The sequence below is a fragment of the Phyllostomus hastatus genome, unplaced genomic scaffold (assembly GCF_019186645.2).
Source record: "Phyllostomus hastatus isolate PE091 unplaced genomic scaffold, TTU_PhHast_1.1 phas_contig_1, whole genome shotgun sequence".
NCBI classification, from domain to species: domain Eukaryota; kingdom Metazoa; phylum Chordata; class Mammalia; order Chiroptera; family Phyllostomidae; genus Phyllostomus; species Phyllostomus hastatus.
The window spans coordinates 19,432,158-19,692,531 of record NW_025333498.1 but is presented as its reverse complement, the minus strand read 5'-3'; the positions used below and the strand labels follow the sequence as shown (position 1 = coordinate 19,692,531).

General features: G+C 38.3%; 2 protein-coding genes, 1 non-coding gene and 1 pseudogene across 4 annotated transcripts; 2 read left to right on the top strand and 2 right to left on the bottom strand.

Moving 5' to 3' along the window:
* Positions 1–33,284: 33,284 nt before the first annotated feature.
* LOC123815941 lies at positions 33,285–44,325 on the bottom strand (annotated as a pseudogene).
* GORASP2 (golgi reassembly stacking protein 2) lies at positions 44,174–79,367 on the top strand. 2 transcript variants are annotated; one of them, XM_045831571.1, is made up of 10 exons: positions 44,174–44,386; positions 62,158–62,238; positions 63,761–63,964; positions 64,432–64,518; positions 65,230–65,360; positions 68,928–69,060; positions 70,620–70,743; positions 74,923–75,009; positions 76,094–76,204; positions 78,237–79,367. In XM_045831571.1, exons 1-10 carry the CDS (start codon positions 44,324–44,326, stop codon positions 78,575–78,577), a joined length of 1,362 nt encoding a protein of 453 aa, XP_045687527.1. In that variant the 5' UTR covers positions 44,174–44,323; the 3' UTR covers positions 78,578–79,367. The 2 variants fall into 2 exon arrangements, with proteins under 2 accessions (XP_045687527.1, XP_045687538.1); XM_045831582.1 differs by lacking the exon at positions 44,174–44,386 and adding an exon at positions 58,440–58,489.
* A 13,539-nt stretch (positions 79,368–92,906) lies between these two features.
* Positions 92,907–230,268, bottom strand: TLK1 (tousled like kinase 1). The gene is made up of 21 exons (XM_045819630.1): positions 229,627–230,268; positions 180,348–180,466; positions 161,605–161,676; positions 146,235–146,310; positions 142,876–142,922; positions 141,000–141,095; positions 139,405–139,494; positions 138,283–138,375; positions 134,703–134,813; positions 134,453–134,589; positions 132,352–132,540; positions 119,099–119,165; positions 107,628–107,725; positions 105,988–106,069; positions 103,885–103,976; positions 103,711–103,800; positions 103,389–103,558; positions 102,726–102,861; positions 100,968–101,079; positions 99,591–99,698; positions 92,907–94,804 (listed from the first exon to the last, which is right to left on the bottom strand). The coding sequence occupies exons 1-21, from the start codon at positions 229,763–229,765 to the stop codon at positions 94,628–94,630; spliced, it is 2,301 nt and encodes a 766-aa protein (XP_045675586.1). The 5' UTR covers positions 229,766–230,268; the 3' UTR covers positions 92,907–94,627.
* Positions 148,850–148,961, top strand: LOC123814434. Its single transcript, XR_006784911.1, has one exon. It is a non-coding gene; the product is annotated as a U6 spliceosomal RNA (small nuclear RNA).
* Positions 230,269–260,374: the final 30,106 nt, after the last annotated feature.

Sequence of the window (260,374 nt, the reverse complement as noted above, 5' to 3'; positions counted from 1 at the left end):
CTTAGAGTTCCATTCATTCAGTCACTCGGAACCTGCTTCTTCCTCTGTACCAGGCACTGTCCTCTGACAAATTGTCCTTCTAGAGGGACTCCATGTCACCTGGTGTCCGTGGCATCTGAACGCCTCTAAGATTACAGGATTGCACCGTCCTGCTGCTTATGCTTGTCGTGTCCCGTCTTACTTCCTTGGGAAATCTGTTTTGGTGCTGGATCATTAGGAAATAAGGCCCACGTTCTGGTGTTCTGTTAGGCTGTAATAAGACTATCTCCCGTGTTTGCAATACAAGGAGATCCCTATTTAGCACATGTAGGAACAGGTTAAGACTCATCTGTAATCAGCATACCGATTGCATGTGTAACCACAGTATTAAACGAACTGAGGTCTACAGGAAGGTAATCATAAAAAGTCACTTTAGTTTTTTCTCACTGTTCCTTCAGATCCCCTCTGTGGGCTAATTTTTTTCATGCCCCTATTTGAATTCAGGTCAATCCCATAGCTTTTCCAGCCTCTCAGTCACAGGGATAGTCTCATTTTAGCAACTAAATGTCCAGCTCAATATAATAAGCCAGGCTTTACATTCTTACAGAGCACAGAGTTTCTCCTCTCGGTCTCAGACTGCAGCCCCACGGTGGAGGGAGCGAGGCTGGCAGTGGGGCGGAGTCAGGGCCCCTTTTCACCTTTCAGCTCACCTCTAATCCCTGGCTACTGTATTTCCTTATCCAGGGTCTGCCTGGTGGGAAAGGGCACAAAGTAACAAAGGCACAATTTTAGGTAGCTGTTAAATTACCATCTGGCATCTGAGCCTGTGGTCCGTGAGATATTTTTTCCCCATGGGATAATTTTTTGGAGGGAATGGGGATTCTTTTATTAAGGTAAAATTAAGATACAGTAAAACTACTCATTACAGTGTACTGTGCATAGTGTTCTGTGAGCTCTGACAAACCCATTCAGTCATGTAATACCACCCCAAGCAAGATTTCAGACGGTTCATCACACCCATAAACCTCCCACACCCTTTTGCACATAACACCTCTCCCACCTGGATTCCTGGAAACGTCTGGTATGTTTTCTGCCTCCGGCGTTTTGCCTGTCTCATCCTGTGTATGGAATCCTGTCACATGCAGCCTTTTGAGTCTGACCACTTTCTCGTAACACAGTGCATTTGAAATTCACCAACACTGTCTGTGTCAGTCGTTCGCACCTTGTACTACTGCCTTGCATGCGTTTGTACAGAGGCACCACACTTAGTTTATCCATTCTCCTGGGGAGGGAAATTTGGGTGGTTTGCAGGTTTTGGCAAATAAACATTAATGTGTAGATTTCTGTGTGAAGATAGGTTTTCATGCCACTTGGAGTACATACCTGTGTGTAGAATTGCTAGGCAAGACTATGTTTAACTTTATAAGCAACTGTTGTCCAATGTAACAGTATCATTTTGCATTCTCGCTAGCAAAGTACAGATTTTCCAGTTGCTCTGTGTTCTTGGTAATAATTGTGTTGTCATTGTTTTATTTTAGCCATTTCTTTTTGTTAACAGTTTTATGGAGATATAGTTCACATACCATATAGTTCACCCATTGCATACGATTCCCTGGCTCGCAGTGACTCTCAGAGCTGCACATCCATCACCAACCAAGTGTAGAACATTTTTGTCACCCCAAAAAGAAACCTCGTATCCATGACCAGTCATTCTTCATTCCCACAAACACGTGCCCTCCGGCTTCCGGGAACCACTAGCCTGCTTTCAGTCTGCAGATCTGCCTTTCCTAGACACGTTATAAAAACGGAATCCCATAATGTGTGTTTTTTTCCAACTGGCTTCTTTCACTTAGCATGTTTTCAAGGTTCATCCATGCTGTACCATGTATGCGAACTTCATTCCCTCTATTGCTGACTAAAACATTCCACTGTATAAATATACTATATTTATTCATTCATTGGTTAATAGACACTGGGGTTGTTTCCACTTTTTGGCTATTGAAAATAACACTACTGATAACATCTGTATACAAGTTTTTGTTTTAATTTGCTATAATCATGAGGCATTTTTGAAGGATTCCGCTGGAGCCCTCCCTCCTCACCACACCCAAAGCAATCAAGATCTGTCCTCCTGTGACCCACGCAGACCCTCAGACCGTGGCCCCCAGCAATCTACACTCTCCAAACCTCACATCGGGGCCCCTCCCCGCAGACAGTGCTCTTGGATGGGTCCCTCTTATGTAAAAATCAATTGTGTGTATGCTGTAAGGAGGGTTTTTTAAACATACATGTATAAGATAAAGAATAACAATAACAATTCTTGAGTACCCACTATTCAGCCAAATAAATAGAACATTCTTAGTGCCTTAGAGGTCTCCAGCCCACCATGAGCCCTTCCCACCTGCTCCTCCCCCCGGGACATGATCACTACTCTGAATTTTGCATTAGTCACTGTTTTGTTTTTCTGTGTTATAGTTTTATCACACATATATGAATCATCTGGTGGGCTGATGATTCATATATTCACATATTCATATATTCATATATATTCATATATTCACCAGGTTTTACCTGGTTTTCTACTTTATGTAAGTGGCATAATGCAGGATACATATACCTCTGTCGTTTGTCTTTCTGTTCAACATGATTTTGTGGAGCCCGAACTAACCCATAGGGAGGGAGCCTTTGTGCAGTTTAAAAAAAAAAAAAAGAATTGAAAAGGCAGCCCTTTCTTCAGGGACAGACTTCCAGTGTGTACCACTTGGCAGGTGGAGCACCTGACAGACTTTAGTGCCTACTCCACCCCCTCCGCAGCCTTAAGCACAGTCCTACGTGGTGGTCTCATGCTGCTGAGCTTCCCCCTTGGTGATAGTTCCAGCTGTACTCCATTCGTTTTTGTGGCTGTGATGCTGTTATATTGTATGAGTATACTTTGGTTGCTTTACCCATTCTAAGTTTTTTCCAGTTTTTTGCCTTTAGGGAAATGTTGCAGTGGACATTCTTGTACTTGTTTCCTGGTACACAGGGGCAAATTTTTTCCTAAGGTTTGTACCTAGACGTGAAAGTGCTGGGTCGTAGAGTACTTGTTGAACTGCATGGAGTAAGGCAGAGAGGTCACACCCCGTTGCATTTCAACGAGCAGTACACATTGTTCTATAATCTCACCCTCACTGGGTCTAAAATTTGTGCTGGTCTGGTGAGTTTGGAAGAGTGTCTCATGTGATTTTAATTTGCCTTCCCTTGATCACAAATGAGGCACCTTTTTACAGATTTTATGAACCGTTTGTGTTCTCTCTCCTCTGAGATGCCTGAATCATGCCCTTTGTCCAACTTTCAATAGAGGTGTTGGTCTTTTTCTTATGACATTTAGACATCCTTTGTATATTCTAAATACTAATTCTTTTTGATTATATGTTTGGCAAATATCTTCTAATTTGGGGCTTGCCTTTTTCATTCGGTGAATGGTCCTTTTGAAACATACATTCTTAAATTTAATGTAGTAGAATTTATCAATTTTTGTATTTATGATTTCTGCTTCTTTTGTGGGTCTTCTTCAAGAAAGCCTTCCTCACCCCCAAAGTCACAAAGACATTCTCATATAAAGAGGCTTCTAAGTTTTATTTCTTTGACGTTTAAGTCTTTCATCCACCTCAAATTGATTTTTCTATTTTGCTCTCCTTCAAGTGCCCTTTCACTCTTCCACGTATATTTTTAAATCAATCCATCCAGTTCAACCAAAAAAAAGTCCTTTTGGAATCCTTACTGGAATTTCATTGAATCTGTGGATCAGTTTGAAGTACATTAACATATTTCCAATACTGAATAGAGTAACCACAAGCATAGTAAATATCTCCATTTAACTAGGTCATCTTTAATGTCTTTCAATAAAATTTCATAATAGACATGCACAACCTCTGATAGATTTACTCCTCAGTGCTTTTTAAGTGGCTTTTTTTTTTTAATTACATCTTCTCACTGATTGTTGCTGTTGTGTAGAAATGTAGTTGCCTTTTGGGTAATGATTCTGTATTCAGAAAGCTTGCTAAAACTCAAGTAATTTTGATTTTTTAGTGTTTTCCAAATGGAGAAATATACCACCTATGGATAAGGACAGCTTATTTATTCCTTTCTGATCCTTACACAAAAGATTTTTTTTTCCTCAATATACTGGCCAGGACATCCAGTACAATACAGGAATGAGTGTTAGTCACTGTTCCTTGCCTTATTCCTGATATTGGAGGAAATGCTTTCACCAGTTATCACCTAGTTTCACCTTCCCTTTAGGATTGGTTTTTCGTAGACGCCCTTTACTGAGTTAAAGAAGTTTCTTTTTATTCCTAGTTTGCTAAGAGTTCCTATAATAAATGAGAATATTTAATTAATGTTGTATAACTCACAAACTAAGGTTTCCATGTCTTCTTGAGTCAGTTTTTGTAAGTGGCATTTTTCCAGGAATTTATATACATTTTTAATTCTTTAGATTCATTGGCATAAAGTTAAGCATAGTATTCTCTTTTTTTTAAAAGATTTTATTTATTTATTTTTAGAGAGGCAAGAGAGGGAGAAAGAGAGAGAGAGAAACATCAATGTACAGTTGCAGGGGGCCGTGGCCTGCAACCCAGGCATGTGCCCTGACTGGGAATCGAACCTGCGATGCTTTGGTTCACAGCCTGTGCTCAATCCACTGAGCTATGCCAGCCAGGACAATATCCTCTTATTTAAAAAAAAAATCTGTTGCATCGGTACTTATATTCTCCATGTTTTTCCGTAGTAGTGGCCATTTGTGTCTTCTTTTTGTATTAATCCCTCTTGGCAGAGGTTCGTCAGTTTCATTAAGCTATTCAGAAAGTATCTGTCTTGGTCAATGCTCTTTATTGTATGGTTGCCTTCTGCCTGATTAATTTCTGCTTCTATATTTATTATTTCCTTTTGTCTTCACTTTTTTAGTCTTTTTTCCTAACTGCTCATTTTTCTATGCTTAGATAATTAATTTTAAGCTTTTCTTCTTTTGTAATGGAAGCACCTAATGATATACTTCAGCTATATACAAGCTTCTACATGCAGTATTTTATCATTCAATTCTTTTTTTTTAAGATTTTATTTATTTTTAAAAAGAGGAGAAGGGAGGGAGAGAAATAACAATGTGTCACTGCCTCTCACATGTCCACCAGTGGGGACCTGGACCTGGCCTGCAACCCAGGCATGCGCCCCAACTGGGAACCGAACCAGCAACCCCCTGGTTCATAGCCTGAGCTCAATCCACTGAGCTACACCAGCCAGGGCTTTTTTTTTTTTTTTTTTTAAGATTTCATTCAATTCTAAATATGGTGGACTTACTGATTTTCCTTGTAGTTTTATTTTTTGCTTTGCTATTTGGGATAAACAAGTTTTAATTACCATAGTTTCTGATGATTTAAAACTTTTATCATTATGCAGTGACTCACTTTTTGCCTTCTTGTCTATTTTGTCTGATATAAATATGGCTATGCCACATGATTTTAGTTTTAGCCTAATATATATTTTAACCTCTTTATAATATATCTGTAAGAGATAAAAGAATTCCCCAGATGTCCAGGTGCTCTTATAATATATATAAAATATATATATTATAATATATATATTTCCACCTCTTTAAATTATAACATTTCTGAATCCTTGTGTTTTAGGTGTGTCTCATATAAAAAGCTGGATTTTATCATCTTTTTCATCTGACCATCTTTGTCTTTTAACTTAAAGATTTCATATATTGTGATTACAGATATATTTGGATTTAAATCTACCATCTTATTTTGATCTATCTGTTCCTTTTTTCTCCTTCCTTTTGAAAGATTTGGTTTAATTGTGGTTTGTTTTTTTTTGTTTCAATTACTCTTCACTGTTAACATATGAGAGTGTAACTACTCATAACTTACACTCTCTCTGCCTGTTCTTCATTGCTTACCCTACATCACAGGTGGCAAACACAAGGCCCAAGGGCCAAATCCGGCCCTCCACCTTGTTTCTACCCCAAGGCAGCACCGAGCTCTTGTTTAACTGCTAAGGAGTAGTTGCATTTATACAGTCCTAAAATTACATTCAGCCCTTCGAAGGCAACCACAAGGCTGATGTGGCCCCCAGTGAAAATGAGTTTGACACCCCTGTCCTACATATATTAGCATGAATACTTTTCCATTTAACATGTTAATAATTTCACTGTCCTCATGAATCACATTAGAACCTTAAAATACTTTTACTCTGATCATCCTCCTTCCAGTATCTATTCCATCGCTATCCAGTATTTTAGGTCTCTCCTTTTTAACCCTACAATTTATACATTATTAATAGTTTTATTCAATTGATTTTGGCTTAGATATACATATTTGCTGCTTCATTTGTGCATAATTCCTTCTTACATCTCAGACCTTCCATTTGGGTCATTGTCTTTTTCCTTGATCTGCCTGCATTTGAACTTTTCTTTATTAAATGTATTAATAGCCTCTGTGAGAACTGGCTCTCTAACTTTGCTTCCTGGGCATCATTTGTGAGGCTGCTTTGAAAGCACAGTGATTTGGATGATTTGCTGCCTTGGAGCTGGAAAAGCTAACTGTTAGATAAGGCAGGCTGTTAAACAGGAAATGCTCCAGTCACATCAAGGGGCTCTGCTCCTGGGCATCTGGGGAATTCTTTTATCTCTTACAGATCAAGGAATCCAGAGACATGTGTTGAATTTACCTGCAAGAATTTTGAAATCCTTTCATCTGAGCTAAGGATAGTGTAAAACAATTTAATGAAGGGGAACTCACTATATTTGTGACTGAAGAATGGAATTTTTCATAATACAAGGTTGCTTTAATATTCCAATAAAGCCACTTCAAAACTCTTCATCCTGAGTCCCTCAGTCCACATAATGGACATCTGTGTTTTAGGCCTGCCCAACACCTATTCTCTCTTCTGAGCACATCACTCTCATTTTCCTTCAAGAGAATATCCTTTCTTCATTCTTTCCCAACGTCATTTGAAGAGATGGATCCACCCTCTGGTTGCAGAGATAGTTATCTGACTCAGGTATAGCCAATCAGGGTCGTCCATCCCCTGGGCCACAGGGAGGGACTCTTAACTCTAAGCAGGCTGATGAGATTCCCGAGGTGGGTGACGAAGCCCAGGCAGTAAGGATTCCCTGAGCAAAGCAATGTGAGAAACCTAAGGAATCTTCATCTTGACACAGCAGATGGAACAGGGGCCCCACCTCGGAAGCCTAGGCTGTGTTCACCCCACAGTTCTTTAACAATGGCTGGGCTTCCCTGGGAGCTATCTTAGTTTCCTACCGCTACTATAAACAGCACAAATGCAGTGACTTAAAGCAACTTAGATTTACTTTCTTACAGTGCTGGAGGTAGAGCTGTGTTCCTTCTGGAGGCTCTAAGTGAAACTGTTCTCTTGCCCTTTCCAGTTTCGAGAGGCTGTCTGAATTCCTTGGCTCGTGGCTCTACTTCACATCTCCATCTTTGGTGCATCTGCCCCCCGTCTGCGTTGTGAGGACCCTTGTGATTACATTGGGCCTGACTAAATGATCCAGAATAATCTCCCCATCTCAAAGTCCATACCTGCCCACACCTGCAACCCCCCTGCTACCATGTAACAGATAGGTTCCAGGGATAAGGACCTGGACATTTGGGTGGCTGGGGGGCGTTGGCTATGGATAGGACCCACCGTGAGTTACATGTGCACAGGGGCCAGGTGTTCTGACGAAAACCTCACCAAGGAAAAGACACAGCTGATGGTCTAAGGACAAGGAGTTGGTGTGAACAGGAATCTGTTAAGTTAAGCAGGGAATGTTTTTGAGATCAGCTTTTAAAGAAGGAGACCTTGGGTTATTCCCAGGAACTAGTACCAGAAATCTGTGAAGAGGAGGTGGTAAGAAGAGAAGCCTTTTCCCTGCAAACTGTGAGAAATGTTGTCACAAAAATTCTCACAAGCTGACATGACTTTGGTCACAGAACAGTGGACTCCCCGTGGGGGAGGTTGGGGAGTAGAGTCCAGCGGCTCCGCGGGAAGGGCCATGCCTTCGGGCTGGACCTCAAGGCACTGCATCCCGTTGGGCTGGAACAAAGACTCTAATGATGATGGCTGCAAAGTGGTTAACGTTTGAGGGTATTTTTTTCCACCCAAAGTATATTTCAAGGCCTCAAAGGAAGTGACAAGGGTGAAAAGAACAAAGTCATCCTGCTGCCAGGGCTGCTGATGCTTCCATTCCAACGCCAGGATGACCCGCCCATTACCGCGCTCCCCGGCCACCTCAGTAGGTGTGAACAGAGGAACAGCGGGCAGACCAAATGGCAGCAGGACCCAGCTTGGTGAGCTGTTCCAGGGTCTGCCTGTGCTCCTGGTCCTTGAAGTGTGTGTGGGTGGGTGGGGGGAGAGGGAGTGAGGAGTGGTTTTATGCCCTGTTCCAGATTACTGAGTGGAGATTTTCTGTTTGCCCCAAAATTGGTGCTTAAAAACCAATTAGGGAGGCAAAAAGTGGTAAGTATCTCACATTCTGAAGACAACTGACAACCATCAGGTAGCTCACCTTGCTCACAGCTTCCTGAGATGGTAGACCAGGCCTTTCCAACACCAGCCATGGCCTCAGACCAGCCCTGCAACCCCACTACCTTGTCCCAGAAAGGAGGGAAAGGATTTGTCAGAGATGCGGGTTGGGGCTCAACACCCTGGAGCAGCTGGAGCTTGAGGCTTACGGGAAGGAAGCTCCCTGGAGGAGATACAAGCCTCTCCATTCTGAGCTAAGTGTAGAAGGAAGAGGAACAAGCCTTTCATGGTCCTGGACTTCCCACGCGGGCCCCTTGAGTCGCAAGCCTGGCAAGATGGGAAAGAGACAGCTTTGAAAAGCTGGGCTATCTTTCAGTAAGCCAGAGCAAAAAGGAAGTTATGGGATCTGAGGTGTTGCTAAGGAGTCCTCTACAGAGTGAGAAAGAGGGATTCAACAATTGAGACCACAGCCTGGAAGACAAAACGGGGTTCATGTTTCACCGCACCGAGCCGGGGTTGTTCAAAATTGTTTACAGTGAATTTACAAAAATAGCAGATTGAGCTGCAAGGATCTTATTTTATCCTGAGAGTAGGCAAGCTGCCCTACCCTTTCCTGGAAGGGAGTAAAAACACATGGGAAGGGCGGGAGGGGAGCACAGGGGAAAAAGAAAAGCGAATGACACCTGTGGATAAACTTAGTGGTGAGCCTTGGAGAACATCAACTGAAAAGAAGGAACGGAGCGAGGTGAGGGTTACTGGTGCACAGTGGGCTCCAATTACAGCCTGATAGAATAGCAACTGAAACCGGCTGGGCAATCGTTTCAGGCTTGAGATAAAACATCTTCAGATGAGTCTGACAGAAGCTAGAATCCTCTCGGGAGGGAGAAGTAGAAAGATGCCTTGTTTTACTGTAACTATCAGGGTTAGAGGTGGTGGGAGTGGTGGTGATGGTGGGTGGAATAAATAGAAAAGAAAAAGAAAAGCCAAAGAACGCTTCCTTTGTGCCTTTTTAACAGGAAAGCTTTTATTCTCTCCCCAGGCTCGATAGACGCCACCTAGCGGGCAAACAACCGTCTCTCACACAACCGACAACTATGGCCAGCCCAGGTTGGACATTTCATATTTACCTTGCTTTACCTGCCAAAAAAGAGGTGTAAATGGTGTTTTAGCTCTTCAAAGGCTGGCCATCGGGTTGGGATAGAGGCAGCAGCTGATCTGGGTAGTGGAAAGTGGCCCAGAAGAGTCTGGAAGCCCCAAGAGCTAGCGTAGACAAAGGGCAGTAGCCTGGATCCAAAGAGGCAGAGGATTGGCCCCAGGTTACAGCTCTCTGTGGTCAGCAACAAAGCAAGGGGCTGGAATCTGGGGCGCCTGGTGAGGCAGGTTGGAACTCATCTGTTCTCCAGGCAGAGGTCGGACATTTAGAAAGTCATTATTATTCAAACAGTGGCACTAGCCAGCAGAAACACAGAATACAGCGCTGAGATTCATTCTAGGTAGGGGCCACCTGTCCTCTGACCCATTTTGTATTTTATACCACTGTGTCCACATTCTGGACCTGGAGAAGACTTCCAGGGCCCGTGGGAGTCTGCAAATAAGGAACATTTCAGCTAGTCTAAATTGAGTTTTGTTTTGTTGCAGTATAATTGACATATAATATTGCATTAGTTTCAGGTGTACAACATTATGATTCAACAATATTTTATATATTGCAAAATAATAAGTCTAGTCAACATAGATACCTTACATAGTTGCAATGTTTTTCTTGTGATGAGAACTTTTAAGCTCTTCTCTCCTTGCAACTTTCAAACATATTAATATAGTATTGTTACCTATAGTTACCATGCTGCAGCATCCCCATTACTTATTATTTTATAACTGAAGTTTGTGATCTTTTACCCACTTCATCCATTTTGCCCATCTGAACCCCCAACTCTGGCAACCAGCAATCTGTTCTTCTAACTATGAGCTTAGGGTTTTTTGTTTTGTTTTTAGAGTCCACAAATAACTAAGATCACAGCATTTGCCTCTCTGTCTGATTTTTTTCACTTAGCATAATGTCCTCAAGGTCCATGCACATCACAAATGGCAAGATTTCCTTCTTCTTTTATGGCTGTGTGTATGTGTGTGTGTATATGTATATATAATATATGTTTATCACATTTTCTTTACCCTTTCATCCATTGATGTACACCTAGGTTGCTTCCGTGTGTTTGCTATCATAAACAGTGCTGCAATGAACATGGGGTGCTTATATCTTTTCAGATTAGTGTTTTCATTTTCTTTGAATTACTCAGAAGTGGAATTGCTGGATCATATGATAGTTCTATTTTTAATTCGTTGAGGAACCTTCAAACTGTTTTCTATAGTGGCTGTACCAATTTACATTCCTACTAACAGTGCACAGGATTCCCTTTTCTCCCCAACCTCATCAACTCTTGTTATTGCTTATCTTTTTGATGATAGTCATTCTAACAGATGTGGGGCAATATTTCACTGTGTTTTTATGTGCTTTTCCCTGGTGAGTAGTGATGCTGAGCATCTTTTCATGTACCTATTGTCCATATTTATGCCTTCTTTGGAAAAATGTCTATTCAGATTTTTCCATCCATTTCTAATTGGCTTCTTTGGGTTTTTTGCCATAGAGTTGTATGAGTTCTTTATATATTTTGGATATTAACCCTTTATTAGATATATGATTTGCAAATATTTTCTCTCATTCAGTAGGTTGCCTTTTCATTTTGTTGATGGTTTCTTTCGCTGTGTAGAAGCTTTTTAGTTTGATGTAATCAATACTTCTCTGATTTTGCTTTTGTTGCCTCTGCTTTTGATGTCAGAGCCAAAAAATACTGACAAAGACCAATGTCAAGGAGCTTGACACCTGTATTTTCTTTTAGGAGTTTTATACTTTCAGTTCTAACATTCAAATCTTTCATTCATTTTGAGTTCACTTTTTTGCATAGTTTAAGATAGTGATCCACTTTCATTTGAATTGAGTTTCTGACACTTACAATCAAAAGATTCCTAAGTAATATAGCTGCTAAGTCCTATTGCAACAGACTTTGGAGAGTGCCAGTGACCAGAAATGAAGTAACAGCAAGGCAGTAAGCACAGTCCCTCCACCTTCCTGCCTGTAGCCCCTCCTCAGGGACTTTCCTGCCCGTAATATCCTAATGAAGGTATGGATCTGCACATGTTATTCCAACCTAGCACTAGACCAGAAGCAGGTGTTTGACCCTAGGACAGTCAGTATAGGTTAGATTATGCTGCCTTAACAAATAACACCTGCAATATTAATGGCTTTAAAAAATTAGGAGGAAAAGAACAAAACATGGGTTTATTTCCAGAACACATTCCATGTCCATAATATGTAAGCTGGGGGTTCTTCTCCAAATTGTCCTCGATCCAGGACACATTGAAGGGATAGCCACCTTCTGGAGGATTGCTAGTCACTAGAGCAGAAGAAAAAAGAAAATAGCTGAGGGACACAAAGGGTTGAATTGTTCAATCAAACTCACAGGGATGGATCATAGGTCTTAATACTAAAATGAATTAATAAGTCAAAAGACACGTGCAATACCAGGAGACAAGTGAAACGTAGAAACTTGGGACCATCTGTGCAATTCTCCTCCCTTTCTTTGTGCCCTGGGACACGCTCTTTTCCAGGTGTAAAATGGTAGGTTTTAAGGAGGGCTTCACTTGGGAAAAGGAAGCCTGTTGGTTATGAAATATATCCCATTTATGCTGCAATCAATACATAGCTTATTGACAGTTTTTCAGTGAACCATACCCCATGAATGCATAAATTCCAGGTTTGTTTACCACAAGCTACCTAGATAAGCCAAATCACCTCCTGCTAGAAGCATTCTATAGATGAAGACTCTCTATCATCTTTAGAAGGTGTGCTTAGACCATTTATAAGGAATAAACCCCTTTTAACCCCTTACCACCCATTTGTATCCCCAGGAGAAGGAGAATGGGTTGCAGACCAACTGCTAACCTCTTCCTTTCTGATGATGAATCATGTTTTGGCTCTTAAAGGCTTCTGTCTGGAAATTAAGCATATCACTTCTACTCACATTTCATTGGCCAAAGCAATTCACATGGCCAAGTCTGGAATCAAGAAGGTAGCAAAAAGTATAATCCTTCCTCAGGGAGGGGAACCAGATATTGTTGAGCAGTTGTAAAGTCTACCATAGGTAGCTAATTCATAGTCAGGAATGGGAACCCTGACACAGATTTGCATTGTATTAGGATAATACTAACTACTATAATAGAGAAACTTCTGGATGCTTAATACAAAAAATTCCTGATTTCTTTTTCATATTACAATTCAGTGTGATATTCGGGTACAGCTTTCTACATGGTAACTCAGGATTCCAGTCTTCTGCCATAAAATTGCTCTACCATCCTCCGTGGCTTCAGTGCTCTCTTCCAGCTGGCTAACGGGGAAACAGGGTGGAGAGGTGAGAAGTGGTGCTTCTTAAGAGCTTTGGTTCATAAGTGACACATACAGTTTCACCTATATGCAAGGTAGTCTCAGGACTGTACTCCCAGACTGGACAGCTATTCCCCAAACACAGTTGCACACAGAGAGGGAACAAAAGCTCTGGTGGAAGCCAGCCATCTCTGCTGCAGGCATTATAAGATGGGGCTAGATATATCCATCTTTTTTTCTTGGAAATCTCAACTAGCAAACACTAAAGGAAATTTCCAATTTGTGATAGAGCTATAGCTAAAGGAATATAATGGTTAGGATTGGGTTGAGTTGTTGCTGGGTGGCAGGGGAGGAGTAGCAACTTTAACAAGAAGTGTGTTTCTTACATGTGAAAGTCCAAAACTGAGCAGCCCGGGACTAGTATTGTGGCTCTGCCCCATAACGTCCTCAGGGATCCAAGCTCCTTCTGTCTTGTTTTAAAAGTATGGCCTTCTGTTCCCATGGAATGCTTCCTCCTGGTCCCCAATGATGATTCCATGTTCAGCCATCTGTCCATAATCTAATGGCAAGGACAAACAGAGGACAAAGGAGAAGGCAAAGGGCTCATACCTCCTGTCATTTTTCTTGCAAGGTGCCTGGAAGCCGCCACATGACACCACACCACATTCCACTAACCAGAACACCGTCAAGGGGCCAAATCTAGGTGCCAGAGAGCCAAGAACTATGATCTGCATTTTGACAGGCCAAGGAGTTGATTGGGAGGGACAGAACTGCTCCTTTATTTTAGAAAAACAGCCCAATGGATGGGATTGGTTATGAACAACTAGGCTGCTTGTGGATTAACCTAGATAGGAAAGAGTTAGTTAAATAGAATTCAGTTACTTTTCTCAACAAAATGACAGAAAATTGGAATCTTCCTCTGTGCAGAAGAGCAAGAATGTAGGAATACAGGGGAGAAAGAGAAAGGTCTTGGTAGAGGAGGAATCTGTGTGCAGTGTGTGTTGGTCTCCTAGGGCTGCTGGAACCACATACCACTGACTGAGTGGTTTAAACACCAGAAATGTATTGTCTCACAGTCCTGGAGGCTGGAGGTCCAATCTCAAGGTGTTGGCAGGGTTCATTCTTGCTGAGAGATCTGTGGCAAGGCTCTGCTCCAGGCCTCCCTCCTTGGCTTGTAGATAGCTGTCTTCTGCCTGTGTTTCTTCTCACCACTTTCCCTCGATATGTGTCTGTCTCTGTGTCCAAATGTCCCCTTCTTATAAGGACCTAGTCATATTGGATTAGGACCCACTCTGGTGACCTCATTTTAAATTGACTTCCTCTGTAAAGACACTCTCTCTGAATAAGGCTACATTCTGAGGTACTAGGGGTTAGGACTCCAACATATTTCTTTTTAAGGGACACAATTCAGCCTATAACCAATAGTGAGAAGAATGGCAGTGAGAAATTCTCTGGGGAGGGATAGCAAAGACCTTTAAGAATGGTGGTGTTTAATATTCAGTTTAAATGAACGTGTTTTTTAGATGTAAATCCCTCTATTACTCAACCTTTCAGTAAAGAGTCTGCCCCACCCATGCAGACGACATTCAGGTGAGGGGTGGTTTGGAGAATATGATTCTGTGTGTGAGGAAGCACTCAGGGCCTGCTGGGCCTGCTCTGCCCACTGTAACTGGAACACAAGCCTGGAGAGTTAAGGCCCCCGGAAGCATCCCCCAGCCACTTCCAGATGAGGTGTTGATGGATCACTACTCCAATTTCCTTGCCTTGGTACAAATCTGAGGTTCTTTCCTCATCATGTCCAGATTCCCCAGTGGTACTGACTTACAATTGCCCACAGTGGTAACACGTGCTTTAGTCACTTCCTTTCCTTCCTGATCTCCCATCCCCACTTCCTCACCAGTGTTCCTTGGGGTCACCTCCCAAGTAAACTACTTGTGGTCAAACTCTAGGTTGAGGGTTTGCTACTGGGTGATCCCAAACTTAGACAATAACCAAACATCTGAAATTTTAGAAGTCCAGTGCGCTATCCATTGTGCCACGGAGCCACCTTAAACATCTGAAATTTTAAACTGGAACCCAAGAGTTTTTTAGTTTATATACATAGGGAAAAAAATCCTAATATTTTTAATTAATATGTCTGTTAATGTCTTTGACAACCCCCTGCCCCAGAAAACAATGGTGTGCCGAAGTTTCTTGTTTTATTCACGGGCTTTCCGAATGATATTTGAAAGAGTGGACAACACACATAATTGTATTTTCAGGGTTTATTTCTATTTTACTCCCTCCTCACACCTTGAAACAGGTGGTATTCATTCAAATGAAAATGAGGTATACAAGTGATTTTTATTAAAATTCACATTTAATTTAAGTTTTGCTTTATTACCCATACCAAAAATAACTATGGGCTCCCTGTAAATAGGTTGTCTATATGACATAATTTATAGCTATTCATACTCTACCAATTACATTGAAATTATGACTGGAGTTACCACTGAACCTCAATGATCATTACTATGCAATTTGCAGTTTTCCAGATTGGGGAGCTATTTGGAAGCTGCAAGTAACTAGCCAATTGTTTTTAGAAAGTACAGTAATGACTGTTATTACTGAAGAGTTGAATGGAGCTCCTTTTTATGCCCTGAAGATTACTTGATAATTACACTTGATGCTATCATTAAAAGGAAAAGTACCAACAGATAAACAGACAGCAAGCTAACTATAACAGTCCAATAATGTGGGCCAATATTGTTCACTGTGAAAATGAACACATCTTCTATTGACTTCCATTTCTTTAATGGGAACACCTGCCCATACAAGTACACTTAATTAGACAGATTGCCTTGCCTCGTGAATGGCATTAGGAGAAAAATGAGTGAAATTAAAGGGAAGATTTCTGAGATTTTGCTTATTATGTGAAAGTACAATAGGCCGCAAAGAAGACTCAAACTAAGTCAGCTCCCCTCACCGCACTTGAAGCGAACCTTGCTCTGCCCTTCCAAAGCTCCTTGGGTGCGGTGCCCAGACCCACCACCTGCGTTTCCTTTCAGTGAGGTGACCCTGGATGGGAATGTGTTGATTACCATGGCCTACCTCTCGGAAAACGTTTTATTTTCTGAAAATGAAGCCCACTAAAAGATTTCTTATATTTAAGTACTTAAAAACAATATTTCTCCTCTACTTTTTTTCATTCTTAAACTAGGTCACTGCAGACTTTCCTCAGACAGTGCTTTGGGGTTTTCTTTGGGGTTTCACAGGGAAATGTACTTCTCATTTAGAATGGACCCCAGGCTAAAGTGTTAGGGATTCAGGATTTGAAGTTTGGTTTCAGTCCCATTAACCTCCTTTCCTGCCTCTTATTCCTCATCTTTAAAGGCTCCGTGCAAGTCAGAGCAAAGCTTGCTTTTATGATAGTATCTCATGCCAGGCCCTGTATTACCTTTCCCAGTGATAATTGCTCTGTAAAATTACCTCTAGGGGGCAAATAAAAGATTTTCTCCCATTAAAGCACCTCAGCCAATGGGAGGTCAAGTGGCTTCTGAAACTGGATGCCACAGTCTGCACCAGGTCAGGCTACCTTCCTGCAACAGGTTACTTTCACTGCCCACCATCCTGACTCCCCTGCTGGAAGAATGGAAGTCCCTGCCTGAAAACAGCCACAATGACAGCATGGAGGCTTAGTCGCTAATGCCCTCATTTTCTGCAGCAGCTATTCCAAAATAAAAGCGCCAGCCTTTCACTGGTAAGTTGCCCTGGGAACCACTTTAATAAGGCTATTAAGATTTTTTTTCATGCTGCTAGTATTGGCGCCCATTTCTAGTTTTAATTAGACTTACACTAGCCAGTTCATTGAAACAGCCCTCTTATATTTTTATTCAAGTGATTAACTCCAACTGAACTAAACCATTTTATTTAACAGTCTCCAAAAGCACCCCATAAAATGCTTCATGGGTCCTTTCTTGGGGGCATTTTAGTGAGCAAGACTTCCTATACTTTCAAAATTCCTGAGATCAAAGTCTCATCTACTTGTAGAAGACCCCAATTGGTGGAAATACCACCTGCAAAAAATCTCCTGGCTGTGTGAAATGAAATGACAGACTGACAAGACGGATAGAAAGGCTGACGTCAGCACATTTGGGGTGCTGCTCAGCTCACCCCGTCTCAGGAAACCTCCTCACCCCTTTTCACAGAGCTGGGCCACTGACCGAATATTTATGCTTCTATGTCACCACTGCCTTTGACCACAGCTGATTGGCCCTGAAGAGAATATCTCCAGCGGTGTCCAACCTTTTGGCATCTCTGGGCCACACTGGAAGAAGAAGAGTAGTCTTGGGCCACATATTAAATACATTGTGACATGTAATCACAAAAAAATATCTCATAACATTTAAGTAAATTTATGATTTTGTGTTGGGATGCATTCACAGCCATCCTGAGCCACAGGCCTTGGGTTGGACACCCCTGTAGTTGGGTCAGTCTGATTCTCTGGCCCAGGAATTTGGAATCGAGGCTGACAATTCACTTGGTCTGTATATGTTTGACAACCGTGGGCACAGGGAGGTGGGGGTGGGAGGTAAATGTTACACGTGGACAGGAGAAGCAAGAAAGCAAACCTGAAGAGGAAGGAGAAGAGGAGGAGAGGACCAGAGATAAAGGTCTAGTGTTCTGATAGCATTCCAGCTCCCAGACCCAGCCCTGCTGAGGCACGGCTTCATTTCCTCCTGCCCTAGAGCTCCATGAACTTCCTCCATGGGGTCGGGTGTGGGGGGGGGCAGTATACTTCTAAAATCTAAAATCTATCCACAAGTTCTTTGACATTCCTCCCTTGACATGATGGAGACTAATTTCCCTTACCTGCAAGGTGGTATGGACTTAGTGGCTTCCTTCTAGCAAAGAGAATGAGGTGGAACTGACAGCTGGACTTCTGAAACCCAGTCACAGGAGGCATTGCCACCACTCCCCTTGCTCTCTTACACCTTGCCCCTCCGGGGGAATCCAGCAGCCATGCCTTAAGGACACTCAAGCAGCCTGCGCAGGGGCCCAAGTGGAAAGGCGTGAGGCCGCCCACCACTGCCCTGCTCTTCCTGCCAGCCCTGGAAGTGGACCTTCCCACCCCTGTTGAGCCCTGGCCAATGTTTTAACTGAAACCTCAGAAGATCCCTAGCTAAAACCATCCAGCTAAGCGTCTCTCGCATTCTTAACCCATAGAAACTGTGAGGATGACACGTTTATGGTTTTAAGCCACCAGGTTTGGGGTAACTTGTTACACAGCAGCCTTCGTGGCCCCGTGCCATCTGCAACCCCTTTCAGTCCTCGTTTCTGGCCTCTGCTCCCCTTGCCCAGTATGCTCTAACCATATGTTTTCCTGCTTGTGACCTTCACCCACACTATCCCCATTACCTGAAATCCTCTCCCCCCAAATCGTACTTTCTCTTTCAGGTCTCAGCTGAAGTGCAAACGCTTCAGAGAGACCTTCCCTAAGCGCCTAGTGTAAAGCCTGTCTTTTTACCGTGTCTCCACTATTCTCTCACAATACCCTCTTCCTTGTCTTCATCAATTTTGCTATGGCTTATAATTCTATATTTACTTGATTTGGGGTTTTCTTGTTGATATCTGCTTTCCACGGTAAGTCTAGGGCCAAGTATATCCAGTTGTTGACTCTCAATAATATTTATGGAATAAGTGCTGCAAATGAAGTAAGTTCCACTAGCCCTGACCAAGGAGTCCTAGCTAACAGCCCAACACAAATACTGAGTCAAGAGACCCGGACTCTATTTCTGGGTTTTACAATAAGCTGAGCACCCCTTTCAGAGTGTCCTCAGTTCTTCTCAGAAACCTCTGGGACAGGTAGATACTCATCTAATGAGGCGGGCTCTTGGGCCCAGGGGGTTAGGCTGTCAGAGGCCAAACTAACAGGTAAAGGACCGCAGATGCGCTGGCTGGCCAGGGACCAAGACTCCCAGGCAGCAGCTCCCTCAGGCCATACCACTGGCTCTCTGTCCTCCCATGGATCCAGCATACCTTGCTCTCCAGCCCTTTTCAGAACAGCAGGAATTACCCTAATCCCAGGGTGTTAGAAAGTTCTCATTGTTACCACACTTGGTGTGGAGTTCTCAATGTCCTTTCTACCTGTGCCAGAAGCTCTTTACTCGCTTGCTCTCCTCTCTGCTACCACAAAAGGGAGTTCTCTCCTCCCTCTCCTTCCAGCCCCACCCTGCTTGGGACACACAGCTCCCTTCCTTGCCCAGGGCCTCAGTCTTCACTGTGTTCTCAGGCTCAGCTGAGTGCCAACAACACTTCTTCCCAACTCCCACCTCAAGTCTGCAATTTACCTCTTGGCAGATCTACTGGGGGAGCCTTGGTGACCCCCAAACCCTAGGGTCTCCCGCAGGAAGTTGACTTGTCCTCACAACCAGCCAGGATAGAGAGCAGGTCCTAAGTGACACAGACAGGCTCCAGGAGAGCAGCTGTTTCACGGGCAGCGCCCATGGCTTTTGTGGCCAAATAGCTATGGCTCAGCCTCACCAAGACCACTGGCCTCGCCCTGTGTCTTTGTTTCTCTCTGTGCATCTGCCATCTTCTTCTTTTTTGTTCAGTCTCAACCGGCTTCCTCTGCTCATTTTTCTTACACAAGGTCCACCCTCTATTTCACTTCTGTAGGACCGAACACCACAGCACCCACAGGTCACTGGGATTTCCCTCTTTATCTTTTAGTTCTAATTCTCAAAATAAGTTGTGAGAAGTTTAAATCGTCCTTTCAGACCAACTATGCCAGTCCCAGGTAGCAGGCTGCTTCTGCGTGGAGTCCCCCGGGCCAGTCTTCTGAGCCGGAAGGGGCTGGAAACGAGTCCTCAGCAGACTGTGGGCAGGTACGCTCCCAGAAGGGTGCAGGGTGGGTGAGCTTCTTCATATGCACTCAGACCCGCCGCTTCAGGAGGGTACATGTGATTTGAGAAATACCCTAAATGTCTATTTTATCAGCCCTTAGAACTGAAGAAATTTTCTCCAGAAAAATTCTGCTACTGCACAATATGTTACATGCAGTTATATCTTGGAGTCTTATAAAGTGGGACTTCAGAGACCATCTAGTCCAGACTCATTGCGTGCCAACTCTGCCTGCCTGCGGTGTTGCACTGTAAAGAATTGTGCCCTGATTACTCTGAGTGTGAGGCTTTGCTGGGCATTCGTTCAAACGTGTTGGGCCACTCAGCATCATTACCTCAGAGGGGCCACCCCTTTCCCGGTCAGTGTGGTGAACTGCAGCAGCCTCTGCGGCCGCCCATCCCTTCCGCCCTCAATGGAGGGCACATAATCCAGGCCGGACCAGTGACTGTGCAGCATCCCTCTGGCCTCAGTGACTGGTGCAGAGGCGGAAATGTGACCCCACAGGGCCATGTGGAGTCTTTTCTATGATATATACTTCCTGTTGAAGTAGCAGGCGCTGAGGCTGCCCGGTGCCCTGTTCCCCCTGACATGAGAAAGCCTGCAGGCAGACTGAAGACAGGGCAAATCCTGCAGAACACAGAGTGAGAGCATGAGAGCGAGTGAGAGAAAGAGGGACCTTATTACCATCGTTTGACCTGCTGGATCCACTTATGGCCAAAGAAGCCAGTACATTCCTTTTTTTTCTTAAACAAGTTTTGAATTTTCTGTCACATGCAACTTAGAGAATTTAAACAAAAATCTCATTCATTTTATAGAAGAAGGGAATGGGAGTCCAGGAGGTTAACTGATTGCCTAAAACCACACATCTAGTTAATTATATGGCCATTTGGAAAGCAGATTCTAAAGACTGGGACATGTCCATCTATCCTTCTGGTCCAGAGACAAAGGACCTGTTGAAAGCCATTTGGATGCTGATTCTGTCATTAGCGCTCTCTCTTCCAGTTCCATGTCCTCTGAAACTTTGATAAGCATCCCCTAAATGTCTAAGCCGCCATCAATATTCCTAAACAAAACAAAGCCAGATCCCAGCCACGAAATCCCCTGCATGCAGTGACTCTGACCTATTGACTAATCTTTCGATAGAGCTATTCAATTTCTTACTAATCCACCTAACCGTACTGTTTCGCAGTCCACACCCCTGTAACTCAAAGTGTGTCCTGTGGCCTTGTGCACCACCCTGGAGCTTTCAAAACCCAGATTCTCAGGCCCCGCTCCACACCTTTAGGCTCTGCAGTTTAACAAGATCTTCAGAGGGTTCACTGCACAAGAAAGCTTGAGAGGCGCGGATCTCCCTTCCCTACCTTAACACACACATACACACGTACACAGTTTTGCCATATTCTTTCTGAAATTTAATAAACATATATACACACATTTCTTATCTAAAAGTCAGGCAACCCTATTGAAATAAGGAACATAGTTAATGTGATGCGTCTTTTTCTTGCTGAAACTGGGCGAACTCCTATTGGTCACTGCTGTTAAACCATAATTTTAATAAAAAGAAATGTTGCCTGGGCTTAATGCCAAATTGCCAGAACTACAGATTAGAGAGCCTGCCTTTTTTATACTTTTTGAAAAGTGAGATATTTGTGCATCTCGAGTCTTTCTGAATCAGCCTTAAGATTCTTCTAACACATTCTACACAGTTCCTTAAAAACAATCAAAGGATGCAGCGATTTTACTTGCAGGTGTTTCCAAACCCTTGGGTCAGGTCACTCAAGCTAATGTAGAGCGTCTAGGCCAGTGGATTACAACCCTAGACGTATATTAGAATCACCTGAGACAGGTTTAAAACTACCGTTGTTTGGGCCTCTCAACAGGCCAACTGAATTAGAACCCAGAGATGGGACTCCAGCAGGGCATTGCTCTTTTAAGCCCCCTGGGTGATTCTGACATACCATCAGGGTTAAAAGCCATTGAAAAGAGGTTTTTTGCTTTTGCTTTTGGGGTGGTGGTGGTATTGTTGTTTAATCTAGTGCTCAGAGCCCACAGATTCAGAATCTTTGTGGCTGAAGCTCAAGCATCAATAGTTTTAAGCCCCCAGATGGTACTCAGGTGTAGCCTGGATGAGAGCCACGGTCGAGAAGCTGTTCTCGATGTAAGCCAGATGTTACACATTCTTCTGTTCCATGCAGCCCAACCTGATACAAACCAATGCAAGCAAGGTTCACCATTTGGGTAAGCCTCCCAAGCATACTTTAGCACTCCTAGTCCAGCCCCACCCCCCCCACCCCCACTGGAAAGCAAGGAGAAAAGATCAATTCAAGGAAAAAGGACAACAACAACAAAAAAACAGTTCAGGAAAAGTATACAGCTGCCAGATCAACTTAGTAATGGAAGGTGTTACTGTTTTTAAACTGAAAAGATTCTTCTATCCAGTGCAATGATGTTGAGGTGGCCCTTTGACTGGATGAAAGTGATTTTAAGTCAATGGGAGGGAAGTGGGGAGGGTTGGGAGGGTGGGCTGAATTGGGAGTAAAAGGGAGAAAACTGTACTTGATCAATGATTAAAATAAAATTAAAAAAAATTAAAAAAGAAAGTGATTTTAAGTCTTATGGGATTTTGCTCCAAGTCTCCGGAGGAAGCCTAGGGGAGACTGGGAGTATTCAGGAAGGTGGAAGGACGAGGGGAGGGTGCACTGTGTAAGAACTCCAGCATATGTAGGCTAATTGCCCCTGTATGGTTGTGAAGATGCAGAAATCAGTCCAGAGTGTCACTCAGCCAAAGCTGAATTAGTGAGCCTCCCAATGTCACCTCAAGAGCTAACCTTATGGCAAGGGCAGCACACATGAGTAAGAATCTCTAATTACTTTTTTCTTTTATTGATCTCAGCTGACCTATTCATTTGGTCCAACCTGCACTGAATGGAGGCTGATCCATTTAGTCTCCTCCTGGCTGTGGGGCTTGCTTAATTATTCTTGGCTTAGAGCCTTCCTCATGAAAGATGTCATTGACACCTCAGAGAAGGGCGTTCTTTGTAGTAGAGCATTTTTCTGAACAGGATTTCACCTGCCAAATGGGAAAAGATGGCTTATCAGGCAGTCTGGCGGAGTGTTTTTCATGCTCTGCGAGTTTTCTTTCAGCTGTTTAGCAGGCTGTGGTGGTCTGGGCCATTTTCAAGACTACTGAGAGCCAGCGAACGGCTTTGCCACATAAGCCACATAGCCCTCCTGGCAACACTCTTGTGCTGGGGCCCCCCTTCAGAGGTACTATGTCACTTCAGAAAAAGCAATGAGCTGCTTCTCTGGGTTCAGCTGCTGACTCTGCCTAGGATATTGTAATCAAATGCTGCCTACCTCTTCCAAAGCCAATACTAAAGAGATAGGTGTGATGTAAAGGGAAGAGGTATATTCAGATGCCGGCCACCTGGAAGATGCAGGACTCTCGTCTCAAAGCCTGTCTCCACACCTCAGTGCTGCCAGAGGTGTCTGTAAGGAAGGAGAGGGAAACAGAACAAGGAGGTCAAGGGAGAAGGTTGAAAAGTCCTCTACGTGCAGACGAGCACAGTCTATTCCGATAGGAACAGAGTTGGTCCGGTGTGAGTCATTCTGGCTTCAGGTCCTCCTGGCTCCACGGTCGGTGGAAGGTCAGCAGATCTCCCCGAGCAGAGATGCCTGAAGGTCCAGGTCCATCTCTTTTGAAGTTAGTTCCTAGGATTCTTATAAAAACATGCTGTTCATCTACAAGGTATGTATTAGTTAGAGTCAGCACTTACAGAAACAATGTCGAAAGAATGGTGGGATGGGTAACAATTCCCCACTGTTATAATATTGTGATTTATAACAAGAAACACATCTAGATCTCTGCCTCCAGTTCCCAACACAGAGCTCCTGAAACCCTTGTTCATTTCCTGGGTGATGGGAGGGTCTCCTGGGTGGGCCCTGGGTGAGGGCTAGTCACCAAAACCACCAACCCATGATTTGAAGCTTAGAATTCTCAGCTCTGTCTCCCATTCATCTGAGAAGGGAGAAGGACTGAAAATGAAGTTAATGATCAGTCACACCTACATAATGAAGTCTCCATAAAAGCCCCAAAAGAGAGCTTCCAGGCTGGCGAACCCAACTCCGTGGGACAGAAGCTCTGGTGCTTGGGACCCTTCCAGACCTGGCTGTTCATCTGTATCCTTTATCGTGTCCTTTAATGAGCTAGTAAATGTGTTTCCCTGAGTTCTGTGAGCCATACCAGCAAATTCTGTAATTGAACCTGTAGAGGGGATCTTGGGAATCTCCAATTCATAGCCATATCGGACAACAGCTGTAGGTCATCTGGGGACCTACTACTTGCAGTAAACGTCCAATGTGGGGTGGGAGCAGCCTTGTGGGCCTGAGCCCTTATCCTGCGGGATCTGACGCTGTCTCTGGGTAGATGGTGTCAGAACCGAGTTGAATGACTGTATTGTAAGACACCTGGCTGGTGTTGCAGAGAATTGCTTGGTGTGAGGAAAAACCTCCACACGTTTGGTGATCAGAAGTGAAGTGTTCTGTGTGGAAGTACAGAAAGACACACGAATAGGGCAGAACTGGAGGGAAGACTGGGTAGGATTTTTCTTTTCAGCCCCTCACTCTGAGGTGACCTGGGTGACAACTTTGGACAGGTCAGTTAACTTCCTAGGGCCTCAGTCTGCATATCTGTAAAATAAGGGGTTAATGTATTTTTTTAAGAAAGCTTCAGCTTTAAAATTCTATAATTTCTTGGGTTTTCTTATTAGGAATAGAAAAATGAAAACTTACCTATATTTTTTCACTGCACAAAAGCAAATTTTTTACTCAGATAGCATATACACTTTGCCAGAAGTACATATAAATATATATATATATGCTAATCTGCTAATATATATATATTAGCAGAAAGATTAAAATATAAATCTTCATCCTCTCATCTCATTAATATTTTGCATTATAGCCTTCCAGACTTTTGTCTCAGCATGAACATGCTAGAAATTTTTTTGCAAAAATATAGTCCCATCTGATCAACTGTTCTGATGTTCTACTTTTTCACTGAATTCAATATTCAAAATATTTTTCTAAGTCTATATATATATATAATCATGTTAGTTATCAAATACTATTCTATTGTAAGACTGTAGCAAAATTTGTTTAACCAAACCACTTTTTGCTGTTCTAAAACCTGCTATATTGAAAATACATGTATATACATCTTGTCTCAGTTATTTTTCCTTTGGAAAAATTCTTAGAAGTGAAATCCCTGAATTTAACAGTATACTTCTTTTAAGGATGTTATACATACTCTGAATGGTCCTCTAGTAAGTTGCATGAATTTACATTCCCCAAACCAAGAATGCCTCTTCCCCTCTCCCTCATTCCTTTTACTTTTTGCCTTCTTGATAGGTATATCCTATTCCTTCTCATTTTGCATTATTTGATAGTGTTTGGGACTATCTCTGGGCTCTCTTCTGTAGGCATAGCTCTTCCCACCTTAAACATGACAGATGGAGGAGACGTGATGGGTGAAAGGATGAAGAGGGAAGGAGTCCCCAGGCAAGGTGTCTAGGGGTACCTGGAGCTACCGGATAAGTGCTTATGCTCCCCATGCCCTGCACACCTAGCCTCTGAGCCACCCGTTGCAGAACACAGAGAGGAGGGGGATCGGGACCGGTGCCCTAAGGTGCATGGGGGAGCTGAAGCAGCCTCCAGGTGACTACCTGAACCTTGACTGTCATAGCAAGGTCAGCGCAAGGAGAGCAACAACAGTCACAGGAGCCATCATTTAGAAAAAGTGACTAGAACACAATGAGTGATGTCATGGGGTTTGGGGTGTCTCCAAAGTGTCCAGCAGCATCTGATACCCACCACACATTTATGCTTTAGTTATTTGATAAATATTTATTGAGTGCCTACTACAAGCTAGGGACTGTACTTGCCAAGATACAGACAGATAGACAGTTTTGTTGTTACTTATATCATTAGTTGGTTTTCATTGCTTTAAAAGGGTTCCAGCCTTGGCTGGTATGGCTCAGTGGATTAAGTGCCAGCCTGCAAACCAAAAGGTTGTTGGTTTGATTCCCAGCCAGGGCACATGCCTGGGTTGTGGGCTAGGTCCCCAGTACAGGGCATACAAGAGGCAACCATACATAGATATTTCTCTCCCTCTTTCTCCCTCCTCCTCTCTAAAAATAAATAAATATAATCTGTAAAAAATATATTTAAGAGAAAAAAGGGTTCCATTTTCAGCATTCAGCCAACCAGGAATATTTCATTTGAAATAGCTAGAATATGTGGTCAGAGTACCAAGTGGCATAAAATCTGACCAGACAGAATGGAATACTGCTCTGGATGATACATTGTTTCTATAGAACCATGTGATTGGACAGGACCTGGAGATGACATGAAAGTTTGCAACAATGCCCTACGTGGTTTCCGTGGGGCCAGAGGAAGTGACACACAGCTATTCCCAGCTAAGTCAACCACGTGGGAATATATTTTCACAAAAGGCAAACTTATCAAAAGTTTGTACGGAGTTATGACAGAAGTGGTAATACCAGCAATGGTAGTGGAACATCTGTTAGTTTTTATAACAATTACAACATTTTAATGTGAAAATCTCCAGACTACTGACACGAGAGAAAGGGAACCTCAGGAGTATGACCTGTGGCCACTGTTCAGTAATTCACTGTGGCTGACTCAGAGAAGATTTCAAAATCGGTCGAGTTCAGTTTGTCTTCCTTGCCTTCCCCCAAGTATCACTTTCTGATACAGTCAAAAAACAATAATTCAGGCATGTGGGTTATCTCAAAGGTATGGGGTAGTACAATAAGTCAGTCCCTTCTATATTTTTACTTGCTTATTTTATGTGTGTTTCTGAACTTGTGGGGCAGCTTTCACATTTCACTTGGCCATACCACTTGCCAGGATGGTTTTTCTTTTCTGCGAGTTTTGTTGCCTTAGACCTGAGGTCACCTACCACAGCTTGCAGCTTCTAGGCAAGGGGGTGGGGGTGGAGGGTCAGGTCTTGCAGTAACTCTAGCAATCTTCCACATATATGATAGCTACTTGGGATCACAGACCTTTGTTTCAGCAGTTCAGGAGGATTCATTCTTAGCAGAGAAAACTCATTTGCTGGCGGCAGTGATTCAAGCCGCTAACTTCACAGAGAATATTGCCGGAGCCAAATTCTTTCTCAGTTATAGAGGTCAGAGGTGAGGCAACTGTGCGAACAGGGCAAAGCTGTTTTATGGATTTATTTGGCTTTCTGCTTTCTTCTTTACAGCTGATTAACACCCAATAACCATTTCTTTAAGAAAGAAAAATTCAATTTCTCAATTTAATTAACTTCCCTAGTGCCATATTCACTACAGCCTGCCTGAACCTAGGCGACAATGACTTGTGACTTGAGACTCAGGGTTTGTGTGGTCAAAATAAGGTCTTGGACTTAACACGTGGCTGGCACATGTGAGGACTCCTGAGTGCAGAATAGTGTCCACAGTCATGATTTTTGGAGAACCTGACATTCTTTGGCTTCATTTGACATTTGCCTTGACTTCATGGTCAAAGTGCATTGGCTGTCAGCGTGGTAATTATTACTGTTAATTTTAATACACTGTGGAGTTCTTCTTTCTGCCTCATTCTTTGAACAATTAACAAACAAAAGTTTATTGAGAATCCAGAGAGCGTATTTTACTCCATATGTTTACTAAGTAGCTGTAGATTTGGACAATCATATGCATTTTTATTCTTTTATTAAGATTCTTCAGTATTATATGGTAGAGGCAACAGAGTATAACCTGTAAGTGCACAAATGCTAAGCCAGATTGCCTGGGTTCAAACTTAGCTCTGACATTTCACAGCTGTATGATCCTGGGCAAGTTAATGGACCTCTCTGTGCCTCAGTTTCCTCACATGTAAAATCAGGATAATAACAGTATCTACCTCGGAGTTCTTAGGTGGTAGTTAATTAACAAATGCAAAGTAGTTAGAATAGTGCTTGGGCCCAGCGTAAGTCCCCATAATGCTCACTCACAGAGAGCATTTATTAAAGGATACCACCATTGAAAGATCATTATTTCATTGAGAAGTGGGATTGTAAATTTTCTACCACTCATTGTCCTGTCAACTATCCTTCATCTATTATCTGTTTTGAGTAAGTCATGGTGGGTGATGGAGCCACAGAGATGAATCCTGCATACACTGGAGTTGGTTGGGAATTTTGCACGTACATCACAGTTGTGTGATGAGTTGATGCATGAAGAACTCAGCCAGTTGCACCACAGGGTAATATGAAGCATCACAGTGCTCTGATATCCAATTCATTATTTCCTTCAAAGCTTTCTAAATTACCTCACCTTTGTCAGTGATCTCTGCTCCTAGAAAAAGCACAGGACATGGGAAAAGAAACAATTCCCAGCGCCCTTGAAAAAGAACCTTCAAGAAGATGTTATTGTATGTCCCTGACTCTAAGATGCACAGTTTTTTTCACCTTCTTACTCCTCTGAAATCAGATGCAGTGAGAAAGCATTGCCACTACCTGGGCGTCTGCACACGTGGTTGAAGCTGCTCAGCTGTCACTTCGGCTGAGTTATGTGCATTGTTGGTACCACAGGACTTGAAATGTATCATCATTAAAATGTCTTCAAAAAGATTACACTATGATTTAGATTGGAATGAAAAGTTACTCTACACACAGGAAGGCATAGAAACAGAGCTTTGCAATATATGATTAAAAAATTATGCTTAGTAAAAGGCAGCTTTCATCAAACATAAATTTCAAAATGCTAAGTAAGCATGAGCTGTAGTTCAGTTGACGGTATTTTCTTGCTTCTTTGCGGTACATAAAATAATGGTTTGTTTATAGTTAAAAGCTTATTTGATTCAATGAAATATATAGTACTTTTTAATAGTTCATTTTTATTGTTTTTTTTCCATTACTCTTTATCCCTTCTCTACCCCCTTACACCTCCACCCACCCCTCCTTGAGAAAAAATTAGAAGATCCTGAAACAGTTATCTTCACATTTTTCCCCAGCATTCCAAATTCTCCATGTTTGGTAGAATCAAATTCTACCTACCATAGTATTTAATTAACTTTTAAACTTACCTCATTTTTAAACCCAATTACATTATTTTGAAAGAAGTGTATTATTCTTGTAATATAGAATGAAAGTTTTGATGTACTAGGCAGGTGGTTAACTATGAATTACAATAAACCATCACCATTAAAATGAGAAAACATACTTGACCATTTAACACCTAAAGTTCTTTTACCATAGAACACAGCATGTGCAGGCTCGCTTAGGGAAACCCCCATGTAGATAAGGCATCACCGGCTCAGATCCCTCACTTCTTCCCAGCCACTGAGCCATTTCCACTATTTCCAGGCCCTTTAGTTGCGTCTGCTTTCAAGAAACTCACACGGGAATATCCCACCCAAACTGATCCACAGTTTGGTGTTCACAGTTTGGTGAACCATGGAGAGCTGCCACCAGTTTAGTGTTTGACTCTTCAGTAGCCATGATTCCTGTGCTCATTTTGTTACTAAGGAATGGGAAGCTCCGTGCCCTACTTTGGCTGTGATGACTAACCCTCTGAGGTTACCAGACTTTGCCATGAATTCTTAGCAATATTTTGACACAATAATTTTGGACCCTTGGGGGAGGGGTCTGATTTTAGCCTAGGGTGTTCATTCTCAAGATTGGTCCTTATCCTTCAATTTACTTTCAATGTATAACCTCAGTCATGTATCTTCTTTGACGTAACAGAGCATCACTTTCACATATGGCCAGTACTCTTGTATCAACAAGAGAGAAAATTCTGTTTATCAGCAAGTGACACTTTCCCCACTTTGCATTTCCTACTAACTATGGCTAAATTTTCAAGGTCCTATCAAAAAGAGCAGCTTATTAACTTTAATTATTTTTGAAATTACTTGGCTCTATAGAGTGAAGCTAGCAGGTGACAGAGGGTTAGAGCTGCAGAAATTAATTAACAAAGAGCAAAATCTCTGATCAGCTGTTACTTTTGCTATCTGTCTTTCTCATTTAACCATCAGAGCTGGTCTTCAAACTTGAGGCAGGGAACAGGTAAGAGTTGGGTGTTCAAGATGCAAGAAAGCCAAGTCTTAGGGCTTGGCCAGGAGAAGAGCACATGGCTCATGTTTCATCATTTTCCAACTAGACCCACTGTCAGCTCTGGATTTAGAAAACCCACAGATTAGTTGGTTTCCAAGTCACCTCCAACTGATGTGTATATTAAATGGAGTCCGAATAGAAGTTGGCACTTAAAAGCTTGACTGGAATCCCTCTGCATGGCAACCCATTAAAATTAGATTTCAATGGCCATGGAAGTCCTCTGCTCTGTGATGATGTGGCACTTTACTGGTATTTTTTAAACATCAAGCCAGTTAGAAGATGTGTTGTAGATTCCACTATTAAGTCCATGTGTGTTCCGATTTCTCCTTTTAAAAGTGACTTCCTGATATAGAAAAATTGTACTCTCCAACACTGCTAGAGGCAATAGGAATTGATATAATCTTTATTTTTCTTTAAGATTTTACTTATTTATTTTTAGATAGAGGGGAAGGGTGAAAGAGAGGGACAGAAACATCAATGTGTGGTTGCCTCTAGCACACCCCCTACTGGGCACCTGGCCCACAACCTAGGCATGTGCCCTGACTGGGAATCAAACTGGCCACCCTTTGGTTCACAGGCTGGTGTTCAATTCACTGAGCCACACCAGCCAGAACTAATTTGTTTGTTTGTTTATTCCTTCCTTCCTTTTCTTCCGTTTCCTTCCTTCCTTCCTTCCTTCCTTCTTTTTTCCTTCTTTTTCTCTTCCTCTCTTCCTTTCTCCCCTCCTTTGTTTCTTTTTATACAATCTTCCTTAAAAGCAAGGTAGCTATAGACATAAGATGTCATTAAATGCACATATAATTTGACCAAGATTTCTGCAAGTATTTTTTCAAGGAAATAATAAGATATGCAGCCAAAGAATTATCGAAAGTAAGTTTATTGCAACATTGATTAAAGTAGTGAAATATTAGAAAAACCTAAACATCCCAAATACTTGACCAGCAAAATGATGTCATAGAATATTTGATATAAAAACATGGTTACCTTATATTGTGAAGTTAAAGAACCATGTCACAGAACTATATATTGCTATTCTTGTTTTTTAATATTGTATACATTTATAGAAGTTAAGAGGGGTAGAATTAAAGTACATTTTTTCATCTTTGTATGTTTCTGTATTTTTTGAATTTTTCTATGTTGAACAGCTACCACCCTTGTAATCAGAGAAGAAACATTAAAGGCTTTAAAAAGGAAAGAAAAGAAAACATCTCCTGAAGGCATAAAATAATTGTTGAAATTCAAAGTTTACCAAAATCAAGCCCTTATTCTTGAAAGCTCAGAAAGAAGGAAACTATGATTTGGTGAGGGCTTGCCATGTGCTAGGCACTGTACTAGGAACTTTTGCATATATTATTCCACTGAATCATCACCAGAGTCCTGACAGGTAGACACCATATTATCCTTTTCCTCGTGGGGGAGGATGCAAAAACTAAGAGAACCTAATTAGCTTAACTTATCTCAGTTCAAATAAGTATAAATGACAGTCAAAATACCAGAATGCCAAGTCAGGTCTTATTCATTTGTTCATTCATTGATTTATTCACATATAGACACACACAGACATAAGTAATTATGAGGATGGCTAACTAGTTCTAGCATATGAAAATACAGAGAAAACATTGAAAGTATCCATACATTCACCCTCCAGTTTAAGAAACAAAATGTGTCAGATTCAGAGGATGATGCCTGTGTACTTATTCCCAATTCTATTCTATTCTCTTCTATCCATAGATAACCATTATCTTGAATCTGGAGTCTATTGTTTCCATGCAAGTTATTGTTTCTTTGCTACATATGTTTACAGTCACAAAGGGAGATTTAATACTGAGAATTGGTTACAAGGGTAAACGAAGGGGCTGGAGGAACAAACAGGATAAGGGGCTATGTTCAGTTTCATCCATTGGCCCCTCCAGATCAAGTCTCCGTGGTTTTTTGTGCTCAGAAAATTGAGTGGTACAGATTGCCCCAGTGGACTCCCTTGACCTCTGACTTCTGCTTGGTTTTGGCCAGTAAGAAGTGTTGGCAGGAGGGGGAGAGGAAAAGGAGAATGAGATCAGAGTATCTGCTTTCTTCCCTGTTGGGTGGCTACATGTTGGCAGTGCTGCTGCTAAAATAGGCACTGACTACTGAAATGCTCATTTCCAGCCACTTCCTACCTTTGCTGCTGCCACTGTTGCTCGAAACATTGCCTGGGATGGAAAGAAAAATGGCCTCTCCCTTTCTTCTGTCTTTTAATCTCTTTGTCAGTGCAAAGCACTGGCAGAACCAAGGGAGCCTGTGACATGTCATTCACAGGCTTCCGGTCCCTTGTGATACTGAAGAGGGCATAGAGAGGCTGGAGTAGGGTTGAGAGCCAACAGCACATAACCAGCTCAAGTGCATAGTACTGTTTGCATTTTTAAAACTCTATAATGCCATGCTATACCTATCCTTGCTTTTTAGTTTATCTTTATACTTTTGAGATCCATCCATGCTCATACACATGGTTCCAGTTTATTCATTTAACTGCAGTATGGTATTCAATAATGGTATTCCTACAAGGGACCTAGTGAAGATAGAAATGTGGATGTTACTGGCATTGGAGCAAAAGAGGTATGAAGATAATATATGGCAAACTACCAGCCGTAGGTAGAGTTAGATTGCAGGAAAATATTCCTAAAAGCTGTTCATTCTTTCACTCAGCACAGATTCATTGAGGTCCTACCACATTTTCTAGGCACTGTGCTTGACACAAAGGACAGAAAATCAAATACAATCTGGTCCCTGCTTTCCAGTCTCCAGTTGTTGACGCAGAGATAGCTATACAATTTTCATCAGGGTAATAAGTATTTGACAGTTATGACTAGGGCGCTATAGAAGCACTGAGCTTGACAAGTAGAAATAGGAAACTACAAGGCAGTTTCAGTTACACAGATTTTAAATTTCTAGACAGATAAAATACTGTATCACAAACGGAATCTAGCAGTATAGTGAAAAAAAATAATACCATGACCAAAAAATGCTTATTTCAAGAATGCCAAATGCTTCAACATTTAAATTTTTTAAGTAAAAATTCAGTTTATTCTTCTATTTATGGCTCAGCACACAAGAGGCAAAGTGTTTCACAACCTAGGTTTCATTTCCAACTTCTTGGAATGTTCATTTGCTTGGCTAAAAGGAGACTAGACAGGAAAGCCAGGCAATTCCTAGGCAACTGAAATAAGGTTGGGGCAGGCACAATGCTAACATCATCCTCACAGAGATGGGCACAGGGGGGCTATTAGTTGCAAGCTGATTTTCTAGAATTGCTGGCTGGAAGCATGGGAGCACCACTCTTGGACGCTGGAGCCGGCTCGGGCCTCAGTCATCCTCATCACACAGGTACAGCAGCGCTTTTCAGTAGTCACACTCGGTGTCCTGCTGGATGTAATAGTAAAGGAACTTGCCATGCTTTTTGTTTAAGTCAGACCCGATTTTCAGCATGTCCTCTTCACTGCGGGAGATCAAGATTCAGGTCAAGACCTTATCACGTGTCTCCTTGCCCTCTGTGGAGTTATACAGTCAGTCAGCAAAATGCAGGGGCTTGTTCTGGATACACCAGACCAGGTTCCAGAAAGCATTTTCCAGGTTTCCCTTGACTTCTTTCTTGATGCTCTCCAACTTGTACCTTTCAAATACTTTCTGGAGGTGACACATGTTCTGTTTAGTCATGATGCTGATCCACTTGGGAATATCAGTTCCTTTCCTCTTCACTCCAGCATCATAGAGATCCCAGGAATCTTGGTCGATCAGTTCATAATCAATGACAGAGCCATCTTCTGTTCTTTTACTCTTTTTGAGGGCAACCATCAGCTTGTGTAAGTCATCTGACATATCAGAAATAATGTCCTCCAGATCAGTCTTCTACATTTCCTTGCAGACTGTGTTAATTTTGTGCAGCTCTTGGCTAGTCCTTGAGCAGATGATCCCAAGGAGAGTGTCCTCATCAGTCCCCATCTCCTTCATGGAGGCTTTCATGGGGGAGGGGGAAAATTGCTGTTGATCTTGTGCAAGACATTCATGTACCCTACCAACCACTCTCAAGCAGGAGTTACTTCTGCTGATCCCTAATGCCTGCTTGAGTATGGTTGGTAGGATAATAATATGGGTGTAATAATTCATAGTTTTAATTTGAATATTTCACCTAAAATGTCACATGGTGTGCTTGAGTGTGATATTGTTATGTTACAGAATTACATGCTTATGATTTTGTAATAAAAGAGCTTGTAATAAATAGGGGCATTATTTATGCCATACCCTGCATACTAAGATTGAAGAAATAAATAAATGGCAGATAATGGGAACTAGATTTCTCACTGTCAGAGAAAGAAGGTGCAACTAAGCAAAGGGAAAATGTTAGAATGAATACTGTGAAGCTCAATTAGAGTACAAGACAGTATGAACTCATATTTAGTTTAATATATATACATATAGGGAGATATAGAAATAATTATAGGTATGTGAGTATACATAGATCAATATATATTAATATGTTTTGTAGCTCTGTCTGCTGAGAAGGATTAAAAGCAGGACACTTTTAGTAGTAATGAGCACACCTAAAACCCAGATCTTGGTTTCTAAATACCATTCTCCATTTAAAGAAATCAGGGCTCTTGGGAGAATGGCTGATGCTAGGACTGGTACAGGAAAAACAAAAGATGAGCCTGGAGCATTTTGCAGTGCCAGAAATACAGAAATGCTCAAATAGCAAAAGAATGATTGCACAACAATGTGAATGTACTCAGTAACACCCAACTGCCCACTTAGAAATGTTTAAGATAGTAGATTTTATGTTACGTGTACTTTACCATACACACACACAAAAAAAGATGATGACCTGTCAAAGAAACACAGAAGTCAACCTAAAAGTGATCCCAATGTGCAAAGCTGGAAAAATTTAAGTAAAGAAATGTACCATTCTGCATTCTCACCAGCATTGAATAACATAGCATCAGAGTAAAGTCAAAGTGTAGGAGGGTGCAGCCAGAGGGGGCCCCAAATAGAGATTTGGAATGGGGATCAGAACTCAAGGTGTCCAGGAAATATTAGAAAAATATATAGGATGTCCTCACCCCCCAGGTGTGGGTTGGGGGAAGGGACAAACAGGGCCATTGAGAGCTGTTTCGCATAGCAATAGCCTTGCAGCTACCCTCTGGTGTGGTCATTTAACATATCTATAACCTTTAACTGGTTGCATAGATATGTTAAATAGCTGTGACCAGGTCCATGCCAGGGGAATGGAAGTAACTTCCCCACCAAGATGTAACTGGGGGGCAGGTCCCCCAAGTTACAGTGCCTGCGTGGAAGCTCAGAGAAGATTGGCTCCATGACATGGGGCCACGCCTGCCCAGACTCATGATGGCAGCCCAGTAAAGCTGGAAGGATAGGAGTTCTGGCATGTGAGGCCAAGTGTGGGAGGAGTCAGAAATGGGGCTGCAGAGGAAGATTGGCGTAGGGATTTAAACCCAGACGTGGCAGCCATTAGAGGGAGAACCATGCAGCGTGGCAGTGCAGGGAGGACTACAGTCACTGAGGAGAGAACCATGCGGCTTTAGCAGAGTGGGGACTCCCAAAGCCTTGCAGACACCATCAGAGATGCAGCCGCCTGCGGCTCCTCTACCGCCTGGCTCCGAGCCCCAGCCGGCTCTGTAGCAGCGGCCTCGAGAAGGGGCTACCAGTAAGTGACTCGGGAGCACGAGGTCACCACCCTTCTGCCACAGATGCAGCCACCGCCAGGCCTCTGAGCACTGCCCCCGCGCTCTCACTGCTCGGGCTCAGCCAACCTCACAGCCACCTACTCTGGCCAGGACACGATGAGCTCCACGCTAGCCCTCTTGGTGCTGCTGCCGCCACCACTGCCTCGCTCTCCCAGAAAGGGGGATCCCCCCACCCCCGCAGCCATGAGAAGAATCACCACAAGGTTTTAGCTGGAGATCCTGGCAACACAACCAATGCTGCTAGGAACTAAGGAAGGCCTGCCAGCTGAGCACAAATTACTAGGAAGAACCAAGAGCTGCCTGAGTCACATACTTCTATTTCTCTTCCTGAGCTGTGGTACTACAGACTGAGCAAAGGGGGGAAGGAAGGACTATGTGTGTTTGTGGGTGTTTCAAGGGACTTTGGGATTTTGACAAAGACATTAAGTCATTACTTTTAGTCTGTATAACTTGAATAAATAACTCTTTTTCACCAATCTCTAGCCTGGAGAACGATAATTCTCTGGTTTAGGGAAAGGTGAACCTAGTACAGGGGAACCCCAGGAGAAAGGGGGTCAATTTGGTAGCATTGTGGGACCCTCTTCCCTGGTGGCCAATCGGGGAGAATCATGGGAAACCACATGCGCAGTAGCTTTAAAGTAATGCAACTACTTGTATATACTCAGTATATACAAGTAGCCCACTAAAACTAGCCAGGAAGGATCCGCCCTATAAGAATAAAGTCCCTCCAGCCCGTGAGGTCAATCTCTGATTGAAGTTGGCCTGCTCCCATGTTCTCTGCTGTAAACTCTGGGTGTTTGGTTCCATTCTTTGTCCCAATCACCAAGAACCTGGTTACCTGTGCCCACCTGTGACAAAAGTACAAAATAAACATACATGAGCCCATGTTGATATAAGTAAGATGACTAAATAAATAAATAGGAGAGAAGAGGCAAAAATTCTTACAGAAGAATTCCAAATTATTTCTACAGATACTCCCATCCAGGAGGTGGAGCTTGTGGGTGAGCTAGATTTAGTGACTTCCTTTTAGGTGAAGAAAAATAGTAACTGTACTATTAAGTCAGGCAACACCTTAAAGTGATCAAGGTTAACATCATCAGTAATTGCCATGGCTGCTGTGGCTCAGCAGATTGAGCACCAGCCTGTGAACCAAAGAGCTGCAGAGTCAATTCCCAGTCAGGGTACATGCCTGGGTTGTGGGCCAGGTCACCAGTAGGCAGCATGTGAGAAGCAACCACACATTCATGTTTCTCTCCCTCTCTTTCTCCTATCCTTCCCCTCTCTCTAAAAATAAATAAATAAAATCTTAAAAATAAAAAAAACATCACCAGTAATAAATCATGTTATTAGCATGTACTACTGATGGAATACAATGAAACTGACAGTTCACCTCTATCTGGTCTTTCCTCCTCTAAACATTTAAGACCAGTCTAATTTTGAGAAAAACATTAGACATACCCAAATGTAGGTATATCTTGCATAATACCTGATGGTGCTGTACGAATCAAGGTCACAAAAAGCAGGAAAGTTTGAGACACTGTCACAAACCAGAGAAGACTAAGGAGATGGGACAACTAACTGTGATGTAGGATCCTGGAACAGAAGAAGGACTTTACCAGAGACACTTGTGAAATTTGAATAAAGTTTAGAGTTTGGTTAACACTCCTGTACAAATGTTGGTTGTTGGGAACTGCCCTGCCTGGTTTCAGAAGCTGTAATCCCCTGTGACCAAGACTGAGTAAAAAGGCCTTGGGACCTTTTTGTCTCACTAAGGAGACAAAGCTTATCTTTCCGGCATGGGTGCTACCTCTGCCCCCTTTTACTTCATCCTTCTTGGCCTCGGGCCGATGACTGGTTAGACAATAACCGGTAAGATTCCTTAAGGCAAGGGAGGGATGACCTAAGACAAGCATGGTCATGAAGGGGCCCCAGGGAAGGACTTGGAGGACTATATAAAAAGGGAGTGATGGACTCTTGCCCCTTGGCTTTGACATAGCCTGAGTCCTCATTCTGTCTGTAAGAAGTTTCCTAATCTCTTGGCTGCCTTACTTCCCCTGCCTGACTTAGGCCTGAAACAATGCCAGAGGCGGTGCTGATAAGGGTGGGCTTCTGGGGGCAATCAGGCCTAAGAAAAAAAGGCAGAAAATCCTGTGAAACCTGCTTTGCTAAGAATACCCTCAATTTAAATGATAAGGGTCTTAGCATAGAATGAGTTTGTTTCCATGAAGTTTTATGGCCCTTTAGCTATCTGACCCTGAATCAGAATAAGCCCTCATAGTTCTTTGAATGTTATCTATTGCTTGATCATTACTGCCTGACAGTGATTGATGAGCTTTACCTGTATTCCTGTGCAAATTATACCCAATAAAAGCCCATTGAGGAACAGGCTGAAGGCCTTTCTCCTTTGAGAGATTGGCTACCTTTCCTCCCCAAGCAGATCATGTCTTGGTAGAATTATTCTCATCTGAGAAGGGCAGAGGGGCTCTGCTGGACAAAGCTCCCCCACAGTTGGTTTCTTGGTTTCAACAAATATACCATGATTATGTGAGATTGTAATAATAGGAGAAACTGGGTGAAGGGCATATGGGAACTCTACATGCTATCTGCAACTCTCTGTAAATCTAAAATTATTCCAAAATAAAAAGTTAAAAAAAAACTAAATAAGAAGATTTACAATAAAGATGATGAGAACATCAGAGAAGCACAAGAACATCAGCAAAGATTGGGCCTGTGGCCATAATCCCTCTCAGTTCTTCAGATTCTCATTGGTTACCTGATTGCCCACAAACAGTAGAGATTTACTGAGCATCCCCGTAGTGGGGTAGTTCTCAAATTTTGTGCGTATCAGAATAACCCAGAAATCCATGAAAACTACTGGGACTCAGGCTCTATTGAAATAACCTAGCACTTGGACTTCTGTATTTTCACAAAGTACCCTGATGATTCTGATACATGTCCAAGCTTGAGAGCCACTGCTGTAGTACTTTTCGATCAACATGACTGTTGATATTACCATTAATGCATTTATTTATTTAACAACTATTTACTGAGCAACTATTCTATGCCAGCCCCTTGTCAGTACTAAGTGCACAGTAGTAGGCACACAGGCAAAAACCTCAGGAAGCCAACATTCTAATATGTAAATATTCACTGACTGAGTCTCTTCTTGTATTTCCCAGTTTCAAGTCTCCAGAGAGAACATCTGATTGGCCTAGCTGGTTACCATCATCTCTTGTTTTTTTTTTTTGGAGAGAGCAGAGGTCTTCTTAACAGACCACATCATAGACTATTAGTTTGCGTAAGTGTCATTTGTTGGTAAGTCAAGGGTTTCCCGCAGTCCAGTCAGCATGGCTGGGTTCGATGGCACATAACATGACCCCTCCTTAGGTTTGCTCCCTCAGCAAAGCAAGCTAGGACAGGAAGGGCCTATCATGAGGGAGGCCCCACTGGTTGACTATGCAGAGTGGCTGTTATCCACATGCAGCATGAGCTAAACTTTCCCAGGGGAGTCTGGAGGCAAAAAATATTAAGCTTCAATAGCCAATATGATACAAAGGACCCTACCTTTTATGCTCATTTATGGGAACTCAGTGTTAATGAAACCCAGAATAAACACACAAAATTGTGTCTTGGATGTTTCTTTGAGAAAAAAAAAGACTTTAGTTTAATGTTTTTAGTCTGTAGATATTAGTTTTTGCTGGGCTTTGCTTTTCTGCTGCCTGTGGTGTTTCAAAATAGCAACTTGCCTAGAGTAAATTGCTACTTGAATTAGAAATGACATGGACAAGAGTCTCCCAGGTCTTCCCCTCCATCATGTGAAATTTATTTATATTAGCTTTGACAACATCCTTGGAGTTTTATTTTCTGCCCTCTGAGCACTTTCCCTAACTAAAAGAGGAAAACAACTGGCACAAGGAAAACTGCAGCAATGGTTATCACAGTTTTTCAGTTCTGTTAGGGTGAGCCTTTTACCTCGCCCTCTATCAATTGTCTATAAAGGGACAACATGGATTGTCATGAGGCACAAATAGGAGCAGCACAGGTAACTTAGTAACTGATCCTAAAAAAGAAAAGGCTTTGAAGCTATTCATTACACACATGGAATTCAAATCAACAAACATTACAGTAAGAGGGTGCAGCCAGGGGGTGCCCCAAAAGAAGGATTTGTAATAGGGTCCAGAACTCAAGGTGTCCAGGAAATATTAAAAATATGGGATGTCCTCACCCCTACAAGTCTGAACTGGGGTGTGGGACACCTGGAGCAGGACCATTAAGAGCTGTTTTGCATTGCAACAGCTTTGCAGATGACCTCTAGAACTGTCATTTAACATATCTATAACCTTTAACTGGTTTCATAGATATGTTAAATAGCTGTGACCACGCTTTGAGCCAGGGAGATGGGAGTGACTTCCACAGAGGATGTAACTCGGAGGCAATTCCCCCTGGTTACAGATCCTGAATAAGAGCTTGGAGATAATTGGCCACGCCTGCCAAGACTTACTATGGCAACCCAGAAAAGCTGGAAAAATATGGGAATGCTGGCAAGTGTAGCCGATTGTGGGATGAGTTGGAAATGGAGCTGCAGAGGAAGACTGGCACTGGGATTTAAACCCAGGCTTAGCAGCCATGACAAGAATCACCATGAGGGTTTAGCACAGACTCACCATGAGGCTTTAGCAGGGGAGAACCCCAAGGCTTTGGGTCTCCCTTTGCCACGCAGCTTAGGAAGCCAGAAAGCAAGATATAGCGGCGATTCAGAGCCTCTCTTAGTAGTTTGGAAGAATGCAGGAGAGATGCTGCAGGAAGGTGAGGGGCAAAAGGACTCTTGCTGGTGGGCCATGAGAAGGTGCCATGTGGTTTTGAATTAAGAACTGAAGATCCTGGCGGCACAGCTGGTGGTGCTGGGAACCGTGGGAGGCATGCCAGCTGAGCACGGATTACTGGGAAGAGCTGGGGGCTACCTGACTTCTATTTCTTTTCCTGAGATATGGTACCCCAGACTGGGCAAAGTAGGGAAGGAAGGACCACGTGTGTTTGTGAGTGCTTTAAGGGACTTTGGGATTTTAATGAAGACATTAAGTCATTGCTCTTAAATCTGTATAACCTGAATAAATAATTCCTTTCCTTTTCACCAATCTCTAACATGGAAAGCTATAATTTTCTGGTGGCGGGCAAGGCAAACCTAGTACAAGGGAACCCCAGGAGAAGGAAGAGTCCATTTGGTAACATTGTGTGACCCCTTCTCCAGTGGCCAGTCAGGTAGACCGCATGCGCAGTAGCTTTAAAGTAATACAACTACTTGTACATGCTCAATAAAAGCCCACCAAAACTAGGCAGGAAAGATCTGCCCTAAAGAATAGAATCCCTCCAGCAGAGGCTCAGAGTTGGCCTTATCCCATGTTCTCTGCTATACACTCTGGGTGTTTGGTTCAATTCTTTGTCCCAATCACCAAGAACCTGGTTACCTGTGCCCATCTATGACAGTTTTTGGAGAGCCAACCAGGAGAAAAACACCACAGTGGTAAGCCACCTTGGCTGCTCTGATGCCCTTTTCCATTCCCATCTATTCCGCTTTGGTGAGTCTGATGTTCCCTAATTGAAACTCGGCCACTAAATTGCAGGCACGGATTGGGCAGTTAAAAGCCACAAGGGTGCCCCCTGCTTGAAGACATCCTTGATAGGATAACCTGCGCATGGAATGGGGTCAGCCTTAGCCCCCACCAGGTGCAAGAAAATGTCTGCACATCAATCAGGCACACCATAAAAACCACAAGACACTGCCCCATCCCACGGCTGCTCCCTCAATAGGCATAATTTGACCTTCCATACTGGACATCAGTCACCACCCCACCCGCGATATGACTTCCTTTTGCAGTCTCCTCATCAGGCCCACAGATAGTCTTTTACACTTGTCCTCCCTGTCTGACTTTTGGCCTTTATACCTGCACTTGTACTGCACTTGCCTTTTGTGTAGGAAAGTTTCCTGCTGTCTTGGTACCCAGAATATCTATCTCAGGGTCACTAATAGTCCCATCCCTAAATATAGTTGCAGGAATGAGTCACTCCCATCTTTGGTATGTATATACTATCACTGTAAGCAGCAACATTGCTCAGAGCTGATTAACAGGCGCCTGCTGGTCATTTGTTACTAGAATGGCCACATGGAACACTTACCTTGTGACATTACTACCATGTTCCCAACATTCAATCAGGAACTGGGAGCAAAAGAAGAAAAAACATGATCTTTGTAGCATCCAGCAAATGCGAGAACAAATATCAGAGACTTTCAGGGTATCAAAGATGTTACTTTATTGGCCAAGTTTAACCTGCGCAGGGGCAAACCCTCAAAGTGTCCAGCGACACAGTGTCCATAAGGAGCTGCAGACGAGAGCCGCGCCGAGTGCTTACAACTAAGTCCTTATATATGGGCGGGCAAGCAAGCGTTATACAGAAGCAGACGTGGCAGTTAGCAATTCGCTTACAAAGACCGCGTGCGGGAATTTCAAACCAAGCATTCTTGTATAAGGCGGGAAGGCAGGATGTTTATTCATTAACCTAGTAATCTGGCTCTAGCTAGCTAGGTTCCTATTTTCTCATGGTCTAAGTTTTTCCCTACTCCTTATAATCCTCACCCTGAATGATGGACCATAAATGGTGGAAGATAGTCCTATGATGATGATGATATTACCAGAAATGAAGGAACTAACTATTTCAGCAACTGAGTGAGGAGAGAATCATTCTGAATTTAGGAATAAATAAGTAACATTTGAAATGGGTGTTAAGGGAAACATACAATTTTTCTAAGTAGAAAAATGTAGGAAAGAGCATTCCAGTTGTATGGATTCACATAAATAAAGACAAGAAGGTAAGAAAGTAAATGGTCTGTATGAGGAATAGCAGGTAGTCATACATGTGGTGGAAACATGATACAACTCTAAGAAAAGACTGGATTTGCTCATAAATGACCACAGGCCCACAGTCTGGGCTAGTGTCCAACATCTGGAAGCAAAAAGTTTGACCACTGAACAGGGTAACAGCTTATTACAAAACCACAAAGAGGATAATAATTGTCAAGCAGAACAAAACATTTTCATCAAATCTAGTTCTTATATTTATTTCTTTGCATTAAATTAATTTGTTGAATTAGCTTTCATGCACTCCTCAAAGTATTGGGAACATAGAGCTGAGTCCATTGCAGTCCCTGTCCTTAAGGAGCCTAATAACTGGAGATTTTAATTGCATATTTATGTATTTATTAGGCTTCCTGAAAATCTAGTATTGGTTTATTGACAGCAAAGAAAAATAAATAATTTTTTATGTTTAATTTTTAAATACCCTTATTTCTACAGAATCAATGTATGGGCATTATAGAATACAGAACCAGCCAAAACAAAAAATAAAACATCTCTGTCCCAACTATATATCACCTCTGTAACCCTTGGTTCATATCCTCCTATATTTTCATATGTATACTTATGTATTAATATGCATTTTGTTTACAAAAATGTTTTCATATTGTTTAGAGACATTCTGCCTTGTAACCTATTTTTTTCAGTCAATAATTTCCATTTTCCCATGTCAATAAGTGCTTTTTCCCCTAATACTCAGTATATATTCAAATTTTCCCAATTAAGCCAAAAATGGCCTTTACAGCTAATTTCTCCAGATCAGCCCCAGAGTCAAGATCTCACTTTGCATCTCCTGGTTATGTCCTTCATATATCTTTAATCCAGTATAGTCCCTTTCTTATTATTCTAACTTGATGAAAATAACAGGTTAGCTGTTCTGAAGAACAGTCCACCTCCTGTATTTGCCTGGTTGCTTGCTTGTGGTGTTATTTACTCATTGCTCTATCCTCTCTATTGCTGTAAACTAGAAGAGCTAACTGAAGATGTGACAGAAGCAAGTTAAACATATGGGGCTAGACATGAGGAGGGAGGGGGAAGAAGAGGAGAGAGAGAGGGAGGGAGAGGGGAGAGAGAGAGAGAGAGGAGAGAGAGAGAGCGCGCAGAAGCGCGAGCATGACTTTTTGGGACAGCAGTTTTATAAATGGAACATTTCCCTTTCTAATGCTGAGCTGAGCTACGCGGATGCAGTATTCACTACACGGGGAGCCACTGTCATCTCTGTGCAACTTGGGACTAGATGCAGAGAGTAGCTAGGAAACTGTTTGCATCCGCCCCTATTCTTTTCAGCAGGAGAGCAGCAGCCTTTTTCCTGACTTTGGCCGCCAGGGGAGCTACAACCAAGATTGTCTTTCTTTCATCATACAATCTTTCGGTAGATGAATCTTGTCCTACTCAGGGTCCCGTAACAAGGTGCTGAGGAGGGCTGAACAGTACTTTCTGCTCTCTCGCGAGCAAGAGTTGGCCCCGCCCAGCTCTCTTCCCCTGGCGCTGGCTTCCCACCTGCACACGCTCAGGCCCATCCTGGTGGCTCACGGCAGGTGGCGCTGTCTGCGGCGTCGCTGGGGCCCTGACTGCCGCGAAGACCATCTCCCGGCGGGCAGTGCGGCCCCGCTCTCGGCGGCAGCAAGTGCCACGTCCCAGGAGCTGAGCGGAGGAGCGGAGCGGGCGGTTGGCTGGGGGCAGGGAACGGGGAACAGTGCGGAGCCCGACCCAGCCACACTGATCGCCCGCTGCCATGGGCTCTTCCCAGAGTGTCGAGATTCCAGGCGGGGGCACGGAAGGGTACCACGTCCTGCGGGTAAGAGCTCCGACGGCGGCCCCAGAGCCCAAGAGCGAGAGCGGCGAGTTGGAGGCGGGGCCTGGCCTGGAGGAGGGGGAGGCCCCGACGGGCCCTTTCCCGAGGCTGGCGGCCGGACCCCACCGAGGAAGAGCGACCGCGGTAGCTTTGCGGAGGCTGGTTGGGGAGAGCATTCACATCCGGTATACCCGGAGCACCCCGGGCACAGGATCCCCTGCTGTGAGAAAAGGGTCTGGAGCTTGACACGGCAGCCGGCGACTTCTCTTGGGGACAAACTTGGCTCCTTTTCCAACTCACGGCCTTCTCGGTCCTCTCCCCCTCAATTCTTAGCTTCCAAAGTTAGGAAAGGCTTGGGGGCAAAGTCTGCGAAGGGGTGATGGTGAGGGTATCTTTTTAGTTTTCCGAGTAAAGGAAGCCTGAACACTGCCTACGAGAGGCTGGGGATGCAACGCAGGTGTTAATTTACCTCGGCTCTGTATTAATGTCCAGAAAGGCCAATTAGGCAAACAGAATGAAGTGGCCCAGGTGTAGGCTTGACAGACTTAAATTTATTTGAATTTGACAGTCGTTTTTTGCTGTCGTGTCGCTCCTGACCTTTCCAATCCTCTTCTACGTTTCCTGGCCGAGGGAACTTCCGTTCTCTTCTTTCTAAGACTGCTCAGGGTGTGGTGAAGATTAAGGTTTAGAGCCACAGTGGAGAAAGAGGTAAAGAAGAGGAACGTTTGAAAATATAATTTAGGTAAATAAAGGAAAGCTACCTCAGTCACCAGGATGCAGAGAAACATAGTACATGTCAAAAGGCGTTAACTAAGCCCCTGTTTATGGACAGCCTGGGTTGAATTAAGCATGTAGTCCCTTCCTCAGGAACTAGTTTTTAAAAGTAGCATTGGTGGTTGTGTACTGTGGCACTCGCGTGTGTAGTAACAGGACTGACAATTAACAGAGTGGCCCCAATCTGTAGCGCCATTTCAGGATGCAGTAGAGCTCCACTTAGATATTAGCTCCTCACGGGCAAGAGCATTTTCACTGAAAGTGAGAAAGTGCATTTCCTGGTGCTACAGTCATTTTCTGGCTTAGGTCCCATGTTTGAGGTGAGACGCACTCTTAAGCTGAAATACCCAAATAGCTATGTGACAACTGTGATCAGTCACCTTTTTGATCTTCAGGATTATCATGTCTAGTTGTCTCTCCACTGTACTAAACATCCCTCTTTGAAACCATACTCTTGTTTGGAAAGGATTTTCCCAGAAAGTAAAGAGAATCTATAAAGAAACCAGATTACCTTCCTGTTGCCTTTAGTTAAGCCAGCCCCCAAGTACCACATGGATAGAGGAAATGGAAGTGTCAGACTCCAGATGTGAGTGCAAGTTAGTGGCAGTACTTTCTATTATCTGGTTTGATTTTGAGTTCTAGGTTCTGGGCTGTGTTATTCAGTATTACCAGCTGATTCTCACAGTGACTGTAGCCATGAATCTTTGGGGATTCATGGTATTTTTATAACACACGCAATCGGTAAAGTCTAGTGTTGAGTTTAAAAAGTCTGTTGGAAAACTGTACACATCAAAAGGATTCAGTGACTTCTGTTAATGACTTCAATGCCATAAAACAAGTTGAAGTGTATCTTGTTTACATAGATACACCTCAGTAAATTAGTGCTCATACATATTCTATAGTTTTGAGGTTTATTAGAGGAAGCTTTGAAATAGTAATAATCATCTAGGAGAATTTTTTTAATGTACCTAAGTGTGTAACCCACTCTGCTCCTGACTCTGTAATTGGTTTTCTCTGTTTTTCTAAAGGAGAAAGTACTATGTTAAATCCCAACATACAAAAATATCTTATTTTCATTTGTTATTGACTAAATGTACAGTGGTATATTCCACTGCTGGGTTACTGAGTTTGTAAACAACAGTAAATATGACAGGATAACTTGGAATAAAATAACCCGTGTTTAACAAGTTCTCTAGAATGGTTAAATTGGAAGTTTTCATTAATAATCAATTCCCTGGCCATTTTCTTGTTTGTCATAGAAACTTGTATGACTGGGTTTTGACATCCATATTCATTGTTGTTTTATCATTGTTATTTCAAAGTCTCTACAATTCATATCAAACTTTACAGTTTTTCCATTTTTTCATATTGATTGTTAGATTCTGTTTTAAAAAATGTTTAGGGACAACCTTGAAATGTTTTCAGATTTTCTGCTGTGAGCAGTGTACTCTCCTCTTTATGTCTTACGTATTTATGTATTCATGCACATCTTCACGTTGCTGGTCCTATTTTATGTGGACTTCCCATCCTGGAAGTAACCACCAAAGGTAATTTCTTATGTATCCCTTCAAAAATGTGTAATACACCCTCCCCTTTTTACTCGTTCTGTTTCCTTTTGTGACTGTTGGAATTATATGATACAGCCACACACCTTGGTCTTCTCATTTGATAACAGTCTTGGCAGGCTTTCCATAGCAGCACACAGATCTGTCTCCTGTTTCACTTAGCTCCATACTAGCCTGTTGCACCGTAGTTTCATTAAGAGCACCTTCTGGTGTTGGACATTTAATCTTTCTATTCTTTTGCTATTATAAGTATATATCTACAAATTTTTTTGTATCTACAACATTTTGATTTCACTTAAAATGTACCTTTTCCCAAATTACTAAATTTTAATGATATCTAATTACATAAATGTTGATCTTCATGTTAGTAAATTACATTGTTTTCTGATTGTGAGCACGTGTTTACTAATTATCATTTGGATTTGTTTCAAAAGTGTAACAATGAACCAAAATTACCTGTAATCCTACCATCCAAAGGTAAATACTATTGAAGTATTTTTCCTAGTCTTTTTTGCTCTGCCTAACATTTTCCCTAAGCCATATCTCACAAGGACTTTAAATGATAGGATATGTTCAAGTACAGTGTGGTCAGAGTTATAAGATGTTGGTTTTATGAGCTAAATATCCAACAGCTGAAGAATTGTTAAATAAATCAGGGCCTATACACAGATTCGGTGACTGTGCATTCAGTGAAAATTGTGTTTCAGGAAACTCTGGGCACAGGTATGCCTCTCCATGTATGTCTGTGTACATTCGGATGGCCAGGAAAATAACATGGAAAGGTAATGAGCCAGGATATTAAAAGGATTATTGGTGGATGGTGACATTTATATTTATTTTATTTTACTTTATTTGGGAAAAAAATTAAAATTCTCACCTGAGGATACATGGATGTGTTCATTGAGTTGGGATGGAGAGTAGAGAGAGAAACATCGATGAGAGAGAGGAACATCAATCACTTGCTGCTGTGTGCCCCAACCAGGGATCGAATCCACAACCTAGGTACGTGACCTGAACAAGAGTCAGACCCACAGCCTTTTGGTGTGTGGGACAATGTTCCATCCAGCTGAGTCACCTGGTCAGGGCACATTTATATTTCTTTTAAAGTTTAATATATTTTAGCCCTGGCTGGCGTAGCTCAGTGGATTGAGCGCAGGCTGCGAACCAAAGTGTCGCAGGTTCGATTCCCAGCCAGGGTACATGCCTGGGTTGCAGGCCATAACCCCCAGCAACCGCACAGTGATGTTTCTCTCTCTCTCTGTCTCCCTCCCTTCCTTCCTTAAAAATAAATAAATAAAATTTAAAAAAAGAAAATTTAAAAAAAAGTTTAATGTATTTTCCAAAATTTCTGTAATGGTCATGAAATGTTTATATATTTACAAAAATATAGTTATAAAAAGTAGACTCCTAATGGAAGATTTTTTAATTTGTTCAGAAGCCCTCATTTAAAAATAGCATTATATTTCAGAGTCCCTTATGCAGTGGGTCTAGTTCCATGTTCACCTTGAGTACCACTTCTATTCCTGGCCTCGAATCCTAACGTTAGGCAGAAGTGTCACCAGGGCTTCTCAGTTTTGTTAGAAGTTATGGTGAGTTACTACAGTTGAAGTGTGTCGAATACAAAATTCTAGCCTAGATTGTCCATTAGGCAAAAATTACCTTTTTGGAGTTGTCTCATGGATACTCAATATAAGATCCCCATGTAAATTAAAATACTCAAATTAATTTCATTCTGCACTTAGTACTCTCTGAGATGAGGTATATCTGAGGACATTTTGAAACCAGTGTTCATACCAACATGGAGACATGGAAAATGTCATTTTGCTCTTTCTTATAGTTTCCACCAAGAGAGATTTCGAGTTGATGTTTTGAAGCAAAGGATGTTGAGATGAGGTGTGTCTCCAGTGTAGTAGCCTTTATCTCCTGAGCCATTTGCTCAGGAGACTGGCCAATATCAGGTACTTTCCTTAGAGGAGAATGTGGCAGTAGAATGATTTCTATAGAAAATGGAATACCTAGACACTATCTACTGTTATATGGGTCTGCTCTTTTCAAATGATGCCTTAATAATCTACATGATATGCTACAGCATTTTAGCTCAGTATTTGTTTTGAGAAAGTAAATTCCCAATATTTGATAGTCATAATTTTTTATTCTACTGACACAATGTTTCTCAAACTCATGCCCCTGTTTGAAAAACATAAAATTTTCACTACTTCCCCTTCTCACTCATTCTGAAAACAATGAGTGTTAAAAGATGACAGATTATTTGATGCCATTTTCCAAGTATAAAGTTATAATTAAAACAGCTTTGTAAGTACCACGTGAAAATTCTGACCTGCTCCCAAAATTAATCTCTTCTGAAAAAAATGCTGCAAAATTTAACTAATAAACATTCTTTGGAATTGCTTTTTTTTAAAAAAAAAAAAAAAACAAAAACAGAGGAAAGGGAGAGAGAATGAGTGGGAGAGAAACATCAATGTGTGGTTGCCTCTTGAACACCCCCTACTGGGGACCTGGCCCACAACCCAGGCATGTGCCCTAAATGGGAATGGAACTGGCGACCCTTTGATTCACAGGCTGGCACTCAATCCACTGAGCCACACCAGCCAGGGCTGGAATTGCTTTTAAATGTAGGAATCACTATATTTCAGTTTATTAATGTCATGGAATGCAATGTATGTGAACCTTAGTATACTTTTAGGAATTGTAAGTACCATTGGAAATAAGCAATTCCCTTGAACAAATTAATAGTGTCATGTTGTTTATGTAACTTTCATATTTTTGTGATGAAGTGTTCTTTCCTATATAGACCATCTTCTCAGGAACCTCATTCAGGGAGACCTGCTATTGGTGGATGATTATGGTGTCTGTCCCTGGTCAGTGAGTAGTAGAGTGCATAGTACTGGCGCTAGTGCCTTCTAGACCAGAGAGTGACTGAGTTATTTGATAATTCTTCATAAAACTTGAATTTCAAATAATATCACTACACTTATTTTGCTGGCTTTAATATTCTACTGAAAGGATTATATTATTTTGATTGATTCAAAATAATAATGAAATTTTATGAATTTTGAAATTCATAAAAATGAAATTTTAATTAAACTAGAACATATTTATTCACAAAGATTTGATGTGTACTTTAGAATCTGTGGATTGCCTTGGAATTTGTGATTATTGAGTAAGGTGATTCCCTCCCCCCCCCAGCCCAAACATACCCAGAACCAAAGTTATTACTTGAGGAGACTACACATCCCTCTTGGTATTGCAAATAATTTACTTTAGCATGAAGAGAATGATGAGTGGGGTGTTTTGTTTTGTTTTAAACAACTTGAGAGATCATTCAAGCACATTATCAGCAATGAAGAACTTTGTCATGCCCTGACTGGTGTGGCTCAGTGGGTTGGGCGTCATCCTGCAAGCCCAGGGGTCACTGGTTCAATTCCCGGTCAGGGCACAGGCCAGGGTTGTGGGCCAGGTCCCTGGTTGGGGTTGTGTCAGAGGCACCCAATCAATATTCCTCTCTTACATCAATGTTTTTATCTCCCTCTGTTTCTCTCTCCTTCCCCCTCTCTCTGAAAATAAATAAAACCTTTAAAAAAATTTTTGGAAAAAACAACACATTAACTTTCTTTATTAAAACAGTGCTTCCCTCCTCATTGGTTATTCTGGAGATTAAGTGAGATATTTCATGTAAAACACTAGCATAGGCTCTGTTATCTGGTGCCTTTATTATTAACAGTTGCATTATTGTATCACCATTGGGAACCACTAGTGTAGTGGAAGTACTAGTTAAAATATACTTGTAAACATTTTAAGTAGTATTTCCATTTAACCATTCAGTAGCTACTTTTTGTCATGTACCTAACTCTGTACTTTACTGCTGTTTAAAACATAAATTTTAGATCAAATCTGACCCATTAATTTTATAAATGTACCTTCTAATTTTTAAGGATCCTCATTTTTAAAGATACTTTATGTCTGTTTTTTAAAAGTATGTGACTACAAGTGTCCTTTTCATCATTTTGCCAGTGTGACTAAGCACATTAATTAAAGTGACTAAAAAGGTCTGTGTTATTAAAATGATGTTGTTGGGTTTGATCTACACTGTAGAGTCTTTCAGTAACTAAGCAACAGTTAGCCTTATTTCATGGTGAGTTATTAAATCTTAGACACTACCCAATCAGCCTCCTCACTTTACAGCTAAAGCAGAGAGAGATTATTGCCCAAAGTCATACAGCCCATTTTCTTTAAGAGGTAACTAACTTGGTATTTAAATAGTATAAAATGAGGTGACAGCTTGTCAGAGTTTTTTTGCTTATTTTGAAGCAGACTTCACTCTATTTGAACATCGTTTTACTAACATACAGGTCTTTTCTAGGAAGCTGCTATTTAATGATGGGTTTCGATTTCATTTTAGTAACCATTAGGATTTTATTTCAAATTGCTTCATATAATATAAGTTACATCATCAGTTGGTTCAGTGTTAGGAGAAGGTGCTCTTTGAGACACTTTGGTAGAACATGTGAGAAGAATGTCTCACATTAGCAGGGAGGCTTGAAGTCTTCTACTCTATTGCAGAATTATTTACTACACACTTGTGCCAAGTGCCAAATGGGGAAACTGGCCCTTTTCAGAATGTGGAAGAGCTCTCCGACTCCCAAAGTGCCTTTTTTTAAAACCCTGAAGGATTTAGAGCTTATTTTTATTAACATCCCTTTTCTAGATCTTTCCCTGTTGTTTTGATTCCTTAAGCACACGTAACAGGAGGCTTTGTGTGTATAGTTGAAATTAGCTCTCGTTTAGGTGTTAATTGAATTTCAAGTTATTGTCTAGCCTTATTTAACATCTCTTATGTTCTTACAAACTACAAAAGTGAGACTGTTAACATTAAATTAAGAGCTAGAGGGGGTGATGATGTAGACAGTCATTCAAAGGGACTTATTTACTTTTAATGTGTGAAGAACGAATTGGTGGTGCCAGTGTAAAGAGTTAATAAAGAGGAGGCACATCATACTGAGTTACTTTTATGGAAATATCTCCATGGCTAGAAAACTTGAGAAAGATCATTTACATACCAGCCTGAAATTTGGTCAAGTGTATTTTTGTATATCACCTTAAAAAATACCTAGTCTGATAATATCGTGCTCTGAAAGTAACTTTGTGGGTTCCTTTGAGATAGCAGCTCTGTATTCCTCAGCTGGAAGTATATGAGTAAGTGGGGCAGTGCAGTTGAGAGAACGTCTCCCCTTGCCTCCACATACTCCACCCAAACTCTTCGTCCCTTCAACCCTGCTGCCCCTCTCTCCCCCAAGTCCATGTGAAAGAGAGGGATTCATGCAAAAAGACCCAAATCTAGCATAAAGTGCTGTAATACTTTTATAGAAGAAGGGATGGGTGCTTTGCTGGAAAGCAGCTGGTATAGAACTATTAGGCCTGTACACAAATTCAGGCTAAATCTGGTAAACTTTCTAATGATTCAGTATCAAGGTAAAAGTAAAGTCAAAAGCTTAATTACTTTTATTAACTGGAATTGGATTGGACAAAACAGTTAATGGTATCTTGTTGGGCAGTTTATCGAACTTTATTACAGCTCAAAATAAATATGTATTTCCATTGCAATGGGTATGTACTACTACATTTCATGAAAAACATCCTTATTAAGTCTTATTAAGTCATGAATTGGTATTTTGTGTATGCTGATATTTTTGACATTTGTCTATTAAATTGATTTCACAACCCACGGAAACTCCCTGTAGTTACTGACACTACTTCAGGGATTCATTTATGCATGGTTGGTGATTCAAAAATCCATCTCCTAGTCATTGGTGTTAATTTCTTTCTATGTAGTGGGGATGGATGACCCTTCAGTGCAGTTCCTCTGTAACTTTGAGGAGTAAAAAAATGTCCATCGGATTACTTCTTGCTTTTTTTTCTAGAGTGCTTATGAGGGAAACATTTCTTTCATGTTGTTACTTTTACTTTAGTAAGTACCAATAACTGTTCATAATTTCATCTGCCTATCCATGGTTTGGTAACATTTCTTTTTATAATTATCATTTTGTAAGCATGTTGCCCTTTATTATTTTCAGCTGTTTTATTATATTTCTTAATTGTTCAAAGTAAATCATATGGCCTAAGAAATTGGCAAAAGTACAACTTCACCATGCTTTTTGAACTCTCAAGGAATGGGTTTGCATAGAGTTGATTTTTTCCTTAAAACTGAATATATATTGCTTTCAAATATCAAAACTGTGATATATGAAAATCTATTTTTAAGCCCTGGCCAGGTGGCTCATTTGGTTGGAGAGTTGTCCCTTATACCAAAAGGTCACATACCTAGGTTTCAGGTTCAGTCCCTGGTCCAGGCACATATGGGAGGCAACCAATCAACATTTGTCTCTCAAATCAATATTCCTCTCTCCACCCCTCTCTAAAATCAATAAACATATCATCAGGTGAGGAATTAAAAAAATAGAAAGAAACGAAGATCTATTTTTAAAATGTATTGTGTGCTTCTCCAGCATTAGAGAGATAAGTGCTAAGTATATTTTAACCAATTCCTGTCTTAATTGTTTTGATGACTGTCAGTTAACATGCCGTGTTGGAATACAGATCACACAGACATCACCTAGCCTTGTGCTGTAGGGTAGCCTCTAGCTACATGCGGTTGTTTAAACTTAGATGTAATTTTTTGTCTTTTTTCCCCACCATTTTTTTATTGTTGTTCAAGTACTAGATGTAAATTATTAAAACTAAGTGAAATTAAAATTCAGTTCCTTGGCTACACAAGCCACATTTCAAATGCTTTATGTCACCTGTGGCTACTGGCTACTATATAGGACAGCACACATACAGAAGACTTCCCTCATCACAGAAAGTTACGTAGGTGACTTAAGGACAGAGATGTTTTGTTTTTTCACTGTTGTATTCCCTACAACAAGACACAACCACAGTTGCACCTTTTATTATAAGTCACAGTAAGTACTTGCTAGGTAGAGTTTAGTAAGTGGCTCAAGACTGGTGCTTTGTTTTTCTTTTGATTTTTGTAATTTTTAAAAAGATTTTCTACCGGCAACTTTTTTACAGTCTAGTGGCAGTAGCATCCCTTTCTTCTTTCAGTTCTTTTGTCTATTACTCTGCATATTGCTGTCTTGGAAATCAGATAGCCAAACCATGCAAAATAAATGTACAGTAAATAGCATCTAAGAGTGGTCTTGAAGTAATGTTGTGAAGAACAATTGTATGGTACATAAATGTTTAATTACTGTGTTGTACACCTGACACTAATTAATATTCTATATCAACTGTAATTGAAAAATCTTTAAAAAAAGGAAGAAAGAAAAACAAAAGAATTAGCAAGGTAAATACATTACTTTGTGACCTTTACATTGCCTGCTCAGAGTCCTTTTAGACTTAATGGCTGGTTTTCAAATGGTGTTCCTTATAGGTGAGGTGTGGGTATGTTCTTAGATTGTAGTAATTTAATTTCTACTTTTTGGATAGAAAGAACATATCTTTAAACTTTTTGATTAAAAAAGCACGTAAGTGTATAGCTTGATGAATTTACATGTACAACACACTGTGTAACAGGCATCCCAACCCCTTCCAGTCTCACCCCAATGACTCTCCAACACCCCAGCATGAATAAATACTATCCTGATATTTTTAAAACATATTTTTATTGATTACACTATTACAGTTGTCCCATTTTTTTTTCCTAGCCTTTATTCCCCTCCACTCTGCACCCACCCCACCAGCATTTCCCCCCTTAGTTCATATCCGTGGACTTTACGTATAAGTTCTTTTTGCTTCTACATTTCCTATAGCATTCTTAACCCCTTCCGTCTATTTTGTGCCTATCATTTATGCTTCTTATTTGCTGTACCTGTTCCCCCATCCCCCTTCCTGCTAATACTCCATGTGACCCCCATTGCTGTGATTCTGTTCCTGTTCTAGTTGTTTGCTTAGTTTGTTTCTGGTTTTTGTTTTTTGGGTTTTTTTTTTTTTTAAGATTTTATTTATTTATTTATTTTTAGAGAGGGAAGGGAGGGAGAAAGAGAGAGAGAGAAACATCAATGTGTGGTTGCTGGGGACCGCGGCCCGCAACCCAGGCATGTGCCCTGACTGGGAACCGAACCTGGGACACTTTGGTTCGCAGCCCGAGCTCAATCCACTGAGCTACACCAGCCAGGGCAGTTTGTTTCTGATTTTGTTTTTTTGTTTTAGGTTCTGTTGTTGATGGTTGTTTCTTGTCATTTTACTGTTCATATTTTGATCATCTTTTTCTTAGATAAGTTCCTTTAATATTTCATATAATAAGGGCTTGGTGGTGATGATCTCCTTTAACTTGACCTTTTCTGGGAAGCATTTTATCTGCCCTTCCATTCTAAATGATAGCTTTGCTGAGTAGAGGAGTCTTGGATGTAGGTTCTTGGCCTTTCATGACTTGAATTCTTCTTTCCAGCCCCTTCTTGCCTGCAAGGTTTCTTTTGAGAAATCGGCTGATAGCCTTATGGGCATGCCTTTGTAGGTAACTGTCTCCTGTTCTTTTGCTGCTTTTAAGATTCTCTCCTTATCTTTAAGCTTGGGTAATGTAATTATGATGTGCCTTGATGTGTGCTTCCTTGGGTCCAACTTCTTTGGGACTCTCTGAGCTTCCAGGACTTCCTAGAAGTCTATTTCCTTTGCCAGATTGGGGAAGTTCTCCTGCATTATTTCTTCAAATAAGTTTTCCATTTCTTGCTTTTCCTCTTCTCCTTCTGGCACCCCTATGATTCAGATGTTGGAATGTTTCAACTTGTCCCAGGGGTTCCTAAGGCTCTCCTTATTTTTATGAATTCTTGTTTCTTCATTCTGTTCTGGTTGAATGTTTATTTCTTCCTTCTGCTCCCAATCATTGATTTGAGTCCCTGTTTCCTTCCCTTCACTGTTGGTTCCCTGTACATTTTCCTTTATTTCGCTTTGCATAGCCTTCATTTTTTCCTTTACTTTGTAATCTTATTCAACTATTTCTGTGAGCATCCTGATTACCAGTGTTTTGAACTGTGCATTGAATAGGTTGGTTATATCTTCATTACTTAGTTCTGGTTTTGGAGCTTTGATCTATTCTTTCAATTGGGCCCTTTTTTTTCTCTCTCTCTCTCTCTGCCTCTTATGTTGTAAGGGACAGAGCCTTAGGTATTTGCCATAGCGGGACAACCCACCTTGCCACCTTGTGGTGCTGTTTGTGGGGAAGGGGTCAGAGAGGGAACTATGCCCCTTGCTTGGCCAGGCCAGCTTTTAGTCACTTGAGCTGCTACCCACGATCAAATTGGGCCCTTCTAGTGCTCATTCCCAGGTGGGTGGGCTTATGTACATTCTAGGACCCTGTGGTTCTCTCCAACAAACTCTCCTGTGAGGCTGGGAGTTTCTCCTGCAGCTGTAACCCCCATAGGTTTTGACAGCCAAAGGTTTCAAGGCTTTATTTTCCCAGGCTGGAACCCTGGATTGCGCAGTCTGTCTCGCTCCCCAGTTGTTTCTCCCATTTTATCCACATGTAAATGTGGCAAATGTGGGACCGCCGGTCTGTCAGCTGCCACCTTGCTGCAGAGAAGAACATGCATCTTCTCTGCCCCCGCTGCCCCTCTTCACCACTCCTACCAGTCTGGATGAATGTTTCTTCTTTAACTGCTTGGTTGTCGGACTTTCACACAGTTCGATTTTATGGCAGTTCTGGTTATTTTTTGTTTTTAAATTTGTTGTTGTCCTTCTTTTGGTTGTGCAAGGAGGCAAAGTATATCTATACCTTCACCTTCATGTTGGCCAGAAGCCCACTGTCCTGATTTATAACAGCATAGATCATTTTGGCCTGTTCTTATGTTTTATATAAATGGAATCATATGATAGATATATATTCATTTGTATTTGGCTTCTTTTATTGCTTGTGAGATTTATCCATGTTTTGTATTGTTGTAGAGACTTTCATTAATACATTTTATGCCATTGAGAGCATGTACCAAAACCATATCCTGCTGTTGATGGGCACTGTGTAGGATTCAGTCTGAGGCTATTACGAATAGCGCTGCTATGAACATTATACTGTATATGCCTTTTGAGTAACATGCATGCCCATTTCTATTGGGTATATTAAAAAGTGGAATATTTGGTCAAAGGTGTGCATATTTCAGTATATTAATAGATATTGCCAAATAGTTTACTAATCTACATTCTCACCAGCAGGTTTCTTGATTGTTCCATATCCTCATTAACACTTAGTATTTTCCATCCTTTTTTGGTTTTGTTTTGATCATTCTGATACCTGTGTAATGGTATTGGGTTGTGGTTTTCATTTGCATTTCCTTGATGACAGTTGAAGTTGAGCACATTTTTATAGTTATTGGCCACTTCAGTATCCTCTTTTGTTTAATATTTGCCAAAATCTTTTAACCATTTCTCCATTGTTATCTTTTTTAGCAGTTTTATTGAGATTAAATCCAACCTTTTAAAGTTTACAGTCCAGTGTTGTTGATTTTTTTAATTAACAGAGTTGTACAACTCTAGTATCTAATTCCATAACCTTTTTAGCACCTCAGGAAGAAACTCCCTACCCATTAGCAGCTACACCTCATCTTCCCTTCCCTCGGCCCCTGGCAACCACTAGTCTACTTTCTTTTTCTATGGATTTGCCTTTTCTGGACATTTAAATGGAATCATAACTATGTGGCCACTGGCTTCTTCCACTTAGTGTAATGTTTTCACGTTCATTCATGTAACGTCTGTCAATAATTGATTCCTTTTTATTGCCAAATATTCCATTCTGTGAGTGTTCTACAATTTGTTTACCTCTTTGTGAGTTGAGGAATATCAGTTGAGTTTTCATATTCTGGCTTTTATGAATAATCCAACTATGAAATTTAGGTATAAGTCTTTACAGGAACATGTTTTCATTTCTCTCAGTCATATACCTAGGAGTGGAATTGCTGGGTCATGTGGTAACTGTTTAGCATTTTGAGGAACTGCCAAGCTGTTTTCCACAGCGGCAGCACCATTTACATCCCTTCCATCAGTGTGTGAGGGTTCCTGTCTCTCCATGTTACTATCAGCCCTTGTTCTTGTCTTCTTTGTTAGCGTTCTCATTGATGCAAAGTGGTATCTATTTGTGGTTTTACTGTCTTAATGATTTGCAGTATTCTAAATTTGTTCTGAGTACAGTTCCTTTGTATTCTCTTTATTTCAATTTTTTACTCTTTTGATGAGCAGAAGTTTGTAGTTTTAGTATAATTTAGCTTATCAATTTTTTCAGTTTGTGATTAGTACTTTTTTGAGTCCCATTTAAGAAGTCTTTTCATATTTGAAGATCTCAAAGATATTTTTCTGTTTTTCTTTAAAAGCGTAATTTATTGTTTTACCTTTGATCTTTAGATCTGTCATTCATTGGAAGTGATTTTTGAGAGACAACACTTACCTCTTCCAAGCTGGCTAACATTTTATGCCTTTTTTTAATGGGTGAGATAATTAGTACATAATTAGAAAAATAGTGTCGTGTACAGGAATTAATTGGTTATAAAGATTGACCCTCAGGTGGTGATTGCAAAGTTAATAAGGAAGATGTGCTTAAGATTTGTAGGACTCCTGTCATATGTCAGAGACTTATTAGCTAAGCATTTCGTAAACTTAAACTCATTCAGTTGTTATAATAATCTTGTAAGTAGATGACCTTATCCCTTATTTGCAGATGAGAAAACTGAAGCCCATAAAGATAAACTTTCCTGAGCTCACATTGCTAGTAAGTAGGCAAAACCATGGCTCAAAACCAAGTAGTCTAGCTCTAAAACTCTATTATCTTTTTACTGTACATTTTTAAAAATCTTGTAAAGCCTTAATTATTTAATTTTCAAATTTAATCTTTTCATCTTAAATTTCTATGCTATTTGGCCCAATAATAAATGCTAAATGCCGCGTACATGCATGTGTGTGTGTTTGTGTGTGTGTGTAGAGATGGTTGAAGGAAACAATCAGCTCTCATAAGGGAGAGAAAGTATTGAAGTGGTAATATGATGCTTGAGAGATTAGATGCCTAAGAGATTGTAATCAATGGATAATATTGCCAGAGAAACTTACCTGTGTGGATGTTTAATTTGCTGTGTTGTAGATCTTACTTTCCATGCTATGAAATGTAGGAAATTTCTTTTTATGTGTATTAGGGTCAAAGAGAGCATTTCCTAGGGCTCCCTCTGCTGGCTTCTGAGCGGTGCTTAAGATACCTAATTGTCAGAGTTGTGCTGGTATTGTACTAATGATGTAAATAAATTTAAGAGAAATTCATTTCAAGGTCCGTTAGAAACAGAAGATATTGGTGTTTTAGCACATGAAAATGGAAAAATAGGGAAACTTTATTTTAGAATTCAGAGTTATTAAGTCTTTTTGAGTTTGGGGGAAGAATATGTCTAATGGCATTGGAGACTTTGCATTTCAAACAAATGGTGGTAAAACTTTATACTCAGAGGATGGCATGATAAGAATCTGTGTGAGATCAACTTTCTAAATTGGTGATGATATTACAAAAAGCACTGTCTTTAGCCATTTTTAACTGAAGGGTAAACTTTCAGAAGCCTCGGGAGAAATGTGAAGTTGATGAATGGACAAATTGGTTTCTAGATAAAATAGGATTAGATGTGAACCCTACTAAATGAAAAACTTCACTCTGAGGGAGCTCCTAGGCTTTATGCTAATTATCTTCTTCACACCTGAAGCACTTTGCACTTAATTGATAGGAACCTAATAGGCATTTCACACCTAGTAGATCTCTGCCTCTTTCCCAGCATCTCTGGGACTTTCCTCACTTTTCTTCTTTCTCCAAGCAGCCACCATTTTCCTTTAGAGCTGCCATTTGAGGAGAAATCTGTTTTCCATTTGGGGATCTAGACATTTTGCATGATAATTCAGGGAGGGGCAAAAGTAGGTTTACAGTTGTTTGAATGGAAAATAATTCAATAATTAATAAATAATACAAGCATAAACTCTGTTTCATCTGCTCACAACTGTAAAACTACTTTTGCCCCACTCTGTATATAGAACATAATAGCCCCCATTTAAGAAAACTTGAGTATACAGAAATGAAATAAGTAAATATTATTTTTATTAGAGGTAGCACTTTTAAATCCCTTTGATAATTTAACTTACAAAATGAGTTAGTCCCACATTTCTGGAAAATTTGTATAAGCAAAATCTCAGTTTTACTAAGTTAATCATTGAAAATCTTTATAATGGACAGCTAACTGTTTCTTATTGTGACCTATGGAAAAAATTTAGTTTTACTTCTTCAGAGGCAATGATAAGTGTAATTTGGCTTTAGCTAAATAAAAGGTAACATTAATCAGGAATTAGTATTATTAATCCAAGAAGTCAGGTATTAAGGGAACACATTCCAGGAACAATCTGGGTTCCATTTTGGAAGCATTAAAATTGTTTGTTACTTGTGTAAGTGGCTACAGATTTATGTATGGTTGACTGTGTGTATCTATTATTTGCATAGCCTCAGAATTAACTATTAGAACTCTTTAGCCCTGGCTCGTGTGGCTCAGTGGATTGAGTGCCAGCCTGTGAATGAAAGGGTTGCTGGTTCAATTCTCAGTTAGGGCACATGCCTGGGTTGCAGGCCAGGTCCCCAGTAGGAGGCACTTGAGAGGCAGCCATACATTGATGTTTCCCTCTCTCTCTTTCTTCCTCCTTTCCCCTCTCGCTGTAAATAAATAAACAAAATCTCTTTTTAAAAAACTCTTTAGACTATTAGAGAAAATCAGTCTACAAATATCAATGCAAACTTTGTTTTCATAGTATAGTTTTGACAGTATATAATGACACCAAGAATAAAAATTCCTTGAAAACATTATGAAAATATTTTAGAGAAGTGCAAAATGGATTGCATTAACTTTCTGCTTTTTTTTGTCATATTAACACTGTTACTAGCTACTAATTTTATTATTGCAATTTTAGAAAATATAATTTTACTTCATTTCAAAGTTGAGATACTAAACATTTGAGTTGTTAAGAAGCTAAATAACCTTTTTTCATTTTGAATTTTTTAAATTTAATTTTATTTTGATTCAGGTTGTTCAAGTACAGTTTTCTGCTTTTTAGCTCCAGTCCAGCCCAGCCCATCCCCCCAGAGAAGCTAAATAATCTTAATCCATTTAAAATCCTATGTAGGGAGGGTTGGGTGGGTGGGTTGGGATGGGAGTAAAAGAAAATTTACTCCAATTTACTCCAATTGTACTGCAAAAACAACTTAAAATTAAAAAATAATAAAATAAAATAAAGTTCTCTGTAAGTCTCACTCCACTCTTTCTTTCCAGTAGCCTCCTTACTGGACTAATAGTTGTAGAATGTTTTTGAGTTTCACCTCTACCACTAGCCAGCTGTAGGACCATAGCAAGTCACAGGATGGTTTCTTCACCTATAAAATGAACAAATTGCACAGAATCCTTTTAAGTGTTTTTAGTGCTTTGTGTCATGGAGAAACCCTTTGAGAATCCAATGGATCTTTATAGACTGAAAACTGCTGATTCATAGAAAATGTTGCATATAATTTTCAGAAGCTGCAGTGTTCCCTGAAGCCACCCACAGACCTCTTGGATTAGAGGATTTCTGATTTTCAGAACCTATAATTCTGTATTTCTACCCCACCCCACCTTGTTGTCTAGTTACACTATATTATGATCCTCATTTTTCAGACTCCTCCTGTTGGGTTTTTACTCATTTCATCATTTCAGATGTCCTTATCCCTTTATTCATCTCCACCTTTGAAAGTTCTACCCCTTTTTAAAGGACAGTTCAAATGTGTGTGTGTGTGTGTGTGTGTGTGTGTGTAGCTTCTTCAACTAGAATTAATCTTTCCCATAGAACTTTATACCTACATTTAGCGCTTCCTTTTTTGGTCTTGCAGTACAGTTATTAGAGTACTGTATGTGCTCTGTCTCCCCTTTCTCTCCTTGCCTGTTTCTCCGTAGATTATAAATGTTTTGACATCAGCTGCTGTGTTCCTGTATTAGTTTTGTAATTGAATTGTTCCTTGCTAGTAGTCATGGAATAAATACTCACTAAAAGAATTTGAATTTGTCACTTGATTATAGTAACTATCTGCTCTGTCATGTGCCTAACTGCTGGGAGGATTGCCCCCCACCCCTGCCTCCACAAAGCAGAAAGTGGTGTGAAATAGAACCATAGAGGGAAAAGCTCGTATAGGAGGTAAACTTAAAGGATGGGTAGAATTTAGGAAGCTGCAAGGATATGTATTATCTGGGAGAAATGAAAAGAAGTGGGAGAACTAGTGTGTTTTATAATTCCTTATCAATAAAATCAATCTATTTTTACAGAAAAAAAGAGGTATTAAAATTTTATTCACAGTTTTTAATTAAGCTTTGATTTTTTCATATTGGCATTTTGTTTTTACAGGTACAAGAAAATTCCCCAGGACACAGAGCTGGACTGGAGCCATTCTTTGATTTCATTGTTTCTATTAATGGATCGAGATTGGTAAGTTCAGCTTTTTGTACTTTTGTCTGTCATATTTTGTAATTTTGAAAATGGAATTTTTTAGATTATCTGGATGGATATTTATTCATTAGTTACAAACATTATAAAATATATTACAAGTTTGTAAAAATAATTATTTGTAGCCTTGGCTGGGTAGCTCAGTTGGTTAGTCCAGTACGCCAAGATTGCGGGTTCAATCCCTGGTCAAGGCACATACAAGAATCAGCCTATGAATGCATCAATAAAATGGAACAACAAATTAATGTCTGTCTGTCTGTCTGTCTCTTTCTCTGTCTTTCTCCTTTTCTTTCTCTCTCTCAAATGAATTTTTAAAAAATAAATGTTAGTAAACATATGAAAATGTCAATAGTAACATACTATATCTCATATTCCAGTGATTATTTTAAGAGAATAAAATCACTGGAGACTTTTACTTTATATGTTAAATATTTAACATATAACAAGAAATAATTAAAATGAAAATGTTTGCCTTTTAAAAAATGTCAGACTTTTTTAGGTTATTGACAAATGCGTTAATAAAGACTCTCAAATAGAAACTTGTCAGTTTCTCAAAACTTGGGAGTTTTCTTATATATAATGTTACTAGAACCAGAAAGAGAGATAATGTTCTAAAAGTGCAGAATTAAAACCACTTTTTGTAAGTTGCTTTCAGTTTACCTGTAGTAAAGTCCTTCAGGAAGGAAATTATATAATTTCAGCAAAGGAAATTCTCGCAACAATGGCTACTTGGCTGGCTTATTTTTTTCACAACAGTATTAAATTTTATCATTTACCAACATCTCCTACATAATGGCCTTTATTCATTTATGTAATGAAATATTTAACATCCTGCTTCCATTTTCTTTTCCTGCCAGTTTCAAATAAATAAATAAATAAGTGTATATTTATGAGTAGAATCCAAAATTAAACTTCAATGCCAGTAAATGTTTTAGATTTTAAAGTCAAAGTCATACCAATCCTGTTAGTAATATGACTTCTTATGGTGTATTTTGGGGTTGGTTGGTTGTGTTTTTTTTTTTTTTTAAGATTTTTTATTTATTTATTTTTAGAGAGGGAAGGGAGGGAGAAAGAGAGAGAGAGAGAAACACAATGTGCGGTTGCTGGGGGTCATGGCCTACAACCCAGGCATGGACCCTGACTGGGAATCGAACCTGTGACACTTTGGTTCGCAGCCCGCACTCAATCCACTGAGCTACGCCAGCCAGGGCGGTTTGTTTCTTTATCACTGAAGCCCTAGGTCCCTTTAACTCATGCTATGTTGGAAGTCCCACGATCTCTAGTCAGCTCTTTGAAATGAGTCCGTTGTTGCTAACATAAGAGTTGTTTTTAATGTCTTTGCTTTCTTTTAGTTGGAGGATCATTTGAATGTTAATGAACCTTTGCCATTGAATGCTTTGTGTTGATCATTAATATGACTCCAATAAGGCCATAGGTGGCTTAAATTAAAATAGTTAACATTAAATTTTTATTTATTGAGAAAAATAATTTTATGTGTTCACAGAATAAAGACAATGATACTCTTAAAGATCTACTGAAAGCCAATGTTGAAAAGCCTGTAAAAATGCTTATCTACAGTAGTAAAACACTGGAGCTACGAGAGACCTCAGTCACACCAAGTAACATGTGGGGTGGCCAGGGCTTGTTGGGAGTGAGCATTCGCTTCTGCAGCTTTGACGGGGCAAACGAAAACGTTTGGCATGTGTTGGTAGGTATTAACTCTAAGCTGTTACATGCAGTTGAAGAAGCAGTGTGGAAAGGCGTCCTAATAGTAGTTGTCTCCAGTTTGGTGAGATTGTAGGGGTGGTGGTATTGGTCTGTCTTTAGTTCTTAAAAATCAGAATTCATTGCTGTTAAAATAAGGATAATTTTTTAAAAGCATGAGGAAAAGAAGTGAATGTAGATGCCTAAGAACTATTTTTCTAATAATTTGTCCATTATAAGAAGAAATCTTAAAGCAGATAGCTACAGAAATATTTTAAATATTTATTAAATATGATTTTTAAGCTTGGAAGATTTAAAAATATTATGTTTTGTAGTTTCAGACATTATCTCTAACAAGACAGTTACAAATATAGGGGTTTTTAATTACTGTAATTAAGGATTGTGAACTATAAAATTTGGAAGATTATTTTACGTACATTAATTTTGGGGTGTGTTTTTGTGTCAATCTAGGAAGTGGAACCGAATTCTCCTGCAGCACTGGCAGGTCTTAGACCTCACAGTGATTATATCATTGGAGCAGATACTGTCATGAATGAGGTAATTAGTATGTTTATTAATAATGAAAATTATATAACATTTTCTTATTAACGGTTACGTTCAGAAGTATATTTGCATACTTTGCATTTAGAGGTGAAATTTAGATCTTTGCTGGTCAAGTTAGCTTATGCCTAAGGGTGTTGAACAGAGCATCTGGGGGGGTGTCTCATTAGGTATAGCTGTGAGGAAAAATGCCCACTGCATAGCAGTTGCACAGATTTTGTGTATGGTGTACAAAAATCGCTTATGTACCTCAACACTAAGATCCTTATTTTGGTTATTGACTTCATTTTCTCTTCTTGATAAGGTAACAAAATCGGCTCTGCTATATTAGTCAGATTCTTTTCCTTGCCTGTTAGCTAGTGGGAGCATATATTGCCAAGAGAGAAAAATAAGGCGACCACATAACCAGATATAGAGCAAAAGCAGAATATGGAGAATTTGGCTGTAGAAGAATTTTACTAAAACTGCTGACTAGGTCTTATGGAACTGGACATAGGCCTTGCACATAGTAAATAGGTAACATATTAAACCTTATTTGGAGTATTAGTTTTACGAAATGATTTTTGTGTCTAAGGCAGGGTCCACAATGTGTGTGTGTGTGTGTGTGGTTTGAAGTTTCCAAGTAATTCTGATATTAGGCAGGTTTGAGCCCCAGTGTTCTAAGATTCAGTAACATAAAAATATTTTTCTCCTGTGATGCCTTTGCAGTCTGAAGATCTGTTCAGCCTTATTGAATCACATGAAGCAAAACCATTGAAACTGTATGTGTATAATACAGACACTGATAACTGTCGAGAAGTGATTATTACACCAAATTCTGCGTGGGGTGGAGAAGGCAGGTAAGGTCATTGTTTAGACTAAGTTATTTATGACTAAGTTAAACTTTGATGTATTGTAAAAATTGTTTTTATTCTGAAACAAGTTAGTGGTTTATTATTATAAGACTTCTTGAGAAATGGAAAATATTGACCTAGACTATTAAATCAAATAATTCTTTTTTTATTTTAGAGAGAGAAATAATCATTTATTCTTTCACTTATTTAAGCATTCACTGATTGATTCTTGTATGTACCCTGATCAGTAACTGAACCCTCAAGCTTGCCTTATCGGGACGATGCTCTGACCAACGGAGCTGCCCAGCCCTGGCCCCTATTTGTTTTTTTAAAGCACATATTTAGGGAGACTGGTATATATACGATAGCTCTTTTCTTTACTGATCTAAGCTCACAGCCGTATTTGGTTTTGTTTTGTTATTTTAATAAAATAGTTCAGTTTTATTTTATTTTCCTAATTCCCTTCCCCAACAATGGGACAATACAGTGTAACTTTCTCTAGCTGCTGAGAAAATTTCTTAGACTTTGTGGGAACTGTTGACTTTCAGAAATAGGCTAATTTCAACCAAAAGTTTGCAGCAACAATAAAATGCACTTAGAAAGAGGATCAAGCCAAGCAGGTAAATCAGTTTTCTGGGACTGTTTATCAAGTCAATTCCTTAATTTCAAAAAGTCAGACCAAAACAAAACATGCTGATTTGCATTGCTTTTTTAGGTCTTTCTGCTGTTGTTTAAATTGTACAAAATTTTCACTATTTTGAAAATTCTAAGAGCCTTTTTTAATTTGAGGAATTATTGAACATAAGTCATGATTATAGGAAAGCTGAGGGTTTGGAAACTTCCAAGTGTTTTGTAAAAATCTGGCATTTGCTGGGTAAAGGATGACTTAGTTGACACAGGCAGACAAAGCCTCTGTTTACTCACTTACCTTTACCCACACTGCCTGGGATTCTGCAGCTGAACATGCATTGCCACCAGCATCCCAAGTCGTTGGAATTTGAGAAAATGAGATGGAAGTATTTTAAGAATCTGGTCTGTCTGAGGCAATACTTTTGATGAAGTCATCATTGTCCATTGTCCATGTTTATAACCACAGAAATATGATCCTTTCAAGGCATTCAAAGTCCACTAATTTCAGATTGACTGCCTCGTAAACTATATTTGCAGAGAAACTGCTGTATTTATTAGAATGGCAAATTTTCAGTTTACAAAAGAAACTGATAGTTTCTCCAGTTAGGACACTAACATTCCAGGTTTAGTATTGGGTTAGCCAAAATGTCTGTTACGCTTTTTCATAAAATAAAAAACACATTTTTTTCATTTTCACCAATAACTTTATTGATTTGGATATTTTGAGTATGTCGGCTATCTCTAGCGGGTAGAGGCAGTGGGTGCTGCTGAACATCTTCCAACACATAACACACCCCCACAGCAAAGAATTATTTAGCCAGAATGTCAGTTGTGCCAAGATAACTTTGCAAACCACTTTTGACACATTCGATCAGTCACAGCAACTTCTCCATACACTGCATGAATCTTTTTTTGAAGTTCAGTTGCATTTTTACCTTAAAAGAATAAAGCAATGTGTCAAAAGTGTTGTGTATCTTCTTCATCTTCAGTATTAAAATGGCTACACAGAAATTCACCAATTTTGGTGCATTTGTTTTGAATGCACATTGATATGACAGCTGTCAACAATACAATCTAACAAACTTTTTTCAAATGACATTAAAGACAACTAAGCACTACTAGAGCCATTCTACAGAAAGAAAAAAAAACACGTAATGGACTTTTTGGCCAACCCAATACCACAAGAGTGCTTGGTGAGCCTGGAATCGAAGTACAAGTGGAAGTTCTGCAGGTGGTGAAGTCATCACTGGTTCTTTAATTTTTAATTACACTGCTACATTCTTGTTCTTGGAGCCCTTCTTTTCTAGACTTTGGCAGTTATTCCTCTTGTTTGGCAGACCTTTGTCCTTTTGTCGTGGTTTAGAAACATCCATCAGGCACTGCTGATCAGTCACATACAGACCACTTTCCCGAACCTGCCCTCATTTGGCATATGTCTACCTCTAGTTTTCCTTCCTTAGAGGCTGGCCACGTGTCTTTCATTTGAGCATATTTCTCTTAGTTTTCATTCTTGAGCAAGTTTGCAGAAGGTCTTGCTGTTGCCTCAATGGCCTCTCTACTACCAACTAGTTATTAAGAAGCACCTTGTTTTAAAATGCAGCTACCTCCGAGAGGCTGTCATTGATCAGTATAAATTAATCTTACTTTCTTCCTCCAAATTTATCTGAGACCCAGTTCAGTAAGAATTGCAGTTTTGATGGTAGAAGGGAGGAAAAATGAGAGAAGAAGTAACAAGTGATTTTGTGATATGAAGCATCATTGGAAAATCGGATTTGGGTAGAGCTGAAGTTCATCACTGCCTGCCCTCCCAGCTGTTGGTGGGGCAGTACACATGGAAATGATAAGTGCTGTGGCAAGGGAGAGGCGCAGACGTGTCTGTGCATGGCCTACACAGACAGCATCAAGTAGTTTGGGAGATAAAAGCAACCATGGAAGAAACATGGTTGGAACCTGATTGTGATGGGCCTTAAATAACCAGGGTCAGGAATGTGTGCGTACTTTGGGCAGCGGGACTATCAGTGGGGCTTCCTCGGTTCCTGTCAGTAGAGCCCACCTGTCATTGTTGTAAACAGACATGAGTTTATTGTGGAATCACTCATATAATCAAAGAACCAGCTAAAGAATCAAACTTGGAAAGGACAGGACTCAGAACACCTATAGGGATTTAAAGAGTAAGTAGTGACAGTTTCATCAGTATTCTACTGAAGGGATGAGCCGTTTTTGTTTTTCTGTGGCTCTCAAGATTTGTAGCCATGGACAAGAGAGTTGATAGGCCTGGCTTTGGTCATTAGCCACTCCTTAGTTTGGGTGGAAGAGGCCCCATGATTGACAGTCACACCAGCACTGCACAATGGCAAAGAAAGAATTCTCCAAAGAAAAGAAGGAAAAATAAATATTGGTAGGCCACAGACTATGGAAAGAAGCAGTGTGATCATATCATTTAAAAGATGGGCTCTGGTAGTAGTAGGAGGATGAATTAGAAGGAATCTGGATTAATTTGGATTGATTTGTGTCAGGTTCTGAAACGGAACTCCGAGATATGTAAATGACATCATCATATGGAAGTGCTTAGACATCTTCTGTGGAAAGACTGTCATTCATTCAGCAAATGATTATTCAGTGTCTGCCTTGTACCAGGAGCTGTCAAGGCATTAAACAAGACAAGGCCTCTGCTATCAAGAACCTTAACATTTTATTAGGGGAGACGAAAATAAATAACTATGCAGTGTGTTAGATGGTGATCAAGGCTTGAAGAAAAATAAAGGAGAGGGTAGTTAGTGTCCGTAGAGCAGAGAAGGGTGCTGTTTCATAAAAGGATGGTCAGAGGAGACCTCTGATAAGATGACATATTTAAAAGAATGGAAATTTGTTTTTATATTTAAAAATATCAATGAAATGCAAGCTATGATTGATAACAGTATTTAAAAATATATATTTTCATAGCCTAGGGTGTGGCATTGGATATGGTTATTTGCATCGAATACCTACACGCCCCTTTGAAGAAGGAAAGAAAATTTCTCTTCCAGGACAGATGACCAGTGCACCTATTGCTCCCCTTAAAGATGGGTTTACGGAGGTAAGATAACTTACTACCTGGTTATATCAAAGTTTTCACCAAAATGAGTCAGGTGTTGGTGTGTGTGGTGGTAGCACTAATTGAGATAGGGCAGATGATGAGTTAAGTATTGACCATGTTGAATTTGAATATCCATTTGGATATCCTACAGGTCTGGATTTTAAGAAAGAGGACAAGGTTAGTGATGGGGATTTGGAAATCATCAGCAAAGAGAAGGCAGTTTAACCCAGTGAGTGCTGATAAAAGTTGTCAAGGGGTTGGCCCTAGGTAGGCCAAAGGACTGAAGTTGGAATCTTGAACATGTCTAGTGTCTAAATGGATGGGCAGAGGAAGGGGACCCAGCAGAGGAAGCTTGGGAGAAGTCCCAGAGGAGACTAAAGTTTCAAGAAAAAGGGAAAAGGAAGGTAAATGGTGAATGATAAAGTGATGATAGCTGGTGCTTACTGTTTCGAGTAACTTAACTGGGAAAGCAAAGAATGCTAGTTGTGTGGGAACTACCACAGGATCAAAATGAAGCTTTTTCAGAAATAAGAGATATTTGCACAGGACTAAAGGCTTTTAGAATGTTTCTATGCAGACTTCACAGGATGGTTAACTCTTGTGTGCATGATTGAATCAAAACCAAACATCCAAAAAGAAAATGCTACAGTTGCAAAGAAAGGGCTGTGACCACTGTCATTTTATGGTACACAGTGTGACCATTCCCCGATTCTAGAGGAAGTGACACAGGAGCTGTGAATAAATACAACCTCTGCTCCCTCTTCATCCCCGCCACTGGCTCATGGCCAGAGCCAATGTAGTTATGAGTTCAGACTCCTCTGACCGTATCTGCTCCCCTAACCAGATGAACCTGTGGGGCAGTCAGAAGGCCAGAGGGTGAAGTGGCGGCTAGAGAAAGGGGCCAGCATGCAAGTCACGTTGAAATGTGCCAGAGGGCACTGGAGCTGGCAGAAAATACTGAGAGGTGAAACCCCCAGCTCCCACCCCCATCACCCATCTGTAGAGACTCCATGTAGACTCACTCATTTTCTCTTGCTGGAAGGTGAAGATCTGGCCGCCACATTTATTCATTGATGAGAAAAGATGAAGGTGGACTTAAGAGGTTAGACATCTTGAGAAACTTACAAGGAATCTATCATGACTTTAAGTCTTCCAGGTGATTTCTTCCATGAGCAATGAAAGTTAAAAACAAAAACGGGCTGAGAATTCAGAGAAGAGGAAAGCAGTGCTGTTACAAGGGTTGAGTAAAGTGATTTTTGGATGGTCAGGAAGGAGGAGAGAGTAGAATCTCCTCCTAGTGTGGAAGTAGCTAGAACAGGGTGTGTAGCAGTTTAGATTCCATGTGTCAGGAAATGAAGCGACAGAGTGCGCAGAGGTTTGCAGTTCCCGGTCCTTGGCGTGTATCAGAATTCGGTAGGAGTGTCTGAAGGCAGAGTGCCAGGTGAAAACTTTTGATAGCTAGTATATGATCAAAAAATATATAGGACTGGTGAGAGCTAACTTTTATGTTTTCTTTTAACTGTATCTGAGTGGGGTTTATTTTCTTTCTTTTTTGGAAGGTCCAGCTGTCCTCGGTTAATCCCCCGTCTTTGTCACCACCAGGAACTACAGAGATTGAACAGGGTCTGTCTGGACTTTCTATTAGCACAACTCCACCAGCTGTCAGTAATGTTCTCAGTACAGGTATATAGAAAAATGTATTCTGTTTTTCAAGTCTGTTTTTGTTTCACATAATACTCTGTTCTGTCTTGCTCTGCATTGACAGGCCCTGCCTGCATGTGAAAGTTAGAACTGAATCACCGGGCACTGTACACACCGGGCAAGCATTTACACCTCTCCATGGATTTCAGACTTTGGGCTTCTCTTAATGTTGCACAAGTTGTAGACTCAGGACTCTGCCTTTAAATTGTGTCTAATTGCTCTGTTTACTCAACAAATGTTTGCGTATCTCCTAGGTGGTAGACACTGGGGACACAGAAGTGAGTGGGAGGCCATTCCTTTCATAGGGCTCAGTCTTGCTCAGAAAACATGTGTCTATCTCCTTTTCTTTATTCCTTGTTCTATTTGTTTTAATTTTTTAAACAGCTTTATCAATATCTAATTCATCTACCATCTATTTCACCCATTTAAAGTGTACAGTTCAGTGGGGGTTTTTTAGTATATTTGCAGAGTTGTGTAATCATCACTTCAGTCAATTTGAGAACATTTTACTACCCCAGAAGAAACCCTGCACCCATTATCAGTCACTCCGTATTTCTCCCCTGAGCCCCCAGGCCCAGGCAATTACTCATCCACTTTCTGTGGACTTGCTAATGTAGGCATTTTGCATATGTAGTGTTCTGTTACTGGCTTCATTTTAAATAAATAATGTTTTTAAGGTTCATTCATGCCATAACATATATTAATACTTCACTCCTTTTTCATTCCTTTTTATGGCTAAATATTGTTTCATTGGATGGATATTCCACATTTCATTTATCTATTCATCAATTGAGGTACACTTTTTGGCCATTATTAATAATGCTGCTGTGAACATTTGTGTTCAAGTTTTTTTATGTGAACACGTTACCATTTTTCTTGATTATATACATAGGCATGGAATTGCTTTGTCACATAACATTTTTATTTTTAGATTTTATTTATTTTTAGAGGGGAGGGGAGGGAGAGAGAGGGGGACAGAAATATCAATGTGTGGTTGTCTCTCGAGCACTCCCTACTGGGGACATGGCCTGCAACCCAGGCGTGTGTCTTAACCAGGAATCAAACCAGCGACTCCTTGCTTCACAGTCTGGCACTCAGTCCACTGAGCCACACCAGCCAGGGCACATGATATAACTCTTAACTTGGTATGTTGATAGTTTATTTTTCTCTTTCCCTTTTTTAAATCTTTTGTTTTTCTGGTTTTCTTTCTTCATAATACCAACAGTATATTATGTATTCAAATTTTAAGTGAGTTAAATACTGACATAGTGTAGTTTCATTTCATTAATACCTTCCATTCTTGAGCCTTTTAAAATATTTATATTCAAAATTTGCTTATATGCCCCTTTGTTCTGGCATGGACTTAAAACAGCCCACTGAGCCCTGACCAGTGTGGCTCGGTTGGGCATTGTCCTGCAAAACAAAAAAGTCACTGGTTCAATTCCCAGTCAGGACACATGCCTGGGTTGCATGTTCCGTCCCCAGTCAGGGCATGTACGAGAGGCAACCAATTGATGTTTCCCTCTCTCTCTTACAAAGAAAAATAAATAAATAAATAAATAAAAATAAAAAACAGCCCACCAAGATATACTTAAGGTCAACAGTATAAACTCTGGAGTTGGTCCCCTAGGTTCAAATTCCAGCTTTTGGGGGGATTTTTGTTTTATTTTACAAAGATATATTTTTCTAGATGAAACTTTACATTTTAATGTTTTGTAATTTAAAATTTTAGACGTACTCAAAAGTAGGTAGAATAGTTTAATGAACCCCCACTACCCAGCTTCATTGATTATCAATATGGTGGCCTGTCCCCCACCCCTACTCTTTGTGAAATGTTTCTTCAGCTTTATTGAGGTTAATGTGTGTGCCGTAAAATTAACTCGCTGCATGGGTCCAGCTCAGTGCCGTCGGTGTTTATGGAGTTGTGCGGTCATCACCACAGTTCAGTTCCAGAACGGTGCCTCGGTGCTGGTGGATAGTGATGTCATTAGCATCAAGTCTTAGGTATAGTTAGAAAGGATTTTAAAGTTTGTTTTATTCAAGATGTGTTTCATGCTATTATGACTTTTTTCTTATATCCCATCAAATGCTCCTATCGTTTATTCCTGAGTAGACTTAGTAAAGGTGGGTTGGGGTACTTCCCAAGGCAGCAGCTGTATCTGTGTCTTAATAACTCTCACCTGCTTTAGAGTGTGCGTTCCACTGCCTTATGAGCACTCTTCTGATTTTAGGGCACAGCTGACATCTCTCTTCAAGTCCCAGTTTCTTTTCTGACTTTTTAAATCTTCTCTTACTGCATTGCAGTTATACTTGTATAGTCATACAAGCATATGCACTGATCGAACTCCTTGGCCTTATTATTACACTACAGAGAAATGGCTCCTCAAATATTAAAAGACAGACATTTAAATAAAGCAGTAATTGCTCGAAAGAGACTGAGAAATACAATTTTCATTTTAAGTCAATTTAAAAATACTCAAATGTTCTAGCATCATAGCATGTGAAAAATTGTTTTTTGATAGGCATTTATTTTTGTGTCTTTGCTTTTAATTATATTGCTACAAAGTAGCCCAAACAGTTACTGTGGAAATCAGGAAGTAAGGGTTTTTAAAAATAACTACTTTGTGGATTGATAATTTTTATTTAAAAATTTTTTTAAAGATCTTATTTCTTTATTTTTAGAGAAGAGGGAAGGGAGGAAGAGAGGGAGAAAAACATCAGTGTGTGGTTGCCTCTCATGAGCCCTCTACTGGGGACCTGGCCCACAACCCAGACATGTGCCCTGACTGGGAATTGAACTGGCAACCTTTGGTTCACAAGCTGGCACTCCATCCACTGAGCTACACCATCCAGAGCAGGATTGATAATTTTTAGATTATGAGTTTTAGAAAATAAATATATCTTTTTGAAATGGCATTAATCAGTGTGGCCTTTTTGGTACACCACACACACACACACACTTCCTGAGCACGTTCATTGCTCATTTTCTCTGCAGAGAACTTAACACCATTTTACATGCTGTGTATTTTACTGGTTTGATACTGGTCTCCCTTTCTTCTCCTGCCCTTCATTAGAATGTGGGTTTCCTGAAGGTAGTGATTCCTATTTTCTTCATGCTCTAAAGTGCCTCAGGGTCTAGGACAATGTCTGACGTATAATAGGTAACCCCCCAAAACTTGAGTGAATGAACACACCAACCAACCATCCAACCCCTTTGAGAATATGATAAAAGCAAAGAATCCTCTTCTACTTTTGCATAGTTCTAGTTTCTGCAGGAAAGTAAATACATGAATAAATAAATACCTGAAGATGGTTCCTTCATACTTTTGGGCATAGTTTATTCCTGCTACGACTGTATTTAGGCAGATCTCTATAAGACAAAATCTAGAATCCATGTGCAGTATTACTTTTGTTTTGACATCAGCAAAGTCTCCCTATGGGTAGGTGATGGTCTTTCTTGGGCGTCGTTATAAGTTACTTATACGTGAAGAACATAACCTCCTCAAGCTAACATCAGTGAAAGTGGGAATGTACTAGACTTCAGACTGTCACAGAACCTACGGTCAAAAAGAAGTGGAGATTCAGGAAACCAGGTTATCCTCTCCATCTCTGGAGGTCCACCTGCTCTTTCATCTCTTTCCGGTCATCTGCATTGTTCTCCTCTTTCCGAGACCAGCATTCACGGCTTCACATGGCATATCCCTCGCACCCTTCCCTCAGCCTTAGGTACCCACGGTTTCGTAGTTCAGGAGTCCAGCGGAGATTGGCTAGAATCCTTCTTATTCTTTCCATTACTTTCTTTATTTAAATTGTAGAATACTTGTGTTCTATTTCCAAATTTTTAAAACAGTTTTCTAATCTAACCCTGCTTAGGTCAAGTATAAAACTCTCATCCAGTGAGCTTGGCTGGGATGCTTGCAGAGCCTCCCGCCCTCTTGGTCTAGGGTCTGTTAACAGCTTCCATCAGGGACCATGGGCAGAGTAGATAAGCCAGCTAGGACACAGAGTGACACAGCCAGAAACCAACTAAACGACCTCTCACTGAGTGAAGACCTGGCCGCTGCGGGAGAGGGGAGACTGAGCACTGTCTTACTGTAGTCTGGTCATTCTTTATCAGCTGGGTTTGTTATCACTTCTTTAAATACTGTGCTTTTATTTTAGGTGTACCAACAGTACCATTATTGCCACCACAAGTAAACCAGTCCCTCACTTCTGTGCCATCAATGAGTCCAGCCACTACATTACCAGGTAAGCGGTGGGAGACTAGAGGTATGTGCAGTAGCAGCATTACTGACCTTTTGCATCTTAAAAAAAAACAGTGAAAAAAATCTTACACCTATATGATGACTTCTTATGTCTTTTAGTCTCATTTTACCTCTGTAACTTTATGATACAGGAGAGCAAGAGGTAACTAGCTGTTCCTTACCTGCGTCCAACTTACTCGCTCCCACCCCCTGCTCGCTGCCCCTGCCCCCCGTGCACAGGAGGCAGGAGTGAGGAGTACGCGCAGGTTCTGCTCTTCAGGTTCTGCTCTTCAGCGCTTCCTTAGTTGGGGCTTCCTAATAGTTGTTCCTGTGAACACACGTTGCGCCCCCGAGGAGATGCTCCTTATTTGGGTCTTTAGGAGCTCGAATGTCAGGTTTTGGTTTATTTCTCTTACTGTCTCCAGTGAAGACCAAGTTCCTTTATCTTGCAAATAACAATCGAATATTATTTCAGTGATCGAATATATTTGCATTGTGAGAAACTTTAATTATATGGCTAAAGATGTCACACAGACATACGAAGCCATCATTAATCTGCTAAGCAAGTGTGTGCACACACAGACAGTGATAAAGCAGGTGTAATAAAATGTCAACATTTGGGGAATTTGAGTGAAAAAGGTGTATGTGGGGATTCTTTATATCAACTGATTTTTGTAACTCTAAGTCTGAAATTATTTCAGAATTTAAAAAACGGTGGCGGGGTGGAAAAGCCAGAGAGTCTGTAAACTCAGCCAACAAAGAAAAATTCAGTTCCATTTACTACCATACTTGCTGGCATAAATCGGTACTTTCTTGAGACACTCGGGCTTCATCATTCTCGCCCTGGTGTTTAGAAGTATTCGTGTTTGTCTTAACCCTCACCCACATAGCCATCTGATCACGTAGCTCTAGAAAGACATTTTGCTTCAGTGAGATTTTGTTGTTAATGTTGTTACAATACAAAGCTGCCATATAAGTGGACTTGTAGTTTTCTCACTTCAAAGTGGGTAGTACTTTTTTCAACACACAGGGATTGAATGTTTTCCCCAGGGAAACCGGTTTACCTTTTGTTCTCACCTTCTCTTCAGGTCTGATGCCTCTACCAGCAGGACTGCCTAACCTGCCCGCCCTTCCCAACCTGAACCTCCCCGCGCCGCACCTCCTGCCTGGCGTCAGCCTCCCGGAGCTCGTGAGCCCGGGTATGTCGCCTGTCTCGCCTCCCTAGGATGTTGTCTAGTAAAAAGCTCGATCCAGGAAAGCCAGCCTCCATTTCAGTTTGGTTTTTTTTTTTTTTTTTTGGAAAAAGAGATTAAGTTTAATAAACCTCAGCTGCTTCAAATCAGTATTAATCTATTTTATTTAAAAATAAGAGGAAGAAATGTATGTTTGTGATTCTCCTCTGCCTGGCCGCCTGTCCTCCTCCTCTCTCCTTTCCCAGCACCCTGACAGCTCACGCCCCATGAAGGCCAGTTGTGAAAAAGCAGAGCAGGTGTGCACATCGCACGGCCGTCACTGCAGTGGGTGCACGGTGTGCGTTCGCCCAGTGGGGTCAGCGCACGTCCTGTGCTGCTCCTTGCGTGTTGGGCGCTGCCGCCCGTGGTGCCTGCCTTGTGTAGCCCGGGCCCAGCAGCACGCTGTGACACTGGCACCCCTGCTCAGCCGGATGGCTTATTTCTTCACACATACTTGTTATTTAATATGTAGTCTTTATTGTTGGCATGTTTTTATAATAAAAACTAGGAGATTGTAGCTGCAAATAGTTAAGTGAGCAGCTATTCAAAGTGCTTACACCCAGATTTCATGCACTAATGACAGTGAAGCAGCAGAGTCCCACTAGTTTGCTCTTCCAGTTAATGATCACCCAGGTTGCCTTTGACTTTGAGATGGCCATGTGTCAGGGCTGACCCTTCTTTGCTGTAAACTCTAATGCTTACTGTCTTGGTGCTCCCTTTGTCTTTTCTTTCGTGCCCTGTATTCTTGGCTTTTTCCTCTGTTCTTTCCCCAAACTGACAGACTCGAAGAGGTTTGACCAGCCCAGTGGTTGCCCTGAGCCTGTTGTACAACCTGCCTTTCCTTTGTTTCTTTTTTTACATTTTTTAAAGATTTTATTTATTTTTAGAGAGAAGGGGAGGGAAGGAGAAAGAGAAGGAAAGAAATATTAATGTATGGTTGCCTCTTACTCGTCCTCTATTAGGGACCTGGCCTGCAACCCAGGCATGTGCCCTGACTGGGAATCAAACCAGTGACCCTTTGGTTCCCAGCCCACGCTCAATCCACTGAGCTACACCAGCCAGGGCTCCTTTGTTTCTTAAATAAGTAAAGCTCTTGCCCTGGCTGGTGTGGCTCAGTTGGTTGGGAGATTTTCTGCAAAGCAAAAGGCCACAGTTCAAATTCTGGTCAGGGCACGTGCCTGGGTTGCGGGCTCTGTCCCCAGTAGGGGTCAGTACTAGATACAGGCAACCGATTGATGTTTCCCTCACATATCGATGTTTCTCTCACTTACTTTCTCCCTCCCCTCCTCTTTTTTAATTAATTAAAATCTTTTTAAAAAGAAGTAACTTCTTTTCCTTTATTTTGCATTTTAAAATCATCACAATAAATCCACGAAGTATAAATAGTTGCCCTCAGTCTTGTGGCTTGAGCAGAGGCTGGGTGCTGACACTGAGGCTGATGCAGGGGCTCTGTGGCAGAGCGCCCTCCACAGGCTTTCCCCGAGGGCTGGCCTCTGTGCCGGCTCTGACTCGGCTTGCGGCTGTCCTGGGGGAGCGGGGTTCTGTCCAACACTCAGGGCAGCTGCGCTGCCTGCTGGGTCGGCTGCTGTCTGTTCCCACTGGGAGAACCGTGTCTTCCCTGAGCTGCGCTGCGTCACACAGAGCCCAGGTGTCTAGGAGCCTAGAGGCCGGGAACCTTTCCTCCTGTGCCAGCTGGTCTTAACAGTGAATACAGGGTGGGCAAAAAAGTAGGTTTACAGTTGTGACTATGTGAAATGCAGTTATTATTTATTCATTGTTGTATTATTTTCCATGTGAACAACTGTAAACCTACTTTTGCCCCACCCTGTGTTTAACTCTGTCCTGGACTCCAGCTGAGGAGGAGTGGAGGCTGTGATTTTTGCTTTCGCTCCTCTGCCTCAGTTTCCTTGATGAAATGCAGATAAAAATAGTCATGTGACGATGACTACTGCTCTTTTAGTGCTGGGTGGATGTATGATCTGTGCCATTTTTGTCCTAGGTTTGCCGCCACTTCCTTCCTTGCCTTCCCGAAACTTACCTGGCATTGCAGCTCTCCCCATGACGTCCGAGTTCCTCCCGTCATTCCCTTTGGTTCCAGAGGTCTCTTCTGCAGCAGGCTCAGGGGAGCTGCTTTCCTCCCTCCCACCCACCAGCAGCCCACCCTCTGACCCTGTCACGACCACCGCAAGGGCAGATGCTGCCTCAGCACTCGCCCTGGATGCCACGCTCCCGACTTCCAAGGCCCCCATCGCTGTTGAGGACAGAGTCAGCGAATCCACCCCAGCCAGTGAGAAGCCTGCTTCTATGGTGACGGATGCAAATGCCTCCGAGTCGCCGTAACTTGGAGCCATCTTCGGAGTCGGCACGGTGTACTTGTTTAACCGCGGAAGCAAGTCTGGAAATCAAACTGTCATTAATTTCATACTAGTTTGTACCGTACCTGTAGGCATCCTGTAAATAACTCTAAGGGGAAACAAGCGAGAAGAGTCAGGGTTGTGTCCTGCCGGGTCAGGGTGGGTTCGCAGGCCGGGGAGGGCGATGTCAGCAAGTGCTTAGATTTTAAAACAACCAAAAAGACTTGCGAGGGCGGCTTGCTGCCAGGTCTCCACTGCCGTCTGAGGGGTGCATCTTGGGAAGGGTGGTGACAGGGTGTCTGCCGGTGTCCCTGTGCCTCTGCTGCTTCTCTGTACGAAAAGGAAATATTTTCTGCCTAGTACTCCCCTGGAACATTTATTGTATTTTATAAATCGTTCGTGAAAATGCAGACCAGCTCACTAAACCCTGAAGGGAAGACATTTTCCTCTTTGTCTCCGTGAGTCATGTATCTCTATTAAGGTTTACACAAAAATCCCAACTAAAGATGTTTGTTAAAGCTACACAGTGTGCACTGTTAATTGAACATCTTTTTATTCAGCCTATACACAGATCCTTGTTTTGAGCTCTCAAAATTACTCAGACAACATTTTGTAACTGCTGCTGTCGCTTTATACATCCACCATAAAATGGCATTTAAAAAGAAGAAAAGGAGGGGTCGCACAGTTTTAAAACAAAGGTGGCACTTTGTGGCCACTTAAAATGTTACAGCTATCCTGGGAAAGCATAGACACAGCAATAAACTACAGTGATGGGACTTTTCTTCTTGTGGTCTGTTCACACCCCCGCTGCTGGGGCCGGCGTGCTCGTGTTGCTCTAGCGGGCCTCACGTCCGCAGTGTGCTGTTCACGTGCTTGCTTCCTCCTAGTGCTCTCAGGGGTGATGAGTGCAGTGGAATTGATTTGTTGAGTGAAATTAAATGTGTATTATATCTCTTTCTTAAATAAGTCGAAAGAAGTCCATTGGTTACTGACCTGGTACTGACACGAACGTGGCCGAGAGAGCAGCACTTACACTCCGACCACTTGGCTGGAGACTGGAGCTGCTGGCTCTAACCCCGAGCCTCCGGCAGGAGGCCCGCACCAGCCAGTTTTTAGAATATGTCCATTTCTGGTTCCAGGTTTATACCTAAAGTGGTCCAAAAAAAGGCTCCAGCTGTAATCAAGCATCTTCTGTTTACATTATAAATATTTCTAGAAAGTTCTCTCAGTTAATGCTGTTTCTTGGAAAAGAGCTTATAACAGGTAGGGAAAATATTCACAAGTATATTAAATGTTAAAAATTTTTTACTTTCCAGGACAGGAAAAGTTGACTAAGTTGTTAATACTTTCTAAAAAATGCTCATGTTAAATTTGTGTGTGTGTGAGGTACCTTAGTGGAAAGTAAGTAATTGTTCAGATTTACAAAATGGTATTTTATGGCAGTTCTTCCAGCGCAGTGATTCTTAACTCCTGGGAGATCACGGTTCTCATTTGATGATGACAGCCCTGGACCGTCTTCCCAGGAAAACGTTCCTAAGCACATGCACGGCACTGAACTCTGGGGGGCGCTGCTGAGCCCTCACTTGGAAGATAGGCACAGACTGGCCCTAGATTGGCTCACTGGATTGTTGCGTATTTTAGATAGGCTCTGCTTCTTTCAGAAAAAACAGTTCTGGTGTTTATTATAGACATCAGTAGATTCTGTACCAGGGGCTAGAAATGTGATGTAAAAAAGTGCCTAAAAGAAGTCACTCACTGTGGCCTTGTAGGGGGACAGCCCCCTGGACACTCCAGGGCCAGTGCTCTGACCATGGAGGAGTTCCAGGGCTGGCCACTCTGGTGAGGGCCACGTGGAGGCAGCAGTACCCTTGGACCCCCTGCATCACCCAGCTTGGCCCAAGTTCACATAGGCAGGAGGCAATGATGGGGGAGGACAGTAGTTTGGAATGGGCTGTTACCACAATTCTCAAAATAATAGTGGCTTAAACAGCATTTGTCTCTGTCCTGTGTCCCAGTGTTTGGAGGTAGGCCATCTGAGGGGGCCCGGCTGCTGTGATGGCAGAGGCCTCGGCACTCACCTTGTAGTTCTGCTGGGTATGGTCTCCATTTCCAGGGTCATCGTGAGGACCCAGATGGCAGCTGGAGCCCTAGCCATGCCATTCTCATTCCAGCCAGAAGAGGAAGTCACGTCCCCCTTCCTCTGGGGACAATTCAAAAAAGTTTCATGGCACTTGGCCTTCTGGTCTTTTTTAAAAGATTTTACTTATTTTTTTACTTATTTTTAGAAAGAGGAGAAGGGAGAAAGAGGGAGAGAAACATCAATGTGTGGTTGCCTGTAGTGTTCCCCCCACTGGGGACCTGGCCCGCAACCCAGCCATGTCCCTGACTGGGAATCAAACCAGCGACCCTTTGGTTTGCAGACCTGCACTCAGTCCACTGAGCCCCCCCAGCCTGGGCTGAGAAGTGAAGTCTTTGTCCCACCATGTGCCCCACCATTGCTACGTATGAAGAACAGGAAGTAATGTGACCCGAAGGGCCTGAGTGTCTAGCTGGGGAGTTGGGGCTTTGTCTTAGAAACAGGAGTTACTGGAAGTGGATTTCGTGGGGCACAAGCTCAGATCCACAAGCTCAGAGTGTTCCCTCTCCAGCCTTCTGTGTGGAGCCTGGAGGGGGCAGCAGTCCTTCTAGGGCACAGGTGGCACACACAAGGTCCGCAGGACGAATCTGACCCTCCACCTTGTTTTACCAGGCCCAGCACCTTGTTTCTACCCGGAGGCAGCGCTGAGCTCCTTGCCCCTAGTTAAGGAGGAGTTATGTTTATTCAGTCCTAAAATTACATTCGGGCCTTTGAAGGCAACCGTGAGGCTGCTGTGGCTCTCAGTGAAAATGAGTTTGACACCCCTGCTCTAGGGGCAGCCAGCCCTGAAATGAGCAGAAAGGAGGGAAGAGCTTCGGGGCAGATAAAAGACTCCAAAGAAATGACCGCTGTCCCCTAGAGGCCACTCCGTAGCTAAGTCAGTGATGATGACTTTGCCTTTCCCCTTTGATTTTCATTCCTGTTTTACTTTAAACAGCCTGGTTTAGCTCATTTCCTGAAAACTGAAAAAGTGAAAAGGACCTCCTCATTTGTGAGAACCAGCTAATGTTCCAGAATGACTCTTCCTTGGCCTGAAGGTGAAGGCCTCCCCTCCAGTTACCTGACCACCCAGCAAGCCTTCAACCCTGGCTGCAAATTTGAATCACCTCAGTTAGCACATGGATTGCTGGGCCCTTGGAGTTTTGAAAAGCTTCCCAGGGGGTGAGAGCCACTAAACCGGGGCATTTCTGTCCCTCATTGAACCTGCCCCCTCCCAGGCTACAGCCAGCAGCTGGCTCAGCACTTCCTCCCCGGTGACAGTTGAGTCAGGCTGCTCCATAACTTGGGGAGGTAATAAGGCAACAGAAGTCATCGTTTACTGAGACACTTTTCACCACTTAGCAAAGTGCACACGTTAGGAGAGGGAGCTTTTTGTCACTGACACTTTTGGTATGTGACCTAGGAAGAAAATTTCCCATGTTGCTAACCAACTCACTCCCTCATAGGCCTCAGGAACACTCTCAGGTCGGCATCACCCTGGTTGCTGAGGGGAGACAGAGAGAGACTGCTCTTCTCAAGGATGCTGCCAGTGGTAGAGCTCTGCGTGCCTCCAACTGCACAAGGCTGGGACAGAGCTTGGGCCTGTTGAAGGGCAGCTGACACCCTGGCTGGTGTTCAGTGGGTTGATCACCGACTGGCCTGTGACCCGAAAAGCCCCCAGTTCAATTCCTGGTCAGGGCACATGCCTGGGTTGCAGGTTCAGTCCCTGGTTTGGGGGCATGAGAGAGAGGCAACGTTTCTTTCACATCGATGTTTCTCTCTTTTTCTCCTTTCCTTCCCCTCTCTAAAAATGAATCAATGAAGATAAAAGTCCCAATGGCAACACTGGGTCTTCAGTTTCACAAGGAAAGAGGTGCCCCCCTTGAGCCCGCACCTTCCAGTCTGCCACACTGGTTTCTGCCAGCTGCCTCACCCCGCCCACAGGCTTCTCAGTCTGCTGTGTCTGGAGTATAATCCCGCTAGGGATGAGTGGGAAACCGAGGCTTCAAAAACCTGGAGGGTCCAGAGCCCAGGGAATCCAGGATCAGAAAACAAGACCCTTCCTGGACTTGCGTATTTCAGATCCACGAATCTTGGTAGAACGGGCTCCAAAGGGCCGCAGTATTTGAAGCAGTCACTTAAGCTATAAACCTGGGGGAGAAATAGTTCTCTGGACAACGACTGGGTCAGTGACAGAAATTTGGGTTTTACCCTCTTCCTAAAGCCAATTCTGAGGCCCCAAACCCATTATTTATTCACCTTAACAACCAACTCTGTTGGAATTTATCATTGATTCTGTTTTTAGGCATCAAGGAGTAGGTCATAAGGGGTCCTGAACACCTGAACGGCTTTCTTGCCCTCCACTCAACACAGCCTTACAGCCCAGCAGAGGGAAGCGGCTCGCCGTGGCCCCGCTCCGGCGGGCTGGCCTGCTTTGACACGGGAGCGGATCAGTCTGAGCTCCCCTGAGGTTGCAGGGAGGTGTCTTCCAGAAGCACTGTAATCACGGTGGTTGGGGCGGGGCCACGGGACTTCTCGTTTCTTCTCTTACACATTTGTGTATTGCCAGAATCTTAAAAAAACAGATTTGAATTACTTTTCAGTCAACAAAAGCAATAGGGTTGTTTCCACGTAGGGGAGAAAAGGGATACTAACGGGACCAGGACTGCCTCACGGGGTGGGGGTTGCTGCTGACCCTCAGCGGTGTTTAGAAGGAGCAGGTGACTGCGGGGAGCTCTCTACCAAGAAATCTGTAACAATGGCTCTGGATTAGAATTATCGCTGATGTTTGCCTCACTAAACTACAGATCACAACACAGTGCCAGCCTGCGTGTGTTTGTAAGTCACTTGCCCAGAAATGTCCCTGCGTGGTTCAGACAGCAGTGCTGAGCGGAGAGGCCCAGAGACACGATGGCACGAGTCCACGTTGTCTCTAGACATTGTTTTGGCATTCAGGTGTCCAGAAATAATGTTAGGTACATCAAGTATACGGTGCGATATTAGGCAAATAGTATAACCTAAGGCAGGGAAAAAACCCACTCCCCTGGTGCTGCTGTGCTCCAGGTGGGGACAGGTGAGGGCGAATGTGGCAAGGAGAGAGGAGAGAAGTGAGGCAGGGCCCCCGGGGCAGGCGCAGGTTCTAGACTTGGATGTGTGACCTCACGTCGCCCAATGTGGTACACGGAGAAAATTCTGTTCTCTAATTTCAGTGTGTTTGACATGGATTTAACAATGTATTTAACCTATGTATTTAACTTGGATCAAAAACGAAAACACTTGCTTTGGATGAGGCTAAGTATCTTCCTTTAGAAATAAACTTCAGTGAGAAAAAAGAATCAATTTAAAGAGAAGTATCATTTGACAGCAGGTGCCAGGTACCAAGCTGCGCGAGTTTTCCTAGCCTCCCGGGCCATCCCCGCAGGTGGTACTGATTACCTTCACTTAACAGATAATAAGCGTCCTCCAGTTTACACAGCGGGAAAGCTTTGGGCCAGGAGCTGACTCCTGGTAGTTCTGTCCGGTCCCAAACCTCAGTTCTGTCCCTGCACGGCGGGCAGCCGCGGTACCCAGCATCGACTTTCACCCCCGGCCGAGGAGGACTTCCGAGCGGGGCCTGCAGTGCGCGCCGCGGCCGCCAGGTGGCACCCAGAGCCCGGAAAAGCCGCGCCCCGTCGGAGGCCACGGGGTCTCTGGGCCGGCCTTGCAGGGCCCCTGGGCGGGGCTGGGGCATCGCGGGAGCAGCCCTAAGAATGGGGGCGCTTTCTGTTCTTTGGAAACTGTCTCTGGGATTTAGTTTCCTGCTTCCCTTCCACTGCACCTGTAGCTGGGTGGGGGGATGCAGCGAAGCCTGGGTGCATTCACCAAAAGGATTCCCTTTTCAGCACCATTTTAAATTAAATACATCATCAACAGGAGGATTAAAACAAAGATGAAAAGACTTTCGGGTGTCTAGGAACCCCTCAAGTACTTCAAGAAACACCAGGAATCTAAGTGCCTGGTAAGGGAGACGCAGGGGTCTTGCTTCCTCCCATTCCCAGCCCACACCCTCCCTACCCTACTGCTCTGGCTCCTCAACCCCACTGGCTTCCCCCTGAGTTTAGAGTTTTGCTGTGATCGCTGTGACCGTCACAACCTCCCACCGCCCAACGACCCCTCCGAGGCCAGGCCAAGCTTGGGGCCTGGCCCTGGGCTGGGCGCCTCCGCCGCTCTCAGATCTGCAAGGCAAGTATCCCTGCTTCACCGACAGGTCCTATCCCACCTACGTAGGGCAGCGGGGCTTGGCCCCAGGTGTGTCTCTAAACGCAAAGGCATCCGTCCACACTGCTACACAGGCCGCTTAGCAGCCAGCGTGGTGAGTGTGAGGGCAGAACCGGGCGGGAGCAGACCCGCCGTGGGAGGTCGGGGAAGGCTCTCCTGGGGAGGTGACATCGGGGCTTTGAAGGACGGACAGAGACTCTCTCGGACCGTCACGGCGGAACGGGCTTTGCAGGCAGAGGGACCGGCCTCCACAAGGCACGAAGGTGTGTAGCACACACTGTTTTCTGGCTCCGGGAAGGGCTCAGGGCGCCTGGAAGACGGAGCGCAGAGCCACAGCTGGAGGAGGGAAGGGCCACATCATGGAAGGCCTTGGGGCGCCAGGCCCAGGAGTCTCAGTCTGGACCACGGCGAGGGGGTGTTTTGTTTGGGGCCGAAGAGTAAAGATCTTGCCTTTTACAAAGGTCAGTGATTTGAAAATCCTTCCCTTTGGTAAGCAGATATCCTTTTGGAAATGAAATATGTGGTACACAGACTGAAAAACCAGATCAAGGTGCAGCCGCCGCTGGCGGCTGCCCTCTGACCAGGAGGGAAAGGTGTGGCGTCCCCGAGGAAGGCGTCCACAGTGACCCCAGAGCTGGAGCTTGGGGGGAAACTTTAGGATCTCATTTTATCCCCAAAGAAACGTAAGCCCAGAGAAAGTGCCGTGTTGCCCCAGGTCTCCTGCCTCCCAATCCACCTCATTGCCTCCCCGCAAGGCCCTGCTTGAGGTGTGGCTGGCGAGTCCCTTCAATTCTTCCCCCACTTCAGAGCCCTGGGAAGAGCCCCAGCCAGATGAGGTGAGACGGCTGCGTCCTCTCCAGTCCCTCTGCAGCCGAGACAACCCTTTCCACCTGGATGGGAAAGCAGCCCACAGACCAGTGCTTCTCAACCCGGGCTGCTTTTTAAAAAATACCAGTTCCTATGAAGGAGGGAAAGCAGCTTGGGAGACTTGAGAGGTCTCCCTCAATTAATAATTTTATAGATGAAGAAAGTGAAATTCGTTAAATGATACTCCCTCAAGCTCACAGCTGGGGGCAGAGCTAGGCCTGGTGCCCAGGTGGAACTAGGCACCGTTCATTGTTCTTCCAGCGTGACTGCAACCTGTGCCTCGTGGGGACGAGGCAGGAGGAGCAGCTCACGGCGGCGTGGGAGCCTTGCGCTGACTAAGGCAGCTGGAGGGCGGAGAGGAGGTCAGTGTCGGGCCTGTGAGCGCTTGTAGGGGACGCTGTGAACGCAAACCAGGGATAAAAGTACCCTCATTTGATCAGAATTTAAAATGCCATTGTTTCCTTTTTCAACAATAAGATGGTGCAGTCGTCAGTTCTCTTAGTGTGTGAAAAGAACTTGAACCGATCTGGTCTAATGCTGGTCGTGTAATGGCAGGGCGTGGGGCCGCTTCCGCAGTTGTAGAGGAGCCGTGCGCCGGGCTGCCGCGCTCCCTGCTGGTGTCTCCCTGCCCCTGCGGACAGGCAGAGAAGTGGACTCGGACTCGGGGTGGGGGACTTGGGTGAGAAAGGGCTACAATGTGACATTTGAGATTACACCCATCTGTCTTCATACCGTGGTGGCAGGGCCCATGGTTTATCATGGCGTCTGAAGCACCTAGCACATGCCTAGCTCAGAACAGGCACTTAACCTCTGTGGAATGATTCGGCCATCAGGATCTGTCCTCACCTAGCTGGGGTCTAGCGATGGGACTCAGACAGGAGTGAGGCCACGTGCGGGTGGGGGCGGGGGGGTTGCTACAATACAGCACCACGGGCAGTGGCATGCCTATTTCCTGCCTCTGTCCCAGTGTCCCTCTCTAGCCCAGGGACCCCCTGCAAGGAAAGAGCATTCCCCTCCCAAGGGCCCGATAGCTGTCTTGGGGGAACCAGAGTGGTGTCTCCAGGAGGTGTGCTGAACGTGACCCAGAGAGATCAAAGGGCTAGGGCCGCTCACACCTGTTGCTCTGCCTCCAACACCCAGGTCACAGGCTTTGTATCTTCTCATTCCCCACCTAAGTGGGGGCAGGGGAAGTTAAAAAAATGGTTTTTGTTACATATTTGGTTGGTTTTGGTTTTTAGATTAGGGGTCTTAGCTCTCTTGCTCAAGAATCAACAATTAGTACAATAAGTTACGGGCAGTAATTGAGTCTAAAGAGGGTCTTTAACCATGGCTGGTGTGGCTCAGTGGATTGAGTGCAAGCCTGTGAACTAAAGGTCGCTGGTTTGATTCCCAGTTGGGGCCCATGGGCCAGGTCCTCAGTTGGGGGCATATGGAAGGCAACTGATTGATGTATCTCTTGCACATTGCTGTTTCTCTTCTCGCTCTCCCCTCCCCTCTCTCTAAAAGTAAATAAAATCTTTAAAAAATAATTTAAAACATTTAATAAGGCTTTATTTGATTAGTTTTCACTTTCAAAAGATGCTGTCCAGAAATTTATTCTTTTATAACAAATTAGGACAATTAAAAGTTCTCAGTGCTGAGGAAAAATATAAAACTTAAAATATCTGAGCATGTCAGAAATTAGCAGCTTTCTGCTTTGTCTTCAGTTAGGAAAACAGCCCTAAGTTCAGTTGGTTGGAGCGTTGTCCTGGTCACCAAAATGTTGTGGGCCCTGATCCCTGGTCAGGGCACATGCCTAGGTTGTGGGTTTGGACCCCCGTGGGGGCCATATGGGAGGCAACCAGTGTTTCTCACATCCATGTTCCTCTCCCTCCCCCTCCCTGCATCCTCCTCTCCCTCTCTCTAAAATCAGTAAACATATCCGCAAAGGAGGATAAAAAAAAAAGAATGGCGTGTAAAGGGAGAAATGTGTTTAATAAAATATTGGCAAAAGTATTAGAATACTATGGTAGTATCAATAACGTAACATCTAGGGATTTGAGAAATTCATCCGTGTCATAAAAATGGCAGTAATTATTTGAGAACATTGTCAGAGAATTACTGAGAAAGGATTTTTAGGTTAAGCGATTTCCTATTTCTCAGGGCTGGCATTTGTTCTAAAGTTTCTCATTTGGAGAGTCAAGGAGAAAGAACAGGATTTGAATATATCTATGAGGTTTTTCAGATTAGAATCCCCTGGGATATTGCCAGCTATTATTCCAATATTCTCAGTACGCCCAGGGTATGTTTGTGCTTCTGATAATTTGGGGAGTATGACTATGTCATATTATTTCATCTCCAAAGCGAGGAGTTTCTACAGTGAAATGATGTTTGTTATTTTTGCTCGAGTAGCATAGGCCTTTGACATTTTCCAAGTAGCACAAATCACATGGTCGTCTTACCCCAGTGTAATTTCACAATCTGTCTCCTCTGTTGGACTCTGCGCCCAACAAGGACACTTTCCAGCTTTCTTCTGTCTGTAGAGCCCAGAGTGTGTCTGGCATGGGATACATGCTCTGTAAATTCTTGCTGGATGGATAAAAGGACCATTGAGGGATTTTCAGACTGGACTAGGTAACCCATTTTACCAAATTCCTGACTGCATTATTATGTAAACACTCAGAAAGCATTCATAAAGGATGGAATTAACAGCCTATAGATTTTAAATATCTTTTCCCATTTAAAAAATCCTTCTTGATTTACTGGAATTTATTCATAACTGTTGGATTGGCCAAAAAGTCTGTTATGGTTTTTCCATAAACAACATTTTTATTTTCACCAATAACTTTATTGATTTGGATATTTGAGTATGTCGGCTATCTCCTGCTATTGGCTTCTGGTGGGTCGAGGCCGGGGGTGCTGCTGAACATCTTCCAATGCATAAGACAGCCCCATGGCAAAGGATGATTTGGCCAAAATACCCATAGTACCAAGAAACTCTGTAAACCACTTTTGACACATCCGATCAGTCACAGCAACCTCTTACACTGCACAAATTTTTTGGCATTTTTACCTTTCTTGAAATAATAAAGCATATGCTGAAAATACTGTGTATCTTCTTCCATCTTCAATATTAAAATGGCTGCACAAAAATTCACCAATTTTGATAACTGTTATCAATAACTTGATTAGGGGTCTTAATGGTGTCTGGGGGGGTCTTGTGGCCCCCACACATTTTTACAGCTAGAGGTTTTGAGACTTTATTTCCCCACATCAGAACCCTGGTTTTCGTAGTCTGCCTTGCTCCCCAGCACCCCTGCCCCCGCCCCCCTCAGGCAATCCCCACACTGCTGTCTGTGTTCATGGGTCACGTGTGTATATTTAATCCTCTCACCTTCTTTCAACCAGTCCTCACCTCCCCCTTCCCACTTACAGGCATCAGCCTGTTTCATGTTTCTGTGCTTCTGATTCTATTTTGCTCATTTTGTTCATTAGATTCCAAAAATAAGTGAGATCATATGATATTTGCCTTTCACTGATTGGCATATTTCACTTAGCATAATGGTCTCTGGTTCCATCCATGCTGTTGTAAAAGATAAGTCATCTTTCTCTCCTACTGCAGTGTAGTATTCTGTCACATAAATGCACCATAGCCTTTTTTTCTTTTTTGAATCTCTCATATGGCTTTTGTTATGTTGAGGCACATTACCTCTATACCTACTTTGAGAGTTTAAAAGAAAATCACAAATAGCCCTGGCTGGTGTGGCTCTGGATTACTCCTTGGTGATCTTGGCGCTGGGGCACCACATAAGCACATCGTCAGGTTTGGAAGGCTTTTAGAAACGACGTTTAGGGACCATACATGGACAACTAGTGAAGTTTCCCTCAAGTTCCAGGGCCTCCTTTTGAGAAAATTATTAAGAGTTTTACAATTTTTAAAACATTTAATTTTAGAGGGGAAGAGAGGGGGAGAAACATTCATTGGTTGCCTCTTGCATGCCCCCAACTGGGGATCGGCCTGAAACCCAGGCATGTGCCCTGATGGAGAATCAAACCAGTGACCTTTTGGATTGCAGGCCTGTGCTCAGTCCACTGAGCCACACCAACCATGGCTTAATAGTTTTATAATCTTTATTAGAGACCAACTGGTCCCATCACAAGGAGCTAAGACAGGATATACTTCCTATGCTCACGAAAGTGGGCCAAGGATGAGGAAGGTGAACCAGTTTCTAAATTCAGTAGAACTGGATCTGACCTTTGACTTGCAATGAGAAACAAATGTGAGAACGGGAGGAGATCTGGGAGGAGGTCGGCGCCCCAGTAAGTCCTCTCAAGTGACACAACCAAAGTGACACAAGCAGTAGGTACATTCCTAATTGAACAGCTTAAGAACTTTTTAGATTTGCTTTTAATGGTGACAGTGATCTGTACCTACTGTTTTGTCACCTTTGAGAAGTCATTAAGACGTAGTGCAAGTGGTGCATGAAACGTTTCCTGCTCATGAGCCAGGACGCTGGCACGTGCAGAGCCGCACTCCAGGAGCTGTGCTTTACTTCCGATGACAGTACTTTCACATTACGAGACCTTAATCACTTGTTTCTTCTCTAAATTTGTTTCTTCCTCTGTAAAGTTGGGATAATACCACCTGTTCTAAATCAGATGGTTGCTTAGTAGCAACCAAGAAAAAAATATAGAGTTGCAGCATCGATGGTCAGGGGGACGACCCCTTTGGTGATTACAGTTGACCCCGAGTCACCTTCCCTCCGCCCCCAAACTGTGGCAGGCCCGCACCTCCCTTTCCAGGGAATCTACCAGTTTGACGTGTGAATCAAGAACTGTGAAACTACTTCTTAAAAGAAGTTGAATTATCACAGGAAGTAAAGCAAACTCCATGTTATATGCAGGTTAAAAGCAATAGAATAATCATTGTCTTAAAAACAACAGATTATATATGGTGATGTGATGTGCTGGGCACAATTCTAAGAGCTTTGCATATGCAAACTCACTTATGCTTCACAACCACTCTATGGCAGGCACTATTATCCTCACTTTCAGACGAAGACCACAAACCCAGGTCGTGACAGCTGACCTTTGAACCCACAGTTTCCAAGATCTGAGTTTCTGGCCAGTATCCTGCATTGCCTTTCTTAAAACAGTCACAGGTGGTGTGGCCTACAACCCTAGTGCTTTAAACGAGTGAGGATTTCTAATGAAAAATAATCCTATCAAGATCTTTGGCTCTATGTAAACTTTTTAAGTTGATTTGCACACGTTTATACAAATCTTTTCCATTCTAACACATCCTCAAAAAGGGGGAAGAGAAATTAGGGGAAGGCAAATAATGCATATACCCTAGAAAATAAAGCTAATTCAAATAGACAAATTACATAAAATCTAGAACTGCTGTAGAATTCCTGAAGCCCACAAACAAGAATTCTAATATCTGATTTAAAAACTAGCTCATAAAGCACTTTTTGAAATGCCTCCAGAATATTACATTTTAGTGTATTTTGGAGGAAATTTTATCAGGTAACATCCAAAATATAAAGAGGGATTAGAGAAAGACCTGCAAAGGTGACTTGGAAGGCATAAAACTTGTCCACACATAAACAGTGTGATGAAATTCTAAAAGCAATGACCCGAAGGACTGGACAGTCTGCACTGCCATTAAACACAGCTAGTAACATGTGATGACACTGTACGTCATGAGTAGCAGTGAATGGTAAAACACACGATATCCTCTTTTGAGTCTTTCAGTGAAACTCTCCACTGTTTTAACTTCATGTAATGAGGTGTTTATACAAGTATTTGTTCACATTTTATGTACCATTTAAAACGAGTCTTTTCTTTTTTAAACAACCCAGTATCTACCCAACTCCTGACTTAACAAATTATGAGGGTGGTTTTACACTTACTTCCCCTCAAGGTGCACACATTGAAGCTATTGCACACCAGCGAAGGAATTTAAAATTCTGTGCGAACACTGAGCACACCACCCCGCAGCAGTGCAGGGTCTCACCGGGACCAGACCCGACCGCCACCCGGGGGAGGACCCACTCCTGTGTGAGCGTGGAGACGGGCTGAGGCGGGCTTCAATTCTGAGGAGTGAATGCAGGAGACCAGGAGACAATTTACACTTCAGAAAATATCAGAGCCGAAGATCGCTAGAGTGACTGAAATTTAGTGATAGACACCAATTTCCTACGTGAGGACAGTCTTCAATTTGGCTCAATTAGCCACCTTGTACCTGAGGGGTTACTGGGCATATTATCTAAAATCTATAGCATTTATTTGGAAAAAACTTTGGGAGGAAGAGATAATCTGTAATTTGATTCATCTCCTATACATCTTTGATTCTAAATGATTACCCAAACCCCCAGGCCCAGAAAGCAATTTCATTTTATGGCTTCTTTTCTTTTTTTTTGCATTTTTGACTCCAGCAGTCACTTTCATTCATTTGAAAATAATACGGCAGAACAGTGATCTAGGTCTACACTGCTTATTCAAATCAACCTCTTATTAAATTTATATATCTAAAATCTTAAATGAAACCATGAATTTTCTTATTATTCAGGGCTTCAAGGAAGTTACTATATGAACACAGGACTTTATGATTTGGAAAGACAAAAACAACAAAATTGAAAAATTTGCTGGCAGCAGCTGAAGCACTCAGTCAATGCTAATTATCATTACCATTTATATATATATATATATTTTTATATATATATATATATTTATTTATTTATATATATATATTTTAATACGATTTTTTCCTAACGTACAGAGGAGCCAGGAGTCCCCAGCCCGAACTGCAGGCTGGCACATGGGGGGGGGGGGGTCCTGGCCTCTTCGGAACCCGGCCCCACAGGAGGAAGTGAGTGGCGGGCTAGCGAGTGAAGCTTCACTCGCATCCCCTCCTGAGCTCCGCCTGCTGCCCCCATCCCCACATCCGAGGAAAAGCTGTTTTCCCCGAAACCAGTCCCTGGTGCCAAAAAGGTGGGGGACTGCTGCCTTACGCCACTCCTGAGAGTGCTGTTACTTACCCAGGATTAACCTTGATAATGGTTATTAGGTTCACTCGAACAGTTTGAAACACTTTATACTTGCCTTGAAGTATATTTAAAGAATTTATTCAGCCGATTCTTAAGGAGCAAAGTCAGAACCAATAACCTAAATATTGAAAGCTCCCTTCAAATGTAATTTTCATAGTTTCCAAACTTTAACTGTCATTGTTTATTACTGTTTGGCTACATTCTCTACACTTTCAGCAGCATTTTAAAGAGACGGTATGTGTATGTACAATGGAAAAACAAAATGGCTTGCAACGTCAGAAGTAAGCGCCACAGTAGAACTGTACAATACTAAGGACAACCTGCGGAAGTACAGCCTCTTTCTTCGGCAACATAGACAACTTACATGTTAGTATCAGCATTATGAATGTAACAATAAAGGAATAATTTTTACAGGAGTAAAATACAACATCCTGAAAAATAATGGTTTCTACCATACAAGGCAGTTAGAAAATGTTCACATTTTAACAAATCTGTACAAACCACAAGTAACTTGTTTTATGGGACCATCATCCCACCTTGCTGATAAGAACCTTCTAGAAATGTAGAATAACCATGAACAATTTATAAATCTAGTATCTATGTGCTCCACAGCCCTAGAACCCAAAAAACTGATTTAGAGAACTCTGTATGTCCAACATGGATCATTTTTACATGCCTTGATTGTTAATGAATGCTTGCTTTTACTATGCCTCTATGATGTACAGTCAATTTGCACCTTTTCAAGGAGGTCATCTGATTTTTTGTTTCGCAAAGAAGCAACATCATTTAGCAGCAATTAAAGCGCCTTCAAGACTTAAAAAAAATACAATATCCAATTAGAAAAGCCTTATTTTTAAACATTTGTACAAGAATAAGCTGCTGAAACTTGGTAATTGAAATACGACATATGTACAACAATTTACAATAGAGCTAGAAGGGAATTTATCATTATCCTGCATAGAACTGGTCTGCATTTGGTTATATACTTTCACTTGTTTTCACGAACAAGGCCTGGGATCAAAACAAAAGTACCTGTTCACAATTCTAACATGTGGAAAACAATGGAGATATTACAATTTAGTGACTTCAACTGATTTCAAAATAAGCAGCTCATTTTGTCAAAGGTATAAAGTATCTAGGAAAAACAGCTCTCCCTTTTAACATAACCAGTGGGGGAGGGAACGTGATTTCGAGGTACAATGTGGTAAAAGCCAGAACAGGCAAATGACAAAGTCTAACTCTGCTCTAACTCTCACATTCTATCACTATAAAGCACAGCTGTCACTGCCATTCAGTTCTTACTTTGGTTCCAGCAGATTAACTGCCGAATGCTGAAGAATGTATCCAGGCACTATAATTCTTGTGTTAGAAATATGTCTCATTTTTCCAAGTGTTTTTAAATAATGAAAAACTACCCTTCATATTAGAACTCTCTAGTAACAACCAATGTATTTAAGTATTATAAACGTTATTTACAGGGTTCCCCCAAACAAATCATTTTTCTTCTATCTTAACACGGTATTCCGGTCCCTGTGCAACAGGCGGCCACCCTCGCCGCTCAAGGGCATAGTCAGGAGTGCACATTCATTCACTGTCCATGATCCATCCTTTCTCACACAATGACGCTACAAGGAACTTGGGTTCACAAACAGTTCTCAACCATGTCCCGTGTAAAAAAGAAAGTAACAAAAACACTCAAATGCTCTCAAACTCAAGTGTGCATCTGGAAGCAATTCAAAGGAATCATGCCGACTCCGGAGGCAAGTCAGTAGGTGACTATGCTTGAAGAAGGTGGCGTGGGGGATGCTGTCAGCCCAGCCATGTGCAAGTTCCCTGAAGAATTCGACCTTCTCATGTGCGGGAGAAGATATGGGTCGTTCGCCAGCTGGTGTACATCGAATCTATCTTCTTTTCGGTATGCCAAACAGCGTCTTATAAAGGCCTTAAAGAAAAGGTCAGCAATTAAAATCTTTCCCCTTTTAAACAGCAATCAACTAAATCCTATAGAACAATGGGCACATTTAGGACAACTTTTTCAACATCCCAAACAGAAACTCTATACCCAACAAATACTTAACTCCCAATTCCTTCCTCCCCCAGCCCTTGGAAACCACTAGTGTCTTCTTTATGACTTGGCTACTCTAAGTGCCTATACAGAAGGTACCTGGAATATACGTAAAATCATGAAACGCTTGTCCTTTTGTATCAGGCTTATTTCACTTAGCACAATGTTTAAGAGAAACCCATATTGCAGTGCGCACCAGAGTTTTGTCCCTTTAAAGGCTGAATAATATCCAACTGTGTGTGTGCATGTACATGTACCACATTCTGTTTATCCGTTCATGTGTTGACTGACACTGGGCTGTTGCCACCATTTTGCTCATGTGAATAATGCTGTTAAGAACGCTGGTCTGTTCTTAAAGGTCTGTTCAAGCTCTGCCTTTTCATTTTGTTGGTTTCCGGTGCTGTGCAGAAAGCTTTTTCATTTGATGTAGCACCACACTTTGTTTTTGTCTTTGCTTTTGTGTCAAATCTAAAAATTCCTCACCAAGACTGAGGTCAAAAGCTTTCTGCCTATGTATTTTTTCTAGTTTCATGGTTTCAGGTTTTTATACTTTCAAGTCTTTCATCCATTTTGAGTAAGTTTTTGTGTATGGTACAAGTGGTCCAGTTTCACTCATTTGCATGTGGCTGTCCAGTTTTCCTGACACCCTTTATTGAAGAGACTGTCTTTACCCCACTGCATATTTTTGGCTCCTTTGTTCATAGAACAGTTGACCCTATACATCTGGATTTATTTTGGGGCTCGCGATTCTTTCTGCTAATCTATGTTTCTGATTCTTATGCCATAACATGCTGTTTTGATTATTATAGTTGTAATATAGTTTGAAATCAAGGAGCATGATGCTTACAGTCCCCCCGCCCCGGTCTTCTATGGTTCTATACACATTTTAGGTTCCAGTTCTGTGAAAAATGCCATTGGAATTTTGGTACAGATTATACAGAATCTGTAGAATGCCTTGGGTAGGTAGTATAGACATTTTAACAATATCAGTTCTTCTAATCTGTAAGCACAGAATATCTTTCCATATATTTGTTTCTTTAATTTCTTTCATTAATGTCTTATAGTTTTCAGTGTATAGTTCTTTCATCTCCTTAGTTAAATTCATTCGCAGATATTTTACTCATTTTGATCCAACTGTATATGGGATTGTTTTCTTAATTTCTCTTTCTAATAGTTTGTTATTACTGTACACAAATGCAACAGATTTTTACATATTGATTTTCCATCCTACAACTTTACTGAATTTGTTAGTTCTAACAATTTTTTGGTGGTTTTTAAGGTTTTCTATATATAGTTGACCCTTGAACACAGTAGTTGGGGGGCCAGAAGCTAGCACAAAAATCCATGTGCATCTTACATCTGCCTGCTGCACATGTGATTTCCAACGGCCAGCTGACCCTCGAACAACCCAGGTTTGAACCCATGTTGTTCAAGGGTTAACTGTACAATATCATCTGCAAATTAGTAAGTTTTATTTCGTCCTTTCTTTGGGATACCTTTTATTTCTTTTTCTTGCCTAACTGCTATGGCTAGGACTTCAAATATTATGTTGAAGATGGAAAGCAGTATTTATACTTACAAAACTCTGGACACTTATTTCTAGAATTTACCTTCTGCTACAGTAATCTTCTTGCCCTCTCTCAGTTTAGTTTGGCCAGAGGGTATGCCATTTTTAGCCGTAATATATATTTTCTATTGAGCATAAACTTTAGAGAAAGGGACATTTCTATTAGGTTTTTGTTTCCTAGGTTAACACTGAGCATCAGGACACTTTTGAAAAAGCTAAGAGTAGAATATAATAATCCTTTTTCTTTCTCAGACAGGTTTTATGTATACTATCATTGAGAATAGCTTCTTTTAAAAAATCTATTATATTTATAAAAACTACACACATTGTTCAGTATTTAGCACAAAGGGAATAGATCAAGAAAAACAATTTTATCAGAACCTCCTACGTCTGATCACGCCCCTTTCCAGGCGTGGGCTCTGCCTACAACCCACCTAGGTGACCACTGTCCTAATTTGTAACATTAAGTTGAGTTTTGCTGGTTTGACCTTTATGTAAATAAAATCACAGATTATGTTCTCCTTTACCTGGCTCCTTTCTTTCATTCAATAAATATTATATTTGAGAGATTATCTGATTTTTTTTGCAACAGATAAAACATTCCTAAATGATAACTGGTAAGTCTTTCGCTTCCTTATTGCTGACACCAGATGTAACTTTAGCTTGTCTTTAAATTCCTAGCTGCCACATAAACTCATGAATTGAACCATTGTCAGTTAAACTATCACTGACAGAAACACTTTTTAATGTGATTAAACTTCAATTTAAAATGAACTATTTTGCATGTTCTTTGCTTTGAAATTCATTAAGAGTAATTTTTTTCTCTAAAAACAAATCTAGTCCTGACTGGTTGGTGTGGCTCAGTTGACTGGGTGTCATTTGAAAAGTTCTGGGTTCAATTCCTGATCAGGGCACGTGTGAGGGGTAACCAACTGAGGTTTCTCTCCCTCTCTCTTTCTCCCTTCCCCTCTCTCTAAAAATAAGTAAGTAAAACCTTAAAAGTAAAATAAAAACAAGTCTAGATCTTCCCATCGTTATGCCATAGTTAGCTTACTAATATTTATAAAAAGTTTCTCTGATCCCTTAGGTCTTATCTTTTTAAGTCTTTAACAAATACAAAGACTTGCAGAGGCTACTCTAGAAATGATTAAGATATAGACAAACTTTTCCTATATGTTGAAGGCAGAGTTTAAAGGGATGAAAAGCTACCAACAGCAAGGCTAAGAAGTATACAAGGAGTAAATATGCTTAAGATACTCAAATCAGGTCAGTAGAGGTGGTACTTGGCAAAGGTGTATTCTGTAGGGACAAAAGGTTAAAAAACAAACAAACAAAAAATAATTCCCACCCCAGGTACCTCCCCGCCCCAGGTACCAAAATGGTGAATGTGGCACCAATAAAGAACCTGAGGATAGAACCAGAGGTGGTAAATGGGACTTCTTTTTGACATACTACTTTCACACTACAGTCGTTCCTGGTCATTTTTGTCACTATTAAAAATGTAAATAAATGATCTTGCATTGGCTAATAAATTCATTTAGTTTCTATTCTCACTGATGCTGAGAAACAGAAGACAAAATTTAGATGCCAGCACCATCAAGATCTTTTTTAAAGGAGCCATATTTACCTCATGAAAACAACCCATGTTTTAATATAAGAACATCAGTTATTTTAATTGTCAAAATCTTCTAAAAGTTAAATGATTTGCAAAAAGTCAATAGAGATGTAATGGATAAAATGAAATATGGGACATTCCAATAAACACTTTGAGATTACACAGAAACTGGTACAATTATGGAGGCCACTGTGACCGTGACCAGGGACCCACAGTAGTGCTCATCTACATCCTAACAATACAGAAACTACATAATGCCTGTTTGTGAATTATTCTTATGGCCTAGATTATTCAGACTGGAAAAAAAGAAGAGTGCTTCATGTGTTTATCTTAGGAATTTCACTGGGTTTTAAAAGGAGAATCCAACAGGGAGTCACAGAAAAATAAACTTTGGGATGAGCGTAACAAAGCAGGAGTAAATATGCACATGTGAAAGCCAATCTGGGGAGGAAGGTAGGGAGATGTTAAGGACCACGGAAGTTTTGCTATTAGAAATATCTATTTCATGTTACCATACAGACATGCATGGACTAGAGCTTTAGGAAGCCATTTGTGAGAGTTTCACAGGCTCCTGTGAGCAAAGCTGGAGAAGAGGTCGGGGCTCTCACAAGCGTTAGTGCAGGGCAGCCTGAGATGAAGCAGCTCTGCTGCTTACTAGCTGGTGTAATTCTGGACAAGATACTTTTGCTATGGCCTGGTTGGTTTCCTACTTCATAAAATGTAATAAAAATCCTGTATCATAAAGTTAAAAGATAATGCATATAAAGTATCAGCACAATGCTTTTATTATTTCTTATACAGTTGACCCTTGAATAAAACAGGGGATTGGGCCAACCAAGGCCATCAATACCCTGCACAGTTGAAAATCCATGTTATTACTTTTGACTGCCCCTAAACCTTCCTTCCTGATACTTAAATAGCTGATTAAGACATATTTAGCATGTTATATTTATTATATACTATATTCTTACAGTAAGAGAAAACATTAAGAACACCCTGAGAGAAAACATATACATATACTTATGCATTCATGACACACCTTTTTCTTAATTTTTCCAATATTTCTATTTTATGTGATTCACCTGTAAATTTTTTCAAATTGTCACAAATTGCCAAAAAAATTTTCAACATGTTTATCAAATACATGTATAAGTGGACTTGTGCAGTTCAAACCCAGATTGTTCAAGGATCAACCGTGTATTTAAATAGCTCAGTATTAACATAAACTGATATGTAAAACATAAAGGTAATGATAGGCCCAGACCTCGAGATTTCCCCAATTTTCAAAGCAAGCTGGCGTGAACAAAGAATCAGGGATTATATTTGGGTCCTTGAAAGAGGAACACTTAAAACAAAGGCCTAAGCAACTCTTGTTTTCAGAGCAAATCACCAACCCCTTCTGGACAGATTTTCCTGTGGTGACAATCACTTTTATTTCATTTGCTAATGAGTAATTACTTTGTTTTACATAAATTTAATACCTTTGCTTCACTGCTTACAACTGGTTTTACAGGAAACTGAACTTCTGTGGCTTTTAATATTGTATTTTCTTGAAGAATGTCTTGTTGAGATTGATTGTGACCAAATGGCTAAAAAATAAATAAAAACAAAATGTTGACAAAGTTATCTCGCAAAACATTTAAACAGAGATATTAGTGAATACTCAAGATGCAAATGATTTGTGTTCTAAAAAATTCTTGTCCTCAGTTACATGGATCATCAGAGCAACAAGGATATTACTGGCAGCAGTCTGCAAGCCTATGTAATCAATCCTCAACATAGCCAAAACCCTGAGAATAAGCAGAAGAAAATAATGCTGTTGCAATAAGTAATTCAGATAAAATAAAAATGTAAGAAATGTGAAACTTGCCCTGGCTGGTGAGGCTCAGTGGATTGAGTGCCGGCCTGGGAACGAAAGGGTTGCCAGTTTGATTCCCAGTCAGGGCACATGCCTGGGTTGTGGGTCAGGTCCCCAGTAGGGGGCACACAAGAGGCAACCACACATTGATATTTTTCTCCCTCCTTTCCCTTCTAAAAATAAATAAATAAATAATTTTTAAAAACGTGAAACTTTATTCTGAATGTTTACAAAATGAAGCCTGATTAGAGAAGGGATGAGGTAGTGTAAATGCCTTAAAAAGTAGTGTAAAAAAAACCAACACCACAGAATAAAATACTTTGAACTCATACAGCACACTAAGAATGTGAGGAAGTGGAGAGAATGGAGGATAAAGAGTTTTGACTCCAGTATTCTTAACAGTAGAGAATGGTAGCACTGTTTAACAGTTACTTCTTTTCCTTAGGTTAAAAAAAAAAAGGGCAAAATGCGGGCCACGTAAACTGTTATGACATTAAAATTATTCTGATCCATGGAAATTCTACGAATAGAGAAGAAGCCTAGCTTTAATGGAAAAGATCTAAAATGACGTGACTTCAAGTTAATGAAAATTTGTATTTAAAGGGGGAAAATTTGGCAGGCAGAGGACAAAGGTGGCAGAGGGTATAAGCGAGACAAATGGTAATGAAAAACTACAATACAAACTAATCAAATGGGAAAAAAAGCATACAATTAAAAGAAGAGTTAGCCCTGGCCCATGTGGCTCAGTGGATTGAGCGCCAGCCTGCAAACCAAAGGCCAGTTCAATTCCCAGTCAGGGCACATGTCTGGGTTATAGGCCACGTCCCCAGTAGGGATGCATGAGAGGCAACCACACATTGATGTTTCTGTCCCTATCTTTCTCCCTTCCCCTCTCTCTAAAAATAAATAAATAAATAAATAAAATCTTAAAAAAAAAAAAACTTAAAGGGGAAAATTCAACTTATCTACATACAGCTGTATCTGGTATACTTTAACTTACCTTTCTACCATAAAGACACTGAAAGAAAATGACTCCAACTGACCACACATCAACCTTGTTGGAAATTTTTGGTGGTTCTTTTCCAACTACAAAACATTCAGGAGGTAAATACCTATAGTTTTTTTTTTTGGGGGGGGGGGAAGAAAAAGGAAAAGGGTACTATTAACAATCTATAAGTGGGAAAATCTCAGAACACTAATTTTATCCACATAAACCTTGGGACCTTCATTAGTGAAAATCACCAATCAAACTTCTGAGGCATTTATATTCTTGTATCATTTCATCCCAGTGCCAAAACACAACTTTGTCATCAAGTATGCTATACACACACACAAATAAAATGTGTGTGTATAGCATACATACACATTACATACATTATTCTACAGGAATAAAAAGTTATTAGAAATTACAATGTTCTAATTTGGGTGTCTAATAACAAGAAATCTTCTCCCATTGCCCCCCTTCACCAGCATCAAACTGTAGGCAGTTCTCTTCCAAACGCACACACATCTGACCAGGTGGCTGTTTTGTTTAAAAAATCTCACTGCCAAGACAGACCTCAGATTTCTTGTTTGCAACAAAGCCCATCCTAATCCAGAAGCAACGTAAATTTCTAACATCTGTACTCACTCTCCTCCCTCACCCCCTCAGACCGGCAAGGGAAAGCCCATTAACTTGGCTGCCCACACTGCTTTTCTGTCATATTCTTTTTTGAATATGACAATCTCTAATAACTTCCCTAACCACTCCAATTCTCCTGGTGAGCACTCTTTCCTTCAATGATAATTTTAAGTATGAAACTCGTGACATATCATCTTATTCATGTTCCCAGAAAATGCCACAAGTGGAAGTTAAACTTTTAGGTGGCTTTAAAAGAATACATGAATGTAAATGTAACTAATCATTGTTCATGGAAACTGAAGACCAGGAAGACCTGTGGTATCTTATGGACCTGGTCATTATGTGCCCAGGCTAACCGTGTGGAGACTGTTCCAGAAAACCTAATGTCAACAACCTGTTCAATGAAGTTAATGTAGTTATCTCTCTTCCAATTAAAATTTCCCTCTTTTTGCTCAACTAATTTATTCTGAAAGCTAAGTTTGTTCTGAAATTTTAGTCTATGTTTTTCACTTTAGTGAATTTGACAATAAGTTTGACAATTCTCACTTAAATAGTTTTTGTCAACACCCACATAACTTTGAAGACAATGACATTCATTTAGACTGTGAAATCTATGGTTCTATCCCGACTTACATCTGTATGTATTGTATGAAGTCACTAAAAGGTATTTTTGAGAGTCAAGGCCAAAGGCCAAGAACAGTGAGATACCTCTCTTATCCATGATCAACAAAACATCCATCTACAACAAGAACTGTAGCCACAAAACCTCTACAGTGAGGGCTTGATGCTCATTTCTTGTAACAGGTAAGATGTTATAGTTATATAAGCACTTTTCCATGATAAACATCACTCTAACACTATAGAAGAAAATCCACAAATTCTCCACGTCAGAAGTTTCTGGCCAAGTGCTGAGGTCCCTTGCTAATGCCCACTCTTTCTCCCTCTAGTCTGGTAGCATTTACAGTGAAGACCAGGCGAGCAAAGAAGACTGAGGAGAGCAGTCACCCTCTCGACTCAAAGACTTCGTGTCAGCACCCTCACCACAGTGATCACAAAGGTTACAGAAAGGGAAACAGCTCTTATAAAAAGCCCTGTCACTAATCTAGGTAATTCTGAAGTTTCTAGTAACACATTTACCAGTAAGTGCCTGCCCCTTGGGAAGTTAGATCCATTCCATCTACACCATAGCTATCATCATCCATAATCTTGGACAGACCAAAATCAGTGATTTTGATTTCTCCGCATGCTGTTCCATCTACCAGAAGGATGTTTCCTAGGAATAAAACATAAGGTTATTTTAATGATGCATATATGAAAAACATTATCTTTACAACTTACGTTAACTTTTGGGAAGTAAATATATACTTAAAATTTTAAATATAATTAAAAAACATATTTTAAAGATTTTATTTATTGATTTTTAGAGAGAGGGGAAAGGAGGAAGAAAGAGGGAGGGAAACATCAATGCGTGAGAGATATATCGATTGGTTGCCTTTCATGTGCCCCCAACTGGGGACCTGGCCTGCAACCCAGGCATGTGCCCTGACTGGGGATCAAATCAGCTACCCGTTGGTTCACAGGCCAGCAATCAATCCACTGAGCCACACCAGCCAGGGCCAATTAAAATATATTTAAAATATGATTTAAAAATGTGACATGACAAAAATACTTCAAGTTGTACTAGTAGTCCATTAACATTTAAAAACTAAACCAGGAAGCATGTTTTCAGGTAAATTAATAAATATGACTTTACACCCTTTAGAACTCTAAAAAATTATTTAAACACATTTTATTAATTACCTGGCTTAAGATCATAATGTATAATAGGGGGTTTGATTTCATTGAGATATCTTAGTGCATTTACAATTTGCATTACAATAGACCTAGCTTCTTTCTCTGACATTAATTTATGTTGCTTCAGATAGAAATCCAAGTCATTGCCTTCACAGTATTCTAACACTGTACAAAACCTACAATGGAGAAGAGAAGAAAAATTAGACATAAAACACTATCCAATAATTCAGGCCCACAATGGGGACATAAAGATACTTATATCATCACCACAGAATAGGGAAAGCAAAAGCAAACATGTCTTAAAAACTAAATCCTTATATTCACTTACGTATCTGTATCCAAGGAGAAATAATCATAGAGCTTCACTATTCTGGGATGATCCAGTTCTTTGTGTATTCTGTACTCTCTGCACGCATGTCTATAGGAAGAGAGAGTACATTAATTCTCCATGACCATTAAATGTATTTTCAACTGATAAAAAGAACAAAGTATTAATATTTACTTGTGGTAGTTTTCCTTTTTCTCATCCCTCCAGCTTTTATTAAGCTGGTGGATCTTCACGGCAGCGTATCTCTGTTCATAAAGGTCAAAAGCCTAGGATTCAAGTCAGAGAAGAGTTAGGGCCAAAGATCAACTAAATAGCTGAAGAGATTTTTTAAAATAATTTTGGTGATAATTGTGACATAATATGGAATTAGAATATATGCTACAACTCCTGTGTTCATCTTTGCAAAGATTATATGCAGTTCCATGACACATTATCAAAAACAAGATACAAATTCCACGGTGCTAAATCAGAGAAAACGCTAATGTCAATTTTCACATTCTAGTTTTGTAAATGCCAATATACTGAATCAAACTAAATAAAGCTCTTTCTTGTTTTTAATAGGAACCTACTCTCTCCTGGCAGCAGCAGTAAGCAGCCAGGAAAACAGATGGCTTTTTTTGTAGGATGGGTAAAGCAAATCTTTTTTCTCTAGCTTCTCCTATCAACTCCCCACCTTTTCCTCCCCGCTCCCCACTTCTTTGAAAATTAACCAGTTTAAAAAAATTCTAAGCTTTGATTATGAAACTGTTCAAACAGAACCATAACCCTTAACCATCTATCATTATCACACTTAACTACATCAGTGATTCCTAACCTCATCAAATACCCAACCTGTCTTCAATTTCCTCTGGTTGTCTGGGGGGGTGGGAGGGGGAGATTTTTATACTGGTTTGTTTAAATCACCAGCCTATTTCTTAAGTAACAAAATAAAGAATAGTGAGTATTCTTTTAAGGCTTCAGGTGATTTTTAAATGTTTTTTTTTTTAAACAACGAATATCATTGAAAGAGAGATTTAATAATTTAGATTCCACTGTGATTTATATATAAAGGTACCCCTTTATTTTTTTATTATTTTTTTTTTATCCTCACCCAAGACATGATTATATGATTTTAGAGAGAAGGGAAAAGAGTGGGAGACAAATATCGATGTGAGAGAGAAACATGGACCGGCTGGCTGGTTCCCATGCGCCCCCCTGACTGGGGACAGAACCCACAACTTCGGCATGTGTCCTGACTGCTAATCAACCCTGTGACCTTTTAATTTATGGGACGACACTCTAACAAACTGAGACACACTGGCCAGGGCCAAAGGTAACCCTTTAAAAAACACTTAAAAGCTTACATATTTATTAGAAAGAAGGTCCTCAATCCCCATTCTCCCCATCTATTTCATCTAAAAATGAGCAGTAGTGGTAAACTGCTTATCACAACATTATAAAAGCAGGAGATCAGAACAATATAGGATGGAATAATTAAGAATATTCACTTTGTAGTGAAATAACCTTATTAGCTGCTTGACTGTACTAATACCCTCTCAGTTTCAGTCTCACCGATAAAGTTTGGGTTGTTAAGAAAATTAAATAGGGTGAAACATATAAAGTATTTAGAAAACTATGATTCATAGTAAATATCCAATAATTATTAGCTAATTATATTATTAAAAGTTGGTTTAAAGAAACAGAATTTTAAAAAGTTCATGTGAGAGAAAGCAAAGAAGCATAAAGAATATAATTCAGAGGCACTTGTGAAAAATAGTAATAGATGAAAATAAAACTTTAAGTATACTACCAATAAAGAAAGAAAAGAAAAAGAAGGGAGAGAGAGAAAAGAGAGGAGAGGGGAGAGGGGAGAGGAGAGGGGAAGGGAGGGTAGGGTAGCCTAAGAAAGCTCATAAGGGCACTGCGCTTACCATGAAACTGGATATAGCCCTGACTGGTGAGGCTCAGTGGATTGAGCACTGGCCTGTGAACCAGAGCGTCGCTGGTTCAATTCCTGGTCAGGGCACATGCCTGGGTTGCAGGCCAGGTGCCCAGTAGGGGGCCCTTGAAAGGCAATCACATATTGGTGTTTCTCTTTCTCCCTTTCCCTCTAAATAAATAAAATGTTAAGAAAAAACTGGATATAATTAAGTGTATTCAGTATGATTTGGTAGGTTATTTTTGAGGTCTGGGAACAGTTGGAAAATTTTCCGTATAAATTAATGGTAACTGCTTCTTTGCTTTATGGGGAAACCCGTACTCCTTTATCTTTAAGAACAGAAAAAAATTTTACATTACCTTATACACTTCACTAAAGCCACCTCTACCAAGCAGATGCAGTAATAAATATCTTTCATTTAACGTTGGGTGATCTTTGAACCTAAGGATTGGGGGAAAAACACTTAGTAACATGAAAATGCACACAAAAAGGTTCTTTCCACAATAAAGTTCCAAGCTCTTATTCTGCTCCTAGCTATTTCTGTTACTCTACTGTAAATTCCAAATTCTCTTTGATACTTTTCTTTATCTGCATGACTATCACCCTTCTTCACACTGGATGTTCACAAAGCTTAACATTCATAGGTGAATATTCAGGTTCAATGACCAAGTGCAGCACCATAATAAAGAGCTACCCATTGTGTTGTCAAGAGCTTTATGAAATCCCATTATCTACTCAGCAGGAATTACTTCCCTTGGAAAAATAATACTTTTATATTGGGGATTATGGTTAATCAAGGTTTTATGGCACTGACATGATTAAAAAGAATTATAAACTGGCCTTCACCCATGATTAAATTTTACTGCCTTTGGACTTCTATAAATAAAATTTTAATTACCAATTAAAAATAATAAACTTGTTTAAAAACTTAAAAAAATAATCACTCACAGGTAATATTACTATTATAGATACACAAAACAACTTTAAACATAATTTTCAGAACAGCCAATTGTTCTGTTTTATTAGAATTTTCATCTGGCATAACTTAGGTTGTTCTATAATTATAATATTTCATACACTGATGGTAAAAATAGGCCTTCTTAATTTTAAGCAAGATATTTATACTACATGGCAGAAACTGGCCACTTCCAATTCTGACAAGTAGTGCCTTGCTTAGTTTCCATCTTCTTCTTAAGGCTCCCACCAGCCCACAGGTGTTTTCTCTCCTCATTTTTATAACCAGGGATTAAGGACAGAGACCATAACTTAAACTACTTTTCTTTGTCTTAAGTTTTGCATAATAATGCTGAATATATGACTTACTGAAATCCCTTTAGTTGAAATAATTTCTCCTTCCAATATTAATTTCAGTATTCAGTCAACAAATACTTATTGCATGCCTACCATGTGCGAAGCACTGGGTAAGGCTTTGGGGGTACGGAAAGAACAAAACTAAGTCCCTCCTCTCATACAGGTTATATTCTAGGTAGAGGAGACATATAATCAATAACTGAAATATAAATTTTTAATTCCAGGTAATGATAAATGTTATACAACAACAACAACAACAAGGCAAAGATACTGAAAAAAAAAAAAAAAGAAGAAAAGAAAGTGAATGGAGTGATGTAAAAACTGCTATTTTAGATAGGGTTGCCTAGAGGTGGCCTTGCTGCTGACCATCTGGAGTGAAATAAAAGGTAAGCCACACTTAGACACTTAGAGGAGGAACGGTTCAGGTGAGAAAACGACAAGCACAGAAGCCCTGAGGTGGAAACAGGGGCTGGCGTGCCTACGACCTACAAACGAGGGGAGGATGACGACATGTGTCGGTGAGGTGGCCGAACATAGGACCTTCTGACCCACGGGAGGGAGTGTGGATCTTTTTCTAAGTATGGTGAGAAGGCCCCCCTCCCCACTAACAAGGAAATACTGTGTTTATGCTCTGCACACAGGAGAAACACTTTCATCATGTAAAACTGATACACAGATAACGACTTACTGCGAATTATCTTCATTATTTATCCTTTTGAGCTCTCGAATGTGAAGATTTCTGACTCTTTCCAAACGTTCAAGTTCTGCCTGAATTTCTGCCTCTTCCTGAAAATGAAGAGAGGGGACTATAACAAGCTCAATTTATTTGTGATATAAAAAAAGATATTTTTACTCATGCATCAATTTTTTACAATGACAGGAAGAATAGTGTATTATAAAGTACCACTGAGTAAAAAGACCAAAGTGCTCTTTTCAATGCCTGAGTGATGGAAAAGATCAAGAAAAAGCCTATTTCAAGAAACCATACTCCACATAAAAATCTATACTTAATGAGATGCTGAGTTTTGCTCTGTGCAAGAAATCTATTTTTATAATGTCTAAACTGAAAATGACTGCCAGGTAGTCTGAAACTGACTTATAACACAAAATGAACTAAAAGATTTATTTCTGGTACATCCAAATTTTAATTTAAGAGGGAATCATCTACTAGTATAAAACAAATGAAATGAAGATATTTTAAAATAGTTAAAAGAAAAAGAAAGAAAGACAGAACTGCCAATTATTCCTATACCTCACAACATCTGGAACACACACACACACCCCCCACTCAGTCTGGATAAATCCCACTGTAATCTTAAAAAGGCTCTAAGACAACAATTTTATGAATAGCTGTGGCAGATACTAGGTATCAGAACAGATCTAGGCAAAACCTACAGAAATTTGTTAATATTCATTTAATATAAAAATATTGATATTTTCATGTCTCAAAACACATACTTTAGAACATTTAAAAAAATTATCGACACCAAAACAACATAATCACCCATCACCCTTCCTCTCATTCATCAATATAGATTTTAATATTATTTAAAGAATAAGAATATATTAAATTTCAGTGGATAGTTCTAAAAATGCCAAATTTCACAATAATTTAAAATATTTGTTGAGTAAATAAAACTACATATTGTCTTGACTTAGAAGTGTACCTACTACTATTATACATCTGTATCATAGGAAACAGAGATTGCTTCTGAATACTGTACTTAAGTATTTCTGTATTTCATTAGCTCCTCCTCTTTTAATAATTTATCTTCTATTTTAAAACCCTTTATCTCAAAAAATTAGTGATTCTGAAATTTACTTTAAAAATATAAATATCACTTCATTCCAAAGCAAATTACGGAGGTATAACCTATAACTGAGGCTTACACACTAAGAAATGTTCTAAGTATTATAAAAAAAAAATGTTAACTGAACTATTAAATTTTAAAAAATAATTAAAAAATGTTCACAGGTTAAAAAATTAAACCCAAATATGTTTGTATTCCACTTGACCCTTAAAGTTATTTTAATTATTTCAAGTGAAACTCAATCACTACTTGTTGTACAACAGATTATTTAATGTAGATTAAATAGAAACTTCAAAATAAACTTAAATGAAGATAAACCTTTCCATCACAGAATTTGGGGGAGATTTTTCTAAAATAGATATACCAAATAGATATTTAACTGAAATGTCCTCATTTAACGTAGCTTCAGTCACATATATTTCTAATTTTAATGAAAAAAGAAAAAATCCCAGGAAGTAAAGATTATTTATAAGGAGAGAAAATAGATTAAAAGGTTTTGAAACAATAAATTCAAGCCACAGTTTAGCTGTCCTAATTTACTCATAAAATAGAAAAGGAAACTGGCCATACAGGGATGCCCATGAGTATGAAAAAATTTCAAATTCATTTACACATGGAACACAGAAAATGGTACCTTTTTCTTTTCATATTACTAATGTTTGCTGCCTTAAAACCTAAATTGATTCTTACACATGTAGGAAGCTACCAAACACTTGGTAGGCTGGCAGATTTTTAAATAATCTGATAAAATAGTGAATGCCTATTAGAACAGCAGCTGAAATAGTTGTTTTAACTTTATTTGAAATTGTGGTATGAGGATACTATTTCAAAAGAGAACTTACAGAAATTAAATTTTATTGAGTCATAAATATATAATTATGAGATTCAACTAGATTATTGAGATACATAATTACATTTGTTTTATAATTTGGGGGTAATTTTCAGATGCCTATACAATGGCAGTAACCAATATCACAAAATAAATACTTATTTTAAAAAGTAAATGCATGTTGCATCAGTTAAGCAAGCTTTTCTTCTCTATAAAATATGACAAATACATCCCATAAAATCTTACAATACAAAAGCACGGGCAAGCTTCATTTCAGTTTGAACTGTAAAGTATGTAAGAAAAAAACAGAATGTCATAAGCACTGGGGAAAGAAAACAGCTGGCTCCTAACTATTTAAAAGGAGGTGTCAAGGGAAGGAACTATAAGTCTTACATGCAGACAGACATAAATCCTCCATAGTCAGTGAAATATATTTACAAATTCCATATTGTAATTCAACATTTATTTCGCATCTTGGACCTTAAAGTGACACACCCTGGAAGATAAGATAATTTTGCAACTCTAATTTATCTCAGAATCCCACTAAACAAAAGTATACCTACTATTTTGGACTGAATTAAAATTCGCGTTTACGCCCCAATCCCCAATGTGACGGCATTTGGAAATGGGGCCTTTGGGGGATAATTAGAGTTATATCAGGTCATGAGTGTGGGACCCTGGTGATGGGATTAGTGGCTTTATGGGAAGGAAGAGAAAGATATCACCACCACACTTACCCCTTCGTTTTGGGAGCACAGGGAAAAGGCCGTGTAAGGACTTGAGAAGGTGACCTTCTCCAAACCAGAGAGCCTCACCAGAAACTGAACCCTGCCGGAACTTGATGTTGAACTTCCAGCTTCTAGAACTGTGAGAAAATAAGTTTCTGTTGTATAAGCCACTCAGCCTGTGGTATTTTGTTATGGTAGCTGAGTAGAATAATCCATACACTTTTAGGCACAAATACCAGGGCAATACTGTCTAGTACCGTATCCCTTACAGAAAGCGGCAAGGCCCAGTTCTGGTCTGGCCTCAGGGTCCAAGTCTAGAATACAGTGGCCTCAGCAACTAAGGAAGTGCAGTTAACTTCAGTGCAGATCATTTCCAAAGATCTATCCCACAGGCCACGCTCTCCTTGAGATCAACATTACCCTATAGGCCATCCTCGGAATTCATGGTTTTCAGAGGCTTTAGGAGAAGCACCTGGGCTTCTAAAGCCTCTGATCTAAACAACTGATCTAAATTCATTATAGATTGGGATCCTCAAATGCATGGCAAAACTAGGCCAGACTACTAAAAGAGAGATAGTCCAACCAGCTACTACATGCTCAGTAAGAATACCAAGTTTAAATCCTCCAGTCATCCACTAGCTGAGCAGTTATAAAGCAGAGAAGGTCTAGACTAGAAGAAACAAAGAATAAAACAGCATCTCCAGAAAGGAACTGGTCTCTATAGGCAATTATGGTGTCGAAGGGACATGAGTAAGAATGGATTGTATTAAAGAGAGGTAGGTCTGGTGATCACACAATGAAAAAGCATGGCTCTTTTCTGTTTCAACAAAATGATAGGGACTGGACAACTTAACAGCATACACATTACAGCTATTGTAAGAATATTTTAAAATAAGCTCTCCTATTCTAAATTACATTTCAAAAAACCAGGTCATAGAAGCAAAAACAAATCTCGATAATGCCTCATTGTTTAAGAAACCTGCAAAACATACCACCTTCCAAAAATTTTTATTAAAAATTTAAATAAAAGGTAAACTTCACAGCAACTTAACCAGAAAGGCTTGTCCTTCACAACTTGTCTAGCATAGGAATGCTTTCTATTTGTTACCAAAGTCTCTTCCAGCAACTCAGTATCCCCTTGGCGCAACGTTCTCAGCCAAAAGTAAGTTATGGCAATGTAGAATCTCTGCAAATGCCAGATTAAAACTGACTGGCAGATTTGGGGTATTTTTGAACATATCCCATAATGGCAATTAAGGAAAAAAAAAGTGGGGTGTATAGGCATTAAGCTATAAAGCTTAAAGAGTTACAAAAAGCATTTTCACATCTAAAACTGAAAAAATTGAAAACTGAAAAATTTTCATTTCCTGAAAAAATTAAACATACTAGTTTAAAAACAAATTGAAAATGTATATACCATATTATCCCCCCTATAAGCCCCCCCTCAATTTTGAAGATCTGCCTTTCTATAAAAGTAAGATAAGATGGAAAACATTTTGATATAATCTCAGCTTGCCTATAATCGAAGAGGGTTGATCAAAGAAATTCTGTTTGGTATATTATGAAAATGGTGGAAGCACAGAAATGTACATCACTTCAAATTGTCTGTTCAACACCATAACACGTTACCTGGTCTAGGAAAACTAGTTCAGAATGGGGTTTCAGAAAGTTTAATACCAAATTCATTTTAGTGATGCACAACAGTCCCTCAAAAGTTAGTATCTCTAGGTCTTCAAATTAAGTTTTATTTCATAAACTATGTCATTCTAAAAGTTTATCACAAGGAAAGTGAAGGGTGAAGTTAACAAAAGGCACCATTAAAAGCTAATAGAAGGAGCCATATAGAAATGAATCAAGGAGAAAACCATTACTGGTTTACTTCAAATTTGTCCTCACTATATGTCCCTTGATAATTTCTATTACATGCTTTCACATATCTTAAATATGGGTATGAGATATATGAACCATTGGAAATATGAACCAACCAACCTAAAGACCACCTAGGCAGCAGGTCTAAATTTATAGAAATCAGTTTTGAAATTACCTGCCCACAGTCCTATTTCTGCTTGAGTATGACTGTGTAGACTGAAGAGGGGGGTGGAAGAAGAGAGAAAAATTATGAAATTCTTGGTTGGGGAGGTTTCCTGTCTAACTGTATAAATGTCCCCCTCACTCCCATCCCTAACGAATCATTGCGCTAGTTGTTACTGTGTCTCCCTCTGGTGTGTTTAATTGGCTTGGATGATTATTTTAGAAACTTAATGGTTTCCTCTCTTTGCACTTCATTTCCTTCTTTTGGTGGGGTGGTGTTTTATCTTTTCTTTAAATGCATAAATACTTACATTAAAATCCCTAATTGGGAATAACTGTAAAAATGAGCAGTCTATTCCATTCTATTTAAACAAAACCAAACAAATTCTACCTTAGCAACAGCAAATAAATATAACAATGCAACTGACTGGCAAAATTTAAATATTTAGAATATTTAGTACACTTTTTGAAACAGCAATTATAGCTGTTGTATTGAGGGGGGGTGTGAAACTCCCTTATGTTAAACACTAACAAGGGTGCTAACACCAAGCCCCAGCACATACAGGCACAGTGCCTTACAAGAGTATATCATAGCCCTTCTCATAGCTTTCTGTCTCCCTTTAATCTCTTTTTTTTGGGGGGGGGCTTTTGTGGATTCCATAAATTTTTTAAAAATCTGAAATGATTTAACTTTCTACACAACAAAGGAAAAGGCCTAGTCTTCTAGACAGTCTTTACACATATGCACATAAATAACACAGAGTTATAGTTCTGATTGGGAAGTGGCCAAGCAATTGTGAAGGAGTGATGTCATAAACTTAAGTTAATTAAACATAGCTCTAACTAATAGCTAATAAGACTTCTAATTCTTTCCAAATTTCCTCTGCCTATGTAACTGGATTAATATTGAACACCATGGACATAAAAACATTTTACCTTTAAATTTTTATTTTAGTACTGAATATCATGTACTACCAAAATAAGATATATGATTATAAATAAGGAAACACAGATCAAGGAGTATGTTTGCAGGTCCATAATGAGAATAGGAGGTAGAATATAAATACTGGGAGTTTTCTATCTACAGCTAGCTCCACATTCTCTCAGCACAGTCATCTTTTATAGACTACTACTCATTTTTAGGTAGGAAGCAGTAGTAAGAACAAAACGTTAAGTTTAGACATCCAACACTCTTCTTGGCACTCTTCTTGTCTACACACGCCAAGAAGTCAGGAACCTCACAGCATTCTTCATGGGCTTAACCATGACTTTTCCTACTATAAGTGCCTTTTTACGCTTCCACTGAAAACTACTACCTACACAAGTAGCATCTTGTGTTATGTTCTAGAGAAACATAACGTACAGTGTGGTTGTAGCTTTAACTGACAGAAGAATTCCCAAAAGATTTCTTCTAGTCATGGTCCTAAATACGATGGACACAAAGATTTAGAGATTAGGTCCTCTAGCATTATATTATTGTTCATTATTTTCATATATTCAAAGCTAAAGTGACAAGAAATGTCATGTATGCAAACTTATTCTTTGTGGTCATACTAAGGATTTGATAAATCAAATGATAATGGTATTCTAGAAAGAAAGACCAAAGGAGATATTAAACTTCAAGAATATTTGGGGGTCAATTCACCTAAAATCAATGCCCTGTATTCTCCACTGTTCAAAAGGCTTGTAGACAATCCATTGTCTTCCATTTCAACTAGTTGCATGGTCCACTGTGAAGGAGTGAGAAAAGAGCTGTGTGCTTGTTCTTGACCTGTAAAGATTTCATCATGGAAGGTTAAAACTGATGCTGCTGCTGCCTGTTACTGGTTGTTTCTCTTTGCAGGTGCCAATATCGGTCAGAGAACAGGATTTCAGTGGCAGAGTTGTTGCTATACTGTTATCTCTTCAGAACGGAGGCACAAGGAGAGATGAATGCCACATCGCAAGGAGCAAAGGAGAGAGAGAGAAAGAAATGGTGTCAGGTGGCATGTTGGATGCGATTTTTGTTTTAGTAGAGATTGAGATGACTGCAAATTGTTTAGCTGATTCCTTTGGTCTGCAAAGACACATTTGTGTTGGTGCTGATGATTCTTGACTTATCCTGTTTTAATTACAAATTGGTTATGTTTTTCCAAAAAAAATCTTCTGGCACTTATATTCAGGGCTTATAAATCTCTCATTCTCTCTCTCCCTCTCTCTCTCACATACACCCCCTCCAAACACATACATTAAAGCTAATCCCTACTTCACTATTTAATATTCCATACTGAGATGTCAAATCTTCCATATGCATTCTCTCCAACTAATTGTTTAAAATCTGGATGGTGACTAAACTTAGCTAGAAAATAAAGAGCAACACATATCTACGGGCTGGTCACATCACAAACTTCAACTAACAGCAGTGGCAAGATATCATTATCAGTCTTAGTAACTTTCAAACGTCTTACTTCCTCATCATTTGAGGCATTGTGATTGGTAACTTGTATCTTTAAAATAATACAACTACAGAGAGACTCTATTACAAGGTGGATGGTTTTTCAGAGGTTAAAAAACCTTATTTATGTTAATTTAGTAACAATCATTGGAAAGCACAACCATGTAGTTTCTTAAATTCCAGAATAATGATCTGAAATAGACAAAACACAACCTAGCAAATTCCTCAAATCACAAAGATAAACTGCTCTCCCATAATCATAATTTATGAAAGACTGGAAGTAAAACAGAATCAACCATAAAAGCTAACTGGTATATGGTTTGTTAGTTTCTTTAAATCCACAGATTTAAGGCAATAGATAAAAGGACAGTTAGTAGCTCTGCCTCAAAGGCACAACTTTTGAAAGACAGGAAATTACTCCCCTCACAACTATAAGCTTTTAATAAGTGATAGCTGGGAGAGTGTGTACGTAATTACTAACAGCATAAAAGTTTGTTTTGTTTTGTTTCAGTTTAGGAATCATTTGTGTTATTTCCATGTATTTTATTCCAGTTTTTTTCTCTTCTATTCTGTTAAATCCTTTATATAAAAGGTAAAATTGTAATAGAATATGTACACTTTCTATAAAAGAAGACTTCTTTCTGTTGACCTTTAAATATAAATTGAGTGAAAAGCAATATACCAGCTAATAATGCATTCTAGTTGACAGAACAGTCACTGCAGAATATCCAAGGAAAGTAATATGTGAGAGAAAGTGTATGTGTTTGTGAAAAGCTTAACTGCTCTCCTTTATCTGTAATAAAAATGAAATAGCATATTTTTAGAAGACCCCCCCTCAAAAAGCAAACATCCCCACAATTCTGAGAGAGATGGAGAGAAAGTTACATGTGAATTAATTCTTTTGAATAGAAAGAATCAACTTGTTATCCATCTACAACAAAAGAATGTAGGAATAAAGCCTGTGGGTATTGTCATTGAAATAGGAGTGCGAAAAGGTTCAAGAGGAAAGGCTGGCCTTGCTGGCTAACAACTGTATTAATTCAGACAAAGCATATACAGATCTTTGCATTGAAAAAGTTAACATGAATGGTCACTCCAGAATAGTTAAAACTTCAGAGTCCATAAAATGTAATACTTTGTAATTTTCCTGAAATGGGAACTTGGATTATGCCTATATCAGGCAGAGTATGAGAATAAGTCAGTGAATGAGTGAACAATGATTTCATAAGCTGATATGACAACAAATATTAAAGAATCCTTGATATATTAAAACCAAGGTGATATTGCACAGTGATTTTCCTAATCTCAGAAGAAACAACTAATAGGCCATAAATACACTTAAATTTACTATTTGGTGGTAACCAGAAATATTTATTTCAGCCAAACTTCTTTTGGATGTTTCTGCTTGCTCATTCATTACTCTATTACACTAACAGCTTTGAATTTATATTTCTAAACCTACAAGATAGCACAAAATGTGAACTAATCTTCATGACTTATTCAATGATAAATACACATTTTCATATTTGAGTTTACTTATTCAATTATTACCTTTATGATATACAATGCACAACATACTCATTTCAAGACAAAGTCCTTCCAGTCTCAAATGTCTAAATAGCATGAGCTTTCTCAAAGTAGGATGTTTTATCCTTCTGTGTCAACAAATTTAATACAATAATTTTGCTTAACTTTAAGAGTGTTTATTAAAGGGAGAGTGAGTCACCCTGGCTAATGCAAGAGTGTGACGGGCTCCAATCTAAACACTAAGCTGACATACCACAGGGTCATTCCCGTGTAGGTTACACGGACATCAAATATTCACAGATCAGATCCAGCCTATGGTAGAAGCTATATAGTTACAGTTGAAGTACAGTTCAAGTCGTCTTAATAAACCCATAAGCACAGGGAGCTGATAAGATTAGAGGTGATAACATCTTTTCTCTGAAGTTAAGCTTGTTCTCAGTTAAAAGTGTCCAATCAACTTTTTCTTTTCTTTTTTCTTTTTTTAGAAAAGAGAACAACCTATTTCAATGACCTACTTTTCAACTGGGGTTTAGAATGCCAAATAACTTACTTTTAAAACATGTAACTTAATGCTTATTACTTTTTAATTATACAATTACAAAATTAATAGCCAGTGGTATGTAGGGTACTTTTGTGTTCTAAGGTGACACAACCTATTAATTCTGTTCTCTGTATATACTAGCAACTTTCTTTACAATGCATTCCGTTTTTCTCATCCAAAATAGTCTCAGAAGAAAATGTGAGAATTTAAGACACACGAGTATGTTTCAGCATTATTAGTTCATCTAATTTCCCAAAATGGCCCATGATGGAGGTCAAAGAAAAGTAATGTTGTAAACTGGTTAAAAAGATATAAAGTTAGAAATCTAAAACTGCTCAGGAAATTTGATAAAAGCTGAAAAAAATAATACAGGAAAGATTATGGAGGGAACAATTATTAGAAAGAATGAGTAAATACAAAAAATGGAGAAGTCCAACACTGGGGTAGAGAGTAACACGAAGGTTAGAAGAGAAGGCATAGTATTCTAGAACAGTTACAACTGTCTATACAATATCTGGGCATGCACATATACCTCACTTTAGAAAACAGATGAATTTCAGAGAAACCAAATATTTTAAAAGTACCAAGAAAGTCTTAAAGTTAACCAACTACCAAACAACCAAAACAAAAAACAAACCCTTCTCTGAAGCCTTTTAAAAAGGGAAGTATTTAAAAACATAAAAAATAAAAAAGTGAAGCATTTTTCTAATACAAATGGCTGATTCCTAAATTATCTGTTTTGTAATTTCAGACTTTATATGAAAGGTATTAACAAAATAAGATGTAAAGTCTCATCATTAGAAAGAGTAATTTAAAATTTACTAGTATATGGGAAAATAAAAACTCTCCAGTTAAAGCTCTAAGTATATACTTAGTGTCCCATTATCATTAAGGCTGGACAGAAAAGAACTGATAAATCTTTATACGGAACAGCAAGCACAAGTCTCTATGAATTCATTACCAAAATAGCTTAGGTAGGAACTCAAATACTTGTACTCATTCTGTACTACAAAATCTCTTCTTCCTTCTGGGACAATGGAGTTGTCCCATTACAACTCCATCTTTTACCGAGAATAGACTGAAATTGTCTACTGTATCTCAAAGAGCAGGAGAAACAGTCAATAATGACAATAGAATAGAAGAACTAAAAAAAAAAAACCAAACCAAGAAATGTACTGTTCAAGTAGTACAGGTGGAAACTTTTCTGAGCAGGAGCACAGAGAGACATGACACACTACAGAACACTGACACGAATTGCCTACGTACACACACACCCTGTCTGTAACTTTGTTCTGTCCTCTGTGATTAAATGGTAGGGGTCTGAAGCATACTGATAGCACTGCAAAAAGAAAACAGTACATGGTGTGATAGTAGCTGCCAGAACGGGTTGCTCTGTCCTATATCACTCTACCTGACGAAGACAAAAACACTATCTTCAGAAATACTATCTTCAATTAGCTCACTAACTCAATTTTAGCTATTATTCAGCCTATTTAAAAAAAATTCAGTATTCCACATAAGCAGAAAACATAATAAAAAAAATTGGGTCAAAAAAAAAAATTTCACACCTGTCAGTAAAATTGAGGGGGGAAATCTATTCTATTTTTATTTCTTTGAAATGGTTTGAACTAAAAATATGAATTGTAAAAACAATGAACTGATTAGAATTTCAGAGTTTATAAACAAGTACAAAGCTATACACTATTAAATTTTACTGATAACACATAGTAACAATTTTCTAAATTTTATCACTTTATGTTATTACTGATGACTAGACTTTTCTAAAATTTGCCAGTGTACAGATTTTAATTGAAACATTTAACAAACATCCCACAGCTTAAAAGTTAGGCCAAGAAACAATTTGTTATTAATTTATAGTTATTTCAATTTATCATAAAATGGAAATAAACAACACGGAATTTTACACTACATTTTAAAAGTTAAACGTCTTTTACAAAATGATGGTATTTAAAAACAAGCTAATGTGGAGACACGGAAGGTCGGACCAGGAACCACCGCTTCACCACAGGGACATGGCATTACCAGTATCTCAATGTTTTAAAAGTTGACACAAGTGAAAGGAATATTATTTTGATAAACTGAACATAAAAATACAAATTTAATGCCACTTTTTTTTGGTCTAAAAGTTTTTCATTTGGTGACTTTATTAAGTTTCATTTCATTTCTTCAGTAAAAGACACATATAACACAATTCTCTACAACCTCTGATAACAAAATTCAACATATGCTTCACGTACCTTTTTGAGATGTCCTAGTCTCAGTTTGAAAATTTCTTCCTGTTCGTGATATTCTGCCAAAGTTAACCTATGAAAAATAAAATTGATTCTAGATATTAAGAATAATACTTATTAACAACCAGCTAAGTAAAATGAAATCAATCAAATGGAAATAATAAAGTGTTAACAACTTTCAGCCCAAAATAATATAAGGCAAATGCCCTTTAAGATAGTCTTCAGAATACATCTAATACTTACAGATGGAACAATTAACTAATTTATGTATTTTTACCAACTTCTCTAGTTTTGAAGTATTAATATGCAAATTTTATACAGTGCTAAATACTAGCCTACTGGCTTTCTTAGGCAGTGATTCTTACCCTTTTATGATTACAGATATATCTAGAAATAATTTAAAGGAATTTATATACAACCCAGAAAACTTCACATATATGTAATATTGAGGATTCACAGATCTCAGTTTAAGAATTCCTATCCCAGAGTTTTCTCTCACAAAATAGAATGCAAATCCCAAATCAGCAAAGGAGACAGCCCTTACATTTCTCTGCATTTATTATCAGAAAGTAACATGACATACATTATCAGCTTTTTAGACATCTCTATTGTGTATTTCAATTAAAAGAAAAATTTTTTTTTATTTATTTCTAGATAGAGGGAAAGGGAGGGAGAAAGAGAGGGAGAGAAACATCAATGTGTGAGAGATACACTGATGGGTTGCCCCTCGCATGCATACCACCAAATGGGGACCTGGCCTACAACCCAGGCTTGTGCAGTGACTGAGAATCGAACTGACGATCTGTTGGTTCACAGGCCAGCACTCAATCCACTAAGCCACACCAGTCAGTTCAAGAAAAATTAGATAAAATGCAAAGTATTAAGATAACATGAATTGGGGACAATCTTCTTTAGAGAAACATGATTTTATTGCACAGACTAAAAAGAACCAAGCTAGGGAAAGAACTGCAACCTAATCCCTGGGATATGTTAAGTAATACAACAAAGGGAAATTGAGGTTGCAGATGGAATTAAGGTTGCTAACAAGCCGAGTTATTCAGAATCACACTCATGGGCCCAATGTAACCACGACAGTCCTTAAAGGAGGAAGAGCAGAGCAGACCTGTCAGAATCAGAGGGATGTGATGTGAGAAAGACTTGACTGGTGACTGCTGTCTCACAGATGGAAGGGGAACATGAAACAAGGAACGTTTCTAAAAGCTGGAAAAGACAAGTGAGTAAAAGCCATAAGGAATAATACAGCCTAATGACACCCTGATTTTAGCCCAATGAGACCCACTTTAGAATTGTAATTTCCAAAAGTGTAAGATAATAAATTGTATTAAGTCACCAAATTTGTGGTAATTTGTTATAGCAGCAATAAAAAATTACTACAAATTTTGCAGGAAGTGGGATATTCCTGCAGCCAACACCTAAAAATGTGGAAGTGGCTTTGGAATTGGGCAACAATCTAGAGAACAGAATTTAGAGGAACATGATTTTTAAAAGAGTTAGACTGCCTTGAGCCCATTAACAGAAATATGGATGTTAACACCTCAGCTACTGAAGACTCAAGGAATTCTGAAGCACAGTACAGAAAACATATACCCCTTTAGAGAACACGTAAATTGTCATGAACGGTCTGTTGGTAGAAATCTAGACCAAAGAAGTACTACTGGTAAGGACTCAGAGGAAATAAGAAGCATGTTATTAAAAACTAGAGGAATGAGGATTCTAGTTATTAATGGAAAAAAACGCAGGAAAATTGTAGCTAGTAGTTATACAGAAAGCCAAAATTATGAGAGGTGAGCTTGAACATTTAACAGAAGAGATTTCCAGGGGATCCAAGATGGTGGCGGAGTAAATGGCTGTTACATCCACCTGAAACTGGAATTACAACTAAAATATAGAGGAAACAACCTGACACAGAAGAAGCCACATAAAGACTGGCAGGAAGAGAGGAGATATAAAAAGGGCTGGCTGCTGCTCCCAGGGGCTAAGATCCCAAAGGGATACCTCAGCTGCAGAGTTCCCCCTGAGAAGTGCAGGGTCTCGACCTCAAACTGGGCCACCCAACCCAAAAGCACCAGAGCCTGGGAAGAGACACCCATGTAACATCTGGCTGTGAAAATCAGTGGAGATTCTGTCTGCCCGGGAGAGACAGGAGTCTGCTGGAGACACAGGCATCCTCTTTAAGGGCCAACACACAGAATCTCTTCACAGTCCCTCACCTTGGGCTCTGAAGGAGGGTCCCACAGACTAGGGTCACATGAGAAGAAACTGGAATTGGTGGCTCGGGGGAGAGACCTAAAGGGACAGATGCCAGGATCCCTATGCTGAGTCATTCTCCCATACTACAGACATCATCTTACTTGGGAAGAGAACTCCTCTCCATCTGGCATCAACCTGGGGAAATGTAATAGTCCCATCTTCTGGGGCTCACCCTTGCATCCTACTGAGGGGTCAGTGCCTGGGCCTGGATGTAGAGGATGCGCCGATGCATAGGGTGTCAGAGCCTGAGCTGTGTGGATTTGGGACAGGTGCCATTCTCCCACTTTCCCGAGAACCTGAATGGCAGTATGGGGTTACCTCATAAAACTAAAAATGGAACTACCTTATGACCCAGCGATTCCACTTCTGGGAACATATCCGAAAAAGCCTGAAACACTAATTTGAAAGAATATATGTGCCTTTATCTTCACTGCAGTGTTATTTATAATAGATAAGGTTTGGAAGTAGCCCAAGTTTCCATCAGCAGACAAGGGAATAAAAAGCTGTGGTACCTTAAGGAAATCTTACCTTTTCCAATACCATGGATAGGTTAAGTGAAATAAGTCAGTCAGAGAAAGAAAAATACCGTATGATTTCACTCATATGTGGAACCTAAACTAACAAAATAGAAGCAGACTCACAGGTAACAGAGAGCAGTCTGACGGCTGTCAGAAGAGAGGGAGTTGGGGGGCTGGGTACAAACGTAAAAGGATTAAGGAAAAAAAGAAACGTCTCAGACACAGACAATACTATGGAGATTACCAGAGGAAAAGTGGGGTGGGGGGGTAAAAAAGGGTAAAAGGGGGGATAAACGGTGATGGAAGGAGATTTGACTTGGGGTTAATACAATATACAGATGATATATTATAGAACTGTGTGCCTGAAACCTGTATAGCTTTTTAAACAAATGTCACACCAATAAATTCAATTTTAGACAAGAATTAAAAAAAAAAAAAGATTTCCAAAGTGTTGAAGGTATTGACTAGTTTCTTCTTCCTGTTTTTATTAAAATGTGAGGAAAGATAAATTCAGGTAAGAAATGTTCAACAATAAGGAACAAAGATTTGATGGTTTAAGAAATTCTAATTCTATCACAGTGTTAAATACAGTAAAATTGAGATTCACTGTCAGCTACTCTTAAAAACTTTTAATTAAAAATAAATGAAAATAAAATAGGAGAGTAGAGCTAAACAACCTTTTGCTAATACCCCAAAGAGGCCAGACTATTCAGTCACATAAATGGTCTTTAATAAGATGAACAGTATTGTGACTCATACATTCCATCAGCTTTCTCAGCAGAGGCCAAAAATAGAAATGGGATTATTTAGAGTGAATCCTTATTTCATACATGGGAGATCCAAAAGATTATTAAAAACTTTATACAGTAGAAACACTGCCAGCTTGGATTAAAAAGGACAGAGTATACAATGAAAGTCTGTCACACCCCCAATATGCTACAAACAAGACATAGGCTGATAAAGCTATTCAACTACAAATACCTGATGACCTTCATGGAAGACTCAGAGTTGCTGACAAACCTTGAGTTCAGAAGACAGAGCCACAAGACACAAATACTACCAGACCTTGAAACCAAATAGTGTTTGAATTTGCCTGAATGGATTTTTGAAATTGTGTGGAATCAGTGACTCCTTTTTGTTTGAACTAGAATCATATATATGACTGTTATACTTTGTCCTCATCACTGTATTTTGGAAAAAGTTACCTTGTTTGTTGAGGTTCACAGATTAAGAGGAACTGTGTCTCAGGGTAAATTATACACAGAGACTCACTCATACCTGATTTAGACAATGAGATTTAGACCATTAGAGCAGAAAAGTTGTAGATGAGATTCTAGATGTTGGGTTGATGCTGTACTGTGAATGAGGTTTTGGGGGATATTGGGATAGGATGAATATATTTTGCATGTGGGAAGAATGTGAATCTTGGTTCAGAGGGCAGAATACGGTAAATAGAACAATGGCTTCCCAAAGATGATACATCCCAATCCTTGGAATTTGTGAATATGGTGCCTTACTTGGCAAAAGATTAAATGGGATCAAAGGCTGCTAATTAGCTGACCTTAAAATAAGTTGATTATCCTGGATAATACAGCTATGAGTAAATGGAAGAAAGAAAAAAATTTGTCCCAAGGGAAGTAGAAAAAAAAAACACAGGAGAGGTAACACCTGAACTTGGTTAAGGAGGAGCAGAAGGATGCCAGGAAGAAGAAACAGAGGATACAGGGAGCAAAGTAACTCAAGAGCACAGCATGTAGAGATGTAAGCCAAAAGAAAAATAAAGTTATCTACTACTTATTTTTGCTAAGAGCTTTAATCAGAGATCAATGCCGAATATTATCTACTGTTTCTTATTTTGGCATCTGTTAAGATGATCATATAATCTTTCTTGTTATGTGGAAAATTACATTAATAATTCTAACGTTAAACAAATCTTGTATACCTAAAATAAACCCAACTTTGTCTTGATAGTTTATCATTTTTATATACTATATTTTGGGTTGGTAAAGATTATTTAAGATTTTTGCATAAGTGTGAGATTAGCCTGTAACTTTCCTTTATTGTACAGTCCTTGTTGATTTTGACACCAAGATTTTGTTGGCCTCAGAGTAAACTGGAAACACTTCTGCCTTAGCCGTTCTTTAAAAAAGGTTTTGAAAGACGTGACACTGTATCTTCCTTAAATGGTTGGCAGGCAACATAGATAAAGTCATCTGGACCTAGAGCATTTTTTTCCCCTTAATTCCTTACCCAAGAATATGTTTATTGATTTTTAGAGGGGGAGGGGAAGGAGAAGAAGGAGAGGGGAAAAGAGTGGGGCAGGGGGAAACAGGGAAAGGGGGAGGGAGAGAGAGAAAGAGCAAGAGCGAGAGAGAAAGAGAAACAGTGATCAGTTGCCTCCCATACTCACCCTGACCCGGGTCTGAAGATGTAACCTATGTATGTGCCCTGACCTGGAATCGAACCTGCAACTTCTGGTGTGCAGGATGATGTTCCAACCAACTGAACCACCCAGGGAGGGCTGTACCTGGAGTTTTCTATGAGCAAAGATTTCAATTACAGATTCAATTTCTTTAACAGTAATATAACTATTTGGATTTTATTTCTTCTAATGTCAATTTTGTTAAGTTTTATTTTTCTAGAAATTTATCCACTTCACAAAAATTTCAAATTTAAACAATTTATAATTCAGAGTGGCGAAAGTAGGTTTTATAGTTTTAAGTACACAAAATACAGTTTATTCTTATATTATTTATTATTATATTATTTTCCATATGAACTGTTAACCTACTTTTGCCAACCCCTGTATTTTCTTTTCTTTTAAATACCTATAGACTCTACTTCTAGCTAAGATGGAGGCACAGGTAGACATGCTGTGCCTCCTCACACAACCAAAAGAAAGACAACAACAAATTTAAAAACAACAACAACAAAAAACAAAACCAACAGAAAATCAACTGTATAGAAGTCCGACAACCAAGGGGTTAAAAAAGAACATTCATCCAGACCACTAGGAGAGGCTGAGACAGGCAGCTGGGGCTGAGAGGACTCGCTGATGGACTGGTGGTCCCACATTCATGTGCAGATAAACCAGAGGAACAACTGGGGAGTGAGACAGACGCACAACCCAGAGCTCCAGTGGGGGAAATAAAGCCTCAAAGCCTCTGATGGAAAACACCTGTGGGAGTTGAGGGAGCAGGAGAAACTCCCAGCCTCACAGGAGAGTTCGTTGGAGAGACCCACAGGGTTTTAGGACATACACAAACCCAGCCACCCAGGAATCAGCACAAAAGTCCAATTTGCTTGTGGGAAGTGGGGGAAGTGACTGAAAGCTGGCAGAGAGCAGAACAAGCGCCACTGTTCCCTCTCGGACCCCTTCCCCACAGATGGCATCACACAGCAGCCACGTGGGTTGCCCCCCCCCCCCCCCGGTGAACACCTAAGGCTCCACCCCTTACCACATAACAGATGTACCCAGACGAAAAAATGGCCAAAATGAAAGAACAGATCAAAGCTCCAGAAAAAATACAACTAAGTGACAGAGATAGCCAACCTATCAGATGCGCAGTTCAAAACACTGGTAATCAGGATGCTCAGAGAATTGATTGAACATGGTCGAAAATTAGAGGAAAAAATGAAGGCTATGCTAAGTGAAATCAAGGAAAATGTACAGGGAACCAACAGTGAAACCAGGACTCAAATCAACGGCGTGGACCAGAAGGAAGAAAGAAACATTCAATGACAACAGAATGAAGAAACAAGAATTAAAAAAAAATGAGGTGAGGCTTAGGAACCTCCAGAACAACCTTAAACATTCCAACATCTGAATCATAGGGGTGCCAGAAAGAGAAGAGGAAGAGAAATCGAAAACTTATTTGAACAAATAATGAAGGCGATCTTCCTCATTAGGGCAAAGGAATAGACTTCCAGGAAGTCCAGGAAGCTCAGAGAGTCCCAAAGAAGTTGGACCCAAGGAGGAACACACTAAGATACATCATAATTACATTACCCAACATTCACAATATAGAGAGAATCTTAGAAGCAGCAAGAGAAAAGGAGACAGTTACCTATAAAGGAATTCCCATAAGACTGTCAGCTGATTTCTCAAAAGAAATCTTTCAGGCAAGAAGGGGCTGGAAAGTAGTATTTGAAGTCATGAAAGAAAGGACTTACATCCAAGACTACTCTATCCAGCAAAGCTATTATTTAGAATGGAAGGGCAGATAAAGTGCTTCCCAGATAAGGTCAAGTTAATAATCACCAACCCCTTATTACATGAAATGTTAAAGGGACTTATCTAAGAAAAAGAAGATAAAAAGTATGAACAGTAAAATGACAATAACTCACAGTTATTAACAACTAAACCTAAAACAAAAACAAGAACAAAAACAAAGTAAGCAAACAACTAGAATAGGAACAGAATCACAGAAATGGAGATCACATGGAAGGTTATCGGCAGGGGAGTGGGAGGGGGAGAGAGGGGGAAAAGGTACAGAGAATAAGTAACATAAATGATAGGTAGAAGATAGACAGGGGAGGTTAAGAATAGTATAGGAAATGGAGAAGCCAAGTAAGTTATATATATGACCCATGGACATGAACTAAAGGGGGGCAATGCGGGTGGGAAGGGATGTGCAGGGCAGAGGGGAATAAAGGGGGGAGAATGGGACAACTGTAATAGCATAATCAATAAAACATATTTAAAAGAAAAAATATCTATAGACTCTGTAGTTATATTTCTTTTTTCATTCCTGATAATGTTTGTCTTCTTGCTTTCTTTTTTCAATTTCATTAGTTTTTTATTTTAAAAACATTCCTCTTGGGGTTGACTGATTCTCTCTATTGTATGTTTGCTTACTGTATAATGAATTACTGTTTCCATCTTTCCCCTCTTCCTTTCCTGGCTAATTCTGCTACTCATCTCCTAAGTTACTGAAACAGATGTTTAGTTTATAAAGTTTCACTTTTTCTTCTTTTCCTCTATATGTATACAAGGCTATAAGTACCACTTCTACATACTGTTTCATATTTATCTCACAGATTTTGCTATTTAGCACTTTCACTCTTTTATCTAAAAATATTTTCTCATTTCCATTTAGACTTTTCCACAATCCTTTTTGTTACTGACTTCTACTTAAGTTCCACTGTGGTCACAAAACATGTTCTATATGATTCTAATCCTTTTAAGTTTCATCCCAAAGCCTACCAAGCATTTAAGGACAAAGCATGTTAGGTCCAGTCTATCTTATACAAACTCTTTTGATTCCTTCAAATTTGTTAAGACTTGCTTTGTGACCTAACACGTTTGGTTTTTATAAAAGTCAACACTTAAAAACAACATATATTCTGTAGATGTTAAGAGAATGTATTCATTAGTTTATCAACACTGAATTTTTCTAGGCCCTCTTTATTGTTTGATACTGTGTTCTTTTTATCTACCTGTTTTATCACTAAGAAATCTATGTGTTGAAATCTCCCATTATGATTTGTGGGTCTCCATCTCCTTAAAGAATTGTCAATTTTAATTTACCTTAAGGCCATGTTATTATATGTATACAAGTTGAGAATTATTATATGTTCCCAGTGATTTGAACCTTTTGTAGTTATGAAATAACTATTTTATTTTTTATGAACATATAGAGAGAATCAAAACAACTTAAAATATATTTTAACATGAAGTCAAAATCTTGATTAAAATGTATTAATATACAATTAATGCAAAAATCACTTAGATATTACCTATAGATACTATTTATCTGTGTAAACTATTTACTCTGAATAAAAGTATTTGTGACTAAAATTAGAAACCTTAAAAACTTGCCTGAATCTTACTGGTAGTTAAAAATTAGTTAAGAGCCAGGAACCAGCTCCGGCTGGTATGGCTCGGTTGGTTGGAGCATAGTCTTGTAAACCAAAAGGCTGCAGGTTCAATCCCCAGTCAGGGCACATGCCTTGGTTGCCAATTCAGTTCCTGATCGGGGTGTGTATGAGAGGCAACCAATCAATGTTTCTTTCCCTCCCTTCCCTTCTCTGTAAAATCAATAAGCACATCTTCAGGTGAGGACAGAAAAACAGGAGCCAGAACTATGCAAATATAATACATGCATTACCACATATTATACTTCAAAACTCTGATATATGTACTTTCATAAGTGAGGAAACAAAGGTTCTAACAGTAAAACAACTTACCAAAACTAAACTGAAAGAGTCAAGGCTGGACTCCACATTTGTCGGAATACAGGGCTTAAAGTTCTAACCACTACATGGGAGTAACTTCAATTTCTATATAGAAAAATAATTAAAGATTCATTATCTCTACTCTAATTATACTAGTTACTCTGCACACAAGGTAAAGCCTACTTTCCACTGGACAATGATTCAAAAGGAGTTTTTAGAAGATAGTTGCAGAGTATGGCTGCTAAAAAATCAAACTATAATATATATGAATCAAAGTGCTTTTGTGGCTTTTTCTCCTATTTAAATCTGTATGTGCATAAGGATGTAATCAAATTGCTATACAGTTATCGCTTCACCTGCCACTCCAAGAACACATAGCAGCGTAACTTCAGGGTTAGTTCTAAGTCAACATATGCAATAAAATGGGATGGAAACGACATAAGTCTACGATTATTAAACTACAGTTATGGCTGTTAGCATCTTGGAAGCAAGCAGAAAGCTAAACACCTGTAACAAAATAGAAATATGATCTGTTGAGTAAGAGAAAATGAAAATCAAATGCTTATGTACTGCAATTTAGTATTTACCAACCACTTTCCATATGCCAGTAACTGTGCTAGATATTGAGAATATGTGTAAAAGATAAAATAGTAAGATAAATGCTACAATATAAACAGGAATGCACAAAAGGCTACAGGCACCTAATTTGAGGAGGAGGCAGAAACCAGGAAGAAACAAGATTGGAGAGGGCTTCCTGCTGAAAACTGGTATCTGAGCCAAGTGTTAAAGGATGACTAGGAAATGAGGTAAAGACAGGCAAGGAACAAGCCCTGATCTGTGTGGCTCAGATGGTTGGGTGTCATCCCACAAAGCAAGAGGCTGCCAGTTGATTCCCCGTCAGGGCATCTGCCTACATGGCAGGCCAGGTCCCCAGTTGGGGGTCTGTGAGAAGCAACAGATAGATGTTATCTCTCACACATCGATGTTTCTGTCCCTTTCTCCCTCCCTTCTCCTCTCTCTAAAAATAAATAAAATCTTTTTTAAAAAAGAAAGGCAAGGAACAAGATGTACAAAGGCACAAAAAACATAGATCATTTAGAGAACTGAAAGAGTTTAACACAGGATACACAGGGCAGATGTTGGGGAATGAGGATAAAGAGAGAAATAAGGTGTATAAAGGGTCCTCACAAGAGTGAAGTTTATCTTGAAGGCCAGTAACGGAAATATAAGTTATATGATGAGATATGTAAGGAAACAGTAATTGAGGCTAGAGGGGTCAGAAGATGCCAGATCAAGTGTACTTTAATAAGCTATCTTAACACTTGGGTTATATCATTCAAGTAACAGAGAGCTATGTTAGGATTGAAAATGAATTGGAGCACAGGACCAAAATGGAAAGGGAATGTGTGTAAAAAACCCCAAGTAAGAGATGGCAGTAACTTGAGTCAGAATGGTATCAGTGGGGGCTTAGTAAGTGGGTACATTGGAGATACAGAAGAATTGGGAGTCTTTGGGGCTGAAGTGAAAGCTAACATACACTTTCTTCTATATAACTGCTCCCCTACCTGTTGACTCTTTTTTTTTTAAGCAACATATTTACAAAAAGTCATTTGCTAAATTAAAAAAAAAAGCTGATAGGTAAATGCTGTAATTCCAGTTTACACAGCCCCCGTCCCCCAATTAGGAAATGCTTGAAGAAGGAAGTAGATTCTGAGATGGAGTTTGAAAGATAAGATTATCAGCACCAACCTATCAATGGAAAATAATAAAAATGCATTAAGAAAAATAAGTGGAATCTTAATCTAAATGTTAAGGGTGGCAACCAGAATTCTGGAATGTGGAATCAAAAGGATGGTAGTATCAATTACTGACAGAACACAGGAAGAGGCAAGGGGTGTGTGTGTGCATGTGCGTTTGTGGGGAGAGGGACTGAGGGAGAAAGAAAGGTAGAGAGAGGGACTGACTGACTGCAATGGGAAAGATAATAGTCAATACAGTTTTTGTTTTGTGTTGTGTTTTTAGTAAATACAGTTTTGAACACACTGCATTAGAGGTTCCTATGAGACATTTAAGTACCAATATGAACAAAACAAGGACATGACATTGAAGATTGAGAAATTTGATACTCAAGAGAGAAAAAAGGGCTGGAGATAGAAGTCTGGATGTCAGCAACATACACATGGTAACTGAAACATGAGAGTAGCTGTTGTACAAGGAGACTGAGCAGCTAATACTCAAGATATATAATGGAGTAGAACATATTATTACAAATCACCCACATTTTACAAATTGGTAAGAGAAAATAATGTCCATAGCAGAGATAAAGAAGACATAGCCAAATGAGTTAAAATGAAAAGTAGGAGAACAAGGCATTTCAAAAACTAAGGCAATAAAAGTTGTTTAAGAAAACATAAGGAATCAACAATACTCAATGCTGCCAAGTTAAAACTCAAATATTTACACCATTAGCATCAAGGAGATAGTTAACAATCTTTTAAAAAACAGTTTCAGTTAAAAGAGGAAATGGAAGGTGAGGTAGAAGATGTCATCATATGAAGATGATAGAATATGAAGATGAGAGGGATTTATAATTGAGGGAGAGTTTTGTGTTTTGCTTTCTAAGAGTGAAAAAGCAAAAGGTTGAACATTTAAGATAAAGAAGGTGTCACTAGAAGAGGTCCCTGAAATAGAAAATGGGATTAAAAGCACAGATAAAACACTATCTTTCAAGAGGAGAAAAAGACAACACCCATGTAAAATAGCAAATGGAGGGTACATGCGTTACCTACTCACATGAACTAATGTTAAGTTCTTATAGAATAGAAAAATAAGTCTGGATACATCTGTATAGTATACCCCCTTCATCCATGGGGGCTACATTTCAAGACCCCCAACGGATGTCCCAAACCATAGATAGAGATGAACCCTATATATACTCTGTTTTTTCTCTATATACATACCTATGATAAAGTTTAATTTATAGATATTAACAATAAAACAATTATAACAGTATACTGTAATAAAAATTACATGAATGTGCTCTCTTGCTCTCAAAATTTCTTATTGTACTGTACTCACCTTTTCACTTAAAGAAAGCACTTCATGGCTTCTTTCTAGGGTACTGAATTGCCAACATCACTACTCTTATGGCTTGGGGCCATTACTTAGTAAATTAAGGGTTACTTGAACACAACACTGTTCTACAACAATCGATCTGATAACTAAGACAGCCAGTAAGAGACTAGTGAATGTGCAGCATATAGAGGGTGCACACATTGGACAAAGGGACGATGCATAGTCCCAGGTGGGACAGAGTGGGACACTGTGAGATTTCATCACACTACTCAGAATGGCCCAAAATTTAAAACTTACCAATTGTTTATTTCTGGACTTTTTCACTTAATATTTTTAGACTGATTGTGGGCGACTGAAACCATGGAAGGTGAAACCACAGGTAAGGGGAACTACTGCACATCAAAAAACAATTTTTATCCTCACCCGAGGACATGCTTATTGACTTTAGAGAAAGGGGAAGGGAGGGAGAGAGAAAGGAGAGAAACACTGATGTGAGAGAGAGAAAAACATTAACTGGCTGCCTCTCCTATGTGCCCCAACTGGAAACCAAACCTGCAACCTAGGCATGTGCCCTGACCAGGAGTCCCACCTACCACCTTTCAGTTTACCGGACAACACTCCAACCAACTGGGCACCGGCCAGGGTGCACATCCAAGTTTTTAAAATGGTGTTGTTTGTGGGATCAAATCATGATCTATATTTGTTTTATTGTGTTCTTCCATACTTTCCAAATTTTCTACGATAAACATGTAACTATTAAAAGAAAAACTTTTTCCCTTGAATGATAAAGAATAATTTATCATTGAAGCAAAAAATTCAGAAAACAAAGAAAAGCAGAAAGGGGAAAAACAATACCCATAATCTACTAAGGTATTGCTTCCTTTGGTTGAGAAAATAAATGGCTGCTGTATTACTTAACATTCTTAGAAAAAGGAACATTAATAATAGACTCACTCAGACATGAAAGAGGAGATTCCAGTCTCCTCTTAGCTACCTAAGTCTCCATTTTAAAAGAGCATTAATAAATTTCCACTTACAAAAGTGAAATTCAGATATTTGGGGATTATTATTAATTTAGAGGTATATTTTCAATACTGCCTTTCCTCCTGGCCATAACTATTATTGCTACTTAAGTATTAGTATAATTATAAAAAAACAGCTATTAATAACATTCATGGCTACAATTTAAAAGAAGGAGAGTAAAAAATAGAGGCTTACAGTTGTGGTAAATTTGGTCTAACAAAGGGATCATTTTCTGCTCCATTGACTGCTTTGTTTTTCCTTTGTTTTGGTTCAGAATTGGTAGAGGGTGCCTGAGAATTATTAGCTGTGGGAGGTTTGCGTTTGGCTAGAAGTTTCCTTTGCCTTTCAATATCTTCCCTTTGCTGATTCACCCATTCTTGTTGCCTGTATAAAAATAAATGTATAAAACTGCATTAATTTTCCATTACTTTTCACAGTTAAAACCTGAAAATCAAAAGTCATTATGGTATAAATTTGTACCTTTTGGTACCTCTCTATTGAACCAACTCGTACTCATAGTCCAGGTCTCCTCTGAAACATTCATTTCTGAATGAGGTATCCCTCACACTCCCAGACTAGGGAAAGGTACATTACCATATACATTCTCATGGTATGTTGTTGCTCCTCACCTCCTTCTAACGAATATCATTCCTGTAGATACTGATCAGAATGGCTGGACTACATCACTCCATGAGAACAGACACTACATTTATTTTATATCCTACTGTATTACTAGTGTCCAACACGGGGATTGGTATACTATGTATTCAAAAAATATAATGTTGGCAAAAGAGGGTTTACAGTTGTGCATGTGGAAAAAGACTCACAGGTATGTTTATTAGAATAGTTTCATTAACTCTGTGTTTCACATACTCACAACTGGAAACCTTTTGCCCACCCCTGTATTTACTGAATGAAATAAATGTGTTATTAAAAAAGAACTTACAAAGTTAAGTATGAGGTAGAGTTTATATTTCAGATTTATAGTTCTAGTTTACTTTTAAGGTTATATTATATAACCTTCTCTTCTATTCATTACCAGGGCAACTGTGGGTCTGAATTTAGTAGCAGAGGCTCTTGCTCATAAACACTCAAAAACTATGGTTTCTATCTCTAATGTAAATCCTACTCTCCATTTTACTGTGAACATTTTAGCTCAAGCCCAATCACCTTTCATTTGGACACCTTTCCATTTGAACTCACCTATTTATACTCTTTCCAATACCACTCCAACATTACCATCAAAATTTTCTAAAACTCAAGTCTGACCACATACACTGCACAACCTTTAGAAGTTCCCCATTATCCACAGAATTAAAACCCTAACACTCCCATTAGAACATTAATAGAAAAAATGATTAAACAAACAAACAAACAAACAAAAACCTGACTCCCCAGTATCACAAGACACTTTCATTATGGCATACCTAAAAGCCTAGCACAGCTGTGTTGAACAAAAGCTGAATAAATCAACTGAGATACAGAGAAAGCCATTCTGTGATGAGTCATGGGTACTAGTGTTTGAAAAAGCAATTTTTATTTGATAAATAATGCTTTGTGAAATAACGCTTTGTCTCCATGTTCCATTTAACTAGACTATGGAAAATTTGATGAACATGCTGACACTATTCTTGCTTTTCACGTTTAAAAAAACCTTTTCCAGCAACAACAACAACAACAACAACAACAACAACAAAAGGCAGCATATATCCTGGCTCCTTAGCACATACACAGTTAACTCAACCTTCTCACCATCTGAGCTCAAGAAAATATAGTAACAATTACTTTTTTTTTAAAGAACACTAAAGCTACATGTTCAGTTCAACTGATTTATGAGTTATTGTACCTGAGGCAGAAGGAAAAGGGTATTGTCTTTTTTTGTAGACCAGGCAAGTTAATGAATATTAACACTTAAAATTAGAGAATGAAAAAGAAAAAAAAACTAAGTAGAAAAATCTCAAGATCTATATAAATATAAATATAAATCTTCCAATGAAAATTAAATTTTTAGTAATTTTACTCCAATATCATCTATAAAGCTAAAAGGTCAATTTGTATTTTGGAAATTCATATTTAGAATAATACACCATACCATACAGATAAATGCTAACTCGTCAAAAAGTCTGTTAAAGCTAAAATTATGTATTTTTTTTCTTTATGTTCCTTTCAAATGTACTAAATTCTATGATCTCAAAAAGTAGGAATAGATGTAGAACATAATCCCAAATCTAGAATCGTTGAAAGTAATGAAAACCCAAAGGAAAATTGAATGTTTTAAAATGTAAGAATGACTAACTTCACAAGATTCTGAAATGCAAAACCATCTGTCCATTGTTCAGTAAATGAAGCACCATGTCTAACTGTTGTGAAGTGTCCAAGGCGTAATCTGTCTTGCATACTCTTCTCTCGGCTTGCCAGTTTTTCTTGGGTACTCTGAAAAAAGGAGGAAAATTCATCACTCAATTATATTTCTTTAAATTTTAAAAATGTACAAGGCAAAAGGGACTATTCAAAAACAAGGCAAATTTTATTGAACTTCAACTTACCTTTTCAATAAGCAGTTTCTTGCTCATTGATATGCACTTATTTAATCGTTCTTTGTATTTTTCAAGTAATTTTTGTTGTTCATCTATTTGCCGTCTGAGATCACAGTTAGCCTACAACGTAAGTAGAAAATGGAAAAGATCTAAAATTTATATACATGAGACACTCAGGAAGAGTTTTAATGTACTGCATAAATTATATAAAGAAAAAGATTAAATATGAGTATGACACTAAATTTTTTTTTAAAAAACATCTGCTTACCCAAGGGGTATTACACTGCTTAATTGTGTAGTGGAAAGTACATGGAATGTGTATACACACTCGATGGGTTCAAATCCACTCTAAGTTATCTGAATCTTCGTTCAGTTGACTTATTTTTAAAATAGGAACAATGTCATTTACCTAAACTTAGTTAAAAAAAACAAATTATGGTATATAAAGTGTCTAACACTTAAAAATGAATACGATTCTTTTCCACCTTTTGTAATTAATAAAAAATTTCTCTGCACTCAATTTGTGGATGATACTGTTGATGCCTATCCAATAGACACCCCCAACATCTTTCTTGGCAAACATATACCAATTTTGTCGACTCTGTAGGCAGCCAATGGCTCAGGGAAGAGGCCTTTCTCTAAACTCAGGAGATGAGTCTGATTAGTCTAGTGCAACAACAAGACAAGAACTTGAAGAGCTTGTTGGAACACGGATTGCTGGGACCCATCTCCAGAGTTTCTTAATGTGTAGAATTGAGGTGGGGTCTGAACATTAATTTCTAGTAAGTTTCCCAGTAATGCTAATGTTTCTGATCTGGGGAATCATACTTTGAGATCCATGGGTCTAGGCCAATCATGGTGGAAACCAAAAGACAGTGGTATAATAAATCAAAAATGATGGGAGATAATGGCTACCAACCTAAAATTATATACTTAATAAAACTGATTTTCAAGAAAAAGTATAAAATAAAGATACTTTCTGAGAAACATAGGTGGAATTTTTCACCTCATTCCATCAGGAGCAATTCAAACAAAACTCCAACAAATTGTGTGTGTGTGTATGTAACTTAAAAAATGGATTTTAACATTCCTCTTAGACTGGCAAAGGGCCAAATACAGCTAAAAAGAAGATATTTGTCAAGATTTAATAGAAAACTACAGGAATTATGATGGTCCAAATGTATTTTCTCCTTTCTTAATAATGAAAAAACAGTATTTTATTCTGGATTGGTAATGTGCCTAGCTAAAAACACACTTCCCAGCTTCCCTTGCAGCTAAGAAATGGAATATTCAAGAAAGCTGCAAACAGAATTGTTGCCTTTTTTGTTATTCCCTGCTTCTTTCTGTTTTCTGCTTAGGAACACAGAGATCATAACTGTGACTCTAATAAATATTTTGTACCTTCATATGACCCTCAAGATAGAAACCATACACTAGGGATGAGAGAGAAAAACAAAAGGAGTCAAAATCCCATATATGTCACTGTGAAGCCATCATACCCAGGCTGCCCACTTCTGTTCTCTCAAAAAGTAACACTGTATCTCATTTAAAGTATTAGTGTTTTATGTTCTTTCACTAATAGCCAAAGACAATGAAAAAGATACACTGAAACTAGCATAGGAATACAGACAGAATATAGAATATAGCAAAGAACACAGATATAGACCCACTTGTTTATGAAACTAGACTCATATGGTAAAGCAGGTGGTAAAGAGTGGACTTTTAATTAAATGGGCTGGACAACTGGTTATCTATATAGAAAGAAATTAAAATGAAACTTACTTCTTCACACCATTACCCCCAAACGAGTTCCAGTGAAATTAACAATTTATATTGAAAAACCAGACTACAAAATTTTTAAAAGAAAATATAGAACATCTTTATAATCTAAAGGAAAACTTCTTTTGGTAGACCTTTTCTAATAATTTAGTACAAATAAAACTATAAAAAATATATTTAATCACATAAAAATTTTGAATGCCTGTAGTCATCAAAAGATAGCATGAAGAAATGAAAAGACAACAGAAACAATTGGAGAAAATTAATATAGATGGTGGGGCAAAAGGAGGTTTACAGTGGTGAGTACACAAAAGTTTATTCTTGTATTAATTATTGTTATTTTCCATATGAACTGTTAACCTTCTTTTGCCCCACTCTGCATATTGAAAGAAAAAAAAATGACATCAATAAAGACAGCAACCCAGTAAGAAAATAAGCAAAAAAACATGATCAGTTATTTCCCAGAAGAAACAAATATGGCTAATAAATATTTTAAAAGATGTTCAAAAAATAGGGAATGCATAATTAAAGACACTTTGTTATATCCATCAATTTGGCCAAACATTTTTTAAAAAGTTAAATCCAATTAAAACAAGACTTCGCAAGGATAATGAACAACAAAATTATTTCTGCCCACCACTGGTGGGGTCCATCCAGTTTTGGAAAATTTGACATTATATAGCAAAGTTGTAGATGTGCATGCCCGGTACTTCTATGCACATACCATAGAGAAATCCATACTTTCCTAGAAGACATACAAGTGTGTTTTGAGCAGTTTGTATTAGCAAGAAGTAGAAACTAAATGTCCACCAAGAGAAGAAAAGATAAATTATGGTATATTCATATAATGCCTCACTATATAGCAGTAAAATGAACAAATTACATGACAATCGTATATATAATGATGAGTGAAAACAAACAGGGTAAAAGAGTACATACAGGGTAATTCTGCTCATGTAAAGTTCAAAAACAGACTAAAATAATGTTAAGACTGTACAGATATAAGTAATAAAACTATGCAAAAGCATAGTAAATACAAAACTTAGAATAGTGGTTAATGGTAAAGGGATGTGAGGCAGTGAATGTGATGGAATCAGGAAAGGCACACTGGACGTTTCAAAGGTACTGGTCATCATGGTAGAATCATGGATGTTGGTTTTGCTGAGTCTCTATACCAACGGTTCTCAATGCTGGCCTAAAGTGGAATCATCTGGAGATGATATTAAAACTACCAATACAAAACCTCTATGTCAATTTAATCAGAACCCCCCGGGGTGGCGTTTTGGCATTAGTACTTTGATCCAGGGCCTCCCACCCTCCCCTCCCTCACCCAGTGATTCTAATGAGCTGCACAGAACAAGAATCACTGCTTTACACTTCCCTCATATTCTAAGTACACCTTTTGATGGTCTTTTTATAAAGTTTCCATTAAAAATCTCACAGGACTGCTGTAGTTACTCCATCTTATAAAATAGCAAATGTCAGTTAGGTTTGCAACAAAATCAATTAACTTTAAAACTAACATGAAATGGATTATCTGTCTTATGATAGTTATTCAAATAAAAATAATTTTTATTAACATCCTTCCATTTCTCCAACTATTCTCAATTCACATTTTAAAGAGCTAACAAAATAATTTTCACTTTAAAGCTGAAAATTTCAATCAGGTATTTATACAGCCATAAAAGGCTTATGGGTTTTTCCAGCTACAGAAATATTTTACAATGCTCAGTCTTTTCTCAACAGTTTTACTATTCCTGAATAGTCTTTTTTTTTTTTTTTTTTTAAACCTTCATGACGTACTACTTACCCTGAGCAAGTCATCTATACGACCTTCCTTCTTTTCCAGGTCCTGGTTTTTATTACTTTCTAATGCTGCTATTTTCAGCATTGTGAGATCAGTCTAAATGAAAGAAAGCTATTTTATTATCTCCTTTATATATATATATATATCATTGCATATAAACATAAATTTGATTTTACTGATTCTAAAAAGCAAGGAAAATATTTGATTTTGTGTGTATGTAAAGGCTATCCTAAAAAGCCTCAGTGCAGTTTTAAATTTTAATCAGAAGTGTAAGTGCTACAAACTTACAAAGAAACATTTAAAGAGTATTCAAAATTTTAGACTATTGATATAGTCATCATTAAAATTCAATCTAACACTGCTCTAGGCCATCAACTCTGATTTTGAACATGACAAAAACTTTCATGAGTTATTCACTTACTGAAAGTAAATGTACTTCTTATAATCCTAGCCTAAAGAGCATCCAAAAAAAAAAAAAGAAGAAGTAGTAGTAGTTTTGATGTACATGCAACAGCTTAGACATGACCTAGCAATAAAAGTCTCACGGCAATAAATCGGGCAGCTGAGATAGCCAGGCAAAAAAGATCAACTCTCCCAGTGCCTGGTCTGAGACAGTGTCATTCAAAAACTTACATGTAAAAAAAGTTGAAATGAAAAAGTACTCAAAATTAATAAAACTAAAGAAGTAAAAAAGTTATTGGGTTAATTCAATTTTCAAGTATTTTTGTGAAGCGTGTAGCATATGCGAATATACATAAGATACCCAAAATGAATGGCTTTGATGTCCACTTATAATAAACAGAAGAGCTTCATGAAGACACTGACTATATGTACTAGGACATTAAGTTCAAACAGAACTGACATTATTAGGTTGTTTTGTTTATTTAATTTACTTAAAACATCTACATATTTAACCAATGTGTAATAAAGGACAAGATGATAGTAAATTGGGTATTCCATCTTTTTACTTCTGACAAACTTTTTTTGTTTAGGAATAAGCTTCCTTGATAGACAGTTTTACTTTATGACTATGTCCAAAACAAAGACAAGACATATGAGTTGTCTGTATAAAGCTGGTTACTCATTTCTTAGAAATCATACCAATAAATTTCAATAAATATTTACCTGAGTAATTTTAAAACATAACTGCTTTGGTTGTACAACAGGGTGGTCCCCAAAAGCTAATGTAGTAGGAGAAGGGCTATTAGGTCGAACCTTAAAAAACATATTAAAAATTTTACATTAGCGAGAAAGAAACAGGCTTCTGTTGAGCAACAACTATTTAATATTTAAGTTTCTGACAAGATAATAAATGTCATTAAAAAATAATGACTTTAAAACTGTTAACCACTTATTCAGTCTGCATTTATTGAGCACCTCCTTCACCTAAGGCCCAGTGAAAGATGATCATTTTTCCCCTGCCCTCATGGTCACGTTCTAGTGCCATAAAAAAAGATTGAATGCCTGGCTGGCGTAGCTCAGTGGATTGAGCACGGGCTGAGAACCAAAGTGTCACAAATTCAATTCCCAGCCAGGGTACATGCCTAGGTTGCAGGACATAACCCCCAGCAACTGCACATTGATGTTTCTCTCTCCCTCTCCCTCTCCCCCTCCCTCCCTCCCTCCCTCCTTCCCTCCCTCTCCCTCTCTCTCCTTCCCTTCCCTCTCTAAAAATAAATAAAATCTTAAAAAAAAAAAAGCTGAATGCTTTCAATCAGTTAAATAAAACAAAGCCAATACATTATGTTAAAACAAAAATGTTAAGTAAAACTGAAAAGATGTGAATGCAGAACTCTTAGTACTAGAGACAATAACGCATTCCCATATGTCATATAATATCAATTTACTGATGAGTTTTGTGGTTTATCTAGTCACTAGTTTTAAAACACATTCACTGAAAACAGGAGATTACATCACTGTACCAATGTTACCACTACAACTCTTAGAGTTATGGTTGAATATTATACTTTACTTTGATGTGTTTCAAGGTACAAAATGATTAAGAAAAAATGAAATATATGTCTGTAGACAAGGACCAATAGGATACACTGGAAGCACAAGCAGGGTACTTAAATAAATAAGAGATACTCTGATTTTGAAAAATCTGTAATTTGTCTTCGAGTTACTAAAAGCCAATGTTGTTTTTCTGGTTAGCCAATGAACTTTCATACAATGAAAGTAAAGAAAAATGAAATCCAATATGTAAAACAATGCAGATAAAAGAACTAGGTTACAAAATGTTAGAAACAAACTAAAAAAATTACAAGATAATTTTCAGGTCCAAGATCCTCATCCAATACTGAACTAAATAATCCAAGGCTGATGGCTACCTATCTTTTTCTTAAGGATATCCAGAAAGGAATTATGCTATCATTTTAATGGTTGAGAAATTTAATTCATAAGAAAGTTAAAATCCAGAACTAAGTAACTGAACATGGATTGTTATGAGTCTCCATATTAGTCCCCACAGGCTCAACAGCATTCTTTTACAGAAACGTTACTTCTTGGATATAATCAGTTCAGGAAAACTTTAATTGAGGAATCTCACTTTCAGTAATAAAGTTCTAATAACATTAGATCACTGAAAAGAACTCAACCACACAGCATGATTCTTGAAAAGATAAACAATATATACAGAAGTTCTCCATAAAGACAACAAATTATAAGTTATATGGTCTACAGAACGCCCTAGACAAACGACTAGGCACGCAAAAACTTACAGATGAGGAAGGAGTGGAATGTGAGTGTGAGTTCTGAGGAGATCGGATTGCAGGAGGTATGCCTCTCACTGGACTTGAGCCATTCCCACCTTGGTACTGAAGGAAAAAGGAAACATCACTATTAAAAACAGGTTTAGATAAATGTTATTTTAGACACAGCATTAAGAATTAATTTAAATATATCTTATTTTAAATTAAAGCCAGTAGTCCTTTAAATAGGTCAAGCAAAAGCAAAAGTAATGTTGGTCACAGCTAAGTCCCAAAAGACTCTAGAGAGATAATACTGATGGATCATAAGAACACGACAAGACTGTATTTCCTACAGGCCCTTATTTCTTCAACTTCTAACTACATGTAACTTGTTATTACGGCAGACTAAAAGACAAATATTTTCCCCCCACAAACAATAAACATCTTATATTTCCTTCAAATTTGAGCATGAAACTAAAATCTGAAACTCAACAATAACTTTTAAGAATTACAGTGATAGAACTGACACAATGACACTAACATTATAAATGTTTGTTCAGCCAGTAGAAACCCTAATCCACCAAAACTTAACACATTTACATGTAGATGTTAGTAAACATAATCAACCATCTTAAAACAGAAGCAGCATTCTCAAGACCTGTCATATATCTAAATGTTTGTAGCACTATATACAAGTCTACAGACTTGAGTTCCTTCTGCTTAACAGTATACAATCTAGTAAAAATCAATCCTTTCTTACATGCATGACATGTATTACAGTACATGGTTTAGCTACATAGGGAGAGAAGCCACTCAATCTGTTCCATAGCTACCTCTCTCATTTCTCATGTTTCTGTATCAAGAATGGGAAGAGAAAATTTGCTGTTATTGGCTTCCTCGCAGGGTATTAGGCATGAGCAGCAGGGACAGGGACTTCCTAGTGTGATCATTAAACAACTTTCTGTAACATAGGGGCTTTGTGGAATTTTTTCTTTTCTATCTTTTAAAAAAAAATCTATAGTGCCCAGCGTAACGCCCAGCACATAGTAGGCATTCAAGAGTCTTGAGATTTTATTTGAATTGATCCTACCTTTGGCAAAGATTCTTAATGATATTAACATTGAAGGAATAACCTCCACTAAAGAGTATTAGGTATCTTGTCATCACCAACAATTTTACCTTAGATTCTGCAAACCCCCCCAAAAAACAATGGAGAGTAGAAAAACAATGTTTTTTAAAATGTATCCCTTCCTCCAATCAGCAAATTCTCTTCTTATTCTCAAGCAAATAAATAAAAATAAATATATATATATTTCAACTGAGTAGATGATGCTCGTTTTAATAATAATGTTTATGTTTTATAATGTGAAACTGGCAGCTAGAGCATTTCTGTGTAGAAGCAAGGAAACATTCCAGAATTGGGTTACAATCTACATTTACCACTGTTTATTATTTTCAGGAACTCTTAGATTGACATTATTTAATCTCCATCCACAGGGCTCAAATGTTGCTGTAGTGTAGTATAGCCTGTATCAACAGGAGAAACAATCCTGAACAAGTGGCTGTTAGACTTTAAGTTCTACTCTTTGCTTTTCCATTTAGAATTTGTCTTTCTGTAGGCTACTTTATATTTGTGGTCCTCAGTTTCCTCATCTGTAAATACCTATTTTGCTTATCACCCAAGTTGTTATAAACAAATATGTGATAAAGTACTTTGAAAATTATTATGTACTATACCAATGTAGAAGTAAATTTTAATGTTCCTAGGAAGACAGGACATTACATAGACTGAACCTATGCTCTAATCAAATAGATAAATCAAAAGTTGACCTTGTACTTCAAAGAAATTATTTCAGCCCATAGCAGAATTGCATTAGGAACTAAAGATGTTCCTTAATGAACTTACTTCAAAATAGTCGCTAATTTTGTGGCCACGTCCCCCAATACTTTTTCCTAAAATATAAAAGTAAAAAGTTTTATAGATTTAAAATCAGTCATTAATATTGCATAATGTCTCCTAATTTCATTAAAGCAAATCAACGAGTTAAAAAAAATCTAAGACAAAATGATTCATACCTGTAAATAATAAAAAAGCTTTTGTTAACACAAACCATAACTAACAATAACATGCTTTAATATGAATGCTCTTTTTAAAAATGTTTTCATTCTCTAAAAAGAGAATTGAAAATTCCAAATTTACAGGCTGTTTTTTAAAAAACTAGATTTTAGCCCTGGCTGGCATAGCTCAGTGGATTGAGCGCCGGCTGCGAACCAAAGTGTCACAGGTTCGATTCCCAGCCAGGGTACATGCCTGGGTTGCAGGCTATAACCCCCAGCAACCGCACATTGATGTTTCTCTCTCCCTCCCTTCCCACTCTGAAAATAAATAAATAAAATCTTAAAAACAAAACAAAACGATTTTAAATATTTTACTTATATGCTATATATTGATAAAGTGATCACAGCTCTTTAATTAAAAGTTTTGCTCTAAAATGGACTGTTTTATAAAAATTGAATTAGGAAGTTGAAAAGAAGTATGGTGTTTCGAGATGCTTTTTTGGATGGGATTAATCCACCTTTCATAGGAACTATATAGAATACAAGATTTTTTCAAGTTACAAAAGAAAAAATTATGATACCATGAAATCAAAAGTTTTGCATAATAAAAACATGGATTTATCAATTCAATACTGACTTACATTTATTCATCTATATTATTCAAGAACTGTATCTTGAGTAGAAACTATGTGTCAGGCATTACTGCAGTGAACAAACAATACATTTAAAAGCTCAACAACCTCAGGTCAGCTTTGGCTCAAGCGGTTACTTTGTCATGGCAGACACTAAAAGCTCAACAACCTTAAATTCATTACTTGGAACAAGGTAGGGGAATTTCTTTTAAAACTTAGTTAAGAACTCAGGGCTATAAATGCTACCTAGAAAGTCTGAACAATAATTTTGTACAGGTTTATTTAAAGGTCAGAAAGACAAAAAATTTTATGCCAAAGGAATTTCCCTTCTGCCTGTAACAACCTTCCTGCAGATTCTGAAGAAGTGCTATTTAATGAACACAGACATTGGGGTTACCTACCCAGAACCTGTTTGCTCAACTGAACCCAAATTTTGTTAACATTCCCTTCCCTACACAGCACATGTAACTTTAGGGAAAGCTGACTCCCATCCAGCCTCAATTCCTATTCCCCTTCTGAGAAGAAATCTAATTATGTTCAGTTACCATCCCTTTTCCATGATGCCTGTATTTAAGGAGAACTTTTACCCATTTTCAATTTCAGATATGCGCCTGATTTTTAAAAAATCCTCATTTGAGGATATGTTTATTCATTTTAGAGAAGAGGGGACAAGGAAAGAGAGAGACAGAGAGACAGACAAAAACATCAGTGTGAGAGAAACATCAATCAATTGCCTCCTATACATACCCCAACTGGAGGATCTAAACTACAACCCAGGTATGTGCCCTGACCAGGGATTGAACCTGCAACCTTTTGGTGTATGGGACAAAGCTCCAACCAACTAAGCCAACCAGCCAGGGCAAGATGGGCCTGATTTTTTTTAAGGGCAACAATATCTTTGTTGGACATAAGTGGTTTTGGAATGAACACATGACCCAACTCTGGATGACAGAAGAGGTTTGAAGGTTACTTCAAAGAAACAGAAAAAAAAAATCCACAGAAAACCAATCCTTTTCTTAACTCTTTGCTCTATTCTTGTGGTACCTCTATGCTGCAACTGTTTGCATGCTTGACACTGTCCCAGAGGTCCTTTAACCCAGCCCTTTTCTTAAAGCAAATATGAGCCCTGGCCAGGAGGCTCAGTTGGTTAGATCATTGTCCCATACACCAAAAAGGTTGTAGTTCAAAATACCAAGGCAGGTAGTATATAGAAGGCAGCTGATTAATGTCTCTCTCTAAATGAATAAACATATCCTTGGGTGAGGATAAAAAAAAAAGCATCAGCAAAAGCACTGGATGTATCAGTAAATCCAATAAAAACTGACAACCAGTCTAAAACCATAGAAAATGAGACAATTCTGCATATGGCAGACCACATGGGGGTTCTTAAGGACATAGGTTGGATTAACCAACTCAGAAGCCCCACCCTATTTTGGACCTGCTTTAAATTGTGTTTTTTAAATCTAAAGTTGAAACAGACATAATTAATATATCTTTATAGTAAATAAAGCTCCAAGTCCATTATTCAAAACTTTGCCCTGGCTGGTCTGGCTCAGTGGATTTAACACTGGCCTGGGAACCAAAGCGTCACTGGTTCCATTCCCAGTCAGGATATACACCTGGGTTGCAGGCCAGGTCCCCAGTAGGGGGTGCATGAGATGCAACCACACATTATGTTTCTTTCCCTCTCTTTCTCCCTCTCTTCCCCTCTAAAAAATATAATAAAATAAAATCTTTAAAAACAAAAACAAAATTTGGAGGAACTACACTAAAACCAAAAAGTAGCTCAGGACAAAGTGAGATACAATGTATCACACAACCAGAGAAGGTGCTAGAATGACTTCATTCCTTCTTTATGCAAAGACAAATGCTACAAATACATTCCTTGATGCCAGTGTCACATGTAAAAATACCAGTAAGTCACAGGTTCATGGTCCCAAGTCATGTTACATATGTAAAAAATCATTATGTATGTTGTAAGAGGCTAATTTATTATATTTAATTTTGAATGGCCAAATTAAATGACATTAGTATTTTGTTGTCCATTGTTAAGAAATTTTGAAGTCTAAGGAAAATAATTGTCTCAGCTCACATTACAAAAGGTAGATATTAAAAAAAATCATAAAGGACAGATATGAAAAGAAAAAGATGATACCTTAATAAAAGTTTCTCAATTATTTAGTCTTTTCCTTGGTAAATAAAAGGGATGAGTAAGTTTGGGTTTTCAAGTGAGATCTAAAGTTCTTAATATCCTGATTCACATAAAAAAGAGAAAAATGAAAGTTATAAAGTAATGCTTGCCAAGTTTAGACATGACACTTATCTTATTAATTCTAATCTAAAAAATAAGGGAAATGTCAAAAAACCTAAACAGTAACCACACACTGTGGTACAAAAAGATTCCAATTTCATATTATTATTTCTTTTTCAAAGTACATTCCTAAACTATGTAGGAATTATATAATAGCTTTAAAAAATCATGAAAACTTATTTTATATTTAAACTATTAACTGGTTAAAAAACACAATAATTATAAATGCCTGTTTGGTCTGAAGGAAGATTCTGCTTCACTTACCCTGACTACTTTCATTCTGGTTTTCTGCTTTTCTCTTTCTTCCTCTGGATGACTCCGATTGTTTCTTCTCTGGTGTCTACAGAAAGCAAAGTTAACAGCATTTTTAAACCACAGTTTCATTATACAAAATTATTACAGTCAGTATAAAAACCATTTTTATTTTCAAATTAGAATACAGGATGGGGGAAAGTAGGTTTACAGTTGCTCATATGGAAAACAATGCAATAATTAATAAATAATACAATAAAATTGTTTCGCAACTGAAAACCTACTTCTGCCCCAACCCTGCATTGTTCGACTCAACAGCGCCCACAGAATGTAAATGTGCACTTACATACAATTTACTTAAAACCCCAAATTTCCTACTTTGTAAATTTTTAAAATTTGAAGCATAAAAGACTTGTACACATTACTTGAAATTTACATTTACAAAACTTGACTTGAGGTAAATGAAAAATATGAGAGTAATTAGCCTTTAAAAGACGCCCTTTAAATTCTTAACTGAATAGGGCTAAATAATAACAACAAAATCTTATGTTTTTCCTACTTGTTTTCTACTATTCACACATAGTCTATAAAAGTAACTTGGATAAGGAAAAATGAAGCAGAACACAAACCCTGATATACACAATCCCTACTATCAGCAGGACCATTTACCTGAATATGCCTAACAATTATTATCCAATTAACAGTTTGCAGTAAACTCATAGATCACCCCTCAGAACAAGGGTCAGCAAACTATAGTCCACTGGCCAACTCTGTCTGGGTACCTGTTTTGTAAGAGTCCATAATCTAAGCATTACTTTTATATTCTTAAATGATTAAAAAATTTAAAAATCAAAACACTATTTTATGATATGAAAGTTATAAGAAATTTAAATTTCACTTTCCATAAGTAAAGTTTTGTTGGAACACAGCCACACTCATTCATTTATGTACTTCCTACAGTTGCTTTCACATTACCACATCTGAGCTGAACAGTTCCAACAGAGGCCATATATATGGTCCATAAGGCCTAAAATAACTGGCCCTTTACAGAAAAAGTCAGCAGACCCCTGACCTACATGATGGCTTGTTTTCAAATTCCAGATTTGTTCTTTTAGCTGATAGCAAGTATCTGCACCAGGCTAAAATAATGAGGAATTTTTGCGGAGGCTGACAACTGTTGTTGTGCTTAGATAGAATTAAACCCCAGAGCACAAGGCAACAGCACGGGGCCCTCAGATTCTAGAAGCTTGGCAAGTATGTCCAGTGCCAGAATGAAGAGTATTTGAAACATCAAGACAACTTAAATAAATCTCTAAGGGCGATGTGGCTCCCAAACAAGGAAGGGACTTAACCCATATTTTGATATCTATGAGTAGTTTAGATTTAGTATGAATGACAATACATAATCTAACTCATATTGAGCACCTATGGTTCCTCTAAATATTATTTTGGAGGTTTTAAGTCGTCTCATCTCCATTTTGCCAACAAGGTAACAGATTCAGAGATTGGCACCAACGTTATTAGTCTCTGAATTCCTTAAAGACAAGAGTTATACCTTCTCCCCACATCACCGCTCCTACTCATGTGCACAGCACATAATTATTACTTGATAAATGCATGAATATTAAATAACTTACTCAAAGTATCCAGGATTCAAATCCAATTCTGTATATTTCCAAGGCCTAAATCCATTTTTTTTTCCTCTAACAGGCTATATGCCCTACATGTCAAGAACTGAATGAATCAGCTATGCAAAAATACTTCAAAATTTTACTAAGTTTCTAAGTAAAAATTGCTATGACAGCAATTTACCTATATATGTTTTGCATCACAAACCAGGGAACTTAAAGAAATCCACAGTAACTACTCAGGATGCAGACTGATGTACCAGCAATTTAAGGTCAATAGTTAATTGGTTTAGTTTCATTGTCAAAATTAAAACATTCAAATTTCAACAACACACAATGTTCTATTTTCTTCAGAATAAAAACAGCACCAAATTAAAAATTCCAAGTTAACATTTTTATAAAGAACTCTAAAAAAACCTATATTAGAGCAAAAGGATTACCAAATAATAATTTATTCATATCCTTCCCAACTTAGTCTATATAAAAAATGTAATTCAAGGTCAAGAAGATAATGATTTTTCAGAATAGTTTTATACTAATTTTTAAGCATGGCAGGATCCCATTTGAACTCTAACTTAAATCTTGACTACTTCTGAATAAACAAAACAACCCCTACAAAATACAATTCTGTAAGTTATATTTGAAACATTTCCTATCAAAAAAACGAAAGAAAATATATAATGTTCTTAATGGCTACACATTGTTTTCTAAAGCATATTACAAGGAAAACTGAATCAGTGACAGATTGAGGGACTACATTTTAAAGGGATAATAGGGTGGTTTCACCGGGGTGAACAAAATTTGATTTCTTTACTGCCATGCTTCTAAGAACCATTAAAATGCTGTATTTACTGGCTATCTCCAAAAGGGGAGTGGGATGGAGGATACAATATATGTACAAATTCTCAATCTTATTTGGGATAACATTCATTAAATATTTCACTAAATATATAATTTAAGATATTTAGGTTCTTTTTTTTTTTTTTAAAGACAAACACAGTGCTCACTTGGGCAGCACACAGACTAAAATGTGAACAATACATCAAAGATGAGCATGACACAGCTCCTGTACAAGGACGACATGCAAATCTGTGAAGCATTCCTTGTATTTTAAGTCATGGGGATGCAATGTACAGCATAAGGAATGGAGTCAACAGTATTGTAATAACTATGTATAGCAACAGATGGTCACTAGACTTGGAGAGAGTACTTAGTAAGTCTGATAAATGTCTAATCACTATATAGTACCCCTGAAACTAATATAATACTATTATCAACTTAATTTTAAAATAAATAATAAAAGACATAGATTTTTTTGGTAAAAAGTTTTTTCTCCAAGGCAAAATTTCCCCCAAGATAAAATTTTCTGGAACAGAGACGTGGGACAGTCTCCTTTGGGGGAAATATCACTTTGCCTAAAACAAAAATGAGGGAGAAAAAACCCAGATGCATAATGACTTCAGTAAAGATAAAAACACAACTAAGTTTACCTCCTTTAAACCAGAAAAGATTTTGAGAAAGAGGAGGAAAAAAGGATGACAGGACTGAAATTAAGACTGTAACGTATTACTGATGGGGGTAAGAAGTTGGAAATAGGTAATAAAAAACTAAAAAGTTGAACAAAATAAAAGGGAAACCTAGATATTCCTAAATTAGCTTATAAAGTAATTATCTCCCTTACAAACAGCATTTTCTGTCCCTTCTCCTGAACCCTAATCCTCTTCACCTATGTCTTAGTATGACTATCTGATGTCGACCCTTAATTTCACCCTCACCTCATAAATTATTTTAGGATTGTTCTGTCAGGCCAATGGACCACAACTTCCTAAGGAGCAAGTACCATGGGCTTCTGAAGAAACAGACTAAGAAATCTGTGGGTCCCTTATTTACTATAACTCTCAGTATGTCATTTAACCCAAGACTTGATTTTCTCCTCAATTGTAAATGTGATCACACAGGCAGAGGAGGACTATAGGTACAAAAGGAGAAACATACCACAAACATACCTAGAATGACATCTGGAACAAAGTGTGTACTCTATAAATGTCAGTGAGCACTCAAATTCCCTGATTTAAATTGCTATCCTTCTGTTACTATAAATATCCATGTACTTTTATGTTTTTCAAAACCTCAGTCATACGTCACCTATTAAATGATCAGAAGCTTCTACCCTAATAACTCACAACTCGGGCTTGCAAAATAAGCACATTTCCTCTTTAAATTGTCTCATGCAACTCTGTTCTAGACTACAAGCCACAGAACCTATAAGCTAAGGTCCTAAGTATCACATCATTAACCCTCATGCAAATGTAGATTAAATAGTCTTTTGATTTTGAATTTCAATAATCTGAGAACACCTATATTAAACAAAACAAAAACTCTCAATGAAGCCTACTGTTGCCAATTCTCCTGAGTAACTCATCTGTGAATGAACTTATCTGGGGGCTTTAGAACCTTGGGAATTTAGGATATGCAGAATCTTACCAAATATTTAATCTCTTAAATAGCTCATCACTGAAGAAGAGTTCAGAATATTATCTTTGATTTTTAAACTACACTCCAGAAGTACCTTAGGGGTAAGCAGGTTGTGCCTCAAAAATTATTAAAGAGGCCCTGGTCAGTGTGGCTCAGTTGGCTGGAGCGTCATTTGGTAAACCAAAAGGGCCACAGGTTCGACTCCCAGTCAGGGTGCATGCCTAGGTTGTGGATCTGGACCCCAGTTGGGGTGGGTACAAGAAGCACCGGACTGATGTTTCCCTCCATCTCTCTCCCTCTCTTGCCCTCTCTAAAATCAATAAGCATGTCTTCAGGTGAGGAGTTAAAAAAAAAAAAAAGCCCTATTAAAAAAAGGTCAATGTAAAATAGATGTTCTAGTCAAGAATATCACGTGTACAAGATATAGTTTTGTCCAACCTACTGCTATAAAAAATAGGTCAGAATAATGCGTTATAAGAACACTGAAAATCTGTTGTAAAAATTTCCTTGCTGTTTTGTATCCAATTTAAATTTGGATAAAAACTATTATGAAATATGTACACCCTAAGTCAAGGAAGATTTTGAGCTGGCATGACCTGAAATTCATAGACTCTGTCTTTGCCTAAGAGACAAAACTTTAATATTATCAAGAACTATTACCTGGAAATGTTTGCTTGAATCTTTGACACCTATAAGAAGATCACTGCTATATTAAAACTAGCAATATAGCAACATTTTGGGATCTTATAACTGAACAAGAGCATTTCCTTGCTATTCAATATAAATCCAACTAATGTATCAGTATTTTCTGTGTGGCTTATTTTCTGCTGTATTCCCTTTATTATTTAATAATATGTAATATCCAAGATGGTGGAGAGCTATCAAGACAAAATTGGGTAGCCACCCAACTAAAACATGTGCTGTCTTATAGATAACGTAATGCGTACCAGTTCATATTTTAAAGCCTTAAAGATCTTTACTCTCTTCACAAATATACCAGCATCCACAACCCAACCAGTATGTAAAGGAAATATAATACTAAAGCAATCTTACTCTCAATTTTAGGTAGTTTTTTAACTTTCCATCCCCCAGTCTGACTTCTTAAAGCTCCTGTCACATGGACCCATTTTAATTTTCATTCACATGTATTTAAAAGAAGCATATGTATTAAGTCTTCAATATTGGTAGAATGCATGTTGTTTGCCATTTTCTTATCATTTACATAGCATAACTATATCTTGGCATTTTCCCTTCTCTGGCTTTTCCTTTTTATTTGTCAAATAGTGTAAGTCATAAAATTAAAATAAAATTGGACTTTCTCCTCTAGTCATATAATCTTGTAAATTGTTTTCAAATCATACAATCAGAGCAAAACAGCCATGCAGAACAACTGCTATGAAGGGAAAAAAAAAACCCCAAAATTTCAAGATAACTTATTCTGGAAATGTTGGCATTTTGAGAGTACTTATAATAGTAAAATTTAGAAGAGTGATTTCCTAAGTTTTCGCCCCTTGTGACACTCATGGTGGAGTGACACGCTCCTGTATAATATATCCCTACAGGAATTTCCTTGACCGTGACTAGAGGTCCTTACATAATTACTTCTTTAGGACAGACACTCTTAAATGTAAATGCTGTGTCATAAAATATGCATGTTTAAAGTTTTTAAGACATTGTCAAATTGTACTTTCAAAGACACTGTCAGCCCCAGTTGGTGTGGCTAAGTGTGCTGAGTGCCAGCCTGCCAAATGAAAGGTTACTGGTTTGACTTTGGCCAGGGCCCCTGCTGGGGGTGTTCGAGGGGCAGCCAATTGATGATGTTTCTCTCCCTTTCTACCTCCCTTCCTCTTTCTCTAAAAAATTAAAAACCAAAACAACCAAAAAAAAGTAACATCAGTCTTACTAACACTAACACTGCCTACCAATTTCAGCTGTTTACCTGATGTGTTTTCTCTGTGGCAATACTACATTTATTATCAGAAAAAAATGATTTTTTTGTTTTATTTTTAACAGAAATTGTTTTATCATTTATCTACTAGCACTGATTCTCAACACTGACTATACATCAAAATCACTTATAAAACTTTTATTTCAAGTTCAGGCTCAAGTCTCCATTCCAAATTCAACCATTTCTGGAAAGAGACCAAAGGAGTTCTTATTTTTAAAAACCTCCAAAAGTGATGCTGATGTATCATCATGATTAGCAATAGTCATCTACATTTAGAATAATGTCCTGTATTTCCTGCATATTCTATTTTAGAGAATCTCTAAAATTAATGTTATTCTTTATATATAATCTTCCATTATGAATTAAAGACCAAAATTGTGACATATAGCTGAAAACTCATTAGGATATAAGAAGTCCAACCAGTTGTCATGGTTACTCAGCTATTTTTTAGAAAAACTGAATTAATCTTAAAAAAAAAAAAAAAAAAGTAAAATAGCCCTGGCTGGTGTGGCTCAGTGGAATGTTATTACTATTCCCTGATTGGGGAGAACCCACATGCCTGGGTTGCAGGCCAGGTCCCCAGGTGGGGGCATTCAAGAGGCATCTCTCCACATTGTTGTTTCTCTCCTCTCTTTTCTCCTTCTCTTTCCCTCTCTCTAAAAATAAATAAGTAACATCTTTAAAAAACAAAACAAAGCATTGCCTCATCAAAAAACAAAAAATAGTAAAATAATCACTATGCTCTACTGAGCATAGTATGTGTATAAAAATACACCTACTACTTTAAAAATTCTACTATAGTATAAAACACTGAAACCAAATTTCTCAGTAATGTCAACTTATACCGAATGACCTTAAAATTCAGTCTAAAATCAATATCAGATAAAACGTTTGTGAAGGGCTGCTGTTAGTCCAGGCATATCTTGCATTGTCAAATTTGATGATCACTATAAATCACCTTAAATCTGAGTATTTCCAAAAAGGATATCATTTTTTCAAAGGACTAACTAGGGTCATTTATCTTACTTATAAGTTATACACTATTTTAGTTATGCAGAGAGAATGTACACATCAGTTGAGTATCACTCTGAAATAAGAGACACTTTGGAATTATCATTTTGACTGTTGACTTATTATCTTTGGGCAAAGTAATTAATCCTTCTGGGCTACTGTTTCCAAACTGAGAGATGTTAAACTTCTATAGTTATAATCTAGCTCCATAGGTAAGGTGTTAAAACTTTATTCTCTTCCTCATTAATGGTTCTCCCAGAGGAGATCTGCCCAGACCCCCAGAGGACATTTGGCAATATCTGGAGACATTTTTGGTTGCCACAACTGCAGGCTACAGATACCTAATGTGTTAGTGATGCTGCTGAACACCCTACATTGCTCAGGACAATCCCACACCCACGCCACCACAAGGATTATCTGACCCCAAATGACACTTACATTCAAGTGTTAGAAACCTTGTTTTGATGAAAACATGAGAATCGTTCATAGTTGACAATAAAACTACTATGTTAACAACTAAAGTGATGTTAACGAATATTTACTGACCACTTAGTATGGTTGAGAACTATACCAAGTTCCACTTTAAAGTATATCTTCCTTCTTAAAATGACCTGGCATTTTTCTCTTTTAATCTTGTTTCTATCAATTGGCTCAGAACTTTCTTGCTCTAAAAACAACCAACCAGTTACACGAAATCAACTATATATCTATTTGATAAATGGTTTACTAAATTATCATTTTAAGACTTTATGACTTATAGCTGGGTACTTATACTTTGAAAGGCTTCTCAGGTAAGTCTGACAAACAGTCCTCCACCTTTATAAAAACAGAGCCACAGAACCAATATTAGACCCACATTTGGTTTCCAGTTCACTTTTCCTTCTGGGAGACTAAGGACACGTATATTCACCAAGATAGACTCACTTCCTTTGCGTGACCCCCATCATATAACATACTTTAGGGTAAGACACTCTAATTTATAGCTGAATATAGTTCATATATAACAGTATGTCCTTTAATGTATAGTGGTAGAATTTGTTTTTTATTAAATAAAATAAAGATTTTAAATGTAATTTCAGGATTTTCATGGGAACTTTTAAATCCTGTCATTTATAAAAATGATTATTAGTTTTAATAAAAGAAAGAAACAAATTTACTCCCCAAAAGAAACAAGGTATTTATTAATGTTACAAAATATACAATTTTGCATGCACACAGAGTACTCTCCTTCAAGACAACAATGATACTGTACATTGTATATGGCAACAGTGTTATATACAATGTCTTAATAAAACAAATGACATAATAATACTGAGTAAGATTTATGGTTTGGCCTACCTAACATAGTAAGAAGTGAGAAAATAGTACCAGCAGGAAGATAAGTAAAGGAGAAAACAGTGGAACTCATCCAATATAATACCACAAAGATCATTTATCAGGCTAAAACATTTTAGAAAATAATGTAGGTGGTAGAATACAAAGAATATTTCTTAAAAACAACTACATGTCTAACAATCTTGAGAAACTGAACAGATTTAAGTAGAGTAAGGTAAAAAACAAGGTAATTCATTCAGGGGAAACAGGCATAAAAATAATAACTTTCAGTGATACTTAGACTATATATCATTAAATTCATTTTCCAAGTTTTCTTCTTTCTTACTGGGTACTCAGACTAAGACATTAAAGAAAAGATTTGTCCAGATTATAACAAATACATATATAGACAAGTAATAGTTTAATAAATTTTTTAAAATCTAAAACCTAAAACTTAAGGCCAGTGTTACTTCTATTTTCAAACAGAATCATAACTTCCAATCAATCCCGAGTACCTAAGTGTTCACTGAGAAAACATTCAAGCTAAATACTATTAAAAAAGAAAAAAGGAAAAAGTAGAGATAGATGTGTATATAAAAACAAGGTTAAGAACAAAATATTCTAACCACTCTCCTAATCTAGCCAATTTACTAAGAAGAGAACCCATTTAATCAATAAATACACGGTCATGTGTTAATTTTAAAGAAAACATCTTCAAAAAAGGAGAATTTACTTCTAAAAACAATATCACCAGTTCCAGAAATAGAAATAATGCCCTCCTGAAGCCAGATCCAAGTTAGTTTTAGGTCCAATTCCCTAGTTTTCTTTATTTGTACTTCCTCTAAAATATGCAAATGAATCACACAAACTGTGGCCCTTTGAAAAGTCTTTTTTAAAAGGAACAAAAGTATTAATGCTTCAAATTGTCTTCAATACTATAACTCAAATGAGGGGGAAAATTTAAGTTACAAGACTACTTCTAAAACTTAATTCAAATGATAAAGCTAATCAGATCTTCTTTCATAAAATGGCCTTCATTAATCACTGTTAGAGGTAAATTAAGATAATCAAGGCATCACATCTACATTATATTCTTTCCTTACAATTATTACACTTCTGAAAGTGGATCTAAGTTTAAATGCCTCGATGGAACAACTGTCTCAGTTCCTACATATCTATTACTTAAAATATCCTTAATCCTAAATAACTCAAAAATCCCCAAATGTACCTGGATAAAAAATAAATAGTAATTCAATGCCACGGTGCAAAGGAGAGGGTCACAAGGAGTTAAAGAACTGATACTCACACAGGAGGAAGGGACAATAGAGACAGAATGTATGTTAAAGTCTTCAATTCTGATTAAAGTTATATATAAGTATTATAGAAGATAAAGATTAAATTGACGGAAAAACAGAATCTGGCATGTGTGTATGCTTTACAAACATTATTGTGTAGTACACTGAATGCAAGCATACATGCATATGTAGACTTAAATGTGCTTCTCCAACATTATTAAAGATGATATAATTCAATGATATTTACATTCAGTCGCAAATATCCCACCTCAGTAAGAAATAAAATAAAGCACAGAACTATATTCTACAACATCCCAAAAGAGAGGCAGGGAGGAGGAATGGTTATGGTACTAATATTCATTACACATTCCAAATGAGCTATATAAGATACACAGTTTATCTTAGTACCTTCAGGTAAGGTTGAGTAAGAATAGTAATTGTGCAAAATTTAGAGAAAGTAAAGATCTTTGTGTTTAGACATGGAAGATTCCTGCAAGAACTGCAGATCAAGGCAGGTTCTAAAACTTGGAAAACATTTATAACTAAGAAACATGGGCTCCTCTTATCCTCACAAAATAATCTGGACTTTTACCTAGCACATAAATCACACAGATCAAGTTTGTAACTCCTAAAGGCATTCTAAAACATTTTTAAAAAGGATGAGTGACCCCTCTCCCTCACACTTTCTTCCCTGTCATCCCTCTCATAAAACTGGTATCATTCCCCTCACACCCAAAACCCATTTTAATTCTTTGCTTCAGCTGATAAGCTCTATTTTCACCGTGAGGTAAGAAAAAGGTTATTAGGTTTGGAAATCCATCCATCAGGAGAAAGGCCATCTGTAGTCATTTCTGCCTACAACTCACCCTGCCTATCAGAGTCTGGGTCTCACCAATCACACCACCTCAAGGAAACCATGTCAAGTTCTGGTTCTATTTTCTCCAGTCTCTTCAGCACTTTCCTTGTCCCATCATAACCCTGCTATAAACCCCCTTCCTTAGCACATGGTATGTCAAGCCTGTTAAGACTCTTGATACTGTCTCCTTTTCACCACACTCAAGATTCTGCCAAAAGCAGTCAATATTTGCTGCCACTATTTCCTCACTTTCCAATGCTTCCTTAACCAACTATAACCTGGCATCTTGCTACCATTAATATACTAAAACTAAGCCCAAGCAACAAATTCTTAGTAGCTTTTTACTGTCATTACCTTATATGACTTCGAGACACTCAATTCTTCTTCACTTTCTCCTTTTTCTTCCTACTATCTACCTACCTCTTTTCCCCAGCACACCCATCTTGCCCGATAACATTTCCTAGAGTTACACAAACTATCACAAGTTCATCTATAACAGAAGTTTTTAAACTTTTGGGTCTCAGGAGTCTTCTACAAACTCTTAAAATCTGTTGAGGAACACCCCCCCCCCCGAAAAGCTTTCATTCATGGGGCTTATAACCATCGATATTTACTATTTTAGCTTTTTTTTAAAAAAAGGTTTTATTTATTTGTTTTTAGAGAGGGAAGAGAGGGAGAAAGAGAGAGAGAAACATCAATGTGCGGTTGCTGGGGGCCATGGCCTGCAACCCAGGCATGTACCCTGACTGGGAATCGAACCTGCAACACTTTGGTTCACAGCCTGAGCTCAATCCACTGAGCTATGCCAGCCAGGGCAATATTTTAGCTTTTAAAACTAAAAAACTTTTAAACATCAGAACACACAGGTAGAGAACCCATACATTATCAGTGATGATATCACATGTCATTCAGCCTCTGTAAAGTTTCATTGTAAACTCAGGAGAAAATAAAAGTAAGAAAAAGCCAAGTATGTCTTAGCATTACTTTTTAAAAAGGTAAGTAATGTTTTAGCACTGATAAAACTGTTTTAACCTTGTGGACCCCCTGAAAGAGTCTCTGGGTCCCCAGGAGCCCTGAGACAACCCAATCACTTCATGCCTATGTAGAAATTCCTAAATCTTTATCTACAGTCTGACCTCTTTCTTTCCCAAGCTATCACCTAAAGTTATGTACCTCTACATAATCCTAGGCTCTTCCCTTTCCTTCTTTACTCTCATTCAGTCATCAAACCCTACTGATTCTACTTTTAAAATCTAGCCGAATTTGAGAGCTTGTTAGAGAAATGCAATGCCCCACCCCAGACCCACATAAAAAAAAATCCTTGGTAATTCACTTGTACATTAAAATCTGAGAAGCATGGGCCTGGGTGGTGATAGCATCAAAGTTAGAGAATCTGAAGCAGAAGGATATCTGAAAGGCAAACTTGAGAACACTAAATCAGAACCCCTCTTATTTGAAGTTTTTCCTCCTAAATCTAAACCTTGAAGGTCTGGAGTTTTGTAAAGGCATGGTATTCCTAAAGCAAATGATCTTCCCAACTTAGGTTTACCTTCCCATCAGTCTGATCCTCTACACTGCCACCTGGGGAGGACTTCTTTATCCCTATTTTGTCTTCCCTCAGCCCCTACACTTGAACAACTCCCCATCACCCAGGTAAAAGCCCAAATCCCTTTCTATGAAATAAAAAGGCTTTCTTTCAAACCCTGACCACTGCCTATCTTTCACCCTTCATGCATGTCCTCCCTATACCACAAGATGCAAACCAGCTGAATCACCTCCGCAGCAGAATCACCCATGCTTCCATGCAAAAGCAAAAGCAAAAACATATCCTAGTCCCTCTGCCTGCCTTCTCATACTTTGCCCTTGTTCTCAGAATGAATCCATAGCCTTTCATAACAAATGTCATTGCTTCTCTGAAGGAAGACTTCTCTTCTCCCTCCTCTCCCTTGCAGGCGGATGGAATTAAGGGTTTCTTGCTCTTTGATCTCATAGCACCTTGTCCTTGTTTACACTTATTTTAACAGCCCACACTGTTTATAAAGTAGTCTGTCCTACTTAATACTGATCTCTTGGGAAGGCAGAGATAATATCCTATTCATATTTACATTTTCTGTGCTTGGGCAGAGGTTAGAAGATAGTAGATAAGTAATAAATGCTTAATGAAAACAGTAAATTTTCAGAGTCTGTTGAATAGACCTAGACAGATATAAAATAAAGCAAAACAAATCAACACCTTCCTACCTACTATAGGCAATTTCATTAACAAAAGGAGAAACTTACATTTAGAACCTATATCTACATTTAGAAATAAAGGAAAATCCATTTATGAAGTAATTCATATATTAACTGAAATGAAAAATTTCAGTTAAAGTAGATTCAATTAACTTAACAGTAAATATCATATGTTTTCCAGCTTTAATAGTAAAAGAATAAACAGAATACAGTAGGGTTCTGGGTATCTGAAGAGTACTGGGTAGGAGGGTAGAGAGTAGGGAAAGCTAAAATCTTCGTAAGTACTTAGAGGGACTCAACAGACAATGCTAACTGATAAAACAAAATAGCAAGTTACACACATTATTTGTATTATAAAATGTGGAAATAAATACCAGGAAGAAAAGCTAAAAAAAACCAGAGGGGTGTGGGGAAAATGGCTGGTAGGGAACTGCTTTTTAAAATTAAATAAATGAATGAAGCTTTTAGTACTGTGTGTTCATAAAAGCAAAAACTATTATTTTTTTTAAAGTAATAATTAGGAAATGGATTACCAAAAGAATAAAATGACATCAGAAGACAATGAAATACTACATGAACTCTACTACTTGGTGTACAGGGAAAAAGGAGTACCTCTGCAATTTACTCTTTACTTCCAACAACTTAATGGGCTATGAATATCTGCTCTTGATCTGTGTGAAATTTCACCACAAAGGAACTCAATAATTAAGGTGTGCAGTATAGAAGAAATAAAACCTGGGACTCATTTTCCAGACATGTGGCTTCTTATAATGGAAAGACAAAAAAAAAATATGCTTCTTCAAATCTTAAGGAAAATGTATAATCTGTAGTTATTTTTAAAATATTGTGCCACTTAACTTAAACCATTAATTTCTAAAACTTCCAGATACAGAACAGCAAAACTCAAAATATTAAGATTTTCCATTGCTGCCCCATAGCAAGATTTCTATGCAAATAAAGCTAAGTACATCCAATGGTGAACCAAATTGTATTTCACTGCAAGTGCCACTATGGCCTTAAAAAATTTTTTTTAATTAAAAACTTAACCAAAAAATGATTCTTGCAATTCTTTAAAGGGAAGTGCTATTTTCTTACTGACTGATTCTTTTAAAGGAATCAAATACTGCATCTATAAAAAACATAGAAATATATGTTACAGGTGATCTAACTTTTTACTATGTTTTACTATTTAAAAAAACCAGAAACACCAGATTTGGTGAACAGAAAGAGAAAATATATAAAGTTATTTTTTTGCTCTTTATAACATAAAAGCCTGTGAAAGAGGAGGCACGTGAATTTACTAAATAGACCCAAATCTGGAAATATCAAGAAATATTTCAAAGTCCAAGAAATATAAAATGAAAACATTCTTGATATAGTTTTTGAAAAACTGTACTTTGTCTAGATCTAAACCTATAATTTTTAGAGTCTCAGTATAAATGTGTTAATTTAAAAAAAACTAAACTGTGACAGTCTGGTACTTTAGGGGCTACTAACGCTTACCTCAAGGGAACCTACTGCAGATAAAGTCCCGTCACTTGCACAGTCCTTTCAGCTGCCTGCCAGTTGTCTCTGTGGAAGGGAAAGCCTGATGAGTGAGAGCCCTATGCCACACTCCTTCGGAGTGTCAGGGTGCCTGCACAGAACTGCACAGAGCTGTCTACCCAGAGATTCCTAGATGCTTTCCATGACACAGGCTTTACAAAGATGCCACCTTTGATATTCCCTTTCCACTGAACACCAGAACTGAATGGCTAAGAGTTACTGAGTGCTAATGACATTCTGGTATTATCAAGGTTATATACCTACACTAACCCAAATTAAAAAAAAAAAAAAAGACTAAAATGGATCAAGTAGAAATAATTTAACACTGACAGGGAAAACATACACACACAGACACATACGCACATATACACCGAAGAAAGAACTCTGTAATTTGAGAACAGATAATATTACAAGCTACAGCCAAAAAAAGTAAAGTTGCAGCATCAATTAGTAAATGCTAAAACTCAGACATTCCTGTCTACACATTTTAAAAAGATGCCACCAAGTATATTATGCTCAGTGTGAACTCTACCATGGATACAAATGACTACTTACAAAATTCAATGTATTTTCTTACTGGGGTCAGTAAGTGGGTGGGAAGGGAGATTTTTCAGATATGTTTAAGTAAGAAATGTGAAAATCAACAGCATGAAATTCCACAAGAGATTTCACAAAGAGAAAAAAACCTTGTATCTGTATCTTAGAAAGTAAACAAACCTTTACTCAGAGCCAAGCTAAAAGGATTTAACAAGAAATAGAAAACTGTGAAACAGTGTATTGCAAAAACCACCTTCTTCTCCTAGAATTATGAAGGGCTACTGTCTTCCATTAAGAATACCTATACCATGAGTTTGGCTACATAACTAAAAAAACTATATTTTCTTTCTAATGTCAAATACAGTCTTCAGTCTGAATGCTGTGCTTCACAGGCAGAGTAAAATGCTCCTACAAAAAAAAAAACTTTAAAAAGCATTAACATTTAGCACAAGAGATGATGGAAAAAAACCTATTTAATTTTTTAAAAGGATGATTCCAGCTTTTATTTTAACAGCACCATATTTAAAATGAAGTTACTTACCTCTGATTCTTTGTCACTTAAAGATCCCAAGCTTCCAAAACTATGATTAGAGCTTTCATTATTTGTTGAGGCCTGTTAAAGATTTTTAAAAAGGTAAAAGTTAAAAATAATTTAAAATGAAACATATTACAAAAAGTAAATTATCCTCATAAATTAAAATAAAGTATGATTCCTTTCAGCAAGGAAGTCAAGTAAGGTAAAAATAAAGAAATACCAACCTGTTAACACTATAAATATCTTGAAAAGTTTTACCAAGTCAATAAAGTTCTGCTGTATTTTAGGAACAAATTTACTAGTTATTGTTTTTTTTTAAGATTTTTTAAAAATTTTTTATTTTTAGAGAGAGGGGAAGGGAGGAAAAAAGAGAGGAAGAAAAACATCAATGTGGGAGAGAAACATCAATGATAAGAGAAATATCATTGGTTACCTCTCAAATGCCCCCAACTGGGCATCTAGCCAGGAACCCAGGCATGTGCCCCGATCAGGAACTGAACCTTCTGGTTCATGGGACAGCACTCAACTCCCTGAGCCAGACCAGTCATGGCCATTTTACAAAACCAAATTCAGAAGCAAAGGAATTGGGCTATTGTTAGGCTAACAAGATCCCTAAAACTACTATCCAATGTATTAAAAACTAATGTTTCCTTTAACTGAAAGTACAATTTGTGCTCCTTAATTCTCTTCACCATCTTATCAAATTCCATTACATTCCATTCATACCCATTGGCCTTCTCTTCATATTAACTGGACAATCTTTGTTTTTTTGTTTAAGTATTTTAAGAAAAATTTATCACTTTGACCATTTTAATTGCTTCACTCAAGCAGTTTCCTTTACATTTCTTTTACAATGCTTTTTTGAACTGTGACCAACAGAATTGAGTTATTATTCTGCAGGATGTTTGCTATGTTTCCAAGAGGTTTCTATGGTGCTTATTATTTTGTAGCCTTTTTTGGACCAACAGTAGATCAGATACATGTCTTCCAGGAATGTTTAGACCAGAAGATGACAGGCTATGGCATATATGCCAAAGATGATGCACAAATCAACTTCATGGGCATGCACGCCAGCTGATAATCAGTTTACTTCAATCTGTAACAGTAGCTGTTAGTCCTACTATTAAAAGGCTGCAAAAGTTGGACTATAATTACTGTTATACTAATTTCCAATCAGATGACTCTGAGCTATTGCATACATATCCAATATGATGCTGGACACTGTAAAATGTTTTCTACATAAATAGCACTCAAATTGATTAAGATTCAAGCACTATTTAGAGGAAGTTATATAATCTAATTAGAGCAAGGTGATCAAACTTGAAACAAAGAACACCATATAAACAGCAATTAAGAAGTGATAAACTATAAAGATTCAGGGACAGTGGAGCAGTAGCAGCATTTTTGAGCATCTCTAAATCTCCATGTAAAAATATAAACTCCAAACCTAGACACAACACCTACAATGCAACTGGATAAACTAGGGATCTCCCCAACATAGCAGGTGGGAACAGATCACCAAACACAGGACCTGCACTGGTATAAGAGGAAGCAAAAAGAGGGTGTCTGCCAGATCTGGCAACAGAAACTCCCAAAACAGCAAATGCAAATTGACCAGTAAGTAAATTTGAGTACAGACGCTATACTGGAGGAGTTTCTGCCCTTTCCAACAGTGACTAACTGCAAAGGGTCCATGGTGAAGTCTCAAGAAGTTGGAGCAATGTAGCCCCTATGAACTTTTGAAACTGATCCTTCATTAAGGGTGTCACAGTAAAAATAAATTACTGCGTATGGAAGCAAAATTAAGCACAACAGGTACAATGAAGATAAAGGAAACAGAATGTCAAAATAAAAGTGGGAAAAGGAGCAAAGCCTATGAATCTCAAAAAGCAAGTACCACACTTATGAAGAGTGCCCAAAAACAACAGCAGAGGGAGCTCTGTAAGAAAAGCCATTCTTAACCTCAAAAAAGTAGGCAATAGAAAATCATGTTGATCATCCCAAGAAGTTATCATAAGAAAAAAAGATATGGAATATCCTGATAATAAAAACATACCAGAAACACATACACATTTCACAAAATAAGTGAAAACTGTAACTTACTATTTCAAAATGAGCTAAAAGACATTACTAAAATGACAGAAGACATGAAAGAACAACATAAATCAGATTTCATAAAACTCAGAGATAATAGAAAGTAGGAAGGCATCAGAAATTGGAAAGAAAAAAAGGTTCAATAATGAAAATTAAGCCTCAATGAACCCAAAAGAAAATACAAACAGATAATACTTTTAAGAGAACTAAGTGAAAAAGGAGGAATACTTTTAAAGTCAAAAGAAATGAAGAGATTAAAAGAATGAGAGAAAGCAACAAATACCTAACATTCAGGTAACAGAAGTCTTTAAAGAGCACTAGTGGAAGAAACAAATAGTAGAAACTATAATTGAAGAAAGCCTCCTTAAAACATTTTTTAAAAAGATTGTGTTTATTTATTTATGTTTAGAGAGGGAAGGGAGGGAGAAAGAGAGAGAAAAACATCAATGTGCGGTTGCTGGGGGTCATGGCCTGCAACCCAGGCATGTACCCTGACTGGGAATCGAACCTGCGACACTCTTAAAACATTTTTTAAAAGTTGAAACTACTCCCTGAAAGAGCACATGTTGAACCTACGAATATCAAATTTTTCAAAGGCAACACTTTATGGCAGAAGAAAATGGAGTCACAAAATTAAGATATTTAAGAAACTATGAAGTGTTTTATATCCAGTAAAATTGATTTTTAACATATACAACGCATAAATGAATTTATCAAAATGACAGAAATCAGGAAATACTGCTCTAATGAACCTTCCAAAAGAATCCAGAGAACAAGCTTCGAATAGCCAAAGTGAATTTTCAACCTAAAAACTGATGCAATCAATAATATTACTTATTGATAAAGGTCAAATGAGAAACAGAAGGGAGAAACTATAAAATTTAATGGCTAACTGCATACGAAGTTGTTAATACATTATTTTAAAAACTGGGGAATGGAATTTTATAAAAAGCACAAGTAAAAAAATGTTTAACAGTTTTCAGCAATCACTTTGGTCACTGTGATAGCACAAGTATCTTTTTGAGACTACTGCGTGTGTAGAAAAAATAATTAGGTGATATCCTAATCCTATCATCTGATTTATGTCCTTGAGAACTACAATTCTTGGTACAGAAGAAGATACAGCTATAATAAAAACCTTGTAGTTCTGATTTGAATTGGAAGCAGCAATATAAATTCATGAGATATTTTTACCTTTTAAAACAAATAATTTATAAAAAATATAGATACTGCCACAAGTAGTAACAGAATACCTCTTATCAGACCAATGTTTCCACAAATAAGTATAAATTCTGGAAAAATATATAAAAACAACTACCTGGCACTTGAGCAACTAAAAGTAGGCAGAATCTGGAGAGGAGACAACATTTAGGAAGGGAACAGAACTAGGTGGGTTTTGTGTTTTTCACAGCTTTTGCTGGAGAGAGGGTCCATAGTCGGAGCTGCACAGAGCAGCTGAAACTTGGAGCATAACATGCAGTGTTACTGAAAAACTCGTCTGGAGCTACCACAGCAGCTGGAAAGAAGGCATAAATACATATGCTGGAAGATAAAACACCAAAAAGAGAGTTGCAAATTCTGCATATTACCTCTACCCATTCACTGATCCATGCCAAGAGTGAAACAGACTGTAAGCAGTCCAGGTAGGGCTAAAACAACTAAACAAAGATATTAATCTCTGTTCATCTGCCATCCTCTGTAGGGAGACACAGTCTAGGCTTCGGTCCAGCCAAGTTAATTCTTTATTAATACAAATAATAGCCAAAAAATCAACACTCTCCAGAATAATACTACACCAAATCCCAGAGTCACTATAATCCCAGAGTCACTATAATGGGTTATTCACAGTGTGCAGGATATAAACAAAATTTCTAAACTCATGAAGAAATAAGAAAATGTCATTCATACTCGAGAGTAAAGACAATCAGTAGAACCCAACCACAAGCTAACTCATATCAGAATTAGCAAAGATCTAAAAGCAGCTATTGTCAGTACGTTGAAGATGAAAAATACAGTTGCTGTAATAGATGAACAAACTGCAAATTTCAGCAGAAAAATAAAAATATAAAAAAGAGCCAAGTGAAAATTCCAAAACTAAATTTTAAAAAACCACTGCATGGGCTTGACATCAGCATTGAGAAAGTACTGAAGATCAAAAGATATCAGAAACTAGAGAAAAAAATTATTGAAAAATAATTGTTGGACACTTGGGTATGTATTTTAGAGTCACAGAAGGAGAGGAAAATAAAAGAAGAGAAAGTATCTGAACAGCCGTAAAACCCAAAACTTGGTGGAATGTATAAATTTACAGATCCAAGCAGCTCACAGATTACTCCAAGCAAAGTACAAAGAAAATCATGCCTATTAATAATCTTCTCAAAGAACCAGTTTTGTTACATTAATTTTTCTATTACATTTTTTTGTTTTCTATTTTAATTCTGCTCAAGTGTTTATTATTTCCTTCCTTCTACTGACTTTGGACTTCCTTTGTTCTTCTTTTCCTAGTTCTTTAAGGTGAAACATTAGATTATTTGTAATTTTTGTTTATTGAGATAGGTCTATAATGATATGAACTTCCATCTTATCACTGTTTTTGCTATATCCCAAAAGTTCTGATATATCATACTGCCATTCTCATCTGTCTCTATATGTATCCTTTCATGTCTTGTAATTTCTTCTTTGACTGAGTCACTGTTTAATAGCCTGTTTTTCCAGCTTTCTTTTTGCAGATGATTTCCAATTTCAGAGTACTGTGGTCAAAGAATATTTGTAGTATGATTTCAACTTTCTTAAATTTGTTGAGGCTAGTTTTGTGTCCCTACGTATGGTCTAGCCTTGCACAGGTTCCATGTATACTAGAGAAGAATATATAATCTAGTATTCTGTGGATGAAAGGTCTGTAAATGCCAATTATACCTATTTGGTCTAATGAGTTATTTAAGGCCCTACTGATTTTGTTTGGATGATCTAGCCATAGCCGTTACTGGGGTATTTAGGTCCCCTACTGTAATTGTGTTTTTTGTCAGTTTCCCCTTTTAATTCTGTTAGTAGTTGCTTTATATATTTTACTGCTGGTAAATGTTACATTTTCCACTACTCCCATTATTATTATAAAATGTCCATCTCTATCTCATTACTTTTTATCTTGAAATGTGTTTGTCCGATACAATAATAATATCGGACAAATTCTGCATATTACCTCTATCCCATTCTTCTCTGGATACCATTTGCTTGGAGTATCATTTTCCACCCTTTCACTTTGAATCTGTGTTGTCCTTGAGGCTGAGATGTGTCTCCTGAAGGCACCCACCATATCCTTTGGCTTTGTTTTTTGATCCAAACACTACTCTGTGTCTTTTTATTGCGAGTTCAGTCCATTTACATGTAGGGTGACTGGTTATATGTGAGGATTTCCTATAGCCATTTTACACCTTTGTTTCCTGGTAGCTCTGTGTCTCCACTGTTTGTTTTCCTTTGTGTTCCTGTCTGTCATTTAGTTTGGTGGTATTCTATGACTTTTTCCTTGGCTTCCAATTTTTTGTTACATGTCTCACAGCTCTACATTTTTTTATGTGGTTACCATTAGGGCTTATGTAAAAGAAGTATCCATACCTAGGTAACATCACAGTCAAACTACTAAAAGCCAAAAATAAAGAAAAAATCTTATTACAATGAGACATCACTTCATACCTGTCAGAATGGCTATTAGAAAAAGACAAGAAATAATAAGTATTGACAAAGACGTAGAGAAAAGGAAACCCTGTGCACTGTTGGTGGGTCTGTAACTTAGGGCAGCCACTATGAAAAACAGTACAGAAAAAAATTATAACTAGAACTACCATATGGTTAAGCAATTCCACTTTTGGGTATTTATCCAAAAACAAAAACAAAACCCAAAAACCCACTAACTTGAAAAGATATATGCACACCTGCACTCACTATTTACAATAACTAAGATATGAAAGAAATCTGTATCCATGAATGAAGAAAATGTGATGTGCTGTGTGAAAGAGTATTATTCATCCATTTAAAAGAAGATCTTGCCATCTGTGACAACATGGCTGGACCTTTACAGCATTATGTTTAGTAAAATATGTCAGACAGAGAAAAGACAAAAAGACTACAGTGTGATCTCATTCACGACTCTAACACTAAAAACAAAACTGAGCTCATAGATACCGAGAAGAAATTTGTGGTCACCAGAGGTGAGAGGTGGGGGGTAGATAAAAGGGGTCAAGACAGAAACTTCCAATTATGGGTATGTAAGGTACAACATGGTGACTACAGTTAATAATAATGCTGTACTATATATCTGAAAGTTGTTGAGAGTATAAATCTTAAAAAACAATTTTAACTATGTATGGTGACAGGTCAACTAGCCTTATTATGGTGACCATTTTGCAATATATATAAATATGGAAATCACTATGTTGTACATCTGAAACTAATATATGGTATATGTCAATTATACCTCAATAAAAAAATTAATGAAACATTAAAAAAAGAAATAATCTTGAAAACGGCCAGAGAAATACAACGCATTACATACATGAAAACAGTAACAACAAAAAGAATTTGACCGGCTGCTGGCTTATAAGTACTGGAGGCTACATTTAATCTCTACAAATGGTGAGCCAGGAGAACTCTAAACCAAGGCACATAAGGTACAGTTGAGAATAAAAGGTTAATTAAGTGCAAGGCAACACACTAAATGGAGAGACCCTTAGCTCTTTTTCTGTGCTCAATTCTAGAAAATGAACAACCAAACTTATACTCCACAACCAGAAGACTGCAGAATTTCTCTCTAGGCAAACAGATCATCTCAAGAGACAAGATTTATAGATTGGGGGGGGGGGAACCCCTCAGAAAAATGACCCAGCCCAGTCGTCACCAGTAAGCGCTGCCTACATACACAAAGCTTCCAGTAAATGTTTCAGTGCCTAATGCATAGATACGAACAAAGCCTATATCAGCACAAATCTGAATATAAACAAAAATAGAAAGAAACTCATATAAAATAGAAGTGGAAACAATAAATCTTCCCACAAAAATAAAACTATTACAACTACTCTGTTAACAATAAACTACTAAAATGCAAAATTTAGAAAAGAACCCCAAGAAAGGCTCCTGAAAATTAAAAACATTATAGCTAAAATAGAAAAAAAAACTGGATGAATTTGAAGAAATCTTCCCTAAAAAAGACGAAAAAAATTCAAAAAGAAAACTACAGAATCAGTCCAAGATGTCCTGGTTCAAATACTGATAATTCCAGAAAAAAAGAATGAGAAAATCAAGAGCTAAAATTATCAAAGAAATAATTCCAGAAACTTTCCCAGCATGATTTCCTGGGTTGGAAAGACACACTTTCAAATCAAGCACATTGGTTCAAGGAAGCACACCAAGGTGTGTTATAATTTAAAATTTTAAATGCTGAGGATCAAAGAGAAGATCCTTACAAAGGATCAGGAATCAGAATGGCACCGGGTGCTCAGCACTATACTGGAAGCTAGAAGGCAATGGATCAATGCCTTCAAAGTTCTGATAAAATGGTTTCCAACCTAGAAGTGTATACCCAAAGTAACAAGTAAGTGGGAGGAGGAGCCTATGCAAGGTCTCAAAAATTTGACAGCCCACATACCTTTTCTCTGGAAGTTACTAGAGAATATGATCCACCAAAACAAAGGAATACAACAAGAATGAGGACAGTATGGCAGAAAGGAAGCAAGAACTTACACACAGGACACATACAAAAGGAATTCCCATGCTAATCTAGATGACAGGCATCCAGGAGAAAACAGAGAGCAACTAGCCTGGGTAAGAACAAAACAATGCAAGTTTCAGGGGGAAATAATCTAAAAAAAAAAAAAAAACAAACCAAAAAAAAACCCCCAAAACCAACAGCATAAATAATTTGTATTTAAAAATAAATAATGAGAGATTCATATACATCTGCTGGAGAGTTTGGGAGCACTCATAGAGAATACTAAAAAATGACAGAAATAAATCAATTATTAACTCTAGGGAAAACAACAAGCTGTACAAATGAAGAAATGTAATCATGGAATCTCATAGCTGTAAATGAAATTTACATGGTCACAATATAAACAATAATGATCAAGCCAAAAAACTGAAATATATATAAAGATGAGATCAGGGAAGTGTGAGTATTTCTAGAGGGGTAGAGAGTGGGATCATTTAACACAGTTATCAACTGTAACAGGAAATTAACCAATATCTAAAACTGAAAAAGACAGACGAAGACCTATAGGTCTAAATAACAGTCTTAAATAATAGTTGTATTTAGAAATACAGACATATCTCTGGCTGGTGTGGCTCAGTGGACTAAGTGCTGGACTGCAAGCCCAAGGGTTCACTGGTTTGATTCCCAGTCTAGAGCACACACCTGGGTTGGGCCAGGTCTCTAGCAGGGGGCGCATAAGAGGCAACCACACACTGATGTTTCTCTCCCTCTCTTTCTCCCTCCCTTCCCCTCTGTCTAAAAATAAATAAAATCTTAAAAAAAACATAGATAAAATAGAAGATATATAATATAATAAATAAAAAACTGTAAGGTGAGGACTGGATCTATGAAGAATAAATACAGGGTTGGGAGAATGGAACATGTTTCTACTAATTTCCATTATAACCCTAATGGAACAATTTAACTTTTGAAACTCTGACCATGAACTGTTTTATCTTTTTCTTCTTGATTTGTAGGAATTCTTTACATATTCTGGGTATAAATCCTCTATGACTTACCTTTTCACTCATACATTGGTGTCATTTGAACATGTTACATTTATCAAATGTTTTCCTTTAGGGTTAGTCCCTTTTGTGACCTATTTATGAAATCGCTGTCATTATAATTATTAAAGCTTTACTGTTTAAGATCATATTTCATATTTAGATCTATAAGTCACCTGGAATTTTCTTTTTAATCCTCACCCGAGGACATGCTTATCAACTGTAGATAGAAGGAAAGGGGGGGAAAGAGAGGGGCAGAAAACATTGATCAGTTGCTTCCCATACATGCCCCAACAGGGGATAGGACATGCAACCCAGGTAAGTGCCTTGACCAGGAACTGAACCTGTGACCTTTTGATTCACAGGACAATTCTCCAACCAACTGAGCCACACTGGCCAGGGCTGGAATTGGTTTTTGTGTAATGGTAAGAGTTGAGGGTCAAAAGTAATTTTTTCCCCATATGGATGTCCAATCAATCCAGCATCATCTATTACCATATTTTGCCATGTATCATGCATTACCCCTGTATAATGTGCACCCACGTTTTTGGCCCAAATTTTCAGGAAAAAAAATCTTTCGTTTTAATTCAGTTTTCTTATTTATATACAAAACTATCATTTCAGAGTATTATTTTGCATACAGATATTGTTATTGCTATCTAGAGTTACACTTTTAATGCATACGTATAAATAAAAGAGTTAAAACCACTTATATAGATACAGAATTAGTACTACCCATGTATCATGCACATCACTATTTTTCCCTCAAAAATTTGGGCAAAAAAGTGTGCATCATACATGCCACAATGTGGCATAAAAGACCAGCCTTTCCCCACTGCACTGCAGTGTCACCTTTGCTGTATATCAAGTCACTACACATGGATGGGTCTGTTGCTGGACTCTTTTCTGTTCTACTGGTCTATTTTTCTTTGCTGTGTCAGTATCAATGACTTAATTCTACTCCCTAAGAGAGCTAAAAGGATATGCCTACACAAAAAGTTGTTTCAGAGTGTTCATAGCAGCATCATTCACATAAAAAAATGTAAACAACCCAATGTTCACCGAATGATGAATGGATAAACAAAATGTGATACATCAATACAATAGAATATTGTCATAAAAAGGAAAGAAGTACTAAAATATACTACAACATTCATAAACCGTGAAAACATTATGCTAAGCGAAAAATGCCAGGCACAAAATGCTGCACATTGTATGATTCCACTTGTATGAAATGTTCAGAAGTGGCAAATCCATATAAACAGAAAGGAGACTAGTAGTTGCCAGGGCTGGTGTGTGGGGAAGGACAACAGAGGAATGGAAAGTTGCTGCTAATGTTTATGGGATCTCTTTATGGGGGTGATAAAAATACACTGGAATTAGTGGTGATGGCTGCATAATTCTGTGATATACTAGAAACCACCAAAATGTACACTATAAATGGGTCAATTTTAGGGTATGTAAATCATATCTTAATTCAAAATATTGTAAAAGTTTCAAATTACTGAGAAGAAAGGATCACAGAGGAAAAGGCTTGACAAAAGTCTAGTATATAATTATTTATACACTAAGAAATACAGTATGCATACTTGTAGCACATACAGACATTTGAAGCTTTTGAACAGATTTTTTTTTTGCACCCATGGGACATTATTTTAAAATATAAAAGAAACTCACAGGCACATGGAAAAAATTTCATTACAGAAACAAAATTTCTCCCTCCCACACCAGTCCCACTATTCAAAAGCAACTACTTTAAAAATTGTTTTTAATTAAATTTTTGAATAGGCAATGCAAACCACCTACTACTTCCTATTTGTTTCTTACCTTTCTAGATGCTCTAGGTCTACATGAGCAAATTATATATATTCTTTGGTTCCTCTCTACTTACTCAGAAGATTATATAGACTGTCCTGCACTGCTCCTTTTCTCTTAATATACCTTGGAGAAATTTTCACATCTACACATAGATAACTTCTTCATTCCTTTTTAACCTTTGCTACTTCCCTTCTTTCAAATAGGTGCAAAGTACTCCACTGTATATACTATATTTCAGTAAGTCCTTTATTTTACTGGTATCAGCTTCCCTTTCTTCCTGATATATGTATTTATATTTTTATTTTTAATACCTCAAAGTTATCTTTGTTTTAGTTTTTAATTGATTTTCTCCATTACCATTTATCCCCCTTACACCCTCTTCCCCTGCAATCACCACACTGTTATCTGTGTCCATGAGTCCTTTTTCCTTTCTGCTCAATCCCTCTACCCCCTAACCTGCCCCCTATTGCATTAACTTTAATATACTTATGCACGTTTTATTCTTTCACTTTAAATTGTGACTCCTCATTATGTAAAATAAGAATAAATCTTTACATTTAGCTCCTTCTCTCAACATGACAGTTACATAGTAACTTTACATCAGTATAATTTATAACATTTACCTTTAACTTCTATCTACAATCCTACAACAGAGCCACAAACTCATGCCACCAAGGACCTGAGGCAAGTAAACAGGTTGAAGCAGGCTCGGGGTAAGACTGAAGAAGTGACATATGATAGAATAAAAGTTCTCTCTCTCCACTCTATTTTTGTATTAGCTGTGAACTAGGAATTAGCTAATGTTGAATCATCGCCACTAGGGGAAATAATACGGATAGGTTCCTGCAAGCTTCTTCAACACTTTCCTCAACCAATCAATACATAACCTTGTGTGTTTCTGTTTCGAGACACCTTTTTAATATATAGTGTCAATTCTTTCAGGGCCAATAACACTGTAACACACTCCTGAATGAAGCTTATCTAACACCTGGCGTTTCCTCCCTAAGGCACTTCACAGTTTATGCTTAGAACACTAGACAGCACTTCAGGACTACTGCCTGTGGGGACCATTTTGAACAGTGAAACTACAAATAAAATGCACAAAAATGTGAAAAACACGGCACTAAGTAGACTGCAAAAAGAACAGTTGTTTACAGTGTGAGAGCTGAAACATGGAGGCAGAATGTTACTTTGTTAGGCCTCAGGCAACTCAAAACTTGCACCACTCTGCACATGCACAGGCCCTTAAATGAACAGCAAAACCAAGTGAGAACTGATTTTAAGGTTATGAATAAATTTAGCAAGTAGGCAAGCTTGCAATTACAGAATCCCTGAAAAAGAGGATTGACTATCGTGTGTATATGTATGTATATCAAATCAAGCTTATAAATTATACTGTGCAAATTGTCTGTATATAGCCTTGTTCTTTTAAACATTTTGAAAATCAAAATCTAAAAGAACTATATTAACATCTCTCACTACAGCTGCACTTTAATAAATTTACAATGTATTTTAAGACTGACATATGATAGTTTATAACTGCCATATCTTCATTATGAGTTCCTAATTGTTAAAAAAAAATCTTTGTACCATTCAGATTTTTAAAAAATTAATTGTAAGGCTTACTTTTTAAAATATTTTTTAAAGATTTTTATTTATTTATTTTTAGAGAGGGAAGGGAGGGAGAGAGAGAGAGAGAGAGAGAAACATCAATGTGCGGCTGCTGGGGGTCATGGCCTGCAACCTAGGCATGTACCCTGACTGGGAATCGAACCTGCGACACTTTGGTTCTCAGCCCGCACTCAATCCACTGAGCTATGCCAGCCAGGTCCATTCAGATTTTTAATTTTGAGAAATGTTTGATATTCACTCATGCATTCAAAAATATTTATGGAGGAATTTTGTACTGTTGTAGATGCTAGGGTATATAGCAGGGGAAAAAGGCCTAAGTCCAAATGCTCATAGAATTTACATTACAAGAAAGAAAACAGACAATAAACAAACATGTAAATATTTAGCAATATGTTAAGGAACCAACAGCATTTTTTAAAAAATTAAGTGGAGCCAAAGACGGTGTGATACAGGTATTATCTTATGGAGAATGTCAGGAAAAGCCTCTCTGAAGAGGTGACATTGAACAGAAACTTTCATTAAGTGAGGGAGAAGTGTTTAGAGGCAGCTGGCAGACAAACCAGTGTGGGTGCAGCAGGGAGGCAGTTATTAAAAAGGGAAGTTAGTCCAGAACGAGATCGGATGGTCTTGTTAGGGTATGGTGAAGGCACTGAATTTTACTTTAAATGTGGGAAGTCTAATCCTTAGAAGGTTCTGAATTCGGGGAAAAAATTGATCTCAAATTTATATTTAACTCTACTTTCTTTTCTTTATAATTACCTGAAATATTTTCTTTTTGGTTATTTCTAATCTTTGTCATTTTGGGGGAATGTTTCTTCTCCATAGCTTATAGATGGATTCTCTTTTACTGTGATAACATATACTTTTCAATAGGTCTACTTTTTTGTTTAAGTAAAAAGTTGTTTTAAAAAAAGGGAGTTGAGGAAAAATCCTGGAGGAATACATAAATATCAATTTGAGAAAACAGGAATACATAAATGAGAATAGAGTATCATAAAACTAAAAAATAAAGATATAAATGAAAGAGATTAGACAATAGCAGAACCAAGTAAAAAAAAAAAGACCCCATAATTATAATAAATGTAATGAACAAACCCACCATTTGAGAGATAAAAATGCTCATATTCTGGCAAAAAAGACATGCTGTCTACAAGAAAAACACTTAAAACAAAAAGTAAAAATGAAATACAAAATCACATACCTAAGACAAAAATAAACAAAAAGAAAATAATCTTAGAATTTGAAAAATATTTTTAAAAAACTATAGTCATAAACAGAATAAGATATATGCATGTAAAAAATATAGCCTTAAAGTATATGAAGCAAAAATGGATACACTGAAAGCTAAACTCTATAACTCAATAACCACAGCTAAAGATTTTGATACACCTCTCTCAGAAAAAGAGGCCAAGCTGTCAATACAAGGTGATAGCTAAGATCAGAACAAACACAATTAAGAGTTATCAGAGCCCTGCCTGCTGTGGCTCAGTGGATTGAGTGCCTGCCTGCAAACCAAAGGGTTGCTAGTTTGATTCCCAGTCAGGACACATGCCTGGGTTTCAAGCCAGGTCCCCAGTAGGGGGAACATGAGAGGCAAGCACACACTGATGTTTCTCTCTCTCTTTCTCCCTCTCTTCTGCTTTCTCTAAAAATACATAAGTAAAATCTTTTTTAAAAATCTGCCTATTTTATTGTATGTTATGCATTAAATCCAATTAATATATTTTTAAAAATAGTATACCATAAACAAGTAAAGTTTATCCCAGAAATGCAAACAGGCTCAACATTTTTAAAAAAATCAATCAGTAGCCCTGGCCAGGTGGCATCAGTTGGCTGGAGTGTCATGCTGTGCACCAAAAGGTTGCAGGTTCGGTCCCCAGTCAGGGCACGTACAAGAGACAACCAATTGATGTTTCTCTTTTACACTGATGTGTGTGTATGTGTCTCTTTTTCTCTTCCCTTCCTCTCTCACTAAAATCAATAAACACATCCTCTGGTGAGGATGTCTTAAAAATCTGTTGATACAACTCATACTAATAATCCAAAGGAAAAAAGTTTTCACAGAGAACAAAAAAAAAGAGACCTTCACAGAGTTCAATCATATTTGTGATTTTTAAACAAACACACCCTTTTTAACTAAGCAGGAATAGAAAAGCTCTCCTTTAATTTGGGCATAGTCATACATACAAATCCTATAACAAACATTACATTTAATGGAAAAACTTCAGATGATTCTTCTTGAACAGACAGTATTGGAACTGATGACCACTATAAGGGATAAATAAATACACTGAGGTGTAAGAAATAAAACTGTTATTTTTGGAAGATAATTTTTTTGAGAAACCTAGAGAGAGAATCAATAAACTATTACAGCCAATAAAACAGACCACCAAGCAAGACTATTACATATAAAACAAGACCAATTTATAAAAATCCAAACCTGCCTAGGTCAGCAATAACTAACTAGAAAATTAATTAAAAGTTACATCAGCCACAGGAACTTTAGAGTACCAAGGAATTAGCCAAAAAATTCACAAAAACTAGCCAAAAATTCCTAAGAATGTCATAGAGGACAGAAATGTAGAGACAGAATGTACTTGAAGGGGACAACTTAATCTTTGTAAGGTTCAGTACTCTCCAAATTAATGTATAAATTCAATGCATCCATGACAAAAATTCCAAGCCCTCGCTGGGTGGCTCAGTCAGTTGGTTAAGAGTGTCATCCTGATACCCCAAGGTTGCCAGTTTGATCTCTGGTCAGGGCTCATACAAGAACCAACCAATGAATGCATAAATAAGTAAAACAACAACCCTCCCCCTTCCTAGCTCTCTTTAAAATCCATTTAAAAAAATCCATTTGAATCATCTAAGGAAAATGGTACAAATAAGCCATTATAGAAAAAGAATCCCCAAATGCTAACAAGCAAATGAAGAGACACTCAAATTTTATTAATAAAGATCCGTAAATAACTTAATTGATTTTACCAAGAAGGTTAAGAACAGACTTCTTCTACCATATAAAAAGACAGCAAAATATGTTTTTTGGAATTGTTGTTTATTGTGGTACTGGCACACTCAAACACAGACAGGGCACTGGAACATAGATGAATGTCAGAGGCAGATCCGCATACATGCATGGCATCACAAATCAGTGGGAAAACAAATGATTCAAGAAGCTTTATTGAGAAAAATGGTTCACTAGATAAAAATAAAACTGGATCCCTATTAATACTATATGAAAGGTGAGGCCTAGATGGACTAAAGAGCAAATATGTCAGTAAAACTATAAAAGTGATAGAAGAAACTGTAGAATATCTGTGTGGACCAGGGTTGGGGAAGAAGTATGGCATTTAATTTTTTAAATATCATCAGGAACCACTGGACCCAATTTTAGTTTCCGAGCTTCTTTGTCAAGTAGTTCTGACTATGTATTTGTAAAGATTGCTATTTCAGGACTTTTAAGTTTTCTTAGAGATCACCCAGAGAATAAACTTAAAATTTATTTTTAATAGGAAAAAAAGGAACCAGACTTACGATCAAGATGGAAGCAAGGTAAACACGGCTCACCTCCTCACACAATCACAGCAAAAATTACAACTAAGTTACAACACAACTATCACACAGAATTGTCAAAAATTGAGCTATCTGGAAGTCTGACAACCTAGGAATTAAAGTCACATCCATCCAGATATGTAGGAGGGATGAGGTAGTGGAGATGAGAAAAGGAGGACCAATATGTGGTAGATGAAAATCAAGAGGGGTACCTTGGGAGTGAGGAATCGCAGCCACACACCAGACGACCTGGCCCAGGGTTCCAGTGCCAGAAATGTAAGTCTCCAAAATCTCTGGCTGTAAAAACCAGTGGAGTTTGAGGCAGTGGAAGAAACTGGGATTCTCAGGTGTCTCCCCTTAAAAGGGCCCACAGTGTACTTGGGACTTACAGACTGACTCCCTCTGGGCTCCAGCACCTGGGCTGCAGCTGGAAGGGCACCAGTGGCATATAGTAAGAAACTGTGTCTGGCATGGAGGCGAGTGCCCAGGTACAGCTTCTTTCCAGACAAAACTCCAGAGGCCAGGCAGTAGCCATGGTCCCTTTCTGAGCCCACCCCCACACAGAGCCACAGAGTGGTGACACCATGTCTAAGACTCCATCAACCTGGTCCACAAGGGTTGCCCTGCCCTGGCATTTACCTAAGTCTCTGCCCCATGCAACTTATGGGTGCGCTTTTCTACAACAGGCCATGCTACTAAGATAGGGAGTCAAAGCAGCTCTACCTAATACATAGAAACAAACACAGAGAGGCTGCCAAATTGAGGAGACAGAAATATGGCCAAAATGAAAGAACAGAAAACTCCAGAAAAAGAAATAAACAAAATGGAGATAAGTGAAATCTATCAGATGCAAAGTTCAAAACACTGATTATTAAGATGCTTAAGGAATTCACTGGGTACTTTAATAGCATAAAGACAATGGCAGAAATGAAGGTTACACTAAATGAAATAAAGAAAAATTTACAGGAAATCAACAGTGGAGTGGATAAAGCCTCGAATCAAATCAATGATTTGGAACATAAGAAAGAAAGAAAGAAAAAATAAATTCAATCAGAACAGCAAGAAGGAAAAAAGAACCCCCCAAAACAAGGATAGTCTAAGGAGCCTCTGGGACAACTCCAAATGTAACAACATTCAAATTGTAGGGGTGCTGGGAGGTAAAAAGGAAGAGCAAGAAACTGAAAACCTACTTGAAAAAATAATGAAAGAAAACTTCCCTAATTTGGTGAAGGAAATAGACACAGATGTCCAGGAAGCACAGAGAATCCCAAACAGGATGGACAAAAAGAGGACCACACCAAGACACATAACAAAATGCCAAAGGTTAAAGATCAAGAGAGAATCTTAAAAGCAGCAAGAGAAAAAAAGAAAGTTACCTACAAAGGGGTTCCCATAAGACTGTCAGCTGATCTCTCAAAAGACACTTTGCAGGCTAGAAGAGACTGGTAAGAAGCATTCAAAGTGATGAAAATCAAGAACCTACAAACTAGATTACTCTATCTGCAACGATATCATTTAGAATTGAAGGGCAGATAAAGTACTTCTCAGACAAGCTAAAGCTAAAGGAGTTCATCATCACCAAGCTTTTTTTATATGAAATGTTAAAGGGACTTATTTAAGCCCTGGCTGGCATAGCTCAGTGGATTGAGCACGAGCTGTGAACCAAAGCATCACAGGTTCGATTTCCAGTCAGGGCACATGCCTGGATTGCGGGCCATGTCCCCAGTGGAGGCCACGTGAGAGGCAACCACACACTGATGTTTCTCTCTCTCTCTTTCTCCCTCCCTTCCCCTCTCTAAAAATAAATAAATAAAATCTTAAAAAAAATAAAAATAAAAATAAAGGGACTTATTTAAGAAAGAGAAGATCATCAAAATGATAAACATTAAAATGGCAATAAATTCACAATTATAAACAACTGAATCTAAAAAACAAACTAAGCAAAAAAGCAGAATAGAAACAACATAGATATGGAGATCACTGAAGGGTTATCAATTGGGTGGGGAAGAGGGAGAATGGGGGAGGAAGTGCAGGGATTAAGATGTACAAATTGGTAGGTACAAAACAGAGAGGGGGATGTTAAGAACAGTATACGAAATGGAGAAGCCAAAGAACTTATATGCATGACCCAGGGACATGAAGTAAGGGGGAACTGCCGGAGGGAATGGGGGTAGATACCGGGTACAGGAGGCAATGGGGGGAAAATTGGGACAACTATAAGAGCATAATTAATAAAATATATTAAAAAAAAGAATGAGACACATTCTGTCTTACACAAAACAACTGGCTGTGTAGTAAAAAATGATGAATCTGGATGATGCCAGGTGTTTCTGGGATGAGAGAATATAGAGATACTCATGCACTCTGCTGAAAAGTGCAAATTGGTTTTGTATAACTGCTCTGAATAGCAATCTTGTACTACCCCTATGTCCTGGAAATTCTGCTCTTGGGCATATATCCTAAATAATTACTCACAAAGGTCCATAAGAGAACAACAACAAGAAATTCACTGCAATGTGAGGCAGCATGGAAGTGAAGACAACCTGATGTCTATCAGTGAAAAGCGATGGACTGATGTATACAGATAGGAGCATGGGTGACAGGGGCAAGTAAGAAACAGAGGACAAGAAAGGTAAAGATTATGTGATGGGAGAAGGGCAATCTGCCACGTTTTTGTTTTTTTTTTAAACCTATGAAACGTAATATGCTACTTTATATCACAATGTCCCTGGAATATGTCATGCTATATTAGAAATCAGGTTCATAAACAATGAATTGTTTTCTGTACATTATAAAAATTAGAGTAATATTTTGCTGTTAAGCATGTGCACAGGAATACCTTACAAAATATATTTTATATCATTTAGTACAAGGAAAGAATGTCAGATAATGATTGTAACTTTACTCACTTTAGCTCCAACACTGCAACTGCCAGTGCTCCCAGTGCTGCCACTTGCAACTCCTGTAAATCTAGCTTCCAGTAATTCTTGCCTTCTTGGATCCAGACTATGAAGCTCATCCATTGCACCTGTTAAGGAAAAAAAAAAAGAACAACACACTCACATATATACATATCTTTATATACAAACAAAATACATATTTGTGTTAAGATGTCAATAATCTTAGTAAGTGAATTCTACAAACAGATGAGAAAAGCTTTAAGATATTGATAATATCCATTCACATTTATCAAAACCCACAATGGATTTCAACACGTCTGACTGCAACCTACATTATGAAATATATTTCCCATCCAAATCAGTACATAGATACATAAATACATATATTTAAAAGTCCCACAAATACTTCTTAATGCATACGGTACACGCCAATATTTTCTAGTCTACTGTTTTCCACTGAGGAAAACATTGGTTGTGAGCTATCAAATTGATTTCATGAGACATGAATGGATCATGGGGTCCGAAGTCTGAAATATACCACTCTAATAGTATAATTTCCCTATCCTAAGCTTATACAGAATTCTGGCACTAAGTGACATTACTACTTAATAATTTTGTTTATATATACACCTTATCTAACTATATTTTAAACTAAGGTTTATTTTATTACTATCACATCCTCCAAATTTTCCTATAGCTGACAGTTTTGAATGTTTTCAGTTTCTATCACACAGATGATACACGTATATCAAACAGATCAATAAGCTAACATCTCTTATTAAACAATCACCTTGAGAATAAAGGGAGGGAAATCAGCATCCTCATATAATTGCTACTATGCAGACTAAAGCACAACAAAATCTAACTAGAACTCAATTGATATCCTAAAAATTCTTTTATCCATGACTGCTAATTCTCTACTGACATAAATGAGTGATCCTTAAAGGGAGCAAGAAGGGTATTATCAGAATCCACAATCACATGTGGAACATTTTCAACTGATGCAAGAGCACTTCCACACATCCTGACTACCCATTCCTAAAGGTTAAGAACTATTCCTACAAACCTTATTTAAGTTCCCCTCATTATCTTTCATCTTTATCTGGAGAGGACTAGATGGGTAACGACCATGCTTCCACATTTATTTGCATCCCTGCGTTTATATTAAGTCTTCCCCATGCACCCCTCCTTTTTCCATCTCAGACAATGAGGTAACCACCTTTGAAAAGCCAAAGGCTTCAATTCCTGATTTTGATTCCATTCCTTCTAAGTACAATCCTGACAATACACTTTAAAAGTACTATTAATGCTTCTAATTTTTTCTCATCCTGCTATTACATCAGAAATTGTGTACTATTCCTTTCTAGGGATGGGGGGCAAACTTTTAATCTTTGATTTTAAAATATACCATTCTAGTTTTCAGAATTCAACCATGTCTTTCTGCTTCTCTGCTTGTTCTCTGTTAACTGTGATATCCCAGGGGTCAACTCATGGCCTTCTGCTCTTTTCATACTCCCTCCCACTTCAAAATGATGATTCTCAAATAAAACATCTAGCATATGCTAAGCTAGTCCAGTCTTAAGGTTGGCACTGGAAATAAAGCAGTAATAATAAAATAGACTGGGCTCAAAGGGCTTACAACTCATTGAGATTTTGAGATATATATATTTAAAAAACCCTATCAATTCTACCTTGCCACAGGATCATGTTGAAATCACCTTTTAAAAATGAGTATACAGTTGCTCTAAATAATCTTGCACAATTAATCTGAAAACAAATGTTTTTCTATATCTATGAGAAGAATTGATGGATCATGAGGATATGGCATATGAACTACTTCAGAAACTGCTAAAAGTCTCCAAAGTAGTTGTACTACTTTACATTCCTACGTGCTTACCAATATTTGGTGTTAACTTTTTAAAATCTTTTTTATAGCAGTGTGAAGTGCTACTCAGCTTTGGTTTTGATTTATATTTCCCTGATTACTAATGGTATTAGCAGCTTTTCATGAGCTTACTGGCAATTTGTATATCTTTACTGTTGATGCTGTTAAGAATTATTTTCAAGTCTGTACCCAATTTTTTATTAGGTTGTTATTTATATGGAGGAATTATTTACGTATTCTGGATAAAAATCATTGTCAGATAAACTGATGATAACTGTTTTCTCTATATCTGATATTTTTTTCCATTTTCTTTTTGGTGTTTTGACAAGCATATATGTTTAATTTTTGGTAAAATAAAAATTGAAGTGTTTCACTTTGGTGAAGTGAAAATTAACTAATCTTCTAAGAAAATCTTGCATGACCCAAAGTAAAAAAATACCATCTTTAGAGGTTTGTTTTTTCTGTTGAGGTCCATGATCATCCTAAGTTAATATTTGTGTACAGTATGAGGTCAAGGATTTTTCCCCCCATGTTTTCCCTGTTTTATTACCACCATTCATTACAAAACAAGCAAAACTCTACTACACCAATAAATAGTGTCAGTCACTTTGTCAAGTCAAACATAGTAAGTATATGTTACTGGTATAAAAACAGACTTATGAATCCCCAATGGGATAAAACAGAGAGACCAGAAATAAACCCTTACATACATGGTAAAATGATTTTCAGTAAGTGTGCCAAGACCAATCAATGGGGAAAGAACAGTCTTTCAACAAATATTATTGGGAAAACTGGATACATGCAAAAATATTAAGTTGGACCCTTACACCCAAATGCCATATATAAAATTTAACTCAAAATGAATCATATATCTAAACATAAGACCCAAAACTCTAAAACTCTTAAAAGAAAACATATGGAAAAAGCTTTAAGTCACAGGATTTGGCAATGATTTCCTGATTTTGAAACCAAAGGCACAGGCAATAAAAGAAAAAACAGGTAAGCTGGACTTCACCAAAATTAAAAACTTTTGTGCATCAAAAGACACCATCAAGAAAGTGAAAAGGCAGCTCAAAGGATGGAAGAAAGTATCTGCAAATCATGTATCTCATAAGTGATTGATATCCAGACTATATAAAGAAATCCTACAACTCAACAACAAAAACTCAATTTAAAAAACAAGCAAAGAATTTGAAAAGACACCTCTTTAAAAAAAAATTATATACAACTGACCAATAAGCACATAGAAAGAGGCTCAATATCATTAATCATTTAAAAAATGCAAATCAAAACTACAATGAGTTACAACTTCATACACATTAGGATAGCTATTAAAAAAACAACAAAGAGAAAATAAGGAGTGTTAGCTAGGATATGGAAAAACTTGAACCCTTGGGCACTGCTGGAATGTAAACTGGTGCTACCACTGGGAAAACAGTATGGCAGTTGCTCAAAAAATTAAACACAGAATTATCATATGATCCAGAAAGTCCACTTCTGAGAATAATAAATCCAATAGAAGTGAAAAGGACTAGAATAGAATTTGTATATCCATGTTGATAGAAGCATTATTCACAAAAGCTAAAGGGTAGAAGCAACCTAAATGTCCACCAATGAATAGGTAAAATGTGGTATATTCTTAAGATGGAATATTATTCAGCGTTAAAAATGAGAAAGACATGACAACAGTGCGGTGATCATGGGGAGTGGGGTGTGGTGTGGGTGGAGGTGGAAAAGGTCATTGGGGGGATAAATGGTAATGGGAAAAAAATTTTTAAATGAAGGAAATTTTGATACAAGCTGCAACATAGATAAACTGAAGGTATTATGCTAAGTGAAATAAGCCAGACACAAAAGGACAAATAAGTACTGTCTGAGTCCACTTACATGAGCTTCCTAGAGTACTCAAATTCAGAGACCAAAAATATAGTTAGTGGTGGTTCCCAAAGGTAAAGTAATGGAGATTTAGTGTTTAGTGGACAGAGTTTCATTCAGATGGAGAAGACAGAAGTTCTGAAGATGGATGTTGGTGATGGTAGTACAAACTGAACCATACATTTTAAAGATGGTTAAAAAGGTAAATTTTATATTATATATATTTTACCACAATTCTTAAAAATAATTTTTGAAAAAGAAAAAATTAAATTGGATTTCATCCATTTTTTAATTTTGCTAGTTCAAAAGATATGGTTATAAAAATAAAAAGAATAAGCGATTGGGAGAAAAATGTTTGCAAAACATTATGTGCTACATATACTATGTCCACTCTTTGGCTTGGTAACCGATCGATGGCCCACTGGAATTTAGAAGAGAAGATGAGGACATCAGTCTCTATTTTGACCTGGACCAGCTCATAATGTGGTATTTTGCTCCCCATTGTGTTTATTTACATCTGTACAGCTTCCTTTAGAGCAGGAGTGTCAAACTCTTTTTCACCGGGGGCCACATCAGCCTTCTGGTTGCCTTCAAAGGGCCAAACTGATTTTAGGACTCTATAAATGTAACTACTCCTTAACCAGGGACAAGGAATTGGGCACAGCTGCTGGGTAGAAACAAGGTGCCAGTGCCCAGCAGGGTAAAACAAAGTGGAGGGCCAGATTTGGTGTGTGGGAGGGCCTTGTGTTTGCCACCTGCGCTTTAGAACTTACCCCTCCCCTATAAGGTCCTAGAGGAAGCTATATACTCAAGGCAAAAAGCAAAACAACAAAAAAACCTGCAAACAATGTTTCTAACTGAAAACTCTTACTAGGGGTCCCAATCTTGCTATAGTCCTTAACATCTTTTAACAAGTTTTTGTGATGTTTTAAAGAGGAAGTATATGCAAAAGCTCCTCCTGGCACATACCAGATGCTTAATAAATACTAGTGTACCTGCCTACAATCTAAACTTGAATACTAAAGGCTTGCTCCTCTAAATGCAGTGCACTGATTATCAGCATTTGTTATCATTTCAAATGCTTTTAAGAAATACAAAATCTTGGGTCCCACCCCAGCCCAACCACATCAGAATCTGCATTTTAACCACATCTCCATGTAATTATTATATGCATTCATGTTTGGAAAGCACTGCTATAGAACATGGGTCCACAAACTTTCTCTGTAAAGGGCCAGATCATAAATATTTTACTCTTTGCAGGCCAATAGGCAAAATCATGTATATGATTTTATAACGAGAGAAAAATTTCTTACTGAAAAAATTCAAGATAAAATAACTGAGCATAATATTTATAATATGTAAGTCTAATTTAAAAATGAAATTGGGGGGATACTGTTTCACTTAATTCAAGTTTCCTACCATCAAAATCTATTGCAAATACTCATCTGTTAATGCTGATTGGATTTTATGTATTTATCTTTGAAAATGTCTTTTCTGACAGACAGGTGCTGTCAAGTATATACAGGTACTGGTATCAATCCACAAACACATGATTTAAATTAACATATTCATTACCTTAAAGGCAGTTGTGGAAGTCTATGAGATTCTTTTGATATTTGTCTTACAGTATATCATTACATTGCAAGTTAATCACTTCCAATTGAAGGTTAGGTAGAAGTTCTCAAGTGTACAATTAAGTGGATTTGAATTATTGGGAACTTTTTACACTTGTATCAATGTCTGAAAACATGCTGCTGGAATTGCAGTTTGAATCTGGAAAAATAAATTCATGCAAATTCAATTGGGAATGAAGATCTCACTTTGACAACAGGAGAAATGTAGAAAGTAGCTTGATGTTACTTGTGATTCAAACATCAGTTGCCACTAAAACAACTTTACTGCAGCTAAATTTTTCATATAAGCACTATTTTGTCTTATAATTTTAGTTATATTCTTTTAAAACATTTCCTATTCTGCAGAAAAAACAAAGTTCCAAAGCCAATTAGAATTTAATAATAGTGTTTGAGGGCCATCCTCTTTGCTTAGAAAAATTTCTCTCAGCCCTTACCTCAAAAAAAAAATTGGAGTAATATTTTACCACTGCTAAGCCAGACAGGATATTCAGCTTCTAAAAAAAATCCACAGAGCTGGTACTAGGTACGCCCATGAAAGCAATGAAATTCACCACTGACAATACTGATTCAACAACATGACAAATTCAAGTATTTTCTGCAAAGTACATGCTGATGAATAATGCAATGAATAACCACAGGCTTTGAACACCTCCCATTTTTTGCAAGCTTTGTCAATTTGTCCAAATAAGCCTTTTCCTGTTCCACACATACTTTTACCATCAGTTGTAGCACATCTTAGCAGATTCCACTTCAGATTGTACAGTTTTTTCTCAACTTTGAAAATATTCTCACCTATAGTTGTTTTACAGACTATTCACAGAGGCTAATTATTTTTTTGGCCACTTCAAACTTGGCATTGACACCTTGAATAAACAATAACTCAGCAGTATCAATAACATCTTTTGACTCATTAACAGCCAAGGAAAATCACTCTTTAGCACTTGCCTTGTTTTTTAATCGACTTCAAATATCCTTAACTCTTAAATCAACTGTTGTCAAAAAGTTAATGGCCTAAAAACAAACTTTTTTTCCCCCTCTGTACACATTTATTTGTTGCAATCAAACAATACTGAATTAATTCACCATCAGCAAATGGCTTTCTTTGCCTGGCTAACAAATGAGCTACTCAGAAACTTATTTTGGTAGCAGCCCCATTTTCCATGTTTATTTTATGATGAAATTATACTGTGATGAGATATCCCTTTTTAAATTAACTCTTACTTTAAGAAAATTGAGAGTTGAGAATACTGTGGTATATGCTTCTAGTAATGTCAACTTATATAGTATTCTCTTACAGCTACAGTATTACTACATAAGAGCAATGTTTTGGTTATGTAATTCAGTAACAAAATAATATTGCATTATGCCTTAAAAGTACTCAAAACACTGTAAGTCATAACAGCAGGAATGAAATTTGTAGCGAACAAAAAACAGTACAAAGTGATGACAATGCCATATAGGATCTCTGTCTCAACTACCCACTCTGTCACTATAATGCAAAAGCAGCTGTGTTCCAATAAAACTTTATTAATGGGCACTAAAGTTTGAATTTCTCATGTCACAAAGTATTATTCTTCTTTCAATTTTTTTAACCATGCAAAAATAGGTGGTTTGCTAAATCCATTTTTAGCAAACACATTTCAAAGATTTTAATCTTTTATGAAATCAAACTGTCATTTCTGACACCTCAATTATAAGAGGTAAGATTTTCTAAAGAATATGTTAATTTCACTACAATCCATTAAATTTTAATCACAGTAATAAATGTTTATATTTTAATAAAGAAAGTATAAAGGTAATATAAATACTATATATCCATCCTTGAAGAATACCCTATTTCAAAATAAAACCATCTGCCTCCCAATTATGCTAGTATGCTACTATTCTTACTTAACTGCTCCCTAAAGTTTATTGTAAATCTAAAACTTCACAAATATGTAACAAGAGATTCCACTACTCAAAGATCAATCAGATTTCTGTTCTATGAAGAAAAATTTTAGGATAAGAACATAAATGAAGGCCACAATTTGACCCATGACAGCAGTTTACCAGGGCCCCTCTAAGTAAACATTTTCTCTCTCCCTCTTTTATACATACACTCAAAAAGTCACTCAATAAGTGTTAGTTATTACACTGTGAAAGTATGGCCTCCCTAGGTGGTCAGTCTAAAAAAGGATACATGTATTTGGTCATATTATTAGTTCTCATCAATCGGCATTACTATATAGTTATTCTACTTTCTTTATGACAAGAAATCAATTTTTCATTATATCATTTTTTAATTGCCTTAAGCCTTCATCTTCCTTGGCAGACAGTCAAAACAAAATCACACTCTCTAGAAAGCACATGTTCAAAGGATCATACCAGTACCAAAAAGTAAAAGAAATGACTTTGTTCACTAAGACCTCTCTCACAGTACAGTCAACTGCTGCTTAGCCATCACCTCTCATTTTTAAATTTAAAACTTCCTGAAGTCTGATAATATTTTAATTCACTCCAGTTTTTAATTGTATTTTTCATATTATGCCTGATAAGCTGATTTATACAAGACAGGCTTCTACTTTTCACATTATGCCTGACAAGGCAGAAAACACTGATTAAAAATAGAAATACTATGGTAAAGTTAGAAATTATTTAAGCAAAAAATATTTCATTTAAGTCATTCCTTTTCATTAGTTTTTTAATGCATTTCAAAGTATACAAAACAAGAATTCAAAAAGTCTAAACTGTTTAACACTCTATAAGTACTTCTGACTTTTGCCATTTTAAGTAACAAGGTTAATAAATGGAACTATCTATTTTCATACACAGTATTTTTGCATCACGAATTCAGTTAACATAAGCATCATTTTTGTGGACCACATTCCATTCCATCATTTATTCCACAGTTTGATATCCTATATAAAACCAAATATTCTAATTTTTTGGACATTAAATAAATAAGGTATCATAAAAGCAACCCAACATCTTGATTTTCCAGTAACCTTTCTCCTTCATGAACCTAGTAAGACATCTCCGACATTTCTTCCTAATGATTGAAAGATTAACATTTGGATATTTAATACATTTAGAATTTAATTGTATATACATATATCTAGAATTTTTTCCAAAGGAAAATGTCATATAATTTCTCATAAATTTGACCTTTCTCTGCTGATCTGAAATACCTCTCTGGTCATCTATCACATTCATATGTAAACTGTCTCACTAAACTATCCACTTTGGCACTATATATCTATCCATCTATGTCTACATACAAATATATGTATGAATTATACATATACACATATATATACTCACACACATCAAATAAATATCTCACCTACCATGACTGAAAAGAGTAAGTACAGAAAGCTGGGTTCCTGAATGTAGTCTATATATTCAGTTAGATAAGCCTGTGGTAAAGATAAGATAGGTCTGATCTAGATAGAATCTTTAAGATGGTTATTTTAAACACTTTTGCTGTCACCCATATAGCAAAGGATTCAGACACACTAAGACCAAATTATTCACAGAAGGAAATACAGCCTGCATTGGAGGTAAAACATAGAGGCTTATATTTTGGCTTCTCTATACTGATACCACACCTTAGAGATAATTTCATCTCAATATTATTCCTGTAAGTAAAAAATAATGCCTGACAGCTCATTTTTCTTTAATCAAAAATAAATACATACACAGATTATATTGTATGAGCATGGCGAAATTCCTTAACCTCTTCATGTTCCAGCTTGCTTATACATAAAATGAAGATAAGGAAAATACAGACTTTATAGTTGTTAAAGTAAGTTTATATTAAGGATTCTGAGCTAAACCAGTCACAATAAATGTGACCATATACTGTATGTATGCTGAAATACAAGTGCTCAAAAAACACTGGCATATTAGCAATACATAATATAAGCTTCCTTCCAGCTTTCTCCCTGAGGTTACAAGTTCCTGGTAGGTAGAATAGCATATACTTTAACCCTTAATTTCTTATGTTTACGTAGTAGTTAATGTAATTCATTTTCCTCTAGCTTCAGGCATAGAATAATTTGCTATTTTTAAAATCAATCAGTCAATCTCCATAAACACACATATACATATGTAAAAGCATGTGTATATATTCAGATACACACATCTATGTATTTTTACACTAGGTTTTTTCCCTATTTTAACATATAGGCCTTATTTTAAAGATAAGAAAATGAAGAAAGACACTGAGAAGTTAAGTTTATTGTCTTTTGTTAGAACTTACATCCACTCAACTAAGTATCCCTGTCCCAAAAGAACAGTCCAAAAGAAAGACATGAGGGTGGGGGAGTGGGAGAGAGACGAGGGAGGGTGTGTGTGTGGAGAACAACTGCGCACTTTTAACATGTAAGAAGAATGTTCTCCAGGAAAGCTCCAAAATAGGAATTTGGTTAAAACCTGACCTAGTTAGTAATTACCCTCTCCTCACTAACAGAAAGTCAACTGGTATCCTGTCCCTAACAAAAGTATTAATTACATAAGAACCTTTTAAAGTTTCATGCCTTTCCTTATTATTAATACATTTGTTGAAATAAACAATATGGAAGTAAAAAAATGAAAAGTCCCAACATTCTCCTGTCTCCCAAAATCCCACTCCTCCAAGGTACATACCATCTGCTACACCTTAAAAAGAACAATTATGATTCACTGCCCCACAGTATTCCTTCTTGGTCTATTCTTATCTCAATGATGCAAGGTGAAAGAATGATTTTTATTTGTTATAGTCCATGTGCAGCAGGAAAGTAAATCTCTGACCAGAAAGAAAGCTGCCATGTACTATAATGTAAGAAGTCCAAGTACTATACACCTATTAAAATATTACCTAAAACAATGTATTATAATAAAAAGGATAAAATATTCTCAATATTTATATAGTGACAACACCATAAATATTGTTTCACCAATATCATCTCTATATCATGTTTTCAATGAGATTCCTAAATGGGTTTCTGTGGACATATACTGTAGCAATATCACTTTAGGATTAAGAGCATGAGCTCTGATGTCAGATTGAGTTCAAACCCCAGATCTGCCACTTAATGACCGTGTCTATAAAATCCTGGTAATAACACAGCCTGAAAGGATTGTTATATGAATTAAATGAGATAATACTTGTAAGCCCATAGCAGGTTCTAAAATATACAAAACATCAATGGTTTTTATTTACTATTACTGAGGCCCAGAAAAATATGCAACTTGCACAAAATCATATGCCAAGTAAGTGATGTGAGAAGAGAAAGCAAGAAAAGGTTATCAGCACACAGCAGGGCATTCCAATGTACTCACTCACTCTTCGATTTCTCTAGTCTAAGCCTTCGAATAAGAAAATTTTTCAATTAATAAATCCACAAGGTTTTCAACAAAACAGACTACTCTGCTTAGGAACCCTATCTACTCAAAATACACACGTTTAACACAAACTATCCTGTTTGATAAAAAGTAAACAATCGTTAGCCATCATTCCTAACTCTAAATTGCTATAAAACTCTAGAGAACACCAGAAGTTTAGATTCCAGAAGTATACATTAGCACATAAATGCATTAAGATCATAATGTCCTCTAGCAAAACACATTTCCAAGGACCAAGTCACCCAAGAAACAAAATGTTTAAATTTTAGTAATAATTTCTATTACGTGCAATCTTAACAGAAATACCAATCTTTAACTTGAGATAAATATACAATATGAGCTAAGCAAATCAATTTGAACAAAGGACAGAAAATTATGATTTTTACCAGGTTGGACCATATGAACTTACAGATATTCATCCATTTTTAATCTACTAAGTAAGTTCACACGGTTTAACCTAATACTCAACGACCAGAATGGCCCATGGCAGCAATTTTTAACCTTTTTCATCTCATAGCACACATACACTAATTACTAACATTCTAAGTCACACCAAAAACCCTATTTTTTGCTGATCTGACAAAAAAAAAGTATAATTTTGATTCATTCACACAACTATTGTTGTGTTGGCTATTATCATTTTTTAATTTGACCATCTAAGTGAAATGAGTTCAGTGTCCCTGACTATAGTCAGGTATCACGTTTTTAAAAATTCATGTGGTACACTGGTTAAAAGCCACCGGCTTACGGTGTATAATCAATCCCCAAGGATCTTTGCAAATGATTATGACTGGTGTTTTTTACAGTATTCAGTTATTTGAAGAAATTGTGGGTCACGTCAATCTCATATTATCTTTTACTTGTATATTAATATCAAAGCTGCCAAAAGAGAGTAACAAATGCAAAGTCTTACTAAGTTATAACAAAAGGCTGACCCTCAAATTTACACCACCGTATTCTAGCAAATTTAAACAATGATTTACAAAGTCTGGTTCATTCCAAGTTTCCTTTTGATTACAGCTATTTTCTGACTTCACATTTCTTTCCCAATGCCAAATTTATTTACCTTATATAAAAAAGGACATTATTTTTATGAAATAGTGATAAAAAAAGCAATTTTACTTCTTTCCCTTTTTACCCCAGTCATAAAACTAAAATTACCAACAGTAGAGGAAAATGCAAAAGTGCAAAAAATTAGAACCGAAAATATCCCGCCCAATACATAGTCTTACTACCTAAAGATAGCCAATGTCAAAATTTCAGGTTTATTTTCTTCCCATCTGTTTTCTGTATACTTTTTATTCAATAATTATGGTTACACTTTACTGTAGTCCCTGGCATTCAAAGATGTTTCCATGTTTACAATTTCAATCTCTTGGCAAAGACCCTGAAAGCGGATGACAAAACACGATCATCACTTGCCGAGTGAGGGGCTGCTAAATGAGAGAAACCACTCCATCCAATCCTCAGTTTGGGTTTGCTTTTCCGTACCTGTAATCATATGTCCAAAAACTCACAGTTACCTCAACCTCCACCAAAAAACTTTGTGAAAATTATTTTCTCCAAATAAACCCAACTAATAATATAAATGAGGAGAATGAGTGTACAGTTCTTCACCTAAAAACATCACATAACCATGTATTTATGTGTACTGTCCTAATATAATGTAGTATACATGTTTCAATAAAAATTTACTTAAATTTCCTTATAAATAACTAAATGTTTGTGTTGTTCTAAAAATTCTCAAAGCAGTTTGATGTGTACCTTAAGGTTCATTGCAATATTCACTCTATCTTAATAAATTTAAAATTTTCCATAACACAAAGTTAATATTTTATATTTTCTTACATTTTTTAGAGGAAATTTGTGTTTTAAGAGAATTCACCATTTCAGAACCATGAAAGTTCTCTGGGGCAGCCATCACTACTGTCAGGATTCTACACTAATCACTGTTTTGTACCCTATGTTCTTCTAATTATATAATGGCAGTTTCCCACAGTACGACAGTGTTTTCATGGCTACCCAACATTTCATTAAATGGATGTATATTAATATATTTAATTATTCCATTTGGATGTATATTAATATATTTAATTATTACCATTGGTAATTCAAATGGTTTCTAATTTCTTGCTATTAAAAAGTGCTGGACCATTGTTTTACCTAAAAAGTTTTATTTTTTAAAAAAGATTTTATTGCCCTGGCTGGCGTAGCTCAGTGGATGGGCTCGGGCTGAGAACCAAAGTGTCGCTGGTTCGATTCCCAGTCAGGGTACACGCCTGGGTTGCAGGCCATGACCCCCAGCAACCACACATTGATGTTTCTCTCTCTCTCTCCTTCTCCCTCCCTTCCCTCTCTAAAAATAAATAAATAAATAATCTAAAAAAAAAAAAAAGATTTTATTTCTAGAGAGGGAGGGAAAGGAAGGGAGAAAGAGAGGGAGAGAAACATCAATGTGTGGTTGCCTCCTGCATGCCCCTAACTGGGGACCTGGCCTGCAACCCAGGCATGTGCCCCAACTGGGAATTAAACCAGCGACCTGTTCGTTTGCAGACTGGCACTCAATCCACCAAGACACACTAGCCACGGCTGTTTTATTTAAATTTAGTATTATTTCCTTACAAAAATGACTCCCAAAACATTATAGGAAAATGATAGGTAAATATTTACTTATCTCTCCCCAGCCCACCCCTGCAATCTCCAATGAGACTCAACAGTTAACTGTTAAGGACACTGTTAACATAGTAGGTCCAAGGACATTATCTTCAGAAAAGCCTGCCAGTAAAGAAATTCCCACCTTTCCCTAACTGGTAAGGGTGGCTCACAGTGCCTAGACTGTTTGATATATACATGCAAGGAAAAAGATACCCCAATAAAAACCTTGAGTGCAGATTCTCTAGTGGACTTCCCAGGATAGACTTACCACACACTTGTTGCTGGGGGAAGAGTGTGTGCTGCATGTGCCCCTCTTATGAGAACAAAAGGAAGCCTACAGAGGGATTCCCCCAGGCTATGCCTATGCCTTTACTATGACATTGTAATATATCTCAACCATGAACACAACTATATGCTGAGCCCACTAGTCTTTCTAGCAAATTTCTGAAAACGAGAGTAGCCTTGGGGACACCTGATATGCTATCTGAAGTCCATTCAGCCTGCTAGACTATACTGTAAAACAGGCTGACAGAATGCCTGGTTACTAGTGAGGTACCATGTTATAGCCCCTAGGCAAGAACTAGCATTTACCTTGCTATTATAATATATAATTATATATTATATATTTTATATACATTATATACATTATATATTGAGGTTATGGAAGACCCCGTAAGTTAACTTCACATATCTCTTTCTCCTGCCAAAGCAAGAGAATGCTTGTTAGTTCTGAAACTCCCTGGCAGACATGGTCATTTTGAACATACAGTTGTATCAATGAGCCAGCACATCTCCTTTCACAAGAATACAAGCCCCAAAAGAAAAGGAATTGGGGACTTGAAATGGGGTGGTTATTTGTTCACTCAACACACAGATGACTCTCAATAAATATTTGCTGAATGAACACCAATGAGTGTAGCTCAGCTGATTGGAGCATCATCCCGTAACCGAAGGGTTATAAGTTAGATTCCCACTCAGGGCATGTACCTAGACTGTGGGTTTGAGCTCCAGCCTAGGGGCACACGGGAGGCAACCAATCAATGTTTCTCTCTCTCCCATTCCTCTCTCTCTAACAGCAATGGAAAAATGTCCTCAGTGAGGATGCATGGATGATGGATAGATAAATAAATATTTACTGGATGAATAAATGGTTACTCTTAGGCATCCCCAAAGTCTCAAATTGAAGAAATTCAGTCTAAAAATGTACATTTGTATCTCAACTCCACAATTCAGTAACTGTCCACCTCAGTTTCCTCATTCATAAAATGAAAATAACCACCTCACTTAACTGGCACAAAGATGAAAAAGATACTACGTATGGGTAAACTCCTGGTAGACTCTCAATACGAACATAAACCTTATTTGGAAAACCAAAGAACTATATATAATTTCTATAGCTCAATATGTAAACTTACATAATAAAGTTTTAAAAAAAGATACAAGCTGAGCTACTTGAATTACTTGGGAAATACTATAGCGTCTGCATGTCTGTGTAATTAGATTCCAGAGTGGATTCATGGGCACTGGTGAGGTGGCCCCTACAGGGATCTAGGAAAGAGAAAACAATAGCTTGGACCAGAGCACTAACAGATCAGAAAGGTTATCTAGGAAACCAATTAAAAAAAAAAAAGACTTGGTGACACACTAAATTTAGGAAGTCAGGGAAAAAGTGTTTCTCACTTACACATGGATAGTTGACAGCAACAGTCACTAATAAAGGACCTGGTATTGGGAGAACCATAAGTTTCTTTTTGAAGACACTGAATTTGGTGTTTCAGGGACAACAGTATGTTTCTTCCAGTAGGCCTCCCTTATCCTATTTATTTAGCAACAAAGACTGAAACTCAGTGAAAATCCTATTTTATGGGCAAAGGTTCACTGAATTACCACTAGCAAAGAGCAGCAGGGTAGTAAGAAGGAAGAATACAAAGAAAGCCCAGCTCACTATACAGAAAATAAAAGTAGAGAAAAGATGAGAAAAAGCTTTTCACTGACCATCTAGATATTGAAAATTTCATCTATACTATGGATCATTTACATGATCATCATTATTATAAATCACTGGGCCTAAAAGGCAAATAGACAATGCTAAAACTCACACTATGAATACAGAAAAAAATAACATAAAACAAAAAAACCTTAAAATTATTTTACCTTGGTACATCAGAACCAATTTTATGAACCATTCACCATGTAAGCCTAAATATACACACCGTAACAACTCTCTAAACTTTTCTACTTACCATACTAGTATATAGGCAAGGTATGACTAAAATTCTATATGACACATAAAAACCAATCCTATTTCTTTTTCGTTGAATTATATATACTTCATCTTCCCAGGTTGTTTTTCTTGTACTTTGGAAACAAATACATAATGTTTAACTTCTCTATTAGACTGGCTTTCAGCAAATCAGAACTTTCACTTACTATGCTCCTTCCTCACTTACAAGACATTAGTTTTATAAGTAGAGGTAAATTATGTTAATCTACTTATTTGTACTTGGGGACACACACTGCAAGACAGGAAAGAAACTGTATTATTAAAAATAGTATGGTTGGCTAACAAATACCCTGGGCAAAGGATTTTAAAATGGGCAAAGGATTTGAATACACCTTTCCCCAGAGAAAATATACAAATCCTCAACACGCATACAAAAATATGCTTAACATCACTAATCAAGGAAATGCAAATAAAAGCCACAATGAGATATCGCTTCCTTTTCATTAGGATGGTTACTGTAAAATATGTGTGTGTTGACTGGAGAAACTGGAATGCTTGTGCACTGTTGATGGGACTATAAAAGGGTACAGCTGCTATGAAAAACAGAATGGCAGTTTGTCAAAAAATAAAACTAAAATGACCATATCCAGCAATCCCACTTCTGGGTATATATTCTAAAGAACTGAAGCAAGATCTCATAATAGCCAAGACACAGAAGGGGGTCAACTGAACAACAATGGGTGGATGAATGAATACACAAAAGGTGGTATGTTATATACATAAAATGGAATGTTATTCAGCTTTAAAAAGGAAGGAAATTTCGACACACACTACATTACGGATGAACCTTGAGGACATTACTCTTAAGTGAAATAAACTAGTCAAAAAAGTCAAACATGGATGACTGCACTCTTACGATATATGTGGAGCAGTCACATTAATAGAGACAGAATAAAATGGTGGTTTCCAGGGGCTGGGAACAGAGAGAAATGGAAAGTTGCTTGAAAGGAGTTTCAGTTTCATAAGGTGAAATAGTTTGGAGATTGGTTGTACAATAATGTGAGTATACTTAACATTGTTGAGCTCTTAGAAATGGTTAGGATGGTAAATGTTGCGTATAAAGGAAGTTTAACAGCGTAGGGGTGATGACTGCAATTTATCATGTTAGCTTTCAAAGATAACTATGATAACAAACATGCATCTATGTTTTAGCCAGTAACTTGTTAATAGAAAATTTAAGAAACAGCACTTGTTGAATGTTAAGATACTTACAATGACATGTCTACCATATTTATTTTGGTTTTAGCGAGTAAAGAGTAAATAACTAACACAAATTGATCCTAGCAAGGAAGCTGACATGTAGCGGTGTACTGACCTAAAAAACCTCTACTTCAAACCTTCAAGTTTCAGGCACCAGTATTTTGGAAATGAGCGGAAATAATTTACCCCAACTTAAAATCCCAATCACTTCCCCCACTCCTTGCTATTCTTTAATGCAGAAGAGTTAATTTAGCAGTACAAACAAATGAAAGTAATCTCAATGTTAAGAACTATGGCACCCCTTGTAGTCAGTAAGTACTGCAGTAAAAGTAAGCTTTGGCAGTAGTAAGCTGTGGTAACAGGTCCACAGTATCAAAGATGTGACCTCAGTTAATGAACTTTGCTCCCTCCTAAAAAAAAAAATCTTATCTAAATTATTTTATGAACAAGCAATTCAAAATGTCATCCTTTTCAATAGGATTTCAATAGTAATTCTTAAAACAAGCCACAAACAGAAAAGGTAATAAACATGTGAAAAAACTGCTTATGTTCTTGATAACCAACATATGCAAGTAAAATAACTTGGAATACCACACCTACTTAACAAGCCAAACACTTTTTAAATATACTGCCACCAGAGCAGTGATGTTTCCGTTAAACTGGCTCATATGCATGTTGATGACAGCACTTTAAATAGGTTCAACTCTTACATCCAGAAAAAAATTCATGTTTTTTGACTAAATAACTTAAATTGAAACAACTACAATGGAGGAAACACGAAAATTTCCAAAATCATGTGAAGTGTTATACTGTATTTAGCAAACTTGAAGTCTATTTCTAAAGCTAAAACAATTTATAGTGGTAACCTATAGCTCAAAGGGCAACAATACTTAAAAAGCAAAGGAACAAACTAAAGATGTGTGTCACATTTTTTTACCCGTAGTGGAGACAACAGAGAACTGAGAAAATACCCATCCTAAAAGGAATAGTGTATTATGCACATCACAATTACAAAAGGAAGGTGTATTAACTATAGCCTTTTAGAACCCATTCCCTGAATAAGACACACTTCATTAAGACTGTAACTCATTAGAAAAGTTCCCTCCAGAATCAAAAAGCTGCATGAGTGGTAGGATGGTATGCCACTTATGTTATCTTAGAATTTTTTTCAACATATTGCCCTCTCATAGTAACAGAAACAAGTAGCCAGAGATGCCATTTACTCTACATTCATTATCACTATCTTTGACGATTAACAAATTTAGCCAGTAACTGCAATGTCTGAAAAATTACAAAAGGAACATGTATAAAGGACCCATGGGCAAAACCAAAGGGGGGTAGGATTGAGGGTGGGAGGTAGGGGTGGGTGGGGCCAGGGAAAGTCTTGGTGGGAAAATGGAGACAACTGTACCTAAATAACAATAAACAAACAAAGAAGTAAGAAATAAAATTTAAAAAAAAATAAACGAACGAAAAAAAAAAAAGAATAGAAAAAACATTTCAAAACCCAAGAAGGCTATACAGGCTGTTTCTAGGATTAAAGGAGGGGTACATTAAATTATTCTAGCCGGAAGTATTATATACAAATGTAAAGTTACAAACTCATGTAAATGACAAACATTATGATTCATTATACTTCAGTGTCATACTCACTGTAATCAGCTTTATTATAAGTCATGAAGAAAGAAAAGAACTCGTAAAAATAAGCTAAAATACACATTGTAATGCTTTAAAGATTTTAGTTCAAATATAACATACTGGTACCACTTAGTTGCAAAATAAATAAATGAATGAATAAATAAAGCTTTAAATATTACAGTAATCTTCAAGACATTAAAGGCAAAGATATTTTTGCTTCAACTTAAACCTGCAACTCCAGATGGCTAACTGCTCCACAAAATACCCTATTCAAGTGCTGTACATAACCAATTGACAATTTAAACAAAAGAATGGAAGTGGGGAGGAGAGAAGCAGGGAATGGGGAGAGGAAAAGAAAGATTCAAATTCACCCAAAAGTCCCAAACCAATTAAAACATTAAAAATCAAAACAAAACAAAACACAAACAAGAAAAAAAACAAAAACCTTTCTATTTACAGTAATGGTGATTATGTAAATCATATCAGTCTTCTAGAGGAAAAGCTTGAAAAGTTGGACTAAATTTTAAAAGGAAAAGTCTGTTTATAGATATCAGGCCATGAAAAATCATGGGGCCAAAATTCAGGGAAAAAATAAAAGAATTTCCAGAGACGTATGTCTGCTATATGATGCTTTCCCGTCTCTGGAGACATCTGCTATTCCAGAAATAATGACTAAGGGGCTGACAAGCTACTAAGCAAAACTTCAGCAGCATCACTGAGCTAACCAGACAAAAAATAAAATCAAGAGCCTCCCTCCAAACTTTGGGTTGGAATTTCAATCATAGTGACAGTGAACAGGATTAAATTCCAGTTTCTACTCTCCATCATTAAATTTGAATCAAGAATCAAAGCTCAGCGAGTCCCAAAGAAGCTGGACCAAAGGATACCAAGGCACATCAAATTTACATTACCCAAGATTAAAGATAAGGAGAGAATCTTAAAAGCAGCAAGAGAAAAGGAGAGAATTATCTATAAAAGAGTTCCAATAAGACTATCAGCTGATTTCTCAAAAGAGACCTTGCAGGCAAGAAGGGGCTGGAAAGAAGTATTCAAAGTCATGAAAGCCAAGGCTCTCCATCCAAGATTGCTCTATCCAGCAAAGCTTTCATTTAGAATGGGAGGGCAGTTAAAATGCTTCCCAGATAAGGTCAAGTTAAAGGAGTTCATCATCACCCAGCCCTTATTATATGAAATACTAAAGGGACTTATCTACAAAAAGAAAATGATAAAAAAAAAACTATGAACAGTAAAATGACTACAAACTCACAACTATCAACAACTGAACCTAAAAAACAAAAACAAAAACTAAGCAAACAACTAAAACGGGAATAGAATCACAGAACTGGAGATCACATGGAGGGTTATCAGAGGGGAGGGGGAAGAAGGGGGAAAAGGTACAGGGAATAAGCAGCATAAATGGTAGGTACAAAATAGACAGGGGGAGGTTAAGAATTGTATACGAAATGGAGAAGCCAAACAACTTATACGTATGACCAATGGACATGAACTGGGGGTGGGGGAATATGGGTGGGATGGAGGTGTAGTGGGGAGGGGGATAAAGGGGAGAAAAAAATGGGACAACTGTAATAACATAATCAATAAAATATATTTTAAAAAATAAAATATATTTTAAAAAGTGAGTCAAGAATCTGAGATTTATAGTACCACTATATTTTTGCCAAAAGTAAATGTAAATTGTGTGTCATGGAAGACTGACATCATTCTAAGCCTCAAGTTATACCTATACTTTTTCATTTAAAAAGTACCATACACAATTCAAAACAAAAACAGTAACCCAAGAAAATAACAAATGACTAAAAAGCAAATAAAACATGACATAATACCAAAGGGATCTAGATAAAGTATCAGAAGACTTCCGGTCAAGATGGAGGCATAGGCCGACATGGCTCGCCTCCTCCCAGAACTACTTCAAAGTTACAACTAAAATACAGAACAATCATCACTCAGAACTGTCAGAAATTGAGTTGAATGTAAGTCTGACAACTATGGAATTAAAGAAACTACATCCATCCAGACTGGTAGGAGGGGCACAGACAAGGAACAGGCTGGTCCCACAACCACGAATGGTGGGAAAAATTCATTAGAGATATCTCAGGAACAAGAAGTCCCAATACCACACCAAGCCCCCCAGCCCAGGGTTCCAGTGCCAGGAAGATAAGTTCCTACAACTTCTGGCTGCAAAAACCAGTGGGGATTGAGTCAGTGGAAGAAACTTCTTGAGCCCCAAGGAATTCCTCTTAAAGAACCCACACGCGTACTCACCTACTCAGACTCACTCCCTCTGGGCTACAGCACCGGGGCAGCAGCTTGAAAGGCACTTGGTGGCATACTGGGAGAAACGGAAGTGTCTGGCATCAAGGCAAGCAGAGGCCATTGTCCCTTTTCTAAATCCTCCCCACACAGAGCTGGCAGGCTGGAGCTATATTTGAGACTCCATCAACCTTGCTAACACTGTCTGACTCGCCTTGGAGATCCTCTGAGACTCTGCCCCACCCACCTTATAGGCCCATCCAAGATGCTTTTTCCATATGAATGGTTGGTCTTGGCTCTTGTTGCACAACTTCCTAAATCCTCCAAAACACAAGCAATAGCTGGTCTCAGTGAGACCCAGGTCTGGCATTAGCAGAAGCCAGCCTGGATCCACAGCTTGGCTTTGCCTGGGAATCCCCAAGCCCAACACAAGTAGCAGCCATCTCAGATGGCTTTATAGCCTGGGCAGGGTGGTCCCAGGCAAAACACAGGTGGGGGCTGATCTTAGCCTGCACCACCTGGAAAACCCCAGGGTCAGTGCACCCAGTGCACAGCTACAGACCACACTGGAGCACCACCATACTGCCCCTGCACAGGTGATCCTCCGCAGAGGGTGGAGGCTGGTGGTAAGTGGTCTCAGTCAATCCTTACAGCTGACTGGCAAGAGTAAATCCCTCCCATTGATCTGCTAACAGCAACCAAGGCTCAACTACAAAGGAGGGTGTACTCAGCCCACATGAAGGGCGTACCTCGAGTACCTGGTTTGGGTGATGAGGAGGCTGTGCCACTGGACCCTACAGGACACCTACAACATTAGGCCACACTACCAAGACAGAGTCAAGACAGCTCTACCTAACACACAGAAACAAACACAGGGAGGCTGCCAAAATGAGGAGACAAAGAAACATGGCCCAAATGAAAGAAAGGATCAAAACTCCAGGAAAAGAGCTAAACAAAATGGAGATAAGCAATCTATCAGATGCAGAGTTCAAAACACTGGTTATAAGAATGCACAGATAAGGAGCTTAGTGAGGGCCTCAACAACATAAAAAAGATCCAGTCAGAAATGCATGATGCACTAATTGAAATAAAAAACAATTTACAGGGAAACAACAGTTGAGTGGATGAAGACAAGAATCAAATCAATGATGTGGAACACAGGGTAGCAAAAAACAATCAATGAGAACAACAAAAAGAAAAAAGAATCCATAAAAATGAGGATAGTATAAACAGTCTCTGGGGCAACTTCAAGAGGTTCAACATTCACATTATAGGGGTGCCAGAAGGAGAACAGAGCAAGAAATTGGGAATCTATTTGAAAAAAAAAATAAAATTTTTTTTAAATTCCCTAATTTGGTGAAGGACATAAACATGCAAGTCCAGGAAGCACAGAGAGACCCAAACAGGATGGATGCAAAGAGGTCACTCCAAGATATAGCATAATTAAAATGTCAGAAGTTAAAGATAAAGAAAGAATCTCAAAAGCAGCAAGAGAAAGGAAGTTAGCTACCTACAGAGTAGTTCCCATAAGACTGTCAACTAATTTCTCAAAAGAAACTTTGCAGGCTAGTGGGGATTGGCAATAAATATTCAAAGTGATGAAGAGAAGGGACCTAGAGCCAAGACTGCTCTAACCAGCAAAGCTATCATTTAGAACCAAAGGGCAAATAAACAATTTCTCAGACAAGAAACTAAAGGAGTTCATCATCACCAAACCATTACTATATGAAATGTTGAAGGGACTTATTTCAAAAAAGAAGATAAAAATGGAGAGTGTTTTGATGGTTGTCAGATGCCTCAGAGGAGGTTGTGAGGGAGTGGGTAAAGAGGTGAGGGGAATAAGAAGTAGTTACAGAATAGCCATAGGGATGTAAAGGACAGTATAGGAAATGGAGTAGCCCAAGAACTTAAATGCATGACCCATGACCATGAACAATGGTGGGGGGACTTCCTGAGGGAGTGGGGAATGCCAGGTGGAAGGGAGCCAAGGGGGTAAAATCAGGACAACTATAATAGCATAATCAATAAAATATAATAAAAAAAAGAAGTTATTAGACACAAACTTTCAAATAACTATGTAGAATATTAATACTGAGGACTTTGGCAAAGAAACTAAGAGTTAAAAAACAAACAAAAAATTAGCCCTGTCTGGAAGGCCCAGTTGGTTCGAGCGTTGTCCCACAGGAGGCTGCAGGTCTGATTTCCAGTCAGGGCACATGCAGGAAGCAACCAGTGGATATATCTCTCACCTCTCTTTCTCCGCGCGCCCCCCCCGCTTCGAATCAATAAACAAATCCTTAGGTGAGGATCCAAAATAACAAACAAAATGTTTTCCAGTAAAAACCAAGAACTTAAATTAAGAACTCAGTATATGAGTTTGACAAATATTAAACACAGCTTAAGAGAGAATTAATGATAGAAGATAACTCAGAAAAATACACCTTTAAAAATGTACACAAGAATGAAAAATATGAAAATATAGAAAAGAACGTAAGAAACACAGGACATACAATAAGAAGGCCTAGTACGTGTATAACTGGAGCCCGAGAAGGAGGAAAGTGACAAAACACAAGCACTATCTGAAATGGTATGGACTGAGAAGTTCCCAAAACTTGTGAAAGCCCTCAACAGTGCTGTCCAACGGAACTTCCTACAATGACGAAAATGTTTTCCATGTGCCAACGGGAAAGCCAGTAACTTCATGTAGCTAACGATAACTTAAAATGTGATGAACTGAATTTTCATATTTTTAAATGATATTTAAACAGCCACATAAAGCTAATGGCATTGAGTAGTGCAGACCCAAGTCACAGAGTCAAGAAGTCCTACAAACACCAAGTAGAGCACAGGAAAAGCACATCTAGACACATCATAGTAAAACTGCTTATAAACAAAAAAAATCAATCCCTGAAATCTAGAAAGCAACCAGAGGCTGCAAGCCAAACTACCTTCAAAGGAGCAGCAGTAAGACTGAGAGATGACTTCTGCACAGAAACAACGGAAACCAGGAGTCAACAGGGTAACATGCAACAGGCTGAATAAAATACTGCCTAACTAGATTCTGATATTCTGCAAAAACGAAACAAAACCCAATAATAAAGACAAGGAAAAAAGACATCATCAGACAAGCAACAAATGGAAATTCTTCACCAGATAGGCCAAAATTAAATAGTATGTCATCAGAACAGTAATTTAATTCAAATAGTATTTAATAAAGAACCATATGATTTTGCATCTATCACCATATATCACATGTGGGCTATACAAATGAAAGCAACAAATGAACAAACATGATAAATGAACAAAAACTCATAGACACAGACAACAGCATAGTGGTTACCAGAAGGAAGGGGGTGGAGGAGTAGTAAAGGGTAAAGAGGGGTCAAATGTACAGTGACAGAAGATCTGGGGTGGTGGGCACACAATGCAATATATACAGATCACATATCAGGTACAGTTGAAACCTACATTATCTTAATAACCAAAGTCACCCCAATAAGTTTAATTTAAAAAAGTAAAAGAATGGAGAAAATGTAAGAATACTTACAGTGTAAGGCAAAATGCATTACTAGAGATAAAGAAGGACATTTCACAGTGATAAAAGGTTTGATTTACCAGGCAGAAACAAAAATTCTTAATTTTAAAGCACTTGTAACATATTTGAAATATATAAAATGCAAAATGACAGAAACTATATAAAGACAGACAAATCTAGAATCTTTCCAAGACATGTTAACAAATCTTCCTCTGAACAGAAAAGGAAATAAGAGTTTTAAAAAGAAACAAATTTGTATAACTGATATACACAGTATACCATACCTAACAACTGTAGCTTAATAATTTTGTTTTGTCCTACAAAAGGAATATTTAACCAAGGAAGACCATATGTTGGGTCATTAAGCAAGCCTCACATTTTAAAGAACTGTAATCTTGTAGCTTCAGTTCTTATTACAGTGGAGCTAAGTTAGAAATCAGTAACAAAAAGCCATTTAGAAAAACCTTATGTTTAAAAATTAAACAATATACCCCTGGCTGGAAGGTTGTCCCAATAACCCAAGGTTGCAGGTTTGAGAATCACCAATGGATGTACAAATAAGTGGAACAACAAATAGATGCTTCTCTCTCTCCCTCTCTCTCTCAAAACAAAAACAAAACCCCACAAATAATATACTTCTGAATAATCCATGAACCAAATAAAAATCATGGAAATTACAGAATGTTTTAAGCTGGACAAAATATGCATACACACATATACATGGACATACACATATCAAAACCTAGAGGGTTAAATTACACACTCTAAAAATAGTTAACTTTATGTCATGTAAATTTCACTTCAATTTTTTAAAAAAGAGAATAAAATTGAGAAGGGAAACCAAACCCATGCTCAGGGAACTTTTTGTAACTTTAAATACATGGGATTGGGGGGAGGGCTGGTTTTGAAAATCCAGAGCTATGTATTTGTCACAAAAATCTAGAGAAAAAGAACAAATTACCACCCCCCCAAAAAAAAAATCAGAAGGGAGACAATAAAATGAACAAAAATTAAGCAAACAGAAAAAGTGAAAACAAAACAAAACAAAACAAAACTAGACTAAATGTCTATGAAAAGACTAATAAATTGGCAAGATTGATCAAGAAAAAAAAAAACTGAGACAACACACTGACAGTGACTATCTGGAATGAAAAAGAGAACATCATTACAGATTCTAAACTAGAAAAATAACAATGGAATATTATTTACAATTTTACGCACATTTGAAATTTTAGATAAAATGAAGGAATTCCCAGGTAACATGATTTACCAAAACTGATATGAAAACTTAAACTCGAAAGAGCATTGTTGTAACAGGATGCAGCCAGGGGTCCCCAAAGAGGGGTTTGTAATGAGGCCCAGAACTCGGGGTGTCCAGGAAATATAAATATATAGGATGTTCTCACCCCTACAAGTCTGGACTGGGGTATGGGACACAAGGAGCAGGGTCATTGAGAGCTGTTTTGCGTATCAACAGTTAGCCAGCTTCACACCTAATGTGCAAAAATGGTTATTTTACATATTTATAATAGCTGGCCAGCTTCACAGACTGGTCAACTAGCTGTGGACACGCTTTTAGCCAAGGAGATGGGTGTGACTTTAACCCCTGCTGTAATTGGGAAGTAGCTCCCCTTTACAGCACCTGTGTGAGAGCTTGGAGATGGTTCACTCCACACCCCAGGGCCACACCTGCCAAGACTAGCAATGGCAGCCGAGAAAGGCTGGAAAAATATGGGAGTGATGGCAGATGCAGCAAGTTGTGGGAGGATTCGGAAATGGGGTTGCAGAGGAAGACTTGCACTGGGATTTAAACCTAGGTGTGGCAGCCATGCAGGGACTAACCGTACAGGAACTAACCATGCGGTTTTGGGGCTCCCGTTACCACATGGCTTAGGAAGCAGGAGAGCAAGAGGTAGCACACAAACAGAGCTCTCCCTTAGCAGTTCGGAAGAACACAGGGGAGACACTGCAGGACTAGGGGCGGGGACAATGCAAGACCTTACAGGGAAGGAAAGGGGTGAAAGGACTCTTGCTGATGGGTCATGAGAAGGTGCTACATGGGTTTAGATTAAGAACTGGAGATCGCAGCAACACAGCTGATGGTGCTGGGAACCTGGGAGGCCTGGTAGCAGAGCACAGATTACTGGGAAGAACTGGGAGCCAGCCAAGCCACAGACTTCTATTTTTCTCCTGAGATATGGTACCCCTGACTGGCCTGACTGGGCAATGGGGGGAAGGAAGGGCTGTGTTTGTGAGTGTTTTAAGGGACGCTGGCATTTTTAACGAAGACATTAAGTCATTATGCTAAGTTTGTATAACTTCTGAATAAATAGTGCCTTTCCTTTTCACCAAACTCTGGCATTGAGAGAGACAATTCCAATTCCCTGGCAGTGGACAAAGAATTCACAGTGGGGGAGGGACCCCATAACCCCAGGTCCGTTCTGTAATACTGTGATATAGAAATTGAAGCCATTACTTAGAACTTCTCCACAGAGAAAACTCCAGGCCTAGAGAGCTTCCTCAGTGAATGCTACTGAATGGTCAAAGCTCTAACACCCTTCTTACATAAATTCTTTGAGATAATAGTAAAAGAAAAAGCACTTTCCAATTCATTTTTATGAAGCCCATGTTATCTTGATACAAAATCTGACAAAAACATTAAGAAAAAATGTTTTTCTTAATGAAGAAAAAAAGAAAAGTTACATACCTATTTCATTCATGAATATAGGTGCAAAAGTACTAAATGAAAGATCAACAAGTAATTTGTATAAGAATAGTTCACATATTGGGTTTAGTGCAGGAACATAAGGTAGGTTTAAAGAGCAATACAAACCAGCCAAGATGGAGGCATAGGTAGATATTCTTTGCTTCCTTGCACAACCAAAAGAAGGATAACAACCAATTTAAAAACAAAAAGAACTGCCAGAAAAATCAAACTGTATAGAAGTCCAACAACCAAGGAGTTAAAGAAACATTCACCCAGATTGGTAGGAGGGGCAGAGACAGGCAGCAAAGGTGGAGAGGGCCCACCGCAAGGCCACAGACTGGACCAGGTGAGGTGGTGGCTGGTGGACCAGGTGGTCCTACATTTGCATGCAAATAAACTAGGAGGAACAACTGGGGAGCAAGACAGACAACACAACCCAGGGTCCCAGCACAGGGAAATAAAGCCTCAAAATCCCTGGCTGTAAAAATTCTGGGAGTTGCGGCAGCGGGAGAAACTCTGAGCCTCACAGGAGAGTTTGTTGGAGAGACCCACGGGATCCTAGAATGTATACAAACTCACCCACCTGGGATTCAGCACCAAAAGGGTCCAGTTTGCTTGAAGGTAGTGAGGGGAAATGACTGAAGCCCTGCCAAGAGCTGAGCAGGCAACACTGTTATGTCTCTGACCCCTCCCCAACATACAGCAGCACAACGCAGCAATGTGGGTTGCCTTGCCCTGACAAATACCTAAGGCTCTGCCCCTTACTACATTAACAGGCATACCAAGACAAAGAAATATGGCCCAAATGAGAAAAACAGAGCAAAACTCCAGAAAAAGAACTAAGTAGTGAGGAGACAGCCAACCTATCAGATGCACAGTTCAAAATACTGGTAATCAGGATGCTCACAGAAATGATTGAGTAGGGTGGCAAAAACAAAGGAAAAACGTGAAGCCTATACCAAGTGAAAAAAGGAAAATATACAGGGAAGCAACAGTGAAGGGAAGGAAACCAGGATGCAAATCAATGATTTTGAACAGAAGGAAGAAATAAACATTCAACCAGAACAGAATAAAGAAACAAGAATTTTAAAAAATGAGGACAGGTTTAGGAAATCTCTGGGACAACTTGAAACATTCCAACATCCAAATCATAGGGATGCCAGAAAAAAAAGAGGAAGAGCAAGAGATGGAAAACCTGTCTGAAAAAATAATGAAGGAGGATTTCCCCAATTTGGCAAAGGAAACAGACTTCCAGGAAGTCCAGGAAGCTCAGAGAGTCCCAAAGAAGTTGGATTCAAGTAAGCACACACCAAGGCACATCATAATTATATCACCCAAGATAAAAGATAAGGAGAGAATCTTAAAAGCATCAAGAGAAAAGGGGAGAGTTACCTACAAAGGAGTTTCCATAAAACTGTCAGCTGATTTCTCAAAAGAAACCTTACAGGCAAGAAGGGGCTTGAAAAGCAAAATCATGAAAAGCAAGGACCTACATCCAAGATTACTGTATCCAGCAAAGCTACCATTTAGAATGGAAGGGCAGATAAAGTGCTTCCCAGATAAGTTCTAGTCAAAGTTGTTCCTGGTCACCAAGCCCTTATCATATGAAATGTTAATAGGACTTATTGAAGAAAAAGAAGAAGATAAAAAACTATGAACAGTAAAATGACAACAAACTCACAACTATCAAAAACAAACCTAAACAAAAACAAACTAAGCAAACAGCTAGAACAGAATCGAAGAAATGGAGATTACATAAAGGGTTATCAGTGGAGAAGGGGAGGGTGGAGAATGGGGGAAATGGTACAGAGAATAAGAAGCACAACTGGTAGGTACAAAATAGTTAAGAACAGTATAGGAAATGTAGAAGCCAAAGAACGTATATGTATGGCCCATGGACTTGAACTAAGGGCAACAGGAAATGCTGGTGGGAAGGAGGGTGCAGGGCAGAGAGGGATAAAGGGAAGAAAAAAGGGGGACAACTGTAACAGCATAATCAATAAAATATACTTAAAAAATAAACAGCAATAAAATAATTCACCGTTTATAAAACAATCTGGAGAAAAGTTAAATGATTATCTGAGTCATCGGTGGCAGCACTGAGTTCTTGCTTAACTGTTAAGGAGTAGTTACATTTACACAGTCCTAGAATTACATTTAGCCCTTTGAGGGCAACTGCGAGGCTGGAGTGGCCCCCAGTGAAAATAAGTTTGACCCCCCTGATCTAAGTAAAAGACAAAAGCTGCATTTGATCAACTTCAATATCCATTCATGATAAAAAGAAAAGTAGTAATAGAAAAGAATTTCCTTGATCTGAGAAAGGATACATCCCAAATGCCTGTATATTAAATAGTGAAAGCTAAAAAATTCTCCCCCAACTTCTAAAATTAGTAACAACACAAATACTCCCCCCATGTATAACCAATCTATTCAAAACTATACTGGAGGTCAAAGTCACTGACTGCAGTAAGGCTAGACAGACAAAAGTACTGGACTGAGAAAGATTAAATAATCATTCACAGGTCACATGTTCATAAAAATGAATCTACCTGAGATAAGTATCAGAATTATAAGCAAGGCTGCTGGTTACCAAGTCAATATGCAAAACTAACTGAATTTCTACACATCAACAATAAATACAAACATGTTTAAAATAAATACCATTTATAATAACATCGAAAAATAAAAATAAAACATATAGAAGTGCAGCAATAATTGTGAAAGATTACTACTTGCACAATTATTTAACTGATGAAGGGAATACATTATATACACTCATTATTGTAAAGACATGATCAAGAGAGTCAATGCCATCCCAACCAAACCCTCAAAAGACTGATTTATTGGTTTTTGATATTTCATTTGTTTGTGTTTATCTGTTCAGAGATTTGAAAATCCGTACAGTATATACTAATTTTCTAATGCTGTCCCAACAAGTTCCCCCAAACTTGGCAGCTTAAAATATCCATTATTCTCCAGTTTGTCTGGGTCAGAATTCTCAGTATAGCATGGCTCAACTGGTCTCTGCTTAAAGTCTCACAAGGATAAAATCAAGGTATCAGCCAGGCTGTGTTGCTGTCCTGACAGAATGGGAAACAGTCTGCTAGTTTCCAGGTCCATTTAGGATTTTGGCAAAATTCAGTTCCAAGCAGTTGTAAAACAGAGGTCCCCATTTCCTCACTGTCTGTCAGGTGGGGGTCACACCTACACACAGCTTCCTCTCAAAGGCAGCAACAGCAGGTCAAGTGCTTTTTCACGCTTGTTGTGTCAAATCCCCCTGACCTCTCACTGTGCCCCATCTTTCTCCTGCTTCCGTCCTCTGCCTCTTCTGTTTTCAAGGGCTTGCGTAATAACATTGGGACGATCCAAATAATCCACAATAATCTCGCTATTTTAACATCTGTTAATTAGTAAGATTAATTACATCTGTAAAATCACAGCACTGCCCAGATTACTATTCAACTGAATAATCAGGGGACAAAAATATTGAGAGCACATCTTTAGAAGGCCACCTTTCAAAAAGCAGGAAGTTTTGTTTTACTGGATATCAAGTTAATTATAAAGCTAAGTAATTAAGAAAATATGGTACTGACACAAGGAGAGACAAATGATACGGAATACAGAGCCTAGAAACAGACCTGTTTCTGGGTAAATACTTGATTTATGCCCCTCTGGCCAAAGAAACCACTGCGTAACAGTGATAAACAACAATTCTTTTCAGTAAATAGTGCTGGGACATGAGAGCCACATGGAAATGAAACTTACTCCTACCTCACACCACAAAGACAAAAATCACTTCAAGAGAATTATCAATCTAAACACAAAGAGCATGATAATTAGGAAGTTTCTGAAAGATAATATAGGAATGGGACTTTGGCAATAAGGCATTGGACCATCTCTCTCCAGCAGAACCACCACTTCACCAGTGGAAAAAAATGTGGACAACCACTAAGGACATATATCAATGGAAAAACATTTATTCAAGCAAATATAGTAACTGAGGTGAGGACAGCAAGCATCTGCAACATTTGAGCAATAAGTCACTCCCATTCACACCCCACAACTCAGGGTGACAGAAGTCCTATGCCAGACAGGTGCTGCAGGAGCTCTTCTACACTGTATAGGACCACAATTTCACGCCAAGAGAGTAAGGCTGCTGGCATAGCTCACCACCAGCCCCAGCCCCTGCTCTGTTGCAGAAAAATGCATGCCAGGAAGGCATGAATGAGGAGACTGGGAGTCCCTCCCTGCAACCAGCCCCCACATATAAGGCAGCTGTACTTCAGGTACAGTACACTAAAAATACTGGGTCCCAACTGTTCATGCACAATCATGGCAGAGGTTCTTCACCCAAAGGGGCACGCTGAGAATACAGATTACCATCCTGATGCAGAACCCTACTCCTAAGAGCGGGGTATCACTTGTGATCATGCCTCTGCCTTTAACTCCACTGAAGCAAAGAAGAGGTTCTTCCAGGGAAAAGGGAAAACTGTTAAAACAGCAAGCTCTGTTCTCCACCCAAGGGAGCTGATTTTATTTGGAACAGGAAGTTCATTCTTAAGGGTACTGAACAAAACTAGGGAGATCTTGGGGGTGAACACCTAAAATGAGGCTGGTAGGTAGGTCCACGAAAGGAGTAGCAACAAGCCAAGGCACAGACCAGGTCGGAGTTTAAGAGAGAGAACTAGGCAGAGAGAAAGGCAATCCCCTCTTTGGGAAAGCGCAAACTACTAAAAGACTGGAAACACTTAGCTTCTGCAGAGACAGAACTTACGCAACCAGGGCGCAACCAGGGCGCAACCAGGGCGTACAGCAATTTATGCCCCAGGATGTTGATGAAAACAATACAGCAATTAGCTAGCAATTAATGAAGGCTGGCAGCTGAGTGTGACAACAATGGAAGTGACCAAAAGTTTAATGGGGATGTCACAGACAGAGACAAAGGGAAGGGCCAAGACGAGTCATCTCCAGTGGTCAGGGAATCTGAGCATATGGCTTTAAGAGAGCCTAGATGTTGAATTCAACAGAGTTCAAAGCAGCTATTACAAATAGGCTCCAAGAATTAAAGGAAACCATGTTTCAAGATTTAAAGGAAGGTACTCTGGCAATGTCTCATTAAATAGAGGATAGAGATAAAAAGACAGGAATTATACAAAATAGTCAAATGATGCCCTGACTGGTGTAGCTCCGTGGATTGAGGATGGGCATATGAACCAAAGGGTCGTGGCTTCAATTCCCAGTCAGGGCACATGCCTGGGCTGCGGGCCAAGTCCCCAGTAGGGGTTGTGTGAGAGGCAATCACACACTGATGTTTCTCCCCCTTTCTTTTTCCTTCTCTTCCCCCCACTCTAAAAATAAATAAATATTTTTTAAAAAAATAACCAAATGAAAATTCTGGGGTTGAAATGTACAATAATTGAAAAGAAAAATTCACTGAAGGGGCTAAACAGCAGATTAGAGCCAGCAGAAAACTCAGAATTAGTCCTTCTGGATACACCAGAGAGTAATCTGAATCTACATGAGGAAATATGAGTGCCAGTAAAGACAGCATAATTGTTTATTTCTTCTCTTAACTGGTTTAAAAAACAACTGCATATAATTGCACTGAAATGTAATATATTTGACAATAACAGCACAAAGGAGGCAGGTGAAGACAAACTTGCCAAACTTGATTGGAATAAGAAAATGATATCAAATGGTAAATCAAATGTACAGGAGGAAATGAAGATAATCTGAAATGATAAATAAGGTTAGTACAAAAACTATAAATATTATGTTTTACTTCCCCATCTCAACATTATAAATAATTGTAACAATGTACTTTGAGGTTTGTAACATACAGCAACATGTGTAACGAAAGAAGATGGAGTAGACTACATGAGAGTAAAATTTCTATGTGGATTCCGATAAACTGTATAATGTAAACCCTAGAGCATCAATTCTCAAAGTTATTTGTCGCATGGCACACATAAACTAATTACTAAAATTATGCAGCACACCAAAAAAATGTATTTTTTTTGCTGATCTGACAAAAATAATAAGTATAATTTTGATTCACTCACACAAGACAGCTTTGTTGTATTGTAAATCTATGAAAAAAGAGGTCAGTGACCCTGATTCAGGTACTGCAAGTTTTAAAAATCCTTGTGGCACACCAGCTGAAAATCACTGCCCTAGAGCAATCACACTAAGAAAATAACTCAAAAAACAGTTTAAAAATCACTGAAAGAATTAAAATGTTACACTAGAAAATATTTATATGCAAAAGAAAGCAGTAAAGGAGGTACAGAAGAACAACAAAATATGAGACATAGAAAACAAAAAGTAAAACGAATGGCAGGCATAAATCCAATGATATCAATAGCATTAAATGTGAATGGATTAAACAATACAATCAAAAGGAACAGGCTGTAGAATTAGATTTAAGAACACAATCCAACTAGATTAAGACACAGACTGGATGAAAGTAAACAGACAGAAAAAGACACCATGCAAACAGCAACCATAAAAGAACTGGAGTGGACATACTAATATCAGACAGCTTCTAGAGGTGAAGAGAAATCTTTTATAACAATGAAAGGGCAAATCCATCAGTAAAATATAAAAATTATAAACATATATGTTCCTTAAACAGAACCTTGAAATACATGAAGCACAACCAACAGAATCAAAGGGAGAAACACACAAGTCAGCAATAGTTGGAAGACTGCATTACTCCATTTTCAAAAACAAATAAAACTAGACAGAAAACTAACAAGAAAATAGAAAAACTGAACACTATAAACCAACTAGACCTAACATGAAAGGACAAATCCAAGGCCATTTGCTGAGCATGCCTATGACCTTCTTAAACACGACTGCCATTTACTCCTCTCAGCTTGTCCCCAGGACTGGAAATTACTGGAAAGCGAGAACAGAACATGCCTAAGCACCCTCTACAGCCACAGGCAGAAGACAACACTGGAACGAACTGCAGCCTCGTGTTACAACGCCCCAACAGCCCAGGGGCCTCACAACAGCACCTCCCCCCCCTTTTTAATCCAATTATAATTCAATAAAAGCTCAAAGCCCCCACCCCACGATGCTGGTGTGTCTCTCTACACCATGCCTCTCTCCTTTGCTGGAGAGTGAATTAAAACTTGACGCTTTCTTCTCTTTGTGAATTCTTTCATAGCCTGCATCACCAACCACCCTAACATCTAGAGAATATGTCATCCAACAATAGAAGACGACACATTCTTCTAAAGCATACATGGAATGTTCTTCAGGGCAGACCATATGCTAGGCCATAAAACAAGTATCAACAAATTGAAATGAACTGAAAGTATACAGAGTCTCTGGACACAATGGAATTAAATTAGAAATCAATTACAGAAAGAAATTTGGGAAAATCACAAATATGTAAAAATTAACATAATCCTAAATCACCAAGAGGTCAAAAGAAGAAGAAGAAAAAAATTAAGGTCCAGGCTGGGGTAGCTCAGTGGATTGAGCACAGGCCTGTGGATCAAAGGGTTGCTAGTTTGAACCCCAGTCAGGGTACATGCCTGGGTTGCAGGCCAGGTCCCCAGTAGGGGGTGCCTGAGAGGCAACCACACATTGACTGATGTTTCCCTCCCTCTCTTCCTCCCTCCCTCCCTTCCCATCTCTCTAAAAATAAAAAAATCTTTTTAAAAAATCAGAAAACTCTTGAGATGAACCGCAACATATCAAAATGTCTGAGGTAAACTATTTTGAGTGCCTCTTAAATGCCATAAAGAGAAAGAAAAAGCAGGCCACAGAACAGGGGGGAGATGTTTACAATTTTTTTAAAAAAGGTTGTTTATGCAAAATACAAAAAGAATCCCTTCAAGTAATTTTTTTTCCTAAACAAACTCAAAGAAAAACTGACCAAAATATTTAAAGAGACACTTTACAATAGATCTCCAAAAGCCAGTAACTTATGAAAAAAATGGTAAACATCTTAACTCAGGAAAATGAAAATTAAAACAACAAACACTACCTCACATCCATCAAAATAACAAAAATAAATACTAACAATTCCAACTGTCAGTGAGATATGGAGCAATGGGAACTCTCATACACTGTTCATGGGAAAGTAAACTACTACAGCCACTTTAGGGAACTGGTAGGACCTACCAAAGGCAAATACTCCCATGCCCTATAACCTAGCAGTTTTACTGTTAGGTACAGACTCAACAGATAGTGTATGGAGACACAGGTATAAGCATGTTAATACAGTGTTATTAGTCACAGTCAGGAAGTGGAAACGATCCAAACACCCAACAACAGATTTTATAAATAAACTGGTGTATATGCATAAAAAGTAACATTATGAAACAATAAAAATGAACCACAGTTACAGGAATTAACATGGATGAATCTCAAAAACATGTGGAGCAGCTAGAAACAAAACACACTGTATGAGCCCATGCATATCAAATTGAAGAACAGGCACAATTAAGTCGGGATACTGATTGCTTTGAGGAGAAGGGAGCAGGTAATGATGGACTGATGGGGGCAGGCAGAGCGCTTCTAAAGTGATGTCCATGTTCTATTTCCTCACTTAGCAACAGTTATACAGATGGTAGTTTATAGGAATTCACTAAGGATCAACTTGTGTGGTTTCCTATATGTGTTTATGTTTAAATAATGAAAGGTACAGCACCATATAAAATTAAAAAATAAAACTGAATCCCACTAAAATTAGAGTACTTAAACTTTAGAGGGCAATGACTTTTAAAGAACTATACTTAAAAATATCACAAGGAAAAACTGGTTAATTTAATTTAATCAAAGTACAAACCTTTATATAGTGGAAAATATACGTATATAAAAAGAAAAAACCTAAAGGAGAAAATGGTTCCATCAATCATAACAACAATTGACTTTACAATCATATAGTCTAATCTCTAAGATACAGACTTCAAGAAAATTTGGCTGCCCTGGCCAGTGTGGCTCAGTTGGTAGGGCATCATCCTGCAAAGCAAAAAGTCACTGATTGGATTCGCGGTCAGGGCACTTGCCTGGGCACTCACTTGGGTTGCGGGTTCAGTCCCGGGGTGGGACAGGTTGGGCACACACAAGAGGCAACCGATCAATGTTTCCCTCCCTCTCTTTCTCCCTCTCTTCCCCCCTCTCTAAAAATAAATTTTTTTTTCAAAGAAAAAGAAAAAAGTTGGTCATGAACTTTTGTTACAAATATTTAAGTCAAGCTCACTCACAATCAAGTCATACCAACTGAAACAGAGATACCATTTAATAGTTAAACTGGAAGAAAACTGCCTAATTCCCTTCTCTAGGGAATACTTTATTCATGCTCTGTGACAGAAATACAATTTCCTCCCTTCGCACTTTTCTTTTTAGAGAACTTTACTTCACAGGACTAGAAAGGGTTGCACTATGAGCCACAAGAGAACAGCGCTGCCTTGGTTCAGTCCCCTTGAGGTCTACCTAGGTCCTAAGGGATATCCAGCCCTATATCCTTATAATAATAAATCTGGTTTGCTTAAGTTTGTTTCCATCAACCAAATGACCAATGAATAACACCTTGATATAGTATTTATGTGCTGGAACTGTATTACAGCTCTTTTCAAATCAGAAGCTCAAAGCTGGGAACTAATATTGTTTCATCTGATGCACACGGTGTTTTTTAAAAGTATAAATTACATGTTACAAATTACAGTCTTCCTCACTAGACTGTGACCAAGCTACTAGAAGGCAGGGATTATATCTTACATATCTTTGCTTTTCCAGTGCTAGGCTCCAGGTCCAGAAATACTTGGTGAATGAATAAATTATACCAATAAGGTTTCTAGAAAACTCTAAAGCTCTGACAACTGATTCATCCCTGAAAAGCAGTAGCAGGCTTTAAAATTCTAGTTAACCCATTAGAAAAGCATTAATGACAATACAGATTAAATGGCATCAAAATATGCAACTCCTTTTGCCCAGTTAACCAAATTATTGAAATGTATACTAAAGTAATTCAAAAGAAGAAAAATGATTACATGCATAATAAATGCCAAAATATTATACAGTAAAAATAAGACTAACAATTATAATTAAGTTCCGGTATAATTATTATCTAAATAAGTTAGTATACATTCAATTAAAGGATAATTATGAACAATATGCAATAGGGAAACGTACAGATGCAGGAATATTGCTTAAATGTTATTTTTTTCACACATGTACACATACTCACACCAAACAACAATAACAGCAAGTAAGCAGCCCAAGATCAGAAGTGATAAAGGATACAAGCAAGTACACTTCTATCTACAGTAAACCCACAATCCTAACCTCTATGCTCCACTGCCTATACTCCCACTAGTGAACACACATTATTAAGCACCTAGTGCACATAAAGCATTCTCCTGGGCACAAACTGGAGCACATACCCTGACTGGTGTGGCTCAGTAAGTTGGGCATTGTCCAGCAAACTGAAAGGTTGTTGGTTTTATTCTGGGTCAGCACACATGCCTGGGCTGCAGGCAAGATCAGGTCCCCAGCAAGGGATGCGCCAGAGGCAACCACACATTGATGTTTCTCTCCCTCCCGTCCCCTCTCTCTAAAGATAAATAAAATGTTTAAAAACAAAACAAACAGGAACACAAAAACACAGTGCGGGCCCCTATGATAATTTTCAATGTAGTTCTTTAAAGCATATTTCTGCATACCAAAGATAAAGCATAAACACTGTTAATCCAAATCTAGTACTTGGCTCTTGCTTAAAAGTTATAAGCGTGTCTCATAAATTTGATCAATTCTCAAGCCATAAAAAATTACAAGAACTAAAATGACAAAAGCAGCAATTTAGAACACCATTTGAAATCTGCCTCTGCAAGACACAACTCTGCTAGAAATCTTCAACAGGCCAGGGAGACAATTCATGTAAGTCAAGTATGCTCTGGCCATATGGCACCTTTATCCAAATAGTATTTGTTCCCTATTCTTACTGTTTAAAAAAGAAAGAAATTAAATAGTACAGCATCATTATATCTACATGTAACGGTAACAGTTAACCACATACTGACTGGTTAATGTGCCACAAATTTCCTATTTCATTCTTACAGCCTTGTGAAGTAGTTGGTAATACTGTCTCATGCAACAATGAAGAAAATCTATGGGTGGGAAACTGAGGTTAAGTTACTAGAGTTAAGTGGCAAAACCCAAACTGTAACCCATGTCTAACAAATATGTACTTGTAACTATAACTTACATTATGTTATGTTACACTAAATTTCTAATGCTTTTAACACACAGCACCAATACCCAAAAACTAAGTATATAATGCTGTCAAACAGGTCAAAGTTGGGAGACACTGGGGGGCAAGAGGAGTTGGGCCAGGATCTTGCAGCGTGCTGCTCCTTACTAGCCTTTTGGTTCTGTGGTTGTTAAAAACAATAAAGTAAAAAATTTTAAGTAGTGAGAGTGAGAAATGCCCAGATAAATTATAATAAAGCATTTGATTATTTGGATTGGATACATGTTCTGTGCCAGGTTTGCAACTCTTTGGTTAAGCGCAAGGCACTGTGTTTATATTTAAGCCCAGTAATTAATTCCTAGGACAAGCTGAACTCTGCTTACGTCAAAAAATACATGCCAATTTCATGCACTGATAGTATAGGATGAGCTGAGTACAATCCTTCAAATAATAATCAGACAACATTTTTCAAAAGCCCTAAAATTATTTTATACTTTTTGCCCTGAAAATTCCATTAGGAATCACCTTAAAAGAACTTTTACTTAAAGATATTCATTATAGCATTATCTATAACAGACAAAAATAAAAAATAAAATTTAAATTTAAAATAAATTTTAAAAAAGAAATAACCTAAGTAACTACCTATGGAAGTACTGCATTTTTTGGACTATAAGATGCCCTTGCCCCCAAATTTGGGAGGAAAGGGGGGTGGTATCTTATAGTTGAATGTAGCTTTACATGTACATTGGTGAGATACTATGGTGAGATAATATTTATGGTATTAAATATTTTACCACATTTTTTGCTCCCAATTTTTTACCCTATTTTCCTCCTCTAAAACCTAGGTGTGTCTTATGGTCTGAAAAATGCAGCAGTTAAATTGTTTTCATTCAGCATGATCCCTTTCTCAGAAAAACTACTACTTGCCTAATCCATCAGATTTTAAGGGGACTGAATCTTAGCTTTCTGTAGGTCTCCCACTCACCCCACCGACAGCCATAATGGCTACCTTGCCATACTTCATCAGCCAGGTCCCGATGGTTGGTTAAGAAATTGACAATTAGAAAACATGAGCATCAACCCAGAACTGGTATGAGGACATTAGAAAAGAGAAGTTGTCTTTCCAGTATAATTGCCAAGCTAAAAGGTATGTCTGAGGCTCCAGAAGCAAGAGGCTAGAAGAACCCAAAAATGGAGACAAAGAGGCTCAATGACATTATTTGAGATCTTGGGTCTAAGCTGTTTCTAAAGCTATATTTCATCCTTTTCCATACATGCAATTCCCAGTTAGGAGAACCAATAAATTATTTTTATTTTGGCAAAGCTTGTATTGTTGTTATCACAAGTAAGCAAAACAATCGTGACTAACACACTACCTAAAGAGAAATGGTTAGCTAAGTAAATTATAGTACATCCATTCAATGGGATACAGTGACAGAACAGTGTGCCTATTACTTAATAAGTACTTAGGAGCCTAGTCTGAATCCTCACGCTGCTACATATTCTGTGTGTCCTTGGGTACATTGCTTAATCTCCATATGCCTTAATTTCATCATCTGTAAAATAGGGATGTACTAGTACTTATTTAATATGATTGTTAGAAGTAAAGGAGTTACTAGTTACAAAGTGCTATGAATCAGGCCTAACATTAATAAGTGCATGTATTTTTTAAATAAATGAGATAAAGTTTAAAAAGTAACAAAGTTAACTGAACTACATTAATTGCAGTGACATTTTAAAACACCTGTGAATAGAAAAAGGAAAAACTGCATTCTTTAAAGAAGCAAATACAACTTATTAAAAAAAATAAAAAACATGCGCCAAGTATCATGAAAGACATGATGAACTGACTGGCTGCACACAAACCCTTACGATCTCCCCCAGTGGCACTACACTGGTCTCAGGCAGAAAAGCACGTACAGAGTCAAGCATGTGCTCATAAAGTCACACAACGTATCACATTTAAGGACCAGCGCTCACCAGGTTAAAGCTTAAGAATGTAAACCTAGAAGCTTGCCAGAAATTTGTCACTCTCTCTACATAAATTAGTTTCCAAGAAAAGGCACAAATTCATGAGTCTCACAACCAATTCTTCACAATCCATATAAGTGAAGAACAAACATTGCAAGTCATCCCCCCAAATCACTCACCATTGGCTTTTCAATGCCAACTTTTAGAATATAAGCATGTTTACTTAAATATAGGTATAATGTCTTCTTGAAATTCACAAAATTTCAGACCTAATAATCAAATCACACTGAGATTTATTTCATATCCTACCACTTGCATCAGCTCTGCATATCTTTCCACCCTATGCTTTGAATTCCTGTCAACCCATTCAAGTTCTGATTCTTGTAAGATTTACTAAATAATACATGTTACCAAGGGATCTGTGCTGTATGCAATAAAGTAATAAAACTAAATGTTTGGGGAAAATACTGCATATAGACTAAGCCTCAACTAAAGCATCTCAATTTTGTTCAGAGTCTCAGCAGGCCTCCTCAATAAGTGAACTCTTGTATCCACATTGGAAAATTATTGTTCAAATTCTAATGCTATGGCTACAGTGGGCTTATGAGGCCAAAATATTAAGGTAAATCACATTCCAATTTAGGTTAAACATGAAAATATTCTTCATTAGTGAACTTCTAACATTTTCTATCAAAGTCGTAAGCATTATCTGAATATATGAAATGTAAGTAAGATTTGTGCTGCTGGTACAACTTTCTAAATCGGGTTGTTGAGTTTTGGGGTGTGTGTGTGTGTGTGTGTGTGTGTGTGTGTGAACCCTATCTTCAAATATGCATAAGAACTGCATAAAAAAAATTATTAAGCCCTAGCTGGTGGGGCACAGTGGATTAAGCACAGGCCTGTGAACCACAAGGTCACCAGTTTGATTCCCAGTCAGGGAACGTACCTGGGTTGTGGGCCAGGTCCCCAGTTGCGTGCGGGAGGCAACTGATCAATGTATCTCTTACACAGTGATGTTTCTCTACTTCTTCTCCCTCCCTCCCCTTCTCTAAAAAAGTAAATTAAAATAAAATCTTTGAAAAAAATTATTAAAAGTTCAGAGGTAAACTGAATGACCTAAAGGACTGGCAAGTAAATTAAGTTTGCTTAGGAAAAGCAATAAATTACCCAAAACCAAATTTCTGTATTTTAGGCACTATATCCTAGTAGAAAATGCAGACTTGGCTCAAATTTCAGCACTAACATCTACTACATTGAATCACACTGGGAAAGCTTCTTCACGTCTCTGTGCTTCAGTCTCCTCATCTATAAGATGAGAATAATTGTATGTTTCTCACAGTTATGAGAATTAAATGAATTACCATGTGCAAACACTAAATCTCAGCTATTATTGTAACTGCTATCCATATCACTCTCTAAAATATATGTAGCTAAGAATTATTAAAATAAGCATCTTCCTGAGCCTGGGATATGTACTATTAAGACACATAATCACTTCATTTTAAAGAAAACAACAGTCTTCAACAAAGCTTTCTGTTGGATGCCAACTCTATAGAGGACATCCTACCTACTATGCACTGAAAATGGGGAAATGAAAACACACTGCACCACCTCTTACACCACACACACAAGAATAAATTTGAAATGGATTAAAGGCTTAAATGTTAAGCCCGAAACCATCAAAATCCTAGAAGAAAACATAGGTAGTAAAACCTTGGACATTGCTCATAACAATATGTTTTTTTCTGATACATCTCCTCAGGCAATGGAGACATAAAAATAAATAAATAACTGGGACTACATCAAACTAAAAAAGTTTTTGCACAGCAAAGGAAACCATCAACGAGATAAAAAGACAACCCACTGAATGGGAGAACATATTCACCGATACATCCAATAAGGGATTAATATCCAAAATTTATAAAGAACTTATAAAACTCAACAATGAAAAAGCAATCACTCAATCAAAGGACCTGAACTGACACTCCTCCAAAGAGGGCACACAGGTGGCCAACAGACATAGGAAAAGATGCTCATCGTCACTAAATCATCAGAAAAATGCAAAATAAAACCACAATGAGGATATATTATCTCATACCAGTTAGAATGGCTATCATGGATAAATCAACAAACAAATGTTGGGGAGGATACGGAGAAAGGGAACCCTTTTGCACTGTTGGTGAGAATGCACTGGTGCAGCCACTATGGAAAGCAGTCTGGAGATAACTCAAAAATTAAAAATGGAACTGCCTTATGACCCAGCGATACCACTTCTGGGAATTTATCCAAAGAAACCTGAAACATTAAGTCAACAGAACATAAGCACCCCTATGCTCACTGCAGCATTACTAAAAATTGCCAAGATATGGAAGCAGCCCAAACGTCTATCAGTAGATGAGTGGATAAAAACAACTATGGGACATTTACACAATGGAATACTACTTGGCAGTAAAAAAGAAGAAAACTTTACTCTTTGCAACAGTGTTAAGTGAAATAAGCCAGTCAGAGAAAGGCAACACTATATGATTTCACTCAAATGTGGAATCTAGTGAACAAACTGAACTAACACACAAAATAGAGACAGACTCATAGATGGAGAGCAGGCTGACAGCTCTGGTTGGGGTAGAGTTAGGGGGCAGAGGGATCAGGAAAAAAGGACTACTGGACATAGACAACAGTGTAGCAATTGCAGGCGGGGAGAGGGGTATAAGACAGAAATGGTAATAGAAAAAATACAATAAAAAAAAGACAAAAAAAAAGTCTCTGAATTCAAGACCTTTGTCTAGTAGGCAACATAAATAAAACTATAATCAAAGGGGGCACAATGGAGGTGCTATAAAATTAACAATCCTATAGGATACTAAGGTACAGAGGCACCTAATTCAAGGGGACAAATACTGCAAAAATAATTTCTGAGGAGCAATCACCATAATTCACTTCAGAGCACCACATTGTTATTTACATAATTTATGTCCTTTTTAATATACCCAAAACAGTGTTTCAGAATGCAGATCATTAAAAAAACAAGATCACCCACCACACTAATTACCATGCTCCTAAACTTAAAAACCTTTTGGTAAGAACGAAGGTGACTGCTCTCTCTTAACAAACCAAATCATGACCCTGAAAAGGTCACACTGTTTCTTCAAAAACATTTCTTTCGCCAGTATACAAACTTTTCTCCAGGTAATTATATTAGGACTAATGTCAAAAGAATATTTTTCAGCTGGGAGACACCTCTGAGAGGCTGGAATCCAGTCCTCTCATTTTACAGATGAAAAGAAGCCACAAAATATACTGGAAAAAGCACTAAATTGGGAGTAAGGCAACTGAATTTTGGAACCAACTCTCTTACAGTAAAAGCCTGGACAAATCGTCTTAGTTTCCTCATCTATACAAAATGGAGAGGTTTCGACTCACTTGCTTCCAAGGCTCCCTTCAGTTCTATAATTCTCATTTTATTGAAACTGAAGCAGAGACAGCAACTTGCCCAAGGTCATACAGCTAGTTAATGGCAAAGAAGAAACTACACTTGGATTTCAACTACAATCAATGATGTACTTTCTCATCTCTACCATACTGCTTCTTCTAATTTATAACACAATTCCTCTGAATTATTCTAAGATTTTTGAAAATTAATAATAAGCATAAGGACTTCATAAAACTAAATGACTTATTCCTACAGCTCTTCTATAGAAAATGAGCTTTAAATTGAAATAGAACAAGTACAAGTCTCCAGCTGTTTGTCACTTACTACACTTATTAAGTTGACCTCAAGAAAGTTAGGGGAATTTATGCTCAACTTCCCACCTCCTAAAATCTAACCTTTCCTTTTTCTTTTTTTTTTTTTAAGATTTATTTATTTGTTTTCGGAGAGAGGGGAAGGGAGGGAGAAAGAAAAGGAGAGAAACATCAATGCCTTTCAGTTAGCAGGCCAGCACTCAGTCCACTAAGCCACACCAGCAAGGGCTAAAATCTAACCTTTCAATCCAACTCACAAAAGAGATTATGTTATAAAAGTAAAATGTGAATTATTATAGGTCATGATAAATATTACACGTATAATTCTCTGAATAATTAAAATTCTTCATTTTATTTATGTCCCTCACATGCATTTTTAAATTCAAGAAAGATCAATTTAAATACATTTTCTTCAAGTATCCTCTTTTCAAACTCTCTGGCTTTAAAAACCAGCAGCACATATTAAGCATATTACTTCTGCAATTACATAAACAATTACAAATAAAAGACTATACAGACTGGTGGCAGTTTCTATCAAAACTGAAAATTAGCCCCCCAGCAGTATTCTAAAGTTCTATACCCAAATATATTACAACACTACTAAACTGTATCATAAGCAATATTTGATTCCCTAAAATGTCTTCAGAGCTTACTATATTTCACAGGGAATTTAGCAAGATTTCAGGAAGACTGATAGTGTTGATTCCAGAAAAATACAGGAAAAATCTCAGAGGCAAAGCACAATAAAAATGCAAAATAGTAATAAAGTCAACAATAGCTTCATACTACTCACTTAAGAGAATATTCAAAAACATTCAGGGATATATAAGTATAATTTAGCTATATTTAGGGATTTTCAAAGAATCACAGAAAGCTTACATTTTTAAATTGGATGGGACCTTAAGTAACTTAATCCAATAGCACCCAAAATAAGAATCTACAGAATTTATCCTGCCTCCCCCTAAAGTGTCCCTGTAGTCTGCTTTAAATTCTTTTTGCTAAATACTTCAACAGGCAGTTCTTCCCACTGTTGGATAATTCTAACTGCTATATACCGTTTTTACATTCTTGTCAAAAAATTATACTGAATTCCATCTATGCCTTCCGAACTTCCATGTGCTGGTGCACCTTCAAAAATAACAGAATAAATTTATTCTTTCTTCTGTTTGTGTTTAAATCATTGAAAACAACTATCATGTTTCCCACCCTGTAAGTAGTCTCTTCTTTAGGCTAAATGTATGGTCCACAAATTTCTTGCGGGCCCTATAGACACTTCTGGAATACAATCTATTGCCACATTACAAGTGACCATTTAAAAAAACTGCCACTTGTCAAATTTTGGTGTAATATTAAAAATATGTGCAACTTCTCAAAAAGCTATTACAATAGCGATTTTTTCCAACTACGATGCTGAAGTCTCTTCACATACCTCAGTCAGAACAATCACAACAGACTTTTGAAAGTAGAAGCAGAATCTAGCTGTCTTCTAGTAAGCCAGAAAATGAAGTGATTTGTAAAAATATACAACAAAAAACCAATAATAAATAAATAAAGAAAGAAAGAAAAATATACAACAATCCACTAGTTTCACTAAAGTTGTTTTAGAATATTTATTCTAAGTTTAAAAATTTGTTAACATGTAAACAGTTTATTATTTTAGCTAAGTTAATAAATATCTTTGAAATGATTTCATTTTTAATATAGTAAATATCAACAGACAATGCCCACATAAACAAAATCTCTTCAGAGTCCCCAATAATTTTTAAGAGAGTAAAAAGGTTCTACGAGGGGCAGACTCCCAGACCTCTGACTATCCTGGGTTTCTCTCTCCCCTCTAATATGTAAATATGTCTCTGAAATGGTCTCCATCTTGATACCTGGGAGTTCATATATGCAATTCCTTTTAGCATTAGTGAAATGTGAGACTATAGCTTCAGGATGAATATATAGCCCTAGAGAGGATTAACACGGTTTTAACTTGCATGCCAGCTGGTCAAAAAGAAATATACCTACCTATAGCCTATCTATTCATGAGGTAGAATCCTTAAACATTACACCCCTATCATCTTTCAGTGAGTGACTTCAAGAAATTAAAGGGCCACCTGGTACACCTTTATTTTTAACACCTCCCTACAGGTATTACTCAGTCATCTGGAGTCAAATACTTTAATTCTTCTATTTAAGGGATGCAGTCTGTAAATACGGAAACAGAAAGCAACAGTTTAATTATACTGCGATATTATCTTTTTAACTAAACTACTTTCAGTATTTACATCCAAGTAAAGCAAATTTCCATATCCAGTAGGATGAAACAAACAAAAAAAATACAAGGTTTTTGTATAATCATTAATTTGACTCTTAGGAATAACCCATTCAAAAGTACCCATGTACTGATATGCAAAAAACCCCACTGCTTGTCTAGCTAAGTTTTGAGGGCTCAACAGAGTAAAACTGATATTTATTTGAAAATGTACTTAATTTCTTAATTTCCTTAATCACAGGATTATTAAAAGGTAAAACACAATAGAGATCAGAGGTATAAAAGAGCCAATATGGAATCAGTAACTACTTTCTGAGAATCAGAAAACTTTAAGATTGATAAAGGAAAAGCTTTGGGATTTTGGAGCTCCCAAGAAAATAAAACTAGTCTACACTATAATATACAAATTCCTTAATTCTAATATACTCCTAATTCTTGTAATATTTAAAAGTGTGTTTATTTGTAATTAAGTAAAACTACATCAATATGATACAGTGAGAAAGAAAAGGGAAAAGCCAAAATAGGGAGCATTAAAAACAATTAGCTTATACTCTTTTGGTTTCAAATATATCAAAACTTCAAAATAATTAATTTTTAAAGCTATTTAGGACACATCCTTAAAAAAGCCCATTTTCAAAGTTTGCTTAAAAGTTCATCCACATATGGAGATAACCTTTATATGTGTAAACATTCATGTGCATATCTTTTAAGTTTCAAATTCACTATTATGTATTACATTAATTTGGCTCAATTTTTCAGTTTGTTCTCTCCTTGACACAAATATTCAAGACCCATTTATACTAAAAATCCTTACTAGCAGTCACCAGAAGTCAAAAGCTCTCTCAGTTAATGTCAATGTATACAACATACTAAAGGAATACCTGGAAAAGACGCTAAACACCTGTTAAACTGAGATCCCACTCAATCGAAAATGTCTCCATCTTGATACCTGGCTCTTAGTACATGCAATTCCTGTCAGCATTAGTGAAAGCTGAGACTATAGTTTCAAGGTGAATGTAGTATAACCCTGGAGAGGATAACACAGTTTTAACTTGCATGTTGGATGGTCAAAAAGAAATACACCACTGGTTTAGGCTACATAAAAATCTATTGTAATCTAAACTGCTGAGGAAATTCTGGTCATTTGGAAATTCAAGCTAAATTATTTCAACCCCTCAAAATAGTCAAACATGAGGAAAAGTGCAGAACAGTATAGAAGTTTTTTTAAACTGAAGTTGACGTAACCTCAAAAACGCACAATCTAGATTTTGCAGCCCCCAAATTACTAATACTGATAATAGGTGTCACAGTTGAACAATTCAACACCATGTCTTATTTAGTACAGCACCTAGCTTACAAAAATGGCTCAATAAATATTTGAGGAATGAATGAATACATGAAAAAAGGTACAGCCTTAAAAAAGGAGTCTTTCCCAAGACCACCATTCACTATCACTCATTACACTATGATTCATAACGCTATCATTCAACGTGTTAATGAAACGACAAAAGTAACCAACTGCTCTATTTACAAAATAGATTTTAAGACATTCACTTACAAATTTTTAAATGCAAAGAAAATCACCAAATGAAATGAATTTCAATTAGTCGATAAACAAACTTTTACTTCTAATAATCAGAACGCAGTGGTAGGGGTGTGAGAGAAAAGGGGAAAAACCGTCAGTCAACGTATTCAGCAAGGTTAGTGGATGCCATAAATCAAACCTTCCCATGAATTTTCTAGAGCAAATTCGTGCCAATCTTTAAACCTATTGTCGCTTTCACACATGCTCCCAGGAACAAAATGACAAAGAATGCTATGCCGGAACCAGTGGATTCAGGGCACAAAACACTTAACAATTGTCAAGCCTCTTAGCAAAAATTGACAGATATTTTCAAAGTAAATTAATCCCACCGATGCCTACATAAATCAAAGCTCCTGTTTTCTTTAGACGATGCACTAGAGCACTGGACTGCCAGACGGTTTTTTAAAAAGGGTGGTTATGATCTCCTTGTGTGACACAACTGGGAGTGAACAACCCATTTCCCAATTGCTGATGAATAACCCTCAACGGTTTTCCAGACAAAAGAGCGTTAAATGCGATTTAAGCACATCTATTCTTCCCCCGTAAATGCATGTTCTCCCAAATTTCATTTTATGTGGTATACTTAAAGTTAAATTACAGCAAGTTGAAATTTCAGTCACAAGCATTCCAGTGCCTTACTAGCTGTGTAACTGCTACATCTGGTGGCAGCACAATTGCGTGCAAGAAGCCAAAAACTTAGAAAACAATTGTAACCGATCTAGTGCGTGTTGCAGTAACCTTTACGCAGATATTTCCCACAAAACCCACGACCCTGTCAAAGAACAACAGTAACGTACTTGCAGTGCAAAAAACACTTAAGAGGTGATGGCGAAGGTAAAAAAGTTGCAACTATCTGAAGGGGTGGTTTTAAAAGCCTGCCCACCAAACAATCTACCCTTCAAATTGCTCTAGGGAGCCAACCAAGGGATCAATGTCGGCTTTGATCATTTCAGCGGCTCTCCCCAAAGGGCAGAGACCCTGCAAACGAGGGACATCCTCCAGGTCCAGAGCTGCTGAGCTCGTAAAGCGAGCACCGCCTCTATGGGAGGAGTGCGCCAGGGAAGGGGAGGGGGCTCGAGGATGAATGCTTCAACGGGAGGGAAAACCCACCAGAGACCGGAGGCCAGGAGGTTAAGAGTACTGAATGTACTAGCAAATGGAGCAGAAAGGGGCTCGCGTCCAGGGGTAGGCTTCCCACCCTAGGAGGACTAGCTCTTAAGAACCCTGGAGGAGTCTGTGCGCCCCGCCGCGCCCCGTCCCCTCCAGCCAGCGCGCACCCCCTCGTCCGTCTCCTCTACCACCCGCGAACCACCACCCACAGCCACCGCACTACCTCCCCGGAGCCCGGCCGCCTTGCGTCCACCTCATCACCATCCCCCACCCAGGGGTCCAGGAGAGGGGACCGGGGGCGCGCGCGGGGGCCCTGGCGCGGGAGGGGAGGCCCTCGAACGGGCGCGGGTACGACGGCGCTTACCTTCCCTGGGCCTCCCGGATGGCGGCGTGTGATTCAGCAGGGACCTGGCCGCCGCCGCCGAGCCCGGGGTTGGAGACGTGGAGAGCTGGGACCAAGATGGCGGCCCCTCCAAACTTCCACTGCTACTTTGGACACTCATCAAGCTACTTTCTGGGAACCCGACTCCCCCCCTGCGACGGCAACGGCGGCAACGGCACCGGCACCCGCCTCCGTCATGGCGGGGGCCGCACTGAGGGCGAGCTAGATAGCGAGGACAGGGAGGGGAGAGTCAAGGGGATGGGGGAAGGAAGCCGAGAAGGAGGGAGGTGGAGAGGGAAGAGGTGAGGGGAGGAGAGGGGACTGGGAGGAGGAAAAGGGGGAGAAGCGAGGGAGCAGGCGGGCGCGCCGAAGAAGAGGCGGAGGAAAGGAGCGCGGCGGCGGAGGCGTCGAGGGGGCGTCCGGCGGTGCCGGCGTCCGAGCGCGGGCGGAGCGCGGGCTGCGCCGGACGAGGAGACTTCCGCGGGCGGAACCTGCCGGCACCTCTGCAGTGCGTCGGCCCCCGGCGTCGCCCGGGTGGCGGCAGCGGCGGGCGGTGGGTGGCGGCTGAGGCGGCGGGGTAACCTCTGCATCAGTTACAGTCGGCGGCGGCGTCACGCGCCGCCTGTGCAAACACTATCGCGAGGCTCCTGCGCCTCCGGTAGCAGCGGCGGCCACGGGAGCAAGCATGGGGGAGGGACCTGCCAGGGGTTGGGGGCGGGGGTGCAGGGAGGGAATGAGCGAGAGAAGGAGGAGATGCGGGCGCCCCTGGCGCACCCGCGGATCCTGGCGCGGCGCGGGAGCCTTGGGTCGGCGGACTCCTGTGCACTGGGCCACCTCCCCTCGCCGGCCGGAGGGAGGCGCGCCCTGCACGCGCCCCCGCTGCGCGGCTCTGGCTCCAGCTCCCCCTCTGCTGCCACCTGACTACCCCTTTGCCGCGGAAGCGCGCCTAGATTCCGACCCACACCCTGCTTGGGGAGAATTGCTACTCCTCGCTGGGCTGTCGTTTGTCAGGAGTTCGATGTGATCATTTCTCAAAATGGAACTGAAAAGTTGCGAGTTGCTTCTTCCTTACCCATCTGTACTGTGCAAAAAAAAAGAAACACAAAAGAACAAAACTGTGCGTCTCCCCGTCTACAGAATGGGAGTGATTGCCGAATAAAAGCTAAGAAAATAAGTTGGAGGTGGAGTGTGGAAATAGAACTTTATGAATGTCTTCTGAAAGAGAATCTTTACCAGTGTTGTGCACCATATGTGTGGTATATCACTTCTTTATTTCAAAACAATAAGTGGGAAATCTGAACAAATTTGATTATTGAATTCACGTATTTATGGAAACTATCTAGTGTTTATCTTGTAGGAGAGGGTATGGTTTCTAGAAAGTTCCAGTTTGTTTCCAGTGCCACTGCTGAGTCCAGACCACAAAACTCCAAAGCAAAATAAAAGCATTTGCTTAAATTTATAGGTACAGTGTAGCTTTCTACACATCCACATATATACAAGACACACCAGGGATTGGACATCTTGTATGTCAAAGAGTAGTCTAATAGTTCAGGAAAAAATACATTGTTATTGCTCTCTTTAAAAAAGCAAATTGCATAAAACACTAAAAAGATTATGATATAGAGCAACTGTACAGGCATGCGGAAATGCCATGATTACCAGGGGGACAAAAGTGTCGTTTCTTTTTTATTTTTATGACTTTGCATTTCTCACAGTAATGTTCTGTTCAGATAAACATACTAGAATAGAACCTTGGTTGTCAGTTATTTTCAGAAGTAATTTTAGCTTTCTTATGTTTCAGATTCTTCAGTGAGATCCTAGTCTTGTTCTGTTTTTCGAACTTAATAGGTAGATTTCACAAATGGCACAACTGCAGTGATATATAATTGACATACAATAACTACATATTTAAAATGTACAATTTGATAAGATTTGACATGACATACGACTGAAACTATTTCTACAATGAAGATAATGAGTACATCCGTCACCTTCCAACGTTTCCTATACCCTTTTGAGGTTCCTCTTTCACTCCACCCCCATCCCCAAGTAGCTACAGATCTGCTTTCTGCAACAGATTAGTTTGCATTTCCCAGAATTTTAGATAAATGGAATGACACAATTTGTACTCTTGTCTGGCTTCTTTTACTCAATTATTTTGAGATTCATCTACATTTTTATATATCGATGATTCATTTCTTTTTATTGCTGAATACTCCATTGTGTGAATATACCACACTACTTATCCATTCACCTGTTGATGGACATTGTGTGGTTTCCACTGTTTTTGGCAGTTACATGCTCTTCTTTTTCTCGAATACTCATTTAGGACCTTACCATTAGTTTTGTTTTGTTCTGTTTTAACCAAAGTACATACACTAGAAGGGGAAACAGTTTCTATAACAACATGTAGGTAACTGTATGTAAATATGCTCTTTCAATATTTTAAGAGTTAGCTTAGTCAGCTGATTGTGGTGAAAATAGCACAGGACAGGAAGGAAGCCAAGAGATCTGGGTATTAGTCTCAGCAGGTAACAATCCTTGATTCAATTTCCTCATCTACGAAGAGAGAAGTTAGAGTCACCAGGTGATCTCTAAAGTTCCTACAAATTTCGAGACTTAATGCAGAGCTCAGCAACTCTCACCAGACAGGTGGTAGGTTATCTTCCAACTCTCCCCAGAGCTTCTGGTTACTTCATATCAACGTTGGTTACATTGCATATAGACTAACTCCTTTTATTTGAAATGGTAACTAGATGATTGCAGCATATACTTAATCCAATTACTTTGGCTATATTTTTGTTATGAATGCTGCTGAGGAAGAACAATTAAATGATTGATTCTTGCCTTCTTGTAGCTTAAGAGAAAGATACTCAACACTTACTTATAAAGAGGCTACTGCGGGGAACTAATTAAATAAACTGTGCGTGGCTTAGCCTGCAAATGGAATGTCATGCCGTCATTTAAAATCATGTCTTCAAAGAGCACTGAAAAAGATAAAATTTTCATGCTACAGTAAATGAAAAAGTGGGTATGATCCCAATTTGTAAGTATACATAACAAATGACTGCATGGATGCACCCCAAAAAGTTAATAATGGCTAGCCCGTGGGTTGTGAGATTACATCATCATTTGTTCCTCCTTCATGCTTTTTCAAATTTTGTTCAATGAGTCATGTATTTCTTAAGTAATTTAAGTTTAAAAGGCCCTGAACATAAATTGTGCAAACACATAACTTTATAAAATGATTATGATTAATGAAAATTTTTCAGTGGTAGTAGAGACTCCCCCACTCCTTGCACATCACTTAGTACATAGGCACTCAATAAATGTTTGCTAGATAAATGCGAGGCTTGGAGTGGTATCTTGCACAATAGGGAAAGATACAGAAAAGTTAGGAGAGTCCTGGTTGGGATGGAAAGAAACACCTGCCACTCTGTGATGAAGGAGAAATCTCAAGAAAAGGAAGAGATGATTGGAAACAGGTTGTGGCAAGCTTTCTTAGGGAAATATTTCCAGGAAGAAATAAATATTTCCAGAATGAAAACAGAGGAGTGAACTGAGCAAGTGAAAGGAGAGTGAAATAAACCTGCCTTGAAAGAACTGGGAAGAGACAGGAAAATGTTCTTTCTGTGAATTGAGTCCTCCATGATGACAGGGACTTGAGCCCCAGTACATACAGTGTGTGGCAGAGACCAAGGGCTCTGTCAATGTTTGTAGAGCGAATGAGTGATGAGGATTAGTGAGCTGGGATAGAGATGAGGGTGCAATGCAGAAGAGATCTTCAAGGGTCTCCACATGGAAGGTCATATACAAAAGGGGAGATGGGGACCCTCATTTGTGGATGAATCATCATAATTTACAACTATGTTTATTAGACTCTTTTCTATTTATGTATCAGTAAAAATATGTACAAGGCACCCAATATTATAAATATAATAAATGCATTTTGTACCTCTTAACATTTGATCCCTTCTAAATTTGAAGATATGATACCTAAGCCCTTTCCCTCCAAACCAACCAGAAATTTGCTCGGAGACCAATGAAGTGTCCTTTCTAAGTACTCCCCCATACAGTGGAATGCTGCAGCCAGTCCACACTGCCCGGGGAGCAGACTGTGAACATCTCTCCCAAGTCAGCTCAATGATGTCACATCAGTAGCTTGAAATTGGCCCTAGTGAGAGTATTTATGACTTCAAAGTCAGCGAAAGCGACAAATCCAGGCTTCCTCACCAGCACACCACTTTTCTGTAGCACATAGATCATTGCCTTATTGTTCTCTATTTCCCCACCTTGGCTGAAACCTAAGGAAAGCAAGGACCTTGTCTGTCATGTTTACAGTTGTATTTCCACAATCTAGCACCTGCCTGGGTACAGTCGGTGCCTATTATGTGTTTGCTGAGCCAATCAATCACCCGTATAGCTAGTCAGCAAGCACTCAAGCCCCTCAAGCGAAACTGCTGGTAAACAACAGGGCTGGCCACTGTGGCAGAGGAAGAAAGGGTCAAACACTCCACCACCCCCTCACTTTTACTCTTTGTTGCCCAATGTTCATGATTTGATAAAGTTTATTGACCTTGTTAGAGTTGCCAGATGAAATATAAATTTTGCATGAACTAAAAAAAATTATCTGTTTACGTGAAATTCAGATATAACTGAGCACCCTTTACTTTTATTTGCTAAACCTGGCAACCCCAGCCTTTTTGAATTAAGCAAAAAATAATTGATACTAATTAAAAATAATTAATAATTAAATAATTAACTTAGTAAAGTTGAAGATATTTTGACTTGGCAATTCCAATCTACAGAATATATTCTTAGAGGCATTCTCATGTGTACTAGAAGATAAGAACAAACATATGTAGAGCACTGTGTTTAGAGCAGCCCAAAACGAAACCACCCAAATGTCCATCAACAAGAGAATAGAAAAATAGAGTTATATATATTTACACAATAGGATACTATATAACAAAATGCTCACAAGCATAATGTTAACTTAAAAGAACAAATTAAAGAAGGGTGAAATCAGTTTGGCTCCATTTATAACACTCAAAACTAAATAATATATTGTTTGGGAATATATATGTGTCAAAACTAGCAAGAAAAAAGAAAAAGGAATGAGAAGCCGAAGTCTGAGTGGCTACTTCCATCAGGGAAAAGGGGGGATGTGTTTGTGGAGGACCCAGAAGGGCTTCAAAAGCAGCAACAAACACACTGAGTTGGGTGGGAGTGGGTTTATCTTATTCTTTTTCTTTAAACTATATGAATACATTAGACCTACCTTGTATGTGTGTAATATTACATTACAAATGTTTAGGAAATTTGGAGTTTGGGCCTTTTTGTCAGAGTAAACTAAGATGCACCCCCGGTCTCCTCTGGCTACATTCACCCCCAGGTTTGATTTCCTTCTTTGTCCAAGTGTATACCCACAAATAGGTGCTCTCAAGAGGCCTACCCTACCATCATAACCTGTCACCTCAATAATATCTTTGATAAGATGCTTAGACAAGCGACTTCACTTCATTGGAGTATGAAGAATTCTCCTCTCATGAGTTTGTTCTACCTGCCCTGCCCTATTACAAAGCTCCTGCTGGATTTAGGTTTCCAAGTCCTTGTAGGTGTAGTTCCAGAGTTTTGTGCATAATAGGCTAGGTAACACTTCATCTGCTCTCTTGCAATGGAAATGGTTTCCTTCAAGTTCATCAACTCATTTGGGGGTGGGAGGGGAGCCTTGGTCTATACATAACAAAAACTGGAATTACTGGATTCTCAAACCGATTCATTTTGCCTGAGGTTAAAAAATTATAATTAACTGTAGAACAATATTACCTCCCCCAAAGTGCACCAGAGGAGGTCCTCCAAGGACATGTGTTTACAAAATGTTTACAAAAAGAAAGTACAACAATCAAACAGTGCTCATATAGCAGATTTAAAATCAACAATGTATCACTTAAAAAAGCAGTGTACTTAGAAAGGTGTCTAACAAAACGTACAAAACCAATTGCAGTCTAGTGTTCCCCTTCACTCATCCTAAACTTTACTAATCAAATCAGACCAAAAATAACATGTTGTTCATCATATCAGAGGGGAGAACAAAGATTCCCAAAACCCAGGCCGGACTTTATTTTTGTAATAGGAATTATTTGTAAGCAAAGAAATTGACGTTTCTTTTCATAAAAATTAATATCAAACATCTTTGATTTTTGACAATATCTTTCCAACTGCATAGTTTAAAAACTTACAAAATTACTTACCGCTTCCCCAGCAAATATAACCTAAAGCTAAAATGTCTTAATTGGATACATGGCAAAAAATAAGTAGAGATATGTACATACTTAGAAACTTTGAAATAAGACAAAAATGTCAGATATTGATAAGGATTTCTTTCCTTTTTCCTCCCCAAAAGAAGTCAAAATGCTTCCATGAAGCCAGGGGCAGTTTCTGAGATGCAAATAATAATCTGTTTCTCTCTCCAGGTGCTGGTTAGAAGTGTGTGTTCAGTTTGTGAAAATGCATCAAACCATACACTTAAGCAATAAAAAGTTAGGAAACAAATTTTAGAAAAAATAAACTGGCATTTGTGATTCTAAGTATTTATATACACACATTTAAGGTAAAATAAATTTGTTATTTTTATGAGCAAATGAGGTATATCTTTAAAAAAAGAAAATGTTAATTTAAGGGGAAATTGATGATGGTTTCTTATGGGAAGCAGCGATGAAAATAATGTCTCAAGACATACAATGAAATCTCTAAAACAGCCACTATGAGAAAGTCAAATAAATATTTATTTACTTAATTATTGTTCATTTTGAGCACTTAGTAAAGAAAGTTGTTTAGGAATAGTTTATAACTGGTATATCCACTGGTTTTGAAAAACAGTTATAGACTGATACAACATTTGTTTCAGGAAATGTTTGTTAAGCACCTACCTTGGACAAAGCAATTTGATTTTCCAGGTGCTCTGGGTTTGCAGAGGTGAGTTAAACACTGAGTTTAGAGATAATGAGCAGAGAATAGTCAGGCAGATGCCTACCATCCAAAGTAGAAAATTATCCACGCTAGAAGTGATGTATAGATAAATGGGAGAATGAAGAGGCAAGAGAGATCACATTCGAGTCTTCCTAAATGAGGAGTAATTTTAGTTGGGCCTTGAAGTACATCAAAATGTGATCTAAATTATTATTTCCTTTTCAAGATTCAACACTTATCCATTGGAGTCTGGATCTATTCCATATATCAGTGTAAGACTCATATATATATATATATATATATATATATATATATATATATATATATAAGACATATATATATGAGTCTCAAGACTACTCATGTAGTCTTGAGCTCCTAGTTCAATCTTTGCTTTGTCTTTATTTTTTTTTTATGTTTAGAGGCCTCAACACACTTTCTAATCCCTCCCTAAATAGCATCTTTTAATTTACTGTAGGCTTCTCCTTTGCTCTATGGGTTGGGATGGGTTGGAAGAAGGCAAGGACACTAGTAACAGAAAAAAATTTCTTCAGTGTGACTGAGTCACCTACTACTAACCATGCAGAAAAGAAACCTTCTAATTAAGTCAAACAAAGCATTAATTTTATTGGTAATCAGCAAAAAAGCATATCAGGAATGTTCTCCCACAGATTTGACACAGTTTAATGAATCATAAAATTATGAATCACTGAATCAGAAAAAAGAGCTTGTGATTTGGAAGATAGGAATTGGAAAGAGTTGGCGAAGATGTCTAAAACACACATTAGGTATAGAAGCAAGTTAAATAAACACTAATAATGTGAGATGAAATGATGCTAAATTTAAAATGCTAATAAAAGTATAGAAACAATAAAGTTGTACTGAGATTTTATTTATAACTGTCATTTCTTTTTGAAAGCACTTTAGCAATATAGGTCAAGAATCCTTTAAGAAAGTTATTCCTTTAGACCCACTAATTTCATTCTGAGAAGATATCCTAAGGAAATAATTCTAAATTAGAAAAAAATGTGCTTTTCTCTTTTTGCACAAATACAGTTGTATTCAACATTGTTTATGTTAAAAAGTTGAAAATAATCTCACTGTAAATAATAAAGATATAATAATTTATGGCTCATCTAGTTCATAGAATGTAAGGTCATTAAATGATTGTGAAGATTTTATAGTAACCAAAAACAGCTGGTTTGTTCATAAGAGCATATCAGCAATTAAAGCAGTGCATAAAAATGATATATACAATATTGTTTCAATCATATAAAATGTGTATAATAAAAAGATTAAAATGAAGGGTACTAAAATGTTAACAGTGGATATCTTGGTGTGATAAGATGATGTCAGATTTTTGTTTCTGGCTTTTGTACTTTTTGGTATTATTTAAATGTTTTGTAGAAATAATAATCTGTATTTTTTCAAATGATTGGGCTTACTATCTCAGATTAGATTAATGAAGACCACCAAAAGGAAGGAATTACAGGGGATAGGAAAAGAAAAAAACATTTGTTGCCTCCTTTTTCATAGTTTCCAAAGGTTATTGTTTGACCTTTTATTGGTAAAATTAAACAAATGTAGATTTTAAAAGTATTGTGGAACACTCTTGGAAACCCACTAGCAGAATTAGAGGAATGCCTACCTTCAAAACACAGTAGAAAGTAAGAGCAAACAAAACCAAGTCTGCAGAGCAAATGACAAAACTGAAAGGAATGGCACGCACACATGAAAACAAAGATAAAAAACGTGGCAGTAACGAGACTAAGCTTCCTAAGTTTGGTTATTAAATTTAGATTCCCTACTAATAGAAAGTGTCCCTCAGATTATGTTAAAAATTAAGATCCAATACTTTACTGCTTATTAGAAATACATCTAAATGAAATAACCCAAAAAGACTAGAAAGAAAAGAATGGGAAAAAATGTAGTGAGTAAACTGGCAATAAATTAGAGATAGCATATGAAGTTAAAATAGAGTATAATAGAGTAATACAGGGCAAGCAATCTTTTTTTAAGACTTAGTTATTTACTTTTAGAGAGAGGGGAAGGGAAGGAGAAAGAGAGGGAGAAAAACATCAATGTGTGATTGTTTTTCACATGCCCCCAACTGGGGACCTGGCATGTGCCCTGACAGAGATCAAACTGGCGACCTTTTGTTTTGTAGGCCAGCACTCAGTCCACTAAGCCACACCAGCCAGGGCACGGCAAGCAATCTTAAATATGAAAAAATAAAGGTTCTTAAAGAGAATCAGGAAATATCTTCATGACCTATGGGTTGATAAAGTTTTCTTAAACGTGACACAAAACATACTAATCATAAGAAATAAATTTGGCAGATTTAACTGTATTAAGATTAAAAACTTCTGATCACCAAAATACTTGATTTAAGATTGTGAAACAGACTGGTATTTGCAATACATATATCTGACAAAATACTTATACTCAGAATATGCATAACAACAGCAATAAAAATCTACAAATCAGTAATGAAATGATGAACAATACAATAGAAAAGTGAACAAAAAATACAAACAGTTATGTTACAAATGAAAATATCCAAATGGACAAAACAAAACAAATATTTAAAAAAAAAAACAAAAGGTTGCGTGTTCAATTTACGGTCAGAACACATACCTGAGTTGTGGGTTCGATTTCCGGTCTGGGTGCACACACGAAGCAACTGATCGATGTTTCTCTCTCACATGGATGTTGCTCTCCTTCTTTCTCTCCCTTCCTATTTCTCTAAAAGGAATGAAAAAATGTCCTTGGTGAGGATAAAAAAAATTTAACATGAAAATATGTTAAACATCTTTAGTTAACAAGGAAATGTAAACTGAATCCAAATGAGATACCACTCATCAGGCAGGCTAAAATGAAAAAGACAAAATGTCAGTAAGCATGTGGAGCATCTGGGAGCTCCCATACACTGGCAGCAGTGAGGAGTGTTTCCCTCCCGCCCGTATATAGGGTACTTTTGGAAAACTGAGGACAGTCACTACCAAAACTGAAATATATTATATTATATTATATTATATTATATTATATTATATTATATTATATTATATTATATTATATTATATTATATTATATTATATGTATACTTACATATATATATGAAATCTCTTATGATTTATCAATTTCATTATTAGGTAAATTCCCAACCAAAATGCATGCATATACTTATCAAAGGACAATACAAGCATGCACATAAAGCAGCTCTGTTCATAATAGCTCCAGACCAGAACCTACCCAAAAGCCCACCAGTACAAATACACTGTGGAACATTCACACAGTGGAACAGTATACAGAAATTAGAATTAATAGCCCTGACTACTGTGACTCAGGGGGTTGGGCACCAGCTGGGAACTGGAAGGTTACAGGTTTGATCCCCAGTCAGGGCACATGCCTGGGTTGCGGACCAGGTCCCTGGTTGGGGGTGTACGAGAGGCAGCTAATCAATGTTTCTCTCACACATCAGTGTTTCTCTCCTTCTTGCCCACTCTCTCTAAAAATAAAAATAACTTTTAAAAAAAATCTTAAAAATAAAAAAGAAACGAGAGTTAACAAATTGCAAACACATTCAGCAACATAGATGAATTGTACAAATATAATGTTGAACAAAAGAAGAGATACAAAAGATGACATACTATGTAATTCCTTTTACATAAAGTTACAAAAAAAGGCAAAATTATTCTATGGTGTTAAAAGTCAAAACAATGGTTACCCTTGGGAGTACACGAGAGAGGCCTCTGAGATGCTGGTAATGCTCTTCCCAGTCTCTTCCACTCATGACTCCAAGAAATCTCATGTATAATGATGACTCTTAAATCTGTGTCTCCAGACCACACATCTCTCCTGAGCTCCAGGATATTCAAACTTGGATGTTCCGTAGGTCCCTCAGTTTCTTCTCTTCTATTTGTTAAATTGGGTAGAAAGGTGGCCAGGGATAAGAACAGGAATAGGAATTCAGTTATCCAAACCAGAGATCTGAGAGTCATTCTTATTTTTCCCTCCTCATTCTCCATACCTTCACCACTTACCATTCCTTAAATCTACGCTGTCTTATAAAGAGCCCTTTGAATTTATCCCCATCCATCTATTCATCCATCCATCCATCTATCTGTCCATCCTTCTGCCATTGCCTTTATCATTTCTCATCTAGGTTATTTCCAAAGCTCATTAACTAGTCTTCCTGCTTTCAGTTTCAGCCCTCTTCAGTTCGGCTGCTGAGGTTACATTTATAATACCAAATCTGAGCAAGCTTTTCCACTTTAAAGTTCATCTGTGGCTACTCATAAGTGACTGGAACACTTCCAAATTCTCTAGCACAGCTTATGTGATTCTCTTTTAATCTTTTTTATCTTATCACCTGCCTGTCTTTCCAGTTTAATGCGTGGTTACTCCCTCCTGGGAATCCCACACTGCAGTCACACCAGAGTTATTACAGTGGTCAAACAGGTTATACACTCTGTTTCACTACCCATGCTTTCTTCCAGCTCAGATTCCCTTCTTTCCCCTGGCGCATCATCCAAGACTCAGTTCAAGCCTTTCCTTGACTGAGCAAACCTTCAGGGATCACGTTTTTACATGATTGTGATCATGAGGTACACCCAATTTCCCATTTTGTTTTTATCACTAACATTTAAAACATGAGTAATTTTCTGGTTTGCTAAGGTGCTTTTCATAATTATCATTTTAACATGCAATATTACATTCTCTCTCCTCTGACCCCACAGTATACTGCATATAAACTTTATTACATCACTTATCATTTGTTCTTTAATTTTTTTAAGTGTTCATCTCCTCATTAGGCCCTCAATTAGTACTTGAGGGCAGAGATTTTTGTTGTATTTATTTCTATACCTCTAGCACAGAGTCTGTTACAGAGTAGGAATTCACTAAACAAAAGTGAATGAATAACTAAATAATGATGGTTATGTTAGCTCAATAGAATATGGATAATATATTTTTTCCTTTTCTCAGTTGTCTAAACTTTCTGTAGCTACTTATTTATTTAGATTCACCATCTTATTTTTTTTCTAAAAGGCAGGGGATTTAGAATACAATTTTCAGTAATATATTACCAGTATCTTTACATTTTAAATTATTTTTGATTTATTGAACATCTTAACAACTCCCAATTTTGTTTAATATGTATGTATACAATGAAGAAGACAGGAAGAGAATTTGTTATCTCCTGTTCTGTTTGTAACACCCTTCTTCGTGCCTGAGTAACAGTTAGGGCTCAGTCCTTATCTCACTGGCTGTTCTAACAGTCTGATGGCTCCCTCTTCCTTGAACCTTTGTTTTTACCTCACCTCTCAGACACTTTCCTGGTTTCCCTCCTGCCTTTATGGCTTCTTTTGATGAGTTCTGTTGCTGGACCCTCTGGCTCCTCTTCTGGTCCACTGGAGCCTACCAAGGCTCAGTTTTTGATTCCCTTCTCCTCTCTTCCTACAGTCAGCTACCCAGTCCCATTTCACCCTGGTTCTTAAGCTTGGCTACACATTAGAATCACCTGAGAATCTTTTTAAAATGAAGTACTAAACTGAGGTCCCTTTGTATAAGAGTGTCTTGGTTCATAGCCAGGATTTCATAGGTTTTAAAGCACCCTAAGTGAGTCTAATGTGGGACCAGTGTTGAGGATCATGTGTGGGTTTAAATACCATCTCTATGCAGAGTACCACAATAAGTTTAGTTAACACGCATCACTTCATATATTTACCAAAGCAAAAAAAAAAAAAAAAGAAAGAAAAGTGTTTCCCTTGTGATGAGAACTTTTACGATCTACTCTCTCAGCAACTTTCACATATATTGTGCAGCAGTGTTCACTACAGGATGCTGTACATTAATCCCCAGTACTTATTTATTTTATAACTTGAAGTACATACCTTTTGACCTCCTTCATCCAATTTCCCCACTCCCTACACCCCACCAATAATCAGTGTATTTATTTTATTTTAAAGTATATTTCATTGATTATGCTATTAGAGTTGTCCCATTTTCCCTCTCCCCTCTACTCCCCTCCTCCTTGAACCACACCCCCCCACCAGCATTCCCCCCTCCCCTTAGTTCATCTCCGTGGGTCATACATGTAAGTTCTTTGGATTCTCCATTTCCTGTACTTTTCTTAACTTCCCCCTGTCTATTTTCTACCTACCATTTATGCTTCTTATTCCCTGTACATTTTCCCCCATTCTCCCTCCTACCCCTCCCCACAGATAACCCTCCATGTGATCTCCATTTCTCTGATTCTCTTCCTATTTCAGTTGTTTGCTTAGTTTGTTTTTGTTTTTGTTTAGGTTCATTTTTGATGGTTGTAAGATTATTGTCATTTTACTGGTGATAGTTTTTGATCTTCTTCTTTTTCTTAGATAAGTCCCTTTAACATTTCATATAATAAGGGGTTGGTGATGATGAAGTCCTTTAACTTGAGCTTATCTAGGAAGCACTTTATCTGCCCTTCCAGTCTAAATGAAAGCTTTGCTGGTTAGAGTAATCTTGGATGTAGGTCCTTGCCTTTCATGACTTGGAATACTTCTTTCCAGCTCCTTCTTGCCTGCAAGGTTTCTTTTGAGAAGTCAGCTGACAGTCTGATGGGAACTCCTTTGTAGGTAACTGTCTCCTTTTCTCTTGCTGCTTCTAAGATTCTCTCCTTATCTCTAACCTTGGGTAATATAATTATGATGTGCCCTGGTGTGTGCTTCCAAGGGTCCAACTTCTTTAAGACTCTCTAAGTTTCCTGGACTTCCTGGAAGTCTATTTCCTTTGCCAGATTGGGGAAGTCCTCCTTCATTACGTTTTCAAATAAGTTTTCAATTTCTTCCTCTTCTTCTTCTCCTTCTGGCACCCCTATGATTCAGATGTTGAAATATTTAAAGTTGTCCCACAGGTTCCTAAGCCTCTCCTCATTTTTTTTTTTTGAATTCTTATTTATTCATTCTGTTCTAGTTGAATGTTTATTTCTTTCTTCTGCTCCAAATCATTGATATGAGTCCCTGCTTACTTCCCTTCACTGTTGGTTCCGTTTATTTTCTTTTATTTCACTTTGCATAGCCTTTATTTTCCTCTATTTTGTGACCATACTCAGCCATTTCTGTGAGCATTCTGATTACCAGTGTTTTGAACTTTGCCTCTGATAGGTTGGCTATCACTTTGTCACTTAGTTGTTTTTCTGGAGTTTTGATCTGTTCTTTCATTTGGTCTATATGTCTTGACATACCTGTTACATAATAAGGAGCGGAGCCTTTGGTATTCACCAGGGCAGGGCAACCCATGTGGCACTGTATGTGAGGGAGGAGTCCAAGGGGGAACAATGCTACTTGCTTGGCTCTGGGCTGGCTTTCCATCACTTCCCCTGCTACCCAGCAAATTGGGCCCTCTGGTGCTGATTCCCAGGAGGGTGGGCTTGTATATGTTCTAGGCCCTGTGGGTCTCCCCCTCAGACTGTCCTGTGAGACTGGGAGTTTCTCTCACCACTGCAACCCCCGGCAGGTTTTTACAGCCAGAGGTTTTGCGGCTTTCTTCGCCTGCACTGGGACCCTGGGTTGTGTGGTCTGCCTCTCTCCTCAGTTGTTCTTCCTAGTTTATTAGCATGCAAATGTGGGACCACCAGCTGCCACCTAGCAGCAGTCCTCACTCCCGCTGCCCATCTCTACCCTTCCTACCAGTCTAGATGAATGATTCTTCTTTAACTCCTTGGTTGTCAGACTTCCATACAGTTCAGTTTTCTGGCATTTCTGGTTGTTTTTTTGTTTTTAAATTTATTGTTGTCTTTCTTTTGGTTGTGTGAGGAGGCAAAGTGTATCTACCTATATTTCCATCTTGGCTGGAAGTTAATCAGTGTAATTTAGACTGTATAAAATATGGTAGTAAACTGAATAAATAACATAATGGGCTGGGGGCACTGAATAAACACATAAATAATTAGAATAAATGTTAACATACCTGAGCCAAAAAAATTGTATCCTGGTTACCATATACATAGAGGAAATAGAAACAAGCACCATAGAAACAAGGGATTTTCATTGGTGTGATGGGGGCAGGAAGCCCTGAGTTGTAACTCAAATGCTGCTGCAGGAGTCCCTGATGTACAGAATCCTACATGTCAAGAGGATAGAGGGGTGGACAAAGGTATGTCCAGAACCTATCTTTTCTCAACTAACAAAGTGATGCAAGTACAGCAATTTTTAAGCTCAGAGTCACTGCTGAATAAGACCCCCCAAAGGATATAGCAGCATCTCCTACTAAGGGTATAGTGAATTTTTTCAAATGACAATATTTTTATACTAATATCACTAATGTTTTATTAGCAAGCATTTTTTAATGCTTACCATATGTCACGCCCATATACAGTATTTTCATGTACTATCAAATTTGACCCTAACAATAAACTCTTTGAGGTAGGTACTATCATTATCCATATCTTACAGATGAGAAAGATGAAGAATAGAGGAATTAGGGAGCTTGCCCAAAGCCATGCAGGTCTTAAGGGAAGAAACCAGAATTGGGCCGTGGACAGTGTGGCTCAGTTGGGTGGACATCATCTTGCAAAACAAAAGGTAGCAAGTTCAATTCTGGGTCAGGGCACATGCCTGGATTACAGGTTTGGTCCTTGGTCAGGAAGCAAATGATCAACGTTTCTCTCTCACAGCAATGATTCTCTCCCTTTTTTTCTCCCTCGCTTCTCCACTCTCTAGAGTTAATAAAAGAAAAACATGAAAATAAAAAACCAAAGCAGATTCAGAAACCAAGCCTGCTTGAGGCCAAAGTCCATCCTTTTAACTGTTTTTGCATACTGCCTTTATTTACAGTTGGCCTTTCACATACTCATATGTAGGTTCTGCATCTGCACATTCAATGAAACTCGGATGGACAATATCCCCCCCGCCCAAAAAAAGAGAAAAGTTACACTGTTGTTGACATGTATTATTAGTTAAGGCTATGATAGTTGTGTCTATACTGAACAGACTTTTTTCTTGTCATTTTTCCCTAAAAAATACAGTGTAATAACTATTCATATAATATTTACATTGTATTAGCAATTTACACTATATAAAAGTAATCTTCAGATGATTTAAAGTATGCTGCTGTGCATAGGTTATATGCTAATACCACACCATTGTATATAAGGGACTTGAGGATCTGTGGATTTGGTATCTGTGGGGATCCTAGAACCAATCTCCCGCAGAAACCAGGGGACAACTGTATTTCTGTCTCCTGAGACTGTGCTTTTGTATTTCAGGATGGAATGTCATGGAGCTTTAGATTACAGACTAGAACTAAAGGGACCTGTGCCCCTCAGCTTCTCACCCTTTCCTGCTTCCTGACCGTGTTTCTCCCTCCCTTGGCTGTCAATATAAGGGAAACAGGCTTGAGTTCAGACATACCTGTGGCAACAGTGGTAACAAAAGTTGCAGATGGAACAGGCAGACCAGCAGCGGAAAGATAACTTCAAGACTGACAATCCAAGTAACCAAGACATATGTAAACGAAGTCATAGTTGCAATGGATTGAGAATCAGTCAGCTATAACTACAGAAAAGCTTAAGATTTTATTTGTCTAAATAGAGGCAAGGAAAGCTGCTATAGTGTATATTGCTTTATTCCTTTTGTTAAATGTTTTATAAGCCTATTAAATTGAAGAAATATAAGTGTGAGTTTAAAGTTTTGTACCACTTTCCCGGTTGGGGGTATCAGTTTAACTTAACATTATCAAAACAGTCTTAATTTTCAAGTATTATGGCCCTTTACACTGATGACTATTAAATTTTATATATACTTTTTATTGTACTAGATAATTTAGTGCATTTCAGTGCTGTAATTTTGAGTAACTCTTTCCAAGGTTCTGAGGTAACTTGCACCTGCTCTAAATATAGCTTTTTATAGCTTCTCTAATGAAGGTCTTGAAGATTATTCTAATATTTATTGTTATATGAGAATGGGTCTTATATTTCATGTAAAAAGATATAGAACAGCAATTACCAACTGTATAGGGAAATTGGCACGCCACTGTGATGGTGAGCACAGTTGCAGTGGTGTGACCGATTTATTCATTTCTATAATAACCTTCATAGTTGTAATGAGTCATCCCTGTCTCTTATTCTAAATTATAGGGCACCCTTTTCTACCAAACCAAATGAATATACATGATGGTGTTGTTTCTTTCTCACTCTCATTTCAAAGACCTTATTTTTTATAATCTAACAGTTAAGAGAATCCAACAGATGTGAATTGAAGTCTTGGCTCACAGGAGGAAAAGGTTAGAGGAGGCATGGATTCCTCTACTGCCCTCAACGTGTCCTCTAGACATGTGTCAGAGGCTTTGAAACAGGGCCAGGCTCTGTGTTGCTGTGAGTCTAATATTTAAGCAGCTAGTTGCCTCCATTCCTTTTATGAAAATAAGGAGGGAGAGATGGAGGAGAAGAGAAAGTAATTTTTGTTTTGAGAATCAAGCAGATGGTATTTGTTCTATATATCAATTTCATTATTCACAAATGAGATTTTTTTTAAAAAACTTTAACTGATTTTTAGAGAGAGGAAGGGAGAGAGAGAAACATTGACTTGTTTCACCTACTTATGCATTCACTGGTTGCTTCTTATTTGTGATCTTACTGGGGGATCAAACCCACAACCTTGGCACATTGGGACTGTAACCCCTCTACCAACCCCCCCACTCTAACCAATTGAGCTACTCGTCCAGAGCCACAAATGAGGAATTTTTAAAGGAGCCATTAAAGAACAGTCATGTGAAAAGGCAGGAGAACATCTGCCTTTCAGGACCCAGTGATAGTAGATAGCGTTCGTCATGAGGAGAATTGTTTTCTCCTTTGATTCCTGGAAACAGAGAAGGAACAGTCTGAGCTGAGAAGATTGCAGCTTAACTTGTTGCTTCAGTGTCAACCAGGGTTTTTCTACATTGGTTTAAAATGTATGATTGTTATTTAGACAATTTGTAACTAAATTTCCAGTCACGTAAATTCTGCAAATGAGTCAGTTGACATGTTAGGAGTATGTGGGCATTAAAACAATGGTAAGAGAGTGTATTTTTTACTTTACGTAAAGTTCAAAGTCAGAGAAGATGCCCTTCAGGAAATATGAGACTATGGGCCTAACAAATGGTTGAAAAGTTCAGAGATAACTAACTCTGATAATAATGACTTAGGAGTTATATTTAAGATCAAGGAAAAAATTCATTCTGTAAGAAACCTTGAGCCCTGGCTGGCGTAGCTCAGTGGATTGAGTGCGGGCTGCGAACCAAAGTGTCCCAGGTTCAATTCCCAGCCAGGGTACATGCCTGGGTTGCAGGCCATGACTCCTAGCAACCGCACATTGATGTTTCTCTCTGTCTCTCTATCTCCCTCCCTTCCCTCTCTAAAAATAAATAAATAAAATCTTTAAAAAAAAAAAAGAAACCTTGAGCACAAGGAAGCTTCCATTTGGACTATGCACAAAGACAGTAAAGACCTGCATTTGTTCTGATCTTTCAATAGAAGTTGGGAGATTTCAGATCTCGTTAAAGAAAACAGTAGCTCAAACAAAATATGAAGTGGAAATCAAGCATCAAAATTGGTAGTGTAAAACTCTAACATCATCAAGACCCCCAAATTGTCAGACTCACAAGTGAAAGCAGTGTTGATTTGTTTCTTGACTTCAATTAGTGTGAATCACTCCATGTTCTTAAACAATGCGTTGTATACACTATTATAAAGACTTTGAAGCATTAGTGCCCGTCTGAGAGATCCAAGGCAGAAAACTGAGCCAACACTTAAACTCAAGTGCTCTAATGTCTTTGTTGCCTCCAGAGCTGCTCCTCCACAAAGTTAACATCATCATGGTTCTAAATTCTTGCCTCTCTCCATTGCCTTGTAATCTGTCAGCTGCCTCTGGTTTCACTTCCTACCTTATTCTGCCAGACCCACGATTCAGTCCTTCAACCCCACTCTCGCCAAGACAATTAACTTCCCTGCTCCTTTGAAAGCTCAGTTACTAAACGCACTGTGGATCAATCCAACACTTTGGAGAAAAAAAATCACCACACTATCAAAAATTAATGTTAGTAATCAATACCTCCAGGGACAGGGTTGATAGGGACATTTCACTCTCTGTACTGGTAAATGTGGAAGACATGATGGAAATTAGAAAATCACTTTTTGGCAATGAGCGAAGTAATAATTCAGGAAAGAGGCATCACTGGATGCTAAGTACTAAAGGGTGAAATGGAATGAGGAACTGAATTTTATATAGTCCCACAGTACTTCCTTTAAACACTAATTAATTATAAAAGGGTGGAAGAGTGATTTTTTTTAGTCAAGAACCTGGCAGATACCATCTGTTGATGTAAGAAACATCCAAACTGTAGAGGATTTTTATGATTTTATTTGAGCCAAACTGATGGCAATTGCCAGGAAACAAGATTTCAAAACCTCCAGAGAATGACAGTTTACAGTTTCTTTTTTGCATTTGGAATTAAGGAGGGAGTCTAAGGAAGATTACAGGAAGTTGGAGAAGACTAAATGGTGATTGGATTACAGGACGGTTAACAAGATTATGGGCTCTTTAAGGGTAGTTACTCTTCTCCCAGAGGGGTCTGAAATTGAGAATTACTCTGGAATTTCAAAGGTATGTTAACCAAGATGCAGAAGGAGGAGCCTTGCTTAAAAACCTTTCTCTAAAGAAATTATAAACCTGGGGCATGACTACCCATTACGATTTACCCAGTTAGGAATTTACAATCAGATCACTCCCATGAGGTTACTTTCTGTAGAACCCTTCTTTTGTTCACAGATCTTAAATCCACAAATAATTTATTCTTTGTTTTTGGTGTGAGGTAAGAATCTAAATCAACATTTTTACCTGTAACAGACTAGAAGCCTGGCAGAGATGTCTACACCCCAAATCTCCAGAACATATATATCCTCACATGGCAAAAGAGATTTTGCAAATATGAATAAACCGAGGAAATTTGAAATAACGAGATTATCCTGGATTATCTGAGTGGGCCCAATCTAATCACATGAATTCTTGAAAGTGGAGAACCCTTCCTGGCTGTGGTCAGAGGGAAAAGTAACCACAGAAGACTGTCCACAGTAGAGGAAGGCAATGTTTCTGGCTTTAGGGATGGAAGGCAGGGCCAGGAACCAAGGACTGAGGGTGGCTTCTAAAACTGGAAGAGGTAAGGAGACCCTTGCCTCCAGGTTCCAGGAGGAAATGCAGTCCTGGCAGCACCTTAATGTTAGCCCACTGGGACCCATGCCAGGTGCTGACCTCCAGACCTGTTAAGATAACACATTTGTATTGTTAAGTCATCAGGTTTTTGATAATTTGTTCACTAGAAAACTAATACACCCCTCTAATGAACACTTTCATTAAATGCTTCGTCCTGTCCTACTAAATTAAAAGGCCATCTTTATTATATGCATAATTTCCATGCACATACTGGTTTCTCAACTCTCTCTTCTGACCCACTGATCAGAATGGATCTCTTTTCCTGATCTATAACTACATATTTTAAAAATTTTTTGGTTTTAGAGAGAGGAGAAGGGAGGGAGAAAGAGAAGGAGAGAAACATCAGTATGAGAGAGACACATCAATCTGCTGCTCTCCCCACATGCCTGACTTGGGACTGAACCCCACACAGGCATGTACCCTGACTGAGAATCGAACCAGTGACCTCTCAGTTTGCAGATGACATCCTACCAACTGAGCCACAGCAGCTGGGACTATAACTATTTTGCTTTAACTACTGTTACTTTATAATATTAAAAAATGTCTTAAATTCTTCTTCTCCTTTTAATCCCCACTCCTGCCTCCTTATTTAGGACTTCATTACTTTTCTCTCTTCTTTTTTAGCATCTTACATGCCCTGTCTCCATAGCACACTCCCTCAGTTCATTTTCTACTTTATTGCTAGAATAATTTAAAATGCAAGTGTAATCAGATGTATGCCATTTAGATCCTTTGTGGCCATCCTTCATCTTCAATACAAAGTCCAGATTCCTGGTATGGGACATAAAAGTGGCTTGACAAATGACACTGCCCATCTCACTAGTGTCATCTCCTGCCCCTGATGCTCTCTGCTCCAGACCCCATGGAATTTGAAGCTCATGGAGAGCACCACACTTCAGTTTTTTGTATCTTTGAATATGCTGCTTGTCTGTCTAGAATACCTTTCATTCTTCCTCCAAGCCAATTAGCACTGTACATTCAAAACTCTGCAGCATCAACTTCCCTTGGCAAGCACTGTGCACTCCTCACTGTTAGATTCAGCTACTTCCCTTTGCACTCCCACAGCAGCACACAAATGTACCTCTTCTAGCATGCACTTAGACGTTTCCATTGCAATTGTTGGTTTACTTGCCTACCTCCCTCACTGGAGTGTGAGTCCTTAAAGGAAGGAATTTTTTTCATTTCTGTATCTACAATAATTAACAGCATGCTAACAACCTTGTGATCATAAGAATATGAAAAATAATAAGTAGTACCTCTTATTAAAACCTGGGCAAAGTGCTTCTTATAACTCAGTAACTAGTAAATGTCAGCTCATAATTTTGTGTTCTGTGAAACTGCTTTTAACTAACATAATGTTGTCCAGTGTGTTCACTCATCTCATTCATAAAGCTTGGCTAAAAGCAACTTTGGGATATTTCCAAAGGAAGAAAGTTTGCTATGTTGAACAAATTCAAAAGAACATACTCAGGCTCTAAAAGGAATCCAGACAAGAATTCCTAAAATATTTTGAGCAGGAATGACATTGTTTGATTATTCTGATAGGCATAATTCTTGTTCAAATACCTGTGAGAACCACTAGCTTCAGTTAGGGGCCCTTCCTCTGTGCTCCCACAGCAAAGAACACAAACATCGAACCTAGCACATATTATTTCATATGAAAGTGATATATTTTAGAATCTTTCTTCATTACCAGTGATTTTCAACAGAGAGATAATACAAGCCCCCCTCCTTTGTAAGGGTGTTTGGGGAATTTTTGGCTGTCTTAATAATTAGACAGAGGGGAGGTGCCTCTGTCATTTCATGGCTAGGAAGTAAGATACTAAATATCCTACAATGTGTAGATAAGTCCTGTACCACAAAGAATTATCTTGCTCAAAATGCCCATTACGACCTCATTAAGAGGCTGATTTTATTTATCTTTAATTTCCAATTGGCTGGGAGGATTCCAGCACTAAAAGTCACTCTGAAACTGAAGGGAGTGGGGCAGGAATGTCTAGGCAGATTTTGTAGGATACGTGGGCTTAAATAATTAGACCATTTCTTTGTAATTACCATTTATGTTGCGTGGGTCCCCGGCCAGCAGTGACCATGGAACGCTGCAGATGGCTCAACGATAAACACGCAAGAAAAAACAACACATGCACAGTGACAGACCAGTTTCTGTGGGGAAGTAGGGACGATATGGCCACCCCCCCTAGTGGGGAGCGCCCCGATTTACCGTCCATACCTGCTTTTATTGGGCTCATTTTGCATAATAATTCAGGTAAAGTACAGTACTCATTAGGGGGAAGTAAGGAACTATAGAAAACAAAGAACTCTGCGGGTCTATTTTGAGTTGGGGTAAAAGAGCTGTAAGACTTCAAACTAACTTCCTCCTTGGACCCTTCCCATTCAACTGAGAGCATTCTAAACAAAGCAGGTTTCACAGTAATTTACATATTCTTTCTTAGGCCTGATCACCTGGGGAATCCGCCCTTTTCAGCACAGAGCTGTACCACCCTGTCATTGTTTCAGGCTTAGGTGGAGCAAGGGAACTAAGGCAACCAAGAGATAAGGAGATTTTCTCCCAGACGATGAAAACTTCAGGCTATGTCAAAGCCAAGGAGCAAGGGTCCATCACCCCCTTTTGCTGCAGCCCCTCAAGTCCTTCTTTTGGGGGGCCTCCCAAAGTGATCATGCCTATCTTAGGTCGTTCCCCCCGTGGGGAATCTTACTTGTCTTTGGCTAACTGACCAAGCTTTTTGGGGTTCAGTTATGAATAAAGCAGCAGAAGCAGTATTCCTGCTGGGGAGGTAAGCTTTTGTCTCCTTGCTGGCCTACGGTTCCAAGGGCGTTCCCTTAGCCTTAGCCTAGGTGGGGGTTTCAGCTTCTGATACCAGTCAGGGCGGTTCCCAACACATTTATAGTTGTGTTTATATTTCTTTCTTATATAATTGATGAAAGGTGAATGATAAGAGAATGAAGTCATACCTTTAAACACTTCTTTTTCTTTTTTTGTTTCATCCAGGTAAGGTTAATTTTAATAAAAATAGCAAAAAAAAAAAAAAGCTTACCTTCAGTACTTTCTTCCATCCATCCACCCATCCCTAGGAGTCTCCTTCATATTTTGGCATCTACCTCCAGGAACCTCTCCAATTTGGCACCTCCCAGGAAATACACATTGTGGCTCAGAATATGTACACTTTTTTCAGGGTCCAAAGTCATGATCATTTGAATTGATATTCCAGTGGCTCCCAGATCATACGGTTTCTACATTATTTCTAAATTCCCTTCCATTTTTAACATTCTATGATTCAAAATCATTAAAAGTCTATAATATTTTTATAAGTCCTTCCTAAATGTCCTCATGACTCTAAGTTATTTTTTAAAGATTTTATTTATTTATTTTTAGAGAGGGAAAGGAGGGAGGGAGAGAGAGAGAGAGAGAGAGAGAGAGAGAGAGAGAGAGAGAAACATCAATATGCAGTTGCTAGGAGCCGTGGCATGTGCCCTGACTGAGAATTGAACCTGCAATGCCTGGTTCGCAGCCCGTGCTCAATCCACTGAGCTACGCCAGCCAGGACAACTCTAAGTTATTGATGAGCATTTACAGTTTGTGCCAATGCTGAGTTGAAGGGCAAGAGAGAACTTTAAGGTGTGTTGGTAACTGCCCTGCCTGGTTTCAAAAGCTGTAACCTCCCTGGCTAAGACTGAGTAAAAAGACCTTGGGACCATCAGCCACTAAGGAGACAAAACTTATCTTCTTAGCAGGAGCACAGCCTCTGCCCTCTTTACTTCACCCTGCTTGGCCCCTGGAGGATGGCTGGATAGTCAATGACAGGTAAGATTCCTCAAGGGAAGAACAACCTAAGACAGGCACAGTCTCAAAGAGGCCATCAGGGAAGGACTTGAGGGACTATAGAAAAGGGGTGATGGACCTTTACCCCTTGGCCTTGTTATAGCCTGAGTCCTCATTCTATCTGTAGGAAGTCTCCTAATCTCTTGGCTGCCTTACTTCTCCTGTCTGACTTAAGCCCAAAACAATGCCAGAGGCTGTTGTGGCCCTGTGTAGGAAAGGGCAGGGCAGTCAGGCCTAAGAAAGAATGCATAAAATCCTGTGAAACCTGCTTTGCTAAGAATGCCCTCAATTTAAATGATAAGGGTCCAAGCATAAAATGAGTTTGTTTCCCAAAGTTTTATGGCTCTTTGGTTACTCTGTCTATCTGACCCTGACTCAGAATAAGCTCTTAAAGTTCTTTGAGTGTTCTCTATTCCTTGATTATTACTACCTGACAATGATTGATGAGTTTTACATATACACCTTGTATTCCTATGCAAACTAAACCCAGTAAAAGCCCAATGAGGAACAGGTTCAAGGCCTTTCTCCTCTGGGAGACTGGTCAGCCTTTTCTCCCCAAGCAGATCATGTCTTGGTAGACTTATTCTCATCCATGACAGCTGGGAGAGCTCTCTGGACGAAGCTCCCCCACAAAGGGTTACAAGACCATTTCAACTAAGTAGGAGATATTTTTTGAGCTGCTGGATTTTGGATTCCTCTAATCATGATATTTAGGAAACTAGCTCTCCACCATCCCCTAGGTCCATTCCTAGTTTTAAAACAACAATGTTTATTGTCTGCATCTGCTAGAATGTCAACCTTATAAGAGCAAGAACCTTGTCAGCTTTATTTGTACTGAATCCCCAGTGCATAGAACTATATGTTCAATACAGGCACTCATTATATTTGTTGAATAAATGAATAATAAGTAACTTACTATAAGCAGAGATCTAATCATTTACCAATAAAAAGTACATATATTCTACAACAAAAAGAAACTGTGTGTCTAGGGGAGATTGTATGACATACTGTGAACTCTGGAGTGAATTGCAAAGCCATGGGAGGGCGAGAAGCAGGAACCCATATGCATAACATGAAATACAAACAGATATCACTGAATTATTAGGAGCACTTAAGCATGGTGCAAAGGTCAAGAGAAACTCATTTATCCCTTATGTCTGATCTAGGTGAAGAATATGTGATAGCCTCTTAGGAAAAATAAGATCAATTCTAAAGTATTATCCTGAAAAGTCCAAAATCCATTAGCTTACGCAATAATCCCAGACACACTTAAAATCTTATTTTATAGTATCCTAAGATATCATTAAGGCCTAAGCAAAGTACCTCATAGGAATAATAACAGACAAATGATATACAAAGAACTTAAAGCAAACTCATTTACATCATTTGTGTTTAATAGGAGCCCGTAGTTATATTCATTTTACAAACAACAATAAGTGAATCAGGAAAACTGATACCACATCCTAAGAGAAATTTCCATGCAACCACATTAGTGATGGAACTTAAATAAAACTGAAAAATTGACTCAAACATTGATAGTATAGTTTTAAGACTTTAAATATTTCCTGATTTTAAAATGTCAATGAGAAGTAGGGGGAAGATGTGAAAAAACTTGCATTCCTTATTGCAAAGCCCCACAGAGGATTTCAAAAGAACTTTTGTCTCCTGGATCCTTAATTAAAAATCACTATCATGAGAAATGTTTTAATTTGCAATTGCATTTAGCAGCAAATAACACAAAAATAACCATGTTTTTTTCATGTACTGAGAAATCTGAAGGTAGACAGTGACATTAGGCCAGGAGCCTCCTATCTTTTTGCACCTCCACCTTTGTCCTCATGTTGTCATTTGTGTTCACAATATGACTGCTCTATCTCCAGCATTGCACATAAATTCCAAGCAGGAAGAAAGAGATAAGCAAAAGGCATGTGCCAGCAAAAAACTTGGTAAGAGGTTTATCAGAAACCTCCATTCGGTGACTATTCTCTCAGGTCTCATTGACCAGAACTTGTCTCACATGTTTACACCAAGGTGCAAGGTGAGCTGTGAAAGGTACTCTTTTGCCACCACTTTACCACACTCTTGGTTTTTGTAGGATATTCATGGAGTCTGTTCAGATAGCAAGGGGTCTGTTCAGCCATTTACTATGAAAAATAGAGACACTTATTGAAGAAGATACAAGATACATTGTACATCGGACAGTGACGTCTCAGTCCCCTTCAAAGTAGGCTCATTGGTACCTCACATAGGTCTCCCAATCACCATCAGCTGCCCTGTCATATTTTCCCGAATCTCATCGATGGTCTGCAATCTCTTCCCTTTCAAAGGTGATTTTAGTTTCAGGAAAAGCCAGAGTCACAGGGGGCCAAATCTGGGCTGTAGCAGGGCTGAGTCACCTGGGTGATTTGATGATTTGCCAAAAACCTCTGCCTTAAACGTGATGCGTGAGTGGGCATGTCGTCATGATGAAGCTGCTAATCACCAGTTGCCCATAGCCTCAGCCTTCTGAATCATCCTAATAGTTTCCGCTGAGCAATGTTCAAGCTTAACACAAAACTTGATGCAGATTTGTTGTTCTACTCACTCAGTCATTGTAAGTGTAACAGCCACACAGTACACATGCTCACTCAATGGCATCTACCACCCCCACTGACTAGTACAGTGAAGTTGTCATTGTTCACACATGCGCATCCCAGTCCACTCTCCTTGACTGCCAGGGTACATCGATATTGTGCAAACCGTTCTCGTTGTATTAACAATGGATGGGCTTTTTCTGGACAGACTTCATATGCATACTAGACTGTTCCATGTTGGTGAAGTATTGAATATCCAACTTGGAGGAACTGGTATGAAAGGATATGAGCCTCGGAGGCAAATTTATTCTGTTGCTAATAAAGCTTAAACTTCAGCTTCCCTCACTTATATGGACCCTCTGCAAGGACCTAGAAGAGATCCTGGAAACATGTTCACAAGATCATGTGGTTTTGTAAATTTGCATAATTAAGATATTTTAATTGCAATTAATATTATCACTGTTCTTTTCCACTCTGACTTTCCCACCCTCATTGACAGGTGAGTGTTGGTGTGGCCATGGGTTTTTCAGAGATGAAGTTAAGAGAAAGCTAAGTTTTGAGGATACATTCAGTTTGGATTTAGTGGGATACATGTTGGAGGTTCATAGTGGAATTATTGCCAACCATTGAGATACTCCTGTGCTCACTGTCATAACTTATCTAGCACCATGCTGGGAAGGTACAGGGCTCAACATAAACCCCACCATTAATAAGCTACAATAGCACATTGGTGACCAACTGTTCAGTGTGTGTCCTCACCTCAGAGTGTGTTAGTCACTGACCAGAAAACCTGAAATACACTGAAATCTCATATATGAAATAAACTAGATAAAAATTTCCCAAATTTGACAACAATCTTAAAATTTTACATGACATTTCCAATAACTTAAGATGCTGAAAGAAACTTTTCTAAATTGTCAATAAGAAGTTCAAACTTGTTAGAGGAAATGTTATTTCAAAACTTGAGACCTTCATATGAAGAGACAACAGCATGCTGCAAAAAAATTTTCTTTAAATATGGTGGCATGTCAGGCAGTTGATCAAACTTATGTTGTTTTTCTGGATTTTGTGATATTCACGGTATTTGTCAATTTTTAAAATATAATTTTGTATGATTCCTTTACTCATTTTAAATGGTCAATTTTGTTCCTGTTAACAGGTTCTATTAACAAGTTCCCCCTCCTTCCAAATTGGGTGGCTTTCAAACCTCATACAACCTGAATCGGCCCTTGGACTTCAAGAACCCAATGAGTTCCTTAACAAGAAGCAATCTCTGTACTGGCTGGGTAGCTAAGTTGCATGGAGCATTGTCTCAATATGTCAAGGTTGTGGGTTCAATTCCCTGTTAGGGCACATACAAAGGTCAACCAATGAATACATAAACAAGTGTGAGAACAAATTGTTGTTTCTCTCCTTCTTTCATCTCTCTCTAAAATCAATAAATAACTTCTTAAAAAAGGAATTTCTAAGGCTTTCCAGATTTACCTCTGCATCTGTTAGGAGAAGAAAGTGTAAGGAGAGTGCTATTCTCCTTTGAAGTCAGAGCTGGCCAGAGACCCCCATTTGAAGCATCCTGTCCAGTGGGCTACACCCTGAGTTCATTTAGCCTTCCTAGATGAAAGTAATAGCCAGCCATCCCACGCCAGCAGGAGAGAGCCACAGGAAGAAAAAAAACCAAACTGAGTTTCAAATGCTCTTAGTTTTCCTACTGAAAACTAAACTCTTGCTCCCACTGTATGCTTAACAACTCCATTTTGTCCTTGACCCACATTAGCAGTCTCCACCTGGACAGGGGAAGAGGTTTACGCAGCATGGCCTACACACTTCCCTAAGGTCGTCCTGTGAAATATCAATCTCACAAATCTCTGCTCCTCTGGTATAATAAATGGGGCAAATGCTGCATGCTAGAATCTTTTCATAAGATTCTCCACGCACACAAGTATCTTCAAAGGTCTGAGAAGTGCAACAGTGTGTTGACTTTGATTATGCATTTCCCAATCTAATTTGGTGATAGGATCTTTTTTTACCCTAGAGTACATTTTGAGAATTTTTGCTCTAAACAGATGTACAAATATTCATTATTATTATTTATTTATTTATTTTTCATGATATAAGAGCAAGCCTTCGAAGAGCATTTGGATTTTAAAGAGCTCTTGGGAAACAAAAGAAACCAATCTGTAATACTGGAATTTAAGATCATGGCCAAGAGGTTAAAGGTAGTTTAAGAAAATGATAGGGGACCATCTGCACACGCTTCAAATTCCAACATCTTGATGACTGTCATTCTAGCCATTCGTAGGATGGGTCTTGAGCCTATTTAGTAAAGAGAGGATTGTAATGGAGGATTTGTTACTTGATTATGTTTCCATGCTATTATTCTCAGATTTGGAATTAGTTGTGTAATAGATCAATAATACTTTAGCCACATGTACTTTTTAGTTACAGCATATATGAAATGATTAAGGTATAAAGCCTGCTAATGTTTCTTGGTTAATAATAAATCCAATTCAGATTGCTACAAGGAATTCTGTTTAAATTTGCTCTTTACAACATTTTGCTCAGGTATAAATTTGTATAATATTGGTAACCACACATTTGCTCAAAAAGAAAATATTTAACCAGTGTCACCCCGATTTAATAAAAAGAAAGACAAAATCTGTGAACTCAGCCAGATGCTGAGATAAATCAGGTGCGTGAGGCCAGTAGCCATGCTTGGAAATACCGATACCAGGAATGAATGGAAGTCCTGCTGCAGGAGGAGTAGAATCACCACCACTGGGCCCTTATAAACCTTACTAAAACCCTTGTGCCTTAAATGACATAAAATGCCTCCGTGGTGACTTTCCACTTTTTGTTTGAGTTTATTGTTTATTTATATTTTTAATAATGCAATTGCCTTGGTCTTGGCATATCTGGATCTTTTTTCTCTCTTGTGCTAAAAGCTAATGGCTTACATGCCAGTGTGTAAAGGGTACGTTGGGGTTCTCTATTGACACAATGTATTTCTTTCATCTCTATTCATTTTAACCTGCAAACACAATGCTCAGGAAGTGTCAGGAAATAAGCCTTTGCCATCAGAAAGACCACATACGGTTGTGCAGTTTGTGGGCTGTTGCAACCGGCCCAACTGTACGCAGCAACCCTGGGATCCAATCTTCCGCACTTGCAGAAATAAGCTGAATGGAGAAGAGGGGTGTGTAAAGGATTCTGAAGAAATCCTGTGATTTTTTTTATACATCGAACGAAATTGGTAATTTATGATATAACTTCAAGTTCCATGTTATTTATTATAGAATAAAGTAAAAATTTCTGGTTGAGAAAAAGGCCCAGTGAAATAAAATTTGAATAAAATTAGAAGTAAAAGCCATTGTATTTATTTTCCATTTAAAAAAGAAAAAATACGTTGTTTTTAATATTCAAAAATAAAAGGGGGAACTGAAACTCAAGGTTCTTGGCAACCTCTGCGGGAATCATTATCCTGCTCCTTTTCTGCTCCATTCCTGACACACCCCTTTCCTCAGTCTGCTCAAAAGGCAGAATTTCTGTGTCTGGCAAGTTGGAGTCTGCAGCAAAATCTCCCTGAGATGTATTTTCATATATTTGCTATCAGTAGAGACTGCTCTATTAAAATTCTTCTAGCTCTCAACATTAAAGACATGAAACATTCTTCACAACCCCAAACACCCTTTTCCTGACAAGATGTCACACACTGAGAAGAAAACAATACCTGAACAAGATCTATAGTTAATATATAGCATTTTTCAGGTGGTAATAATTGAATAATTTTTATCCTGTGTTCCTGGTATTGTGTATATTGTCCCTGGATGATCAACACTCTTCGTTATGTAAGATACTGTCTTCTTAGGTATCATTTTGGTTGGATAAACACCTCAAAATTATTTCTATTGTAAGATTTTGTGTTGAGATCTCAATTAGCTCAAAAGCATTACAGCTGCTTTAAAAGATATGGTGGGACTGTTTCATTTTATTTAACTGTAATGTGGATAACTGTCTCCTGCTTATTAGAAAACAGAAAATCCACAGGGATTTTTAAATGCTCTCAAAAACTGACATACATCTGCCATTGATAGAGAGATAGATAGATGGATAGATAGATA

Excerpts from the sequence above, each read along its gene's own strand:
- TLK1 (XM_045819630.1), bottom strand. The coding sequence starts at position 229,765 with ATGAGTGTCCAAAGTAGCAGTGGAAGTTTGGAGGGGCCGCCATCTTGG. Across the intron at positions 106,070-107,627 it reads AATAATGAAGATAATTCGCA|GTTCAAAGATCACCCAACGT; the intron begins GTAAGTCGTTAT and ends CCCAATCCTTAG. Across the intron at positions 99,699-100,967 it reads AGTGTCTTTATGGTAGAAAG|CCATTTGGTCACAATCAATC; the intron begins GTAAGTTAAAGT and ends TTTATTTTTTAG.
- GORASP2 (XM_045831571.1), top strand. The coding sequence starts at position 44,324 with ATGGGCTCTTCCCAGAGTGTCGAGATTCCAGGCGGGGGCACGGAAGGG. Across the intron at positions 62,239-63,760 it reads CTATTAATGGATCGAGATTG|AATAAAGACAATGATACTCT; the intron begins GTAAGTTCAGCT and ends ATGTGTTCACAG. Across the intron at positions 64,519-65,229 it reads CAGATACTGTCATGAATGAG|TCTGAAGATCTGTTCAGCCT; the intron begins GTAATTAGTATG and ends ATGCCTTTGCAG.